Raw genomic sequence first — 217,019 nt, 5'->3', positions numbered from 1 at the left:
AGAGCCGGCGTTGTATGTAGACACCTCCAAGGTCATTATTATTATTTATTTATTATTTCCTATATTTAAACCCCGTCCTACTTCCCCTGAAGAGGGACTCAGGGCGGCCTAACAAAAGCATCATACGATGCTAGCATCATAAAAACAACCACAGTACAGTAAAAATATTAAAACAACAATTTTAAAAACAGCATGACTGCATGGAGCACCCTTACCTTCCCACCAGAGCAGTACCTATTAATATACTCATATATATTTATTTACTAGCCATCCCCTTCCGCGCGTTGCTGTGTATTTGTGTATATATGGTTTTGTGCATGCATTGTAATGTATTTTTTTATTTTTTGCCTTTTTAAGTATCTTCCACTGTGTTTTTCAGTGTTTTTATGAGTGATGGTCACTTGTTGGCCTGACAGGTGTTTTGTGTCCAAATTTGGTGTCAATTTGTCTAGTGGTTTTTGAGCTATGTTAATCCCACAAACAAACATTACATTTTTATTTATATAGATTTACTTACAACATTTATATGCCGCCCTTCTCACCCCGAAGGGGACTCAGAACAACTTACAAGATATATATACATACAATATATTATATTATTAGCATAGCACAATATCAGTATTATATATTACTATATTGTACTATATCATTATATTGTAATATTATTAGTAATATTACATGTAATATAAAATATATAATTATAATATCATATTATTATTAGCATTATATTGCATTACATTATAATATTATAAATATATGTATATACAATATATTATATTACATTATATTATAATATATTAAATGCATTTTACACTTGTATCTATATTTTGGAGAGTAATTGCAAAGGGTAAGGTAGATAAAGGTTTTCCTCTGACATGAAGTCCAGTTGTGTCCGACTCTGGGGCGTGGTGCTCATCTCCATTCCTAAGCCGAAGAGCCAGCGTTGTCCATAGACACCTCCAAGTTCATGTGGCCGGCATGCCTGCATGGAGCGCCGTTACCTATTGACCTACTTACATTTGCATGTTTTCGAACTGCTAGTTTGGCAGAAGCTGGGGCTGACAGCAGAAGCTCAGGCCATTCTCCGGATTCAAACCTGCAACCTTTTGGACAGCAAGTTCAGCAGCTCAGTGGGTTATCCTGCTGCGCCACCAGGGAGTCCATAACATAAACATACAAATACAATATACAGTAAGCATTAAAATCAATTTGAAAAAATCCTAAAACTATAACAATCAAGAATTAAAAGCATAAAGACCCAAAATTGTAATATAGGTAAAGATAAAGGTAGTCCCCTGACATTAAGTCCAGTCATGTCTGACTCTGGGGTGTGGTGCTCATTTCCATTTCTAAGCCGAAGAGCCAGCGTTGTCCATAGACACCTCCAAGGTCATGTGGCCGGCATGACTGCATGGAGCGCTGTTACCTTCCCGCCGGAGCGGTACCTATTGATCTACTCACATTTGCATGTTTTCGAACTGCTAGGTTGGCAGAAGCTAGGGCTGACAGCGGAAGCTCACGCCGCCATTCCAATAATAAGGTTATTGCAGATTTTCCGGGCTATATGGCCATGTTCTAGAAGCATTCTCTCCTGACGTTTCGCCTGCATCTATGGCAGTGGTTCTTAACCTGGGGTCCCCAGATGTTTTTGGCCTACAACTCCCAGAAATCCCAGCCAGTTTACCAGCTGTTAGGGTTTCTGGGAGTTGAAGGCCAAAAACATCTGGAGACCCCAGGTTGAGAACCACTGATCTATGGCAAGCATCCTCAGAGGTTGTGAGGTTGTAATACTTCATAGCTGCCTATTGCACTGTGCTACTGCTTTCCTAGCTCTTCTAATGTTTTGGACTTCAACTCCCAGAATTCCTCACCATTGGACAAACTAGCAAAGGCTCCCGGGAGTTGAAGTCCACAAGCTGCGTCTTTGATTGACAGCAAGCATAGGCCACGCCTCCTCCGAGTTCCCCTTACCTCCCGGCGGTGTCTTGTTTACGCCAGACGGACGCCCTCGCGGTGACTTGTGGGTATGGTAGTCCTACGTCACGAGGCGCTGCGTTGAGGAAAGCGCCGAGGAAGGCGCTGAGGACTCGCTTTCCCGTGAGGCCCCGCGCGGGAGCGGCCTACACAGGCCTGGCCGAAGGGAGAGCCAGCCTTCGGGGAGCCTCGGAAGTTCTCCTTCTCCGCTGCTTTGCCTTCTTCGTCGTCGCCGGCCATGGGCTCCTTACTCAGCCGCCGCATCGCCGGCGTGGAGGACATCGACATCCAGGCCAACTCGGCCTATCGGTACCCGCCCAAGTCCGGTGAGGCTTTATTTGTCTTGAGTGGACAAGCACCCCTCCCCCCTCCCCCAACTGACAGGACACCCAGAAGGCGTTGCGTATGCAAATCTGTGCGGGGCAGATTTGCATATGCAAATCTCAGGTGCAGAAATGTGCATTTTGATATTTTAAAAAGGTGGGGATAGAGCAGGAATGGCAAACTTGGGCCCTCCAGGTGTTTTGGACTTCAACTTGAAGTCCAAAACACCTGGAGGGCCCAAGTTTGCCCGTTCCTGCTCTATCCCCTATCTTAATGGAGAATTGCATATGCAAATTCCATATACAAAAAATGTGGTGGTGCAGAAGCCAGCATGCAAATTGTTTAAGTCGAAATGCCATGACAATAAATGCCTGTTCACATTCCAGTTGCCAAATGTATTGTGATAACTGTTGGAATTCAACCCCACAAGTTTCAAGTCCTCAATGAGGAGAAGTTAGTTAGTATTCAAATAATCTCCTGTATGACAGTAAAGGGAATGTATCTATTTTCCCTCTTCTCTGTTCCTGCTCATGACAATATAGAACTGTCTATGCACATTCCAGTTGCCAAATGTATTGTGATAACTGTTGGAATTCAACCCCACACTTGCCCAAGTTTCAAGTCCTCAATGAGGAGAAGTTAGTTAGTATTCAAATAATCTCCTGTATGACAGTAAAGGGAATGTATCTATTTTCTCTCTTCTCTGTTCCTGCTCTGATTCTGATTGGTTGTTTAGAAATGGAGACTTATCAACTGAAAGTGTTTTGAATCTGCCTTCTGACACTTCTTTAGTATGGAAAGTATTGCTGTGTGCTTTGAGCTCTCTCTCTGCTTGTGTGTCCGGAGAGATATAGTGATTGGTATTTTTCCCTCCCTTTGAAACCTTAGAAGAATCATAGAATCATAGAATCAAAGAGTTGGAAGAGACCTCATGGGCCATCCAGTTCAACCCCCTGCCAAGAAGCAGGAATATTGCATTCAAATCACCCCTGACAGATGGGTGTTAGAGTAGCTCCAGTTCTTTACTCGGAAGAAATGTAGTTAGTTCTTATATCTATATAAATAAAAATGTAATGGGATAAACGTAACTAAAAAACCACAGGACAAATTTGGACGCAATACACGTATCAAGCCAGCGAGTGACCATCACTCATAAAAACACTGAAAACACAACAGAAAAGACTTAAAAAGTCAAAAAATACAAAAAATACATTACAACAGATGCACAAAACTACACACACACACATATATACTCAAACACGCACATATACACACACATATACACATATGTTGTTGTTCATTCGTTCAGTCGTTTCCGACTCTTCGTGACCTCATGGACCAGCCCACGCCAGAGGTACCTGTCAGCCATCACCACCCCCAGCTCCTTCAAGGTCAATCCAGTCACTTCAAGGATGTCCTCCATCCATCTTGCCCTTGGTTGGCCCCTCTTCCTTTTTCCTTCCATTTTTCCCAGCATCATTGTCTTCTCTAAGCTTTCGTTTCTTCTCATGATGTGGCCAAAGGACTTCATCTTGGCCTCTACTGCCCTTCCCTCCAATGAGCAGTCGGGCTCTATTTCCTGAAGTATGGACTGGTTGGATCTTCTCATGGTCCAAGGCACTCTCAGAACATTCCTCCAGCACCACAGTTCAAAAGCATCTATCTTCCTTTACTCAGTCTTTCCTATAGTCCAGCTCTCACATCTGTAGGTGATTATGGGGAATACCATTGCTTTAACTATGCAGATCTTAGTTGCCAGTGTGATGTCTCTACTCTTCACTATTTTATCGAGATTGGACATTGCTCTCCTCCCAAGAAGTAAACATCTCCTGATTTCCTGGCTGCAGTCTGCGTCTGCAGTAATCTTTGCACCTAGAAATACAAAGTCTGTCACTGCCTCCACATTTTCTCCCTCTATTTCCCAGTTGTCAATCATTATTGTTGCCATAATCTTGGTTTTTTTGATGTTTAGCTGCAACCCAGCTTTTGCGCTTTCTTATTTCACCTTGATTAGAAGGCTCCTCAGCTCCTTCTCGCTTTTGGCCATCAAAGTGGTGTCATCTGCATATCTAAGGTTGTTAATGTTTCTTCCAGAAATTTTCACCCCAGCCTTGCATTCGTCAAGCCCTGTACATCACATGATGTGTTCAAACACATATGTACACACACAAAACACATATACACAGACTGGGCCACAGCAACGCGTGACAGGGGATGGCTAGTACTTCTATATAAATGAAAACATAACGTTCGTTTGTGGGATTAACATAACTCAAAAACCACTGGACGAACAGACATCAAATTTGGACACAATACACCTATCAGGCCAAGGAATGACTATCACTCACAAAAACACTGAAAATATAGCAGAAGAGGCTTAAAAAGCCAAAAAACAAAAATTACATTACAATGCATGTGCAAAACCATATATATATCACGCAAACATACACACACACACAAAACACATATACACAGACTGGGCCACAGCAACATGTGACAGGGGACGGCTAGTATCACAATAACATACTATTTCTTGTATTCCTTGGAGAGGAATCAAGCTATAAAGATATAAATGTCATGAGGTTATTCTTGCATAAATCTGTTATTTAAAATGTTCCTTTAAAAGCAATATAGGAGACTTTCTTTTTTGGGGGGTCTTTTTCTGCAGGGAACTACTTTGCCAGCCACTTCTTCATGGGGGGAGAGAAGTTTGACACGCCACATCCAGAGGGGTACCTTTTTGGGGAAAACATGGACCTGAACTTCCTGGGGAACCGCCCTGTCCAGGCAAGAGCATGAGCCTCTGTTCACACTGATCGCCTCCTTCCTCTGGATTGGGGGGGGGGGAGATATGGCACTGGGTATGGAGCCCTGCAAGTCTTTAAATGCAGCAGAAATTATGGAGCAGGTACTTCCTGTTGGGTCTCAGTTTAATAGCAGCCTCCTCTCAAGTGTTTTGGATCCCAATGGCCCTCCTGCCCACAATCAAAGGCCTCTCTCTTCTGGAAGGCCTGCCCCAATCATTTGCAACTATGGCTTAATCTACACTGCCATATAACCTAGTTTCTGAATCTGGATTACGCTATGTAATACAATTTTTTCCCCGGGGTTATGTCATTTCCTAAGTGGTTCTATCACATGTCTTTGCAGGAGGGACATTCTGCAGCACATTTTGCTCTAGTTTTTCAGTGACCATCTTGTGTTATTGTCTTTGGACTGGATTATATGGCAGTGTAGACTCTTATCATCCAGTTCAAAGCAGATAATCTAGATTCAGAAACTGGATTACATGGCGATGTAGATCCAGCCAATGTCTCTTAAATCACATCCACTGCTGATGGTGTTTTAACTTTAGTCACATGCATTTCAATATCTGCCTGTTTTATTATTGTGTTTTAACTATGTTCTAATATGTGGTTATATAGGTGTATCTAGCTGTGTTGTGTCCCGCCTTGAGCCAAAATGAGAGGCGTGGAATAAATACTTAATAATAATAATAATAATAATAATAATAATAAGATTTGTCCTGGGTAGGTCTGGTGTGAGTTGTAGTCCAACACATTTAGGGAAGACAAATTTAGGGAAGGGCAAATTGCAGAGAGAGCATTGAGGTGGTGCCAGCTTCAGGTCCTTAGGGCTGAGTTCCCTCTCCTCCCTGGGTCCTCTTCCTGTCTGCCATGACCTTCGAATTCAAGGGCCTCTTCCCTTCCAGTTTCCCTATGTGACCCCTGCACCTCACGAACCAGTGAAGACCCTGCGCAGTTTGGTCAACATCCGCAAGGACTCCCTTCGCCTGGTCAGGTACAGCTTTGGGCTCTTTGGGTCATTTTGGGGGCAACCGAGGGGGCATTTGGGGCTTTTCCGCACAGGAGGCTTTGGCTTGGTTGCTGTGGAACAAGTTAACATTGGTCCTTTGGGATTTCATCTCCCAGAGACTGTCAGGAATTCTGGTAGTTGAAATCCAAAATGCCTGGAAGACCAAAGGCCAGGAATCACTTCTATAGAAATACCACATTTCATCCATTGTAAGATGACTCGATTGTAAGGTGCACCCCAATTCGCCAACAGAAAGATATGAGATACACCTGCAATTCTAAGACGCACCACATTTTTAGAGATGTTTATATGAGGCAAAAGGTGATTCTTAGGATCAGAAAAATACAGTATTGCTTAAATGACTGTGTACATAAACACATCTGCCTTCCAAATATTCTTTTGAATAGTTCCATCAACCGACACCAGCCTTATTCCGTAAAATATGTGTTGTCTGAGTGATGTGTGATTTTATATTGTAACAGGTTTTGAAAGCTGATATTGCTCCAAGTTGCTCAGGACAGAGACATTGCTTATATGGACTTTTAATTTAAATGGATCTATGTGTTGATCCTGAGCCTGTCTTGTCCTGGGCAGGTACAAGGAAGACACAGATCGGCCCATTGAAGAAAACGGAAAGCAGAAGGCCCTCTACAGCCTGGAGTTCACCTTCGATGCTGATGCTAGAGTTGCCATTACCATCTACTGCCAGGCAACAGAGGAGTTTGTGAGTGGGATGGCCGTGTAAGTCTTCATAGTGGGTTGGCCAGGGTTCACACTTGGTCAAGGCAATATAGAGGGACTGAAGGAAGTCTGTGGAGGTTGCATCTTGGTGATGGAGATTGTCTTCCTTCCTCCCCCCCTCCTTCCCATTTTCCTTCCTTCTTTCCTCCCTTCCTTCCCCCTCATTCACTCCCTCCTCTCCCTCCCTCCCTCCTTCCTTCCTCCCTGCCCCTTTTCTTTCCTTCCTCCCTCCCTTCCTTCCCCCTCTTCCCCCTCTCTCCTTCTTTCCTTTCCTTCTTTCTTCCTCCCTCCCTCCCCTTTTTCCTTCCTTCCTTCCTCCCTTCCTTCCCCCTCCCTCCCTCCTTCATTTCCTCCTTCCTTCCTTCCTTCCTTCCTTCCTTCCTTCCTTCCTCTTGTTTTCCTTCCTTCTTTCCTCCCATCCTCCCCTCCCTCCCCCTTTTCCTTCCTTCCTTCCTTCCTTCCTTCCTTCCTTCCTTCCTCCCTCCCTCCCTCCCTCCCTCCCTCCCTCCCTTCTCTCCCTCTCTCCTTCCTTTCCTCCTTCCTCCCTCCCTCCCCCTTTTCCTCCTTCCCTCCCTTCTCCCTCATTTACTCCCTCCTCTCTCTCCGTTCCGTTCTCCAGCTACAGCACCAAGAACCCCTCCCTGCAGTCTGAGACAGTCCACTACAAGCGCGGGGTCAGCCAGCAGTTCTCCCTGCCCTCCTTCAAGATCGACTTCTCTGATTGGAAAGACGACGAGGTAAGACCCCCCCCCCCCTTGGGACTCTGAACTGGTCTTGCTTCATTATGGCCTTTATCTCAGACCCTTCTGACAATTGTTCTTTCACACTATGGGTTCAGGGTGTCTCAAATATGATGTGTCTGAGAGAGTTTTAATGCAGAAGCGCTTGGGGGGAAGTTGCTCACAGGTGAAGCTGGGGTTTATCTTGAGTGGGTAAGGCCCATATACAGGGTGAGGCAGCATAGTTTCCTTTTTTCAAAACTTAATAAAACCCATTGTATGAATCAGATTTTTTTTTATAATGTAAGTGCATGTCTAAAGTTTTGTTTTACGTAGTTTTGAAGATCAAATTAGGTAGGTGACGTCCCCCATTCTCCATACACTGAGTAAACCGATTTCTGGCGTTTGTCATGACTCTTGCCAGCATAGCAGGCGTTATGTTGGCAATTTCTTCCTGGATGTTGGTCTTCAAATCTTGTAGGGTCCTTGGACAGTTCACATAAACACCGGATTTCAAAAAACCCCATAGAAAAAATCACAAGGGGCCAAATCTGGAGAGCGGACCGGCCACTCCAAATCCGCTCGAAAAGTAGGCCTCAACGGCAAAAGCATGCTCCTCACTGTTCCAGCGCATGATGGCAACTGAACTGTGTCAGGACAAAACCTTATACTCTTCATTTTAAAAAAGGAAGTTATGCTGCCTCCCCTGTATATGCAGTTTGCACCCTGTTAAGGGCTCTGCGTTCTCCTCAGAATCCTCTCCCTTTTCTTGAGGAAAGCACCAGTTTGCCTCACTGGAAAAGAGGAGGGAAGGAGCTTGGCTTATGTGACTGTTTGCCCACTCTTCCTTCTAGCTGAACTTCGACCTGGACCGGGGCATTTTCCCTGTGGTTATCCAGGCTGTGGTGGACGAAGGTGATGGTAAGCGGCTGGCCTTCTGCCTTTAGCTCTTGGGTGGGCATCCCTGCATTTGGCAGTGTCGACTCTTCTCTCAGAGGTTGCCCAGTCCTCTGCTCAGGGGCCTTTGCTTCTCTTTCAGTGGTTGTGGAAGTGACTGGTCATGCTCACATCCTCCTGGCGGCCTTTGAGAAGGTAAGGCAAGCTCAGGTGTAGCACTTTCTTTGCTGACCCAGCGGAAAGATCTGTACAAATAAATCAGTTGTATTTTGATCTCCTCACCTCTTAGTGTCTAATTAGAAAGAGACCCTAAGGGTTCTGGGGGTGCCTTTTAAAGGGACACAGCAGCAGGGCCCAACACATCGATGGCATTTACATGTCTCCTTACAGAAGAGCTAATCTTCTTCATCCTTCTCCCTACTTTCACTAGCATGTCGATGGAAGTTTCTCCGTGAAGCCCCTGAAGCAGAAGCAGATTGTAAGTCCTGGCTTTGTTCCCCAAATCCTACAGCTATTTCCACAGGAGCTCTTTCTCTTCCTGTTTCGGTGCCAGATATAGGCCATTTAAATTTAAAGTTCCCAGTCCCTGCAACTGGGAGCCTCAGCTGGGCCTGTATGCCCCTGACTTTTCCCCTGGATGGGAAAATGCTTTGCTCTGGATGAAATCCCAGGCTTGACCATGGTGGGTAGGGATGCTTAGCTTGTCACCCTGAATCCTTTCTTCAATGCATGAAGATAGGAAGGATCGCCTCCAGTGTTGGCTTCCCCTCTCCTGCTTTCTCTAGGTGGACAGGGTCAGTTACCTCCTTCAGGAGATCTATGGCATCGAGAATAAGAACAACCAGGAAACGAAGGTGAGGAGGAGGAGAGGTCGGCCGCCCTTTTCTCGGCCTACCAAGGTCTGAGCGGTCTCCAAAGGCCAGCCGGTTCAGTGACCTCCCTTCCGCTCTGCAGCCCTGCGACGACGAGAACAGCGACAACAGCAATGAGTGTGTGGTTTGCCTCTCAGACCTGCGGGACACCCTCATCCTGCCTTGCCGGCACCTCTGCCTCTGCAACTCCTGTGCGGACACCCTGCGCTACCAGGCCAACAACTGCCCCATCTGCCGCCTGCGTAAGTGCGGCTGCTGTGGGGCTCTGGTCTGCCCCCAAAGCCCCTTCTGCCTGGGATTAGCAGCCCATCCCTGCAGGGCCTGGCACCAGTGGAAGGGTCCAGAGTTACTCCTTGGTAAACTGAGGAAAGAAACCTTTGCTGCGTGCGTCCCATTCCTGTTGCCAAAGAGATGCAGAGTCTTGGCATAACGGTGGGACGGGTGTTTGGAGTTGTCCCCCTTTTATGTTGCTTCGAGGAAAACGGCCCTGCAAACCTTGTGCTCCTATCAGGTCCCCATCCCTTTTCCCTGACACCTAAGGCCATCAATTTGGGGTGCCATTCCTTGCCTCCTGTTGCGATTCTCCAGGGAAAGGTTTGGGTTTCAAAGGGGACCTTTTCTCTTGGTTTTCCTTTTACAGCCTTCCGGGCCCTTCTACAGATCCGTGCGGTCCGGAAGAAGCCAGGGGCCCTCTCCCCACTCTCCTTCAGCCCCGTCTTGGCGCAGACCCTGGACCATGATGAGCATTCGGTCAGTAAGGGGCCTTGGCGAGGCGGAGCAGGGCTTCATCCTGGAGCTCTCTGGTGCCTCCAATTGGTGCTGAGCCCAGCCATCTCTCAGAAATATTAAAAATTAATTGGGTATTTTTGATTACAAATGTGTGAGTCAAGCACTGAAAGAGTCAGTAGACCAAAGCATGTTAGAGTAAGGGGGCCAAAGCTAGCGTTGTCCTGAGGAGAATGAGTAGGCCGAAGCCTGTTAGAGTTAGTGGAGCAAAGCTAGTGTCGTCCTGAGGAGAATGAGTAGGCCGAAGCCTGTTAGAGTAAGTGGGCCAAAGCTAGCGTTGTCCTGAGGAGAATGAGTAGGCCGAAGCCTGTTAGAGTTAGTGGAGCAAAGCTAGCATCGTCCTGAGGAGAGTGAGTAGGCCAAAGCCTGTTAGAGTTAGTGGACCAAAGCTAGCGTCGTCCTGAGGAGAATGAGTAGGCGGAAGCCTGTTAGAGTAAGTGGGCCAAAGCTAGTGTCGTCCTGAGGAGTGTGAGTAGGCCGAAGCCTGTTAGAGTCACCGGGCCAAAGCTAGCGTCGTCCTGAGGAGAATGAGTAGGCTGAAGCCTGTTAGAGTAAGTGGGCCAAAGCTAGCGTTGTCCTGAGGAGAGTGAGTAGGCCGAAGCCTGAGAGTAAGTGGGCCAAAGCTAGCGTCGTCCTGAGGAGAATGAGTAGGCCGAAGCCTGTTAGAGTAAGTGGGCCAAAGCTAGTGTCATCTTGAGGAGAATGAATCGGCCGAGGCCTGTTAGAGTAAGTGGGCCAAAGCTAGTGTCGTCCTGAGAAGGAGTAGGCCAAAGCCTGTTAGCGTTAGTGGGCAAAAGCTAGCGTTGTCATGAGGAGAGTGAGTATGCTGAAGCCTGTTAGAATTAGTGGGCCAAAGCTAGGACCTCTTCCCACTAGAGAATGAATCCACTTTAAATCGGGTTTCTGCCTCCTGCAGAATTCTAAAGTTTGTAGCTTAGTGAGGCTGTTAAAGGCTCCTCCCTAAATTACAAACCCCAGAATTCTGCAGGAAGCAGAAATCAGATTTCAAGTGGATTAATTCTCTAGTGTGATGAGGTCCCTAGTGTCATCCTGAGGAGTGTGAGGTAAACCTCTGTGTGAGAGATGCCTCATGTGAGAAAGCTCCAGTATAAAGGCTGCTGTATGTAAAAGGCTACTGTGTGATAAGCTGTGTAACTTTGGTCTGAGAGGAAGCTCTGTGAGAGCCCAGCATGGAAGCAAAGAAGGAAATATAAAGGACTTTATTTGTGTCATGGAAACCTTGTTATTGTAAATAGTGCAACTATATTATTTTACCACAAAGGAAAGCCTCCTATGGAAGAGATAACATTGGTCTCTGTGTTTTTGTTCTTTTTGGGCTACTGGTGCTAGCTCACACTTCTGCTGATAAGTTACTCTGCTGTAAATTTATGAGGAGGGTCTTTTGTTAATAAGCCCAATCGCCCAATACCATCTTCCTCTTTCCTTCCCTCTGCAGTGTTCAGACAACATCCCTCCGGGCTATGAGCCCATCTCCCTTCTGGAAGCCCTGAATGGCCTGCGCTCGGCCTCACCCTCCATCCCCTCGGCCCCGCTTTACGAGGAGATCACGTACACAGGGGTCCTGGATGGGCTGCCCCTCTCCGGGAGGCCTCTGGGGGCACTGGACCGGGCCCCAGAGGGCGGCCACCAGAAGAGCAAGCGCAGCAAGTCCCCTGACAGGTCAGCCCGCTCTCCCCCACCCACTTGAACCCAGTATCTGGCTCTGCGCAGGAGGCTTTGGGCTCACTCCCTTCACCCCTCTGTCAGATGGGATTCTGCAGGGCTGGACGGCGGCCACATTTATTTATTTATTATTTATTTACAGTATTTATATTCCGCCCTTCTCACCCCAAAAGGGACTTAAGGCGGATCACAATGCACTCATTCAGTGCCATTTTTGACATACAAGAGCAGTTCTTCCACTTCGGATCCTGGAGGTTGCTTGAGTCTGGCCACAAGGTGGAGCTGCCGCTTCATCCACTATGACACCAAGCCTCTTGATTGTAGCATTTCCCCCTTGCTCTCCAGCATTTTTATGGTGTCATAAATTAACCTCCCCACTTTAAGTGATCCCTAATTTCTCTACTCACCGCGCAACTGTTTTAGGTGAACAGTAAGCTGGGCTATTTAACGGTCAGGAGCTCAACCCCGACTCAGGTTTCGAACTTGCCACCTTTTGGTCAGCAGTTATTTATTGCTGCTAGTGATTAATCAGATGTGCTACCAGATGTGCTGGGGAAACAGCTGAGTTCAGCAAGGGCCCAGGTTGAGTCTTAAGCAGCTAAGATGAGAGAGTGTTTCTCCATAAGGGATGCCTTGACTCCTGGAAAGAAAGGCTTTTGGGGTGTCTGTGCCAGATCCGCAGCAGTACAATGCTCTCCCTGTTGTCTTCTTCCTTAGCACCCTCCGCTCCCCCTCTTCGCCAATCCATGAGGAGGATGAGGAGGAGAAGCTCTCAGAAGACTCGGACCTCCAGCCTCCTCCTCTTCTTGCCACGGGGACAGAGCTGGTTCTGCGCGAAGGCAGCTCCCCGGAGGTATGTTCCCCCCTCAGCTGTCTGGCACACCACTTCCCCTCTGTCCCAGTCTCCAAATTTGCTCCACTTCTCCCATGTCTAAGGACCCTTCTACGCTGCCATATAAAATCAAGATTATCTGCTTTGATAATCTGGATTTTATGGCAGTGTAGAATGGCCTAAAGGGGCAGTTTCTCGGGGCCAATGTCTCCAGGTGTTGCCTCCGTGCATTTTGCCATTTTCCTTGTTTTGGGCATTTTTAAAAATGTGGTTTCAGCGGTTCTTGCCGTGTGCTGGTGGATTTGCCAGCTGTTGTGGACTCAGTTCCGTATCTGAAAGGAGGGGCATAACTCTCTGAATCCATTTTCCAGAGCCTGACCTTGGACGACTCAGAGGAGATGCACTCACTGCAGCAAGGTGAGACCCGCCTGTTGGAGGGGGTGCAGAGGGGGCAGGAGGGTCCTCCATCCTGCATGTCCTTTCCAGGGTGTTTGGGGTGGTGCTCCTCTCCTTTTATGGCACAGAAAGCCCCCTACCTGCATCAGGCCCAATGGGGCAGGAGAGCTTGGGCAGCGGAGTGAGCAAGGAGCAAATCCCGGTCCCTGGGGCAAAGGGAGGAGTTGCAACTGATGCCCTTTTGAAGCGGGTTGATGTTTGGAGGGCTCCTGTGCATCTGAAAGTGCTGAGTATTGCCCTGTTGCATCTCAGAGAGCCAGCCCCCCTCTGTGGAGGACATCATCCAGGAGAGCAGCAGTAGCAGCAGCGTCAGCATCAGTACCGCCTCTGAGGCCAGGAGCCTCCCCCGGATGGAGAGTGAGCTGCCCACCGAGGTCTACCTGCCAGGTAATGAGGGAGGGGGGCAGCCTGGGAAGGCAGGGGCTCGTGTGTGGCTTGGAGGGCCAGTCACCAGGCTGCCCCCCCCCCCTTTGCTCTCTTACGATGGATCTACACAGCCATATAATCCAGAGTATCAAATCAAATAATCCAGATCAATCTGGTTTGAACTGGATTATATGAGTCTACACTGCTACATAATCCAGTTCAAAGCAGATAATTTGGATTTTATACTGCAGTATAGATAGGGCCTTAGGCTCCCTAGAGACGCAGTGGGTTAAACTGCTGAGCTGCTGAACTTGCTGATTGAAAGGAGATTCCATCTGAACACGAGGAAGAACTTCCTGACTGTGAGAGCCATTCAGCAGTGGAACTCTCTGCCCCGGAGTGTGGTGGAGGCTCCTTTTTTGGAAGCTTTTAAACAGAGGCTGGATGGCCATCTGTCAGGGGTGCTTTGAATGCAATATTCCTGCTTCTTGGCTGAGGGTTGGACTGGATGGCCCATGAGGTCTCTTCCGATTCTATGATTCTATAAGGTTGGCGGTTAAATCCTGGGAGCGGGGTGAGCTCCTGCTATTAGCTTCTGCCAATTGAGCAGTCCAAAAACATGCAGATTTGAGTAGATCAATAGGTACCAGTCCGGCGGGAAGGTAATAGCTCTCCATGTAGTCATGCTGCTCACATGACCTTGGAGGTGTCTACGGACAATGCCGGCTCTTCGGCTTAGAAATGGAGATGAACACCACCCCCGAGTCGGACAAAACTAGACTTAATGTCAGGGGAAACCTTTACCTTACTATAGATGGGGCCTTACTTTCTCTGTCCCTCATACTCCAGCAGCTCCCATTCTTCTTCCCCATCACACATACACAGAGCTTTCGGGGCACAGACTGAACCCTCAGATTCACATCCTGCTGTGGTCATCAAGGACCCCTATTCACAGCTGGTTTACCTTCCTTTGACCAGACATGGGGAGATTCCCTCGCAAGGCCCTGGAAAGGGCTCTCTCAAAGGAATTATGGGGTGGGTGAGTGGGTGGGGGGGTGAGTGTCACCCCAATGGCAGCCCCTCTGCTTCCAAGCACTGCCCTGTGTCTGTGCTTCTGTCTCTTTGTGTATGAGGTGTCTGTCTCTTCTAAATGCTCTCCCTCTCTTGACTCTCTCCCTGTCCTCCTTCCTTCCCCCCCCCCACCTCTCTCTCTCTCTCTCTGCCCGGCCTGGGCAGCCCTCGGACCGGACTCCTGCTCTGTTGGCATAGAGGAATAAGCTGGTAGGTCTCCCTTTCTGGTGTGCAAGGGTTCCCTTTGGGGGTGGGCACTGTGTCTTGCTTTGTCTGGACAAACTCTCCTCTTTCTAAACCCCTTTCTAAATCCTGCAATCTCTGCAACCCTGCCTCACCTCACATGGGCAACACTGAGAGCAGGAGGGTCAAGTGTGTGTGTATGTTGGGGGGGGGGGGGAATTCACCAGGATGTTTGACCCATCCTGCCCTCCTCTTTCCTCCCTCCCTCCCTCCCTCCCTCCAGGGTCCTCCGACTTCGCCGGCACTCCCTCTGGCCGTGGGACCAGTGGCCATCCTGGGCAGCCTTTCCTCTTCGGACAGCCTTCCTCCTCGTCCTCCTCCTGAGCACCTGGTTTAGGAGGGGGGGTGGGCGCAATGCCAAACCTCCTTCTCTGCTGCCCTGGATGGGCCCTCCTTCCTTCTTTCCGTTCTACCAATGAAGAAGAATTCTTCCCAGATACTCAAAGACAGACCTTGTTCCCTTTCCATTTGGTGGGCTCCATCTCTCTCCTTGCCTTTTTTTTGACAGTTTTGCATGCTCCAAATGCGCTGCTTCCTCTCCCCATTCCTTGGTAGAGGTGGGGGTCGATGCAGTGAAAATCCCTTTGTAAATAGACCTCCCTTTTCAATGCCCGCCCTGCCCTCCAACTTTGCAAAAGTGTTGGGTTTGCTGCTGCAGCACTCAGCATTCCTCCCTAACCCACAAGCAACCCACGGGGCAACAACCCCTTTGCTCCTGTGGGGCTGCCTTTTCTGTGCCAGAACCCCCCCCCCCAAATAACCAGGTGCCTGTCTGACCAAACCGGTGCCCTTTTATGGCTATGGGGCAGCACAAGGCAGCTTGGGGCAAATCTATTACCCCTTGGCAGAAAGCCCCGCTCCTTTGGTCCATGACTTGAGTCCTTTGCCTGGTGCCTTGTTCGTTCCCCGATTTTTCTCCTCCGAAGGCAGGAGTCTCTCCTCATTGCAAAACCAGGCAGCCCCTCTCTTGGATTACAGCTCCCATACTTCCCATCTGGGGGTCACAGGCTTTTCGCTCAAGTCAGAGAAGGCTGCAGGGTTGACCCCTGAACCGAGATGCCCCGCAGTCCCACAGCTGCCTTGGGCCCTTTGGGGTTGGCACCAGCCTCTTTCCAGCCTCCTGTCTTCCCTTTAGGGGCCATAACTGACCTATTATATAGCAAGGGGATATTTTGGTGATGTTTGTAAAGTGCTCTGGACATTTGAAATGTGCTACGTATAAAGTACTAAGTATTATTACGGGCCGGAGTCTGTATCTCTTGTTTCCATTTACACTGGGAATGGGCAAGCCAATCTCCCTCCTTTGAGGCACCTGGCTTCCTCAAAGGGACAAAACGGTTGTGGAGGACAATGCGACCGCTCCAGCCGTTGGTCCTTTTTGGCCTTGCCCAAGGCTTTACAGGCCCAAACTTGCCTGGCATTGTGGGGAGAGCGTCTCCTTGCTCACCTGCCAGTACAATCTTGTACAATCTTGCATCCAATTCAATTTGCAGTATCAATTCAAGAGAGCTCATGAAATGCCAAAGAAACTCAAACAGTTCACTCAGACTGAACCTTGCCTATGTTTATTCAGAGTTTTCTGCTGAGATCCAGATTTGGAAAACGAATTGGAGATGGAAGGGAGAGAAGGAGAAGTCAAGGTGGCTCCCTCGGGGTGATTGCTGCCTCTTTCGGCTTGTGCCTTGAGCTGCCCCAGGCTTCTGAATCCTTGACCCATTTAGAAGCCCATGCTTCCTCCAGGTTTCATTAAAGCTGCAAGTGCTGGCTACTGAGCCCCCTTCTATACTGCCATATAATCCAGATTATCAAAGCAGAGACAATTAACATTGTGTGCTTTGATTATACGAGTCTACACTGCCATATGATCCAGTTCAAAGAAGATAATCTGGATTTTATATGGCAGTGTAGGTGGGACGTGAGTGTCTTCTGCATTGAGTGAAAGAGGCTGGGTCTGTTTCCATGCCCTGGCATGATTCAAGGGCCGTCTTCCCAGGCAGAAATGCTTTAGCTCTGGGCCCCTGCCCCCTTCTCTGGGGAGAGACAGTGCTCACCCTTCCCAGGGCTGGATCCCAGAAAGGAACCCCTCGGAGAAGCAGGCGCCCACCTCGAAAGCCCACCGGGACCCTTGCTCTGCGGCCCTCTCCTCCTCCTCTGCCCCCCAAACTTCGGGACACAGAGTCAAGGCTTGGGCCAGGCCCCTTTCTTCTTCTTGGCCGTGGTTGTCCTCTTCTTCGGCCAGTGAGTCCAGGGCAGCGGCCAGCTCCAGGTCCTCCAAGCTGCCTGCCTCTTTGGTGGGCTCCAACACAGCCCCCCAGCCAAGATCCCTGGCGAGGGCGGGGGCCTCCGGAGGGGAAGGGGGCCTGGCTTGAGGGCAAGGGGCCACCAAGGGAGGCTTGGGCGCTGGGTTCGAGGGGTCGCCGGACGAAGGCAGGGCCGGCATGCGGTGCCTGCGATGGAAAACCCCATCGTCTGCAAAAAGGTGGGCAAACTGCGGGTGGATCTGCCAGAAGCCCCCTTTGCCAGGCTCGTCCTTCCTCCGCGGAACCTTCTGGAAGCACTTGTTGAGGGAGAGGTTGTGGCGGATGGAGTTCTGTGAAGAAGAAAGAGTGGAAAGGGAAGAAGGGTGGCTACCTTCAAAGGGGACAGAAGGTAGGAAAGAAGGGAGGGAAAGAGGGAAGGAACTGTAGAAAATGCAGGAGGCAAGGGAAGCAGAATAAAAGAAGGCAGGGGAAGGAAAGAAGGAAGGGAAGAGATGGAGGAAAAGAAGGATGGAAACTTAGGAAATCAAGAGGAAAGAGGGAGCAAATGTAAAATGGGAAGGACAGATGGAGGAAGGGAGGGAAGGAGAGCTGTAGGGGAAGTAAAAATTGAAAGAAGGCAGACAGGATGTAAGGGAAGGAATGGAGGAAGAGAAGGAAGGAAACAAACGGAGAAAATGGGAAGAAGGGAAAGATAAAGAAGAAAGGGATGTAGGGAAAATAAAAATGGAAAGACAGCGGAAGGATGCAAGACAAGGGTTTGTGGAAGAGAAGGAAGGAAACAGGAAATGAAGGGAGTGAAAAAGTAAAATGGGAAGAAAGGGCAGGACAGAAAGGAAAGAGGGAGGGCAGGAAGGAGTGGAAATAGAATGGGAAGAAGGAAGTGGGAGGAAGAGAAGGAAGGAAACTTTGGAAATAAAGGGAGAAAAAGTAAAATGGGAAGAAGGGAAGGACAGAGGAAAGGAGAGATGTAGGAAAATAAAAATGGAAAGAAGGCAGAGGAAGGATGCAAGGCAAGGGATTGAGGAAGAGAAGGAAGGAAACTTAGGAAATGAAGAGGGAGAAAAAGTAAAATGGGAAGAAGAAAGGGAAGGACAGAAAGGAATGAGGGAGGGAAGGAGGGGAAATAGAATGCGAAGAAGGCAGTGAAAGGAAGAGAAGGAAAAGGAGGAAGCTTAGAAAATAAAGAAGGAGGAGGAAGTAAAATGGGAAGGAGGGAGGGAAGGAAGGAGGGAGAGGGGAAGTAGAAGAGGAAGAAGGGGAAAAAGAAAAGGGAGGAAGGGGAAGGCAGGAAGGGAGAACATAGAAGAGGGGACAGGTTCACAGTTTTGAGGGCAGTTTTCCCCTTCGGGGCACGGGGTCCCCTCCCAACCCCAAATTGTCCCCCAGGGACCCTCCTGGCAGCCCAGGGACACCAGAACCCCCTGGGAGAACCCCATTGCTTCCCTTACCTGCCAGCTGGGCTCTGCCAGGCGATAGAAGGCAAAGTTCTCAGAGATCCAGGCGTAGATGGCGGCCAGGGTGAGCCTGGAGCCCTTGCTGGCCCGCATGGCCATGCAGATGAGGGTGGCGTAAGAGTAGGGGGGCTTGGCTCGTCCGTCTGTCCGGAAGTCCAGGGGGGCCTGTGGAGGGGGATGAGGGCCACAGAAGGCAGGGGGGCCTGTCCCAGGGGAGGTCGGGGACCCTTCCGGAAGGTTGGACGGAGCCTCAGGGGTCTCCTGCTGTTGCTGCTGTCTTGGGAGCCCCTTTCCCTCAGACATGGTGGGTTTCTCTGGGTCAGCCGTCAGGATGGAGAACTCCTGGAGCCATTGCAGGCTTGTCAGGCTGTCATCCACTGCTGTGTCCCTCCAAGGCTTTGGGTGCAGGTCTCGTTGTGGCCTCCGCCTCCTCTGTCTCCTCCGTTGCGGCTCTTTCCTCCAGAGCATAGGGGAGATGGGCAGAGACATCTTGCCCTTTTTGGCTTCCTCTCCAGCTGCAGCAAAGAGGAAGGGGCTCCGTGAGCGGCCCCCCTGCTCCAAGGGCCAGAGACAACAAAAAGACCCTTCTGGCTTTCATCAAGCAGCCCTTGCAGGCGTCTCGGGTGACAGGCCCCCAGGGTCCCCTGTGATCCTCTTTCAGAGAGTATCCAGGTGGCAGCCGCTGGGGGTCATATTTACACTCCCTATGGCAGAGGAGCAACCTGAGCCCACCTGGGGGAGGCCCACGGCCTCTGGCAGAAAAGGCAGAGAGGGCCTTTAGGGAGAGAAAGACAACAGCACGTGACAGAGAACCCCAGGAAACCCTACACAAAGACACTCTTTGGGTGCCATCTCTGCGTGACCCATTTGCAGCCTCTGGCAGGGATGGTTAACTGAAGGCCCCTCTTCTCCCACTCCGACCACAACACACAAATAAACCCCATGACTAACTGGACAAGGAGGGAAGGCTGCACTATGGGACAGGGTGGCCCTGCTAGCCAAGACTCCAGCACTGAACTCTTGCAACACACCCTCTTCTCCCCCTCAACTGCAAAGTACTTCCCCTCTGCAGAGCTTACCTCTCTCCCTGCCTGCCTGGGTAGCTCTTGCTGAGGAAGGTGTGTGTCCTCCTCCTTGCCTGGAAGGCTCTGAAGGAGGTGGCAGCAGGCAACGGAGCGTGGCCCCCATGCCCCACCCCCCTTTCCTTTCATTGGCCGTCCTGGGACCCATTTGCCTCAGCTGCCAGCTGGCTCCTCTCCTGGCATGCAAGGCAAGGGGGGCATTAGAAAGAGACTGCGCCAGCTACCACCTGCCGCGTCAGGAGGCCTGTTCCCCTTGCTGTTGACATTATTGATTTGGCCAGGGAGCAGGAGATACTAAAAGCACCTGCCTAGCTACTCTGCTGAAAGACCCTCAAAGATGGAGCCCACCACTCTCTGGTGAATCTCACAGTCCAAAAGTCCTTCCTCACATCTTTCCTTGCAATCGGACTGCCTTGGCTCAAGGTCTCACCTGAGGACAAGCTCCCTCTGCCTTCGGTCCTTCCTCCATCTTTTCTTCTCCAAACTCAACATTCCTCCATTGTTCTTTTCCTCACAAGGCCTCGAAGTGTCCAAACGGTTGGCCATCTTAGCTGCCCTTCTCAGGATACAGCTCAGCTCCTTCTGCTCTTTCTTCAAAAAACTACACAGGTCAAATCCTTGCAATGTTTGTTTCTTGTGTTTGGGAATCCTTTAGTTGAGATGTCCTTGGACTATATCCCCCAGTGTTTCTCACTGTTGCTGTGTACTTCTCGGGGCTGGTGGGATCTGTCGCTCAACCCCTGGAGAAAAGCTCTGCACATGCCCAGGAGCACCCTCTTTTGACGGAGAACACGAGGCTCCTTTGGCTACCAGGCCACACCTCCCAAGGGCAGACACGCCGTGCGAGGCGGAAGAATGAGACCAGAGCAACATCCCAAACAAAACAAAACCTTTTAATCAAAGACATGTAAAGTGACTGGATGACGGTCGCTCGTCAATAAATAGAGGGGGGGGGGGTTACAGCAGGCGTGCAGGTGGCACCAGGGAGAAGAGGGCCTTTCCTCCGAAAGGGGTATCTGTCCCCTTTTTCCTCCTGAAGCCACCATTCTCTTCTTGTTGGAAGGGGTCCAAAGGGCAAGAGGCAGCGAGGAGAAGGGGCATCGAGTGATCAAAGCCACCCAAAGAGCAGGGTGCACTGATCAGACTCGAGACACTCCCAAGCAAAAAGGAGACTCAAATGCAGGCAGGGAAGGGGGTCTCAGGGCATTTGGGGAGGGGGGGGGGGCTTGCAACAGCCTTGCTCTGTCCTAAATGAGGCAACTCAAAGGGACAAAGGGACCTGGCCACAATGATCATCCTCTAAAGGCCCTATTTGGAGAGGGAGCGAGATCACCTGGGATGCACCCCTTGCTCTGACCAGCACTATTCAGTTGAGTCAGTTCTAGTTTATGCTTCTACTGCCCTTTGCTGGCTTCCTTCCTTTTAAGGACCATAAGAGCCCTTTTTCCTAAGCCATACAATGGCAGGATCCCTCATTCCCACCAGAAAGAGAAGTCTCTAGATCTACTAGGGAAAAACAGAGCTGCTTTCAAAAGAGAAAGGTGCAGGACTTGGAGGAGGACCACCAATACAGGGAGGAAAACAAGGCCAGCCTGACGGTGAGAAGGAGGGGTTCCCCTGTTACCTGGCCACCTCCTGCCATGATAAGACCTTTAAATGCTACGCTTGTCCTGCTTGCACATAGGATTCAGGCTCAGCCATTCTTCAATCTGTGCGTGGTCTGTTTAGCAAAAGGCAAACCACATCCAGAGCATTACTGCAAACCTGGAGGGCTGGAGGAAGGGGCCTCCTAAAGGCCAGTGGAGCCACAGCCAGCCCAGGGTTGCCCTGTGTGACTTCCCAGTTTGAGTGGAGGGGGGTGTTCCACAGGATGACGGGGAGCCCAAGGCCATTCAGAGACATGGGTGCCTACCCGGCACTTCCCCTTCCAGCCCAGAGCAAAGGCAGGATACCCTGTACACTGTGTATACCGATGCATATACACACACATAACGTATTTCACTATGAAACAGCAATTTCATTCCCTGGGCATCAGGGGCTTGATTTGCAGAAGTAGGTGGAGAAGTGGAAGGAGAGAGCCTCCCGGCCTCTCAGCAGCAAAAAGAAACATGGGGAGCTGTTGGAGGCCCTGCGACAACTTCTATGCCAAGAAAGAAAGAAAGGGAAGATGACAGAAAGACAGAAGGAGAGACAGAAAGTCAGAAAGAAGATGCATTTCTTGTGGCCACTCTGCCACTCTCCTTCTTGTCCACGGACTCAGTCCTTCTCCTTCCACCACACATGTCCTCAGCCCAAGCTCAGGCCTGCAGAATGGCCGGCTCAGGGACTGACCGCGTGGGATGGCGGCCCTTGAGGAACACCATCGCAATGGGGGAGTTGGGGTGGCGCAGCGGGAGGCAGCATCCTGGTCGGTCGGTGGGGGGCATCTGGAGTCGCAGGGCATGTTTACAGTGTGCAGAGCCCCAGAGTGATGCAGCAGCTGCAGCAATGCTGGGAAGAATCCACCTGCAAAGGAACCACTCTTTGGTACCACAGGCAGACAAGCCGCTTCTCTCCCCACCCATCAGTGCCTCCCATTTCAAACCCCACATTCTGTCCCACAGACCAAGCCAACAACCCCAAAAGATAGAAATGGTTCCTCCTCTTAACCAAATGCCTTAGAGGGAGGAAGACATCGCTGCACCTGTTCCACCCCTCATGAACCTGCACCGATTTTTGCCCCATGAGATTGTTTCCACATTGAACAATGAATCCCATTTGGGGTCATTTTAGTGACCACAAAATCAGAGTGTTGGCATGGGCAATGGATTACTATTATTTATGAATTCAGGAATCCGCTGCAACCTTACCTTGGTGTCACATGGTCCGGCTGTATTCGATGCCGCTCTTTGCCGTAATGCCCGACCAGGGCAGAAGGCTGCAGAGGAGGCCCTGGGCATGACGGTAGATCCTCTGGGGAATGCTGCAGGGACTCAGACTGGCCAGGGTCGAACCGATGTGCTGGAGGTAATCGGTGCACTGCTGTTAAGGAGCCACAGGATGAACACAGAAAGGCCTCCTATGGCTAGTAGTGGAGTTCCCATTACAGCCCTTCCTTTATATACACAACAATGGGCCTGCTGCACAGGGCACTAATCTGGGGACAGTTCTGACCAATGGATACCCCCCACTTTGGCACTTGCAAAACCCTCCCAGACTGCCAGCAAAGGATATAAGATTGTCCAGGGAGGGTGCCCACCATTGATGTACAGGACATAGGTGAAGCCATCTTTGAGAACACCTCTTATGGAATAGTAATAGGGAAGGTAGTGGTGCTGCTTAAAGTCTCTGTTTTCATAGAAGTTTATCGCAGTGTTGTTAGTGGTGAGGACGTGCAGGTAGATGGCTTTGCAGTGGTCCTGGGAAGTGGTTGATATGTGCTCTTTCAAGCTCTCAAGTAAGAGGGAACCTGGCACAGGGAGGGAAGAAGAAATGGCAGGTGGATAGTTATGTTTCGCTAACGCGTTCTTCCCAGCCAGCAAAGATTGAACCACCCTTAGAACCAAGTATTAACATCACAGCAAGTGTTGCATTTGCAAAGAATGCCGTTGCCACAGCCTCTTGTTTACATTGTCTGTCTGAAAGTGAGATAAAAGTACTGAACAGACTCTTACCTATGCCATGTTTCCGGAATTCCTTTACCACTCCTAGACTTAAAATATAAGCAACCTGAGTATCCACTGGAAAACCAGAGGCTAAAATGTCGCCATCCTAAAGGGGAAAAACCAGCAGAAAAGGATGTAGTCAATACACAGCACTTGGGGTTGGGGGCATCTACCTACCAGGCTTAACACCCCCAAAACCAAGGCAAAGCTGCTCAATCCAGGCTCCTGATGAAGCTGAGGACGGGGTGAGGGCTTTCCGCCTACCTCTTTGTGTACTTTTGTCCGGCTCTTGATCTCAGCAACTATCATCCCCACAATTGTGCCCCGATAGGTGGCTGCCAGGGAAAAGAACTTCTTGTTGGAGGTGATGTCTCGGTACCATGAGTCAGGGTACCTGGGAAGAAAAACACAGGAATATATCAGCCAGACTTATGCCAATGACAGAGGCCAATGTTTTCAGTTATGTTCTTTTTTCTATAGAAATCTCTCAATTTTTCAAAATATATCACTCACAAAGGGAACTCATAAGATGCTATATGGATGTGGTGGACTCTCTTTCTCTGGAGATTTTTAAGCAGAGGCTGGGTGGCTGTCTGTTGGGAGGGCTTGGATGGTGTCTTTGGCAAAATGGCAAAAGAGGGTTGGACTGGCCAGCCCTTAGGGTCTCTTTCAAATTAATTCTATGGATGCAAAAGGGGCCACTGCAAAGCTGCGGGTGCCCTAAGAGTCACTTACTCTATTGGGAACCAGTCGCCACAGAGCTGTTTGACAGTATCTATGTCATCATGGCACAGGAGGCGAAGGTAGATCTCACTGAGTGCCGTCGGAGGCACCTCTTCGGTCATTCACACCTGCAGAGGAGACCAGAAAATAAGAGCCATCCAGCTAGATGAGGAAAAGCAGGAGGCCAAACCTAACTGCATACTTTGGGGAAAGAAAACACAAAACCCTTCCCATCCCTGCTCCAGAGCCCCCACTAAATGAGAGAACACTTCTGACCCATGTACTACTGATGGAGCTAAATAACAGGATCATTTTGCTACCATTTTAAGCATGGCAAGCAACATACAAGTTCACAGTGTTGAGACAGAGAGCAGGAGAATGTTTTCCCATCTGTGTTTCAGTCTTCCTTGCTCTAGAAAAGTTTAACTCAAGATGGACAGATCTGAGAAAAACAAAGGGCACAGAGTCTCTCTGGGACCAGTTTCCCCAGGGCACAGGAAGAGAGCTAACAGTGCTCCTCATCTTGACTCATTTCTAGGAACTGCAATTAATTGCCGGACCATCTGCTGTGGATTTATTTTAATCTAAAATCCCCAAGCAGAGCAACCCTCACATCCTAGCCATGCTTCCTTGTATATAAACCAGCGCTGCTCCTTACACATTTTGATCGTACTTTCATTGATAAGTTCCCTCCCCGAGGAGTTGAGGGTCTTTCCAAACTCGCAGCTGTGAAAACTTTTTTGCTCTCAACACAAACACCTCAAACACTTAAGAATGTATGACACCCGATACTAAAAGGCTCGACAGACATGCAGATGTCTAACTGTTCAAGGTCCAAAGTTCAAGCTGGAAAAAAGAAGCCAACCTTTTAATTATTTAAGGAATGAGGACAATTAACTCTGGGATAGAATACCATCAGATACAGCAAATATATTGACAAACCAGTATCTCCCTATCAAAACTTAATGTCTTTGGGCAAGAAGAGTAACACAAACAGTGGCCGCAGAAGCCTAAGAGTACGGGAAGCACTGCTGTTAAGGAGCACAAAGGCCTCCTCCATTTTCTACTTTATCCATGCCACCTTCTTGCTTAACCCATTAATGACACCTTCTTCAGTCTTTAGGCTCAGCTTTTGGTTAAATGAATTAGTAGTTCTATTCCTCATTTGCCTCTTTGTGATCGCTTTGCTCGCCACCTTGTTGCTCAGGCTCCCTGTGTTTTGTAGAGGTCTGAAGCAATAGGCTGAACCCAATTCCTCTGGTATCCGATGTGGCCAGTTGGATTCTAATATTAGATTAATGTGTTCAAGAAGAAGGTGGTCACACTAAGGAATGGCCACTGCCTCCCGATATCCTGACCACTACTTGGCTGTGCCCTGACCAGATCTCCTTTGGCTTTGGAGCAGAAGTCAACTGCAACTGCTATGGGATCCACAGGTTGAGAACCACTCCTCAAGAGTCTTTAGGAGATGCCATAATCCTTCATCTGCCACTGCCTGCTTTAATCTCACTGCAAAACCGCTTCTTGTGTTCCCAACTGCCAAAGCAGCATTAATGGTGAAAGAACAGAACTGTAGAGTTGGAAGAGACCCCAAGAGCCACCCAGCCATGCAGTCAGACAGCGTTTAAGCCCCCCGGACAGATGGCCAAAACCTCCAGAGAAGGTGCCTTCATTGTACTCAAAGGCAGTATACTCTGCTGTGAAACAGCTTTAGATTCTATCTAAAGTTCCTTTAGGTGGAATCTTTTTTCCTGCAATTTGTATCCACTGTTCCATTACGTTCTAGTCTCCATTGTGTCCTAGTCTCCCTCCTCAATATAACATCCTTTCCAATATTTACACACAGCTCTCATGTCCCTTTCTTTCAGCCTTCTTTTCTCCAAGCAAAACCTACCCAGCTTCCTCAGCCTCTCCTCATAGGTCTTGGTTTTCTTTGACCATTTTTGATCGACCTCCCACCTTGTCCTTCTCCTCCTTGAATTGCTTTGACCAGGTTTATTATTCCAAGTGAGGCCTGACCAAAGCACAATAGAGAGGGACTATGTCCTCCCTCCATGTAGGTCCTAGACTCCTACTGATTCTACACTTTTAAAGGGTACATAGTAGCAGCATTGCAAGAAACAGAGAAGAGGGGCCTGAGTGATGCCTCTAACAACACGGCCCTGGATGGCTAAACCTGAATCTTGGCCTCTGGAAGGGAAAAGAATGGGACTAAGCCACAATGGATCAATAGGCCAATGCCCTATGCATTTCTTGTTGCTGCAAAACTCCCTTCAATGTATTCTGGTCATTTCAGGATGCCCCTTTACTGTCGCAATCTTTCAGCTTGTTCATATACATTTTGTGAGTACAAATATATGGATTACACCATGTAACACAATTTTTGTTCCTGGGTTGTAAATGTCATGTCCTAATTGGTTCTATCATAAAAAACATGGAAAAAGTTTATTGAACTGCATAAACCTTGTTTTTGTGGTGGGGGACATCTTGCAGCACACTTTACTCTAGTTTTTCAATAAATATCTCACAGAGCCTCAACCAATTCAACCTAGTTTGAGGCAGCCACAAAAACGAAGTTTCTAGAGATGAACAACAACTTTCAAATTAAGGACTGTCCAATGAAACAGGAAATAACACTTTAAAACACTTTCTTCTTGTGTATATATTTATGTGTACTCACATGTGTATTTATTATTACAAATATATGCGTTTGGGTCCCTAGATGGCACGGTGGGTTAATCTGCTGAGCTGCTGAATTTGCTGACTGAAAGGTTGGTAGTTCAAATACAGAAAGAAGGGTGAGCTCCCACTGTTAGCTCCAGCTTCTGCCAACCAAGCAGTTCGAAAACATGCAAATGTGAGTAGATCCCACCTTCTGTGGGAAGGTAATGGCGTTCCATGCAGTCATGCCAGCCACATGACCTTGGAGGTGTTTTATGGACAATGCTGACTTTTCAGCTTAGAAGTGGAGATGAGCACCACCACCCAGAGCTGGACACCACAAGACTTAAGGTCAAGGGGAAAATTTTACCGTATATATGTGTTGGTAGTCATACATATTGTGTCCAATTCTGGGCAACACAATTGAAGGGAGATATTGACAAGCTGGAATGTGTCCAGAGGAGGGCGATTAAAATGATCAAAGGTCTGGAGAACAAATCCTATCAGGAGCGGCTTAAAGAGCTGGACATGTTTAGCATGAAGAAGAGAAGGCTGAGTGGAGACATGATAGCCATGGATTAAGATGTGAGAGGAAGTCATAGGGAGGCGGGAGCGAACTTGATTTCTGCTGCCCTGGAGACCAGGATGCGGAACAATGGCTTCAAATTACAAAGAAAGAGATTCCATCTAAACATTAGGAAGAACTTCCTGACTGTGAGAGCTGTTCAGCAGTGGTACTCTCTGCCCCTGAGTGTAGTGAAGTCTCCTTCTTTGGAAGTTTTTAAACAGAGGCTAGATGGCCATCTGTTGGGGGTGCTATGATTACATTTATGCTTTGGACTCACAATTCTTCTTGTGTCTATAGGTACATGTTTGTACTCACATGTGTAATAATATCAGGATTACAGAACATTAGGAAGAACTTCCTGACTGTGAGAGCCGTTCAGCAGTGGAACTCTCTGCCCCGGAGTGTGGTGGAGGCTCCTTCTTTGGAAGCTTTTAAAGAGAGGCTGGATGGCCATCATTCCCAGCAATATGTCCTCAGAATGCACTTTACTACTGATTTAGGATTGACTGGACTCCCTCATCTCTCTTTTAAAAACCTATACCAGATATATCCTACCTTGTTTATGCCTAGAGTTTATTTTTTTAATTTATTTTTAAACTATTACATTTGGCCCGGCCATAGGTTTTCAATTCCTTGTGTGTTACTGTTTATTGGTTATTGTTTATATGTGATTTATTTATTTATTTATTAACTTCATTTGTACCCCGCTAACATCTCCCGAAGGACTCGGTGCGGCTTACGAAGGCCAAGGCCCTCAATAAAACAACAGCATAACACATACACAATAAAACTCAAGCAAACCAAAACATTAAGCAATAACAATAAAACATTAAACAATAACATCATGACACAGTTAAAACTAGGGCCGGGCCAAATGTAATGAATAAAAATTAAAAGTGCTGGACATGACAGGTAAAATGTAAGGATTTTAGGGTAGGTGCAATGTGCAGGCAATCTTAAATCTCTAACAAAGTGTGTTTGGGACATGATGCTGGGGGTTTCCTATTCTGGAAAGGCACACTGAAACAGCCAAACAGCCAGTCGGGGGGCTACCATAGAGAAGGCCCTGTCCCTCGTCCCCACCAAATGCGCTTGCGACGCAGGAGGGATCGTGAGAAGGGCCTCTCCAGATGAACGGAGTGATTGTGTGGGTTCATATACAGAGATGCGGTCATGCAGGTAGGTCGGTCCCAAACCATTTAGGGCTTTGTAGGTAAGCACCTGCACCTTGAATTGGGACCGGAAAATGAACGGCAGCTTTTTGTTTTTTTGATGTGTTGTTGGGCTTGGCCTCATGTAAGCCGCTCCGAGTCCCTTGAGGAGATGGTGGCGGGGTATAAATAAAGTATTATTATATTGGGTTGTTGTAGGTTTTTCCGGGCTATATGGCCATGTTCTGGAGGCAATTTTTCTCCTGACGTTTCGCCTGCATCTATGGCAAGCATCCTCAGAGGGAGTGAAGTCTGTTGGGAGTAGGAAAATGGGTTTATATATCTGTGGAATGACCAGGGTGAGACAAAGGACTTTTGTCTGCTGGGGCTAGGTGTGAATGTTCCAGCTGATCACCTTGATTAGCATTCAATGGCTTGGAAGTACCTGGGGGGAATCTTTTGTTGAGAGTGATTTTATGTGCCTGTTTATTTCCCCTCTCTTGTTTTGCTGTTGTAATTTTTTAGTTTTTTTAATACTGGTAGCCAGATTTTGTTCATTTTCATGGTTTCTTCCTTTCTGTTGAAATTGTCCACATGCTTGTGGATTTCAATGGCTTCTCTGTGTAGTCTGACATGGTGGTTGTGAGAGTGGTCCAGCATTTCTGTGTTCTCAAATAATATGCTGTGTCCAGGTTGGTTCATCAGGTGCTCTGCTATGGCTGATTTCTCTGGTTGGAGTAGTTTGCAGTGCCTTTCATGTTCCTTGATGTGTGTCTGGGCGCTGCGATTGGTGGTCCCTATGTAGACTTGTCCACAGCTGCATGGTACACGGTAGACTCCTGCAGAGGTGAGAGGATCCCTCTTGTCCTTTGCTGAACGTAGCATTTGTTGGATTTTCTTGGTGGGTTTGTAGATTGTTTGTATGTTGTGTTTCCTCATCAGCTTCCCTATGCGGTCAGTGGTTCCCTTGATGTATGGCAGGGACACTTTTCCTCTGGGTGGATCTTCATCTTGACTCTCGTGGCTTGTTCTTGGTCTTGCAGCTCTTCTGATGTCTGAGGTGGAGTATCTATTGGCCTGGAGAGCCCAGTTGAGGTGGTTCAGTTCATCTTGGAGGAGGTGGGGTTCGCAGATTATTTTTGCATGGTCTGCCAAGGCTTTAATGGTGCTTCTTTTTTGACTTGGGTGATGGTTGGAGTTTTTATGTAGGTATCTATCCGTGTATCTAGATTTTCTGTAAACTGTGTGACCCAATTGTTGATCTGGTTTGTGAAAGACTAGGACATCTAGAAAAGGCAGTCTTCCTTCATTTTCTTTTTCCATTGTGAATTGGATTTTTGGGTGGATGCTGTCATAGATGCAGGCGAAACGTCAGGAGAAATGCCTCTAGAACATGGCCCTATAGCCCGAAAAAACCCACAAGAACCTATATTATTATTATTATTATTTTGGGGGTGCTTTGAATGCAATTTTCCTGCTTCTCGGCAGGGGGTTGGACTGGATGGCCCATGAGGTCTCTTCCAACTCTTATGATTCTATCTAACAATAGGCCTCTGTGTAATAATCATAAAACCAGGATTACATATTGTTAATGATCTATCTATAAGCCTATGCAGATATATACGTGTGTATAAACATCTACAGGTACACAAAAACCTATTTATACACAGGCACACACATATATACTTGGGCCCCTGTATGTTTCCTGGAAAGAGAGGCCTACTTGGTCGGCCTTCTTTACCTGAGGGGAGGCGGCGGCTGCCCCAGCGCGAGGCCGGCCTGGGAGCGCGACGGAAGGCCGGGGCCCCTTCAGAACATCCCGGGGAGGAAGAGGCGGAGGAGGGAAGCAGGCCCGGCGGAGGAGGAAGAAGACTTCTTCTGAGGCGGCCTCAACAGCAGCTCCGTCTCTCTCTTTCTGCCCTCAGCAGCGGTGACAGGCCTCTCTCGCAGCAAGGCGTCTCCCCATTGGCTGGCGGAGCGTCACATGACCGACGCGAGACGTCTGGCCGCCATATTGATCCAGCCGAGGGTGGCAGTCACATGACCCTGCGAGAGGGAAAGGCGTCTCTCTTCTGCGCATGCTCAAGAGTGCTCTATTTCCCCTTGGAGACTTAAAGCATGTTTTTGTATACTGAGGATGCATCTACACTAGGCATGGGCAAAGTTGGGCCCTCCAGGTGTTTTGGACTCCAACTCCCATCATTCCTATCAGCCTCAGGCCCTTTCCTTTTCGCTTAAGCGGCTGAGGGGGAAAAGGAAAGGGCCTGAGGCTGATAGGAATGATGGGAGTTGGAGTCCAAAACACCTGGAGGGCTCAACTTTGCCCATGCCTGATCTACACATTAAACTGGGATCTATACTTTGGCCCTCTCCCGCAGTGGAGGCTACAAAACTATAACTCCCAGCTATCCCATAGCACTCAGCCAGGGAAATCGTGCTTCAAGGGATTTTAACCACCATGTATGCTCAATCTCTATTTTAATATTAGGAAACCCCAGTAGCGCAGTGGGTTAAAGCACTGTGCCGGCAGGACTGAAGACCAACAGGTCGCAGGTTCGAATCTGGAGAGAGGCGGATGAGCTCCCTCCCTCTATTAGCTCCAGCTCCTCATGCAGGGACATGAGAGAAGCCTCCCACAAGGATGATAAAACCTCAAAAATCATCCAGGCGTCACCTGGGCAACGTCCTTGCAGACGGCCAATTCTCTCACAACAGGAGCGGTTGCTCCTGACACGACAATAATAATAATAATAATAATAATAATAATAATAATAATATTTATACGCTAGAGCAGGGGTTCTCAAACTTTTTAAACAGAGGGTCAGGGCACAGTCCCTCAAGCTGTTGGAGGGCTGGATTATAATTTGGGGAAAAAAACCCATGAATAAATTCCTATGCACACTGCATATATCTTATTTGCAATGCAAAAAAACCCCACTTAAAACAATACAATAATTAAAATGTTGAACAATTTAAACAAATATAAACTTATTAGTATTTCAATGGGAAGTGTGGGCCTGCTTTTGTCTGATGAGATAAGATTATTGTTGTTGTTGCTGTGTGCTTTCAAGTCGTTTCAGACTTAGGTTGACCCTGAGCGAGGGCCGGGTAAATTATCTTGGAGGGCCGTATCTGGCCCCCGGCCCTTAGTTTGAGGACCCCTGCGCTAGAGATTTGAATAATAATAAATAAGGTGTTTGTTTTTTAAACTGCTGTGATGCACTTTGCCTCTCCATTGCAGAGATAAAGGCAGGACAAAAATAGACATATGCCTAACGCCGCTCCATGCAATCATGCCGGCCACATGACCTTGGAGGTGTCTATGGACAACGCCGGTTCTTCGGCTTAGAAATGGAGATGAGCACCACACCCCAGCGTCAGACTGGACTGGACTTAATGTCAGGGGACAACCTTCACCTTAACGGTAATAATATAGGCGATGCGATAAGATGATTGGATTGCGTATGAAATGTAAATGTAAGTAAAATGTAAATGTATTGTCGAAGGGGCCTGAGGCTGATAGTCAGACTACACAGCCATGTCAGACTACACAGAGAAGCCATTGAAATACACAAGCATGTGGACAATTTCAACAGAAAGGAGGAAATCCTGAAAATGAACAAAATCTGGCTACCAGTATTAAAAAAACTCTAAAATTGCAACAGCACAACAACAGAGAGGAAGCAGGCAGAGACATCTAATTACCTCTCAACAAAAGTTTGCTCCTGGCGCAGTCAGCCCATTGTATGCTAATCAAGGTGGTCAGTTGAAACATTCACACCTAGCTCCAGCAGAAATGAGTCCTTTGTCTCACCCTGGTCATGCCACAGATATATAAACCCTTTTTCCCTAGTTCTAACAGACCTCACTACCTCTGAGGATGCTTGCCATAGATGCAGGTGAAACGTCAGGAGAGAATGCCTCTAGACCATGGCCATACAGCCTGAAAAAAACCTACAACAACCCAGTAAAATGTAAACATATGTTAAGGAAAATAATAATTAAAAACAAAACCCACAATAAAATAAATAAACAAGAAGCTGTGCCTCTCGATCAGAGTCCCTCTATAAGGGAAAAAGGTTGGGAAAAAATTTAAGTGATTTGGGTTGGTATAAGTTTTCTGGGCTGTATGACCATGTTCCAGAAGCATTCTCTCCTGATGTTTGGCCTACATCTATGGCAGGCATCCTCAGAGGTTATGACCTCACAGCCTCTGAGGATGCCTGCCACAGATGCAGGCGAAACGTCAGAAGATAATGCTTCTGGAACATGGCCATACAGCCCAAAAAACTTACAGCAACCCAGTGATTCTGGCCATGAAAGTCTTCAACAACACATAAAAGGATTTTTTTGAAGGATGTTGATGTTTAAAATGGGTACAGAGGCGTTTCTCCTACTCGCCTTCCCTTGTTTGCATCCTGAGAAGAGAGAGCCAATTGAAGCCAACGGTGGTTGCAAGGAAGGAAGAGGAAGGCCTTCCCTAACAAAATGTAGGTTTACTAAACAACACAGTGGGCTGTTTGCCACCCACTCACTTTGCTGCTTGTACAGAAAACGCCGCCACGAGCTAGTCTCAAAAGCATCAGAAGTATATATACATATTGTTATAAACAACCCGCCCCTCAAAAAACAAACAATGGCACACTTGCAACATCCTAAGTGGCCTAAGAGCTACCCAAATGGTCTTAAAAATGGTCTTCCTTGTAGTGGCTGACATCCTCTTTTGCCGGTGAAGAGATCTCTTCTTGAAGTCAGGCAGCACCTTTAAAAAGATGGAGAGCCCTTCTTCTGTGCCACAAGACAACCCTTTGACAGAGAAGAGGAGCGGCCAAAAGATGTTGAGTCTGCTCAGCGGACTGGCCGGTAGGGGAAAGCCATGCCGGGTATAAACGTCTGGACCGGATGGGCCGGAAGGGCAGCATGGGCAGGGTATCCCAACGGAGGGGTGTGGATGGAGGGGTAAAAGCCGGGTGGCAGAGAGGTGTGCGCCGGTTGTTGGACTGGACCCGAAATGACCAGCTGCAGGAGGCTGTCAGAGGAAGGAAGGAAGGCAGAGGGATGAGTTCAGCTGCAAGGAAGATGGTGGTTCTAAACCAGGCATAGGAAAACTTCAGCACTCCAGATGTTTTGGACTTCAACTCCCATAATTCCTAATAGCTGGTAGGCTGTTAGGAATTGTGGAAGTTGAAGTCCAAAACACCCGGAGACCTGAAGTTTGCCCATGCCTGTTTTAAAGCTATCCAACTGCATAGACCTCCAAACCAAAGACTTGGCTTCCAAACCCAAACCCCTCAATGGAGGCAATGTCAACAATTCCAAGAATTTTACTTTAAAAAATCAACCCAAAAAGACTCAAGTTATCTTATCAATGGGAGTATTGCACCTTAACTCTTATATTTTTTAACAAAGGGAATCATCTCTTTCTCTGAGTAGAATGCTGGAAAAGTCCCAGTAGTGTAATCATTTTATAGCAGTGTGATTGATGTGTATATTCTGTTGTATGTATTTTATGTTGATGTGTTTTGACTGAACCCTGCCTCAAACCAGGAGGAGCAGAGGATAACAAATAAAATCATCATCATCTTTATCTCTAAGCCAGCTAAACCTTTCTGTTTCTTCTTCTTCTTCTTCTATTATTATTATTATTATTATTATTATTATTATTATTATTATTATTATATCATAGGCATTTCTTGGTTAGCTGGACTTCTTCCCCCTCCCTTTCCTCCTCCTCCTTAGATAGGTATCTCTTAACCAGCTAGACCTTCCTGTTTCTATTATTGCTGTTGTGTCATAGGCATCTCTTGGGAAGCTGGACATCCATATCTTTAATTACTATTATTAAATCATCATTATCATCCCAGAAGAACCTGAAAGAAGCAATGACCCCTTCAACTGTATCCAACCTGGCATACGAATGTTTAGTGGCAGCCAGGGACAGCTAACCCTCTGAGGCTGCATTGCTGCTTTCCCTTCTCCATAGAATAACCCTTGACGTATCTACAGGTCATATCAAAATCCATAATTTTGGCCCTCAAAGCTGCCCTTGATTTATACATTAATATATGTCGTAATAATCAACCAAAAGGGGTGGATCTTCAGACACAAGGGGTTAAAGCAGGTATGGGCAAACTTGGGCCCTCCAGGTGTTTTGGACTTCAACTCCCACAATTCCTAACAGCCTACCGGCTGTTAGGAATTGTGGGAGTTGAAGTCCAAAACACCTGGAGGGCCCAAGTTTGCCCATGCCTGGGTTAAAGTGTAACTTTGTAATGGATGCCATTACTTTTCAAGTTTCTGAAATCCTAGAGATTACTTGACAAGACTAGAGGGTACTTGGGGTTATTGCTAGTCATAAATTGAACAGGGCCCATCAGTATGATCCCACTGCATAGAAGGCAAATCACATTTCAACTTGTACTAACAGAGCTGTAGTCTGAAACACTGAACATCTCCTTACTTGTTGTGTGGCAGTCTGGAACACACAGTCCTCAGATCCTCTGAAAACAGGGAGAACAGAATGAACAAGGATGCAGTAACAATAAGGGTGGGGGGCAGCTTTCTATCACTTATATCCTTATAATGATCAAAAGGTTTGTTTTCCTATCCCAGACTATACACAGTGGCCTTTTGGCACAACCCTCCGACCCAAAGACTTAGCTTCCAAAACAATACCCTTCAAGATGGCATCTTGGCACCTTTCCCTGACACAGAGTGCAGCTTTCCTTGCCCCCATTCACTATTCTGTCCACATAGTACCCCATGTTCTTCCCAATGCCTGCCACCTGCTGGCAGGTACCTACCTCTGGTCCAGAGCAAGGCTCCGGAGGCCATGGCCACCTGCAAGGCCTGGGCCAGCCGATCGAGGGCCAGCTCAGTCTCCTTGGAGGCATTGAGGGGGTTAAGTTCATCTGCCAGGCGGCCAATGTCCTCCACCAGTGACACCACATGGTCCAAGGGCACCAGCCCCAGGCGCCCATAGAGATTCTTTTCGGACAGGTGTCCCTGCAGCATCATCAGCACTTGCAGGACGCTGAGGTGCAGCTTGGAGTACAAGGGCTGGCCGTCTCGCTTCTCGGAGACCTCAGGCGCCTCTTTGGCCAACCCTTTCCCATTGAGGAGGGCACTGGAAGTTGAGGGCTTCTTCCTCTTGTAGGCCAGCGGGGCCTTCACACACCACCGGATCAGGCCGCTGAGTGGGGTGAGTTCCAGGAACCCAATGGGGAGGCCGGTTGCGATGGGGGTGTTCAGGAAGGTGATAAGGATCAAGCGGGGGTCCTCAAAGATCCATGAGACTACCATTTCCAACAGGTCTGGAGGCGGCACAAGGTCGTCTGGAAAAAAAAGTGAAGTCATGCTCAAAGCCACAGATATACACATCCTTGACATACAATGCTATTCCTTCTTTGGGTCTGTTTCTTCTGTGTTCTTCCCTACTATTACTATTCTATTCCAGGTTCTCCCCTCCTATTACTACTTTCCAATCAGGAGATTCATCTCACCAGGTTTCAGAGACGTCGTCCTGGTTTAAGAGTTCAAGTTCATCTTGCTTATTTCCCATGCTCTGTGCATTAGACCAGGGCTTCTTAAACTTTTTCCACTTATGACCCCTTCCTGCCCCAGAAATATTTTTGTGACCCCTTTCTAAGTTGTCTTGGGCATATAAGTATATAAAAGATAGGCATAAAAACAAATGTTTACTGATCATAAATCAGCATTTGCAATGCTTGCTAAACAGGTTGATTTTCTGGGTTGCGGTAAGTTTCTCAGGCTGTATGGCCATGTTCCAAAAACATGGCCATGCAGCCCGATAAACTTACAGTAACCCAGTGATTCTGGCCATGAAAACCTTTGGCAATAGGCTGATTTTCCTCTTTATGGAGTATTTATTTATTTATTTCAATTATTTCTACCCCGCTCTTCTCTACCCCCGAAGGGGGACTCAGGGCAGCTTACAGCTAGCAACAATTCAATGCAGTACAGCTGAACCATCTTCTGCAGAGAAAATGCTGCAAGTTGTTGGTCACAGATCTATGTAAATGTCTAGGCAGCATTCATTTGTTTGAGAAGAGAAATACACAAATTAGAAGGTACTGTGGAGAAGGCCCTGCTTCACATTCCCATCAACCCAAAATCTTTAAGCACTGAGAGAAAAAACTCAACCTTTCCCGCAAGAATGTGCATACATCCCTGGATGTATTTCAATGGTTTCAATTCTTCTGCTATCTAGCTTTTTAAAAAGACAGAGCCATCATTTTCAGATTAGGTTTTGCTTCCCTTTTTCCATTTGCTCATAAAAGAAAAATGCAATGCAAGAACACAGTCAAATCACGTAGGATGAAATCCAATCAGTGAGTTCTATAGGCCAAAGCCAACTGAAGACACTTCTGCCTCACTCATGGAATAAAAAAAAACACTCTCTAAATCCAGAGTTGTCTGTTTTCTACCCCTGACATTACCATAAACTGAAAATCATATTCTTTCCTGCAAGAACATGGCTCTCCAAGTGAAGGGAAGAGTTGGACGCACCTGAGGACATGTCGAAGAGCATGGTGACTGCTGTTATGAACTGGCAGCAGAAGCGGGGGCTGGCGCTGAAGATCTGCCTGAGGGTCTGGATGGAGCCTGGCACAGGGCTGCAGTAGTCCTCCACCAAGGCCTGGGCCAGGCGGACACAGAAGACAGCCGGCGTCCGCTGAAAGAGGCACAAACCGCCACAATGATACCAATGGTATTTAATTCTGTATTGTCAAAGACTTTCATGGCCAGAATCACTGGAGTGCTGTGTGGTTTCCGGGCTGTATGGCTGTGTTCTTGCAGCACTGCCTCCTGATGTTTCGCCCCATATTTAATTCTGTTTTAATGTTCATATATTTGTATATTTTAATGTAAGTCACTCTAAGTCTCCTTGTGGAGAGAAAAAGTGGGGTATAAATAAATATTATAAATGTGTGTATGTATGTATATATATATATATATATATATATATATATATATAAAAATAAAAAGTAAAGGTTTCCTCTTGACATGAAGTCTAGTCGTGTCCGACTCTGGGGGGTGGTTTGTTTTCATGTCAGTGGTACTCATCTGCATTTCTAAGCTGAAGAGCCAGTGCTCTCCGTAGACTCCTCCAAGGTCATGTGGCTGGCATGACTGCATGGAGCGCCGTTACCTTCCCACTGAAGCAGTACCTATTGATCTACTCAAATTTGCATGTTTTTGAACTGCTAGTTTGGCAGAAGCTGGGGCTAACAGCAAGAGGTCACTCCACTCTCTGGATTCAAACTGCCAACCTTTCATATTTTCTCAGAACCTTCTGATAATTCCTGTTTTTCTATCCTTTACATTTCTATACGTATCAACTGCTTATACATATTTCCTCCTTCCTTTTTCTCTTCCCCCCTTCCCTCTGGGAACAGTTGGACTTCTGCTCTTTGTATTATTTTATTTGTTTGATCATGAAGATTGTCTGATTCAATTCCTTGTATTTTTATTTCCCTTTTACATTGGCTATAAGCCCTTTTCTTCTCGACTCCCAGTTCTCCTTGGGATGTCCATTTGTATATTTAATGCTCCTTTCAGTGATATAATCTTGAAGTATATAATCTGATAAAGATTCATACAATTGTTTAAATTCCCATTTCATTTGCTCTTTCTATCCTAAAGCTACTGCCGCTTGGGTGCTGCTATCATGTATTTTACGATCTCACCCCATTCTTTATTTCCACCTACTTTTTACTATTTTCAGAGTAAAAAATGTTTTTTGGTCAAATCTACTTTTATCCCTAATATTTCCTCCATCTTGCTCTTAGTTTTTTAAATAACATTTTTGTAGTTTTTCACAATCCCACAACAGGGTTGTTGTAGGTTTTTTGGGCTATATGGCCATGTTCTACAGGCATTCTCTCCTGACGTTTCGCCTGCATCTATGGCAAGCATCCTCAGAGGTAGTGAGGATGCTTGCCATAGATGCAGGCAAAACGTCAGGAGAGAATGCCTCTAGAACATGGCCATACAGCCCGAAAAAACCTACAATAACCCAGTGATTTCGGCCATGAAAGCCTTCAACAATACATTAAATCCCACAACATATGGATAAATATGGACAAATATTTATTTATCGTGTCATCAGCAACCATTGTATTATAATTCTAACAGAGCAAAACAAACACAGAGATTAAAAAGAAAAAAAAAAGAAAGAAAAAGAAAAAAAAAAGAAAGAAAAAAAAAAACCACACAGATTTTGTAAATTTGGTATTGGTTAAATGTCCTTTGACCAGTATCTGGCCACTTGGAGTGCCTCTGGGGTTGCCGCAAGAAGGTCCTCCATCGTGCATGTGGCAGGGCTCAGGGTGCATTGTAGCAGGTGGTCAGTGGTTTGTTCTTCTCCACACTCGCATGCCGAGGATTCCACCCTGTAGCCCCATTTCTTAAGATTGACTCTGCATCTCGTGGTGCCAGAGCGCAATCTGTTCAGCGCCTTCCAAGTCGCCCAGTCTTCTGAGTGCCCAGGGGGGAGTCTCTCATCTGGTATCACCCATGAATTGAGGTGCTGGGTTTGGGCCTGCCACTTTTGGACTCTCGCTTGCTGGGGTGTTCCAGCGAGTGTCTCTGTAGATCTAAGAAAACTATGTCTTGATTTAAGTCGTTGACGTGCTGGCTGATACCCAAACAGGGGATGAGCTGGAAATGTCTCTGCTTTGGTCCTTTCACTATTGGCTGCTACTTCCCGGCGGATGTCAGGTGGTGCAATACCGGCTAAGCAGTGTAATTTCTCCAGTGGTGTGGGGCGCAGACACCCTGTGATAATGCGGCATGTCTCATTAAGAGCCACATCTACTGTTTTAGTGTGGTGAGATGTGCTCCACACTGGGCATGCATACTCAGCAGCAGAGTAGCATAGCGCAAGGGCAGATGTCTTCACTGTGTCTGGTTGTGATCCCCAGGTTGTGCCAGTCAGCTTTCGTATGATGTTGTTTCTAGCGCCCACTTTTTGTTTGATGTTCAGGCAGTGCTTCTTGTAGGTCAGAGCACAGTCCAGAGTGACTACCAGGTATTTGGGTGTGCTGCAATGCTCCAGTGGGGTTCCTTCCCAGGTAATCCTCAGAGCTTGGGATGCTTGTTTGTTCTTAAGGTGAAAGGCGCATGTCTGTGTTTTAGATGGATTAGGGATCAGCTGGTTTTCCCTGTAATAGGCAGTAAGAGCACCTAGAGCTTCGGAGAGCTTCTGTTCTACCATCTCAAAGCTCCCTGCTTGAGCAGTAATGGCACGATCATCAGCATAGATAAATAACAACATCAACAACAACAACCCTGAGGGCACTCCAGACAGACTCAGAGCTTGGTGTGTACAGAATGCATGCCCCGAAAAGAGAACTTTTCAGGTGGCTCTTGAAAGGGCAGTTGATACATAATATGTTACGTATCATGCTTATGTAGGCATGCATCAACTGCTGTTTCTCACCTGCAGCCACGAAGCCGCACACTCCAAGACAGGTACCCTGCAGATGGCGATCGCCATGGAGACTAGCTTGCCCAGGAGGGCCATCCGGCTATCATCTGCCTTGTTCCCTTGTGGACTGAAGAGTGAGGAGAAGATGATCTGCCGGACTGAGTCCTTACTCTGCTCCTGGAAATAGTTGCACATAATTTCCAGCAGCTGCAGCTCCTGCAGTGAACTCAGCCTCTGAGAGGAGAGAAGACGAGAGAATCAAGTCACTCTCCAGAGTATGGAAAGAAAGTTCCCTAATACTGGTAGAAGAGTTCCTAATGCTGACTCTCATGTCTGCGCATAAGGCCTCTTGAAGCAAAGCGGAGCCTCATGGTGCTCCCTTCTCAAACAAAAGGATAATAAAGGCACATGAAATACTTTTGGGGAACAAGAGGGAAGTGACCTCTTTGTGCAGGGAGGAATGAAGCAAAATACCTTGAGTTTCATAAGTCTAGGGAAACAGAGATGACAACAAGACAGCAGACATGCACTACAGCAGAGTTTTCCAAATTGTGTGTTGGGACACAGGAATGTGTTGCATTGAATATGCTCCCCCATTCCTGGACCCACTAGAAGAGGCCCCCAAAGGCTTCCAGTCTAACCCCCTTCAGACAGACAGGAAGAAACAATCAAATCCCTCCCAAGAGATAGCCATCCAGCCTCAGTTCAAAAACCTCCAGAGTAGTTAAATCACTAAGAAAATGGAGTGCTGGTGCTATTCAACTGTAGATTCTGTAACAACTTTTACAATTTGCACAGTTTGTCAACTGGGTTGCAGTGATTACCATTAAAATGGATGCATTTCTAATTAAGTTAAGGAAAGCTGTTGATAATGATGTTTGCGAGGAACCCCTTGGAGTGGCTAGAGAGGAAACTCCATTAAAAAACAAATGTAGTGCAAGTGTAAAGGAGAAATTACTAAACTTCATTTAAATGAAAAGATCATATGAAACTTATAAAATGTTATCTATATTGTATGAAACTGTTGTGACAGTTTGGTTTAACTTCCAACTTGCTAGTAAAACCGAATTACTGTCTCAGGAAAGGATGCAAGGCTAAAAAGTGTGTCACCAACAAGAAAAGTTGGGAAAGTCCTGAACTACAGGTTGAATGTAAAGTGTAAAACTTTAAACAGAGTGTTTTTAAACTGTTAACACTAAGACCAGAAATTGACAACATTAAAAGCAGAAAGTCTATGGAGTCAATTTACGCAACTTTATATACAATGCTTATAAAATCTGTGGGTATGAATAATAAAATGAATAAGTTAAAATCATACACAAACTGCTTCCTTATTTTTAAAGCTGACGCATAAACATTAGTCACTCTAAAAGTGATTGATGGATCCTTATCATCGAGATGTTTGAGGTAATATTCTTCATTTCTTCCAGGGATCTTCTGTACAATGGGATTATTCCCTCGGTCCCTCATTGCTTCCTATAGACCCGGGAGATGGAGGAAAGCAGCACTACTAGCCGCTTTTAGTTTCTTTGTGGAGCGAAAAAGCAAGGTATAAATAAACATGATAATAATAATAATAATACTTTGGTCTGGCTGCCTCCTCCTCCTCCGCCACTGCGCTCCTTGGGGACCTGGAAGACGAATTCCTCCAGGAGCTCGATGGGGCCCTTGTCCACGATGGGCAGCGGGACGCTCTGGAGCTGGCTGCTGAAGTAGATGTCCAGGTGGTAGAGGACCTCCTTGGCTGCGCTCAGGGCATCCCGGCGGAGCAGCGAGTGCCGGATGTCACTCATGGTCCTGATCCTGGAGGAAGAAGAAAAGGAAGAAAAAAGGAATGAGCAGCAGGAAGAGAAGCAGCCGCTTCACTCAGGTCTTCCTTTCTCACATCACCATGAGATACCATTGATATAATAATAATAAATATATATATGTATAATAATACATATTATACATAAAATAAATATGTATACGTATTAATAATAAGTATGGATTGTCAATAAGTATGGATTGTCGATATTGCAATCCCAGATGACAGCAGAATTGACAAGAAGCAACTGGAAAAGGTTACACAATATGAGGATTTAAAGACAAAACTGCAAAGACTCTGGCACAAGCCAGTAAAGGTGGTCCCAGTGGTGATCAGCATACTGGGTGCAGTGCCTAAAGACCTTGGCCAGCACTTGAAAACAATGGGCACTGACAAAATTACCACCTGTCAGCTGCAAAAGGCCATCCTACTGGGATCTGCACGCATTATTCACTGATACATCACACAGTCCTAAACACTTGGGAAGTGTCTGATGCATGATCCAATACAACAGCCAGCATAGTGATATTATCTAATGTGTACTAATCTTGTTGTGTGTCAAATCAAATAATTATAAATAATATAGGAGTGTCCAGCTTGCCAATATATGCCTATGATATAATACCAACTACAACAACAACAAAATAAAGATGTCCAGCTGACCAAGAGATACCACTGATATAACAACAACATCAACAATCATTGTAAGTTGCCTTGAACCCCTATGGGGAGAAAGGTGGAACTGAAATAAAACTAATAATAATAATAATAAAAAATAGGGATGTCCAGCTGGCCAAGATATACCTACAATACAACAACAACAACAACAACAACAACAACAGAGATGTACAGCTGACCAAGAGATACCACTGATATAATTATTATAATCTATCTATCTATCTATCTATCTATCTATCTACTAGCCATCTCCTGCTACATGTTGCTGTGGCCCAGTTTGTGTATATGTGTTTTGTGTGTATATATGTGTGTGTGTGTGTGTATGTATTTGTGTATATGTAGTTTTGTGCATGCATTGTGATCCGGGGATTTTTTTTAATTTATTTTTTGCTTTTAAAGTCTCTTTTGCTGTGTTTTTCAGTGCTTTTATGAGTGACGGTGACTAGTTGGCCTGATAGGTGTATTGTGTCCAAATTTGGTGTCAATTTTCCCAGTAGTTTATGCGTTATGTTAACCCACAAACGAACATTACATTTTTATTTCTATAGATGTTGTTGAGTGACATCATAACTCAAAAACCGCTAGACTAATTGCCACCAAATTTGGCCACAAGACATCTACTAACCCAAGGAGTGACCATCACTCAAAAAATTGATTTTGTCATTTGGGAGTTGTAGTTGCTGAGATTTATAGTTCACCTACAATCAAAGAGCACTCTGAACTCCATCAATGATGGAATTGAACCAAATTTGGCACACAGAACTCCCATGACCAACAACAAACACTAGAAATGTTTGGTGGGCATTGACCTTGAGTTTTGGAGTTGTTGTTCACCTACATCCAGAATCAAACAATGAAGGATCTGGACCAAACTTGGCACAAATACTCCATATGCCCAAATATGAACACAGACGGAGTTTGGGTGAAATAGACCTTGACACTTGGGAGTTGTAGTTATTGGGATTTATAGTTCACCTACAATCATTCTGGACGCCACCAATGATAGAATTGGGCCAAACTTTCCACACAGAACAACCATGACCAACATAAGATACTGTGTTTTCTGATGGTCTTCTGAGACCCTTCTGAGACCCCCTCCCAACCCTTCCCCCCAGGGGTCCTGACCCCCAGGTGGAGTAATGCTGCCTTAAGGCCATCCAGTCCAACTATTATTATTATTATTATTATAACTTTATTTGTACCCCGCTAGCATCTCCCGAAGGACTCGATGCGGCTTACATAGGCCAAAGCCTCAAAACACAGTACAACAATACAATACCTAAAGCAAATTAAAACAGTTAAGCAGAATAACAACTCCCTTCACCTGGGCAAGAAAACACAATCAAAGCCCTCCTGACAAAGAGCCATCCAGACATAGATATAGATAGATAGATATGATTCACACACACAGATATAATATCATAGATTTGAAAGGGACCCCTAAAGAATTATATATTGCATGTTCCAGAGTAGGCAAACTAGACAATCTCCACATCAACACTGACGAAGAAACAACAAGAAATACTGTTTACATACAAGCATCAGGAAATTACATATATTAGAAACAACCCTTTGTGGTTGTGCCTATTGTAATTTTATATTGCTATGTTTTCATATGTTTTATGTAATTATGTTATTGTTTGCATTTTTGGTTTTATTTTATGTAATTGTTGTCTGGGCTTGGCCTCATGTAAGCCGCTCCGAGTCCCCATTGGGGAGATGGTGGCGGGGTATAAATAAAGATTATTATTATTATTATTATTATTAGTCATTACTTTATTTTCCAGATCACCAGACTGGGCCACAGCAACGCCTGGCAGGGGATGGCTAGTAATAATAATAATAATAATAATAATATAGGAATGTCCACCTGACTCAGGGCCCTGTCCACACTGCCACATAAACCAGAATATCAAGGCAGATGATCCACAATATCTCATTTGATGTGGATTAACTGAGTCCATATTGCCACATAATCCAGTTCAAGGTGGATTTTATACAGCAGTGTGGTAGGGGCCTATGTTGTCTTCCGTGTATTTATGCGAGGCTGGCTCATTCACACGTGTCAAGTGCTCCCTTTGCACGTGTGAATCCATTTCAACCCGCGTGTCAAGCATCTCCCTTCACTAAGAGCGGCCCATTCTCACGTGCACAGCCCACCCAACCCAGAAAGAGGGACCAACCTGCAAGCCTGGCCCCGCCCACCCTCTGTTCCGTGTCCTTTCCGTGTCAGCCGGCCCTTCTTCTCCCGAGAGCGGCCCATTCACACGTGCGGAGCCGTGGGTCCCGCCGTACACGTGTCGAGGCGGCGGCGCCCATCCCCTTCGAAGGAAACTGAGCGAGTGCGTGACGTCACGAGCCGACCCCCCCTACCTCTTCCGCGTCCCGCCACGAGCTGAGTCCCGACGGCGGACGGAGACCCGCGAGGGCCAAAAAGGACGTCCCGGCCGCGGCGGGGCGAGGGCTGCCATTGATTGGCTGCTTCCGCGGATGCGAAACAGCGACACCTATCGGCTGCTCCAGGCAGAAAGAGGCGTGGCTTGATTGAGGGGCGGGGCTTCAGGTTTCCCTTGAATGGATAGATTGAGGTGCCTCTGAAAATGTGCAAAGTGCTTATGTCTCTCCCCTTTCCCCCAATTCATTTTAACCCTCAGGAAGGAAGAAGCGCAGGGATGGTTATGATTAATATTAATCACAGTCAGATGTCTATGCATACAAACATGACATTATTTCCATTGTTTTGGACTACGAAGCCCATAATCCCAGAAACACAGCCATTAGATCAGGCATGGGCAAACTGCAGCCCTCCAGGTGTTTTGGACTTCAACTCCCACAATTCTATGCATGCAAACATGAAATTATTTGCATTGTTTTGGACTACAAAGCCATTCCAGAAACACAGCCATTAGATCAGGCATGGGCAAACTTCAGCCCTCCAGGTGTTTTGGACTTCAACTCCCACAATTCTATGCATGCAAACATGAAATTATTTGCATTGTTTTGGACTACAAAGCCATTCCAGAAACACAGCCATTAGATCAGGCATGGACAAACTTCAGCCCTCCAGGTGTTTTGGACTTCAACTCCCACAATTCTATGCATGCAAACATGAAATTATTTGCATTGTTTTGGACTACAAAGCCATTCCAGAAACACAGCCATTAGATCAGGCATGGGCAAACTTCAGCCCTCCAGGTGTTTTGGACTTCAACTCCCACAATTCTATGAATGCAAACATGAAATTATTTGCATTATTTTGGACTACAAAACCCATCATCCCAGAAACACAGTCATTAGATCAGGCATGGGCAAACGTCAGCCCTCCAGGTGTTTTGGACTTCAACTCCCACAATTCCTAACAGCCACCTGGAGGGCCAAAGTTTGCTAAAAACATTGATTTACTATAATTGATATTAAAATATATGCAACTCTCGCTTAACTGGAACTGGTGGAGACAAATCAATAAATATACTTCATATAGAAGCACAAAGTGTCTTGTTGTTGTTGTTGTTGTTGTTGTTGTTATATTTATACAATGTTTTATGTCTTACAAAGGGGACTCAATGCAGCTAGACATCAAAGCATTGGGATACAATTTAAAATATATAAATATGGAATCAAAACAGAGCTTTGAGAGCTTTGTGGTCCAGATAATTATAAAAAGTATTTAAAAAAAACATAGTTAAAATTGTCGAAAGCTTTCATGGCCGGAATCACTGGGTTGTTGTAGGTTTTTTTCGGGCTATATGGCCATGTTCTAGAGGCATTTTCTCCTGACGTTTAATCATCTAATCACCTCTCAACAAAAGATTGCTCCAGGCACTGCCAGGCAATCAAATGCTAATCAAGGTAGTCAGTTGAAACATTCACACCTAGCTCCAACAGACAAGAGTCCTTTGTCCCATCCTCGTCATTCTACAGATATATAAACCCCTTTTTCCTAGTTCCAAGAGACCTCACTACCTCTGAGGATGCTTACCATAGATGCAGGCGAAACGTCAGGAAAAAATGCCTCTAGAACATGGCCATATAGCCCAAAATAAACCTACAATAACCCATAGTTAAAATCTATTAAAACATATTCGAAGTTAAAAACCACAACCATTCCAATTCAAGGTTCTCGTAATTGCCAATCAATAACCAAAACAAACAAGTATTTGAACAGAGCTAGGTCTTGGGTCGGAGAGATCCATTATCTTTGCAAAAGGCCCGCTTTTGGCTCAGCGGGAAAGCTATTCTGGCCGTGGTTCCTGGGTCTGGAAACCCAACAGATGCTCCTGAAGGTCAAGATAAAGGCCAGAGATTCAAGGGCCAAACCACACTGGGTGACCCCATTCAGGCTGGAATTCTTTTGCCAAGGCTGAACCTTTTGCCTCTGGTTGGATTCAGCACATCGGAGAGCTCCCTCTCATTTAGTCACTTTTGCAGATCAGACCAAAACCTGGAGTGGATTCAGCCATGCCCTCCCGTTTATGGATGCAAAAGCAAAAGCTCCCAAGTTACACCTTGTTCGGGACTGTATAGGCCTCTGGATGCCTCCCCTGGCAAAAAGAGTCCATGGTAAGGAATGCTGGGAGTTGTAGTTCCAGATAGACTTGAAAGATACATACAATGATAGGTCTTCATTCAGCCCAGTACCTTCTAGATGGGCTGGACTACAACTCCCACCACTCTCCAAAATGATAGGTTTGTGCATGCACTCATTCAGCCCAATACCTTTCAGTTGGGTTGGACTACGACTCCCATCACTCTCTAAAATGGATAGGTTTTTGCATGGACTCATTCAGCCCAATACCTTTCAGTTGGGTTGGACTATGGCTCCCATCACTCTTCAAAAATATAGGTTTTTTCATGGACTCATTCAGCTTATTACCTTTCCAATGGCTTGGACTACAACTTCCATCACTCTTCAAAAATATAGGTTTTTTCATGGACTCATTCAGCTTAATACCTTTCCAATGGCTTGGACTACAACTTCCATCACTCTTCAAAAATATAGGTTTTTGCATGGAATCGTTCAGCCTAATACCTTTCAGATGGGTTGGACTAGGACTCCCATCACTCTCCATAAAGGATAGGTTTTTGCATGGACTCATTCAGCCCAATACCTTTCAAATGGTTGGACTACAACTCCCATCACTCTTCAAAATATAGTTTTTTGCATGGACTCGTTCAGCCCAATGCCTTTACGACTCCCATCACTCTCCAAAAGGATAGGCTTTTGCATGGACTCATTCAGCCCAATATCTTTCAAATGGGTTGGGCTACAACTCCCACCACTCTCCAAAAAGGATAGGCTTTTGCATGGACTCATTCAGCCCAATACCTTTCAAATGGGTTAGATTACTATCCATGTCCAAACCGGCAGGGGTACTATATTGGTTTGGAGAGTGATTGGAGTTGTAGTACAACCCACCTGGAGGGTGCCAGACTAGGAAAAAGCTGCATTAGCAAGTCTATAGAGTTAAAACCATTGAAAATAAAAGCATATCAATTTGAAACTTTCCATATTGTCTCCGTTTTCTTACTATATATAGGATTATTCGGGATTTTTCCAAAGTGGTTCTTCCTTGCTCTCAGACCTGGCAATGGAAAATCCTGAAAATCCTTATCTCTCTGTCTTTCTTCCTCTGAAATCTCCCCGACGGAACTTGAACACCTGTGCAAATATATAACAATTTTGAAGGGGAGAAAGATACCTTCCGAGGCCAGGGTTGGACGCAGTATTTTAGGAAACTTGGGGCACATTTTGAATTGCCAAACGAAGGACAACCTTGCAAGGAAAACACCTTGGACATAGGTTTAATCCTTACTGATTGGCAGGATTCTCAGGGCAAAAGACTTCCCAACTCTGAAAAACTTTTTGACATTGAAGGCTTTTTGGACCTTCTAGTTTTGGAGACTGACCGGTAAGTGGAAACATAGATTTGGGATGAATTTATGGATTTGGCCCTCCCTCCAGGTGTTTTGGATTTCAACTCCCATCATTCCTAATGGCCTCAGGCCCCTTCCTTTTCCCCCTCAGCCGCTTAAGCTGAGGGGGAAAAGGAAGGGGCCTGAGGCTGTTAGGAATGATGGGAGTTGAAGTCCAAAACACCTGGAGGGAGGGCCAAAGTTTGTCCAAGCCTGATGCACACTGTAGAATTACTGCAGCTTGGCTGTTGTGAGCTCAGAGCTATGGAAGAATGGAAGCTGTAGTTTGCAGCTGGCTTTCACCAGCTCCGAGAATGAGGAAGCCGGGGGATTTGTGGCGCCAGCCTTGGCAAGAACAACCCTATGTTTCCATTGGGGAAGGTCACCTTTGGAGAGAAGGAAGGCATCCCTAACAGAACACCTTTACCTGTTGCGCCAGGTGAGGAGGAGTAAGGTGATGGGAAAAGGGGGATTAACATTTTGGAGGGGTCCTGCTTTGTGGCCCAAGTATTATATTGCACTATGCAACACGATTTTGGTCCCTGGGTTATAAATGTCATTTTTTAATTGGTTATATCGTAAACACATGGGAAAAAAAGCTTATCAAACTGCAAAAACATTGATTCTATGGAAGGGAGATCCTGCAGCACATTTTAGTTTTCCAATTAATATTTCATGGAGCAGCATTTCTCATCCTGGGGGTTGGGACCCCTGGGGAGGTCACGAGAGGGTGTTAGAGGGGTGGCCAAAGGCCATCACAAAACATAATATTTTTATCAGTCATGGGGGTTCTGTGTAAATAAATAGCGTAAATAAATTCCATCATTGGTGGGATTCAGAATGCTCTTTGATTGTAGGTGAACTATAAATCCCAGCACCTACAATTCCCAAATATCAAGGTCTATTTCCCCCAAACTCCATCTGTGTTCATATTTGGGCATATTGAGTATTTGTGCCAAGTTTGGTCCAGATCCATCATTGTTTGAGTACACAGTGCTCTCTGGGTGTAGGTGAACTACAACTCCAAAACTCAAGGCCAATGCCCACCAAACGCTTCCAATATTTTCTGTTGGTCGTGGGTGTTCTGTGTGCCAACTTTGGTTCAGTTCCATAATTGGTGGAGTTCAGAATGCTCTTTGATTGTAGGTGAACTATAAATCCCAGCACCTACAATTCCCAAATGTCAAAGTCTATTTTCCCCAAACTCCACCAATGTTCACATTTGGGCATATTGAGGATTTGTGCCAAGTTTGGTCCAGATTCATCATTGTTTGTGTTCACAGTGTTCTCTGGATGTAGGTGAACTAAAACTCCAAAACTCCAAGGTCAATTCCCACCAAACCCTTCCAGTATTTTCTGCTGGTCATGGGAGTTCTGTGTGCCAAGTTTGGTTCAATTCTATCATTGGTGGGGTTCAGAATGTTCTTTGATTGTAGGTGAACTATAAATCCCTGTAACTACAACTCCAAAGTTACAAAATAAATCCCTCCCTGCAACCCCATCAGTATTCAAATGTGGGTGAATTGGGTATTTATGCCAAATTTGGTCCAGTGAATGAAAATACATCCTACATATCAGATATTTACATTACAATTCATAAAAGTAGCAAAATTACAGTTATGAAGTAGCAACAAAAATAATTTGATGGTTGGGGGGTCACCACAACATAAGGAACTGTATTAAGGGGTCGAGGCATTAGGAAGGTTGAGAACCTCTGTTATGTAGAGTATCTCAACCCATTCAAAGTAGTTTATGGCAGCCACAAAAACCAAGTTTCTGGGTAGAACAACTACTTTCAAAGGACAGGATCAGAATTCAGAATGAACTTAACAGATTAGGACACTGATTGGCCAAAACGAACAACATGAATTTCAGCAAACACAAATGTAAGATACTACACTGAGGCAGAAAAAATTAAATGCAAAAAATACAGGATTGGTGACACCTGGTAGCAACATGGACAATGGGATTTGTAGTCCAACTCATCTGGAAGGGCCCAGACCAGGGAAACCTGCATTAGCAAGTCTGGGATTCAATCCTATAGAAACTCTATCTATATAAAAAATGTAATGTTCGTTTGTGGGATTATCATAATTCAAAAACCACTGTGCGAATTGACACCAAATTTGGACACAATATACGTCTCAGGCCAACAAGTGACCATCACTCATAAAAATACAGAAAAACACAGTGGAAGAGACTTTAAACCCCCCCCCCCCCAAAATAAAAAAAACATTCAATCACCTCTCAACAAAAGATTGCTCCAGGCACTGTCAGGCAATCAAATGCTAATCAAGGTGGTCAGTTGAAACATTCACACCTAGCTCCAACAGACAATAGTCCCTTGTCCCACCCTGATCATTCCACAGATATATAAACCCTTTTTTCCTAGTTCCAACAGACCTCACTACCTATGAGGATGCTTGCCATAGATGCAGGTGAAACGTCAGGAGAGAATGCCTCTAGAACATGGTCATATAGCCCGAAAAAACCTACAACAACCCAGTGATTCCGGCCATGAAAGCCTTCGACAATACATTAAACCAAAAATACATTACAATGCAGGCACAAAACGACATACATATACGCAAACACATATATACACACACAAAACACATATACACAGACTGGGCCACACATTATAATGCATGTGCAAAAGCACATATATACACATAAACACAAATATATACACACACACATACACACAGAAAACACATATACACAGACTGGGCCACAGCAACGTGTTGCAGGCACAAAACCACACACGCACACATATATATGCAAACACAGACATACACAAATATATACACACACACATATACACACACAAAACACATATACACAGACTGGGCCACAGATTATAATGCATGTGCAAAACCACATATATACACATAAACACAAATATATATACACACACATATACACACACAAAACACATATACACAGACTGGGCCACAGCAAGGCATGGCAGGGGATGGCTAATTGGAAATAAAACCATTCCCCGTTTGGAGAGTGATGGGAGTTGTAGTTCAACACATCTGGAGGGTGCTGGATGAGAGGAAATCTGCATTAGCAAGCCTGGGATACAACTCTATAGAAACCATTGGAAATAAAGCCCCGTTCCATTTGCTTTGCCCTTGCTCTCTTGCCTTAAAAGCTGGGAGAAAAGAGATGCAATGGAGCTGCAACTGTGTGCATAACGCACCATTGCACTGGGACAAGCCAAACTCTTTAGCAATGGGTCAGTAGGGAAGTTGTGCCACTCGGCGCATGCTCCGGTTCCAGAACCCATTCTGGGGAATCCGACTAGAACCAAATGTCTGGAACAGAGGAGAATGGCTGATACGGAGGTTCGTCTCCCTTCCTTTCTGCGCAGGAGGGAGCCATGTGGGGGCTGTGGGTCCTGGGCCTGGCCGCCTTCGTCCGCCCGTCCCTCACACTCAGGGTCAGCGCCTTCAATATCCAGACCTTCGGGGACAGCAAACTCTCCAACGACACCATCACCGACATCATTGTCCAGGTGACCTTTGCATTGGGACCAAGGGAGCATCAGGCCCAGAGCTTCCTGAACATGAGGAAGAACTTCCTGACTGTGAGAGCCGTTGAGCAGTGGAACTCTCTGCCCCGGAGTGTGGTGGAGGCTCCTTCTTTGGAGGCTTTTAAACAGAGGCTGGATGGCCATCTGTCGGGGATGCTTTGAATGCAATTTTCCTGCTTCTTGGCAGAATGGGGTTGGACTGGATGAGGTCTCTTCCAACTCTATGATTCTATGTGTGTCGGGACACAGGAGTGTGTCACCTGTAGTCCAGAGGTGTGTCACATGAAAAATACTCCACACAAACAAAGACAGGAGAACACAGTCAAAACCCTTATGACAGATGGCCAGTTCAAATGCCAAGAGAAGGACACTCCACTGGAAGGGAACCCCAAAGTGCATCTGGCCCAACCCCCTTCAGTCAGGTAGGAAGACACAGAAAAAGCCCTCCCAACAGATGGGCTCATCTGGAGACGTAGACTCCACTGGACTCCCAGGCTTTCTATATCTCTCTAAAGACCATCAGTGGGCATCTAGTCTAACCCCCCGTCAGCCAGGCAGGAAGTCACAATGCATTACCTTCCAACAGACAACCATCCAGCCTCAGTTCAAACCCCAAAGTTCAAACCCAACCCCCTTCAGCCAGGCAGGAAGACACAGAAAAAGCCCTCCCGACAGATGGCCTATCTAGAGATGTAGACTCCACTGGACTTCCAGGCATTCTATATTTCTCTAGAGACCATCAATGGGCATCTAGTCCAATCCCCTTCAGCCAGTCAGGAAGTCACAGTGCAATTCCTCCCAACAGATGGCCATCCAGCCTCAGTTCAAAAACATCCAGAAAATAAGATTTCAACAGACTCTCAGGCAGTGTATGTTTCACTAGAGTTGGAAGGGATCCCCAAAGGGCATCTAGTCCAACCCCCATGAGCCAGTCAGAAATGCACAGTCAAAGACTGCTCAACAGATGGCCATCCAGGTTCCATTTAAAAACATCCAGAGAGATATCCCCAACATGGAAAATTTGGAAAGCTCTGGTGCATGCTGTCAAACAGATGCAGTTTGTTACCACTTGAGTGCTTGATGTTACGGGATGCTGAGAGTTATAGTTTCACAGAGTCTTCAGCCTTCTCTGGTGCCAAACTACAACTCCCATCATTCCATAGCATGGAGCCGTGGCAGTCAAGTCGTTTCTATTATAATTATGGTTATTGGACCCCATTCCGTGTCTCCCCAGATTGTGTCCGGATATGACATCACTTTGATCCAAGAAGTCCGGGACGCTGACCTGAGCGCCGTTAAGAAGCTGATGCACCGCCTGAACCAGTGCGTCCCTTATTCTAGCCGCAGAGGATAGGGCCATTCCATTCGCTCTTGATTCACCAAAAGCACAGCCTGAAAAAATGTGGAGATTTTGGGCAATGTCTGGTGCTTTGGAAATTTACATGTTACCCCTTTCCTCCTTGTTTTTCAATGAAAACTACAAACCCCAGCGTCCTTGGTTTGCCTGTATCCCCTGCTCAATAAACGGCGCTTGTGTTTGTCAGCCACTTTGGTTGATTTGCCAAAAACACAGCTGGACTATGACTCCCAGCATCCCCTGCCCAACTGGGGGATTCTGGAGAGCTAGAGTCCCACCTTGAGGCTTCTGTTTCCCTCCTCAGAGCATCGCTCCAGCCTTTCAGTTATGTGGTCAGCAAGCCTTTGGGACGCAGCAGCTACAAGGAGCAGTACCTTTTCATTTACAGGTGAGTCCCTTTTTACGTAAAGGGGTCATTTAGGGACAACCCAGGATGGAGTAGAGTTACACTGGGGCATGGGTGCCTTTTGGCACCCTTTGGATGTGCAACCTACTCCTGAGAGTTGTAATTCTGCTAGGTATTGAGTCTTCTCTGCCAAGGAGTGCTAAACTACAACTCCTGGGAACCCATGGCCTTGAGCCAAGGAGGTTCAAGCAGCACCAAACTGCATCAATCCCACAATGTAGATGCCCTTCTTATGGCCCAGGCAGGACCAGGCCTCCTTCTTGGACAGCTACTACTTCGACGATGGCTGCGAATCCTGTGGCAACGACACCTTTAGCCGGGAGCCCTTTGTGGTGAGGTTCGCAACACCACAGACAGGTGAGGCTCTACCTGCTGGTTGCTGTAGAGGAATGTGGGCTGATGAAGGACTGCAACGCCCATGTGCCTCTCTCCTTCCCAGAGCTGGGAGAGCTGGTCCTGGTGCCCCTCCATGCCGCCCCCAATGACGCCGTCTTGGAGATCGATGCCCTGTATGACGTCTACCTGGACGTGAAGCACAGGTGGGGCACCCAGGTAAGAGGGGCCCTTTTTGAAGTGTGTGCTCACCCTCTCTTCATTCATTCCCCTTCTTCCCCTTCCCTTCCTTCCTTCCTTCCTTCCTTCCTTCCTTCCTTCCTTCTAAACCTGGAAAGGAAAACCTTGGGATGCATCTATGCTGCAGAATGAATCCACTTTAATTGCCTTGGCTCAATGCTATGGAGTCATGGGAGATGTTGTTTTATGGTGCTTTGAGCCTTCTCGGCCAAAGAATGTGGATGCCTCACCAAACTACCAATCCCAGCATTGTATTGCATTGAGCTGCGGCCATTAAATTAGAGGTGACGTCCCTCCAAGAGGAGCTTCTGAAGCAGCTTTGCTTTGGCTCAATTCTGAGTTTACTGTATTATGCAAATCTCATGCACATCTTTAGGTGAGGCCATTTAGCCCCGAAAAAGTGAGCATTAGATTTGAGTCAAAACGATAACGTTGGTTCTGGAAATACAAAGAGAGAGAACAAGTTGGGCTTCTTGTCTTCCTTGTTGTCAGGACGTCCTCCTCCTGGGCGATTTCAATGCTGGCTGCTCCTTTGTCCGGGCGCAGGACTGGGCCCACATCCGCCTGCGCACTGACCCCTCTTTCCAGTGGCTCATCCCGGACACGGCTGACACCACCGCAGGGCGTTCCGACTGTGCCTATGACCGGTAACTGCCAAGCCCAGCATTCCCTTCCTCCTTGGGATGGATTTGAATGTGCCCTGTGACCACCTTTCGGTGCTATAAACACCACAGCTGGACCGGCTCACAATAAAAATGCACCTTGTGTTGTGTGGTTTACAACTCCCATACTCCCTTGGCTCTTAGACAAGTGCTGGGATGTTGTAGTTCAGTATATCCCAATTATCAGCCAGGGAATGCGTAAACGTATAGGTCTTTGCACAGTCTTCTTTGCTTCTCCCAGCACTCTCGGAAGGGATTGGACTACAAGTCCCATCACCCTGAAAAAGGCATTTGTAGAGCTTCCTTTAGACCAGTACTTCCTCAGATGCGTTAGACTACAAATCCCCAAACTCCCCAACATGGATAGCTTTCTTTAGCCTTGCACTCTCTAGATGGGCTGGACTACAAACTCCCATCATTCTCCAACAGCACTAGGTCCTTGTATTGGTTCATTTTGCTTACCACCTTCCTGATGGGTTGGACTACAACTTCCATCACTGCCCAGAACATATATTGTACATCCTTGCTCAGGCTCCTTTAGCTCAGCACCCTCCAAATGGGTAGGACTACAACTCCCATCACTATTCAAAACATTTACATCCTTCCACAGGCTCCTTTAGCTCAGCACCCTCCAGATGGGTTGGACTACAACTCCCATCACTATTCAAAACATTTGCATCCTTCCACAGGCTCCTTTAGCTCAGCACCCTCCAGATGGGTTGGACTACAACTCCCATCACTATTCAAAACATTTACATCCTTCCACAGGCTCCTTTAGCTCAGCACCCTCCAGATGGGTTGGACTACAACTCCCATCACTATTCAAAACATTTGCATCCTTCCACAGGCTCCTTTAGCTCAGCACCCTCCAGATGGGTTGGACTACAACTCCCATCACTATTCAAAACATTTACATCCTTCCACAGGCTCCTTTAGCTCAGCACCCTCCAGATGGGTTGGACTACAACTCTCATCACTGCCCAGAAAATATACAGTACATCCTTGCTCAGACTCCTTTAGCTCAGCATCCTCCAAATAGATTGGACTACAACTCCCATCACTGTCCAAAACATATAGGTCTTTGTAAAGCTTCCTTTGTAGAGCCCAGCATCCTCCAGGTGTGCTGGATTACCATTCCCATCACTCTTTTCCTTCCTGCAGTATTGTAGCCGCCGGAGCTCACCTGCAAGGAAGCCTCCTACCTGGGAGTGCCCAGGTGAACAACTTCCAGGAAACCTTCCACCTCAGCGACAAAGATGTGAGAAGATCCTCTTTTGATCATTTGCAAGGAATGGTGAACTCTGTGCATGGCCAGAGGAACCACAAGCATCTGTTAATGATGGCAGAAGGAGGAGGGAGGGGGTCTAGACCAGAATAGGGGACCCTGCGCATGGCCAGAGGCACCCCAATCAGGTTTCAAGGCAGGGAATCATCCTCAATATTAATATACTATATTATCATATATGATGTTTTATATATAGGGTTGCTGTGAGTTTTCCGGGCTGTATGGCCATGTTCCAGAAGCATTCTCTCCTGACATTTCACCCACATCTATGGCAGGCATCCTCAGAGGTTGTGAGGTCTGTTGGAAACTAGGAAAATTGGGTTTATATATCTGTGGAATAATGTCCAGAGTGGGAGAAAGAACTCTTGTCTGTTTGAGGTAGCTGTGAATGTTGTAATTGGCCACCTTGATTAGCATTTAATGGCCTAGCAGTTTCAAGGTCTGGCTTCTTACTGACTGGGGAATCCTTTGTTGGGAGGTGATGGGAGTTCCTTCTCCCACCATGGACATTCCAGATATATAAACCTCATTTTCCTAGTTTACAACAGACCTCACAACCTCTGGGGATGCCAGCCATAGATGCAGGCAAAATGTCAGGAGAGAATGCTTCTAGAACAGGGCCATACAGCCCGAAAACCTACAACAACCCAGTGATTCCGGCCATGAAAGCCTTTACCTTTATCATTTTTTCCCTTTCTTTTTTTCCTTTCCAGGCTTTGGCTGTCAGTGACCATTATCCAGTGGAAGTGACCCTGAAATCCAATTAATTCCGTTTTTGCACCCCGAAACTCAACTTTTATTCGGGGAAATCCCTTTAATTCCCACGAAGCTTTCTGCCGCTTATGAAATCACAGTTCCTAATCATTAAAGATAATTATAAAGATAGCTGATTCTTCCACTCACGTTTTTCTTGTTCTTATGCATGATGATGAGATGCACTGGAGGCCAAATTGTGAAATTTCACGACTCACGCAATTAATCTGAATAAATCTGCTAGAGGGCATTTAATGTTATAGTCTTCCTTCCAGAGAGGTTTCTTTGGGCGAAAACTTGTGTTGGACTACAACTTCCATCATCCCCAATCACTGCCTGAACTAATTGGGAGGAGTTTTGGGAGTAACATACAGCTGGAGTTTTCTGAGCCATGAAAGTTCCAATTGGTGCCCTCCACATGTATTGGACTACAACTTCCATCGTGCCCAGCCACTGCCTGAACTAAATGCGAGGCATGGGTTTTGTTACTCCAACACAGCTGGAGGTTGTTTTTTTTTGAGACAAGAAGTCACAAAACCCCACTTTTCCCAATTAGCACCTTCACTGTGTGTTGGACTGCAACTCCCATCATCCCTTGCCCCTCTGCTAGTCAGGAGGCAATGAGTTTTGTTAGCCCAATGCAGCCAGAGCAAATGGAGGAAGGTCTTTTAGTATCCCTAACCATAGTCCAGTTTGGGACCTCAGCAGTGGATGATGGGCTTTTCACATTGTAAAGAAATAAGTGATGGTTTTTGTTCATAATAAACATAAGGCAGGACTTGTTTTGTTTTTAGGAGAGGGGGTCCATTGCAATAGTGGTGTGAAATGCGCTCTGACCGCAAAGGTTGCCTCTCTTCCTTCCTGCACAACACATCCCCTTTTGCAAGAACCTTGTGGCCACAGGCCTTGGGAAAGATGATCACAGGGCCTTTCCATCTATCCTTCCATCCCTCTATCTGCCCACCTGCATATCTATCCACCCATCCACTCACCCATCTCTGGATTCATTCATATACCTACCTATCAGCCTAACCATCCATCCATTCACCCACCTAACCTACCTATCTACTTAATTAGCTAGCTACCACTCATCCAACTATGGTCCCTTCTACACTGCCATATAAAACCAGACTATATGGCAGTGTAGTAGCGGCCTACCTGCCCTCCATCCATCCATCTATCCATCTACCTATCTATCTATATATATACCTACCCACTTGCCTACCTGCCTGCCTGCCTACCTACCTGCCTACCTGCCTACCTACCTACCTACCTACCTACCTACCTACCTACCTACCTACCTATCAATTTACTTATCTATTTACCAAACCATCCATCCCATCCTCCATTCATTCATTCATTCATTCATTCATCCATCCATCTACCTACCTATCAATTTACTTACCTATTTACCAAACCATCCACCCCATCCTTCATCCATCCATCCATCCATCTACCTACCTATCTACCTAACCATTACCTGCCTGTATATCTAACCATCCATCCATCAGTTTATTCACACATTCAACTATCTATCTCAATATTTATCAATTCATCTACCTATCTATCTGCCTGCCCATCTATTTAGTTATGGACTTAACCATACATTCATCTCTTTACTACCTACCTACCTACCTACCTACCTACCTGTATACCTATCCATCCACCCATGGATCCAACTCTTTATTCCTCCACCCACCCATCTCTTTATCCTTTCACCCCTCCACCCATCTCTTTATCAATGCATCCATCCATCTCGTTATCCATCCACCAATCTCTTCATTCATCCATTCATTGATCTATTCATCCATCCATCCATCTATTATCATTGATCTATTCATCCATCCATCCATCTATCTATTATCCATATCTTTATCCTTTCACACATCCACTCATCAATCCATCTCTTTATCAATACATCCATCCATCCATTAATCCATCCATCCATTCATCACTTCATCCATCTATCCATCCATCCATCCATCCCTTCATCCATCCATTCATCGATCCATTGATCCATCGATCTCTCAATCCATCAATCCATTGATCGATCCATTGATTGATCCATCCATATCTTTATCCTTTCATGCATCCACCCATCAATCCATGTATCAATAAATCCATCCACCCATCTGTCCATCCATCCATCACTTTATCTATCCTTCCATCCATCTTTTTATCCATCCATCCATCCATCCATCCATCCATTCATCGATCAATCCATCCATCCATCCATCCATTCATCCATCCATCCATCCATCCATCCATATCTTTATCCTTTCATGCATCCACCCATCAATCCATCTCTTTATCAATAAATCCAGCCATCCGTCCATCCATCACTTTATCCATTCATCCATCCATCCATCCATCCATATCTTTATCCTTTCACACATCCACCCATCAATCCATTTTTATCAATAAATCCATCCATCCATCTCTTTATTCTTTCACCCAACCACCCATCTCTTTATCAATGCATCTTTCCATTTCTTTATCCATCCATTCATCTCTCCATCCATCCATCCATCCATCCATCCATCCATCCATCCATGCATCCCTCCATTTCTTTATCCCTCCACTCATCCTTCCATTTCCATAGGCACCTTTCTTTTATACATGCAGAAACCCAACAGGTTTCGCTGTGGAATGCGGTTTAGTGCGTCTCTGTTGTGCAAAGAACACAATTCGCAGTGCAAGGTTTGTGATGCAACACAGTGTGGTTGCAACGCCAGCATTAAAAGGGAGAATGCTAATTTCAAAAGGGCTGGGCCCCTTCCGGCAGCAATAGCAGCAGTCCAAAGAGAGGCAGGCGGCAGGTGCCAGGGAAGCCAAGCAAGGCGGGCTTGAGCCTCTATCTCTGAGTATCTGGCAGGAGGTTCTGAGCCAAGCGGAAGGGAAACTTGCCTTTTGGGGAGAAGCACCCCTTGCTCACCAGGTAAAGGTAAGGGTCTAGGTCATTAGGACTGATTTCATCCCTGGATAAAGAATTGGGGATATATTTTTTAATGAAAGCAGTAGATCAATGTGTATTTCCAAAGCCCTAAGTGCATTCAACATCTGTTGGGAGGGCTTGGACGGTGTCTTTTCTGTTGAATGACTTTTGCATCTTCTGGCTCTTTAGGAACATGAAGCAACTTCTCTTGCTCATTTTCGGCCTGGTGTCGCTGGCACAAATGGTCAGCGCTTTAAGGATCTGTGCATTCAACATCCAGAGCTTCGGGGACACCAAACTGTCAGATGAAGGCACCTTCAAAATAATTGTGAAGGTGAGCTCTCCTTCTCTGGAGGCCTTTTAACAGCGATTGGATGGGCATCTTTTGGGAGGGCTTTAGCTCAAAAGCAGACTGGGGTTGGGCTGGATGCCATTTGGGTGCCCCTTCCAGGACTTGTGGAATATGGACTGCTCTGGGGGGTGGGAGGCTCTCCTCCTTTGGAGGTCCTTAAATGGAGCTTGGATGGGCATCTTTCAGGAGGGCCTTAGCTGTGCACTGCGGAGTGGGGCAGACTGGATGCCCTTTGGGGTTCCCTCTTCTAGCTCAGGGCAGGGAATGCACCAGAACTACAGCCAGGAACTTCAAAAAATCACATCCTCTCCAGATTCCCCATTGGTGATGCCAACTAGAGGATGGTGGGCATTATAGTCTAGAAGAGTGCCTTCTCTTAGACACCAAGGATCCTCTTTCTTGCTGCAGGTCCTCTCCCGCTATGACATTGCCATGGTGCAAGAGGTGCGGGACTCCGACCTGAGTGCCGTCAATGAGCTGATGGAGCGACTCAACAGGTGAGACCCCACCTTTATGGGGCACCCAGTACAACTTCCTTTTATAGATAGATAGAGTCCGTCCAAGTTGTAGACATCTGACTTACAAATGACTCCTAATGAAGAATGGGGCTGGACTGGATGGTTTTTGGGGTTCCCTTCCAAGTCTATGATACTATTTCTATCTCATATATTCAATAGATAGATAGATAGATAGATAGATAGATAGATAGATAGATAGATGCTAGCCCTAAGTTACTGACATCTGACTTACAAACGAGTCCTAGTGAAGAATGGGCTGGACTGGATGGTCGTTGGGGATCCTAAATCTTTGATAATGTGTCTATCTCATAGATAGATAGATAGATAGATAGATAGATAGATAGATAGATATAGGTGGTATCTAATTTACAGACATCTGATTTACAAACGATTCCTAGTGAAGAATGGGACTGGTCTGGATGATCTTTGGGGGTCCCTTCCAAGTCTTTGATACTATGTCTCTCTCATAGAGATAGATAGATAGATAGATAGATAGATAGATAGATAGATAGATAGAGACCGTCCCTAAGTTACAGACATCTGACTTACAAACAACTTCTAGTGAAGAATGGGGCTGGATTGGATGATCATATATACATTAGATAGATAGATAGATAGATAGATAGATAGATAGATAGATAGATAGACAGGTAGATAGACAGGTAGATAGATAGAGATAGGTCATCCCTAAGTTACAGACATCTGACTTACAAACAACTTCTAGTGAAGAATGGGGCTGGATTGGATGATCATATATACATTAGATAGATAGATAGATACTAGATAGATAGATAGATAGATAGATAGATAGATAGATAGACAGGTAGGTAGGTAGGTAGATAGAGATAGGTCATCCCTAAGTTACAGACATCTGACTTACAAATGACTCCTAGTGAAGAATGGGGCTGGACTGGATGATCTTTGAGGGTACCTTCCAAATCTATCATACTATGTATATCTCATATATAGATATAGATCGATAGATTGATAGACAGACAGACAGACCGATAGAGACCATCCCTTAATTACAGACATCTGACTTACAAATAACTCCTAGTGAAGAATGGGGCTGAACTGGATGGCCTTTGGGGGACCCTTCCAAGTCTTTGATACTATGTCTATCTCATAGAGATAGATAGATAGATAGATAGATAGATAGATAGATAGATAGATAGAGACCGTCCCTAAATTACAGACATCTGACTTACAAACAACTTCTAGTGAAGAATGGGGCTGGATTGGATGATCATATATACATTAGATAGATAGATAGATAGATAGATAGATAGATAGACAGACAGACAGACAGACAGACAGACAGACAGACAGACAGACAGACAGGTAGATAGATAGAGATAGGTCATCCCTAAGTTACAGACATCTGACTTACAAACGACTTCTAGTGAAGAATGGAGCTGAACTGGAAGATCTTTAAGGGCCGCTCCCAAATCTATAATATTAGAGATAGATAGATGATAGATAGATAGATAGATAGATAGATAGATTGATAGATAGGCAGACAGACAGACAGAGGCTGCCCTTAAGTTACAGACATCTGACTAACAAATGACTCCTAGTAAAGAATGGGCTGGACTAGATGGTCTTTGTGGGTCCCTTCCAAATCTATGATAATGTGTCTCTCATATATAGAGATAGAGAGACAGACAGACAGACAGAGGCCATCCCTAAGTTACAGACATCTGACTTACAAATGACGCCTAGAGAAGAATGGGCTGGACTAGATGGTCTTTGGGGGTCCCTTCCAAATCTATGATCATGTGTCTCTCATCTATAGAGATAGAGATAGAGATAGAGAGAGAGAGAGAGAGAGAGAGAGAGAGAGAGGCCATCCCTAAGTTACAGACATCTGACTTACAAATGACTTCTAAAGAAGAATGGGCTGGACTAAATTGTCTTTGGGGGTCCCTTCCAAATCTATGATAATATGTCTATCTCATATATAGTGATAGATGATAGATAGATAGATAGATAGATAGATAGATAGATAGATAGATAGATAGATAGAGGCCGTCCCTAAGTTACAGACATCTAACTTACAAACTACTCCTAGTGAAGAACGGGGCTGGGCTAGATGGCCTTTGGGGGCCCTTCCAAAGCTATGATACCATGTCTATTTCATGTTCGTCTCATATATATTAATGGGGCGGTCTCCCAGACTTGCCCCTTGGCTCCCAAACCCCACATCTCTCTCTTTGACCTTGCAGAGCATCGAAGGAGCCCTACGAATTTGAGATCAGCCAGGCTTTGGGTCGGGAGAACTACAAGGAGATGTACCTCTTCATCTACAGGTAGGGTCCCAAACGTAAACATATCCCATTCCCCCCCTTCCCTCTTTCTCCCTCCCACTGGGAACAGTTATCCCTCTGCTCTGTATATTATTTTATTTATTCGATCATTAAAATTGTCTGATTCAATTCCTCACATTGTTCTTTCCCTGTTACTCTTGTCCATAAGCTCTTTCCATTTCGACTCCCAAGTCTCCTGAATATATCCACTAGTATATTTTATTCTACAGTTTCATCCCCATCTTTGTTTCTGTCTATACCTTCTATATAGCAAACTATATATCCCTTTGCTTTCTCCTCCCTCCCCAGGACAAGTTCAGTCTCGGTGGTGGACAAGTACCAGTTCCCTAGCAAGAGCGACGCCTTCAGCCGGGCCCCTTTCATCCTGAAGTTCTCCGCTCCGGAATTGAGTCCGTAATGCAGAGAGAAAGCATCTCTTTCTTGGTGGTCCCCCCCCCCCCCCCAAAAGGACAACTTTGGAAACTTTCCTCTTTTGCTGTATGACGAATGCAGTTTGGCCCCATTTGAAGCACCCCATAGCTTCAATTTTATGGAAATCCTGGGAGATGTAGTTTTCTAAGGGCTTGAGCTTTCTCTGCCAAAGAGTGACACGCTACAACTCCCAGGTTTCCCTATGGAAACTTGACTCATTTTTCATTGGGGCTGGAGCTGTAAAACAAATGCAACCTGACCCCATTTGAACTGCCCCGTGGCTTAAATGTTATAGGATTTGTAGTTTTCCAAAGTCTTGAGCCAAAGAGTGCAAACTAAAACTCCCAGGATCCTATATAGAAAGTTCCATTTTTCATTAGGGCTGCTGCTGTAGAACGAATGCAGCGTGATCCCATTTGAACTGCCACGTGGCTCAATGTTATGGAAACCCTGGATTATAGTTTTCCAAGGCTTTGAACCAAAACGTGCAAACTACAACTCCCAGGATTTCATATGGAGACTTGACTCATTTTACGTTGGGCCTGCAGCTGTAAAACAAATGCAACATGATCCCAATTTGAACTGCCCTGTGGCTTAAATGTTATGAGAGTTGTAGTTTTCCAAGATCTTGAGTGAAAGAGTGCAAACTACAATTTCCAGAATTTCATATGGAGACTTGACTCATTTTTTGTTGGGGTTGCATCTGTATAACCAATGCAATGTGACGCACACTTGAACTGCCCTGTGGCTTAAATGTAACGGGAGTTGTAGTTTTCCAAGGCTTTGAGCCAGAAAGTGCAAACTACAGATCCCAGAGTTCCATAGCCTGGCAAGTCAGGGACATTTGCTCCAAGTAAATACATTAAAGGGTAAGGAGGGTGGAGAGGGCCACCGTTGCTGCTCCGGATGCTAACCAGGACTCTCTTTTGCAGATGGGAAGGAACTCATTCTGGTCCCGCTCCACACTGCTCCCAATGATGCCGTGGCCGAGATCGATGCCCTCTACGACGTCTACCTGAAAATCATTGACAAGTGGGGCACCGATGTGAGCATCTTATAGGGAATTTTGGGAGTCTTCATCTGTGGTATCTTACTCAGATTCTTTACTTTGTTAAGCTTTTTAAACTTACCTGTCTTTTAATATTGTCATGGCCTGTATTTTTAATCTATGTATCCCACCTTGAGGAGGTAAATAATAATAACTGTTAGCCACCTTGCATCCCCATTGGGGGAGAAAGGCAGGGGAAATAAAGATGATGATGATGATGATGATGATGATGATGATGATAATTGTAATTGTCAGCCTTCTTGAGTCCCCATTGAGGGAGAAAGGCAGGGTAGAAATGATGATGATAATAACAACAACTACAACAACAATGGTAAGCCAACTTGAGTCTCCATTGGGGAGAAAGGCAGTGGGATCAAAACATCATCATCATCAACAACAACCACAACAACAACAACAACTGTAAGCTGACTTGAATCCCCATTGGGAGTCCAAGGCAGGCTAGAAAGAAAATTAATAATAACAATAACAACAACGGGTTGTTGTAGGTTTTTTCGGGCTATATGGCCATGTTCTCTAGAGGCATTCTCTCCTGGCAAGCATCCTCAGAGGTAGTGAGTTCTGTTGGAACTAGGAAAATGGGTTTATATATCCGTGGAATGACTAGGGTGGGACAAAGAACTCTTGTCTGTTGGAGCTAGGTGTGAATATTTCAACTGACCACCTGGATTAGCATTTGATGGCCTGGCAATGCCTGGGGAAATCTTTTGTTGAGAGGTGATTAGATGTCCTTGTTTGTTTCCTTTCTGTTGTTTTGCTGTTGTAATTTTAGAGTTTTTTTTATACTGGTAGCCAGATTATGTTCACTTTCATGGTTTCCTCCTTTCTGTTGAAATTGTCCACATGCTTGTGGATTTCAGTGGCTTCTCTGTGTAGTCTGACATGGTGGTTGTGAGAGTGGTCCAACAGAAAGGAAGTTAACGGCGTTCCATGAATTTATGCTGTTCACATGACCTTGGAGGTGTCTATGGACAACGCCGGCTCTTCGGTTTACAAATGGAGATGGGCACCACCGCCCAGAATTGTGCACAACTAGACTTAATATCAGGGGAAACCTTTATTTAATAATAATAATTATAAGCCAGCTTGAAACCCTATGGGAAGAAAGGTGGAATAATTAAAAATAATAATCAGTATTCTGGTGAAAATAGTAGTTTCCAAGTAATGTACAGAACCAGCATGGCATAGATTTTTGAGCCTTGACTCTGGAGACCTGGGTTCGAATCCCTACTTGTCCACGGAAACACACTGGGAAAGTCACGCTCTCTCAGTCTCAGAAGGAGTCTAAAGCAGGCATGGGCAAACTTTGGCCCTCCGGGTGCTTTGGACTACAACTCCCACAATTCCTAACAGCCTACCAGCTGTTAGGAATTGTGGGAGTTGTAGTCCAAAGCTCCTGGAGGGCTGAAGTTTGCCTATGGTTGGTCTAAATAATCTATCCAAGACAATCCCATTGTGAGGTTTGCTTTAGGGCTGCCGTAAATCGGAAACAACTTGAAGGCATGCAATGGCAAGGTGGTCAAATGAGGACATTGCCCCACAACTGAGAACTCGGCCCCGATCTTTCTCCTTTGGGGTTTCTCCTCTTGGCAGAACATGATGTTTCTGGGGGACTTCAACGCGGACTGCAGCTACGTGGGCAAGAAGGACTGGGCCTCCATCCGCCTCCGGACCAGCGAGGTCTTCAAGTGGCTCATCCCCGATGAGGTGGACACCACCGTGGGGGACTCCGACTGCGCCTACGATCGGTACGGGATCTGGGTTATATGGCAGTGTAGACTCACTTAACCCAGTTCAAAGCAGATAATGTGGATTATGTGCCTTGTCAAAGCAGATAATGTGGATTATGTGCTTTTTCAAAGCAGATAATGTGGATTGTATATGTTAGTGTAGAAGAGGCTTCTGAGAACCACTTCCACTTGCCATCTAATTTTTGTTTGTTTGTTCCTCCCTTCAACAAACAAACAAACAAACAAACATTAGTTGACAAGTGGAAGCAGGTCTCAGAATTTATATTAAGTTAAGGCTTGATGGTAAAACTATAGATTGCTCATCCCTATTCTCTTTTTATTGCTTTCCCACCCTTTGATTGATTATAACACATCCCTTTTGAAGCTCACAAAACTATTTAGATATTTCTGAAATTCTAAACAGAGCGATACTTCCTGCTCGATTTTACAACTCGTCGCTCTCCGCTCCGTTAATAACTTTGACCCTTAATGAGCTGAAATGGAAGTGAGCTGAGGCCAAAGGTTTTGTCCTTTCATCTCACTTGGCAAACAGCGTTTGCACTTTGCTCTTAACTTGCAGCAATGGAAGTGATCTGAGCACAAAGCGAGAGGAAAGCAGAGGAACCAGGACATTTCACAAGGCGTTAGCTACATGGGAAGGCAGAGGATTGATCTAAATTGGAGGGCATTGTTGAGGCTGGGTGCTCCAAAAATCTCTAGTATCTATATTACAATTGCTCTTAACTTGCAGCAATGGAAGTGATCTGAGCACAAAGCAGGAGGAAAGCAGAGGAACCGGAACATTTTACAAGGCATTAGATACATGGGAAGGCAGAGAATTAATCTAAAATTGGAGGGTATTGTTGAGGCTGGGTGCTCCAAAAATCTCTAGTGTCTATATTACAATTTCTCTTAACTTGCAGCAATGGAAGTGATCTGAGCACAACGGGGGAGGAAAGCAGAGAAACTGGGACATTTTACAAGGCGTGAGATACATGGGAAGGCAGAGGATTAGTCTAAATTGGAGGGTATTGGAGGGTATTGTTGAGGCTGGGTGCTCCAAAAATCTCTATTATCTATATTCCAATCAGAAACTAGAGATGAGGAGATTAATATAGGATGATACTCCATGAGTCAGTTGATGGAGCTTTTCCAGGACCTACTTCTTGACCTTTGAAACTTGTAGTTTGCCTTTGAAAAGGGCCCAGTGTTGCCCAAGGGAGTCCTCACCGGTTCCTCTTTTTGCTGTTCTAGGATCGTGGTGAGTGGGGCTCAGCTGAAGAAGTGGGTCAAGCCCAACTCAGCCAAAGTGTTCGACTTCCAGAAGGAGTTCAAACTGAGCCAGGAAAAGGTGCGCCTTTCCTTCATTGCACACACACAATGGCCAGTTGAACAGAATAATTATTCTGCAGTATTTTAATCCATGGATGGTTTGCATTTGTGGATACAGAGTCGTGGATACGGAGGCCCAACTGTGCCTCTGTAAGGAAGGGATGGTGGGGTCGGAGGTGCCTTTTGTGCAGGGATGCCATGCTCTTCTGAATGGGCCTTTTCTCTTTGCAGGCTCTGGCCGTCAGTGACCATTTCCCAGTGGAGGTCACTCTGAAGTCTCAATGAGGCTCCTTTGGCTTCCCTTCTGCTGCCCTGATGCCATGCTTGCCTTCCGTCCTCCAAATGCAATTTACACATATACGAAGCTACAGTCATGCTGCGCCTAGCTATCCCCTCGAGGTCCAATGTATTCCCTTTAGGGGTGTCACATGAGTGCTCCCCACAAAGGCTGTCTGGCAGGAAGGACACGGTCAAAGCCCTCCCAACAGATGACCTTCCAACCTCAATTCGAACACCTCCAGAGAAGGAGACTTTATTGTACTCCAAGGCAAGGGATTCCCAAAGAGCATCTAGTCCAGACCCTTTCGCCATTAAGGGAGACACAATCAAAGCCCTCCCGATAGATGACCATAAAGTCTCAGTTCAAACACCTCCAGAGAAGGAGACTCTACTGAACTCCAAGGCAACGGATTCTCAAAGAGCATCTAGTCCGGTCCCTTCTGCCATTAAGGGAGACACAGCCAAAGCCCTCCTGACAGATGACCATCCAACCTCCATTCGAACACCTCCAAAGAATGAGACTACGGGACTCCAAGGCAAGGGATTCCCAAAGAGCATCTAGTCCAGACCCTTTCGCCATTAAGGGAGACACAATCAAAGCCCTCCCGATAGATGACCATCCAGTCTCAGTTCAAACACCTCCAGAGAAGGAGACTCTACTGAACTCCAAGACAACGGAGTTGCCTTAAATGACCGAAGGAGGTTGGAATAGATGCCCTTTGGGGCTCTCTTCCAGTGGAATTGCCTTCTCTGGAGCCTTTTGCAAAGAGCATCTAGTCCGGTCCCTTCTGCCATTAAGGGAGACACAGTCAAAGCTCTCCTGACAGATGACCATCCAACCTCAATTCGAACACCTCCAGAGAAGAAGACTCGACTGGACTCCAAGGCAAGGGATTCCCAAAGAGTATCTAGTCCAATCCCTTCTGCCATTAATGGAGACACAGTCAAAGCCATTCTGACAGACGACCATCCAACCTAAATTCAAACACCTCCAGAGAAGAACACTTTATTGGACTCCAAGGCAAGGGATTCCCAAAGAGCATCTAGTCCAGACCCGTTTGCCATTAAGGGAGACACAATCAAAGCTCTCCCGAGAGATGACCATCCAGGCTTAGTTCAACACTGCGAGAGGAGACTCCACTGGACTCCCTGGAAGTCTATACTTCCCTAGAACTGGAAGAGACCCTGAGTGCATCTAGTCCAGCTCCTTTCAGCCAGGCAGAAAGCCGTCCAGTCAGCCAGCCTCAGTTCAAAAAGCTCCAGAGAAGGCAATTCCACTGAAAGAGAGCCCCAAAGGGCATCTATTCCAACCTCCTTCGGCCATTTGAGGGAGACACAGTCAAAGCCCTCCCAACAGATAGCCATCCAGCCTCCATTTAAAAACCTCCAGAGAGCTTTAATCCTTACTGAAGTGGGGTGTTGCTGCTGTTCAAGTGTAGGTACTGCTATGACTTTTATAATCTGCACTGTTTTTTAATTGAGTTGCAGTCATTGCCACTAAAATAGTTAAGTTACTAATTTAGATGAGAAAATGTTTTGATAATGATATCTGTGAGGAACCCCATGGGAAGGCTAGAGAGGGACCGACACAGGAATCAACTGAGGACATGAGAAGTATAAAAGGAAACAATTCCAAACCTTGTTTATATAGTAAAGATTATGTGAAACTTATATTTAATATGCTATATATGCGCGTAACTCTACATACTGGCACAATAAAAGTGTAATTGAAAGAAACTCCAATCAAATCAGACTGAGTTGTTCTTTGGTAATTGAGTGACTCTTCTGTTGCCCAAAATGCCAGAAGCCAAATGGGTCAGAACTTGCCCAGGGCAAGGCTGAGAGGAACATTCAAAAGGCAGGTTTGCGATGATGATGATGATTGGTATTATTCCCATTATTTTTATTATTATTATGATTACTCTTATTATTATTACTATTACTATTCGAAAGGTAAGTCTGTGATGATGATGATGATTAGTATAATAATGGAAAGGGTAGATTTCCGTGATGGTTACTATTACTATTATTATTCTAAAGGTAAGTTTGTGAAGATGATGATTAGTATAATAATGGAAACAATAGGTTTCTGATGATGATGGTTACTATTACTATTATTATTCTAAAGGTAAGTTTGTAATGATGATGGTGAGTATAATAATGGAATGGGTAGGTTTCCGATGATGATGGATACTATTACTATTATTATTCTAAAGGTAAGTTTGTGATGATGATTAGTATAATAATGGAAAGGGTAGGTTTCTGATGATGATTGTTACTATTACTATTATTATTCTAAAGGTAAGTTTGTGATGATGATGAGTATAATAATGGAATGGGTAGGTTTCTGATGATGATTGTTACTATTACTATTATTATTCTAAAGGTAAGTTTGTGATGATGATTAGTATAATAATGGAAAGGGTAGGTTTCTGATGATGATTGTTACTATTACTATTATTATTCTAAAGGTAAGTTTGTGATGATGATGAGTATAATAATGGAATGGGTAGGTTTCCGATGATGATGGATACTATTACTATTATTATTCTAAAGGTAAGTTTGTGATGATGATGATCACTATTATTATTATTATTCAAAATGTTGGTTTCTGATTATTATTATTATTTGAAACACAAGATGAGTCCCCAGCAGATAAGATCACTCTGCTGTCTGTTGTACTGGATCACTATAATATTTATTATTATTATTATTATTATTATTATTATTATTATTATTATTATTATTCAAAGGGCAGGTTTGCAGTGATGATGATTCAAAGGGTAGGTTTCTGATGACAAGTACTATTATTCTGATTACTACTATTATTACTCAAAGAGTAGGTTTCTGATGATTATTCAAAGGGTAGGTTTCTGATGACCATTACTATTATTATGATTACTATTATTATTCCTCAAAGAGTAGGTTTCTGATGATGTTTCAAAGGGTAGGTTTCTGATGGTGATGATTCAAAGGGTAGGTTCGTGATGATGATTCAAACAGTATGATGATTTATTGTCGAAGGCTTTCATGGCTGGAATCACTCAGTTCTTGTGGGTTTTTTTGGGCTATATGGCCATGTTCTAGAGGCATTTCTCCTGACGTTTCGCCTGCATCTATGGCAAGCTTCTGAGGATGCTTGCCATAGATGCAGGTGAAACGTCAGGAGAAATGCCTCTAGAACATGGCCATATAGCCCGAAAAAACCCACAAGAACTGAGTATGATGATTACTATTGTTATTATTATTATTAGAAGGGTATATTTGTGATAGTGGTGATTTGTATTATCATTACAGTAGATTCTTGTTTATCCAACCTTCGCTCATCCAACGTTTTGTATTATCCAACGCAGTCTGCCTCCCGCCCGGATCCACAGCTGTTTCAATACATTGTGATGTTTTGGTGCTAAATTCGTAAATACAGTATTTATTACATAATATTACCATGTCTTGAACTGCTTTTTCTGTCAATTTGTTGTAAAACATGATGTTTTGGTGCTTAATGTATGCTTATGCTTATGTAAAATCATAATGTAATTTGACATTTAATAGGCTTTTCCTTGATTCCTTCTGATTATCCAACATTTTCGCTTATCCAATGTTCTGCTGGCCCGTTTATGTTGGATAATCAAGACTCTACTGTATTATTATTCAAAGAGTGGGTTTCTGATCATCATCGTTATCATCATCATTCCCCTTTCCTCTCTTATACAAAGCTCTAAGAAGCCAGGAAAAAAAAACTTGCAAAGCCATTACCCTGTTTTAACAGTTTATTAAGCCCATTCACATTTAACGAAGGCCACGCCTCCCCTTGCACCCTTTTAGCAATTTGGCCCCACTTTAGCTCTCATGGCTCTGTCCTTGGCAATCTTGGGATTTGTAGTCCTGGCAGGGTTCTTTGAGAGATCTAGAGTTGAAGTTCCCTGGAACAGGGATGAATCAACACAGAGGTTGACCGACAAGACCCTGCTGGGGCTGAAGCCCTAAACATCTCCAGGGCCAAAGAGAGGGATCCATTGGACTAGCTTTCAAGGAGAGGGTGGTAAGGATCTCCCCACAGTGCTTGGATGGGTCCAAGGCAGTGAGAATGGGACTGAACTGGACTCAGCCAAAGTGGCTGGGCCTGGACTATCCCTTCCCCTCAAACTGGGCTCAGTTTGCAAAAATCCAACCATAATGCACCCCAAAACTCACACATAAAGGAGGGGCAAGGGAAGCCAAAGGCACTTGGGCAACTGGCCAAGACTGTGTGGCTACCAGTGAAGAGCCCTTTGCCGTGGTCAACCTTTCCTTTGCTTCAGCCTCTCCATAGCCTTCTGGAGGGACTTCTGGATGGAGTCCCTGGAGATGAAGCCCACGAAATTCTGGATGTCGGCCTCCCGATGCGCCACCAAACGATCCAGCGTTGGCTTCCGCATCAAGGATTTGGAAAGCTGCCTGGCGTGATCTGGAAAAGGGGCAAAGAGAGGCAAGCACCTGGAATTAAGTCTCGTCATCTAAAATGCCAGATTTGTAGACCCCAATCTAACCTTCACAGATATCCTTTGGGGTGCATCTACACTGCAGAATAAATGCAGTTTTACCCCACGTGACGTTTCTCGCCTCAATGCTATGGAATCCAGGGCAACTAGCTTTGTAAGGTCTTTCACCTTCTCTGCCAACTGTCATGACTCCTTAGAAGTCATGTCATACATGTCAACATGAGACATACAAGCTGAATTTTGCAATGTCTTTCACCTTCTCTGCCCACTGTGATGACTCCCTAGGATTCATGCCATAGATACGCAAACTGAAGTTTTGCAAGGTCTTTCATCTTCTCTACCAACTATCACGACTCCTTAGAAGTCAAGCTGTAAATGTCAACATGAGGCATACAAGCTGAATTTTGCAATCTCATTTGCCTTCTCTGCCCACTGTCACAACTCCCTAGGATTTGTGCCATAAATGTCAACATGAGATATGCAAGCCGAAGTTTTGCAAGGTCTTTCATCTCCTCTACTTACTATCACGATTCCTTAGAAGTCATGCCATAAATGCCAATGTGAGACATCCAAGGTTCACAACCTGGGTGTGATCCTAGATTCATTGTTGAGCCTGGAACCCCAGGTTTCAGTGGTGACCAGGGGAGCATTTATACAGTTAAAGCTTGTGTGCCAGTTGGGCCCATACCTTGGGAAGTCTGACTTGGCCATGGTAGTCCACGCTCTGGTTACATCCCATATAGACTACTGCAGTGCGCTCTACATGGGGCTGCCTTTGAAGACTGTTCGGAAGCTTCAAATGGTCCAGTGGGCGGCAGCCAGGTTGCTAACAGGAGCGGAGCTCAGGGAGCATACAACTCCTCTGTTGTGCCAGCTCCACTGGCTGCCAGTTTGCTACCGGGCACAATTCAAAGTGCTGGCTTTAGCTTATAAAGCCCTAAACGGTTCCAGCCCAGCTTACCTGTCTGAACTTAACTCTTCTTACAAACCATCTAGGAACTTAAGATCATCTGGGGAGGCTCTGCTCTCAATCCCACCTTCTTCACAGGCGCATTTGGTGGGGACGAGAGACAGGGCCTTCTCAGTGGTGACCCCTCGGCTGTGGAATTCCCTCCCCAGGGATATTAGATCAGCCCCCTCCCTCCTGAGTTTCCAGAAAAAAAGTAAATACAAGCTTTTGGAAATGCAGTATAATAGATAAATATAATACTATGAAAGAGTAAACATGGAACAGCTTAGATGATGCTAATGGAGAATGAGTTTAACTGGAAGACATTGATGATTATATGAATTGCCTTCAGGCTGTGAAAGGCAGGATAGAAATACTGCAAATAAATAAATAAATAATTAAATCAATATGGATTGTGTTATGTACTATAGAGAAACTTACAGGGTTTAGTAGCGGACTCTAGGGCAACCAAAGAACCGAGGAAACAACTAAAAAAACCTGCTTATTCCTGAGATTGGTGAGATCTAGTAAAGTTGAACCTTTTACTATAGATTTACATTACAATACAAAACTTTATTATGGTCCATGACCAGCACAAGCGCCCTGGGAAGGGGAGACACAGTATCCTAGCGAGGCAGCTATTAAAAAACAGAATAGAAAACAGCCTGAAACTACAGCCCAAAAACACAGGTCAATGCAGCAGGTATGGAACCAAGGGGAGGGGGAGACTGACAGGAGGGGTCAAAGCACTGGGGGGGGGGGGGAGGACACTAAAAGGGACGGGAGGGGCATATTACATTTCAGCTGCAACAGGTTGCTCTAACTACATTCCCAAAAGGGTGTTGCCTTGCGGGGTCAGTCATCATCTGTCTAATTTTAAATGCTGCAGCACAAAACTGAGCAACACTGTAAGTTAATGTAGTGCTAGAATTCAAAAGAACAGGGTGGAGTAATATTTTTTGGTGCACCCTGGATATTTTAGAAGACATGGTGTAATGAGATGACTTCTAAGGTCTCTGTAGAAGAGTGTTTCTCAACCTGGGGGATGGGACCCCTGGGTGTATCGTGAGGGGGTTTCAGAGGGGCCGCCAAAGACTATCAGAAAACATATATTTTTAGCAATCCCTTTAGAAGAAGGCTGAAGATCACTTCGCCTGTCCTTCTCTTCCTTTTTGGAAACAGACTGCAAATACTTCCACCAAAGGCCCTCCTTTGTTGTGATTGACCAGCCTCTCACCCAAGGGGAGGGCTATTTCGGAGACTCAAAGTGGAAGGGGAGAGTAGGCATGCTCGGCACATTGCAGCATTGTGCACATGTGCACATGAGGGAGAACATGTGAGGCTGGAGGGAGGTTTGCGGCAGTGAGTAGCTTCAAGGCATGGGGTTCTGTGCGGGAAGTTTGGCCCAATTCTCTTCTTGGTGAGGTTCAGAATGCTCTTTGATTGTAGGTGAACTACAAATCTCAGCAACTACAACTCCCAGATGTCAAGGTCTATTTTCCCCAAACTCTACGAGTGTTCACATTTGGGCATATTGAATATTTGTGCCAAGTTTGGTCCAGATCTATCATTGTTTGAGTCCACAGCGCTCTCTGGATGGAGGTGAACTACAACTCCAAAACACAAAGTCAATGCCCACCAAACCCTTCCAGTATTTCCTCTTAGTCATTGGAGTTCTGTGTGCCGAGATTGGTTCAATTCCATCATTGGTAGAGTTCAGAATGCTCTTTGATTGTTGGTGAATTATAAATCCCAGCAACTACAACTCCTAAATGACAAAATCAATCCTCCCACAAACCCCACTAGTATTTAAATTTGGGAGTATTGAGTATTTGTGCCAAATTTGGTCCAGTGAATGAAAATACATCCTGCATATCGGATATTTATATTACAATTCATAACAGTAGCAAAATTACAGTTATGAAGGAGGGATGAAAATAATTTCATGGTTGGGGGTCACCATAAAAAAGGGTCATGGCATTAAGAAGGCTTAGAAACACTGCTGTAGAGGCATTGAGGGAGAACGTGCTCAGTTGTTTCTATGTGCCCGGACTCTCAGGGGCATAATCTCTCCTTGAAGGGGGTCTTCCAATACCCCCCCCCTCCAATACAGCCAATGGGAGGGCATGGCACTGTACACTATTAGCTCAGACTGCACAGATCCTGACCCAAATTACAACTCCAAGGATCTCATAGCATTGAGCCATTGGTGGTCAAAGTGGTGCCAAACTGTATTCATTATTCCAGATGCATCCTTGGAGCGACTGGCAACCTTCCTTGCCACACCTGGGGAAGTTTGGGAAGCATTTCTCACCTGGGATGGCCAACCACTGTGCCATGACCTCTGTGGCTCGGAGGGGGACCTTCTCTACCGGCACCAACTCATCCACCAGGCCGATTTGGAGGGCCTCTGCCGGGGAATAGAGGAGGCCCAGTTGGAGGGAGCGCTCTGCAGCCCGGTGCCCGATGGTGTTCGTGATGGTGTCTTTGAACCTGGGCAAAGAACAAAAAACAATTATTTACTTAGAAAATAGCAGGTAAAGATGGGAATAAAGAATTGGCTGAAATTGTAAATTGCATGATTGCAGCTACCCAAACAATAGTACCTATATATACAGTATAAAGGTCACTACTTGGATGGCACCACGAGATGCAGAGCCAACCTTAAGAAATGGGGCTACAAAGTGGAATCCACGACATGCGAGTGTGGAGAAGAGCAAACCACTGACCACCTGCTGCAATGCAACCTGAGCCTTGCCACATACACAATGGAGGACCTTCTTGCGGCAACACCAGAGGCACTCCAAGTGGCCAGCTACTGGTCAAAGGACATTTAATCAACTACCAAGCTTGCAAACTTTGTGTTTTGTTTGACAGTTGTTTGTTTGTTAAAAAATGCAATGCAATTATTTGGTCTGCCCCTGACATGATAAATAAATACTTGGATGGGCATCTTTCAGCAATGCTTGAGTTGTGCCTCAATAGGATCATATACATTTAGGTATTAAGAAACACTGTCAAAAGCAAAGTTAAAACCTAGTATTGAATATGATAGTTAAAATGGTATTTAATATTTGTATGGTAAGGTGACGATGGTAAATACTGAAATAAATATTAAAACCTTCTAAAATTGTGATAGCATCTGCAAACTTGATAAGCATGCCTATTGTGGATTCTCATGGATTTGTTTTAAATAGTTTTAATTCCTCCTCCTCCCTGCTAAGGCAAAGAAGCCCTCACCAGAATGGGGCCACGATACCCAGCTGCGTCTCATTCAACCCAATGCGGAACTTGGGGTTGTCAGCCATGATGCGGTAGTCGCACGACAGGGACATCAAGCAGCCTCCAGCTGGACTAGATCCCTAAGAGAGAGAGAGAGAGAGAGAGAGAGAGAGAGAGAGAAATGAGAGAAGGACAAGGTGAGAATTTGGGGCATCTCTGGATCTAAGTCCTTGCAACTGTCCTTTTTTGCAGGTCGAAATGATTAACCCCTCGGGTGGATTTTTGGGGAGATGGCGATGGCTGGTTGATTTTGGGATGAGGAAAACCCTTCCAAACTGCATGCATCACCTCCACAAAGGTAATTTTTAAAAATGTGGATGTTACACCACATAGTTTCAGCATTAGACCAGAGTTTGAATCCATGCAAACCCATTGGGAGATCCTGGGGAAGCGACACTCTCTCAGCTTCAGAGGCGAACTCTGTGTGGATGAATTTGGCCAAGAGAACCTCATGAGAGGTTGATGTTAGGGCTGCCGAAAGTCAAAAATAACCACAACAAGGAATGGGATTTTTTTCAGGAGCTGAAAAACTTGTTCCAACCCATTTTTGCAGGGTGTTTGCTAGAGTTGCAGTGAACCAGATCCCAAATGCAAGAGGAATGGACTTTGCCAAAGAGAAAGGAAGGGAATCAGGAGCCCAAAGGCCAGGAAACTCACATTAATGGCAGCGACGGTGGCCACGCGGGAATGGTAAAGGGTCAGCCACATCTCCTGGACCGCTTTCCAGAACTCCGTATAGTGAGCCTCGTTCTTGCCACTCATTTCAGTGATGTCCAGCCCTGCGGAGAAAATGCCAGGCAGGGCCTGCGGGGAACAGAATAGGGAAGAAAAGTTACCCTGTTTACTTGAATCTAATGCTCACCTTTTGGGGTTAGATGACCTCGCCCAAATTAAGATGCACACAAGATTTGCATAATACCGTCATCTTAGTGCTGAGTCAAAGCCAAAGGGAAAGCTGCTTCTGAAGATCCTCTTTGAGAGCTATCATCTCTCATTTAATTACACTGAGTCAATGCTATGCAATCCTGGGATTTGTAGTTTGGTGAGAAATCCACATCCTTTGGCAGAGAAGGCTGAAGGCATTGTAAAATGACAGCTCTCATGACTCCATAGCAGTGAGGCGAGGAAATATGTGCATTCATTCTGAAGCATAGATGCATCTGATTGGATGATGTATTAGATTTGAGTCAAAATGGGGTATATTCCCTCGTTGTTTCCTCCTACTTCTATGTCCAGACTAAGCCCTGGGGAAATGAAAAAAGGAATAATTTGGATGCTTTTCCCACCATAACTTTTGCGTACCGAGGTCAGGATGACTCCGCGACAAGCCTTGTCATTCTCCAGCTTCTCCAAACTGATGGAAAACTCAGTTAGTAATTCCAGGTTGAGGCTGTTCACTGGCGGATGCTTCATCGTCATTGTTGCGACTCCTACGAAGCAAACGAAGAAGGAATTATAACTCAAGACAAGAATCGTAACAATTAAGAGGAGAAAAAAAATCCTACATTACAATGAAGGGCTTATTTTGGGCAGCGGCTTTTAGTAGGATGAGCACATTTCCGTGTTCTAACCTGGCTTAATTTCCTCATTTTATTAGATTACCAACCTAATAAAACAATCTAGCACATGAAACTAGAAATCCCAGCTTTGTGTGGTAGTTCTACCAATGTCAATGTGGCAGTATTATTATTGTTAATATAGTTTTTGAAAAATTGAAATAAGCATGCTATTTTTGGCACCCTTCAAAACTCAGGCTGAAGGCTGTTTTATTTACCTGTGTTTTCATCCAACTCCACCAGGATTTTGTTGTTGCTGAAGAGCCTGTTTTGGACGGAGGGCCTTCCGGTCAGTCTCTGGACGCTGCTCTGGTTGCCTTGGAGCCGGGAGAAAAGCCCTGCAAAGAAGTCCAAAGGTTGCCCCCCACCCCCAAAGGGACAATGTGAACATTTCTCCTTTGAACTGCATGATATGTTCAGCGTAGACCCAGATAATGCTATTTAGATGCACTGAATGGCTGAGATAGTGAGTGTAGACCCTTTACTGCCTTTTAGCTGCACTGGACAGCCTGATATGGTCAGTGTAGACCCACATAATTCCATTTAATTGTATTGAACTGCATGCTATGGTCTGTGTAGACCCATAGAATGCCTTTAAACTGCATTGAATGGTCTGATATGGTCTGTGTACTCATATAATGTCCTTTAACTGCATTGAACAGCCTGATATTATCAGTGGAGACCTATTTAATGCTTATTCGTTCAGTCGCTTCCAACTCTTTGTGACCTCATGGACCAGCCCACGCCAGAACTCCCTGTTGGCTGTCACCACCCTCATCTCCTTCAAGGTCAAGCCAGTCACTTCAAGGATACCATCCATCCATCTTGCCCTTGGTTGGCCCCTCTTCCTTTTTCCTTCCATTTTCCCCAGCATCATTGTCTTCTCTAAGCTTTCCTTTCTTCTCATGATGTGGCCAAAGCACTTCATCTTTGCCTCTAATATCCTTCCCTCCAATGAGTAGTTGGGCTTTATTTCCTGGAGTATGGACTGGTTGGATCTTCTCGCGGTCCAAGGCACTCTCAGAACTTTCCTCCAACACCACAGTTCAAAAGCATCTCTCTTCCTTCTCTCAGCCTTCCCTAAGGTCCAGCTCTCACATCTGTAGGTGACTATGGGGAATACCATGGCTTTAACTATGTGGATCTTTGTTGCCAGTGTGATGTCTCTACTCTTCACTATTTTATCAAGATTGGACATTGCTCTCCTCCCAAGAAGGAAGCGTCTCCTGATTTCTCAGCTGCAGTCTGCGTCTGCATTCATCTTTACACCTAGAAATACAAAATTTGTCACTGCCTCCACGTTTTCTCCCTCTATTTGCCAGTTATCATTCTTGTTGCCATAATCTTGGTTTTTTTTTATGTTGAGCTGCAACCCGGCTTTTGCGCTTTCTTCTTTCACCTTGATTAGAAGACTCCTCAGCTCCTCCTCCCTTTCGGCCATCAAAGTGGTATTATCTGCATATCTAAGGTTGTTAATGTTTCTTCCAATTTTAACCCCAGCCTTGCATTCGTCAAGCCCCGCACGTCGCAAGTTGAATAGATTGGATGAGAGTATACAACCCTGCCGTACGCCTTTCCCAATCTTGAACCAGTTTGTTGTTCCGTGGTCTGTTCTTACTGTTGCTACTTGGTCCTTATACAGATTCCTCAGGAGAGAGACAAGGTGATTTGGTATCCCCATACTACCAAGAGCAGAAGACAGTTCCATCTTGTCTTTACTAATAATATAGTATATTGTATAGACATAAAGTATTTATAATATTATAATGTAATACAATATACTAGTAATAATAATAATACAATATTATAATTATATATTTACATTACATGCAATATTACCAATAATATTACAATATAATGGTATAATGCAATATATATATTACTAATATAATATATATAATATATTATATAAAAACATATCTTGTAAGCTGCTCTGAGTCCCCTTCGGGGTGAGAAGGGCGGCATATAAATGCCATAACCAAATAAATAAACTTGCCACAATTTATTATGATCCACACAGTCGATTAATACCAATTAATTGCTTTTAATAGCTTGATATGGTGAGTGGACACATATAATGCCATTTAGCTCCATTGAACTGTGTGTTATGAATGAGGCTAACCCATGTAATGCCCTTTAATTGCGCTGGATAGCCTAATTTGGTGAGTGCAGATCCATATAATGCCATTTAGCTGCATTGGATGAGTGTACTACGCTGACCATAGCATGCATTATATGGCAGTGTCAGTCTAGTCCAGGAGTCCTCAAACTTTTTAAACGGAGGGCCAGGTCACAGTCCCTCAAACTGTTAGAGGGTCGCACTATAATTTGGAAAAAAAATGAATGAATTCCTATGCACACTGCACATTTCTTATTTGTGGTACAAAAACCACTTCAAAACAATACAATAATTAAAATGAAGAACAATTTTAACAAATATAAACTTATTCGTATTTCAATGGGAAGTGTGGGCCTGCTTTGGGCTGATGAGATAGGATTGTTGTTGATGTTGTGTGCTTTCAAGTCATTTCAGTCTTAGGTTGACCCTGAGCGACGGCCGGGTAAATGACCTTGAGGGCCGTATCCGGCCCCCGGGCCTTAGTCTGAGGACCCCTGGTCTAGTCCTTCCTCTTTAACAAAATAATACTGTTTTGGCATTGTATTGTCGAAGGCCTTCATGGCCAGAATCACTGGGTTGTTGTAGGTATTTTCGGGCTATATGGCCATGTTCTAGAGGCATTCTCTCCTGACGTTTCGCCTGCATCTATGGCAAGCATTCTCTGAGGATGCTTGCCATAGATGCAGGCGAAACGTCAGGAGAGAATGCCTCTAGAACATGGCCATATAGCCCGAAAAAACCAACAACAACCCACTGTTTTGGCATTGTTTGGCAGAGAAGGTTCAAGACCTTGCAAAGCTACAAATCCCATGGTTCCTTAGTACAGAGCCATGGCAGTCCAAGTAGAGCCAACCCGTATTTGTTCTCCAGCGAAGACCCATAGTCTCCTTTTGCAAATAGACCTTTTTTGTGGGGAGGGGGCAAAAGGGGTTCTAATTTTCCAGCAAAGATGGGACCTTCCAGATTGGTATCCCTTTTTTGTTGGAGGACTAAAACTCCCACAATTCACCCAGCCAGGATGATGGGAGTGTCAGTCCTGTAAAGAAGACCCTTCCCCAAGTTCAGAAAGGCTGTCAAGGCATCTTGGAGGATTCAGGGAGCTGCATTCCCCACAAGAGAGCAAAGTTTTGCAAAGTTGTCCCTTGCAATAAAAGGAGGCCTTTTGGGAAGTTGTCCCTTGCAAGCTGGCTGGCCCTTTGCACCCCCCAACCCTCTGCAAGGTCCTTGATACCTGAGGAAAGGAGAAAGTGCCGACCCCACACCCGGGACCCCGCTGCTGCCGCCTGAGCCGCCATCTTCTTCTGAAGGAGGCGGAGAGAAGAGGCTGGCTTTCTGGCTTCAGCCAAACCCCTTTCCTCCCTTTGTAGGACGCGGCCCCTTTAAGAGGAGGCCTGGGAAAGACCTTAGGTTACATAGAAGAGGTGGGTGGGTGTATAACTGGAGAGAACTATAACTCCCAAGGGCTGGGACCTGTAGTACTCCCGACCCAAACAGGCTGGGTGATTGTCCCCAAGCTGGGAAGTCTGGGTAGAGCAAAAAGGAATCCATTAAATGGGGGAAACTATAACTCCCAAGGGTTGAGAGTTGTAGTACACCCGACCCAAACAGGCTGGGTGACTGTCCCCAAGCTGGGAAGTCTGAGTAGTGCAGAAAGGAGTCCATTAAATGGGGAAAACTATAACTCCCAAGGGCTGGGAGTTGTAATACACCGACCCAATCAGGCTGGGTGACTGTCCCCAAACTGGGAAGCCTGGTAGTGCAGAAAGGAGTCAATTAAATGGAGGAAACTATAACTCCCAAGGGCTGGGAGTTGTAGTACACCTGACCCAATCAGGCTGGCCGACTGTCCCCAAGCAGGGAAGCCTGGCTAGTGCAGAAAGGAGTAAATTAAATAGGGAAAACTATAACTCCCAAGGGCTGGGAGTAGTAGTACGCCCGACCCAAACAGGCTGGCCGAATGTCCCCAAGCAGGGAAGCCTGGGTAGTGCTGAAAGGAGTCCATTAAATGGAGTAAACTATAACTCCCAAGGGCTGGGAGTAGTAGTACATCCGACCCAATCAGGCTGGCCGACTGTTCTCCAGCAGGGAAGCCTGGTAGTGCAGAAAGCAGTCAATTAAATGGAGGAAACTATAACTCCCAAGGGCTGGGAGTTGTAGTACACCTGACCCAATCAGGCTGGGTGACTGTCCCCAAACTGGGAAGCCTGGTAATGCAAAAAGGAGTCCATTAAATGAGGGAAACTATAACTCCCAAGGACTGGGAGTAGTAGTACATCCGACCCAGTCAGGCTGGGTGACTGTCCTCAAGCAGGGAAGCATGGGTAGTGCAGAAAGAAGTCCATTAAATTGGGGGAAACTATAACTCCCAAGGACTGGGAGTTGTAGTACACCCGAACAAAGGTGTGTCAAGGCAGGAGAACCCCGGATAGTGCAAAGATTTAAGGGGGAAAGGAAACAATGGGGTACTATTCGGGGAAACTACAATGTCCAAGGGCTGGGAGTTGTAGTACACCGACCCAAACAGGTTGGGTGACTGTCCCCAAGCAGGGAAGCCTGGGTAGTGCAGAAAGGAGTCCATTAAATGAGGGAAACTATAACTCCCAAGGGCTGGGAGCTGTAGTATACCTGATTCAAACAGCGGGGTGACTGTCCTCAAGCTGGGAATCCTGGGTAGAGCAGAAATAAGTCAATTAAATGTAAGAAACTATAACTCCCAAGGGATGGGAGTTGTAGTACACCGACCCAATCAGGCTGGGTGACTGTCCCCAAGCAGGGAAGCCTGGGTAGTGCAGAAAGGAGTTGATTAAATGGAGGAAACTATAACTCCCAAGGGCTGGGAGTTGTAGTACACCGACCCAAACAGGTTGGCTGACTGTCCTCAAGCTGGGAAGCATGGATAGTGCAGAAAGGAGTCTATTAAATGGAGGAAACTATAACTCCCGAGGACTGGGAGTTGTAGTACACCCGACCAAAGGTGTGTCAAGGCAGGAGAAACCCGGATAGTGCAAAGATTTCAGGGGGAAAGGAAACAATGGGGTACTATTCGGGGAAACTACAATTTCCAAGGTCTGGGAGTTGTAGTACATGCACACAACGGGCTGAGAGTGTAAAAAAATGAGCCCATTTTAAAACTTTCCCCCTTCCCATTCCTTTTCCAGATGGGTTTGGCTACTACAGGTCCCCTCGTGGGAGTCGTTCCTAGAAAGGAGAGCAGAGGGCAAAAAAAAAAAGGCAAGACACAAACAGGCAGGACCTAAAAGGCTCAGTGCGCATGCGTCCTCAATGAAGGGTCGCGCGGGCCATGACGTCATCGCGCCGCGCGCAGGGAATTAGGAAAAGCAGGAAAGGCAGGAAGGGGTTGTTTCCGGAAGTGGCGGGGTTTCGGCGGACCCCCGGCCTGACCCGACCCGGGAAGAGGCCGGGATGGAGGTCACCAGGAGCAGTGAGTGCAAAGCCGGGGGGGAAGGAAAGAGGGCCCCTGAGCATGTGCAGAGGACTTGGCGGCCTCGGGGCCTCTCCCCTTGAGGGCCTCATCGGGGTCTGAGGGCTCCCTCATCCTAAGCATGTGCAAAGTGCACCTAACGGGGTCCAAGGTCGTTTGGGATGGTTTTGAGGGGCTCCTCTGAGCATGTACAGAGTGCATACCTATGCAGAGACCTTCTTAAAGGGCCACAGATCATATGGGGCCTCTTGGGATGGTGGCATGGGAATCTCTGAGCATATACAGAGTGCAGACATATACATTGGCCATCCTCTGTAGTCCTAGATAATTTGGGGCCTGTTGGGAGAGGCAAAGGGGTCTCTGAGCATGTGCAGAGTGCACACATACAGAGAGACCATTCTCAGGGGTCCCTGGTAATCTAGGTGTTCTTGGGATAGTTCTCTAAGCATGTGCAGAGTGCACACATACAGAGAGACCATTCTCAGGGGTCCCTGGTAATCTAGGTGTTCTTGGGATAGTTCTCTAAGCATGTGCAGAGTGCACACATACAGAGAGACCATTCTCAGGGGTCCCTGGTAATCTAGGTGTTCTTGGGATAGTTCTCTAAGCATGTGCAGAGTGCACACATACAGAGAGACCATTCTCAGGGGTCCCTGGTAATCTAGGTGTTCTTGGGATAGTTCTCTAAGTATGTGCAGAGTGCACACATACAGAGAGACCATTCTCAGGGGTCCCTGGTAATCTAGGTGTTCTTGGGATAGTTCTCTAAGCATGTGCAGAGTGCACACATACAGAGAGACCATTCTCAGGGGTCCCTGGTAATCTAGGTGTTCTTGGGATAGTTCTCTAAGCATGTGCACAGTGCACACATACAGAGACCATTCTCAGGGGTCCCTGGTAATCTAGGTGTTCTTGGGATAGTTCTCTAAGCATGTACAGAGTGCACACATACACAGAGACCATTCTCAGGGGTCCCTGGTAATCTAGGTGTTCTTGGGATAGTTCTCTAAGCATGTGCAGAGTGCACACATACAGAGACCATTCTCAGGGGTCCCTAGTAATCTAGGTGTTCTTGGGATAGTTCTCTAAGCATGTGCAGAGTGCACACACACACAAAGACCATTCTCAGGGGTCCCTGGTAATTTAGGTGTTCATGGGGTAGTTCTCTAAGCATGTGCAGAGTGCACACATGCACAGAGACCATTCTCAGGAGTCCCTGGTAATCTAGGTGTTCTTGGGATAGTTCTCTAAGCATGTGCAGAGTGCACACATACAGAGACCATTCTCAGGGGTCCCTAGTAATTTAGGTGTTCTTGGGATAGTCCTCTAAGCATGTGCAGAGCGCACACACACACAGAGACCATTCTCAGGGGTCCCTGGTAATCTAGGTGTTCTTGGGATAGTTCTCTAAGCATGTGCAAAGTGCACACATGCACAGAGACCATTCTCAGGAGTCCCTGGTAATCTAGGTGTTCTTGGGGTAGTTCTCTAAGCATGTGCAGAGTGCACACATGCACAGAGACCATTCTCAGGGTCCCTGGTAATATAGGTGTTCTTGGGGTAGTTCTCTAAGCATGTGCAGAGAGCACAAATATACGTTAGCCATCCTCTGGAGTCCTAGATAATTTGGGGCCTGTTGGGAAAGAGGTAAAGGGGTCTCTGAGCATGTACAGAGTGCACATATACAGAGACCATTCACAGGGGTCCCTGGTAATATAGGTGTTCTTGGGATAGTTCTCTAAGCATGTGCAGAGTGCACACATACAGAGAGACCATTCTCAGGGGTCCCTGGTAACTTAGGTGTTCTTGGGATAGTTCTCTAAGCATGTACAGAGGGCACACATGCTCGGAGACCATTTTAGGGTATCTAAGGTAATTCGGGGCCTCTTGCGAGGGAGGGAAAGAGGTCCACAGAAGTGCATCTGCACTGGAGAACAAATTCGATTTGACAGCACTTTGGCTATCTGTGGCTCAGTGCTATGGAAGCATATACAGGGTGCATACGTACAGAGGAAGAGGTCATCTTAAAGAATCCCAGGCAATTTGGATTCTCTGAGCTTGTACCAAGTGCGTATATACACAGAGACTGTCCTCAGAATCCCAGATTATTTAGAGTCTCTTGAGGTAGGATAAGGGGTTCTCTGAGCATATATGTAGTGCCTGTATACACAAAGACCACTTTAAAGCATCCCAGGTAATTTGGGGCCTTCTGGGAGGGAGGGAAGGAGTTATCTGAACATATACAGAGTGCATAGATACAGAGAGAAAGGTCATCTTAAAGAATCCCAGGCAGTTTGGAGCCTTTTGGAATGGGACAAGGGCTTCTCTGAGCATATAAAGAGTGCATATATACACAAAGACTGTCTTTAGGATCCCAGATTATTTAGAGTCTCTGGCGATAGTAATAAGGGGTTCTCTGAGCATGTATGTAGTTCATGAATACGCAGAGATGCTTTATAGCATCTCAAGTAATTTGGGGCCATTTAGGAGGGAGGCAAGTGAGTCTATGAGCATATACAGAGCATATACATACAGAGAGACCATCTTGAAGAATCCCAGGCAGTTCTGAGCCTTTGGTATGGTGGCAAGGGCTCCTCTGAGCGTATACAGAGTGCATACATACCCAGAGACCCCTGTCAACGATGCGATGGACGATGCAACGGAAAAATGATTTTAGTGATGAGACTCTGAGGACTTGTGTTTTATGGTTTTGTTGTTTTATTGCTTTTATATGGTTTATATTATATGTAATGTTTTTAACTATATTTATGTTGTTTGGAGGCATTGACTGTCGACTGTAAACGGCCTCAAGTCGCCTCCGGGTTGAGAGGCACAGTATATAAATATGATAAATAAATAAATGAAGATTGGCAGGCAGTTTGGGACCTTGGTACTTCCCTCTTTGAGATAGCTAGGGGTCCTGATCTCCCCTCTAAAATAACCTCCTGCCCTAATATTTCTTATGGTCCCAAACTTGCGAGTTTTGCCTGTCAAGAAATAAATGGGTGACTGTTCTGCCTTTGCCATCTTCTTCAGTGCGTTGGGATTGTGTGTCTCATCAGCCAGGCTGCCTGGGATGAGTGATGGGAGTTGCGATCTAGAGGCATCATGCCAGGTTGGGTTGAGTTGCAGGAAGGGTTCTGAGTTTTCTTTTGGCTGGTAAAGGATGTAAAGGATCAATCTTCAAAGCCTTTGTCAGGAAGCCTCCAGTGCTGACTGCACCTTACTCTTTGCACCTGCTCGGAGACAGAAGATAACAAGAAGGGTACCCCCAGAGGCCATGTAGTCCAACCCAATGGTCCTCCAGCTGAAGTATCCCCAGCAGCAGGGAGCTGTCCAGCCTTTTTTTTAAACGTCCAGAGAATGAGCCCTTACAGTTGGCTCCATTGTCACTCTTATTGTCCAGAAACTCTTTCTAAAATTATCTCTCTCTTTTATTCCTACAGATTTTAAGGATAATCTCAACAAAGTCTATGAAGCCATTGAGGAGGCAGACTTCTTGGCTATCGATGGGGAGTTTTCAGGTACAGAGTTCGCAGAAGTGCATCTGCACTGGGGAACCAATTCGGTTTGACGGCACTTTGGCTATCTATGGCTCAATGCTATGAAACCACTGGTGTTGTAATTCGCACCCTTTCGCAGAGAAGGCTGAAGACCTTGCAAAGCTGCAACTCTTACAATTCCATAGCATTGAGCCATGGCAGTCAAAGTGGTGTCACACAGAATTCATTCTGCAGTGCAGCTGCCCCTGTAGAGTTTGAGCCCATATTGTGGTCTCCTGTCCCAGGCTCAGAGCCTTAAACTGAGGAAAAGAGCAATCTGTTTTATGCTTTTATAGGAATCAGCGATGGGCCGTCAGTTAGCGCCTTAACAAATGGCTTTGACACACCAGAAGAAAGGTACCAGAAGCTTAAAAAGGTAAAAATCTTAATGTTTTCCCCATTACGGTTTATGTTTTTGAAATGTCTTGAGTTGTAGGAATGCAATATCCATGCCTTGGATGACTTTCCATGGCCAAGTGTGGGAAAATATTGATCAGTAAATGGGCAATTGATGTAGGATAAGTCATTGTATGAAATAGAGGACAACTGATTTTTCTGACAGTAATACAGTGGAATGTCAACTTAAAAGCATCTCAACTTAAGAGCATTTTGAGTTAAGAGCCATTGCTCGCCCCTTTGAGTTCAGAGGGAGCGCTAGCACCAGAGTTGAGGGCTTTAGAGCTTCAAGGGGACAGCCTCCAGGTGTGCTCTTTTCTGCTTTGGGAGATTGCTATCCGCTGTGCTCTTGTCCGCTTTGAGGAACTTTTAAGTTAGTTGATTTTGTGTGGTTTTTATTCCCGGTATGTTTGGCTTTATGAAGAGAGAGAGGGAGAGAGAGTTAAACTCTTAACTCAGTGTATCACTGTATTCGCAAGAACAGTTTTTATTGGAATAGAGTTTTTCTGAAGTTGTTTTTATATTACTGTTGTTATTATTGTTGTTGTTGTTGTTATCACCACTATATTATTATTGTTGTCATTGTTACCTCTATATTACTACTACTACTATTACTACTGATATTATTATATTGTTCTATTCTATTCTTATTATTATTTTCTGACAGCAATATTTGCAAGAAGAGTTTTTATTGGAATGGAGTTTTCCTGAAGTTGCTAGTTGTTTTTATATTATTATTATTATTATTACTTTTATTATTATTTTACCACTATATTATTGTTATTATTATTACTGTTATCACTATATTATTATTGCCGCTATATTATTATATTGTTATATTATATTCTCTAACTATTATTTTCTGTCAATATTTGCAAGAATAGTTTTTAATGAAGTGTGGGTTTCCTGAAGTTGTTAGTTGTTGTATTATTATTATTTCTATATAATTACTATTGGACTGTTGAAGATGATAAAACATGAACCAAATTGTCCAATCTCCTCAGAGTTGCTCTGAATTCCTTGGTCACACTGTTGTCTTTTCCCCTTCTTTAGCATTCCATGGATTTTCTGCTGTTCCAGTTTGGCCTTTGCACTTTTAAATATGACCTTGCAGAATCTAAGTGGGTGACTTTCTTGATTTATTCCTTCTTTCAAAACCGCTTACTCTAAACTGTCCATTGACTTGCCCTTCTATATGTTTTTGTAGGTACATCATGAAATCATTTAATTTCTACATCTTCCCCAAACCTTTCAACCGAACGTCGCCAGATGTCAAGTTTGTCTGTCAGGTCAGTTAAGAAAATGTGGTTCAAATGGCTATTAACTTGCTTCCTTCTGATTCCATAAAACAGGAGAAATCCAAAGCAGTAAGATAATAAAATTTGTAATTATAGGCTGGAAAGTTTGGTTTTATCTCTCTCTGAAAGTCATTTAACAAAAAAAAAAAAAAAAAGGATGCGAGTAATCGAATTAAAAAATTAAACAATCAATATGCCTTGTGTTATGTTCTGTAGTCCATATTCCTGTATTGCAGTTCTCCAAAATTCAGACTTGGGGCTATTTATTATTGCAATCGATTTAATTTCGCTTTATTGTATGCACTCGTGATTTTATTGATTTTTTTAAAAAAAAAATCTGAGCTGCTTGGAGAAAGCAATATTATTACCATAATGAAGGAATGCGAATAAAGATCTTTCTTTCTTTCCTTCCAGAGTTCAAGCATAGACTTTTTAGCAAACCAAGGATTTGATTTTAATAAAGTGTTTCGCAATGGTAAGCTTTCGTTTTGTATTGGGAAACGTTACTGCGAAGATTCCAGCCTCTCTTTTTTTTTAGAGAAAAAGCAGGATATAATAATAATAATAATAATAATAATAATAATGACATTTTAATGAAAATGCTTCTTTTATTTGTGCGTTTCTCTATTTGTGTGCCCTTAATCGTTGTGATAGTGGAAGGCTCCTATTGTTCTCCTTCAGTGTAGAAAGAGCATGCTTCCTTCTATGACTGAACTGCACCTCCCATAATTCCCAGTCATTTGGCTGGTATTTGAAGTCCAAAACAATCGGAAGTCACCAGGTTGAGGATCTTCAATATGCTTTCAGTTTTGCATATATATGTGATGGGTTTAAAATTGTCATCATCTTGTTTTTAGCACTCTTCACTACTTTGAGTCCCTTTTAAGTGGCAGAATATAATAATAATAATAATAATAATAATAATAATAATAATAATAATAGAAAAAAGAAAAAAGTATGGATCGTCGATGTTGCAATCCCAGGCAAGAGCACAATTGACAAGAAGCAACTGGAAAAGCTTACACAATATGAGATTTAAAGATCGAACTGCAAAATCTCTGGCACAAACCAGTTAAGGGGGTCCCAGTGGTGATCGGCACATTGGGTGAAGTCCCTAAAGACCTTGGCCTGCACTTAAACACAATCAGCACTGACAAAACTACTATCTGCCAGCTGCAGAAGACCACCTTACTGGGATCTGTACGGATTATTCCCTGGTACATGACACAGTCCTAGACACTTGGGAAGTGTCCGATGTGCGATCGAATACAAAAGCCAGCTTAGGGATTTTGTTTGCTGTGCACTAATCTTGTTGTGCTTCAAATAATAATAATAGAGAAATCCAAAGCAGTAAGATAAATAACATTAATAATTATCGGCTGGAAAGTTTGGCTTTCTCTCTCTATGAAAGTCATTCACCAAGCAAGCAGCAATTAATCAGATTAACAGCCAATTAGCCTTGTGTTGTAATATGTAGTTTATGTCCTTATATTGCAATTTATAATTTAAAAATACAATACAAAAGTATTCAAAAAGTACAACAATATAACAACAACAATAATAGAGGAGGAGGAGGAGGAAATCCCAGTCCATGCATGCATTAACTAGCCAATAATAATAATAATAATAATAATAATATGCCAATTCATGCATGTATTAATCAGATCTCACCAATAGTAGTAGTAGTAGTAATAAAGAAACCCTGGTCCATTCATTAATTAACAAGCAACAACAAGAACAACAGCAACAACTGAAAGATTGATCTATTCCAGGCCTGCATCGCCTGTGTGTTTTGGACTCCAGCTCCAGAATTCCTCACCATTGGACAATGCTCACCAATTGGTCTCCCTTTTAAGAGAGAGAGTCCCTTTTAAGTGGCATAATAATAATAATAATAATAATAATAATAATTATTATTATTATTTATAACCTGCCCTATCTCCCCTGTGAGACTCAGGGCGAGTTCCAATAAAAGAGGCAAACATTTAATGCCAATAATAATGATGATGATAACTATAACAACAGTAAAGTTGGTGGTCTATATCAGGCTGGCATAGTCTGTGGGTGTTTTGGGCTTCAGCTCCCAGAATCCCAGGGCATCAGACAACGTTCACTTTGAGTCCCTTTCAAGAGAGAATCTCTTTTAAGCATTATTATTATTATTATTATTATTATTTCAGCTTCAGCTCCCAGGATCTCTGGCCATTGGATAAAGATGGCCATAGGGCTTCAGGGAGCCAGTGTTCCAAACCCCTGGAGAGCCTCAGTTTGTGCAGGCCTGATTGGCAGGTGTCCCATGGGTTATGAGGTTGCTTTTTCCCCTTTGGGCTTCACCCTTCCCACTTCCAAGCTGGGCCCCGAGATCCCTCTCTTCCTCTCTTCCCAGGGATCCCGTATTTAAATCAAGAGGAGGAGCGGCAGCTGCAGGAGCAGTACGAGGAGAAGCGCTCGCAGGCCGGCCGGGTGGGCAGCCTCTCTTTCACCTCCCCCAATGCCCAAAGCAAGTGTCCGGTCACTATCCCAGAGGACCAGAAGGCCTTCATTGACAAAGTGGTGTAAGCAGATGCAAGGGATGCAATGGCAGAGCTTTGGGGGGCATTGCAGCTCCCAGAATCCCCCAGTAGGCCCCGAGGACACACATTTCTTGTTCCTGGGCTATAAATGTCATTTCCTAATTGGTTCTTCCATAAAAACATGGAAAAAGTTTATTAAATTGCAAAAACTTTGTCTTTGTGGGAGGGACATCCTGCAGCAAACTATTTTGTGGGCAGGACATCCTGCAGCAATAGTTTTTTCATAAATTCCATAAATTTTTCATTGAGTCTCAACCAATTCAACATAGTTTGTGGCAGGCACAAAAACCAAGTTTCTGGAGTAGAACAACTACTTTCGAAGTAAGGACTGCACAATTAAATAGAAAATAACACTTTCAAGATAGAAACAGATTTTTTTTTCAAATTTTGTTACATAGTGGGGTCTTTTTTTCTTTCTTTCCTCTTTTGGTGGGTCTCCGGTGCAAAATACGGTGCTCATCCTGCCCTTTTCTCTCCCCTGTTCCCAGAGACAGAGTCGACGCTCTCCTGCAGAACGAAGAAAACACCAGTTTGGAGCTGGAGCCCTGCACAGGGTCAGTTCGCCCAAAAGGAATAGCAGGGGAAGGCATCATAGCCATCTCAAAAGATTGGAAATTGTCCTTTTGATGCTTGAAAAACCTTTCTCGTTCTCCCTCCAGATTCCAGAGGAAACTTATTTACCAGACGCTCAACTGGAAGTAAGTGTCTCTTGTTATTGAGCCGCCGCAGAGTGGGAGGGATTGGGGCAAGCCTTATTGCCCCCTTATTAGATGAGCCCCCGGTGATGTAATTGGTTAAACCCTTGTGCCAGAAGGACTGCTGACTGAAATTTGATCAGCAGTTCAAATTTGGGAAGTGGGGTGAGCTCCTGTCTATCAGCTCCAGCTTCCCATGCAGGGACATTCCCTGGGCAGTGTCCTTGCAGATGGCCAATTCTCTCACACCAGAAGTGACTTGCAGTCACAAAAATATACATTTATTGCCTGCCTCTCCCTGTGATTTGAGATAAAACACTATTAAAACACATCCAACACAATACACAGAGTGAAAATACAGAGGCCAATTTTCACATTAATATTATATTTATTTATTCTTTCCAGAGATTCAGAGTGGCTTGCAATAGAAACCAGTACAATACAATTTCAAACCATATATATATCTATATAAATAAAAATGTCATGTTCGTTCGTGGGATTGACATAACTCAAACACCTCTGGATGAATTGATACCAGATTTGGACCCAGTACACCTATCAAGGCAACGAGTGACCATCACTCATAAAATACTGAAAAACACAGTGGAAGAGACTTAAAAAGCCAAAAATAAAAATGCATTACAATGCATGCTCAAAACCACATATATACACATATACACATACATACACACACAAAAGACATATACACAGACTGGGCCACAGAAATGCGTGGCAGGGGACGGCTCGTGTATATATATGTGTGTGTGTGTAAAACATAAACCATATTTCCCTGAGCAGCACTTTGCCCATATTCTGTACACTTCCCCAAAGATATTCTGATAATAATAATAATAATAATAATAATAATAATACATTTATTGCCAGCCTCTCCTTGTAACTACATAATAAAGGATACGTTGAATAATCCTTTATTTTTTCCCCACTTGGCTGCAGGTATCCAAAAGGCATCCATGTGGAAACTCTGGAAACAGAGAAGGTAGTGTTGGCTTATGTCTAGGAATTTCTTTGAGGGGTCTTTGGGGCTACAAATTGTATTCATTGATGAGGATTTCTATCTAATATTTTGAATTATTTCCATAATGATGTTTGTGGTTGCAAGATGGACTGGGAGCTGAGCAATGGCTGTATTGGAAAAGCAACTATATTTGTGTGTTTGTGGTTATTGAAAATTTGCTAAGAAACAAATGGCTCAGATCTTCAAATCCCACTTGATATAATAATAATAATAATAATAATAATAATAATAATAATAATAAGCAATGAATGTGAAGATGGCAGGTCATTCCTGTAAGATATCATGATAGGGCCCAACATAGTTAAAAATATCATCTTAAGGCAGTGTAAAATATGGGAAACAGAGTTACAAATTACAGAACAAGATATAAAACAAGTGGTAGAGACAATAGGGACGACAAGGAATACAAAAGTAAGAGAAATGAAGAGGAAAGTATTACTTAAGTGGTATCGTACACCCTGTCAATGAGTGTATTATTATAAAAAGGGGAGCAGTCAATGCTGGCATGGATGTCAACAGAAAATGTGATTTATGTACATGATGTGGGAATGCGAACAGGTACAACACTTCTGGAAGATTATACTATATGTGTCAAACCAAATAACAAAAGTGATAACAAAAGAAATGACGTTCTTAGTGCAAAGAGAGGGAATGGGAAAATACAGGGAAATAAAGAAAGCAATAATTGAGTGCACACAAGCAGTGATAATATTGGGATGGAAAGACACATCAAAGTGGGCAGTAAATAAATGGTATCAGTATATGGTGGACCAAATGGAATTTGAAATTATGGATGTAAAATTAGATGATTCAAAATATAAGGAAAATAGAATATGAGAAGTTGAAGAAAGGTGGAACCGGATTAAGAATTATATTATGTATAAGTCTAGAGATCAGGCCATCTATATAAATAAAAATGTAATGTTCATTTGTGGGATTAACATAGCTCAAAAACTACTGGATGAATTGACAACAAATTTGGACACAACAATACACCTATCAGGCCAACGAGTGACCATCACTCAAAAAAAAACCAAAAAAAAAAAAAAAAACCACTGACAAACACAGTGGAAGAGACTTAAAAAGCCAAAAAACAAAAATTACATTACGACGCATGTGCAAAACCACATATACACATATACACAAATATATACACACACATATACACATACACACAGACTGGGCCACAGTAACGCATGGCAGGAGATGGCTAGTGAGAAATAAGATACAAATGTTATATAGTATGTAAATCTATAAGAATTGTCTCAAAAAGGATTAATATGTAAAAGAAAATAATCCTCATGGTGGTGGTGGGAATTGTCAGTGTTGTGTATGTGTATGTCCTAAAATTATATATATATATGCAGTGTAAAATACATACATTAAAATGTATTTCTATGACACGCATGTGTTAAAATACACTAAACAAAGATTAAATACTGCAAATGCAGGCAATGAGTTTAAAATGCATAAAAAGTGCTGTGGCCTTACACTTCATTCTGAACGATGATGTATCTTTTTGGGGCCTTAGAAGGAGCGCTACATCATTATCAGCAAAGTCGACGAAGAGGAGCGCAAGCGGCGGGAGCAGCAGCGGCAAGTGAAGGAGCAGGTCTGTGGCCCCAAAAGGAACCCATAGCTCTTGGAGGGGAGCCCCAAGGCGCAAATTGCCAGAACTGTCCCTTTGAGGCTTTGCATCATGGTCTCATTGGCCCTTTTTTTGTTCCCAGGAGGAACTGAAGGACGCCGTGGGCTTCTCCCGAGTGATTCACGCCATGGCCAATTCCGTACGTCAATCTCTCTTTCGTTCAACACCACAGGGTCATGTTTTTTCTACCTTGTTGAGTTGCCCCCTTGCTATCCTAACAGTTTACCTTTCATCTTCAGGGAAAACTCGTGGTTGGGCACAACATGCTGCTGGATGTCATGCACACCATCCACCAGTTCTATTGTCCACTGCCAGAGGTAGGTCATGGCTTCAACAACCATAAACAGGAGGATTGAACCCATGTGTTGAACACAAAGAGAGGCGAGAAATAAACAAACAAATGAACAACAACAACTTCTTCTTCTTCTTCTTCTTCTTATTATTATTGAACCCATGTCTTGAATGTAAGGAGAGCCGGGTAATAAATAAATTACTATTGTTAGTGTTATGGAACCCATGTCTTGAACTCAGGGAGAGGCGGGCAGTAAATAAATAAATAAATAAATAAATAGTTGTTGTTACTGAACCCATATCTTGAACACAAGTAGAGGCTGGCAAATAATAATAATAATAATAATAATAATAATAATAATAATAATAATTCATTTGGCCTCCTTAGCAAAAGGTTCATCCAAAAGTTCTTATTTTATCATTATCATTATTATTCATTTATTACTGGAGAAATTATACTGTTTAGCCAGTATTGCACCACCTGACATCTGTCGGGAAGTAACAACCTGTAATGAAAGGACCAAGGCAGTGACATTTCCGGCCCATCTTCTGCCAGCATGCCAATGGCTTAAATCAAGAAACAGCTTCCTAAGCTCTACAGAGATACTCACAGGAACACTTCAGCAAGCAAGAGTCCAAAAGTGGCAGGTAAAAACCTAGAACCTCAATCAGTGGCCGAGACTGGATGAGAAACTCCCTCCTGGGCACACAGAAGACTGTGTGACTTGGGACGCGCTGAACAGACTGCGCTCTGGCACCACGAGATGCAGAGCCAAAGTTAAGAAATGGCGCTACAAAGTGGAGTCCACAACATGCGAGTGTTGAGAAGAGCAAACCACAGACCACTACAATGCAGCCTGAGCCCTATCTCATGTGCAATGGAGGACCTTACAGTGACACCAGAGGCATTCAAAGTGGCCAGCTTCTGGTCAAAGGAAATTTAGTATAATACCAAGTATTTAACTTCGCTTGTGGTTTTTCTATATATTATAACTGTATTCTCAATTCGCTTCCAACATGATAAATAAAAACATGTATTAATTCTAAATTCTCCCCGTAGGGACTCAAGGTGACTCCCAATTACATGACACAACTCACTAAATTTAGAAACATGGCAAATACAAACATGAAAAGCAGTTACATATTATTAAAACCCAATAAAAACATCTGTACAATTAAAATTACATTTAAAACTAAATGTCTTCCCCAGCTTAATATTAGCAGTCCCGTTTCCTAATTATTCTAATTGGCATGGAGTTTGCCATACACTTTTTTATATGCTCCTATTGCCTTTATATGCTCCTATTGTCAGTAATCCGAGTGTTTTGACTTTTTAGGACCTCAGCGAGTTCAAGGAGCTGACGACATGTGTTTTCCCAAGGTGAGACATGGAAACTTCTCCTGATTTGGTGGGGCATCTTTTCATAGAAGAGCCACTTTTAAAGATTTAGGAATATTTTATTTCTTGTAGGTTGCTGGACACAAAATTGATGGCTACCACTCAGCCCTTCAAGGTAAGTGGAAGTCACAGTCTCTCAGCCTCAGAGGAAGGCCAGCTTTCTCTGAACAGATCTTTTCAAGGAAACCCGATAAAAGGGTTCCCCTAAGTCAGAAACGACTCAAAGACACACGAAAAGCACAACAAAAGTTCTGTAATTGGTACTCATTGAACCACTTGAATTAAACTGTGACACAACTTTTGTTCCTGGTTTATGAATGTCATTTCCTAATTGGTTCTAGCATAAAAACATGGGGAAAGAAAAACTTTGTTGTTGTGGGAGGGTCATTCTGCAGCACAATTTGCTATAGTTTTTCCATAAATATCTCACAGAATCTCAACCAATTCAACATAGTTTGTGGCAGGCACAAAAAAGGAAAATTCTGAAATAGAACAACTACTTTCAAAGTAAGGACCACACAATTAAACAGGAAATAATACTTTCAGACTAGGAACATTTTTTTTTCAAATTTGGTTACATAATGTTATGGGAGAACTAGATATTTTGTTTTCTGCATGTTTAATTGAATTCGTTGGCTCCTTAACGATTAATCCTCCATGTTGTTTTTACCAAAAAGCACTTGCTTCCAAAGGTTTGATGTCCTGCTTCCTTGGCTCCTTGAAAACCCATGTTGTCTGTCTTCTGCTTTCAGGACCTCATCAACAACACTTCTTTGGCAGAGCTGGAAAAGCGGGTGAAGGAGACCCCCTTCAGCCCCCCAAAAGTCGGTAAGGAAACTTACTTGTGGGAAGTTATGGAGGGGGCCTTTGGGAACACCGCAGAACACTTACTTACTTACTTACTTACTTAGGCAATCCCTTGTTTTCCGAGGAGGATTGTCTTCCAGTATTCTTGTGGGTTCGTATGTGGCTGTGGAGCCCTATTCTTGCTCTGCATCTTCTTCCGCAGTGAGGGCATTGGTTTCCAGGTGGAAGGTGGTCTCGGTTGGGGTTGGCTTGATGCGCCTTCCTCTTGGCATGCTTCTCCCTTTCGCCCTCCATTCGTGCCTCTTCAAATTCTGCACCACTGCTGGTCACAGTTGACCTCCAGCTGGAGCGGTCAAGGGCCAGGGTTTCCCAGTTCTCAGTGTCTATGCCGGAGTTTTTAAGGTTGGCTTTGAGCCCATCTTTCAATCTCTTTTCCTGTCCACCAACATTCCGTTTTCCGTTCTTGAGAAAACGGAATGTTTCCGGAGTAGAGCAACTGCCTTGGGAGATGGTGGCCGGGCATCCGGACAACGTGGCCGGTTCAGCGGAGTTGATGGCGGAGGACCATCGCTTCAATGCTGGTGGTCTTTGCTTCTTCCAGCACGCTGATGTTTGTCCGCCTGTCTTCCCAAGAGATTTGCAGGATTTTCCGGAGGCAGCGCTGATGGAATCGTTCCAGGAGTTGCATGTGACGTCTGTAGACAGTCCACGTCTCACAGGCATATAGCAGGGTTGGGAGGACAATAGCTCTATAAACAAGCACCTTGGTATCCCTACGGCTGTCTCAGTCCTCAAACACTCTCTGCTTTATTTGGAAAAATGCTGCGCTCGCAGAGCTCAGGCGGTGTTGTATTTCAGTGTCGATGTTGACTTTGGTGGAGAGGTGGCTGCCAAGGTAGCGGAAATGATCAACATTTTCTAATGTTACACCATTAAGCTGTATCTCTGGCAGTGGAGAGGGGTTGGATGCTGTCTGCTGGAACAGCACCTTGGTTTTTTCGATGTTCAATGACAGGCCGAGCTTCTCATATGCTTCTGCGAAGGTGTTTAGAGTGGCTTGTAGGTCTTCTTCTGAATGCGCAGACAACGTTGTCATCAGCATACTGGAGTTCTATAACAGATGTTGTAACCTTGGTTTTGGCTTCCAGTGAGGTTAAACAGCTTGCCATCTGTCCGATAGATGACTTCCACTCCAGTGGGAAGCTTCCCATCAACAAGGTGAAGTATCATAGCGATGAAGATGGAGAATAAAGTTGGGGCAATAACACATCCCTGTTTGACACCCGATTCCACCTTAAATGGGTCACTTTGGGAGCCACTGCTGTCCAAGACTGTTGCCATCATGTCATCATGGAGGAGCCTCAGGATGTTCACAAATTTGTTAGGGCACCCGATTTCCTGGAGAATGGTCCAGAGAGCGCTGCGGTTCACTGTGTCGAATGCCTTTGCAAGGCCGATGAATGCCATGTACAGAGGTTGATTTTGTTCTCTGCATTTTTCTTGGAGCTGTCATGCAGTGAAGATCATGTCCACGGTTCCTCTGGAGGGGTGGAAGCCGTTCTGGGATTCTGGGAGGGTGTCTTCTGAGAGGGGTAGAAGGCAGTTTGCAAGGATTCTTGTGAGGATTTTCCCAGCGGAGGTTAGAAGGGAGATACCTCGATAGTTTCCGCAGTCTGTTCTTTCCCCTTTTTTGAAGAGGGTGATGATGGTGGCATCCTTGAAATCTGCTGGGATTTTTTTGTTCACCCACACTTTTTCTATGAGCTGATGGAGTTGTTGTGTCAGCTCAGGTCCTCCCTCTTTAAAGATTTCAGCAGGGATCCCATCTGGTCCACTGGCTTTGTTATTTTATTTTTTTTGTTGGTTGATGGCATTGCTAACTTCTTCCAAACTAGGCAGTGCTGCAAGCTCATCCCTGGTTTGTTGTTGCGGGATTTGTGAGAGAACCTCTTCAGTCACAATGGAGCTGTGGTTCAGGAGGCTTTGGTAGTGTTCTTTCCAACGTAGTGCAATTGATTTTTGGTCCTTCAGGAGTTTGGTTCCATCTGATGAGCGGAGAGGCTGTATGCCATGGTTTCTTGGTCCATAGATGATCTTTGTGGCTTTGAAAAATCCCTGAGCATTATGGGTATCTGCCAGGTGTTGGATTTCTTCAGCCTTCTTTGTCCACCAGATGTTCTTGAGTTCTCTTGTCCTTCTTTGGACCTCAGCTTTTGCACTGGCGTAGATCTTTTTCTTAGCAGCACAGTTGATGTCTCTGCCATGTTTGGAAGGCTTTCCTTTTCTTGTCAATTAGCTGTTGGATCTCGATGTCATTTTCATCAAACCAATCTTTATGTTTCTTGGTTTGGTATTCGATAGTTTCTTTGCAGGCTGTGACCCCTCAGTGGACTGTCACCTTGTCGTGGTGAGGGGGCTTGCGTGTTCTGACCCCAGAACAAGAGAGGATTCCTCTCCACTGGAATGATACTTCCTTTAGAGACAGGAAGTGATTGAAACTACACCTTGTTGGTCCTTTTAAAACATTTGTTGGCCTCAAAGCAATCTCTGTGTGCACGGAACCTTCCGGTTCTTTTCCTTCTTTTCCTCTTCCCTGGGTAGCTATAATGTTTGTTAACTTGAGAGCTTTTCTGTCTCTCACAGACCATCTGTGGACCACAAACCACTCCTTGGGAACCACTGTTTTGAGGAGATGTTGACTAAAAGGCTTGTTGAATAAGACCCCATCTACACTGCCACAGGATCCAATTCAACCCACGTCATAATGGCAGTTTAGGTGGGGCCTAAATGAAGTAACAGACTTTGAAAGCCATGTTTCCCTCTTTGCTCAGAAACGGCGGAAGGCTTCCCCAGTTATGACACGGCTTCGGAGCAGCTGCACGAGGCTGGATATGACGCCTACATCACCGGCCTGTGCTTCATCTCCATGGCAAACTATCTTGGTGCGTTTGTTGTCTTCTCAGTCCAATAATAATAATAATAATAATAATAATAATAATAATAATAATAACAATAGTGGTTGTTGTAGGTTTTTTCGGGCTATATGGCCATGTTCTAGAGGCATTCTCTCCTGACATTTCGCCTGCATCTATGGGAAGCATCCTCAGAGGTAGTGAGGATCCTTTTATGATCTCCGTGTGCAAAACTCATGGCAAATTCAACCCACCAAATGATCAAGAAAGACTGGAGGAAAATATTTTACAACAATTATATGTCATGGGTGAAACTAGAATAAGTTGTAGTATGGAATGGACAGAGCTGTATTGTATGCAATGCTATGCTGAGGGAGGCCACTGTATTATAGGAAATGTTCTGAAATTAGGTAATAAACCGATAATTTGTTAAAAATAGTTTTAGGAAAGAAATCATACATTTTTTAACCTTATCTTCCGCTCACTAGGTTCCTTCCTCAGTCCCCCGAAAAACCATGTCTCTGCAAGATCAAAGCTCATTGAGCCTTTTTTCAACAAGTGAGTCACCCTTCCTTTCCAATGCATGATCCCTATGGCTTTTATCTCTTACTATCTTAGGGACCCGGGTTAGGTCTTTTCTTTGCTATTTATTAGAAATAGTCAATGTTTGTTTTTGGATTTTATGAATTGTCCCATTATAAAATGCACAAGGATGTGGGCAGAGTACAACTCCCATCATTCTGGATCCATCCCTCCACAAACACTGGCAAGTATTTCGAATGTGTCATAATGGGCCTGTGTACTACGATGGGATCAGATCCATCTCTCTGGAAGCACTCCCTGAAAGTGGGTGAACTACAAATCCCACCATCCAGGGTCAGTTCACCCCCTCAAACTGCTCCAGCCCTTAAAGTGGGTCTTTGGGGGCTCTGTGTGCCACGTTTGGTCCAGATGTGTTGTTGACAGGAGTCACAGGGCTCTCTGGATGCGGAAATCATCTTGGAAAATGCATTCAAAGAGAGATAGATACAGAGACACATATTTTGATTGTGGTTATATACAGGCCGTCCCCAAGTTACAAACAAGGGAGGTTCTTTAGATTTGCTCTTAAGTTGAATTTGTTTGTATGTCAGAACAGGGACATTTTTAAAGTGTAACTCCAGCTCTCTCTCTTGCTGTCTCTCTCCATATATATATATATGTGTGTGTGTGTGTGTGTGTGTATGTGTGTGTGTGTGTAGCTATATATATATATACACACACACACACACTCATATACACACACACACACACACACACACACACACATATATATATATATACATATATATATATATATATATATATATATATATATATATATAGGGGGGCCCTGGTGGTGCTGCGGGATAATCTGCTGAGTTGCTGAACTTGCTGACCGAAAAGTTGGCGGTTTTAATCTGGAGAGCAGAATGAGCTCCTGATGTTAGCCACAGCTTCTGCCAATGTAGCAGTTTGGAAACGAAAGCTGACTGGCATAACCTGGGGATCACAACCAGCCACAGTGAAGACATCTGCCCTTGCACTTTGCTACTTTGCTGCTGAGTACGCATGCCCAGAGTGGAAAACATCTCACCACGCTAAAAAAGTGGATGTGGCTCTTAATGAGACATGCCGCATTATCACGGGGTGTGTGCACCCTACACCACTGGAGAAATTACACTGTTTAGCCGGTATCGCACCACCTGACATCCGCTGGGAAGTAGCAGTCAATAGTGAAAGGACCAAGGCAGTGACATCTCCAGCTCATACCTTGTTTGGGTATTAGCCAGCACATCAACGACTTTAATCAAGAAATAGTTTTCTGAGATCCACAGAGACACTCGCTGGAACACCCCAGCAAGTGAGAGTCCAAAAGTGGCAGGCTCAAACCCAGAATCTCAACTAATGGCTGATACCAAATGAGAGACTCCCCCCTGGGCACACAGAAGACTGGGCGACTTGGAAGGCGCTGAACAGAATGCGTTCTGGCACCACGAGATGCAGAGCCAACCTTCAGAAATGGGGCCACAAAGTGGAATCCATGACATGCAAGTGTGGAGATGAGCAAACTTCAGACCACCTGCTGCAATGCAACCTGAGCCCTGCTACAGGCACAATGGAGGACCTTCTTGCGGCAACACCAGAGGCACTCCAAGTGGCCAGATACTGGTCAAAGAACATTTAATCAACTACCAAGCTTGCAAACTTTGTGTTTTGTTTGTTTGTTTCTTAAAAATGCAATACAACCGTTTGGCTTGCTCCTGACACGATAAATAAATAAAATAAGTTAGAAAACATGCAAATGTGAGTAGATCAATAGGTATTGCTTCTGTGGGAAGGCAACAGTGCTCCATGCAGTCATGCTGGCCACATGACCTTGGAAGTGCCTATGTACAATGCCGGCTCTTTGGCTTAGAAATGAAGATGAGCACCACCCCTCAGAGTCGGACTTGACTAGACTTAATGTCAAGGGGAAAACTTTTCCATATATATATATATATAGAGAGAGAGAGAGAGAGAGAGAGAGAGTATGTATCGCATAGGGAAGGGTTAGCACCCTTGTGGTGTTTGTTTTGCTGCCTGTGCCTCTGTTGAGAAGATTTCATTGCACTTTCTGTCCCTGTGATGATTGGATTTTGGAAAATATGGCTTGTTGTGGAAACGAGGATTGGAGATAAAGCTTCAATGGAGACCCCTTTTCCCCATGATAATAACTCTTCCAGGAGTGAATTTCCCTTCCAAGGGGAAGATCTCAATCACTTTCTGTTATCTCAGTCCTGTTCTTAACTAGAAGTCGTTTGTAAGTTGGATGGTTGTAATTTGGGGACGTCCTGGACATATATAGATTCCTTGATGCTCCTCTGGTTGAGATGGAATCTGTAAGAATGAGTTAATGTGTCTTCAAGACAGGGGTCCTTTCTGGGCCCAAATTACATCACTGAGAATTGTGGGTCTGCTGAGTGCTTTGTAGTCACTTCTTCCTTCCTCTCTGTGTCATTCAATCCCACACTGCTCATGTCTGTAGTCCTCAATGAGAAGCAGATAGATAGAATTAAGCTAGGCTAAGGGAATCCCTTCTTTCCGCCTCATTCCTGAATGCCTGTTGTTCTGTTTTCTCTCACTCTCTCTCCAGTCTCCTCCATCCTAACTCATGACTAGAATGGAACTTCTTCGGGATGCATGTTCCTTTGTTTTAAGGCCTTGTGGTCATTCATTCTTTCATTCGCCTCCCTTTCATGCTGGTCCTTTCAGTCTGTGTCTCTCTCTCTTGTTGTATCTGAATGGGAACATAATGTCTTTAGAGATTTCCCCCCCTTTTTGAACTTAGAAGTCATGGAGTTAGAGAGAAAGCTTAGGTCCAACCCTTTTCTATCAAGTAATGTTCTTACGTTTTATCAATAAACCCTTTGAAAAGTTAAAGATTGAACTCTGCCCCTTGCTTCCTTAAGCTCAAGAATTCCTTACAGTCACACTATATCGCTGCTGCTTGCTGTGAGCTGAATGCTTTGCTAAGTATTGTATTTCTTAAACAACTCTGCTATTTTGGGGAATTTCCTTGAGAGAAAGAGAGTCCAAATCCGCAAGTGACTTTCCCCACTTTCACTTCAGGTTGTTCCTGATGCGGGTGATGGACATCCCATACCTGAACCTGGAAGGGCCAGACTGTGAGTTGACATTTTTGTTATTATTATTAATATTTATTATTTATATAAAATTATATAACAAATACAACCAAAATGCAATCATAACAAACACAACGAACGGGGATTTTAACAAAGACATAGTTTTATAATTTTTATTATTCACTGTTTTTATGGTTTTAAATGCATTGTGATGGGTTTTTTTTTTTTTTTGCTTTTTATTGATTTATGTCTTTTTATATAAGGCATCTAATTGTTGCCAACTTGTACGCTGCCCTGAGTTGCCTTCAGACAGATATGGGCAGGATACAAATATCGTAAATATATATATAAATGCTCTGTGCATAATGAGTACCTTAAAAACAAAAGAACCAATGAACAAAATCACACCAAATTTGGCAACAAAGGTCTCACTACACAAGGAGTGACCATCAATCAAAAAATTATGGTTTTGTCATTTGGAAGTTGTAGTTGCTGGGATTTATAGTTCACCTACAATCAAAGAGCAGTCTGAACTCCACCAACTATGGAATTGAACCAAACTTGGCACACAGAACTCCCATGAGCAACAGCAAATACTGGAAGGGTTTGGTGGTCATTGACCTTGAATTTTGGAATTGTAGTTCACCTCCATCCAGAGAACACTGTGGACTCAAACAATGATGGATCTGGACCAAACTTGACAGGAATACTCAATATGCCCAAATGTGAACACAGATGGAGTTTGGGGGGGGGGGGGGGAGAGAGACCTTGACATTTGGGAGTAACTACTAGGATGTATAGTTCACCTACAATCAAAGAGCATTTCGAACCCCACCAATGATGGAATTGGGCCAAACATCCCACACATAACCGCCATGACCAACAGAAAACTCTGTGTTTTTGGGTGGTCTTTGGTGATCGTTCTGACCCCCCCCCCCCCCCGGTGACCCCACCCCCCGGGGTCTTGACTTCCCAGGTTGAGAAATGCTCCCTTAAGGCCATCCAGTCCAACTCCCTTCACCAAGTCAAGAAAACATAATCAAAGCCCTCCTGACAAAGGGCCATCCAGTCATTCACACACATATATATGTATATGACAGATGCAGTATCAAAGATTTGAAAGGGACCCCTAAAGAAGGACAATGATATGTTGCATATTCCAGAGTAGGCAAACCAGACACTCTCCACATCAACACTGTCAAAAAAAACAGCAAGAAACCAACACTTTCTCATTAATTTATTTTCCAGATCACTAGACTGGGCCACAGCAACGCGTAGCAAGGGTCCGCTAGTAATAAATAAATAAACAAACAAACAAAACATCACCCGTGAACTTACCATCTAGGACTTCAGTTGGCACTTAACTGATTTTATACCATATAGTACCTACCCTTGTAAATTCCTTAAAATATTCCCTCTTGCTGCTTCCATAAAATTCACTTTTGCCTTGCTTTCAAAATATATACAAAAGCTACCGCCCATTTATTTGCAAACTCTTAATTATTTTTACCTCGTAGTCCACTAGCCTTCTGGTGGCACAGCGGGTTAAACCGCTGAGCTGCTAAACTTGCTGGCCGAAAGGTTGGTGGTTCGAATCCAGGAAGCAGGGTGAGCTTCTGCTGTTAGTCCCAGCTTCTGCTAACCTAGCAGTTCGAAAACATGTAAATGTGAGTAGATCAATAGGTACTGCTCCAGCGGGAAGGTAACAGCGCTCCATGCAGTCATGCAGCCACATGACGTTGGAGGTGTCTACGGACAATGCTGGCTCTTTGGCTTAGAAATGGAGATGAGCACCACCCCCCAGAGTCGGACACGACTGGACTTAATGTCAGGGGAAACCTTAGATAGATATAATAATTTTCATATATATGAAACCTGTATAAACAAGGTTTGGAATTGTTTTCCTTTACGCTTTTGATGTCCTATAATTGATTCCTGTGTAGTTTCCTCTCTAGCCGCTCCATGGAGTTAATTACAAACATGGTTGTCAACAGATTTTCCTTTCTTAATTAGAAACTTTATCCATTTTAGTGGCAATTACTGCAACGTAAACCACAAATTATACAAATTATTAAAATAATAACAGTGCCTACATTTGAATAGCTCCAGCACTCCCAATTCTGAAGTAATTCAACTTCTGTAGAAGGTTTTAAACAGTGGCTGGATGGCCATCTGTCAGGTCTGCTTTGGTTGTATCTTCTTGCTTGGTAGAAGGGGGTGGAACTGGATGCCCTTTGGGGTCCCTTCAAACTCCAGAAGTCTATTAATTCTATAGCCGAACTGGCTTTTATGTATTTTGGTCTATATGTATTTTAATTTATTGTTGATGTACGATGTTTTAGATTGTATTGTTAGTATTGAATCGTTGCTGTTAGCCGGTCTGAGTCCCTCTACAGAGGTGGAGAAGATCGGGATACAAAAGTTTTAAATAAACAAACAAACAAATAAATAATAGCCCTTGTTACTCTATGAACCTGCTAATGTTTATGAGGTTGGTGGCGATCTGTCAGGAGTGCTTTGATTGTTCTTCACCTGCATGGAAGAAGAGGGTTAGTCTGGGGATGGGGGAGCCTTTTTCATGTGACACACCTAGGACCACAGGTGACACACTAATGCGTCCCAACACACTGTTTGGAAAGCTCAGGTTCAAAAACAGATTTTCCTAACCCTTTTGTATATACATTCCCAAACTGATGTTGAAGTGTTTTTTTTTTTCTCCCCTTCTTTTGCAGTGCAGCCCAAGCGCGACCACGTCCTTTACGTCACGTTCCCCAAAGAGTGGAAGACGAGTGACCTTTACCGCCTTTTCAGCGCTTTCGGTGAGTGAGCCTCCTCCCTTTCCCTTTGCAGCCCTCTCTTTGGGAGACTTGAGGCCATCCATCCGCTCCTCCTTCCCTTTTCTTGCAGGCAACATTCAGGTCTCCTGGATCGATGACACGTCCGCCTTCGTCTCGCTCAGCCAGGCAGAACAAGTCCAGATCGGTAAGCCTTATAAAACAGGGCCTCCTTTATTTGGAAAGTGGCACTTTTATCTGTTCAAGGACAAAAAGAAAAACAAACTAAAATTTATACACACAAATGAGCATTCTAGCATTTTTTAACAAACATAAAATGAACAAGAACACACACATCTAAAATAAGAACACAACTAACTAAGAGAAAAACTAAACGCAGGAAGTAGAAAACTAAAAGCCACAAAACTAATCTACAAACCTCTTACTGCAGGCTGGTTTTTAATCTCTGTTCCTTTTCAATGCTGTTATACTGTATAGTCACATATAATAACATCCTGCTAATTCCTAAACACACCAATCAAGAAATGTCCCTCTCAGTAAGTCCCAATCTTGCTTGTTGTTGGATGAATATATCCCTTTATCAGCTAATGTGTCCATATTTATATTCATGAATTCTCATCAGCTGTTGTATTCATTCTTGCCTTTCATTCTCTATGTATTATTATTATTTTACATATAATATTATTTTTGTTATTTTATTGCATTTTATTATTATACTATCATTTTATTTTACTATATTTGTAGTACTATTATATTATCATTATTTAGTTTTGCTATTGTTATTATAATTATTATATTTTATATTATTATATTATTTTTGTTATTTTTATTACATTTTATATTATTATACTATCATTTTATTTTACTATATTTGTAGTACTATTACATTAGCATTATTTAGTTTTGTTATTGTTATTATATTTATTATTATTATATATTATATTATTTTTGTTATTTTTATTACATTTTATATTATTATACTATCATTTTATTTTACTATATTGTTGTACTATTATATTTATTATTGTCATTTTGTTATTGTTGTTATATTTATTGTTGTTGTTATATTTTATATTATTACTATTATTTTGATTATTTTACTATATTATTATTATTTGTGTCCTGCTTTTTCTCTCTAACAACGCGACTCCAAGCGGCTCGCATCCCTCCTGCTTTTCTCTTCCCCTTTGTACGCCAGTCTTGTTTCCCAATCTTTTCCCAATACAACCCATTGATAATAAAGACTCAGATCCCCGATCAGCTGTGTTGTAAGGTTCACCATTACATCTCTATGAAGCTTTCTCTCTGACTGATCCCATGAGAATCCAGCGTTGTAGATTTGGGATCCGGACCATGTCCCTTTGGGGTCTTAGCTCTCCCCAATTTTGTATCATCTGCAAATGGGACTGGCTTGCCATTGTCCCATTCATGAGAGCAGAGCTCTTTGTAATGAATGGCTCCTTCACCTTCGTTGCAGCCGTCAACACCAGCAAATATGCGGAAAGCTATCGGATCCAGACCTACGCTGAATATGTAGAGAAGAAGCGCGAGGAGAAGCGGCCAGCAAAGCGGAAGTGGGCCGAAGACGGATGGAAGGAGTCTGAGGGCAAGCGCCTCAAGACCCAAGCCTCCCCGTATGGCACGGTCCAGGGCCGGTATTACAACCCCAACAGGTGAGTTTATGGCACACATGGACAAACTTCGGCCATCCTCCAGATGTTTTTGAACTCCCACAATTCCTAACAGCTGAAAGGCTATTGGGAATTGTGGAAAGTGGAGTCCAAAACGCCTGGAAGAGGACCAAATTCTGCCCATGCCTGCTTTAGAGCACGGAAGCAGACCCACCCTCTTTCACTCAATTAAGACAGTATTATTCACTGTATTATATCCCCATCTCATAAACCTCTCTAAAGTTACAGTTGTAAATACACGAAGACATTCTTGTGCCTCCATCAACAATTCAGTAATTTATTCAGGGACAAAATATGACTCTTCAAAAGATAGTTGCATTTCTTCTGAAAGGACATTTTCACATTTTGTATAGGCAGTTATGCAGTGAAATGATATTATGTCATCAAACATATCTGGAGCCCCTGGTGGTGCAATAGGTTAAACCGTTGTGCTGGCAGGATTGCTGACCGAAAAGTTGGCAGTTCGAATCTGAGGAGCGGGGTGAGCTACCATCAGTCAGCTCCAGCTTCCCATGCGGGGACGTGAGATAAGCCTCCCACAGGATAGTAAAAAATCCAGGTGTCCCCTGGGCAATGTCCTTGCGGACGGCCAATTCTCCCACACCAGAAACGACTTGCAATTTCTCAAGTTGCTCCTGACATGAAAAAAATAAAATTTAAAAAATGCAAAAAAAAAACAAACCCAAAAACCCCAGCATTTACAGGAAATGGAATTGTAATAGAATATAGTTTATTAATACATCTGTAAATACATAGATGTTACAATATGTGTGCATTTAAAACATGCCTAGAAAGACCCAAGTTGGAAATAAATGCATGCAACATTTCATTTACCGGACTAACACGAGTTTTGTGCGTCATCGAAGCTAAGGCGCACCTTAATTTTCAAAACCGTGAAACCAAAAAGAAATATTGTTGCTGAATGTAATGCGATTGATAATAGATAGATAGATAGATAGATAGATGGCACCCTGGTGGCACAGCAGGTTAAACCACTGAGCTGCTGAGTTTGTTGACTGAAAGGTTGCAGGTTCGAATCTGGGAAGCAGCGTGAGCTTCCACTGTCAGCCCCAGGTTCTGCTAACCTAGCAGTTTGAAAACATGCAAATATGAGTAGATCAATAGGTACCACTTCTGTGGGAAGGTAACAGCGCTCCATGCAGTCATGCAAGCCACATTACCTTTGAGGCGTCTACGGACAACGCCGGCTCTTCGGCTTAGCAATGGAGATGAGCACCACTCCTTAGAGTCGAACACGACTGGATTTAATGTCAGAAGAAACCTTTACTTTACACACACAAACACATCTCTCTCTCTCTGAATGAATGAATGAATGAATGAATGAGATAGGTATAATATCATAGATTTGGAAAGGCGATCCAGTCCAGTCTTATTCTGCAAGGCAGGCAGGCACCATTAGAGAAGATTTCTCTCCCTCCCTGTTGTTTCAGCCCCGTTCTTAACTGATTCGTTTGCAGGTCGGATGTTTGTAACTCAAGGACTGTCTGTACTCTTAAGATGGCCAGAAATATTCTTAATACACACTGGAAGTGTATGGGATTTGGGGAAGACTGTACATTGGGTGCAGCTTAACCTTTGTGTGGCTTCGGCCTTCCATTTCTTCCAGTTTCACAGCAAGCAGCACAGCAGGGAAGAGGAGCATGAGCCCTATCCAGGAGGAAAGCGGCTGCGGAGACGGAGAGGAAGAAGAGGAGGAAGAAGAAGATGAAGAGGAGGAGGATGAGGAAGAGCAGGACTCCACTGATGCCAACACAGACTCTGTCACCCAAGAAGGGAAGAAGAAGGCCAAGCGGTTTAAGAAAGCCAAAATAGAGCCGGACTCACCAGGTGAGTGGGAGCCAGAACAGGGCAGGGCTATTATTAAACAGAAGCTGGATGTCCATGCGTAGGGAAGGCTTGGCTGGTGCTTTCCTTTATGGGAGAAGGGGGTTGGGCTGGATGGCCTTTGGGTGTCCCTTCCAGCTCTAGGATTCTATGATTCTGTTGTTGTTATGGTTATGAAGAGGCTGGGCTTTCATCTGTGGGGAGGGCTTGACTGGTGCCTTCCTTTATGGCAGAAGAGGGTTGGGTTGGATGGCCTTTGAGTGTCCCTTCCAACTCTAGGAGTCTATGGTTCTATTATTATTATTATTAAACAGAGGCTGGATGTCCACCTGTAGGAAAGGCTTGGCTGGTGTCTTCCTTTATGGCAGAAGGGGGTTGACCTAGATGGCCTTTGGGTGCCTCTTTCATCTCTAGGATTATATGGTTCTATTATTCTTTCTTTATTTTTTTTTTATTATTATTATTATTATTATGCAGGTGCTGGATGTCCATCTGTGGGAAGGGCTTAGCTAGTGCCTTCCTTTGTGGCAGAAGGGGGTAGAGCTAGATGGCCTTTGGGTGCTCCTTCCATCCCTAGGTTTCGATTCCCCTTGGCCTTGTTGTCCAGCTGTGGGAAGGGCTTGGCTGGTGTCTTCCTTTATGGCAGAAGAGTGTTGGGCTAGATGGCCTTTGGGTGCCTCTTTCATCTAAAGGATTATATGGTTCTATTATCTATTATTAATATTATTATACAGGTGCTAGATTTCCATCTGTGGGGAGGGCTTGGCTGGTGTCTTCCTTTATGGCAGAAGGGGGTTGGGCTGGATGGCCTTTGGGTGCCTCTTTCATCTCTAGGATTATATAGTTCTATTTATTATTATTATTATTATTATTATTATTATTATTATTATTATTATTATGCAGGTGCTGGATGTCCATCTGTGGGGAGGGTTTGCCTGGTGTCTTCCTTTATAGCAGAAGGGGGTTGGGCTAGATGGCCTTTGGGTGCCCCTTCCAGCTCTAGGATCTTATGGTTCTGCTGTTGTTATTATTTATTTATTTATTTCGGTTGCTTCTACCCTGCCCTTCTCATCCCAGGGGGGACTCAGGGCGGCTTACAAAAGCGAGGCACAATTCGATGCCTGCATCACATAACAGCAAAAGACAATATCATTTAACAACAGCAATTCTAATAATAACCACAATTACCATAAATACAATAATTATTATGGGTAAAAACAACCATAAAACCAATAAAAGCAATAAAAATCCATACAAACCTCCTTGACGGTCAGTGTTTCACAATGTCATAGTTAAATTCCAATTCCACAATTGTCAGTCCTTTTAGTCCTATCCATCTGGTTTCCATATCTAATTGTCAGGTTGCCCAAAGGCCTGGTCCCACAACCACGTCTTTACCTTCCTCCTGAAGGTGAGGAGGGATGTTGATGCCCTGATTTCCCCCGGGAGTGAGTTCCACAAGTGAGGGGCCACCACCGAGAAGGCCCTGCTCCTCGTCCCCACCAGCCTCGCTTGTGATAGCGGTGGAGTCGAGAGTAGGGCCTCCCCGGATGATCTCAAATTATTGTTCTGCAGAGGCTGGATGTCCATCTGTGGGGAGGGCTTGGCTGGTGTCTTCCTTTATGGTAGAAGGGTGTTGGGCTACATGGCCTTTGGGTGTCCCTTCCATCTCTAGTATCCTATGGTTCTGTTGTTGTTGTTATTATTGTTCTGCAGAGGCTGGACGTCCATCTGTGGGGAGAACTTGACTGGTGTTTTCCTTTGTGGCAGAAGGGAGTTGGGCTGGATGGCCTTTGGGTGCCCCTTCCATCCCTAGGTTTGGATTCCCCTTGGCCTTGTTGTGCCTCCGCTCATTCCCCACCTTAATGATCTCTTTGTTGTGCTTCTTTTAGGCCAAGACCTTCCAACTTCCTTCCCGGCCGGGATCTTTGACGTCCCGGACACTTGGTAGCCACAGTCTCCCCTCCTGGCCCCTGCTTCAGGAAATGGGCCGGCCCCATGGAGAGAGGGGTCTGGCTGCGAATCTGGATCCCTTCAGGCCCCGGTTCAACTCTCCCAACTGCCTCCTGGACCTTTGCGGCCATTTCCTTCAATGTCCGTTTCCTTCGAACCCTTTCGGTCCCGAAACCGGAGCGGTCAGTCCCATATCCGGACTTCGATGTGGAATTACGACCTTTCCTTGACCTTTCCCATTTTGGAGAGATTCCCCTTTTTGCGTCCTTTATTTCCCGAAGGAGAGAACGACAACGTCTTTCCTTCCTTCCTTTCATTCATTTCAACAGAAACAAGAACTCTTGACTTTGGGTTTGATATTTAACATGTTTTCTTTTTTTTTTCTATCATGGAAAACCAGAATTGAAAACACATTTAAGAAAAAAAAATGATGTATTTCCATAAAATGAAAATTAAAGGATTTTTTTTTCCTTAGGAGTCGGGCTTTTGAGAGTGTTTACAAACCCAAAACTGCATCTACATTGTAAGATTTGATGCGGTTTGAGAGCAAAATAATAATAATTAATAATTAAAAAATCAGGGTATAAATCAGGCATAAGTAAACTTGGGCCCTGCAGATGTTTTGGACTTCAACTCCCAGAATTCCTAGCAGCTTTCCCCCCCATTGCTACTTTAAAATGTTAGAATGTTGAGGCTGGCCAATCGGAAACCATATGCAAATGAGTAGGTCAAGATAGCTCATGTATTGGCCAACTTGGGCCCTGGAGGTGTTTTGGACTCCAACTCCCAGAATTCCTAGCAGCCTCAGGCCCCTTCCTTTTCCCCCTCAGCCGCTTAAGCGGCTGAGGGGGAAAAGGAAAGGGCCTGAGGCTGCTAGGAATTCTGGGAGTTGGAGTCCAAAACACCTGCAGGGCCCAAGTTTGCTTATGCCTGCTAAAAATACATATAATGGTGATAATCATAATATTTTTGCCTTCCTTTACTTGAGTCTTTGAGAATCTCCAAATTCTAAATCCCAGCATTCAGCCATGGTAGTTAAAGCGGTATCAAACTGCATTAATTCCACAATGTAAACACATCAAAAGTGTCATTGAAACAAAGCATTCTGCACTAAACTGGAGAAATAAAACTATAAATGAGCACAAAGTTGGTGCAGACTGGTCCTAAGAATGGATTAGGGAAAATCCCACCCGACACGTGTCTTTTTTTTTGTAACGTGAGAATAGGAAACATGCGTGTTTCGGCTGAAATGGCCCTAAAAATGAGCCCCTCCCGCTTCCCCGCGATCTCCGCCCCCCGGAATGAGAGGCATGCGGACGAGAGAGGCTTATCGCGATTCTATCGCGAGCGAGGCACGGACGGGGTTCGAACCCGTGATCTTCGGTTTACGAGACCGACGCCTTACCACTTGGCCACCGCGCCTGCGTTGAAGGGGCCGCCTCGCTCCCTTCTAGGCTGGCGCCGCTCCCGACGTGATGGCGCGCGTTCTCGCCCGCGCCTGCGCACAAGCTGCTGGTCGCTTGGTTAGAAAAGATGCCCGTCTGCGCACGCGCAGAAAGAAATCCTTCCCCCCCTCCCGTTCCATCACCGCAAGATACAACTACGCATGCGCCTATTTTCACTTTTCCTTTGAGTCTCTGAAGAGGGAAAGTTTGTTATTGTAGCTGTTCAGCTTCCTTTGGATTAGCAGGAAGAGGGTCTGAAACAGAAATATATTGCTGTAGATATATAAAAATATAGAAATATAGATATATAAAATTATAGATTTTTTATTTACAAAAAATAAAATAGAATTGGGAAATGTAACTTCTTGGCTGGTTGGGGGATGATGGGAATTGTAGTCCACAAAAGTAAACTTTCCGAGCTCTAGTTAGAAGATAAAAATGACACAATGGAAAAGTTACTTCTTGGAATCATAGTCCCCAAAAATGAACTTTCCAAGCCCTAGTTAGGAAACAAAAATAACACAGAGGACTTGGAAAAGTTACTTCTGGATGAAGGGAAATGTAACTTCTTGGCTGGTTGGGGGAATATGGGGATCATAGACACCAGAAGTAAACTTTCCAAGCTCTAGTTAGAAAAAAATGACAAAAAGGGCTTGGAAAAGTTACTTCTTCTGGATTAAGGGAAATGTAACTTCTTGGCTAGTTGGTGGATTGTGTCCCCAAAAGCAAACTTTGCAAACTCTAGTTAGAAAACAAAAAATAATACAAAAGAGCTTGGAAAAGCTACTTCTGGATTAAAGGATATGTAACTTCTTGGCTGGTTGGAGGAATATGGGAATTATAGTCCCCAAAAGTAAACTTTCCAAGCTCTAGTTATGAAAACAGGAAATAATCCAAAAGAACTTGGAAAAGTTTCTTCTTCTGGATTAAGGGCAATGTAACTTCTTGGCTGTTTGAGGGATGATGGGAGTTGTAGTCCCCAAAAGTAAACTTTCCAAGCTCTAGTTAGAAAACAAAAATAACAGATCTTGGAAATGTTACTTCTGGATTAAGGGAAATGTAACTTCTTGGCTAGTTGGGGGATTATGGGAATTATAGTCCACAAAGGTAAACTTTCCAAGCTCTACTTAGAAAGCAAAAAATGATACAAAAGAGCTTGGAAAAGTTGCTTCTTCTGGATTAAGGGAAATGTAACTTCTTGGCTTGTTGGGGGATTGTGGGAATCATAGTCCCCAAAAGTAAACATTCCACTCTCTAGTTAGAAAACATAAACAAGACAAAGATCTTGGAAAAGTTGCTTCTTCCGAATTAAGGGGAATGCAACTTCTTGGCTGGTTGGGGGATGATGGGAATCATAGTCCCCAACAGTAAACATTCCACTCTCTAGTTAGAAAAAAAAAATCACCAAAGGGCTTGGAAAAGTTATTTCTTCTGGATTAAGGGGAATATAACTTCTTGGCTGGTTGAGGGATTAGGAGGGATCATGAGAATTATACAAAAAACCAAAACAGAATTGGGAAATGTAACTTCTTGGCTGGTTGGGGGATGATGGGAATTGCTGTTTACTGTTTGCATTTTTGGTTGTGTTTTGGTTTTATTTTTATTGTAATTTGTTGTTCGGGCTTGGCCTCATGTAAGCCGCTCCGAGTCCCCACTGGGGAGATGGTGGCGGGGTATAAATAAAGATTATTATTATTATTAGTCCACAAAAATAAACTTTCCAACCTCTAATAAGTAAATAAAAAATAATACAAAAGAGCTTGGAAAGGTTACTTCTTCTGGATTAAGGGAAATGTAACTTCTTGGCTGGTTGAGGGATGATGGAATTTATAGTCCACAAAAATAAACTTTCCAAGCTCTAGTTAAAAACAAAAATAACACAAAGATCTTTGAAAAGTTACTTCTTCTGGATTAAAAACAATGGCCTTGTTTGAATGGACTCTCTGGAGAGTTCGAATCCATTTTTAACCCAACGGGAGAGTACCATGCTTTCAGTGCCAGAAAAACCATTATTGGGTTACCATGAACCAGAAACGATTTGTAGGCACCCCAATAACAACAACAATGCTGAGCGTACAGAGCTTTATGGTGTTTTGGACTTCAACTCCCACTATTCCTAGCAGTCTCAGGCCCCTTCCTTTCCCCCCTCAGCCACTGATACGGCTGAGGGGGAAAAGGAAAGGGCTTGAGGCTGTTAGGAATGGTGGGAGTTGGAGTCCAAAACACCTGGAGGGAGGGCCCAAGTTGGCCCATGCCTGATATATAATGATGATAAGGGTATTGTGTTTTACCCCACTTCAAGCTGTTAAGAGAGGCAAGTAAGAAATACTAATAATACTAATAATAAAGCAGCTCTGGCGGGATTCCTCATAATTCCGGTACTAATTGAAATCATCAAAATGATGAGCTTTGCTTCCATGGCTATATGTGTTTAATAGTTTTTCCTCCATTTCATTTCATTCCTTTCATTTCATCCCTTCTTCCTGTCAGCTGGATCCTCGCAGGAGAGTTGTCTTTACAAAAGGGAGAGCTCCCTTCCCGCTGCTACAAAGGTGTTTCCTGTGCGCTTCATTTGCACCTGGTGGTCTTTCTCTCGAAGCGGGCCACACGTGGCACCCGGTGGCCATTCATCTCCAGGATCCAACTGGGCAGCGACCAGCAGACCGTCTTGACGGCCGAGCCGCTGTCGTCCAGAGGCATGCAGACATAGCAGAAGGGCCGGCGGGACCGGGACCCAGAGCGAGAGGTCGGGCGGTCACTGCGGTGGGGATGGCGGTGACGATGACCCTTGGCCCTTCCGTCCAGCCCCATGTCAAGGTCCAGCCGGGCCCCTTGTTTTGGCTGCAACGTGGTATCCAGCTTCTTCTGGAGGTGCAGGTTGAGCTTCTCCTTGGCCAAGTCCAGCTGCAGCATGAGGCTGGCCCTCACAATGGTGGCATCTTTTGGACGCTTGGACACTTCCTCCGTCCCAGGTCTGAGGACAGCCTTGAGGGACGGTGGCCTCTTCGGCTGCTTTAGTGGTCCTCCATCCTCCTTGATCTCGGATCTGTCCTCATCTTGATCTCTTTGGCTGAAGGGAGGTGGTGGAGGCACTTCACCGGACCTCCCAGGCTCCATCTGTTTCAGGGACATTGTGGTTTCCTCTGTCCCCATTGTTTGACCACTATCCACTCCAGGCAGGGCCTCTCCGGCCACCATTTGTGGGGGGACAGCACAAGTCAAATGTTGTTCTGGCTCCATCCCTGACTTTTCCTCATGTCCAGTCACTTCTTCAGGAGGCTTTGGGCTTTCCACAGAGGAAGACAGGAGACCCTCCTTGGACTTTTGGTCTTCAGCCTCTTGCGTCTCCTCTGGATGTTGCTCTTCCATTTTGACCAGCTGTCCCTCTTGCATCATCTCCAGATGTTCCTCTTTCATTTCCTCTTCCAGTAGTTGGACAGGTCCTTCTGTGGTTTCTTCAGCAAACACCAATGGAGAGGAAGGCGGCAAACCAAGTGGCATTTGTGACCTCGGGGCCACAAGAATTTGTCCCGAAAGCTGAGCCTGCACCATCCCTTTTTTGGCCAAGGCAGGAGTCTTCTGTTCCTCAGTAGCACCACTGGCCTCGCGGAATGGTATGGGGAGCCTCCACACATAGACCAGGTACTTGTGCTTGATGTTGAGGTCAAGGAGGCATAGGACCTCTTTGGCGATGAAAGGCAGGGTAGCTTGCTTCGCGCGGGGGACCTTGTTACCCAGGCGGATGGTCTTGGGCAGCGGGCGGCAGGAGAAGCGGCTGAAGGTGTGGAAGGAGCCCTCCACGATTTCGGGAAAGCCCCCCCTCTTGATTTCAAGCATCTTCGCCGTGATGTGGAACACGATCCGCTTGAGTTCGTCCGGCTGCATCGAGAGGAGGACGTACTTCCTCCTCAGATCTTGAGGCGACACCATCGCGGCACTAGGTTTCTTAATGGAAGGGGTGACTCTCCCTGCTTCCGTCGCCTGACGCAAGACGTAACGTTCCCTTTCTTTGAGGGGTTTCTGCCAAGGTTTGCCATAGATCTCCTTGACATTTCTGCGTGCCAAAAGAAGGCTAGCCGGACTCCTGGCACAGATGGGCATTAACCCCTTTGCTGACCGCTCCATTGGGCTGAAGTCCCCCATGGAGTGGAAATGCTGCAGTGACCGCACCACAACCGTGGGCACCCCGCACTGATGCTGCACCATTTTCTTTTTGACATGGAACTCCAGGAGACCCAGAATTCCCTCGTCCATTTTGTCCACAATTAAGGCATTCGGGTCAAAATCCGACGGAGCCGAAGTGGTGCGGACAGCTACATTCCAGCCAAAATGTCCAGTTGGCGGAAAGGCCTTCAGTCTCGGAGTTCTCTCCACCTTCGAATCCCCTTCGGCGTTTACTATCCGGCCTAGCAAAGCTAGCATGTTGCGTTTGGTGCCTCCTTCTTCCTCAGTTAATATTGGGGGCTTTTCTCCATCTGGGGGCACCATGCGGATTTGGAAGGATTTCTCCACCAAAAAGACCCCATCGTCTTTCTGAAATGCTGAGCTCTGGACAAAGATTTGTGCAAATGAAGGCACGCGTTTCTCTGGAAGGGGTTTCTCTGGAAGGCGTTTTTCTGGAAGGCGTTTCTCTGGCCTTTCACATATTTTTGAGCATTCTGTTATTTCTCTTGTTTGGGGCTCAGGCTCTTCCACCTCAGGCTCTGGCCTTTCAAATATCTCTGAGGACTCTTGAATTTGGGTCACAGACTTTTTCACGTCAGGGTATCTATGATATACAGGGGAGGAGGGTTCCTGCTCGATTTTATGTGATCTCTGATCATCTACTTCGGAGGACAGATCAAACGTTTTGCTTTCCAGCTCTTCCAAGGAATCGGAGACCATGCATGAAGAGTCCACTGTGGTCACCGTCGGAAATAGTCCACAACTGGTCTGAACCGCCAGATTTTTCAATTGGATTGAAGAGGAGGATGAGGAGGAAGAAGAAGATGAAGAAGAGAGGATTCTCGGAATGACGAGAGGATATTTCCTTCTGTAATTCGATTTGTTGACATTTTGGAGCCTGGCTCCGGAAATATGACAGATCACCGAAGAAGAGCGCCGTCTCCTGCGAATTGGCTCAAATCTGCAAGAAAAACAATAGGAAGAAGAGATTTTCTTACATGGTAAAGGTATCCTAATCTATCCAAATGGTTACAAAGGGATTTTTTTTGTCATGTCAGGAGCAACTTGAGAAACTGCAAGTCGCTTCTGGTGTGAGAGCATTGGCCGTCTGCAAGGACGTTGCCCAGGGGATGCCCGGATGTTTTTGATGTTTTGCCATCCTTTTTGGGAGGTTTCTCTCATGTCCCTGCATGGGGAGCTGGAGCTGACAGAGGGAGCTCACCCGCGCTTTTCCCAGATTTGAACCTGCAACCTGTCTACTGTCCTGCCAGCACAGGGGTTTAACCCACTGCACCACTGGGGGCTCCACAGGGCTACTAAATGATGTGGAGAAGAACTGAGTTAGGAATTGAGATGTTTTAAAAATACAGGAGTTGTTTTGAAGGATGAGAAAGAGGTTTCACCTACCTTGCAAATCTGGGAATTAGTGGTTCTCCACAGATACACAGAGAGTCTGTAAGAAAGGAAAGGGGGAAAAAAACAGAGATCAATGGTTATTATTTAACAAAATTAGTGGTAGGTCTGAGTGATCAAATTGTTAACAGAGAGCCAATGTAGTGTCGTGGCTGGAGCAGCTTGGATCAGTGATATGGAACTCTGGAAGTTATAGTTTGCGGAGGCCCCAATGCTTTTTGGCAGAGAAGACCTCAAACCTTGACAATGGCAACCAGAGAAGAGGAAAAAAGGAACATACCTCTTTTCTGTGGGATTTGGAAGTCCACTTCTCTCTGTGTCTCAGGCTTTGGCTGCAGAGAGAAGTAGGAGAGAAATAATGATCTGTCTGTCATCTGCCTGTCTCATCTATCTGTCTATCTATCTTCCATCCATTCATCCATCCTTCTGCCTGCCTCATCTATCTATCTGTCTGTCTGTCTGTCCGTCCGTCCGTCCGTCCGTCCATCCATCCATCCATCATTTGTTTGCCTCATCTACCTTCGACATTATCTGCCCGCTCTATCTATCTATCTATCTATCTATCTATCTATCTATCTATCTATCTATCTATCCATCTATCCATCCATCCATCCATCCATCCACCCATCCATCCATCCATCCATCATTTGCCTGCCTCAGGTAGATGTTAGATAGATCTATAGCTATCTACCATTTGCTTTCTCTATCTTCCATCCATTCATCCATCCGTCCTTTTGCCTCATCTATCTATCTATCCATCCATCTATCATCAACCTACCTACTACTTATTATTTGCCTGCTCTATCTATCCATCATCCACCCACCCACCCACCCACCCATCCATCATCTGCCTGCCTCAGATAGATCGATCTACCGGTATGTTGTTTATTCATTCAGTCTTCTGACTTCCTGATCTCACCACCCCGAGTCAAGCCAGTCACTTCAAGGATAACCTCCATCTATCTTGCCCTTGGTCAGCCCCTCTTCCTTTCTCCTTCCATTTTCCCCAGCATCATTGTCTTCTCCAAGCTTTCCTGTCTTCTTGTTATGTGGTCAAAGTACTTCATCTTTGCCTTTAATATCCTTCCCTCCAGTGAACAGCTGGGCATTATTTCCTGAAGTATGGACTGATTTGATCTTCTTGCGGTCCAAGGAACTCTCAGAATTTTCCTCCAACATTAGAGTTCAAAAGCGTCTATCTTCCGTCGCTCAGCCTTCCTTATGGTTCAGCTCTCTCATCCATCTATTTACCTTTTCCTTGCCCTATCATCTTTACCTACCTACTTACCTACCATTTGCCTGCTCTATCTATCTATCTATCTATCTATCTATCTATCTATCCATCCATCCATCCATCCATCCATCCATCCATCCATCCATCCATCCACCCACCCATCCACCCATCCATCCATCTATATCATCTATCTATCTATCTATCTATCTATCTATCTATCTATCTATCCATCCATCCATCCATCCATCCATCCATCCATCCATCCATCCATCCATCCATCCATCCATCCATCCATCCATCCATATCATCTATCTATCTATCTATCTATCTATCTATCTATCTATCTATCTATCTATCTATCTATCTATCTATCTATCTATCCATCCATCCATCCATCCATCCATCCATCCATCCACCTATCTGCCTGCCTGCCTCATCCATCCATCCACTTGCCTGCATCATCTCTCCCGCTCTATTAACCATTTGCCTGCCCCCCCCCCCCCCTCTCTCTATATATATCTACCTCTGGTGGGGTCCCTTTGGTCCAGGTCTGGGCCCACACCCAGAGGAGGAGGGCAGCAACTCCGGCCAGGCGCAGAGCCCATTGGGACTGGGAGGAGGCCCAGCAGAAGGCCTGCGGGTAGCCGAAGGTGTTCTGGAGCTGGACCCACTTGACTGGTGGGCTATGCCAGGGAGGGGGTGCCCCTCGCTCCCAGTCCCCACTCAGGTCCTCCCGCAGGAACAGTGAGCTCAGCACCAGTGCCCCATAGGCCAAGCGCATGATGGTGGGCAAAGGCAAAGCAGGGAGCTATGGGCAGAGCATGGTTGCAGCAGTCAACAAAGGGCTCCCCAAAAGCCAAGGAGGCAAGGCCTGGCCAAGGAGACACAGCTCCCTCCATGGCAACGAGTGACCACATTGTGACACAATGGAAATGTGGGCATGGGGTCTCCCCTTTAAGGCAGAGGTGATCTTGTTGAAGCAATGCTTTTGGACAAGGAAGGAGTGAAGACCCACAAAGGAGTTTGCCTTTTAATAGGCTTGACAACCACCTCTTATTACATAATGTAACACAATTTTTGTTCCTGGGTTATTCGTGTCATTTCCTAATTTGCTTTATCATAAAAAGGTGGGAAAAGTATATTAAACTGCAAAAACTTTTGTTTTCGCAACGGGGACATCCTACAACACATTTTGCTATAGTTTTGCAATGAGTATCTCAAAGAGTCTCGACCAAGTAAACACAGTTTGTGACAGCCACAAAAACAACAAAGTTTCTGCAGTAGAACAACTACTTTCGAAACAAGGACCACACAATTAAACAGGATATAATGCTTTCAAACCAGGAACTGAAAATGTTACAAATTTTGTTACATACTGTTATAAGAGATGCCATTTATTTCAGGACCAAAAACCTTGAGTTTCCATACTCGGATGAAATCAGATTAGAAATAATAAAAAGTAGTGGTAGCAATAAGGGCCCCCATGGTGGCGCAGCAGGTTAAACCACTGAGCTGCTGAACTTGCTGGCTGAAAGGTTGGTGGTTCGAATCCAGGGAGCGGGATGAGCTCCCGCTGTTAGGCCCAGCTTCTGCCAACCTGGCAGTTTTGAAACATGCAAATGTGAGTAGATCAATAGGTACTGCTTCTGTGGGAAGGTAGCAGTGCTCCATGCAGTCATGCTGGCTATATGATCTAGATGTCTACGGACAACGCCAGCTCTTCAACTTAGAAATGGAGATGAGCACCAATCCCCCAAGTTGGACATGACTACACTTTTCTTTTGTGTCAAGAGCGACTTCTGCTTCTGGTGTGAAATAATTGGCTATCTGCAAAATGTTGCCAAGGGGGTGCCTGGATGTTTTTGATGTTTTACCATCCTTGTGGGAGGCTTCTCTCAACATCCTCGCGTGGGGAGCTGGAGCTGACAGAAGGAGCTCATCTGTGCTTTCCCCGGATTCGAACCAGCAACCTTCAGGTCAGCAGTCCTGCCGGAACAAGGGTTTAACCCATTGCACCACTGGGGGCTCCACAACTAGATTTAATGTCGGGGAAAACCTTTACTTAATAATATGTCCCTTATTTGATGGCAGATGTCTCTTATTACATCTTCAAGAGAAGAATATCCACAAATAAGTTCGCTTTTTTAATAGGGCAGTTAACTGCTTCTTATGGATGCCACTTATTTCAGGGATGGAAATTTTGGGTCTCAATCCTCATAAAATTGATATAATTTATTTATTATTTATTTACCACTTTTGTATATCACCTTTCTCAGCCTGGAGGCAACTCAATGACAAGAACAACATGTCCTTTATCTTATTGTGATACCTTCCTTATTATAAGGCAGTGGACTTTTTTGACCAGGAACCACTCTCCAACATTAGTACCCAAAGGGTTACAAATCAGTTTTTGATCAACTTTAGATTCAGTTTGGTTATTTGGGGTGCTGATTCAGAAAATTGCATCAGCTCTAGTTTCTGATACAGAACATATGCCATTCATTAGTTGTCGTTTGCTTTCCCACAGAAAATCATATTTAATAAGCCTTGGCACTATAAGGTTTTGTGAGACCAGTCGCTCTCGTTGCATCAGTGTAGTAATGGTGAGGCCGTGGACCATATTTGAGTTATTGGAGACCACTGGTGGTCCATGGACCACAGTTTGGGAATCAAGGTTATAAGGGGTGGACAGAAATCTTGGGTCTCAATTCTTATGAGAAAAAAGGCAGAAATCATCACACATTGCAACAACAAACAGCAAGGGAAGAGTCTCCACATCGAAGCGGGAAAAGTATAAATAGCTTGGGTTTTTATTTCAGCAACAATTCTTTCCTTAACAAAGTCGTAATCCTTTGCAAAGTGTCAAAAACTGGTCTCTCTGCCTGCAACAGTGCAAAATACTCAGGAAAGTGCATCCTCTCGGTCTTTTTCCTGGGCTGCAACGCCTGACTGCTGGATGATGGGAGTTGCGGTCCCAAATAACCATTCTTTAAAAACCCTGTCACTTCTCCAAGTGCTGCAGATGGAGCTGAAGGAGGTGAAGGCGTGTGTCTCCCGCTCTGCATGCAAATTTGTGCAACACACAACTGAGTCCCGGATATCGCAATATTGGGATTTTTCCAGGTGAATTCACACGATCGGGTCCCCAAATTGTCCAAACTGGGGAGTCCTATCTTAGAAGGCACGATTGGTGAGAATTGGGGCACAGCCTATTTAAAGGAAGCAAAGAAGACCCTCCAGAAAAGACGGGTCAATGAGGCAGCTGCCTCATCCCTCCCTAGGATCTGTAGTGCTAGGCCTTGCCCTGGACCCAATCCCAGCTGAGTATCCCGAAGGAGCAGAGAAACAGAAGAGAAAGGAGCCAAAGAGACCCAGGAAAAGGGGTTTTTTGGGGGGGAGCCAGGGAGAAGATGCCCCTGTGGCCTCAGCCCCTTCTTCGGTGGTTCTCCCAAAGGCCTCTGTGGGATGGAGAGGTCTAGGATGCCAAGGGCAGGGTCACGTCTGCGCCAAAGGCACCTCCTCAATGCCTTCCTTGCCCAAGCGGTAACGGGCCAGGTCCTTCCGGGTCACCAGACCCACCACCTGCAACCGGGGAGATGGAGCGTATTATTATTATCATCATTATCACCATCACCACCACCATCATCACCACTATCATCACCATGATCATCACAGTAGACCGAGTTTTGAGACAGGCCTCCTTTCACGACACAGTCATTCAGTTTTACTAGCAAACCAGAGTTTAACATAAAGGTAAAGGTTTCCCCTTGACATTGTCTAGTCATGCCCAGGCCCGTAGCTCGGGGGGGGGGGGGGCCTTGAGGGGCTTCAGCCCTCCCCCGAAATTCTCAGGGTGGTCCACGAGAAGGCCTTACTGGTACATTATTTAAACTGTTATGTTGATTCATATCATGATCTGATCACCATGCTCAATATATCACATATGCATGGGGGTATTGGGGTAATGATACAAAAGGTTTGCTAGGCTAGATCCTGTGTCCCACCGAATCAAACTCGCCCCTCCCAAATCAATCCCCCCCCCCGAATCAATATCCTGGCTATGGGCCTGGTCATGTCCGACTCTGGGGTGTGGTGCTCATCTCCATTTCTAAGCCGAAGAGACGGCGTTGTCTGTAGACACCTCCAAGGTCTTGTGGCCAGCATGACTGCATGGAGCGCCATTATCTTCCCGGTGGGGCTAACAGTGGGAGCTCACCCCACTCCCGATTTGAACTGTCGACCTTTCGGTCAGCGGTTAAACCCGCTGCACTACTGGGGATTTAAACCAACCCCTTATAAGATTTTCATACAAATTATTATATTATATTTTCATCATTACTGCATTTGGACATTTTCCCTTGCACTTCTGATGTCCTACAGTTGATTCTTGTGTTGTTTCCTCTAACCGCTCCATGGGGTTCATCACAAACATCATTGTCCACAGATGTTCTTTCCTTAATTAGAAACTTATCGATTTCACTGTTAATGACTGCAACTCAATCAACCATTTGTGCAAATTATAAAAGCTATGACGGTACCCACATTTGAACAGCTTCAGCATCCCACTTCTCTAAGGAGTAAACCTTTCTGGAGGTTTATAAAGAGAGGCTGGATTTTCGTCTGCGGGAAGGGCTTTGACTGTGTCTTGCTGCCCGACTGAAGGGGGTTGGAATGGATGCCCTTTGAGGGTTTCTTTCATGCTTCCCTTCCTACTGCCCTCCCCATCCCCTATTGGGGGGAGCATTATTTTGTGCAACACACCTGTAGTAGACCCTCTGCAGGAGACCCTCATGTCTAGACACCTTTTGCCCCAAGACTGCCCCTCCTGCAATGCTAAGGAAGGTGTGTGTTGAGCCCTCACCTGCCTTGGGCCTTACCTGGTTGTGCTTGTCCACCACCACAAGGTGCCGCAGACCCAGGGCCCGGAAGAGCTTGAAGACGCGAGGCAGAGACGCCTCCTGCAAAGGGACAGATGGACAAATGGATGGTTGCAGCCAAAGCACAGCCCTTATCCATCCCCAAAGACCACAAGCCTTACCTGTAAGGGGACCCTGACTCTTCTTTCTCCATTGCAAATACGTTACCTGGGAGACCCATCTTTCCCACCCTCTCGGACTCCAAGACCCCTTCTACAAAAAGGGGGGCTCTTCCCCTTCTCCCTAAAACCCAAGTCTAAGCCATGCTTTTTATGCAAAGGAGATATACCTCCTGCTAAAAAATACACACACAAAAATCCAGTCCCTTTAAGGGTGTCTGCTTTGGTTTCCCAAAGCCCTGGGTCTCAGATTTTGGCTGAGGCTCCTCACTAGGGAGGTGATGATTATAGTATTTATGTCTCCTACTCTTATCTCCTCATCAGGAGGTGACAATGATAGCATTACCTTTGATTGTGGAATGCACACTAATTTCTGTACCACCATCAGAAAAAAAACTCCCCCCTTATATAAAAATGGGATGCATATATATATGTGTGTGTGTGCATGCATGCATATATGTGTGTATAAATTTGTGTGTGCAAGCTTGTGTGGTTATGTGTATATATGTGTGTGTGTGTGTGTATAAATAGGTGTGTGTATATGTATGTAGGCACACATGTGTGTGTGTGTGTGCGCATGTGCCTATATATATTCATGTGTGTGCATATATATAAAGTATGTAGGCACATATATATATATGTGCGTGGGTGCACATACCTATATACACACACACATATATATACACACACACATATACACATATTCATGTGTATATTTCTATGTGTGTATATAGATTGATCAAGCGATCGATCGATAGATAGATAGACTGTGTCTAGCTTTATTTCTGTTGGCGGTGCTGAAATTAGCGTATGTCTTACAATCATTGGCGTCTTAGCATCTAAGAGATTATATATATATATATATATATATATATATATATATATCGCCTGCGTTTCTAGGATGCACCCTGTTTGTGGGGTAAAAGGTCTCCCTTCGAATAAAAAAACACATTTGTTATCATAACTATTATTATTACTATTAATATAATTATTTCTATTAGTATTACTATTGTTATTATTTCTATTATTATTACTATTATCATTGTTTCTATTATCACCATCATGATCTTTGTATGGCTAAAAAGGTCTGCCTCAGAATAAAAATACATTATGATTATTACTATTATTATTACTACTATTATAATTATTTCTATTATTATTACTCATATTTCTGTTATTATTATTACTACTATTACCACCATTATTATTACTATTACCACTACTGTTATTATTCTCATGATTATTATTATCACAATCATCACATTTTTATTCCTATCCAGCATTTGGGGGAATGGAGTTGGTATTATTTGGGTGGGGGACCCCATGTCCCTGATCCCGGGGGATGATGGGTGTTGCAGTCCCCCCTTCTTTGGGCGCACCTGGGGCACAGTGTAGGGCGAGGGGTTCATGAACTCGGAGAGGTCCATCATGCACTGGCGCTCGTCCTGGGAGACGTGGATGGACTGGATGGGCGGGAAGCGGGGATAAGCGTCCCGGAAGTCCTTCAGCTTCAGCCGGTGCTGCACCAGGCTCAGGTTGGCCCGCTCCACAAAGACCTGCGCAGAGAGGGAGAGAAGCCCCAAAGTGTGGAAAATTCCTTTTAAGAAATCCCGAAAGGTGAAAAACTAGGGCGAAAATGCAACGCTGCATCTCTGACCTTGTGCTTGAGGAGGACGATCAGCTGGGAGCGCAGGATCAGGCCCCGCAAACCCGCCATCTGCAGAGAGAGATAGGGATGCTTTGGGATTGAGGCATACACTTACAGCATATTTACGGTGTTTGGGATTTATAGTTTTGCGGGGAACTCTGCCAGAAAGCTCCAGGTCTCAAGGAAATGTGGATTGAGTCAAGCAGTGGCCCCACTGGAGGGCTGAATGTGGGAGGACCAAGAGTCCGAATTCCTATTTGGGTGACACTCTCTCAGCCTCAGAGGAAAGCCATGGAAACCCTCCATGGACACACTTCCACAAGAAAACCCAACAATATGTTTGTCTTGGAGGTTGCTGTAAGTCGAAAACGACTTCAAGGTGCACAACACCCAAAAGGATTGCTAGGATGTATACAAAAAATAGAAGAAGCATTTTTAATCTTTTGTTGATGTTTTGTTTTTTGTATATAGGTTTTGTTTTAATCTGTCTGTATACAAAAAAAAAATCATTTTTTAAAGGTGCATGAGAATTAACACATACTTCTATTTTCAAAAACCTAAAACCACTTTAACTGCCTTGGTTCAGTGCTATGGAGTCATGGGGGATGTAGTTTGACAATGCATTGAGCCTTCTCTGCCAAGGGATGCTTTGTGGTCACAGTGGTCCACGCTCTCGTTACATCTAGGATAGACTACTGCAACGTACTCTACGTGGGGTAGTCTTTGAAGACTGTTCGGAAGCTTCAAATAGTCCAACAAGCCTTCTCTGCTAAATGATGCTTTGTGGTCACAGTGATCAATGCTCTCATTACACCCAGGATAGACTACTGCAACACACTCTACGTGGGTTTGCCTTTGAAGACTGTTCAGAAACTTCAAATAGTCCAACAAGAGGCAGCCAGGTTAATAACTGGGAAGGGATACAGAGAACACACATGTCCCATGTTACACCAGCTCCACTGGCTGCCTGTTTGCTATCCGGCACAATTCAAAGTGCCGCCTTTGGCCTATAAAGCCCTAAACAGCCTCAGCCCTGTTTACCTGTCTGAACGCATCTCCTTTTACGAACCACCATGAAGACTAAGATCTTCTGGGGAAGCCCTGCTCTTGGTCCCGCCACCTTCAAGGCGCGTTTGGTGAGGACGAGAGAAGGCCTTCTCAGTGGCTGCCCCTCAGCTATGGGACTCTCTTCCTGGTGAGATTATATCATCCCCCTCCCTCCTGTCCATCAGAAGGATGGTAAAGACCTGGTTGTGGAACCAAGCCTTTGGGGCAATGCAATGAGATAGTTCTTAAGGAACTGACTTTAAAGTGGATATAAGTGATTTTAATGTTTGTGTATATTTATGGTTTTATGACCCAGCATTGAATGTTTGCCGTATATATGTTGTGCTCTGCCCTGAGTCCCCTTCAGGGTGAGAAGGGTGGAATATAAATGTTTCTAATAATAATAATAATCATCATCATCATCATCATCTAGCCAATAATAATAATAATAATAATAATAATAATAATAATCCAGCATATAGATCTCGTTTGCTGTGACATACTGTGGTTTTATGTCAGTAAAATAATAATAATAATAATAATAATAATAATAATAATAATAAGAAGAAGAAGAAGAAGAAGAAGCCAATCCATGCATGTATTAATCAGATCTCACTAGTAGTAGTAGGAGTAGGAGTAGGAGTATTAATAGTAATAATAAAGGAATCCTGGTCCATGCATTCATTAACAAGGAACAACAACAGCAACAACAACAATGAAAAGATGGTAAAGACTTAGCTGTGGGACCAAGCCTTTGGGGCAGAGCGATGAGGCAATAATAGGAAACCTACTCCGCTGACCGGAGCCAGTATGGTGCCTTGAGATGGTTCTAAGCAGCTGATTTTAAAGTAGATATAATGTGTATATTTATATTTATTTTATGTCTCACCATGGAATGCTTTCCATATATATGTTGTGCTCCACCCTTCGGGGTGAGGAGGGGAGAATATAAATGTTTCAAACAAATAAATAAATAATTCCCAATCAAACTACAAATCCCAAGAATCCCATAGCATTGAATCAATGCAATTAAAGGAGAGATGAGGTCCCTCAAAGGGGAGTTACTGAAACAGTTGCCCCTTTGGCTTTAGCTTAGCACTAAAATTTACCATATTACCTGAATCTAATCATAGAATCATAGAATCATAGAATCAAAGAGTTGGAAGAGACCTCATGGGCCATCCAGTCCAACCCCCTGCCAAGAAGCAGGAATATTGCATTCAAATCACCCCTGACAAATGGCCATCCAGCCTCTGCTTAAAAGCTTCCAAAGAAGGAGCCTCCACCACACTCCGGGGCAGAGAGTTCCACTGCTGAACGGCTCTCACAGTCAGGAAGTTCTTCCTCATGTTCAGATGGAATCTCCTCTCTTGTAGTTTGAATTGTGCACTCTAATTGTGGAGAGGTTATTTAGCCATCAAAAGGTGAACATTAGATTCGAGTAAATACGATAACTGTTTCCCCCCTTTGCTGACCCCCCAAAACAGGATCTCCTCTCACCTGTTCATGTCCAGGGACGCCTTCGACTACCGGGAAACCGTTGTGATTGGAGGTCCTGTCGCTCAGGACGTCCACGATGGTGCCTACTTTCTCGATCCGTCGCAGGCAAGTGACCGGGGTGCTCATCACTTCTCTATTGGGGGAGAGGGCAATGTACACATGTGCAGCCCGCCTTCCCACACAAACACATTGGGAGACAGGACCTCTTTGACCCAGGGGGTGGACTCATTCAACCTTCCAGAGCCCAATGGGCTACAAGTCTGAACATGGACAATTTTTCAGTGCAGCTCACACATATACACATAAATACACATATAAGCATTGGACTATATAAGGGAGGGTGAACACCCCTATGGTGTTTCCTTTCCACCTCACTTTCTGTCCCTATGATTTTGGAAAATATGATTTGTTGTGGAAACACGGATTAGTGAGAAAGCTTCAGTGGAGACCCCTTTCCCCCTGATCATAACTCTTTCAGGAATGGATTTCCCTTCCGAAGAGGAAATTTCTCTCACTATTTGTTGTCTCAGCCCTAATTTTCCAAATGTTGCAATTCCCAGCATTCCTCCTCTTTGCTACCTAACAGAGCTGATGGGAGTTGCAGTGTGATAATACTGGGATGATGCCTCCCCTTGCCAATAGCAAACAAGAAGGCAACTGAACAATTAGTCCATTGCTAGGAAGAAGGCAAGATAGAGGCAACCATGCTAAGACCCACGAAAGTCCCATGAATGAGGGAATAGGGAGGAGCCAATCCTCCAGGTGTTGCTGTACTGCAACTCCCAGCACTATTTTCTTGGAAGGGGTGTGTGCTGATGGAAGTTGTGGTCTCACCTGGCGGTGAAGGAGTGGGAGGTGACGGGGGCCTCCCAATGGAGGAAAGGCACGCTCTGCAGCTGGATGTGCATATCATACAAGCCCTGGAAAGGAAGGGAAAGAAATTCAGTTTCAGAGGAAGAGATGTGGGTGAAATGTCAGGAGAGAATGCTTCTGAAACATGGCCAGACAGCCTGGAAAACTCACAGCAACTCAAATTAGAGGCAGTCTTAGTCAAACATCTGTATACTTTTGCCTTAGGCATCAGTTAAGTCCATTAACCCTAACCATTTTAATATTTAATGTTTTCTTTGCATCTCACCTCCGCGAAGTAATCCCCCACGATCTTTGCAGTCATCAGGACCAGCATAATGGGGAAGCCGTAGGTAACGTTGCCGGTGGCCTCCATCATGATGACTGTCAGGCTCAGTGTCATCCGCACGATCCCCCCTTAAGAGACAAAAGTAGGTTAGGACCTCAAGGGAGTTGGACTAGATGGCCTTTAGGGACCCCAATAAACTCCATAGCTCTCCCAAGGGAAGGGCCTGAAGCTGTGGCTTCCAACTCCATAAAAGAGAGAGGAGGGGACTAAGTTTATTTACAGTATTTATTTATTTTATCCTGCCCTTCTCACCCCGCAGGGGATTCAGAGCAGCTTACAGAATACACACATACAGCAAACATTGAATGCCGATTATATATTTAACAAGGACAGACACACAACATGGGTAAAGGCTGTTTTTCTGGCATCTTGGAGGCTGTGCTCGATTCCGGCCACAAGGGGTTGCTGTTGCTTCATTTTCCATGCCAAAGAGCTTTCCTCCGATGAATCAATGTTCTTAAGGGTGCTTTTATTACCATCTGCTAAAAGCAGTACCTATTTTAGGTTAGGTAAAGGTTTTCCCCTGACATGAAGTCCAGTTGTGTCCTATTCTGGGGGTTGGCGCTCATCTCCATTTGTATGCCAAAGAGCCAGTGTTGTCCATAGACACCTCCAAGGTCATGTGGCCGGCATGACTGCATGGAGCGCCGTTACCTTCCTGCCGGAGCAGTACCTATTGACCTACTCACATTTGAATGTTTTCGAACTGCTAGGTTGGTAGAAGGTGGGGCTAACAGTGGGAGCTCACACTGCTCCCCGGATTCAAACCTTTGACCTTTCAGTCAACAAGTTCAGCAGCTCAGGGTTTAACCTGCTGTTTCACCGGGGACTCCTGGTACCTATTTTATCTACTCACATTTCTTCTTTCAACCTGCCAGGTGGGTAGGTGAGCTGAGGCTAACGGCGGGAGCTCACCCCAACTTGGGCTCGAAATGCTGACCTTTTGATCGGCAGAATTTTTCTGCAGCACAGCAGTTTAGCCTGCTGTGCTAAGACTGGTTTAGCCTGCTGTGCTAAGTTGTGGGTTCCTCCATCAAGGACTGGACTAGATGTCCCTTAGGGGACCCTTTCACCTCCATAATATTAATATATTAAGTTTTGACATTCAAAACACACACGCACTACAACTATCCTTTCCTGTTTTGAAATACAGGATGGAAATCGAGATCTGCTAGAAATAAAGGAAGGGAATACGCTGGTAATAGAAATATGCTGGAAATATAGGAAGGAAATATGATGGAAATAGAGATATGCTGGACATATAGGGTGGAACTATAGAACCAAATGGGGAAATATAGATGATGAAGAAAAAAGGAGCCCCTGGCGGTGCAATGGGTCAAACCCTTGTGCCGGCAAGACTGCTGACCGACAGGTATGAATCTGGGGAGAGCGGGTTGAGCTCCCTCTGTCAGCTCCAGCTCCCCATGTGGGGACATGAGAGAATCCTCCCACAAGGATGGTAAAACATCCTTATTCTTTTTTCTAGTACAATAAACTACAAAGTTTGTACAGTATAAAATAACAACAGCCACAAAGCAACAATGCAATCGTAATGCTGACATTCTGTGATAATACAGCGAAGAAAATGTTCTTGGCCTTACCATTCCATTCTACTGCAAGCATAAAAACATCCAGGCACCCCCTGGGCAACATCCTTGCAGACAGCCAATTATCTCACACCAGAAGCGACTTGCAGTTTCTCAAGTCACTCTTGACACATACATACACATAAAAAAGGAGATGTAGTAGAGAGCCCCCATATCTTAAACCTGCTCAATGTTTTCTAAACGCACAAGCCCCCTCCTCAGCCTTTTCCGCTTCCCATCAACCCTCTTCAACAATCAGCCCCTCACTCACCCAGCTGTGCTGCGGCTCCCATCAGGGCGTATTTCCCAGGATCGGCCCAAATCTGAAAAGTCCAAGATGGGAGAGAGAGGCGTTATAAGACTCCTTGAGCCATGGCAGTTAAAGTGGGGTCAAACTACATTATATCTGCAGATGAGATGCAACTCAGTAAGGGACATAGACGTCCGACCTTGTTGACTAGGACCAGGACTTCCATTCCATTTCCTGGAAAAGGCTGTAAAAGCTGGGTGGGACCCTGATCCCAAAGCCCCCACCCCCCAAAAAAGTCCCCTCCCTGCCCCAAACGTCCCTCACCCATCCGCTGTTGATGTAGGAGAGGGAGATGCCGAAGAGCCGGCCCCAGGCAGCCCCGATGAGCAGGGAGGGGATGAAGACGCCGGCCGAGACGGTCAGCCCATAAGTCCAGCAGGCCAGGAAGAAGTACACCAGGGTGAACATGCCCAGTGTCATGGGGTCATAAGTCCCTGGAAAAGAGAGAGGTCAAATGGGACTGTCAATTGCTGGCACTAGCGTGAACTTCTGTTGAGTGACCACTAGGGGGTAGCTGTGCTTTCTCTCCATGTTGCTGTGTGCATTACTTATAATAACAACAACACTACGCAACACAATTTTTGTCACAGAGGGCCACCTCACCTAGCAACAGCCTTTGTGGTACAAACAGGCAGCCATACATACATACATACATATATGCATGCATAAAAGACAATACCATTTAAAATCCACAACATACCAACATTAAAATAAAATGGATGGCCCACAGATGAGGATGGGGGGGGGGGGGAGGTGGTCATATCAATAGGTGTGGAATTGGAAAGACTCCTGGAAGCGTCTTTCCAATTCCAAACCTCCCACTCTTAAGTGAGAAACCAGCAAGCCCCATAAAAATTCTTTTGAGCGAAGAGCTTCCCAGAAGCAACTGGGACATTCAGCCGCCGGATGGGAAATGCATTCCAGACTGAGTCCAGTGGGGATTTGGGGAATCAGATCCTATTCCTCTGTTCATCTTTTTGCTTTAAGAACATCAGGTAAAGCCTTTTAGAAGAAGAAGAGAAGAGCCAAAGACTGGAGGTGGGCCCTCAGGAATGCAAGATTCAGGCCCAGAAACATGGAGGAAGGAGGAAAAGGAGCTTTGCTCAGTTCAGGAGTAGATTAGGAATGAAGGAAGAAATGCCTCCCTCAATAGTCTGTTTCTTGTACAAACAGAAGGGAGGAAAAGGAGCTGCAAGGTCCATTTGAGGGCCCTGTATCCCAGCAACGTTTGGGAAATGATCATCTGATATGATCACAGCTGGTTTACCCTTCTCCCCGGCTTTCAAATGCAAAGCTTTCCCAGGGATTTTACATTTTCATTGCATTTTTTCCAAGACATTTTAAAACAAACCCGCATAAACTTTTATTTATATCATAGACTCTCAATGAAGCCATGGTGATGGATGGAGGCAGCAGGCAGATGATAGGTAGATAGAGAGATAGATAGATAGATAGACAGACAGACAGACAGACAGACAGACAGACAGATACGTTAGGGTAGGCTACTGTGTCCCTCTGTTATCAAATGTTCCAAAAACCTCCAGGGTCCTTTTATCCCAGTGGCTGATTTTGTCATTTGAGAGCTGTAGTTGCTGGGATTTATAGTTCACCTACAATCAAAGAGCATTCTGAACTCCACCAATGATGGAATTGAACCAATCTTGAACTCCCGTGACCAAGAGAAAATACTGGAATGGTTTGGTGGGCATTGACCTTGAGTTTTGGAGTTGTAATTCACCTACACCCAGAGAGCACTGTGGATGGATCTGAGCCAATCCTGGCACAAATACTCAATATGCCCTAATGTGAACACTGGTGGACTTTGGGGAAAAAAGACCATGACATTTGGGAGTTGTTGTTGCTGGGATTTATAGTTCACCTACAATCAAGGAGCATTCTGAACCCCACCAATGACAGAATGGGGCCAAACTTCCCACACAGAACCTCCATGATCAACAGAAAATACTATGTTTTCTGATGGTCTTTGGCGACTCCTCCGACACCCCCTCATTACTTCCCCTGTGGTCCCAAGCCCCGGGTTGAGAAACACTGTTTTATCCAATCAAACACTGGAGGAAAGGAGATCGTTCAACGTGTTTATTTGATCGAATCATCCTGCTGGCTGAACAGAGGAAAGTGCCACACAAAACTGGGATGCAACTCAGCTTTATAGCCAATACCTTGAGCATGCACACATCAGGCTATTTTCTCTCATTTATGCCTCATCTCTATCTCTTTCTTTGTTTCCTTCTGGTGTCATATTTTATCAGTACTCCTCAGCAGCCGATTCCCCCCCTACACCTACTTGTTATTAGGCATTTCCTTTTTGAACGTTCCCCTTGTCTGAACTCCCCATTTGGCTAGTAATTTTCTACTCCAACTGTCCCTAGCTCTGGCTGGTAGTTTCCTCCTCCAAGCTCTAGTCCCTTCAGATAGATGAGACAGTCAGACAGACAGGCACATAAGGCAGGAGATAGATAGATAGATAGATAGATAGATAGATAGATAGATAGATAGATAGATAGAAAGAAAGATAGATAGGAGAAAGAGAGAGATAGGGCAGGCAAATGGAAGTTTGGATAATAGGTAAATGGGACAAGCAGGCAGACAGATGGATAGATAAGATGGGTGGATGCCAGATAGACATTGTTTCTGGTTGTTGGGAGTCCCTCTTAAACATACACACTATCCCATAGAATAAGCTGGACAGAGACAGGAAGGAAGGGCTGACCTGCAGGGTCATGGAAGAGCCGGACGACGCTCTTTTCAGGAGTGTTGAAGAAGGCGGCCGCCATGGCGTTGTATTCACCGTCAGGGCAGAAGAGCTGGAGGGGAACAGAATCAGAAGGAGTCATCCCATTATTCTGTTTAATGAATGCACAAATAATTCTTATTTCCAGGAGATTTCCACCCCGGCTGGCCCTATGTTAGAGTTCAACCACATCCTTATATAGTCCATAGTTCTCATCAAGGAGACAGATAAGCGGCAAACAACATTAGGCAAGAGAAGGCCTTCTCCATTATCCTCCCTGAATGCCTGTTGCTTTACTCTAAGTCTTCGTGTGAGAGTTGAATGCAAAATGTAGTCTTTTGAGTTTTTCCTTTCATTTGACCTTAAGATGGAAATGGAGATTAAAACCAAATATCTAGTTATACTTTGTAAAATAGCGTAGACCCTAACTTAGTAAAATAGCTTAGACCGGGCAGTGACGCAACTGGTTAGGAGTCAGCTGCATTAAATCACTACTGCCTGAAAGGTCATGAGTTCGAAGCCAGCCCAATCGGAGTAAGCTCCCAACCATTAGTCTAGCTTGCGGTTGACCTTTGCAGCCCAAAAGACGGTTGCATTTGTCAAGTAGGAAATTTAGGTACCGCTTTAGGCGGGGAGGCTAATGTCACTACTTTATGACGTCATAAAAATCTCCAGCTACGTGCAAAAGAATGAGGAAGTACTCCATGGGCGTCACAAATGGACGTTGAAGCAACAGCTCCCCGGGTGGCTGGAATTCAAGCATACCTTCATCAAGCTGGAATGTTAAATAGCCTCTGTGTGTCTGTCTATATATGTTGTGTGTCTATGGCATTGAATGTTTGCCATGTGCCTGAGTCCCCTGCGGGGTGAGAAGGGCGGAATATAAATACTGTAAATAAATAAATAAATACATAAATTCCCATTGAGAAAATGTATCTGTTTAATAAACCTTTGGAAACTGTAAGGTAAACACTCTTGCTTAAGACTGAGAATCCTTCAGCCAGACTGTTGCCTTCTGCTGCGTAAGTTACTTTGCTGTGCAAAGCTTTGCCTTTGCTTGTCACTGTCTTTACTTAAATCTAATGCTCACTTTTTTGGCTAAATGAACTTTCCCAAAATTAGGATGAGCATTAGATTAATATAATATGATAAACTTAGAAAAGGAAGAGGCCCGAGGCTGTTAGGAATGGTGGGAGTTGGGAGTCCAAAACACTTAGAATCATAGAATCATAGAATCAAAGAGTTGGAAGAGACCTCATGGGCCATCCAGTCCAACCCAAGAAGCAGGAATATTGCATTCAAATCACCCCTGACAAATGGCCATCCAGCCTCTGCTTAAAAGCTTCCAAAGAAGGAGCCTCCACCACACTCCGGGGCAGAGAGTTCCACTGCTGAACGGCTCTCACAGTCAGGAAGTTCTTCCTAATGTTCAGATGGAATCTCCTCTCTTGTAGTTTGAAGCCATTGTTCCGCGTCCTAGTCTCCAAGGAAGCAGAAATCAAGCTTGCTCCCTCCTCCCTGTGGCTTCCTCTCACATATTTATACATGGCTATCATATCTCCTCTCAGCCTTCTCTTCTTCAGGCTAAACATGCCCAGTTCCCTAAGCCGCTCCTCATAGGGCTTGTTCTCCAGACCCTTGATCATTTTAGTCGCCAAGTTTGCCCAGGCCTCAAATATTAGCATACAGCCACTGTAAGGAGCATCTTTTGTGCCAAATTACAAAGAGTGTCTTTTTTGTACGTGCACATTACATTTGGTAGGAAATTCTTTTTTTTCTTTTTGGTTTTAGGGTTTTGGAAATTGAATTGCACATTAAATTCAATGGCACATTGGACTCGAGTCAATATGGGATTTCCACAAAAACACCGTAGGTCTCAATGGCTTTCTACCTGGAGTGGGTAGGCCATGCTGTCGCCTTGCAGGGGCTGGCAGTCACTGGAGGTGTAGATCATGACAAAGGCCACGGCTGCCGTCACCGCCCCCACCAGCACTGCCTCGATCACCTGCAGCACCGGGCGGTGGATGTACCTGCGGAGAAAGACACCAAGGGTCAACCTGCAAACAGGGGAAACCGAGGCACGGCAGGGTGGATGGTCGGGTGGAGTGTCTGCATATCACTCTGTTTTGACAAGGTTATTGTGCATTTGCAAAAGGAAGCAAACAACTGGCCAAAATGGGAAACCGAGGCACAGGAGGGTTCTGTATAGCATTCATCTAAAGAAGTATGTGTATCTATATGTGTGTGTGTGTGTATATAAGTAAATAAAAGTATGTATGTATCTATCTATTGCGGTTCAGCCAACTGATGGAGATGAGGGGATTGTTATTCCAGAGCCTGGGAGAGCGGATGGGTTTTTCAATGAGGGAAATGAGGGGAGTTTAGATCCTGTCTGTGAGAATGGGCTTGAAAGTGAAACTGCTTCAGAGTCCAGTAGACAGGGAGATGCAGCAGTTGAAGACTTTTCGTCTAGTCATAGCAACTCCAGATAAGGAATTGGATGGAAGAGAAAGTTCACCCGAAAACAGGAATCTTAGGCTTCGTCTTAAGGAAGAAGCAAGCAAAGTAAGGAGGTTACAGAGACTGTGAGAATCAACAGTGTGAGAAATATCACAGGCAAGGGAGCTAAGGTCACAGATATGACTTCATGGCTTGTGGTGCTTAAATCAGAGAATTGTTTCCTTTAGAATTCAGATCAGGCAACGCTGCATTACAGTGAGGATCTCAAGTCTCATTTCAAATTCATGTTTTAGTTTAAGATCTTGGGAGTTCTGATTCATGTTTTTGAGAAATCCCTATAGTCTTGGTTTTGGATTCATGTTCATGTTTTGATTCTTGTTTTCCTGAATTTATGCTCATATTTTGATTTTGGGTTTTTTTCCTGTACCTTGTTGGACTATTTGGATTATTGCCTTTGGAATGTTTTTTTCCTATTCCCAGTTTGGTTTGGCTATTTACTTGTTGACTGCTTTTCCCTACTACTTATTGTACTTTGCCTATCTTATTTCCTATACTGATTTTTTCTTTTTATATGTGCTTTTATCAATAAACTACTACTACTTTGGAATTCCTGGTTGGTGTTGAGGGCAAGGTGAATTCTGGCCGGGGTGCAACACTTTATATAGTTTTCAAATTTTTTTATTGTTCATTGTTTTTATGATTTTAAATGTACTGTAATGTTTCTTTTTTGCTTTTTATCAATATATGGCATCGAATTGTGCCAACTCTGTATGCTGCCCTGAGTCGCCGTCGGGCTGATATGGGTGGGATAGAAATAGCGTAAATAAATAAATATGCATTTTCCAAAATGGTTCCCACTGCCACTCAATTCAAAATGGCTGGAAACTGGTGGGCCAGTTGGAAAATGCCTATTGGATTAGAAAGGCCTTTTTGTAGCTAGGATATTAAGATCATCTGGGGAGGCCCTGCTCTCGGTCCCACCCGCAACACAGGCACGCCTGGCAGGGACAAGAGACAGGGCCTTCTCAGTGGTGGCCCCTCGGCTGTGGAACGCCCTTCCTACAGATATTAGATCAGCCCCGTCCCTATTGGCATTTAGGAGGAAAGTGAAGACCTGGTTGTTCGAGCAGGCATTTGAATAGGCAGTGTAATGAATATAGGAATACGGAACAACGGATGATGAGATTGGATCTTGATTCTACTTATGAGACGCTAATGAGATGTTATATTGATGTTTAATTGTTTATTATGTTATTGTTTTAATTGTTTTTTTAAACTGTTTTTATGATGTTTAGCACTGGCTTTGAAAAATTGTGCATTTTGAAAAAAATATATAACCAAGGAAAAGGGCCTTGTGTCTTTATTTTGAAATGTTCCTGTCTGGCCGTTTTCCGGACGAAGTGGGTGGCTGCAGACCTGGCCAATTGGTCTTCTTCCTGTGAAAGCAATCCCAGCTTTGCAACAACTCAGAAAACTGCAAAACGGAGGGATGAGTCTTATCGGGGCGGGGGGCGGGGGGGGGGGGCTGAACAGAGAGACCCAAAGTGATTTCACAGATTTCTGGCTCAGAAAAAGACCGTGAAGGAATGACCGTTCTCACCAAATACAGCTCTTTCCCTTGACCATATTATTGGGCCCTTGGGATGGACATGGCTGCCCTCCTGGTTTTGGAGACAATATGATATAACAATAATAATAATAATAATAACCACACAATCATTACTCGCCTCTCCTTGCAATATGAACATATAAAGTATATATAATATATAATATTATAATAATATATAATGTATAAAATGCATAATAATAACAACGGGTTGTTGTAGGATTTTTCGGGCTATATGGCCATGTTCTAGAGGCATTCTCTCCTGACGTTTCGCCTGCATCTATGGCAAGCATCCTCAGAGGTAGTGAGGAGGCCTCTGCTCAATGGCCTCACTACCTCTGAGGATGCTTGCCATAGATGCAGGCGGAACGTCAGGAGAGAATGCCTCCAGAACATGGCCATATAGCCCAAAAAAACCTACAACAACCCAGAGATTCTGGCCATGAAAGTCTTCGATAATATAATAATAACATTTATTACTGACTTCTCCTTGCGGGATGAACATATATAGTGTATAATATATATAATATATAATGTTTAAAATATATAATAATAATTACAACAACATTCATTACCCACTTCTCCTTGCAGGATGAAATAATAAAGGAAGTGTAAACAACTATCTACCAAAATATAGAGGCAAACTGAAATATATGCCTATCTCGGTTCACAGCCACAGATATACCTTTGGTGGATTTATCCTTTTTCTCTCCTCTAAACCCATCCATTGTGGTTGCTAGCGCTGCACTCATTCTGTGGCAGTGAGTTTCACGGTTTAACTATCCTATTGTATGTTAATGCTTCAGCAAGGTTGAGCAATGGGAACCCTCTTCTTGGAAGCCTCTGCTCAATGAAACTGTCTTGCCTCCTATGTTCCTCAATTACTTATACAGTGGACCCTCCGTATCCACTGATTCAATTTCCATGGAGGCCACCACAAATGGCTGAATAGCACCATGTAACAAAATTTGACAAATGTTCTGTTCCTGGTGTAAAAGTGCTATCTCCATTTAATTGTGCGGTCCTTAGGGTCCTAACCCTAACCCTAACCCTAAGCTGCTGAACTTGCTGACTGAAAGGTGGTTCGAATCCAGGGAGCAGGGTGAGCTCCCACTGTTAACCCCAGCTTCTGCCAACATAACAGTTCGAAAACATGCAAATGTGAGTAGATCAATAGGTACCACCTTGGTAGGAAAGTAATGGCACTCTATGCAGTCATGCTGGCAGCATGACCTTGGAGGTGTCTACGGACAACGCTGGCTCTTCGGCTTAGAAATGGAGATGGGCATCAACCCAAAGAGTCGGACACGACAGGATTTAATGTCAGGGGAAAACCTTTACCTCACTCTACTTTGAAAGCAGTTTTCTACTCCAAAAACTTTGTTTTTGTGGCTGCCACAAACTATATTGAATTGGTTGAGACTCAATGAGATATTCATTGAGAAGCTATAATGTAATAATAGTCAAAATAATATTTTTGGTGCTACTTTTGCTGCTGGACGACCGCTCTCCGTTTGGGTTCTCCTACCTGATCCGGAACATGGTCAGCCAGTAGTTCAAGGCATTGAACATGGCCCCAACGATGCCGCCTGTTCCCGAGAAGAAAGAAAAGAGCTGAGTTCAAGGGAGGAACAGGAGATTCCAGGCCAAACAGAGGGAGAGCTTCAAGGATGGACCCCTTTGGAGGAATGGCCACCCCATTAACATCCCCTGCCCATCTTCCGTCTTTGGCCACTCCCTTTGGCTGATGGGGACCCTGACAGGGATTCCAAGGCGGGGTTCCTTACCCACGACACCCATGAAGATAAAAATTGGGATCTCCTGGATGGTGTACCCCATTTTCTGAAACAAAAAGGAAACATGAAAACCAGCGAGACCAAGGGGATCTCACAGCCCCATTGAATAAAACCGTACAAAGGACCTTGTAATGCAACCAAAGGGATCAGACAAAGACGTCTCTGGGAGGGAATTGGTTCATTTATTTAAAGCAGTGGTTCCCAACCTCTTTTTTGACCAGGGACCACTTGACCAGGGATCACTTTGACCAGTGACCACTCTCCAACATTAGTACCAACGGGTTACAAATCAGTTTTTGGAAAATGATAAAAGAATGCAAACATTTTCTGGTTTTCAGCATGATACGTATAGTCTATGTGTTTTCATAAATTGCTAACATTTCAATGGCCCTTTAATGGGATGAATGGCTAAATGCTTTAGAAGAATTGTCCTCCGCACTGTTTTAGATGTTCCGTTCGGTTTGTGTTGTGAGTCATTTGGAATCTCAATCAGTGGAAAAGCAGGGTATAAATCATACAAGAAAGAAAGAAAGAGAACAGAGGAAAGGAATGAGGAAAGGAATGAGGGAGGGAAGGAAGGAAGGATATAAGAAGAGGGGAAAGGAGGAGGGAAACAAGGAAGGGCACAAAAGAGGAATGGAGGAAGGAAAAAAAGAAGAGGGAATAAAGGAAAAAGGGAGGGAGGGAGGAGAAGATGGGAAGAAGGAAGGATGATAGGAATGGAGGAAAGAAAGGAGGGGAAAGTGGAAGGAACGAGGGAAGGAAGGAAAAGATGAGCAAGGCCTTTACCTCTGAATCGAACTGTCCGAAGTTGATGAGTCCAGGACTGGAGAGATCGGAGGGGTTCCCTTTGTAGATGCTGAGGATGGTGTTCAAGGTGAAGGTGGAGATCATGGAGGCAAAGAACTGGGGAGGAAGGGAGAGGAACCAGAAAGGCAGACAGACTTTCTCAAAGCCAGTTCTCAATAGACCCGGTCCTCTCTGCCACCCTCAATGGCACCCCCCAAAAGCCTTCAGGGATCCCACTCACAATCCTCCATGTCAGGAACTGGTTCCAGAAGGATGCGCCTTCTTCCAAGCTGAAGAGCACACCACCTTGTCAGGGAGAAGAATGGAAACCAATCAACAACACCAAGAAAGGGCAGGTCAATTACACCATGTAACAAAATGCAAATAATTTTCTGTTCCTGGTTTGAAAGTGTTATTTCCTGTTTAATTGTGCGGCCTTTACTTTGAAAGTAGTTGTTCTGCTGCAGAAACTTGGTTGTTTTTGTGGCTGCCGCAAACTATGTTGAATTATTTGGGAGTTTGTGAAATAATTCATTGAAAAACTATAGCAAAATGTGCTGCAGGATGTGCTGCAGTTTAATACCCTTTTCCCATGTTTTTATGATAGAATCAATTATGAAATGTCATTAATAACCCAGGAACAAAAATTGTGTTACATAGTGTGATCAAGTGCCTTTTGGAGACAGCCCAATACAACCCTTTCGGATTTTCCAGGTCCTCCCTTGACTTTGCCAAGACATGAATCCAGGATCTGCAATAACGAATAGGGAGCCAAGTCCTTTGTCTCTAGGTTCTTGTGGGGTTTTTTTTGGCTATAGAGCCATGTTCTAGAGGCATTTCTCCTGACGTTTCACCTGCATCTATGGTAAGCATCCTCAGAGGCGAAATGTCAGGAGATGCAGGCGAAACGTCAGGAGAAATGCCTCTAGAACATGACCCTATAGCCCGAAAAAAACCCACAAGAACCTAGTGATTCCAGCCATGAAAGCCTTCGACAATACATTCCTTTGTCTCTCTTAAGGGCCTCTGATCCATATGGATTCCATGGCAGCAGGCATTTCATGAGAACCAGCCCTTTTGTATACACCGGAGGAGTGGCTTTCACAGAATCCTAGAGTAGGAAGAGACCTCATGGGCCATCCAGTCCAACCCCATTCTGCCAAGAAGCAGGAAATTGCATTCAAAGCACCCCCGACAGATGGCCATCCAGCCTCTGTTTAAAAGCTTCCAAAAAAGGAGCCTCCACCACACTCCGGAGCAGAGAGTTCCACTGCTGAACAGCTCTCACAGTCAGGAAGTTCTTCCTAATGTTCAGGTGGACTCTCCTTTCTTGTAGTTTGAAGCCATTGTTCTACGTTGTAGTCTCCAGGGTAGCAGAAAACAAGTTTGCTCCCTCATCCCTGTGACTTCCCCTCAAATATTTATACATAGCTATCATGTCTCCTCTCAGCCTTCTCTTCTTCAGGCTAAACATTCCCAGCTCTTTAAGCCGCTCCTCATAGGACTTGTTCTCCAGACCCTTGATCATTTTACTCGCCCTCCTCTGGACACATTCCAGTTTGTCAATATCTCTTTCACTGGACTGCAGCTCCCAGAATCCCCTGGGCAGAGAAAGAGGGGTGCTTTACCCACTGGGGCCCCAAAGGCGGCCGAGACGCCGGCAGCTGCTCCAGCCGAGACGAAATCCCGTTTCTCCGTATCTCTCCGGAAGTATTCGAAGATCTAGAAGAGAAAGGGGGACCCATGGAACCTTTGGAGGCGAACCTGCAAAGCCCAGGCAGAGGGAATCTGTCCCATTTTGGGAAGGGCCCCCCAATCTGCTAACCTTGAAATCTCTCTTTAAGGAAGTGGACCGTCCCTGGGAAATTCCCGCCGCAATGACTGCACCGGAGTGAATCATGGGGCCTTCCTGGAAACAGGAGAAGGAGAAGTGAAAAACCTCAATCGTTGTGAGAGATGACAGAAAGCATTTATAGGAAGGTTCTCCAAGTGACAGAGAACACCATCAATAATCATCCAGTGACATTCAGAAGAACATCGATAGCAATTTACCTTTCAATAATGCAAGCTCTGCAATGAGCCCATTTTACTCTACTGATTATTCAAAGGGCCTCATCACACTAGAGAATGAATCCACTATAAGTCCCGTTTCTGCCTCCTGCAGAATTCTGGGGATTGTAGTTTAGGGAGGAGCCTTTAACAGCATCACTAAACTACAAACCCCAGAATTCTGCAGGAGGCAGAAACCAGATTTAAAGTGGATTCATTCTCTAGTGTGATGAAGCATACAAACCAGCAAAGCTGTGATCCCAACCCAGGCCTGTGATTGACATTATGTCCAACTGGGTCATGCACAGCTGATAAAGTGATTCTGGACATAACAAAACATCCCCCATAATGGATTTCAGCTGTTAATTTTAAATGAATACCATTGATGTTTAATTCTATTTTAATGGTGCAAATGTTTTTGGATTTTATATTGTATTGAAATACTTTTAATAATAAGCTGCTTTCAGTCTCCTTTTGTGGGATATAAATAAATATAATAATTATTAACATTATTATTTTATGTTGCCAATTTGACACAAATCTAAGAATTCCACAGATATATAAACCTCACTTGCCTAGTTTCCAACAGACCCCTCAACCTCTAAGGATGCCTGCCATAGATGTGGGTGAAACGTCAGGAGAGAATGCTTCTGGAACATGGCCAGACAGCCCAGAAAACTCACAGCAACTCCGTGATTCTGGCCATGAAACCCTTTGACAACACAATCTAAGGATTCCTTATATGATAGACGTTGTATCCTAACTTGGGGACCCTTAGAAACAGTTGTTGGGTCGAAAGAATTTCCACTAATATAGCTAACGAAGCTTGATGCCACAACTCCCGCTATAATGAGCCCTCCTCCGCAAATTACCTGCTTCTCTCTTTTATCTCACCCAAATTTTTAATTAGTTTTAATTAGTTTGTCTTTTAATCATTACATGTAGCCCACCCATTGTTCTTGTGCCTGTGTTTATTGTAATTTTTACATGGTTATGTATTCATATGTTTTATGTAACTATGATGTTATTTTTTATTGTTTGCGTTTTCGGTTTGTGTTTTGGTTTTTCTTTATTGTAATTGTTATTTGGGCTTGGCCTCATGTAGGCCGCTCCGAGTCCCCACTGGGGAGATGGTGGCGGGGTATAAATAAAGATTATTATTATTATTATTATTATTATTATTATTATTATTTCAATAACCCATAACCATAGCAAATGACCCTCCTCCGGTCCGTTACCTTCCCGACCGCCAGGCCGCCGACCACCGAGAAAATCACTCCGCAGACCTTGACAACCAGCGTCTGTAAAGGAAGCGGGTCCAGAGGTTCCCTTTCAAAGCCAACACATAAAGGTTGTTGTAGGTTTTTCCGGGCTATATGGCCATGTTCTAGAGGCATTTTCTCCTGATGTTTTGCCTGCATCTATGGCAAGCATCCTCAGAGGTAGTAAGGTCTGTTGGAAGTAGGAAAAAGGGTTTATATATCTGTGGAATGACCAGGGTGAAACAAAGGACTCTTGTCTGTTGGAGCTAGGTGTGAATGTTTCAACTGACCACCTTGATTAGCATTTGATTGCCTGGCAGTGCCTGGAGCAATCTTTTGTTGAGAGGTGATTAGATGTCCTTGTTTGTTTCCTCTCTGTTGTTGTGCTGTTCTAAAAAAACAAACAAGGACATCTAATCACCTCTCAACAAAAGATTGCTCCAAGTACTGCCAGGCAATCGAATGCTAATCAAGGTGGTCAGTTGAAACATTCACACCTATCTCCAACAGACAAGAGTCCTTTGTCCCACCGTGGTCATTCCACAGATATATAAACCCTTTTTCCTAGTTCCAACAGACCTTACTACCTCTGAGGATGCTTGCCATAGATGCAGGCGAAACATCAGGAGAAAATGCCTCTAGACCATGGCCATATAGCCCGGAAAAACCTACAACAACCCAGTGATTCTGGCCATGAAAGCCTTCGACAATACATTCAACACATAAAGCATTTGCAAGATAGAGAAACCCAGGCTTGGCCTTTGGGGACCTTATACAGGCAGTCTCCAAACAAAAAGGGCACTGTAGGTTGGTTCTTAAGTTGATTTGTTTGTAAGTCAGAACAGGGACATTTTTTTTATGTTTGGATCACATAGGGAAGGGTGAACACCCCTGTGGGGTTTCCTTTGCTGTCTGTGCCCCTGTTCAGAACATTTCCCCCCACTTTCTTTCCCTGTGAAAATTGGGATTTTGGAAAACATTGGCTTGCTGTGGAAACAAGGATGGAGGATAAAGCTTCCGTGGAGGCCCCTCTTTCCCCTTACCTTCAGCCGGACCACGTGTGGGATTTTGACTCCATTGAGGTAGCACTTGATTTGGGGGATTCCACTCCCGGCTGCTACTGGCTGCAAAGGTGGAAATAAGAGCATGTGAATTTCCAGGCTGACCTCTCCTCTCTGGAAGCAGGGAGCAGCCAGCAAGGTGCCTCCAAAACAACACTGGTCCCTTCGCACCTTTGATGTTATTACTCAGCTTTAGAGAAGTCCAATAATAAGAAAAGAGTCTTATTTAAGGGCCAGGAAGCATTGCCAAGTACCTCTTATAAACAGACATCTTTCAATTTTTAACATAGTGTTATAATAACATCTCTCTTATTTTTTAGGGTCAGGACGTTTTCCCTTATTAGCTGCCAAGTGTCCCTTAATTGACAGGGATCTTCCTTATTTATATGGTTCGAAGGCCTTCCCTTAGAGCACTGTTTCTCAACCTGGGGGTTGGGACCCCTTGTGGGGGTCACGAGGGGTGTGTGTCAGAGGGGTCACCAAAGATCATCAGAAAATACAGTATTTTTTGTTGGTCATGGGGGTTCTGTGTGGGAAGTTTGGCCCATTTCTCTCATTGGTGGGGTTCGGAATGATATTTGAATGCAGGTGAACTATAAATCCCAGCAACTACAACTCTGGCGCAGCTGGCTGGGAGTAAGCTGCATTAAGATTACTACTGATCGAAAAGTCAAGCGTTCGAAGCCAGCCCGGGTTGGAGTGAGCTTTTGATCAAATTTGTGTAGCTTGTTGTTGACCTTTGCAGCCCGAAAGACAGTTGCATCTGTCAAGTAGGAAATTTAGGTACCACTTTGTGGGGAAGCTGATTTAACTAATTTACGAGGCCATAAAAATCTCCAGCAAACATGTGGGGAATGAAGAAGTACTTCATCGGTGTTACGGATGGACAGTGAAAGCGACAGCTGCCCTAGTGGCCAGAAAATGTTGGAATGTTAAATAGCCTCTGACTGTCTGTCTATATATGCTGTGTGTCTATGACAGGGGCCCATAAACTTTTTAAACAGAGGGCCAGGTCACAGTCTCTCAAACTGTTGGAGGGCCGGATTATAATTTGAAAAAAAATGAATGAATTCCTATACACACTGCACATATTTTATTTGTAGTGCAAAAAACACTTAAATGCAATACAATAATTAAACTGAAGAACAATTTAAACAAATATGGACTTATTAGTATTTCAATGGGAAGTGTGGGCCTGCTTTTGGCTGATGAGATAGGATTGTTGTGTGCTTTCAAGTCATTTCAGATTTAGGTTGACCCTGAGTGAGGGCCGGGTAAATGACCTTGGAGGGCCGTATCCGGTCCCCAGGCCTTAGTTTGAGGACCCCTGGTCTATGACATTGGATTTTTGCCATGTATATGTACATTGTAATCTGCCCTGAGTCCCCTGTGGGGTGAGAAGGGAGGAATATAAATACTGTAAATAAATAAATAAATAAAAATATCAAGGTCTATTTTCCCCAAACTCCACCAGTGTTCACATTTGGGCATATTGAGTATTCATGCCAAGTTTGGTACAGATTCATCATTGTTTAAGCCCACAGTGCTCTCTGGATGTAGGTGAACTACAACTCCCAAACTCAAGGTCAATGCCCTTCCAGTATTTTCTGTTGGTCATAGGTGTTCTGTGTGCCAAGTTGGTTCAATTCCATCGTTGGTGGAGTTCAGAGTGCTTTTTGATTGTAGGTTAACTATAAATCCCAGCAACTACAACTCCCAAATGACAAAACCAATCCCCCCGCCCCCCGAACCCCACCAGTATTCAAATTTGGGCGTATTGGGTATTTGTGCCAAATTTGGTCCAGTGAATGAAAATACAACCTGCATATCCAATACTGACATTACGATTCATAACAGTAGCAAAATCACAGTTTTGAAGAATCAACTAAAATAATTTTATGGTTGGGGGACACCACAACATGAGGAACTATATTAAAGTGCCGCGGCATTAGGAAGGTTGAGAACCACTGCCTTAGAGGGTTGTCAAGTGCTCCTTATTGTAAGGGATTTGCATTACTGTAGGGTCACAAAGCAGTCCCTTATTAGCCTGTCAATTGTTCCTTATTAGAAAGGGATTTCTCTTATAATGTTAGGATCAGAAAGCTTTCCCTTACAAGGTTGTCACTTGAGGGTCAGATAGCTTTCCACTGTAAGGTTGCCAAATATCCCTTATTGCAAAGGGCTGACTCTTGTTTGGGGCTTCCTTTCCTACATAATCAGATCAGGATGTCAAAAAATCCCATATTTTGGAGGCCTTTATGGAGAGAGAATAACATTATGCAACAAAATTTGAAAAAAAAAAATCTGTTCCTGGTTTGAAAGTGTTATTTCCTGTTTAATTGTGCAGTCCTTACTTGAACAATAGTTGTTCTACTCCAGAAACACCTTTTTTGTGGCTGCCACAAACTATATTGAATTGGTTCAAACTCAATGAGATAATTTATTGAAAAACTACAACAAAATGGGGTGCAAGACGTCACTCATGTAAAGACAACCTTTTTTGTAGTTTAATAAACTTTCCCCATGTTTTTATGAAAGAACCAATTAGGAAATTACATTTGAAAGCCAGGGACAAATACTGTAATATGTGTATCTTATAATGTATGAATGGGGACAGAAGGTCAGTTTTGCAGCTAAGTGCACTGAGATCAATGCAAGTTGAGCATCCTTCATCCAAAATGCATTGCACATCTATGGCAAGATGGTGGGACAGGAGCAGAATCCAGGGCAGAGGCCTACCTCAACAAAGGCGACGATTGTGGAGCCCATCATCACGAAGCCTGCATTAAGGGTGGCCCAGAGCAGCAGCGCAAAGGACAGGTTGCCCGTCTGGGTGAATTTGTCAATATCTGAACAGAGAGTGGGTCAAGGGAGAGAAGCTCTAGACACTGAGTATGCATCATTGTGATTATGTTGTTTTGTGGCTCAAATGAGGTTTGCCTTGGCCTCCTCTGAGGCTGAGAGTGTGTGACTCTCAAAAAGTTTCCATGGCAGAGCAGGGATTTGAACTACAGCTGTCCAACCAATCACCTTTCTCAGAGGCTGAGAGAGTGTGACTTTCCTAATAGGTTTCTATGGCGCTAACTCGTCTTACGTTATGTTGGAGCCTGCTGCTATGTCCCTCTTTCTTTATGGCCCCAAAACATCTAGGGTCTCTATCTGATCAGACACTAGGAGCAAGGCAATCATTCAACAGGTTTATTTGTCCAAACCTTCCTGCCGGGTGGAGCAGTAAAGGAAAGTACCACACCATAATAATAATAATAATAATAATAATAATAATAACTATTATTATTATTATTACAGTGTTCCCTCGCTACTTTGTGGTTCGCTTTAAGCGAACTCGCTGTTTCGCGTATTTTTTATAAATATTAATATAAAATATTTACATTACAACAGGCCTCAGAAAAGGAGGCTAGTGTGCAGCCCCCCATGTCCTGTCACTTTTTTTGCTCATTCTGTCGGTGGCTCGGGCTGTCCTCCTCCTCATTCAGGGCAGGGATTCAGCCTACTGGAGGCCCCAATGTCACCACAACAACATCCAGGCCTGTCCTGGCAAAGTGACGGCCTGAGGTGTGGTGGGGAAGGCCTACTTCCTGGCCTCCTGCTATCTGCGTGGTTCTGGAGGTGGGTAAGGAAGCGCGAGGGCTAGACGTGCATGTGCGCTTCTTATGCATATGCTAAAATAATGTATAAATATTACAATTAATATAGCATCCCTACTTTGTGGATTTTCACTTATTGCGGGTGATCCTGGAATGGAACGCCCGCGATAAGTGAGGGACCACTGTATTATTATTATTATTATTATCATGACAAGATTAGTACACAGCAAACAAGATCACTATTCTTTCCCAGTGTCTAGGACTATTTGATGTACTGGTGAATAATGCGGGCAGATCCCAGTAGGATGGCCTTTTGCAGCTGACAGATAGTAATTTTGTCATCGCTGATTGTATTTAAGTGCAGGCCAAGGTTTTGAGGCACTGCACCCAGTGTACCGATCACCACTGGGACCACCTTGACTGGCTTGTGCCAGAGTCTTTGCAGTTCAGTCTTGGAAGGTGCTGAACAGACTGCGCTCTGGCACCACAAGATGCAGAGCCAACCTTCAGAAATGGGGCTACAAAGTGGAATCCTCGACATGCGAATGTGGAGAGGAGCACTGACCACCTGCTGCAATGCAACCTGAGCCCTGCCACATGCACAGGTTTTGCCTTCCTGCAGCAACACCAGAAGCACTCCAAGTGGCCAGATACTGGTCAAAGGACATTTAATCAACTACCAAACTCATACATTTTGTATTTTGTCTGTTTGTTTGCTTTGTTCTGTTAGAAATGTAATATAATTGACTGGTTCCCCTGACACGACAAATAAATAAATAAATAGTCTTTAAATCCTTGTATTGTGTCAGCTTTTCCAGTTCTCTTCAATCCTGCTGTCACCTGGAATTATTATTATTATTATGTTTATTATTATGTTTATTATGTTTATTATTATTATGTTTATTATTATGTTTATTTATACCCTGCTTTTTTCTCCACAAGGAGACTCAAAGTGGTTTAGTTTTACTGTCAACAACCTTGAGCATGCGCACTCAGGCTATTTTATTCACACTTCTCTTTCCCTTTCTTCTCTTCCCTTGGTGCCAGCGGTTATCAGGGTCTGTTTTTCCTCCGATTCCCTTTGTTTCTCCCTCTTCTTGCTTGGCATTTCTTTCAACTTTCTCCTAGTAAATTCCCCCCTATTGTGCCTGCTTGTTTCTATGCAAAAACCTTTTAAACTTTCCCCTAGTCTGAGCTTTCTTCCAGCTGGTAAATTTCCACTTCAATGTTCCCTTTTGTCTTTCACCCTCATCTAGGCTGGTATTTTTTCATAACTACCTTAAGCCCTAGTTCTCTTTCAGTTGGAAGAAGACTAAAGAATCCAGCCAAAGGATACTGCCCTTGACCACCTTGTACTTCAGCCCGGCGAAGTATTCCACCACGATGTCGATGAAGCAGGCCACTAGGCCAGTCAGGATGCCGATCATGGCGCAGATGACCCAGCGCCGGATCTCCACCGTCCGGAAGGCCTGTGCAGATGCAGAAAGTGGGGTAAAGAGAGCCCTTAAATGGGGCTATCTGTTGCCTTTTGAGCCCCACATTCTCTGGGAGACACAAGGTGCAACTACCCTGCGCTCGAACGGACATGGCTCAATGCCATGAGACCCTGGGAGTTGTAGTTTGGGACTCACCGTGTGGTTGATGCGTTTCTCCTCCTCCAGGAACAGCTGGTTTTCACAGTTGTCGTAATCCAAGCTCTGCACGGAGAGAAAAAGGAGAGCTTTATTTATGGATTCCTGTCTGGAGGAATGGGTTGGGCTAGATGCACTTCGGGGTACCTCCCAATTATAAGAAGTCCTAATTTCTTTCTCCCCAAAACCTTCCCTTCCTGTCTCACCTCATACTTGAGAGAGAGTAGCTTCTCACTGTGTGGGATCTCATGTGGAAAGAGCCTTGTGGTATCTGCTTCCTGCAAGAAAAAGACAACAGTCGAGTTAGTGAACCCAGTCACTGAACCCCAAACTTTTTATTTATTTGTCTGTTTCCCAGGGGGCATCTACACTGTAATGAATGCAGCTTGGCACCACTTTAACTGCCATGGTTCCATGTTATGGGATCCTGGGAGCTGTAGTTTGCACTCTTTGGGGGAGAAGACTCAAGATCTATAAAACTACAACTCCCAGGATCCCACTGCATTGAGCCAGGGCCATTCCACAGTGCGGACACACCCATAGATAACTTTACACACACATATACATACATACATACACAAAAATATATCTATCTATGCATGCAGTTTCAGCCTATTGATGAGATGCTGAGAAGTGTATTTTATTATTTTAATTGTTTATTGTTATTGTTTTTATACAGTTTATACTATATGTAATTGTTTTTTACTGTATTTTATCTTGTGGGGCATTGATTGCCAAATGTAAACCGCCTCAAGTCGCCTCCGGGCTGAGAGGGGCGGTATACAAGCATAGTAAATAAATAAATAAATAAATAATATTTTAATTGCCATGGTTTCAATAGTATGGGATCCTGGGAGTTGTAGTTTGGGAATCTTGAGCAAAGAAGTCTAAACATCTTGGAAAATTACATCTCCCGGGATACCATAGCATTGAAGGCATGGCAATTAAAACAATGCCAAACACCACTCATTCTAACAGTACAAATCTACCCACAGATGACTTACACACATATATACATATACAAATATATATGTATACATGAATATATAGGCATATTTGAATATATGTATATGTATGTATGTGTACATGTGTGTATAGCATATACACATACATATATATGTTTATATGTATGTGCATATATAGGTACATGTCTGTAGATTTGTGTACATGTGTATGTCTATGTATGTAAACATATATATACACATACATATATACACATATATATTCATGAATGCATATATATTCTTATGCACATGTATACACATATATTTGTATATGTATATATGTATGTATGCGCAGATATAGGTACGTGTGTATGTATATATATGCATTTTGTGTATACATATATGCATATATATGTATACATACATAAGCATATATGTATACACATACATACACATATATTCAAATATGCCTATATATTCATGTATACATATATATTTGTATATGTATATATGTGTGTAAGAATATATACAAACATGCACATATATGTAATTCAGTACCTATTCAACTGCCACAGGTCAATGCTATGCAACCCCAAGAATTGTAGTTTGGTACTCTTTGGCAGAGAAAGTGACAGACTGTGTCAAACTACAATTCCCAGGATCCCACAGTCTTGAGCCAGTTCAAGCAGGGTCAACCTGCATTAATTGGCTTCCTTGAAGGGCTGGCGTAGCCCCTTGAACCCTTAGACTGACCGGTTCCTGATCATCGCTGAGGTCCACATTGCTCAGGCCTCCGAGCCGCGAAGAGGAGGAGGAGGATGAAGTCAGCTGAAGGGACAGAAAGAGAAAAGAAACATTATACATATGAAGATGCAATGACGCCTGTCTGGGTTTGACTCAGATTTTTAATGGTGTTCTATCGAAAGGACCGTGTTCTAGGTCTTCCAATGGATTCCTAAGGGTTTTTATTTTTTTTTCCAGGGAAGAATAATCCTGAGAAGGTGCCTTCCTTTGAGGCTGAGAGAGTGTGACCTGCCCAAGGTTAACCAGTGTGTTTCTTGAGATAGGATTCGAACCCTGTTCTCTAGAGCCATTTGTATGTATTTTCAGAAGCCTTACACCTTCTCTTCTGAGGCCACACCAAACTATAACTCCCAGGATCACACAGTATTTAAGTGGGGCCAAACTGCATTCATTCTGCAGTGTAGATTCACCTGCAGAGATGGGGCAGGGGGAGAAACACAAAGGACTGAATTATTATTATTATTATTATTATTATTATTATTAGCTGCTTCTCCGCTTCTCAGAGAAGCAGATGGCGGAAACAGAAGAACGGCCTGCCTCAGGGGAGCATGCTTGCTCCATCCATGTTCAACATCTACACAAATGACCAGCCATGGCCAGAGGGACAGAGAGTTTCATCTATGCTGATGATCGTGCCATTACTGCTCAAGCAGGGAGCTTTGAGATGGTTTAACAGAAGCTCTCTGAAGCTCTAGGTGCCCTTACTGCCTACTACAGGGAAAACCAGCTGATCCCCAACCCATCTAAAACACAGATAAGTTCTTTTCACCTAAAGAACAGACAAGCATCCTGTGGTCTGAGGATTACCTGGGAAGGAATCCCACTGGAGCATTGCAGCACACCCAAATACCTGGGAGTCACTTTGGACCGTGTTCTGACCTACAAGAAGCACTGCCTGAATATCAAGCAAAAGGTGGGTGCTAGAAACAATATCATACGAAAGCTGACTGGCACAACCTGGGGATCACAACCAGACACAGGGAAGACATCTGCCCTTGCGCTATGCTACTCTGCTGCTGAGTATGCATGCCCAGTGTGGAACACATCTCACCACGCTAAAACAGTGGATGTGGCTCTTAATGAGACATGCTGCATAATCACAGGGTGTCTGCGCCCTACACCACTGGAGAAACTACACTGCTTAGCCGGTATTGCACCACCTGACATCTGCCGGGAAGTAGCAACCAATAGTGAAAGGACGAAGGCAGTGACATCTCTAGCTCATCCCTTGTTTGGGTATCAGCCAGCACATCAATGACTTAAATCAAGAAATAGTTTTCTAAGATCTACAGAGACACTCGCTGGAACACCCCAGCAAGCGAGAGTCCAAAAGTGGCAGGCTCAAACCCAGAACCTCAACCAATGGCTGATACCAAATGAGAGACTCCCCCCGGGGCACACAGAGGACTGGGCGACTTGAAAGGCGCTGAACAGACTGCGCTCTGGCAACACGAGATGCAGAGCCAACCTCAAGAAATGGGGCTACAAAGTGGAATCCTCAACATGCGAGTGCGGAGAAGAACAAACCACTGATCACCTGCTGCAATGCAACCTGAGCCCTGCCACATGCACCATGGAGGACCTTCTTGCGGCAACACCAGAGGTACTACAAGTGGCCAGATACTGGTCAAAGGACATTTAATCAACTACCAAGTTTGCAAAATTTGTCTTTTGTCTGCCTGTTTGTTTGTTTTGTTAAAAATGTAATACAACTGTCTAGTTTAGTGGTTCTCAACCTGAGGTCCCCAGATGTTTTTGGCCTTCAACTCCCAGAAATCCTAACAGCTGGTAAACTGGCTAGGATTTCTGGGAGTTGTAGGCAAAAAACATCTGGGGACCCTAGGTTGAGAACCACTGGTCGAGTTTATCCTGACACGATAAATAAGTAAGCACCTTCTCTTCCTCTTTCAGTCTAAGGGAATTTCTTGATGAATGGCACACAAATTGCACAATACAGCACCAACAAGTCCCTTCTTGCACAAGAGGACCGCTCCCAATAATAAGGTCAAAAAAAGAAAGTATCTATTCTACACTATAGAATAAATACAGTTTGGCATTGCTTTGTTTTCCATGGCTCAATGCTGTAGGACCTTGGGAGTTGTAGTTTGGTGAAACACCAGCCCTCTTGGGAAGAGAAGACCTTGTACTGTACAAAGACAATTCCCATATAAAACATTTGTAAACACAATATTATCTGGGCTTGCTTTATGTGCATTGAATCCCTTGCAGGAAGAAAAGAGGGGTACTAGTGATAATATATCATACTAGCTGTCCCCTGCCACGCGTTGCTGTGGCCCAGTCTGTTGATCTGGAAAATAAAGTAATGAGAAAGTGTTGGTTTCTAATATATGTAATTTCTTTATGCTTGTGGGTAAACAGTATTTCTTTGTTTCTTTGTCAGTGCTGATGTAAAGATTGTCTGGTTTGCCTAATCTGGAACATGCAACATATAATTGTCCTTCTTTAAGGGTCCCTTTCAAATCTATGATACTATATCTTTCTGTGTGTGTGAATCATATCTATCTATCTATCTCTATCTCGATGACTGGGTGGCTCTTTGTCAGGAGGACTTTGATTACGTTTTCTTGCCCTGATGAAGGGAGTTGGATTGGATGGCACAGTGGGTTAAAGCACTGAGCTGCTGAGCTTGTTGATCGAAAGGTCGCAGGTTCGATTCCGGGGAGCGGCATGAGCTTCCGCTGTCAGCCCTAGCTTCTGCCAACCTAGCAGTTTGAAAACATGCAAATGTGAGTAGATCAATAGGTACCGCTCCGGCGGGAAGGTAACGGCGCTCCATGCAGTCATGCCGGCCACATGACCTTGGAGGTGTCTAAGGACAACGCTGGCTCTTCGGCTTAGAAATGGAGATGAGCACCACACCCCAGAGTCAGACATGACTGGACTTAATGTCAGGGGACTACCTTTACCTTTACCTAAGTATTTTCTGTTAGTCATGGGGGTTCTGTGTGGGAAGTTTGCCCCAATTCTGTCGTTCTTGGGGTTCAGAATGCTCTTTGACTGTATGTGAACTGTGAATCCCAGTGACTACAACTCCCAAATGTCAAGGTGTATTTCCCTCAAACTCCATCTGTGTTTATATTTGGGCATATGGAATATTCGTGCCAAGTTTGGTCCAGATCCATCATTGTTTGAGTCCACAATGCTCTCTGGATGTAGGTGAGTTCAGAATGCTCTTTGATTGTAGGTGAACTATAAATCCCAGCAACTACAACTCCCAAGTGGACTCCAACTCCCATAATTCCTAACAGCCATTGTTTGAGTCCACAGTGCTCTCTGGATGTAGGTGAACTACAACTCCCAAACTCAAGGTCAATGCCCACCAATTCCTTCTAGTGCTTTCTGTTGGTCAGAGGAGTCCTGTGTGCCAAGTTTGGTTCAATTCTATCGTTGATGGAGTTCAGAATGCTCTTTGATTGTAGGTGAACTATCAATCCCAACAACTACAACTCCCAAGAGTCAAGGTCTAATTTCCCCAAACTCTACCAGTGTTCATATTTGGGCAGATTGAGTATTCTTGCCAGGTTTGGTCCAGATCCATCATTGTTTGAGTCCACAGTGCTCTCTGGATGTAGGTGAACTACAACTCCCAAACTCAAGGTCAATGCCCACCAAACCCTTCTAGTGTTTTCTGTTGGTCATGGCAGTCCTGTGTGCCAAGTTTGGTTCCATTCCATCGTTGGTGGAGTTCAGGATGCTCTTTGATAGTAGGTGAACTATAAATCCCAGCAACTACAACTCCCAAATAACAAAATCATAATTTTTTGAGAGATGGTCACTCCTTGTGTTGTGAGATGTAATTTTGTTCATTGGTTCTTTTGTTTTTAAGGTACTCATTATGCAGAGAGCATTTTTATATATATAGATAGATTGTAGGGCAGGGTATTAGGAATAACAACAACAATAACAACAATGCTTTGCATCCAGTTAGCTCAAGGCAACATATTTTAATTTTATAGTACAGATGTCCCTTGGCCCAATGTGCCAATCAGTCTAAGCCAGTGTTTCTCAACCTTCCTAATGCTGCGACCCCTTAATACAGTTCCTTATGTTGTGGTGACCCCCAACCATAACATTATTTTCGTTGCTACTTCACAACTGTAATTTTGCTACTGTTATGAATTGCAATGTAAATATCTGATATGCAGGATGTATTTTCATTCACCGGACCAAATTTGGCACAAATCTGAATACTGGTGGGGTTGCGAGGGGATTGATTTTGCCACTTGGGAGTTGTAGTTGCTGGGATTTATAGTTCACCTACAATCAAAGACCCAATACCCGATCCCTCCTGACAGATGACCATCCAGCACACTGGAAATACCTCCAGAGAAGGAGACTCAGAATCTGCCGCGTTGTCCACAGTCAGATAAATCTGAACGTTTAGGAAGTTCTTCCTCATCTTTAGGTTGTCGTTTGGTGAAAACACAGCCCTCTTTGGCAGAGGAGGCTATGAAGAACTTGGCAAAACTATAACTCCCAGGGCCCCATAGCACTGAGTGGTTCAAGCGGCATTCTTTCTGCTTAGATGCCTCCTCTGACTCTTCCCATTTTTTTTTTAAAAAAGATCAATAGCATGTGATTTTCCCCTGGAAACAATGGAAGCCTTTTCATGAGAGGCTGTTTCGTGACCTCCATCTGATACTCAGCCAAAGGCTAGATCAGGCACGAGCAAACTTCGGCCCTCCGGGTGTTTTGGACTTCAACTCCCACAATTCCTAACAGCCTACCGGCTGTTAGGAATTGTGGGAGTTGAAGTCCAAAACACCCTGAGGGCCGAAGTTTGCCCGTGCCTGGGCTAGATCCTGGGAGTTGTAGTTTGACAAGGTCTCCAGTTGTACAGAAGCACAACTCCCAGGTTCCCATAGCACTGAGCCATGGCAGTCCAAGTGGGACCAAACTGGATTAAATTTACAGTGTAGATGACTGGACACTAGTTCAGCGCAAGATAAGGGGGATGATGTTTCTGCACTTCGGAATGAATGCAGTTCGAAACACCCCTGCCACGGGACTCTGGGAGTTGTAGTTTGGAAAGGCCTTCTCCGAGTGTGTCTACACCAGCCATGGGCAAAGTTAGGCCCTCCAAGTGTTTTGGACTTCAACTCCCACAATTCCTAACAGTCTCACTATGTAAAGACTCACTGCTAAGGGAGCCCTGGGATTTGTAGTTTTGGTTAGGAGGCACAAGACCCTTGGGAAAGTATAGGTGTTTTGGACTTCCATAATTCCTAAAAGTCCCACTTTGTAAAGGTTCACTGCTATGGGAGCCCTGGGATTTGTAGTTTGGCAGAGGAGGTGCAAGGCCCTTGGGAAACTATTGGTGTTTTGGACTTCAACTCCCATAATTCCTAACAGTCCCACTTTCTAAAGGCTCACTGCTAGGGGAGCCCTGGGATTTGTAGTGTGGGTGAGGAGACGGAAGGCACTTGGGAAACTATAGGTGTTTTGGACTTCAACTCCCATAATTCCTAACAGTCCCACTTTCTAAAGGCTCACTGCTAGGGGAGCCCTGGGATTTGTAGTTTGGCAGAGGAGGTGCAAGACCCTTGGGAAACTATAGGTGTTTTGGACTTCAACTCCCATAATTCCTAACAGTCCCACTTTCTATAGGTTCACTGCTAGGGGAGCCCTGAGATTTGTAGTTTGGGTGAGGAGGCGCAAGGCCCTTGGGAAACTATAAGTGCTTTGGACTTCAACTCCCATAATTCCTAACAGTTCCACTTTCTAAAGGCTCACTGCTAGGGGAGCCCTGAGATTTGTAGTTTGGCAGAGGAGTCGCAAGGCCCTTGGGAAACTATAGGTGTTTTGGACTTCAACTCCCATAATTCCTAATAGTCCCACTTTGTAAAGACTCACTGCCAGGGGAGCCCTGGGATTTGTAGTTTGGCAGAAGAGGTGCAAGGCCCTTGGGAACTACAGCTGTTTTGGACTTCAACTCCCATAATTCCTAACAGTCCTACTTTGTAAAGGCTCACTGCACACTGGGATTTGTAGTTTGGCAGAGGAGGCTCAAGGCCCTTTGGGAAACTACAGCCCCCTGGGGTTCCCTAGCAGTGAGCCATTAAAGTGTGGCCAAAGTGCAGTGCCTGAGAAGCCCCCTTTTGGCAGCAAGGAGGAAAGAAGGGAGGGGGACTGCGCCTGCGCAGAGAAGAAGAAGAAGATGATGATGAAGAGGAAGGGTGTCCCCCCGCGGCCCCCGTCGCCGCCTCACCTGCCTCCCTCTGGCGCCGTTGAGCAGGAGGGGCGTGGCCTCCCCGCGGCCCTCGGCCTCCCGCCCGGACCAAGACACCTTCTTCGAGACGTTCGCCATCGCCGCGGCCGAGGAGGGGAAGCCGGCAGGCGAAAGGGGCCCGCGGTCATGTGACCCGGCTGTGGAGAGAAAGAGGGAGGGAGGGAGGGGCGGGGCCAAGGGGGAGGAGGCGAAGAACGGGTGTCACGTGACGCCCCTGCCTCCCGGAGCATCACGGGAGATGGAGTCCCCAAGGCCCCAGACCAGGCATGGGCAAACTTCGGCCCTCCAGGTGTTTTGGACTTCAACTCCCAGAATTCCTAACAGCCTGGCCTCAGGCCCTCAGGCCCACTTGTGTGTAAACAGTATTTCTTGTTGTTTCTTTGTCAGTGTTGATGTGGATTGTTTCTGGTTTGCCTACTCTGGAATATGCAACATATCATAGTCCTTCTTTAGGGGTCTCTTTCAAATCTATGATACTATATCTGTGTGTGTGTGTGAGAATCATACCTATCTATATGACTGTATGGCTCTTTGTCAGGAGGGCTCTGATTACACTTTCTTTCCCTGGTGAACAGAGTTGGACTGGGTGGCCCCTTAAGTATTTTCTGTTGGTCATGGGGGTTCTGTGTGGGAAGTTTGCCCCAATTCTGTCGTTCATGGGGTTCAGAATGCTCTTTGATTGTAGGTAAATTATAAATCCCAGCAACTACAACTCCCAAATGTCAAGGTCTATTTCCCTTAAACTCCATCTGTGTTCATATTTGGACATATGGAATATTGGTTCCAAGTTTGGTCCAGATCTATCATTGTTTGAGTTCACAATGCTCTCTGGATGTAGGTGAACTACAACTCCCAAAGTCAAGGTCAATGTCCACCAAACCCTTCCAGTGTTTTCTGTTGGTCATGGAAGTCCTGAGTGCCAGGTTTGGCCCAATTCCATCATTGGTGGAGTTCAGAATGTTCTTTGGTTGTAGGCGAACTATAAATCCCAGCAACTACAACTCCCTAAGACAAAATCAACCCCCCCAACCCCACCAGTACTCAAATTTGGGCATATTGGGTATTTGCGCCAAATTTGGTCCAGTGAATGCAAATATATCCCAGCAACTACAACTTCCAAACAACAAAATCAATTTTTTTGAATGAAGGACATACATTGGGTTGTTAGGTGTCTTGTGTCCAAATTTGGTGTCAATTCATCCAGTGGTTTTGAGTTCTGTTAATCCCACAAACGAACATTACATTTTTATTTATATAGATACACACACATATATATGTATGTATATGTATATGTATATATATATATATATATATATATACACACACACATTTATATACATATATATACATACATATATATATACATATGCAGATGTATATACATATGCAGATACATATTTATACATATATACATATAAACACATACATACACATTTATATGCCTATATACACACATATATACATACAGACGTATATACATATGCACATGTATATACATATTTATACATATATGCATATACACACATAATACTCAGCGGCTTTCGATACCATCGATCATGGTATCCTTCTGGGTCGTCTCTCTGGGATGGGCCTCGGGGGCGCGGTTTTGTCGTGGCTCCGGTCCTTCCTGGAGGGACGCACCCAGATGGTGAAGCTGGGAGACGCCTGCTCTGACCCCTGGCCTTTGACCTGTGGGGTCCCGCAAGGCTCTATCTTGTCGCCCATGCTCTTCAACATCTACATGAAACCGCTGGGAGAGGTCATCCGGAGTTTTGGAGTTGGGTGCCATCTTTATGCGGATGACACACAACTCTACTACTCTTTTCCACCTAATTCCAAGGAGGCTTCTCGGGTGCTGGACGAGTGCCTGGCCGCTGTGTCGATCTGGATGAGGAAGAACAAGCTGAAGATCAATCCCGACAAGACAGAGGTCCTCCTGGTCGATCGTAAACCGGATCGGGGTATAGGGTGGCAACCTGTGTTGGACGGGGTTACACTCCCCCTGAAGCCACAGGTCCGCAGTTTGGGTGTCCTCTTGGATTCTTCGCTTACACTTGAGGCTCAGGTGTCGGCGGTATCCGGGAGGGCCTTTGCACAACTGAGACTTGTGCGCCAGCTGCGACCGTACCTCGTGAAGGCAGATCTGGCCGGGGTGGTCCACGCCTTGGTCACCTCTAGAATGGATTACTGCAATGCGCTCTACGTGGGGCTGCCCTTGAAGACGGCTCGGAAACTTCAATTGGTCCAGCGGGCAGCAGCCAGGATGTTAACCGGGGCCCATTATCAAGAGAGGTCTACCCCTCTGTTTAAGGAGCTCCACTGGCTGCCATTTATTTTCCGAGCCCAATTCAAGGTGCAGGTGCTCACCTACAAAGCCCTGAACGGTTTGGGACCACCCTACCTGCGTGACCGCATCTCCATCTACGAACCCACACGCTCACTCCGATCATCTGGGGAGGCCCTGCTCGTGATTCCACCCACGTCGCAAGCGCGTTTGGTGGGGACACGGGACAGGGCCTTCTCTGTGGCGGCCCCCCGACTTTGGAATGCCCTTCCAAAAGATCTCTGACAGGCCCCTACTTTAGCAGTTTTCAGAAGGAACCTAAAAACCTGGTTGTTCCGATATGCCTTCCCAGATTAGGAATTTCCCCCTTCCCAAGTCCTAGAAGCACCTTAGCACAACCGATGTTACTGCACACCGCACCTTTTAATCCATGTTCCTCCTGCCATCTCAGCATTTTAACCCCTGTACCCCATTGCGCCGGCCGAACCAGTTTTAATTGTGTCTTGAGGTAGTTATTGTTGTTATTTTGCTTGATTGCTTTGATTTGCTTTGTTTAGTATTGTGTTATGTTTTTTATTGTATTGTGTTTTGAGGCTCCGGCCTGTGTAAGCCGCATCGAGTCCTGCGGGAGATGCTAGCGGGGTACAAATAAAGTTAATAATAATAATAATAATAATATATACATATACATGCATACCCATATATACCTATATAAATATGAACGGGTTTAAAAAATAAACATCTAAACCCTTTAAAATGGATTAAAACATATTTATATTTAGTATAGATACTTTGTATCTATATGCATATCTATAATAAATGTTGTATATATTTTATTTTATATGTAAAATAAAATATATACAAATTTTATATCTAAAAAAACCCCTGCTTCTTGACAGGGAGTTGGACTGGATGGCCCATGAGGTCTCTTCCAATTCTATGATTCTAAGTCAAAATATGTTTGTAGGTTTTTTGCTTTTTTTGGCGTGAATAGGTTTGCTTCTTTAATCAAGTCAGGTGACCTAAAAAAAAATAAGGCAGAGCAAACCGAACAATGACTGAGAGGAGGAAGGTGATGCTTAGAAATGTGGGAGAAAGAGCCAGCTGTGACTCCAAGAGGTCACTGGAGGGTTGTAAGAAAGGGCCAGTTGTTGCCCCAAGAGTTCACCGAAGGGTCACGAGAAAAGGCCAGGTGTTGCCCCAAGAGTTCACTGAGAGGTCGCGAGAAAGGGCCAGTTGCCCCAAGAGCTTGCTGAGGTCGTAAGAAAGGGGCAGTTGTTGCCCCAAGGGTTCACCAAGAGGTTGCGAAAAAGGGCCAGTTGTTGCCCCAACTTCACCGAGAGATCGCAAGAAAAGACTAGGTATTGCCCCAAGAGTTCACTGAAAGGTCATGAGAAAGGGCCAGTTGTTGCCCCAAGAGTTCACTGAAATGTTGCAAGAACCAGTTGTTGCCCTAAGAGTTCATCAAGTGGTCGTGAGAAAGAGCCAGGTGTTGCCCTAGGGATTCACTGAGAGGTCTCGAGAAAGGGCCAGGTGTTGCCCCAAGAATTCACCAAAAGGTCACAAGAGCCAGTTGTTGCCCCCCAAATTCATTGAGAGGTCACAAAGCCAGGTGTTACTCCAAGAGGGCACTAGAGGGTTGCCATGGAGACCTAAATCAACCAGGTGCGCCAACTACCTGAAGAAGAGAGAGTTTTGTGTTTCGGTCTGAAGCTTTACCCATCCCTACAATTGTAAAACTTAGCATTATTTTTACTAATAAATGCCCTTACAAAATGCACACCCAGGGAATGCCAAATACTTTAGCTAGTATATTTATACATATCAACACATCTATATATATCTACATTCATATATACATGTGTATGTGTGTAAGACACACACACACATATACACACATATGCCCCCTTGATGCCTTGTAATCCTTGAATTATTTAATTTTTAGTAAACATATATTGGGGGCACCCATTATTAGAACACACCCATAACCCTCTGCAATTGTTGAATTAATAATTCTATAATAATTATTATTATTTTTAGCAAATTTAGCTTTCAGTGGGGGAAGTGAATATTTAAATAGTGGCGAGCAGAGGCTGAGAGAAGGCCCATGATTCAAGATCAGCATCCCTTCACCATCCTTCTCATCCAGGCCTGACTTTCCAGCTTAATCCATTTTTTCCAGAGACATGGCCTGCCTTAAAGGAGCAGCTTAGCTTTGCTTCCCTCTTGACATCAGGAAGGAAAAAGGGCCAAGCCAGGTCCAGAGCTCTTTCCCTCTTGGTCTCATCTGATGCAGGACAAAATAAGGTCACGAGCGAGGAACAAAGTTACTTTATTGATGCATTCAACTCCCTTCCCTCCCCTGATTATTTGCAGTTACTTTTTCAGTAAAGGGCATTTAGAGGCACTTGTAAGAAGCATTATTTCCAATAGATGCCCATGCCGCATGCCAGTCTCTTCTTCTTCCTCTACTTCTTTGTACTTCTCTTTATATCCCTCAAAAAAGAAACTCAAAGCGCCATACAGTAAAACCAATCAAAACAATATAAAACCTAAACATATACAAACATTAAAATAGATTTTCATATTAACAGTTTTAAAAACAAAGTTAAAACCAATTTAAACCAATAGCTATGACTCCTAAAGAATGCATGAAACTACAGGGCCCAGAATTACATAGTATTGAGCCATGGCAGTTGGAGTTGGGTCAAATAGCATGCATTCTGTATAATGTAGAGGCACCTATGGCCTGACCCTTTCCATTTAATATGCACACATGCATATAATTATGTGTATGTATGTATGTATACACACATATTCTGTGGTCGAGAGTGCTTGTCTGTCTATCTATCTATATATATATGGAAAATTAGAATCCAAAACATTTTTCTACCCTCAGAAATAAAAGGTTTAGCAATGCAATTGGATTCTTGCCACTCTCTGTTTGCAACCCTTTATAGTCTGAACCAACTAAAAATATACACACAGATATATATGTGGAAATGAGAACAGGATTGTTTCTGCAGGATTTATAAGGAGAAAAAAATACCACCATAAGCTGCATCCTAGAGGTTTTTGGCCCATGGCATGTGTCCCTTTTTCTTTCAAAGGCAATGTTCGAGGCAGGCGCAGTCCACCTTCTCCACTGATCCATGGAGTTCAGAGACATTGGCCAAAGTGAGGAGGGGTCCTCGAGGAACTCCGTTCCCGACTGCCATTCCGGAGACCTCCCCAGGTGTTAGAGCCCGGTCCCACAGTGCCACTCCTGCCAAGGACCCCACAAATGATTCGGAGGCTTCAAACCCGCCTCCAAGGCTGTCCTGCTCCTGGCCCAGGACCAGTGACCCTCCTGAGGGGATCTCATAGCCCTTGCGGAAGTGGGAGCCCACTGAGACCACCCTCCGGTCCACGTAGAACCAGTAGCGGCCCTGGAGGGAGGACCAGATGACGCAGAAGTGGTGCCAGGCCCCGTCCAGGAGGCGCCCCACAGGAAGCTCCCGGAAAGCGGGATCCCCGATGACAAAGTGGACGGTGCTGCGCGGGGCTGCGTCCCGTCCGTGGAGCACCAGCTTGTTATCGTTCTCCTCTGTGGCGTAAGATAGGATCGTGCCCAAGTAGCCAGCTCCCGTGCGGACCCAGCCGCAGAGGCTCAACTCAAGCAGAGCAGCCGGGAGGAAGGATGGACCAAAGGAGGCAAAGCTCTCAGTGGAATTGTTGGGGAAGACCAGCATGGAGCCCACATTGCAGACTGCGAGGAGGAAGGGAGGAAACAGGATATAATTATAAGGATAATGATAACAACAACAATCATAATAATATCAATACATCACACAGTCCTAAACGCTTGGGAAGTTTTTGACTTGTGATTTTGTGATATGAAATCCAGCATATATATCTCGTTTGCTGTGTCATACTGTATTTTTGTGTCAGTAAAATAATAATACTAATAATAATAATAATAATAATAATAGCAGCAGCAGCATTGGGGAAGACTAGCATGAAGCCCACATTGTAGGGAGGAAGGGAGGAGAGAGGAAATAAGAATAAAGGCAATGGCAATAACAACAATAATAGTTTTAGCTATTGTTCTTAGATGTTTATATCAAGTCTTAAATGTATTTTAAGCGTTATGTTTGCATGGGTCATTTAGGTTTTCATTGAGTTGTTGCAGGTTTTTTCGGGCTATATGGCCATGTTCTAGAGGCATTCTCTCCTGACGTTTCACCTGCATAAGTTTTCATTATCGATTATTTTGTCTATTGTTAAGTTTAAAGTTCAGTTGCTTTTATATTGCTTAATGTGGTCTGTCCTGATGTAATTTGTTTGTATGTCTTCCCTTTTGGCACTTAATGTTTTCTGTACATGTTGGAAACTCCCTGAGTCCCTTCGGGGAGATAGGGCAGTCTACAAAAAATGTTTAATAACAATAACAATAATAATAATAATAATAATAATAATAATAATAATAAGGAAGACCTCAATGGACCTCACATTGCAGACTGCAAGGGAGGGAGGAGAGATGAAATAAAAGTGATAACAACATTGACAATGCTATGGAGTTTGATGAGGCACCAGCAATCTCAGGCAGAGACACCTCAAGGCCTTGTCAAACTACAACACACAGATCACATAGCATTGGGCCATAGCAGTTCAAGTGGTCTCCAACTGCATTCATTCTGCAGTGCAGGTGCCCCCAAAGTGGGTGAGGCTAAGAACGCCTTGGTACGCACTTGTGCCTGGCCTCCGCGTGGCTCCTGGTGCCTTCTGCCCCTTGTTCTGGGCGGCTGGCTGTGGTCCTGGCCGAGGGAGCTCCTCTGGGTCTGGGGGCATGTCCTTTGGGGCCCCCTCCAGGCCAAGAGGGCCCCCACTCTCCATCCCTTTGCTTTGCATCTGGGCCGCCACCAGTCGGATGCTTTCCTGCTGCAGCTTCTCCCTTTGCCGGTGCTTGGCCTGCAGCTTCCTCAAAGTGGGTCTCTGCCCACCAGCCGCCTGTGGCTCCTGGCTCAGAAGGTGGGCTGCGGCCAAGTGACCGGGCAAGATCACCTCGTTGTGGTCAGCACTCTCCTTCAGCTGTTGCTCTAGTCCATCTATCTTGCTCCCTTGGGCTTTCAGGGCATCCTGGAGCCCTTCGATTACTTTCTGGAGGCTTTCCAGCTTGGCCTGGCCCTCCTCGTTGCAAAGGGCCACTGCTTGGGTTAGATTGGCCAGGAGGGAGGCCTCGTGTTCCTTCTGGGCTTTCTTCTCCTGGTCCCTCCTTTCCGCCTCCTGCTTCTTGGCTTTGCGCTGAAACCTCTTGGCCCAGGATTTCAGCTGGTTGAGCTCGGCCTCCATGTTGGCCTGAGTGGCATTGGCCGCAGCCCCCATGGCCTCCTGCCGGACCCAGAGCTGCTCGAACCGGGCATCGATGTTGTAAGAGACATTATAGTTCCCAGCAATCTCTTGGAGACGGAGGAGGGTGACCTCCTGGAACCGGCGAAACTGAGGAAAGCCCCAAAATGGCAGGATTAGGGCATTTGGTAAAAGCATTCCAGTGGAATATAAGGGGAGAAACCCATGAAAAACTACCAACTTTCTAATTCAGAAAAGCAAGAAGACAACAATAAAAACGCAGGATTCCAATAATCAATTAAAGCATTCTGGAGTCAGATCGTATATGAGAAGAGAAACCAATCATGCAAAATGATGAAAAATGACCAACTTTCTTATTTAGGAAAGCAAAAAGTCAAAGCAAAACAAGGAAGTTAACATTTTGGAAGAAAATGGACTATATAGAAAAAAAAACCTAAAAATAATTTAAAAATATCATCAACTTCCTTATTTCAACTATGAAAAGTATGACTTCTTTGTTCACTTTGACTACAATAATCCATAATTTGGGTGAAGTGCCCCCTTGTTTTGGACAACTGCCTTTATTCCTGGATTCTGGGTAATGAAGCCCTTGGAAAGCGATCTATTCCCGTGGATGGTTATAGTGGACTACAACTCCCAACCTTGTTCCTTTGGATTCTAGATACTGAAATCCTCAATAAGGTACATTTGCAGGATTGTATGTATGTTTCTGGCCAATTTCCTGTTGGTTCCCACTACCAGAGAGCCCTGTGACTACCCCTACCAACGGTGGATCTGGACCAAACTTGGTACATAGACACCCCCCATGACCAACAGAAAATACTGGAGGGGTTTGGGAGGGGATTGATCTGCCATGGTGGGAGTTGTAGTTTATCCCGCATCCAGAGATCCCTGTGACCTCCACCGATGATGGATATGGACCAAACTTGGCACACAGAACCCTCATGACCAACAGAGGGGACTGGAAGGGGAATTGAGCATAGACTCTGGGAGTTGTAGTTCACAAACATTCATAAAGCACTCTGAACCCAACTGATTATGGATCTCAACCACACTTGGAACACAGACCCAATATGGCCAACTTTGAATAATGGTGGAGTTTGGAAGGGATTGAGCCACAATTCAGGAAGTTATAGTTCACCCACTTGAAGAGCACTGTGAAACCAACTGACAATCGATCTTGACCAAACTTGGCACATGGACCCAACAAAACCAACTTTGAATACAGGCAGGGTTTGGGAGGAATTGACCTTGACATTTGGGAGTTGTAGTTCGCCTACATCCAAAGAGCACTATGAAGCTAAATAATGATAGATCTGAACAATGACAGATGATGATGGGAGTTGTCGGTTACTCACCTTCTTATGCATTTTCTAATGGATTCATTCTTAAAATCCAAAACCCAACAATTAATGCTTTTATGCTTATTGTTACAAAAGACCTAACCCAGGCATTGCCAGTTACCTAAGCTAGTATAATATAGTGTAATAGTAACAGTGGAATCTGCCTTGGAGTCCAGTGGAGGCTCCTTTTTTTGGAGGTTTTTAAAGAGAGGCTGGATGACCATCTGTCGGGAAGGCTTTGATTTCTTGTCTGACAAAATGGGGGTTAGTTTAGATGGCTCTTGGGGTTCCTTCCAAATCTGTAATCCCATGATTCTAATATGGGATTCAAGAGCTCCTTTCCCTTCCCCACTGACTTCTTGGAGCAGATGAGTAAAACTGCCTATATTTAGGCCATGAGCAAGGCTCCAGCTGAGTGTCCTTATTTATAGGGTTAACTGGAAATATTTCTGCAGTAGAATTACTAGATTAACATGCTGCTGCTACGTTATATTTCTGACCACACAACATTGTGATCATTCCTTCTCAAAGTATGAGTGCCTCATCCATCAATCCCACCCTCAAGTTTATCCTATTCCTTATAGAACAGCTTATTTCATTTAATACATTCTCCTATAAAATGGAGTCAAAGTGATGTTTCACTGTATATGAAAATGCAAAATATTCTGGGAAATTCAGAATCTGTCAGATTATTTTGAGAGAGCAAAACCTCCTACTGATTTCTAAATATTTGGAGAGATTTCAGCTTGCTTTTGTTATAAAGGTGGGTTTAGCATCTGTCTCCAGAAACATCCATCCGACAACCTCAACTCTTTAAATTGTTTTAATGTACTTTAGGGTGCATCCACATCACCACATAATGCAGTTTGAATTTGCATTGTATAGTCAATGTAGGCCCAGTATGGATCCAGCCTTAATCCATTGTATAGTCAACACAGACCCAGTATGGATCCAGTCTCTGTCTTTTAATGTATGCGTTTTAATGGTCTTATATGTATTTTAACTAGGGCTAGATTTACACTGCTATATAACCCAGTTTATGTGCTTTGAACCAGATTATATGGTAGTGTAGACTAATGTAATCCAGTTTAAAGTGGATAAACTGTGGTCTGATACTGGGTTGTATAGTTGTACCTTGGGGAGAGGCAGGTAGGAGATCAATTAGTATTACTATTACTACACTATGTAAAAAGTTGAAACATTTTCTGTCCCTATTTTGAAAGTGTTATTTCCTGTTTAATGTAAGTTTTATTTCCTGTTTAATTTACTTGGAAAGCAGTTGTCCTCCAGAAACTTTGTTTCTGTAGCTGTCACAAACTACCTTGAGTTGGTTGAGATCCAATGAGATATTCATTGAATAACTAAAGCAAAATGTGCTGCAGAATGTCCCTCCCACAAAAACAAGGTTTCTGCAGTTTAATAAACTTTTCCCATGTTTTTATGATATAACCAATTATGAAATGACATTTATAACCCAGGAACAAAAATCGTGTTACATCATGTTATTATTACTCACCTGCTCTTCCAGTCGCCGAAATCTTTCAAAAAACGGCTTTCTTGCTTCTCCAGCCGCTGGTTGTTGAAGGAAGGCATCCTGGAGAAAAAGCGCAGCCAAAATCAGAAAAACGGACAGTTTTTGTCCCATCCTAAGAGTCTCTGAATGCAGGCTATGGAATCAAAAGATGTGGTTTAGTCTCAAATTCTGTTGTTTGTGTGAGCTGCTGTAGCTGCCTCTGCATACCTTCCTGAATGCTCTGCTTCCCTCCCTCCCTCCAAAAAGCTAAAAAGAGGCCCTGGATTGTGCTCAGAATAGATGAGATCCACAGACTTGTCTCTGGCATTCCCAAGGAGCCAAGTTTAGTCCAGAAGCCGGCGCCAGACGATGCGGCATAAGAGCAACGCAGAGGGGAGGGAAGCCCTCAAATTAGGAAAGGCCACCTACCTTTTTTGAGAACATGTCCATCTTCTCGCGTCTCATGCGCCACCAAATCTAAGGCGTACCTCTATTTTCAAAACCCCGAAACCAAAAAAAGTATTTGCTGCTGAATGTGGTGTGAAACAGTAAAAAGTGCAATCTTTGGCATTTGGCCATTAGAGGAAAAACGAAATGCAAAGATACAAAATTGGGGGACGCCTCGCTCGAGAGCAGTACGTGTGAAAAAGATCTCGGAGTCCTCGTGGACAACAAGTTAAACATGAGCCAACAATGTGATGTGGCGGCAAAAAAAGCCAATGGGATTTTGGCCTGCATCAATAGGAGAATAGTGTCTAGATCGAGGGAAGTCATGCTACCCCTCTATTCTGCTCTGGTTAGACCACACCTGGAATATTGTGTCCAAGAGAGATGTTGACAAGCTGGAATGTGTCCAGGGGAGGGTGACTAAAATGATCAAGGGTCTGGAGAACAAGCCCTATGAGGAGCGGCTTAAGGAGCTGGGCATGTTTAGCCTGAAGAAGAGAAAGGCTGAGAGGAGATATGATAGCCATGTATAAATATGTGAGAGGAAGCCACAGGGAGGAGGGAGCAAGCTTGTTTTCTGCTTCCCTGGAGACTAGGACGCAATGAAACAAGAAAGGAAATTCCATCTACAAGAAAGGAGATTCCATCTGAACATGAGGAAGAACTTCCTGACTGTGAGAGCTGTTCAGCAGTGGAACACTCTGCCCTGGAGTATGGCGGAGGCTCCTTCTTTGGCAGCTTTTAAACAGAGGCTGGATGGCCATCTGTCAGGGGTGATTTGAATGCAATATTCCTGCTTCTTGGCAGAATGGAGTTGGACTGGATGGCCCATGAGGTCTCTTCCAACTCTTTGATTCTAGGATTCTATGATTCTTTCTTTAAAAATAAATGTGTCAGAACATCAAACTTCCAGCAATGGAAATTAAAACCTTGGGGTGCATCTATGCTGCTGAATGAATCCACTTAAATTGCCTTGGTTCAATGCTATGAGATCTTGTAGTTTTGCAAAGCTTCGAGCCTTCTCTGCCAAAGAATGCTGATGCCTCACCAAACTACAAATCCCAGGATCCCATAGCATTGAGCCATGGCCATTAAGAGGTCCATCAAAGAGGAGCTCCTGAAGCAGCTTCCCCTTTAGTTTTGGCTTAGCACTAAGATCAATGTATGGTGATGCAGAGCATCTTCCCCCCCAAGCATTTGTAGTTCGCCAAGGGCCAGACAATGGATTCTGCTGCTTCCTGACCCAGCACACATAACTGGGTTCCTGTTTCCTCTCTGTGAATTCTCTGGCTTGTGCACTGGACCCTGGCCCAAAGATCAGGGAAATGTAGTTCTCCAAAGGACATTGCCCCACTCTCCACCATTTGCGGATTCCTTGAGGACTTTCTCTGCCCTCTCTGACTGACTTGGTGCCCTAGCGTCACGGACTTCCTCTATGAACTCCAAACCAAGCCGCTTGAGAAGCATGGCCCCCGCCTGTGGGTGCATGCCCTTGTTGCAAAGGATCATACCTCAGGAACTCTGCTGATTGCCTTTATTAAATTGCTGTGGGTTTTCTAATAAACTTTGCTGGGATGGGGAGGGGATGGGGACCCTTTTTATGAAATCTATGAGTTATGAAAGACTGTAAAGAATATATGTATGAAGTGTGTGTAATATGGAATGTAATGGAATGAGGTGCACCCTCACCCCTTTCCTTGCCTTTCCCCTCTTGAACTTTACCCTATAAAAGAATATGTGACCAGGGGATTACAGTTAAGGAAATCCAATTTCCTTGGAAGGAACTCCATTCCTATTGACATTGCATGGAAAATACTGGCAAATCTATGGCTTTGTTTTTCAGAGTTCAGACAAACAAAAGCCAGAGATTTTGTCAGCCAAAAGCCCGGAAAAACAGACTGATTACACCAATTGTGGTGTTTGTGCATGCTCCCTTGTGACAAAGGATCTCTTTGCCCACAAGGTTGAAGATCCAGACACCACCCATAGCCACCCTTTTTGCCTATACACATCTTTTATCAGGACCCAGGAAATCCCTTGTTCTCCCCATCCGCCTCCCTGCCGTGAAGAGATAAAAGGTGTTCCATCAGCTGGCAGACGCCTCCCAGGCATTCCGCCCCTCTGCGCTGTCAAACTAGAGCCCGCCTCCTGGCCGCTGATTGGACAATCTCTGGAGGCGCTCTGAGGGCTCTGATTGGCTCTCTGGAGGCAACAGCGGCGGCGATTGGAGGGAGGGTGGGACCAGCGGCCAAGCCTCCTCCCAGCTGTTCCAGAGCCGGCCAACCAGGACAGAGGGGACTGACAGGAGGCGGGCGGGAGATTCAAGCCAGGATTCCTTTGTTCTGTCTGTATAAATATGCCTGAAAATCACTGTACTGTATGCTTATAGAGGAAATATCCCTGTAATGCATCCTTTTCAGCTGAATCGCTAAATAAACGCCTCGGTCGCAGATTGCCTCTTCAGCCTCTGGCGAGATTGATTTTCAACGTTTTTGCGTTTTTTTGAATTGGCATCCGCTGGCCGCTCGCCAAGGTCAGGACCCCATTCGAGGTCCTTTGGGTCTCCCCTCGCTGGGAGAACCCCCCAAAAGAGCTCGATATCAATGGTGTGAATCTAATGTGCAGCTTCATTTTGCAAAGGTCATTTAGCCAAAAAAAGAAGAAGAAGTGAGCATTATATTTGAAGGAATTGGATATATAGACAGATAAATATTCATTTTTCACACAGTCTCAGGCCCCATCTGCACTGCCATATAATTCAGTTCAAAGCAGATAATCTGGATTCAGAAACTAGTCTATATAGCAGTGGAAATGGGGCCAGTGTAGATTCCTATAACCCAGTTCAATGCAATTAAACTGCATTCTGACACTGCATTCTATGGCAGTGTAGATGGGGTCTCTTTCACAAACACACACACACACACACATATATATATAATATTTAGGAAGAAACCCCCATCTAACTCTCCTCCTAGCTACACTCTCAAAGGAGAGCAGTTTGGCATCCCTTTAATTGCTATGGAATTTGAGGATTTGTAGTTTGTTGTGGCCCCAGAGCTCTCTGAGAAGAGGGTAGATAACTCACAAAACTACGCGTCCCAGGATTCCATACACTGAGCTACAGCAAAGTGGTGGCGAACTGAAATAGGCCCGCAGTGTGGATACAGCCTATAGGTGAAACACAGTATTAATAGATATTTAAACCTACATTTTATTGGAACATAAATGCATTTTAACTGTATCTCGCTATGTGTATATGTTTCCTGTGGAAACTTACTGATAACGCATGGGGTGCAGAGCCAAAATTAGTAATATCAACCCTGGCCTTGTCTTACTCAACTGCCCCATCTGGCACAAGTCTGCCCACGCAAAGCAGGTGAATATAACACTGAATAAAACTGTAGAATAATCACAGGATGTCTGAAACCTACATGTGGCTGATAGACTTTATAAGCTAGCTGGCACTGCCCCTCCTGATGTGCAACAGAAATTTGCTGCCAGTTGCAAGACAAAGGTTGAAAACTGTACAAGCCACCCACTATATGGCTCTCGGCCTCCTCCCAGTAGACTTAAATCAAGGAAAAGTTTCATGAGAACTACCACTCCTCTAAATGTTTCCCCAACAACAGCAAGAGTATTCTTCTGTTGCAATGTGTTGTCAAAGGCTTTAATGGCCAGAATCATTGGGTGTTTGTAAGTTTTTAGGACTGTATGGCCATGTTCCAGAAGCATTCTCTCCTAATGTTTCGCCTGCATCTATAGCAGGCATCCTCAAAGGTTTTGAGGACCTCACAACTTGAGGATACCTGCCATAGATGCAGGCAAAATGTCAGGAGAGGATGCTTCTGGAACATGGCCATGCAGCCTGAAAAACTCACAAAAACTTAATCTGACAATTCCAGCTGGATGGCCCCCGACAGGGGCAAACCAAGAATGACAACTTGTAAGTCCCTGAACAGACCCACAAGTGGAGCGAGCAGATCAAAAGGCAACCTGGCAAAATGACACTACCTAGAAGCACCCTCCACCTTGTGTGATTGCAGAGCAGAACAAACAACTCAGCATCTGTATGCTTGCCCACCATGCCCTGCCTCATGAACAGAGAAAGAACTGTTTCAAGCTACAGATAATAGTTGCTGTTGCCTGTTTTTGGTCAAAAATTATTGAGCTACTTGTGCTCCTTGTATTTTCTAAGTTTTATACTTATTTATTTATGCAATGCTTTTGGCACAAAATAAATATGCATTTTAATAGCATTCCGTTTTTATTTATCTATTTATTTAAAATATTTCTATCCCGCCCTTCTCCCCACAAGGGGGACTCAGCGCGGCCTCTCATGAGCATCAGAGGATGCTTTTGTTGTTCATTCATTCAGTCGTCTCTGACTCTTTGTGACCTCACAGACCAGCCCACGCCAGAGCTTATTTTCTGCTTCCTTGCAGACTAGGATGCGAAACAATGGCTTCAAATTGTTATAGAGCTAAATTTTAGGGGTCTTTGCCAGGAGGCAGAGACCAATTAGACTCCTCAAAGAGTTCTTTTTTCCCTGGCGAGACAGAGAAGCATCCCATATTTTTCCCTAATTTCCCAATGAAAAGTCTCACCAGTTGAGGAAAGCCATCGAAGTTTAATGCGATTCAGCTGAAATGGATGCAAAGCTGCAATCATTCGCCAGCAGAGCATGAGGAGATTACACCAATGCAGTCATATTTATAGTAAATTCAAATTTGCAGAGTTGAAACTCCCCGCCCCGGCTTCCCTGTTGTGATTGGGTGATGGGTGGACACCTGGGAGGCGGCCCTCCTGTCCCCGGCGCCTCTGGACCACAAGAAAGGAGATTCCATCTGAAGATGAGGAAGAACTTCCTGACTGTGAGAGCCGTTCAGCAGTGGAACTCTCTGCTCCGGAGTGTGGTGGAGGTTCCTTCTTTGGAAGCTTTTAAACAGAGGCTGGATGGCCATCTGTCAGGGGTGATTTGAATGCAATGTTCCTGCTTCTTGGCAGAATGGGGTTGGACTGGATGGCCCAGGAGGTCTCTTCCAACTCTTTGATTCTATGATTCCTGATGATCTTAAGCTTCGTTTTACTTCTGTTTGAACCCTCTTGTGCCCCCTGTTGTTGTTGTTCATTCGTTCAGTCGTCTCCGACTCTTCGTGACCTCATGGACCAGCCCACGCCAGAGCTCCCTGTCGGTCGTCACCACCCCCAGCTCCTTCAAGGTCAGTCCAGTCACTTCAAGGATGCCATCCATCCATCTTGCCCTTGGTCGGCCCCTCTTCCTTTTGCCTTCCACTTTCCCCAGCATAATTGTCTTCTTCAGGCTTTCCTGTCTCCTCATGATGTGGCCAAAGTACTTCAACTTTGTCTCTAGTCTCCTTCCCTCCAGTGAGCAGTTGGGCTTTATTTCCTGGAGGATGGACTGGTTGGATCTTCTCGCAGTCCAAGGCACTCTCAGAACTTTCCTCCAGCACCACAGCTCAAAAGCATCTCTCTTCCTTCGCTCAGCCTTTCCTAAGGTCCAGCTCTCACAGCATAAATACCATAAAAATTATGCTAACAGCATAAATACCATAAAAATTACAATTCACAATAAAATCATTTTAAAACATTGTACACCATCAGTAAAATTTAACAACAAATAGATTAACGTGCCAATAAAACCCAAGCTGAGCTGGGAGAATCCATGTCACAAAATCCAAATTTCCTTTTCCTATTGCCTGTGGCCTCTAATCGAACGCCTGGCCCCAGAGCCAGGTCTTCAGTTGTCTTCTAAAGGACAGGTGGCCAACCTGATGTCCTTAGGGAGAGAGTTCCACAGACGGAGGGGCCACTCCGAGAAGGCCCTGTCTCTCGTCACCATCAACCGCGTTTGCGAGAGTGGTGGGATCGAGAGCAGGGCCTCTCCTGATGAACTTAAGCTTCGATGAACCCTCTTGTGCCTCATAAGGAGCTACAAAGAGAGGTAGGGAATACATTCATAGAATCATAGAATCAAAGAGTTGGAAGAGACCTCATGGGCCATCCAGTCCAACCCCCTGCCAAGAAGCAGGAATATTGCATTCAAATCACCCCTGACAGATGGACATCCAGCCTCTGTTGGTCATCTATCATTATTATTATTAGTTTATTTAAATTATTATAAATTATTTAATAATTATTAATTGTAAAAGTCCATAGTAATAAGTTACAATAATAATATATAATGAAATAATAATAATAGCAGCAACCCTCCCTTCAAATACACTTTGCACACTGTATCTATCCCCCTTCTCCTCAAAAAACCCTTTACTTTCGGTTTCGCTTTGACAGACCGGAAGTCCCACCCCCATCTTCCGGCTGTTTCCACCGAGCGCCCTTTCTGGCGGAGGATCCCTGTGAGAAAGTCTGGCCGCTAGGGCTGGCGCGCAGGCGCAGTCGTTTCCCTCAGCTTTCCCATCTTGAAAGAGCGGCCTTGGCGGTGACATCATCCGTTGCCAAGACGCATGCGCGCCCGGAAGTGAGTGCCGGCTGGGTTCTACCGCGATGGTGTCGCCGCTCTTGTGGTCCGGGTGAGGGGCCCTGGGGCCCTTTGGGGCCCTCTGGGAAGGGAGGGGAGACTTTAGAGCTCACTAGGAGGAGTAATGCCTGACTGTTATCGCTTTAATTATTGGTAATTGGGCAGTAGAAGCTTTCCATTGTTATTGTTATCATTACCATAGCTACCATTATTATTGCTACATATATATATATATATATATATATATATGTGTGTGTGTGTGTGTGTGTGTCTATATATATACACACACACACATATATATATACATATGTATATATATGTGTATATATATAACACACATACATATAGAATCTATATATACTCATAATATTTATATAAGATATAATATATATATATATTAATATTATATATATATAATACAATACATTAATATATGTGTGTATATATATATACACACACACACATATGTATATATATGTATATATATATATATAAAACACACATATAGAATCTATATATACTCATATAATATTTATATAAGATATATAATATATATATAATACAATACATTAATAATATATATAATACAATACATTAATATATATATATTAATATATATATATTAATATTATATATATATACATATTATATATATAATACAATACATTAATATATATGTGTGTGTGTGTATATATATATATACACACACACATATATATACATATGTGTATATATATATATATATAACACATAATATAGAATCTATATATACTCATATAATATTTATATAAGATATAATATAATATATATATATATAATATAATAAATACATTAATATATATATTAATATATATTAATATATATATTAATATTATATATATATAATACAATACATTAATATATATGTGTGTGTGTATATATATATACACACACATATATATACATATGTATATATATGTATATATATATAACACACATACATATAGAATCTATATATACTCATAATATTTATATAAGATATAATATAATATATATATATATATATAATACAATACATTAATAATATATATAATACAATACATTAATATATGTGTGTGTGTGTATATATATACACACACATATATATACATATGTATATATATGTATATATATATAACACACATACATATAGAATCTATATATACTCATAATGTTTATATAAGATATAATATATATATACATATAATATATATAATATATAATACAATACATTAATAAATTCATTAATATATAATATCAATGAATTTATTTATGTATTGTATAATGTTTTAAATTGAGTTTTACGGTTTTAATATAAATTTTATTGTATACTAGCTGCCCTCTGCCACACGTTGTTGTGGCCCAGGAAAATAGTGTTGGCTTGTGGGTAAACACTATTTTTTTATTATTATTATTATTATTATTATTATTATTAAACTTTATTTGTACCCCGCTAGCATCTCCCGAAGGACTCGATGCGGCTTACAAAGGCCAAGGCCTCAACACACAATATAACAATACAAAACCTAAGGCAAATTAAAAACAATATAAACAACAAGCAATAAACACTACACTAAGACACAATAAAACTGGGCCAGGCCAGAGTAATGGGTACAGGATTAAAAGTGCTGATGTGACAGGAGGTATATAAGGCTTATAGGGCAAGTGCAGTGTGCAGTGTGCGGCAATCTTAGTTCTAATAAAGTGCTTATGGGACTTGGTATTGGAGATTTCCTATTCTGGGAAGGCACATCGGAACAGCCAGGTCTTCAAGTTCTTTCTAAAGACTGCCAATGTAGGGGCCTGTCTAAGATCTTTGGGGAGGGTGTTCCAGAGTCGGGGGGGGGGGCACCACAGAAAAGGCCCTGTCTCATGTCCCTACCAATGGGGACACCAATTTCTTGTCAATGTTGATGTAGAGATTGTATGGTTTGCTTACTCTGGAACATGCAACATATCATTGTCCTTCTTTAGAGGTCCCTTTGAAATCTATGATACTATATCTGGCATATATGTGTGTGTGAATGTGAATCATATCTATTTATCTATATCTACACTGGATGGCACTTTCTCAGGAGGGTTTTGATTATGTTTTCTTGCCCAGGTGAAAAGAGTTGGACTAGATGGCCTTTAGGCAGCATTTCTCAACCTGGGGGTTGGGACCCCTGGGGGGGGGTTGTGAGGGGGTCTCAGAAGGGTCTCAGAAGACCACCAGAAATCACAGTATTTTCTGTTGGTCATGGGGGTTCTGTATGGAAAGTTTGGCCCAATTCTTTCGTTGGTGGGGTTCAGAATGCTCTTTGATTGTAGGTGAACTATAAATCCCAGCAAATCCAACTCTCAAAGGTCAAGGTCTACTTTCCTCAAATTCCACCAGTGTTTACACTTGAGTATTCATGCCAAGTTTGATCCAGATCCATCATTGTTTGAGTCCACAGTGCTGTCTGGATATAGGTGAACTACAACTCCAAAACTCAAGGTCAAGCCCACCAAACCCTTCCAGTATTTTCTGTTGGTCATGGGAGTTCTGTGTGCCAAGTTTGGTTCTATTCCATCGTTGGTGGAGATCAGAGTGCTCTTTGATTTTAGGTGAACTATAAATCCCAGCAACTACAACTCCCAAATGACAAAATCATAATTTTTTGAGTGATGGTCACTCCTTGTGTTGTGAGACATTTTGTTTCCAAATTTGGTGTGGTTTCGTTCATTGGTTCTTTTGTTTTTAAGGTACTCATTACACACAGAGCATTTTTATATATATAGATAGAAGATGTTGATAGCATCATTGATGTGAGGCCGCCCAGAGTCCCCTCTGTGGGGAGAAGGGCAGGGTAGAAATGAAATGATAATATTTATTTATTATGATTATATATATATACACACACACACACACATACACACAATACATTTCATATGTGTGTGTGTGTGTGTCTATGTATTTCTGTTGGTATTCCCATTACTGTTATTGCTCTTATTGTTAAAACTACTGCTATATTATTAGTATTGTTGATAATGTTATTGACATTGTTAGAAGTATATTTTAGTCATTTATGCCCCGCCTTTCTTCCCAAAATGGAACTCAAGGCAACTAGCAGTATGTATATAGAATCATAGAATCGTAGAGTGGGAAGAGACCTCATGGGCCATCCAGTCCAACCCCCTGCCAAGAAGCAGGACAATTGCATTCAAAGCACCCCTAACAGATGGCCATCCAGCCTCTGTTTAAAAGCCTCCAAAGAAGGAGCCTCCACCACACTCCGGGGCAGAGAGTCCCACTGCTGAATGGCTCTCACAGTCAGGAAGTTCTTCCTAATGTTCAGATGGAATCTCTTTATATATAATCATCATTATTGCTTCTACTACTGTTTTTACAATTAGTATTATTGTTGTTCCTATTTTTATTGTCAGTTGGATTTTGAGGCCTCAACTTTATTATTATGATCATCAATATTATTAGTATTTTAGTATATGATTGTTCGTAGTATTATCGATATTGCTATTGGTGTTGTTAGTAGTATATTAATAATAATAAAGTTTATTTATATCCCACCACCCACAAGTGACTCGGGGCAGCTTACAAAGGCACTTCAGGGTTCAACATATAACATAAAGCATTATATAAGTATAAAACAATATCACTTACAATTATAAAATTATGATAACACACAAACATAAAATAAAATGCTGTAGATAATATTAGCTGCCATCAGTTCACAACTAAAGTGCCAGAGTGTCAACCTCATCTGGGCCCATTACACCCTACTCGAGGTCAAAAGCCTGTTTAAACATCCATGTTTTTAGATTGGATCGGAAGGATTGAAGGATGGGGGCTAACCTAATCTCTTTTGGGAGGGTATTCCAAAGCCAGGGAGCCACCACAGAGAAGCCTCTCTGTCTCGTCTCCACCAACCGCACTTGAGACATTTATATTCTGTCTTTCTCCTGAAAATGGAACCCAGAGCAACCAGCAACATATTTAAAGCAATTGTTGATGCCCTGTGCTTTCAAATCCTTTCCAATTTAGTAATAATAATATTTTTTAAAAACTTTATTGACCGCCCTATCTCCCGAAGGGATTCAGGGCAGTTTCTGACACATATGGCAAACATCCAATGCCAACAAAAGATATATAACAAGTACATCAAAATGGGACACATCACAGAAAATAAAACAGCTATTGCTATAAATGTAATATCAAATAGAAATTAACCAAAAAATAAAACTAGACAATCCTAACAGACATAATCACAAAATATGAATTTAAACAGAATAAAAATTAAAACAACTAATACCTTATTAAGAGATAAAATGGTTGCTGACAACTAACAGGCTGAGATCAATTCCAGTATCTAAACAGAATCCAGTATATCTAGATGATGTTATATGTTAAGACGTATTAATCTTCAAGACGTAAGGAGGCCCTAAGGCTATTGATGCAGGGTTATCTCACAAGGAGAGTTGGCCCTCCTCTGAGGCTGAGAGTGTGTGACTTGCTCAAGGTTAGCCAGTGGGTTTTGCAGTAGAGTGGGGATTTAAACCTAGTTGTAGCCCAATGTTGAAGACTGCTGTCCGCCAGTGGAATAATGGATGTCTCTCTCCCTTCCCTCAGAGCCTACAATGTGCCACAGGACCTAAGGCTGCCGGGGAGGGCTTCCCTGCTGGCTGCTTGACCAGTTGCAGCAGCGAAGATGGAGGCGGGGGTCCCGTTGCCACTGCCTGAGGGCCCAGGCGGCCAGACGTCATCCCCTTTTGCGGGGGTCTCCAACCCCCGCCGCCTCTCGGCAAGCGAGTTCTCCTGCCACTGCTGCTACGACGTCCTGGTGGAGCCCACCACCTTGAACTGTGGGCACAGCTTCTGCCGGCATTGCCTGGCCTTGTGGTGGGCTGCCTCCAAGAAGAACGAATGCCCCGAGTGCCGGGAGAAGTGGGAGGGCTTCCCCAGAGTCAACATCCTCCTCAGGTGATCCTGATATTTTACAGTCAGTTTTGGTTAGAACAGCCAACTGGGATCCAATTCTCAAACTATCCCCCATTTTCTTTCTTGGGGAGAATCTACACTTATCTTGCCCAGTTAGTAGGCTTACTGTTGGGAGTTGTAGTTTAGGGGAAACTGGAGAGCCAAAGGTCCTAGCTTTCCGCGACGGCCATCAAAGACCCTTTGCAAATGGCAGCACTTCCATTTTGTTCCAGGGATGCCATTGAGAAGCTCTTTCCAGACGCCATCGAGCAGCGGAAAAGGGACATTCGGCAAAACCCGGAGGCTGCTGACAGCCTCCTTGCCTTCCATAAATATGGAACGGAGCAGGCACCGGCAGCACCCAACACTGCGAGAATCAATCCACGCGGAGGAGGATTTTTCTCTGGCGTCTTAACGGCATTGACGTGTGTGGCGGTACGTCTCCCTCCCCCTGGACTCCCTATCAAAGGGACTGCGTCGGTGCCGCATTGCGGGCCTTGTCCTAAACAGCGGCAAATCTATTATCAAAGACTTTCATGACCTGAATCACTGGAGTGTTCTGTCGTTTCCGGGCCGTATGGTCGTTTTCTGGGCTGTATGGCCTGGACTGTATGGCCAGCCACAGATGCAAGCGAAACTTCAAGAAAAATGCTGCTAGAACATGACCATACAGCCCGGAAACCACACAACACCCCAGTTTAAGATCCCCTTTTCCCCTGCTCTTTTCAGCATTGGCTGTGTCTGTGTTGGAGAGACATAAACATCCTGCTCCTATTTTATCTCATCATAGTCTGTTAATTGTTTTTTATTCGGAATATGTGGCCCACCCATTGTCATCTCTATTGTGATTGTGTCTATTGGAATTTTTATTTTTTATTTATTTATTTATTTATTATTTTATTATTTTATTATTATTTTTATTGCCGTTGTTTGTTGTATATGCTTTGATTTTATTGCTGTATTATGTTGTCTGGGCTTGGCCCCATGTAAGCCGCTTCAAGTCCCCATCGGGGAGATGGTGTTGGGGTATTATTGTTGTTGTTATTATTATATTGTAAAAGGATCCTCAAAGACCACACAGGAGTGAATCTGGCACCAAAACATGCATTGTTCCGTGTGTTTTTATATATAATGTCTTCTTGAATCTTATGCTCACCTTTTTCTGTCTAAATCACATGGCCAAAATTAGGGTGCACATTAGAGTCGCGTCATACAGTAATCTTAGCACTGAGCCAAAGCAAAATAGGAAGCTGCACCAGGAGCTCCTCTTTGAGAGACGTCATCTCTAATTTAATGGCCAAAGTTCAATGCTATGCCATCCTGGGATTTGTACTTTGGTGAAGCATCAGCATTCTTTGGCATAGAAGTCTCAAGACCTTGTAAAACTACAGCCCCCATGACTCCATAGCATTGAACCAAGACAATTAAAATGGATTCATTAAGCAAAAAAAAAAATGCACCCAAAAAGTTTTTTCTTTGGTGCCCTAACACTTTTGTTTTTAGTGTAGGAATTCTAAGCAAGCAGCAAGTGTAATGGCCAAATGACAAAGAGGTTAGTTTTTGGCGCTGTGCATTATATTTGGCAGCAAATACTTTTTTTGGTTACAGGGTATTGAAAATTAAGGTGTGCATTAGATTCGATGCCACTTTAGACTCGAGTCAATATGGTATGTGTATGTGTATATATGTGTGTGGGTCTTGTACACAAATTGTAGCCAGGGTCATAAAACACGCAAATCTTCTGATCCCCATGTCTTTGCTTTCTTTTGCACAAAACAATGAGCAATTGAACGTTATTGCATGTTAATAAAACTTTCCAGTTCCTGCCCATTTGGTCACTACACAGCCCTGACTCCATTTGTCAGTGTCCATTTGTCAATGTCATTCTGACTACACATAGAATCTCATAACCATAACCAAATACATTATAATTGTAACCCCCTTGAATCCTTCCCTTTGACAGAAAGGACCCCAGAAGACATCCCCTGAAAAGGAAAGTCAAAAAGGAGTCCCTTTGTAGTAATTATGTGTCTTTTGTAAGACACCTTGAGTCCTAGTTTGGTAGGAAAGGTGAAATATAAATAAAGAGGTGATTGGATAGTCATACCAACGATTGGGTCTGATTCTGCCCGTCTTCTCCTTCCTTGTGAATGATACTTTTTTCTTTAAAAAAACCCCTGTACTTGAGTGCTGCTTCCAGCTTCTTTTCTCTCTCTCCCATTGTCTTCTCTCCAAAGGAGCAGCTTAAATTTAAAGGGCACCCATAGGTGACCCAAATAGACAGCTATGATGTGCACTAGTAATAATAATGATAATAGTTTTCTTACCTGCCTTTCCTTGTGGCTCAAGGCAGGTTACAATATAGCTAAACACACGTGAACATCATAAATATTCTATAAAATACAGGCCATCTCAAGTTACAAACAAGATAGGTTCTGGGTTGCTGTAAGTTTTCTGGGCTGTATGGCCATGCTCCAGAAGCATTCTCTCCTGACATTTCGCCCACATCTATGGCAGGCATTTTTAGAGGTTGTGAGGTTTGTTGGAGATTAGGCAAGTGAGGTTTATATCTTTGTGGAATGTCCAGAGTGGGAGAAAGAAGTCTTCTCTGCTTGAGGCAAGTGTGAATGTTGCAATAGGCCACCTTGATTAGCATTGAATAGCCTTGCAGCTTCAAAGCCTGGCTGCTTCCTACCTGGGGGAATCCTTTGTTGGGAGGTGTTACCTGGTTGTTTCTTGTCTGGAACTCCCCTGTTTTCAGAGTGTTGATCTTTATTTACTGTCCTGATTTTAGAATTTTTAATACTGGCAGCCAGATTTTGTTCATTTTCATGGTTTCCTCCTTTCTGTTGACATTTTCCACATGCTTGTGGATTTCAATGGCTTGTCTGTATTTAAAACACAAGATGCAAGTTTAAAATGTGCTTGTGTTTGTGAGCATTCCACGTGTTTTCTGGCCCTTATTCCACCATTCAGAGCTTTCCTGTCATTTCAGCAGCCTTCTGGAACAGGCCACTTTGCAAAAGAAATGGCACCCTTAACTGTTATGGCACCATTAACTTAACTGCCTCTTAACTGTTAAACCTCTTTCTAGGTGGTCTTGCTGGGCTACCACTGGAGCAGCCGGGATTCGGAAGATGACCTCCTGGTCCATAAACCCGTGGCCAAGTGGACGGCTGAGGAGGTGACCCATTGGCTGGGACAGCTCGGGCCCTGGACCTCCCTTTACATGGAGAGGTTTTTGCTGGAGAGGGTCAACGGAAGGTGAAGAGGGTGCTATATATAAAATTTGGTCATATAAGTAAATTATAACATTGTCACAGTCATCTTTACAAAAAACATTTTCCATATATTTTCATAACATTCTGATGATTTCTGTTTTCCTATCCTTTATATTCCTTTTCTTATATCTGCTACTTATTCTCATCCAATTTCTCCCTCTTCCTCCCTCCCTCTGGAACAGTTGTACCTCTGCTCTTTCTACTATTTTATTTGTTCAATCATGAGGATTATCTGATTCAACTCCTTGTATTTCCCTTTCCCTTTAACTCTGACTATAAGTTCTCCTTAAGGTGTCCATTTGTATATTTATTTCTCCCTTCAGTGATTTAGTTCTTCCTTCAGTGAGTCCCTATTGGGGGAGATGGTGGCAGGGTATAAATAAAGTTTATTATTATTATTATAATATTGAAGCATATGATCTGATAGCAGATTACCGGAGATTTAGCACAGCTGGTAAATCATCAGCAATTATAAGATCTATCAACCAAAAAGGTTACAAGTTCTAAGCCCTGGGTTGGCGTGAGCTGCCAACTGTTAGCCCAGCTCATTGTTTACCTAAGCAATTTGAAAACAGCTTTAGCTGTGATTAGATAAATTAGGTATCGCTAAAAGCAGGGGTGGTATTTTATGATGCCATAAAGAAAAAAGATCAGAAAATGCTGGGCAACCAAAAGGAAGGAGGAAGTCCTGACGGCTTTTCATCATAGAGGATAGAGCAACAGCACCCCCTGGACTCGAGCTCAACCTTCCATAGCACCAAAAACAGCTGGACACTGAGTCGAAACAAACACCTCCTTCTGTTCTGTCTGTCTGTGTGTTGTCTATACAAAGAGGCATTGAATGTTTGCCATGTATGTGTAGTGTGATCCGCCCTGAGTCCCCTTCGGGGCGAGAAGGGCAGAATATAAATAAAGTATTATTATTATTATTATTATTATTATTATTATTATTATTAATATTTATACCTTTTATTTACATTCCCATTTCCTTTTGATCAAAGGTTCCCATTGTTTGGGTTTCTGCTAACTTGTATTTTACGATTTCTACCCATTCTTGATAGGAGAGACAGACAGACAGAGAGGGGCTGCTCTGCGTGGCTTCCTTGTTTCTTAGATTGTCCATGATTTGATGTGTGTGTTATGTTTTTCTTGGCATTGAATGTTTACCAATGTTTGTTTTAAACCGCCCTGAGTCCCTTGTGGGAGATAGGACAGGATATAAATAAAGTATTATTATTATTATTATTATTATTATTATTATTATTCCTTCTCATTGAAGACTTTATGCCCCTCAGGTGATAAGGATACTGGGGGAACAGTGGTGTGTGTCCCAAGTAAGTTTCAAACACATTAGTGAGTAGACACATGCTCCCACCTCGCTGTCAGCTTTGCTAGGAGCTTGTTCTTGCTCTAGATGCAGATGCTTTGGCTCCGATGGAGATGTCTGTGCCTCGTTGTGCGTGAATCTCCCTAGTCTCAATGGTGTAGACCAGGCATGGGCAAACTTGGCCCCTTCAGGTGTTTTTGGACTTCAACTCCCACAATTCCTAACAGCCTCAGGCCCCTTCCTTTCCCCCCTCAGCCGCTTAAGCGGCTGAGGGGGGAAAGGAAAGGGCCTGAGGCTGTTAGGAATCGTGGGAGTTGAAGTCCAAAACACCTGCAGGGGCCAAGTTTGCCCATGCCTGGTGTAGATGAAACCTAGCCTTGGTAGCCCTGTTTCCCCATAACATTTATTGTTCCGGGGTGTCTCATCTTTAGGCTCCTCCTAACGCTCACGGATGAAGACCTGGCCAGGGCCCCGTACCACGTGGAGAACGGCAGCCACAGAAAGGCCATCATGGTGGAGCTGGAGCGCGTGAAGGCGCTGGGGGTCAAGCCGCCACAGAACCTCTGGGAGTACAAGGTAAGAAGGACTCAAAGTGGCTTACAGTCAAGTCAATCTAATTTAAAATCTAAAAATATATAAACATTAATATAGAATTAAATAGTAATAGTATTAAAAATTAAAACCGAGAGCTATGACTCTTCCACTTAGGTGATTCCTCATTGTCTGAGTATGAGTACGGTGCCCTGGTGATGGATTCGTAGGTGACTGTAGAGCCCTATTCTTGACCCTCATGTTCTTCCACAGTGAGGGCATCAGTTTCCAGGTGGAAGGTGGTTCCGGTCAGGGTTGGCTTGATGCACCCTCCTCTTGGCACACTTCTCCCTTTCGCCCTCAATTCGTGCCTCTTCGAATTCCACAGCACTGCTGGTCACAGCTGACTTCCAGTTAGAGCGCTCAAGGGCCAGGACTTCCCAGTTCTCAGTGTCTATGCCACAGTTTTTAAGGTTGGCTTTAAGCCCATCTTTAAATCTCTTTTCCTGTCCACCAACATACCATTTCCCATTTTTGAGTTGAATCATAGAATCAAAGAGTTGGAAGAGACCTCATGGGCCATCCAGTCCAATCCCCTGCCAAGAAGCAGGAATATTGCATTCAAATCACTCCTGACAGATGGCCATCCAGCCTCTGTTTAAAAGCTTCCAAAGAAGGAACCTCCACCACACTTCGGGGCAGAGAGTTCCACTGCTGAACGGCTCTCACAGGAAGCTCTTCCTCGTGTTCAGATGGAATCTCCTTTCTTGTAGTTTGAAGCCATTGTTTCGCGTTGTAGTTTGAAGCCATTGTTTGAGAGTAGTGTTAACTACTTTGGGAGACAGTGATTGGGCATTCGAACAACGTGGCATTCAGTCCAACGGAGTTAATGGTGTAGGAACATCGCTTCAGTGCTCCTGGTCTTGACTTCTTCCAGCACACTGACATTTGCTGCCTGTCTTCCCAAGAAATTTGCAGGATTTTTCAGAGGCAACATTGATGGAATCGTTCCAGGAGTTGAGTGTGACATCTGTAAACAGTCCAAGTTTTGCAGGCATATAACAGGGTTGGGAGGATAATGGCTTTATAAACAAGCACCTTGGTCTCCCTATGGATGTCCCGGTCCTGAAACACACTCTGCTTCATTCGGAAAAATGCTGCACTCGCAGAGCTCAGGCAGTGTTGTATTTCAGTGTCAATGTTGACTTTTGTGAAGAGGTGGCTGCCAAGGTAGCGGAAATGGTTAACATTTTCTAACATTACACCATTAAGCTGTATTTCTGGGATTGGAGAGGGATTGGCTGGTACCTGCTTTGGTTTTCCCGATGTTCAGTGAGAGGTATTAAAAATAATAAGTTAAAACCTTATGAAACTACATCTCCCACCATTCCTACCATTGAATTGTGGCAGTTAAAGTGGGGTCAGACCACATTAATTCTAGAAGCACCCATAGCCTCACCTCTCAGTTTAATATACATGTGTGTATAATTACTGTATGTGTGTTTATATATCTGTATAGCTTCACAGACCTGAATAGCCCTTCCTTTCCCCCTCTCTGTCAAAGTTCACTCCCTGTTCTCTTTCTTGCCCTGTTTCAGGCTGTCCATCCAGGGAAGTCCCTGTTCCTGCTCTATGCTCTGAAGAGCTCCCCACGCCTCACCATGCTGTACCTCTACCTGTTCGACTACACAGATGTCTTCCTGCCCTTCATCCACACCATCTGCCCTGCCGAGGAGGAGGAGTTCGAGGACATCCTTGCCAAGCTGCTGGTGAGGGTCTAGGACCAAGCCAAGGGGCAGCCATATTGGATTCGCCTCTCAATGGGAAAGATGTGCAGCGGGTGACTGCGTGGCTTTGAAATGCGAGTCACAGATGATGGTGATGATGATGATAATGATTATGATACTGTATTTCTTCGATTGTGAGACACAACCTAATTTCATGGTCACCATAACCTCAAAAATACATTAGGATACCTCTGTAATTTATTATATTATTATTTAGTCATATTTATTATTTTTACTTAGTAGTATTTATAATTACCTATATTTCTTCAATTGTAAGACACCACTGATTGTAAGACGCACCTATCAATACCGCCTCCACCAACAAAAAGGCATGAGATACACTTGTGATTCTAAGATGCAGCCCATTTTTAGAGATGTGTATTTAGCGGGGAAAGTGTGCCTTAGAAGTGAAGTGAATAATAAATAATATAACCCAGGAAAGGAAAGCTTGGGCTTCTCTGCTTTTGGAACACACAAGCTCTCTTTCCTGGTCTGCCTTTCTGAAAGGTGGGCATTTTAATAAATAAATACTTAGAGAACTGGCAGGCAAGGACCCAATTCAGTTCTTCCCTGCAGTTGGGGAAGATACAACTAATATAATGTTTAATTCCCAAAATTTAAGCAGTATAAATATAATTAAGGTAAAGGTTTTCCCTGACATTAAAACTACTCGTGTCCAACTCTGGGGGGTTGATGCTTTCGGCTGGCGGGGACAGGAGATAGGGCCTTCTCGGTGGTGGCTCCTCAGCTGTGGAACATCCTTCCCGTGGACATCAGAATGGCTCCTTTCCTGATGGTATTCCGCAGGAAATTAAAAACTTGGTTGTTCAAGAAGGCGTTCGAACAAGAAGTGCAATGATTGGTAATGATGATAGGATTGGAACAACGGAAATGATACTGGATTGTGGTTTGGACGATGAGACGACACGGAATGGCTTTTGTAGTAATGATGATGTTTTGATGATGATGTTTTTGATGATGATGTTTTTGTTATTGCTGGATGTGGATTTTAGATTATGTCTTGAATTTTTGAATTTTGTTCCTTCTATGTTGTACACTGCTGTGAGTCGCCCCCGGGCTGAGAACAGCGGTATATAAGCAAAGTAAATAAATAAATAAATAAATAATCTCAATTGCTAAGCCGAAGAGCCAGCGTTGTCCGCAGACACCTCCTAGGTCATGTGGCCAGCATGAGTGCATGGAGCACTGTTACCTTCCCACCTAAATGGTACCTATTGATAGACTCACATTTGCATGTCTTCCAACTGCTAGGTTGGCAGAAGCTGGGACTAACAGTGGGAGCTCACCCCACTCCCCAGATTTGAACTGCCGGCCTTTTGGTCAGCAGCTCAGTGGTTTAATAAGTAGAATTCCCCAAATTAAAGCAGGTTGTTGTTGTTTTTAGTTTTTAGTTTTGAATATGGTTTTATGGATTTTAACTGAATTCTCTAAATACCAATATTTAATTCTCTTTTAATGCTTGTATATTTGTAGATTTTAAATTGTTTTGAAATGCTTTAAATGTACGCTGCTTTGAATCTCCTTCTGGAGAGAAAAATCAGGGTATAAATAAATTTAATAATACGAATAATAATAATATTGAAAATACATTATTATATTATTACATTATCATTATAGTATTATATTATAGTTGTAAGGCATTGAATTTTTGCCATTATCTATGTGTAATCCGCTTTGAGTCCCCCTAGGGGTGAGAAAAACGGTATATAAATACTGTAAATAATAAATAAATAAATAATATTATTATTGAAAATAATAATAATAATAATAATAATAATTATTATTATTATTATTATTATTATTGAAAATACATCACACAGTTCTAGATGCTTGGGAAGTGTTCGACTTGTGATTTTGTGATACGAAATCCAGCATATAGATCTCGTTTGCTGTGACATACTGTGTTTTTGTGTCAGTAAAATCATAATAATCATAACAATAATCATAATAATCATAATATAAGGCATATACAAGTTTTTAAGAGGAAAGCTGATGAGCCTGTAGTTCAGGTCTGTAGCTAGGAAATGATGGTCTTGGTTTTGTTCTGAGGCCGCTTGGTTTCCCTGGTGAAAGAAAGACGTGGCACTTCTGATGGGAGGTCATTCAGGAAGTTCTCAGGGCTTCATTTGAGCCCTGCAAGGTGCCTTGCCATGGCCCTCTGCTGACCAGTGGCTCTCGCTGCCCTGTCTCTTGACCAAGGTCTCTCCACAGGACCTGAAGGAGCCGGCCTGGAAGCAGTGGCGCGAGTTCGTGGCCAAGTTCCTCTTCCTGCCCTACCAGCTGGTGGCTGAGTTTGCCTGGGACTGGCTGGAGGTGCACTACTGGACGTCCCGCTTCATCATCGTCAACGCCATGCTGCTCTCTGTCCTGGAGCTCTTCTCCTTCTGGAGGCTCTGGTCCAGGAGGGAGCTCAGGTAAGACCCCCTTGATGCTGTGACTCTGGCTGCTGTTTCTGTTAAAAATTGACTTAGGGCAGTGGTTCTCAACCTGTGGATCCCCAGTTGTTTTGGCCTTCAACTCCCAGAAATCCTAACAACTGGTAAACTAGCTGGGATTTCTGGTAGTTGCAGGCCAAAACACCTAGGGTTGAGAACCACAAGCTTAGGGTTAATATAGTGAATTTATGCCTAGGTCACAAGTATCTGTCTGCTTGGCCCAATATTGCCTTTAATTCGTTTAATTTAATTCCACCTTGTCTCCAGTGCTGTGCTAATAATATAATGTAATGTAAGATAATATAATATTGTATATACATATAATATTTGTAATATAATAATATAATACAATATAATACTACTACTAATAATATGATATTATAATTATATATTTTATATTACATGTAATATTACTAATAATATTACAATATCGTGGTATAGTACAATTTTGTTGTTCATTTGTTCAGTCGTTTCCAACTCTTTGTGACCTCATGGACCAGCCCACGCCAGAGCTCCCTGTCCACCAATTTACAATTAGATTTATAATTTAATAGTACAATTTAGCAATATATAATGCTGATATTGTACTATGCTAATAATATAATATATTGTATGTATGTATATGTGTGTGTGTGTGTGTGTGTGTGTGTGTGTATATATATATATATATATATATATATATCTTGTAAGCCCCTCTGAGTCCCCTTCGGGGTGAGGAGGGCAGCAAATAAATGTCGTAAATAAATAAATAAATACATTTGTATTAAAGAATAACCTCTAATATTTGACATAAATGAGTAGCATAAGCAGAGAGCCACAAAGTTTAAATATAGATTACCCATATATACTCAAGTATAAGTTGACCCGAATATAAGTTGGGGGACCTAATTTTACCACACAAAAAAAACCTGTGGAAACGTATTGACTCGAGTTTAAGCTGAGGGTTAAATTTCAAAATAAAAATAGATACCGATAAATTTTTATTAATTGAGGCATCAGTGGGATAAATGTTTTTGAATATTTATATAAAACTGTAATTTAAGATAAGACTGTCCAACTCTGATTACACCATAATTCTAACCTTCTTCAATGTAAATGTGCTTATGTATCCTTCCAATAATAAGAAAGAGGGTAAAATAATAAATATAATAATAATGGTGGGAATTGTAGGCCTGTGGTTGGGGAAAGGTTACAGGGTATGCTAAGGCCAGGCATCCTATCCACAAGCGTTATTTCTCAATCCAAACCCATTCTCCTGGCTCAACAGAACAAACTGCAGCCTCCTAGATGTGACTGTATCCCAACTCTCAGCTCTAGTTGTGATGTCTAATGGTTTTTTTTATCATGTCAGAAGCAACTTGAGAAACTGCAAGTCACTTATGATGTAAGAGAATTGGCCGTCTGCAAGGACGTTGCCCAGGGGATGCCTGGATGTGTTTCCATCCTATGGGAGACTTCTCTCATGTGCCCGCATGGGAAGCTAGAGCTGACAGATGGGAGCTCACCATGCCTCATGGATTTGAACCGCTGACTTTCAGGTCCGTAGTTCAGCCAGCACAAGGGTTTAATCCATTACGCCACCGCGACTCCTTGTTATGTCTAATGGCGAGGAATACAGGAATTGCAGTACAGTACCTGGAAGGCCACGTTATATAACGTAGAGGGCTGGATTCGGCTTGCAGTCCTCGAGGTCGACATGTGGTTTAGCATGTCATTGAGCGTTAGCCTATGACTTGGAGGTTAGAGTCCAAACCCAGCTTGGCCCTGGAAACCCATTGGCTCAGTACTCAAATAACTCTAGTATCTATTTATTTATTATTTTATTTATTTTCAGTATTTATATTCCGCCCATCCCACCCCGCAGGGGACTCAGGGCGGATTACAACATACATATACATGGCAAACATTCAATGCCATAGACACACAACATATATAGACAGACACACAGAGGCTATCTAACTTTGCAGCTTCATGAGGGTACTCTGGCCACCAGGGGAGCTGTTGCTTCACCGTCCATTTGTGACACTGATGGAGTACTTCCTCATTCTTTTGTACGCTTGCTGGAGATTTTATGGCGTTGTAAATTATTTAAATTAGCCTGGCTGCATAAGTGGTACCCTAATATTCCTACTTGACAGATGCAACTGTCTTTTGGGCTGCAAAGGTCGACAGCAGGCTACACCAACGGTCGAAAGCTTACTCCGACCTGGGCTGGCTTCAAACTCATGACCTTTTGGTCAGTAGTAATCTTAATGCAGCTGACTCCCAGCCAGCTGCTTCACAGTCCTGGTGCAATTACACACTAGAAATGAGATTAAAATACAATAGTTTAATTTGCAGAATAACACAAAGGGGTGGGTGCAAGAAAGTGCCACATTTGGCTGTTCTGCACCATGAGCTTTATAGCTGACCAGAGTGATTGAAGTAAACATGCACACATATGCAAACCAAACCTTTTCCTCGAAGCTCTATTCTTCAACTCTCATTTCTCTCGGTCCCTCCAAAACAATGAAGGTGCATTAACAGCAGCAGTTTGGTTTACTCTGCAAAGAACCTTGCAGTATCAGGTTGAGAGGGAGGGAGGGAGGAAAGAAAGAAGGAAGGAAGGGAGAAAAAGGATGCAAGGCCCCTGAAGCGAAGGCCTTTCATTCGCTCTGTTGTTGCTCTCCTTTCAGGACGCTTCCTCAGCGGATGTGGGGCCACTTCTGGCGGGTGTCCACCCAGGGCTGCCTGATGGCTCTCTTCTGGCCGGTCATCCCGCAGTTCGTCTGCAACTGCCTCTTCTACTGGGCCCTGTACTTCAACCCCGTCATCAACATCGACCTCGTGGTGAAGGAGATCCGGCGCTTGGAGACCCAGGTCCTCTGAGAGGCCCTTGCTGTGTGATCTGGGGCCAACCGGGGGAAAAACAAGGCCACTTCTATTGTATTTTCTTTCTGCGGAGATAAAACTTGTGCTGATTTGGGGGGGGGGGGGGAGGCAGGTTGGGAGGGCGGGGGTCTACTTTCGTGACAAGTCTTGATTTTGGGGCGAATCTTTTCCTTTCGTGCATCCAGTGGAGATAAGCACTTTCCCCGGTGGCTTTGGCACTTGGAAGAGTGGCATTTGGGTGGCTTTTATGTACGACGGCCGGAACGCCAAGGGAAACAGATCCAGTTTCAGGCACATGGCTCTTCCTTTCTCCCCTCTTCCCTGTTCTATGTCGAAGCACTTCTCAGTTTGGGGTCCCTTTCCCTTCTTAAAGGGGTCTTTCGCCCTGATTCACTCCCTCCTTTCTCCACCATGTTTTGTGTATGAATGTGAGATTGATTCTCTCGCTGTATTGATTTTCTCCAAATCTCCTTGCCAAGTCGTTTTGGTTTTTTTAATGGACTGCCCTGCATGTAAATATACCAAGAATGACATGGTGGCTTTGGTACACATCCAGATAAACAAACAAATACACACACACACTACCAGTCTAAAGTATGCCAAGATTATGTTTATTTTAAATGCAGTGCCCTTCTATAAATCAGAACTTGAGCCTATGTTTGTATTAATCCTCTGAATTGCCTACGGACATTTTTAAGAATTAAAATAACCAGATTTTTGTTTCCTAATATTTATTCGCGACAGTATTCTTTTCCTCTTTTCTCATCTCATCCTCTTGTTTCCATTACAACAGCCCTGTAAAGGAGGCAAGGCTTGAGCAAAAGCAAACGGCTGCCGACATTTGTGGCCTGGTCGGGATATCTGCCCGGAGTCCTGTTTGCAACACCAGAGAAACTGTGTTGTTTGTTGTGCAAGTGTTGCGTTGATATGGTGATCTGTAATGCTCTGCACATACTCTCAGGCTGTCACTGTTTTCTTTTGACATGGAGCCTCTGTGTATATCGGTTTGCCAGCATGATCAGCCCTAGCATTTGGCGCAGGGCACACAAAAAATGGGTGTAAACATTGTGAGGGTCCCTGAGCCCCTTCTGGAAGGCCGCAGCAAAGAAGGGAAGCCCCACTGGAATCGGACGGGGGCCATTGAGGAAGGTAATGCCCTCTGTTTGCAAGACTTGAGCAAAGCAGCAGATGGAGTGTCAGTGGACCATGAGTTAAACATGAGCCAATGGGATTTTGGGTTGCAACCCAAGGAATCTACAGTCTAGAGATGAAGGGAAGTCATGGTGCCCTGCTTTGGTCAGACCTCTTCAACTGGAATATTAACCCTGAGTCCAATTCTGGACAAAGCAATTCAAGAGGGATATTGACTCCAAAACGGAAGATGCTCATTTGAAAGAGACTAAAAGGATCAAAGGTCTGGAGACCATGAATAATCCTTGTGGACCGCTGGTGGTCCATAGACCACAGGTTGGGAATCACTGGTCTAAATCAAGGGATATCATGATTCCTCTGTATTCTACTTTGGCCTGAGCTCTTTACCTGGAATAATAGCTCTGAGTCCAGTTCTGGGCAAAGCAATTCAAGACAGCTGTTGACTCCAAGATGAAAGGGGTCCATTTGAGGGTGACTAAAAGGATCAAAGGTCTGGAGACCATGAATAATCCCCCTGAGGAGTGACTTCAACAGCTGGGCCTGTTTAACCTCAGAAGAGAAGGTTGAGAGGAGACATGAAAACCTTATAAGGAAGAGAGAGAGACTTCCTAACTGCGCTGGAGCCTGGGACTCGGAGTAGTGGGTTCAAATGAAAGGAAGGGAGATTCCACATGGACATTAGGAAGAACTTCTTAGAGCTGTTCAACAGTGGAACCCCCTCATTTGGAGACTGGCTATACAGTATTCTCTGGCTACTTCATGGTTCGCTTTTTGCAGACTCGTCGTTTTGCGGTTTTCCTTCCTTGCTACTCACTGGGCCGAGTACTGGTTCTGCCACTGGGACGCAGCCCAGTGAGTAGCAAGTGAGCAAGAGGGCAGGTGAGTGAGCGAGGGAGGGCCACAAAGGCAGATGCAGGAGCAGGAGTTTGGCCGCCTCTTCCAGGCTCCTGCTTCTGCTGCTGCTTCCACCTTTGCGGCCCTCCTTCACTTGCTCACCCACCCGTCCTCCCTCTCTCACTTGCTAATCACCGGGCAGAGTCCTGGTTCTAGCCTGGTGAGTAGCGAGCGTGTAAGGGAGGGAAGGCCGCAAAGGTGGAAGCAGCGGCAGAAGCAGGAGCCTGGAAGAGGTGGACAGACTCCTGCTTCTGCCTCTGCTGCTGCCCTTGCCACCTTTGCTCACTCACTTGCATTCCCTCGCTTGTTCACTCACGGGGCCAGGTCCCAGCGGCAGGGTCCCAGTGAGTAGTGAGTGAGGGAGAGAGCGAGAGAGCGAGCAAGAAGAGTGACAAAGGCGGCTGCAGAAGCAGGAGCCTGGCTGCCTCTTCTAGGCTCCTGCTTCCGCCGCCGCCGCCGCCTTCCTTTGCTCGCTCACTTACCAGGACGGATTGTAGCAGCAGAACCAGGACTTGGCTCGGTGAGTGATCAAGCGATGGAGGAAAGGGTGAGGGAGTGAGCAAGGGAGGGCAGGGAGGGTGACAAAGGTGGCAGCGGATAATACGGAGCGTCAGATAAGTGGAAGTTGGATAACGGGCTCTACTGTATATAGTGTCCCTACTTCACGGATTTTCACTTTTCATGGGTGGTCATGGAATGTAACACCCGCGATAAGTGAGGGAACATTGTACTTCAGATTTGCATTGATGGCTAACAACATGGTAAGGCCATGGCAACTGGGATATATACCCAAATTGACTCGAGTATCTAATGCGCACCTCACGTTTCAAAAACCTGAAACCAGAAAAAATACTTGCTGATGAATGTAATGCACAGCAACAAAAGGTGCACTCTTTGTAATATGCGCATTACAGTTGCTGCCTGCTTAGAATTCCTTGAAAAACAATAGTGTTAGGACACCAAAGCTTCCAGCAATGGAAAAGATAACCTTGGGATTAATCTATGCCAGTGTTTCTCAACCTGGGGGTCGGGACCCCTGGGGGGGGGGTCGCGAGGGGTTGCCGAAGGGGTCACCAAAGACCATTAGAAAACACCGTATTTTCTGCTGGTCATGGGGGTTCTGTGTGGGAAGTTTGGTCCAATTCTATCATTGGTGGGGTTCAGAATGCTCTTTGATTGTAGGTGAACTATAAATCCCAGCAACTACAGCTCTCAAATGTCAAGGTCTATTTTCCCTAAATTCCACCAGTGTGAACATTTGGGCATATTGAGTATTTGTGCCAGGTTTGGTCCAGAGCTATCATTGTTGAAGTCCATAGTGCTCTGTAGATGTAGGTGAACTATAACTCCAAAACTCAATGTCAATGCCCATCAAACCCTTCCAGTATTTTCTGTTGGTCATGGGAATTCTGTGTGCCAAGTTTGGTTCAATTCCATTGTTGGTGGAGTTAAGAATGCTCTTTGATTGTAGATGAACTATAAATCCTTGCAACTACAACTCGCAAATGACAAAATCAATCCCCCCCCAACCCCACCAGTATTCAAATTTGGGTGTATTGGGTATTTGTGCCAAATTTCGTCCAGTGAATGAAAGTACATCCTGCATATCAGATATTTACATTATTATTCATAAGTGTAGTAACATTACAGTTATGAAGTAGCAACGAAAATAATTTTATGGTTGGGGGTCACCATAACATGAGGCATTGTATTAAGGGGTCGCAGCCATAGGAAGGTTGAGAACTACTCATCTATGCTGTAGAATGAATCCACTTCACTTGCTTTGGTTCAGTGCTATGGCGTCCTGGGGGTGTAGTTTTATAAGGTCTTGAGCCTTCTCTGCCAAAGAATGCGATGCCTCACCAAACTAAAAATCCCCAAACTGCATAGCATTGAGCCATGGCAATTACATTAGAATTGACATCCCTTAAATAGGAACTCCTGGAGCAGCCTTCTCTTTTGCACTGGCCCGGCACTAAAATTACCATATTGCACGAATCTAATGCGCACCCTAATTTTGGAAAGGTAATTTAGCCCCAAAAGGGTGAGCATTAGATTTTAGTAAATATGGCATTATCATGAGATGACACAACGGAGTGGAAAAACAAAATGTGTGGCCCCTTCGCTTTGGTCATGGTCCTAATTGCCTTTGCATTTGGGGCTGCGGCTGCCACAGGAAGAGAGTGGCCAGAAGACGTAGGTGGGCTGGTAAGGGGCTTCAGACAGGCAATGAGCGGCCTCCCGGTCGCACTTGCAGGCCAACTTCTGGCACTTGTCCTCCTTGATGTCGTCTGCAAAGAGAGAGAAAACAAGAGGTTCAGGAGTGAGGAAAGCAAGCCCCCACCCAGCCCTCTGCAGCATAGCCCAGAGATGAGCATAAATGCATTTCCTCACTCCATTGAGGATCAGTTTTGAACTATGGAGAAGCATGGGGTCTGAATGTTAGGAAGAACTTCCTAGCCATAAGAAGAGCTGTTCCACAGTGGAACTCCTTGCCTTAGAGTCCAGTGGACGATCTTCCTTTGGAGGCTTTTGAGCGGAGGTTGGTTGACCATCTGTCGGGAGGGCTTTGATTGTGTTTTTCCTGCATGGCAGAAGGGGGTTGAACTGTACTGAAGGACTAGGAAACCCTCTGAGCAGTTTTTTGGATCCATGGTGGTATTGTTTTCATTATTATTATTATTATTTATTCTGCCATTATCTCTATTGAGAACATTGTTGATGATGATGATGATGATGATAATGATGATGATGATGATGACGACGACGATGATGTATTGAAAGGCCTAGGAAACCCTTCAGGCAGTTTTTGGACCCATAGTACAGGGTTAGTCAAAATGCATAGGCCAATAAGCCATTCAATTCAATGGCTTATTGGCCTATGCATTTTGACTAACCCTGTATTATTATCATCCCACTTTTATCTCCATTGATGATTTATTATTATTATTATTATTATTATTATTATTATTGACACAAAACACAATATGTCACAGCAAACGAGATCTATATGCTGGATTTCGTATCACAAAATCACAAGTCGAACACTTCCCAAGTGTCTAGGACTGTGTGATGTATTATTATTATTATTCAATATACAACAAGATTGGTACACAGCAAACAAGATCACTCTGCTGGCTGTTGTATTTGATCACACGTTGGACACTTCCCAAGTGTCTAGGACTGTGTGATGTATCTGCAAATAATGTGTGCAGATCTGATCAGGGTGGCAGATGGTAATTTTGTCAGTTCCAATTGTTTTTAAGTGCAGGCCAAGGTCTTTAGGCACTGCACCCAGTGTGCCAATTACCACTGGGACCACCTTTACTGGTTTGTGCCAGAGTCTTTGCAGTTCGATCCTTAAATCCTCATATCCTGTAAGTTTTTTCAGTTGCTTCACATTAATCCTGCTGTCACCTGGGATTGCACCATCAATTATCCATACTTGTTGTTCTTCCACACTTGTGAGGTCAGGAGCATTATGCTCCAAAACTCTGTCAGTCTGCATTTGTAAGTCCCAGAGTAGTTTGGATGGAGGTCCCAGAGTAGTAGTTATTATTGTTGTTGTTATTATTATTACTGACAAAAAACCACAGTATGACACAGCAAACGAGATCTATATGCTGGATTTTGTATCACAAAATCACAAGTCGAACACTTCCCAAGCATCTAGGACTGTGTGATGTATTATTATTATTATTATTATTATTATTATTATTATTATTATTATTCTATGTTTATATCATTTGATTTATTATTACTAATAATAATATCATACTTTTATCTCAATTGAATAATAATAATAATAATAATAATAATAATAATAATAATAATAATAAAATGGGGATAAAAGTAGGATAATAATAATAATAATAATAATAATAATAATAATAATAATCCAATACAACAACCAGAAGAGTGATCTTGTCTGCGGTGGACTCATCTTGTTGTGTTCCACATCATCATCATCTTGTATGGAAGTGCTAGTAAACCCTCTGAGCAGTGGTTTGGGCCCATAGTAGTAGTTTGTTATTGTTGTTCATTTGTTCAGTCACTTCCGACTCTTCGTGACCTTCGTGCCCACGCCAGAGCTCCCTGTCGGCCGTCACCACGCCCAACTCCTTCAAGGTCAATCCAGTCACTTCAAGGATGCCATCCATCCATCTTGCCCTTAGTCGGCTCCTCTTCCTTTTTCCTACCATTTCCCCCAGCATCATTGTCTTCTCTAAGCTTTCCTTTCTTCTCATGATGTGGCCAAAGTACTTCATCTTGGCCTCTACTATTCTTCCCTCCAATGAGCAGTCAGGTTTTATTTCGTGAAGTATGGACTGGTTGGATCTTCTCGTGGTCCAAGGCACTCTCAGAACTTTCCTCCAACACCACAGTTCAAAAGCATCTATCTTCCTTCACTCAGCCTTCCCTATAGTCCAGCTCTCACATCCGTAGGTGACTATGGGGAATACCATTGCTTTAACTATGTGGATCTTCATTGCCAGTGTGATGTCTCTACTCTTATGTTATCGAGATTGGACATTGCTCTCCTTCCAAGAAGTAAGCGTCTCCTGATTTCCTGGCTGCAGTCTGTGTCTGCAGTAATCTTTGCACCTAGAAATACAAATAGTACTATCCCACTTTTATCTCCACTATCTTTTCTGGCTTTGGGGACTACTTCCAACTCTAAGACTCTTTTATTCTATAGCCCTATTTCTCCCATGAACGTGAGGTCGATGCGGGTCAATGGCCATCTTTTGGGAGGGATCAGATGGTGCTTTCCTGCTTGGTGGAAAGTAGGGGTTGGACTGGATGGCCATCTGTTGGGGGTGCTTTGGTTGTGCTTTTCCTGCCTAGCAGAAGGGGGTTGGACTAGATGGCCCAAGCGGTCTCTTCCAACTCTTCTATGATTCTCTCACCGCAGCTGGCCTCCTTGTCCTCACATTCCCAGGGGTAGCTGCCCATTTTGGGGTCGCAGCCCTCCTTCTCGGCCTCGGCGTAGCAGCAGTCGTGATGGAAGCAGCACCTGCCCAAAGAGAAAGCGTCAGTCACTGGGCCCCTGCAATGCTGGGATTGCACGAAGTCACACCATTTTTGCTCCTGGGTTGTAGATGTCCTTTCCTAATGGTTTCTATCATAAAAACATGGACAAAGTTTATTAAATTGCAAATACTTTGCTTTGTTTTTACAGGAGGGACATAGTGTTATGTGGGAGACTCTCCTTGGCCATCAGGATGAACCGTGGGACTACAGATCTCCCCCTCCCACCCATTAAAGAATCCTTTTGCAAAGAGAGGCCCACCAAGATGGCCATCTGTCGGGAGGGCTTTAATGGTGCTTTTCCTGCCTGGCAGAAAGGTGTTGGACTGGATGGCCTTTAGGGGTCCCTTCCAATTCTAATGTTTTTGTTGCTATTATTAAGCAGAGGCTGAATGGCCATCTGTTAGGAGGGCTTTGATTGTGCTTTTCCTGCTTGACCAGAAAGGATTGGACTGTATGGTATTTGGGGAGGGTGCTTCTAGTATATTGCAGTGGTGCAATGGGTTAAACCCTTGTGCCAGCAGGATTGCTAACCAATAGGTCAGCAGTTCAAATCTGAGAAGAGCGGGTTGAGCTCCCTCTGTCAGCTCCAGCTCTCCATGCAGGGACATGGATGGTAAAACATCCAAACATCCAGGTGTCCCCTGGGGCAACGTCCTTACAGACAGCCAATTCTCCAGCTCCCCATGCACCCACAAGGATGGTAAAACATCCAAACATGCAAGCGTCCACTAAGCAACATCCTTGCAGACAGCCAATTCTCCAGGTCCCCATGCACCCACAAGGATGGCCAAACATCCAGGCATCTCCTGGGCAACGTCCTTGCAGACAGCCAATTCTCCAGCTCCCCATGCACCCACAAGGATGATAAAACATCCAAACATGCAAGCGTCCCCTGGCAACATCCTTGCAGACAGCCAATTCTCCAGCTCCCCATGCACCCACAAGGATGATAAGACATCCAAACATCTGGGTGTCCCCTGGGCAACATCCTTGCAGACAGCCAGTTCTCCAGCTCCCCATGCACCCACAAGGATGGTAAAACATCAAAACATCTGGGTGTCCCCTGGGCAACGTCCTTGCAGCAGCCAATTCTCCAGCTCCCCATGCACCCACAAGGATGGTAAAACATCAAAACATCTGGGTGTCCCTTGGGCAACGTTCTTGCAGACGGCCAATTCTCCAGCTCCCCATGCACCCACAAGGATGGTAAAACATCAAAACATCTGGGTGTCCCCTGGGCAACGTCCTTGCAGACAGCCAGTTCTCCAGCTCCCCATGCACCCACAAGGATGGTAAAACATCAAAACATCTGGGTGTCCCCTGGGCAACGTTCTTGCAGACGGCCAATTCTCCAGCTCCCCATGCACCCACAAGGATGGTAAAACATCAAAACATCTGGGTGTCCCCTGGGCAACGTCCTTGCAGACAGCCAGTTCTCCAGCTCCCCATGCACCCACAAGGATGGTAAAACATCAAAACATCTGGGTGTCCCCTGGGCAACGTCCTTGCAGCAGCCAATTCTCCAGCTCCCCATGCACCCACAAGGATGGTAAAACATCAAAACATCTGGGTGTCCCTTGGGCAACGTTCTTGCAGACGGCCAATTCTCCAGCTCCCAATGCACCCACAAGGATGGTAAAACATCAAAACATCTGGGTGTCCCCTGGGCAACGTCCTTGCAGACAGCCAGTTCTCCAGCTCCCCAGGCACCCACAAGGATGGTAAAACATCCAAACATGCAAGCGTCCACTAGGCAACATCCTTGCAGACAGCCAATTCTCCAGCTCCCCATGCACCCACAAGGATGGTCAAACATCCAGGCATCCCCTGGGCAACATCCTTGCAGACAGCCAATTCTCCAGCTCTCCGTGCACCCACGAGAATGGTAAAATATAAATCTTCCAGGTGTATTCTGGGCAACATCCTTGCAGACAGCCAATTCTCTCACACCAGAAGCAGTTTCTCAAGTTGCTCCTGACACGAAAAATAGTATTATTAAGCGGAGTCTGGATGGCCATCTGTCAGGAGGGCTTTGATTGTGCTTTTCCTGCCTGTCAAGAAATTGTTTAGACTGGATGGCCTCTGGGGTCCCTTCCAACTCTGTGATTCTATGAGATGAAGCCTGGATATCAGTATCCTAACATCTGTGGAGCACAAGTCCCAGAATCCCCCTCCAATGTGGATCGCAGGAGCCGTGGCCAGAAAGAAGGCACCCCAAACTCCACCTGTTCTGGACTACATGCACCATCAGTCCTAAGAGTAGGAGGGGAGTTATAGTGTAAAACATCGGGGGCAATTGCCTTTCCTTTCTCCTGATTTGTCTGAAATAATCCCAAATTATTGGCCCAAATTTGCAAAGTGGTTTTGGAAACTCTTACACTCTGTTGCCATGTCTTTGAAGAGGAAACCCATGCACAGGCTAGGAAAGGCTAGGAAACCCTTTGAGCAGTTTTTTGGATCCATATTATTATTAAGGTAAAGGTTTTCCCCTGACATTAAGTCTAGTCATGTCTGACTCTGGGGGGTGGTGCTCACCTCCATTTCTAAGACAAAGAGCTGGCATTGTCCATAGACACCTCCAAGGTAATGTGGCCGGCATGACTGCATGAAGCACCATTATCTTCCCACCAGAGTGGTACCTATTGGTCCACTCACATTTGCATGTTTTCGAACTACTAGGTTGGCAGAAGCTGGGGCTGAAAGCAGGAGCTCTCGCCACTCCCCGGATTTGAACCTGCAACCTTTCAGTCAACAAGTTTAGCAGCTCAGCGGTTTAACCCACTGCGCCACCGGGGACTCCTATTATTATTATCATTATTATCATCATTATCGTTATCATCATCATCATCCCACTTTTATCTCCATACATCAATGAAGAGAGAGGACAACAACAACAACAACAACAACAACAACAACAACATGCTTTTGAAGGGCTAGGAAACCTTTGGTGCAGTTTTTGGATCCACAGTAGTATTATCCAAATTTTATTGATTTAATAATAACCCACTTTTATCTGCATTGAGATAAAATATATCATTAATATTAGTTATCTAAATTGAGATAAAGGTGGGATAATAATCTTGTATTGAAGGGTTAGAAAAACCTCTGAGCTCACTTTTATCTCCATTGATTTACTATCATCATCACCTCACTTCTATCTCCATTGAATTATTATTATCATCATCATCCCATTTTTATCTCCGATGATGATGATGATGGCACAAGCCAGTAAAGGTGGTCCCAGTGGTGATTGGCACACTGGGTGCAGCGCCTAAAGACATTGGCCTGCACTTAAAAACAATCGACGCTGACAAAATTACCACCCTTCTCGGATCTGCACACATTATCCGCCTATACATCACACGGTGTCCGACGTGTGATGCAATACAAAAGCCAGCAGAGTGAGTTCGTTTGCTGTGTACTAATCTTGTTGTGTATCAAATAATATATAGAGATGAAAGTGGGATAATAATAGTAATAATAATATCCAGCTTTTATATCTCCATTGTGACACGAAAACAACTCACAACATTAAACAAGTAATGCAGTTCAAAATCAAGCTACACTGCAGCAAGTGGAAAGAGGAAAGAAAGCCATGTTTCATTTTAATTTTATCTCTGTTGTTATCAATGCATACTTTATGACACTTCCTAAGGTAAAACGTAGTCCCCTGACATTAAGTCCAGTCATGTCTGACTCTGGGGTGTGGTGCTCATCTCCATTTCTAAGCTGAAGAGCCAGTGTTGTCCATAGACACCTCCAAGGTCATGTGGCCGGCATGACTGCATGGAGCGCCGTTACCTTCCCGCCGAAGCGGTACCTATTGATCTACTCACATTTGCATGTTTTCGAACTGCTAGGTTGGCAGGAGCTAGGGCTGACAGCAGAAGCTCATGCCGCTCCGTGGAATCGAACCTGCGACCTTTCGATCAACAAGCTCAGCAGCTCAGTGCTTTAACCCACTGCGCCACCGGGGGCTCCACTTCCTAGCCGGCAGTAAAAATGCAAATTCTAATGAGCATGCACTTAATGCATCAATGCCTTCATTGACCCGCATCAGTTCCTGCAATCCGTCCCATTGAGTATCCTACCTGTTGTTTCACACCACTTGAACCACCATAGCTCCATGCAATGGGGTAAAAGGTGAGGCAGAGAGGGATGACGACCTTGCAAAACCACAACTCCCTTCTGGGCCAGTAGGTTGCAATTGTGGCCAGATCTCCTTCCTCTTTAAGTATAAGGATCAACAAAAGTTTTGTTTCCCCTGAAGCTTAAAATACAAGCGGCCGGAAGGTCATAACATTTATCCCATGCAAATGACTATATTTTGGTTGGGTTGTTTTAGTTCTAAAAGCATCATAAAGGATGTGGTTTCTTTTCCGCAGGCAAAGTCCAGCGTGGCATGTTGCATTTGGAATTTTTTTTTACTTCAAACATGGCACGTTCAGGTGCAAACATGAAACCGATCTCCCTTTTGCTTATCGATGGTTGCATTCCATCCTTTAGCTGCAAGTTTATGAATTATCCTCTTTGATAATAAACCCAACACGTTTACATTATTGGTTGCCCTTCTCTTACGCTTGTGCATTCAATCTAATGGCAGAAATGTCTGGAGTTGTTAAAAACTATATACTGGTATAAAGATAGTTTTTTTTTGTTTTTTTGGGGTTTTGGGTTTTTTTTGTTGTGTCAGAAGCAACTTGAGAAACTGCAAGTCGCTTCTGGTGTGAGAGAATTGGCCATCTGCAAGGACGTTGCCCAGGGGACGCCTAGATGATTTGATGTTTTTATCATCCTTGTGGGAGGCTTCTCTCATGTCCCCGCATGAGGAGCTGGAGCTGATAGAGGGAGCTCATCTGCCTCTCCCCGGATTCGAACATGCGACCTGTCTATCTTCAGTCCTGTCGGCACAGGGTTTAACCCACTGCGCCACCAGGGGCTCCTATAAAGATAGTATGGTTTGGGCAAACTTGGGCCCTCCAGGTGTTTTGGACTCCAACTCCCACAATTCCTAGCAGCCTAATATGGCGCTTAAAAAGTCAAAGATGCATCCTTGTTGGAGCATGCAAGGAATCGGTTAATATGTGTGTGTCAACAGTAAAATAAGATGCATGAAGCTAATTGGTTAGGCAATACCCAGGAAGATGGCTGAGCCTGAGACTTTTGGATACTGTGACATTTTTTTTCAGTCTTGAACTGAGCAGGTGTTGAGAGAGAGACAGTTTGAAGAAAGAAGCAGAGAGAGACAAAGTTTGCAGTGTCTTCAGCAACTTCAAGAGCTGCTGAAGGAATTTATTCACATGGTGGCTGAGCCTGGGACTTTTGGATACTGTTACATTTTTGTTCAGACTTGAACTGAGCAGGTGTTGAGAGAGACAGTTTGAAGAAAGAAGCAGAGACAAAGTTTGCAGTGTCTTCAGCAGCTTCAAGAGCTGCTGAAGAAATTTATCCACATGGTGGCTGAGCCTGGGACTTTTGGATGCTGTTACATTTTTGTTCAGTCTTGAACTAAGCAGGTGTTCAGAGAGAGACAGTTTGAAGAAAGAAGCAGAGAGAGACAAAGTTTGCAGTGTCTTCAGCAACTTCAAGAGCTGCTGAAGGAATTTATTCACATGGTGGCTGAGCCTGGGACTTTTGGATACTGTTACATTTTTGTTCAGGCTTGAACTGAGCAGGTGTTGAGAGAGAGACAGTTTGAAGAAAGAAGCAGAGAGAGACAAAGTTTGCAGTGTCTTCAGCAGCTTCAAGAGCTGCTGAAGAAATTTATCCACATGGTGGCTGAGCCTGGGACTTTTGGATACTGTTACATTTTTGTTCAGGCTTGAACTGAGCAGGTGTTGAGAGAGAGACAGTTTGAAGAAAGAAGCAGAGAGAGACAAAGTTTGCAGTGTCTTCAGCAGCTTCAAGAGCTGCTGAAGAAATTTATCCACATGGTGGCTGAGCCTGGGACTTTTGGATACTGTTACATTTTTGTTCAGGCTTGAGCTAAGCAGGTGGGGAGAGAGAGAGAGGTTGAAGAGAGAAGCCAAGCGAGACACAGTTTGGAGTGTAGTCTTGCTTCATGGGCTGCTAAAGGAGTTTATCCACATCGATGGCTGAGCCTGGGACTTTTTGGATTATTGGTTGCCCTGCTCTTGCACTTGGCATTCAATCTAATGGTGGAAATGTCTGGAGTTCTTAAAAACTATATACTGGTATAGAGACAGTATGCTATAATGCAGGCATGGGCCAACTTGGGCCCTCCCTCCAGGTGTTTTGGACTCCAACTCCCACCATTCCTGACAGCCTCGAGCCCTTTCCTTTTCCCCCTCAGTCGCTTATGCAAAGCATTGCTTGCCTTACCAGTCGGCCTTGTCCCGGGGCCACCCGCTACCTCCCAGCCCGCAGTAGCAGCCGTAGCGCAGGTAGGCCAGGGGGGTGCGCCCCGTGGAGCAGAGGATGGCCCCCGCCAGCTGGAAGATGCCCCTCCGGCTCCGCAATGGAGCGTTTCCTCTTCCTGCTGCTTCTGCTGGAAGGAAAGAAAGACAACCAAACACCCGGATCAGAACCTGCAGCACACTAGAGATCTCCTCTAAAGCTTGCTTTGAAACTTGGAGCGGATTCACTGCCCCCCTGGGATGGAGGCCACCCCCATCTGCTTTCCATGGTGCAAATGGGTCTGTCTTCTGTACCATTGTGCAAAAAAGGCAACAGAAGGACCCCAAGAAATATATTGGATGTAATGGCTCTCATAGCTTTGTGGGGGCCACCGCCGAGAGGGTCCAGCTTCAACCCAGGAACTTGCTTCTTTCCATTACCAACTCAAGGGCTGGAGCCACTTTGGAGGATTCAGGCCCTGGGTCAACCATTTGGGGCTCTTTTCTAGGAAATTGATAAAATGTAGATGGAGGGAACGATGGAAAGAAGGGGAGAGAGGAAAGAAAGGATGGGAGAGGGGAAGGAAGGAAGGAAAGGAGGGATGGAAGGAAGGAAGAAATGAGGAAAGAGTGGCAAGGAAAGGGAAGAGGAAAGAAAGGTTGGAAGAGAAGGGGAGGAAATGAAAGAGGAAAGGCGAAGGAAGGGAAGAGTGGAAAGAAAGGGAAAGATGAAAGTATGGAAGAGGGCAGGAAGGAAAGGAAAGAAAGAAGAAAGGAAAGGAGAAGGAAGGAAAGGAAGGGGAAGGAAAGGAAGGGAAAAATGAAATGTATTTCCAGCATTTATATTTCACCCTTTTCACCCTGAAAGAAAGAATGGAAGAGGGGAGGGGAGGAAAGGAAAAAATGAAAGGAAAGAAAGATGGGAAGGAAGGCAAGGAGGGAGGGATGAATGGAAAAGAAGGGGAAGAGGAAAGAAAGGATTGAGGATGGGAAGAAAGGAAATGAAGGAAGGAGAGAGGAAGGAAAGGAGGGATGGGGAATGAGGGAAGGATGGAAGGAAGGAAAGGGGGAAAGAAAGAGAAAGTAAGGAAATGTGGAAGGAAAGGAAGGAAGGAAGGAAGGGGAAGGAAGGAAGGAAAGGGAAAAAGAAATGATGGAAGGAGGAAGATAGGAATGAAAGAAAGGGGAAGGAAGGAATGGGGGAAGGATGGAAGGGGAAGAGGAAAGAAAGGATGGAAGATGGGAACAAAGGAAAAGGAAAAGAAGGAAGGAGAGAGGAAGGAAAGGAGGGGTGTGGAATGAGGGAAGGATGGAAAGGAAGGACAAGGGGAAAGAAAGAGAAGGCAAGGAAATGGGGAAGGGAAAGAAGGAAGGAAGGAAGGAAGGAAGGAAGGAAGGAAGGAAGGAGGTAGAAAAGGAAGGGAAAGAAGAAATGATGGAAGGATGGAAGATAGGAAGGAAAGGAAAGAAAGAGGGGAAGAAAGGCAAGGAGAGATGGAAGGAAGGAATGGGGGAAGGATGGAAAGGAAGGGGAAGAGGAAAGAAAGGATGGAAGATGGGAACAAAGGAAAAGGAAAGGAAGGAAGGAGAGAGGAAGGAAAGGAGGGATGTGGAATGAGGTAAGGATGGAAAGGAAGGAAAGGGGGAAAGAAAGAAATGTGGAAATATGGAAGGAAAGGAAAGAAGGAAGGGAGGGAGGGAAATAAAGGGGGGAAGGAAAGGGAAAGAAGAAATGATGAAAGGATGGAAAGGGGAAAAGAAGGATGGAAGATAGGATGGAAAGAAGGAAAGAGAGTGGAAGGAAGGAAGGAAAGGAGGGAGGAAGAAATGAGGAAAGGAATTGAAAGCTGAAATAAAGGATAGAAGAAGAGGAAAGGGAAAGGAAGGGAGAAAAGAAATGATGGAAAGGAAGGGAAAGAGGAAACAAATGAGGGAAAGGTAGAAAGGAATTGAATGCGGAAAGAAAGGACAGAAGAGGGGAAGGAAGGAAGGAAGGAAGGAAGGGAGGGAGGGAGGGAGGGAGGGAGGGAAGAATGGAAAGGAATAATAATAATAATAATAATAATAATAATAATAACACTTTATTTATACCCCGCTACCATCTCCCCAAGGGACTCGGTGTGGCTTACATGAGGCCGAGCCCAAAATACAACAATACAAGCAATAACAACAACACAACAACAACAACAACAACAACAACAACAAGGAAGGGAAAGAGGAAATAAAGGAGAAGGCAAGGAGGGAGGGAGAGGGGAAAATATGAAGGAAGGATGGGAGAGGGGAAGGAAGGAAGCAAGGAATGGAAAAAGAAAGGACAAAAAGGGAGGAGTGAAGGAAAGGGAGAGGTGTGAAGGGAGAGATGGAAGATATTGGGAACCCTGTGATGGTCCACCCAGCCAGCCTCTCCCTCCCCTCCCTTTGGCTTTGCTCTATTTGCCCAGGTCTTTGGGTCAAGGAGCGCCTGAGAACGTGCAGAGTTCCCTCCCTGTTGACGCAGGAGGGTCAGCGGGGGAGGACTGAGGCCAGGCCTCTGCCAAGGTCTGTGTTATTGCGATGATAAGAATATGGGGAAGGAAGGAACAGAAGCTTTGCTCTGACCTTTCCTCTTGTGGCCACGTCAATGGCTGGCGGTGGCCAAACTGGATGCCAGAGGGGCCAACTGGACTGGCCAGACATGTCCCTCCATCCGGAAGAAGGGACGCAGCAGCAGTGAGGCCAAAGGTCACGAGGAAAAGGCCAGGCAAAGAGAGGGCTTCCAAAAAGGAAAGGATACCACGTATAAGGGAGAGGTGAATAGAAAAGGTCCTATAACAGGGAGGATGGAGAAGCCCCTCCTTAGCAGCAGCAAGAGCGTGTGGATGATGGGCTTTGGAGTCACCATACCAAAGGTCATTCACCTACTCCTAGCAGCAGCATATGGATGCTGGGCTTTGTAGTCATCCACCCTCCTCAGAAAAGGAGGATGGGCTTTGTTAGTCATCTATCCTGAAGAGGAGAGGGTGGAGGGCTTTGCAGTCTTTCATTTCTGAGAAGAAGAGGAAGGGGATGGGCTTTGTAGTTACCTATCCCAAAGAGGAGAGGGACAGGCTTTGGAGTAGTACATCCCCAATAAAAAGAGAATGGACTTTGTAGTCACCCACCCCTAAAAAGAGGGGGATGGGCCTTGTTGTCATCTACCCCTAAAACGAAGAGGATGGGCTTTGTAGTTACCTATACAGAAGATGAGTATAGGCTTTGTAGACAAACATCCACAATAAAAAGAGGATGGGCTTTGTAGTCATTCATCCCTGAGAATAGGAGGAAAGTGGGCTTTGTAGACATCCATCTTGAAGGGGGAGGGGTGAACTTTGTAATCATTCACCTCTAAGAAGCGGAAGATGGGATTTACAATCATCTATCCCAAACAGGGAGATGGGCTTTGTAGTCGTGCATTTCACAATAAAAAAGAGGAGGGCTTTGTAGTCCTCTATCCCTGAGAAGAGGAGGGAAGTGGGCTTTGTTGTCATCTATCTTGAAGAAGAGGGTGAACTTTGTAGTTGTACCTCCCCAATAAAAAGAGGATGGGTTTTGTAGTCACCCACCCCAAGAATAGGAGGGTGGGCTTTGTAGTCATCCATCCCTGAGAAGAGGAGGAGAGTGGACTTTGTAGTCATTCACCTCTAAGAGGAGGAATATGGGATTTATAGTCATCTATCCCAAAGAGGGAGATGGGCTTTGTAGTCGTGCATTTCACAATAAAAAAGAGGATGGGCTTTGTAGTCATCCATCCCTAAGAAGAGGAGGAGAGTGGGTTTCATAGTCAGCCACCCCTAAGAAGAGGAGGGTGGGGGCTTCCTAGTCATCCACCCCCAATAAGAAGAGGATGTGCTTTGTAGTCATCCGTCCCTAAGAAGAGGGGGAATGGGCTTTGTAGTCATCCGTCCCGAAAAAGAATAGGAAGATTACCTGTTTTGTAGTCCCGCAACCAAAGGTTAATTTACCAGCTCCTAGTAGCAGTAGGAGGGGGTGGATGCTGGGCGTTGTAGCCCACCTCCTGAGCCTCACTCACCTGTTCCTTGGAGCAGCGGCAGGAGGGAGAGGAGGGAGAGGAGGAGGAGGAGGAGAGGAGGCGGGGGTCGCCCCATCGGAGGGGCCGCAAGCGCGATAGAAGCGGGTCCGGAGCGCTCCGTCCGTACCTCCGTCTCGTCCAGGCGCTGAGAGAGGACTTCCCTGGAAAGAGGGACAGGCAGACGCCGCCTTCTTCCTCCTCCTCCTCCTTGCTTGCTTTCTCCCGTGCTTCCTCCTACCTCCCTCCTTTCCTTCCTTCCTTCCATCCTTCTCCGGAGGGAGGGGGGCCTGGGTCCAGGCTGGGCTCAAAGGGCCTTGCTACGTCCCCAGGATCCACTCCGGGTTTCAGTCCGAACTTCTCAAGAGCTAGGGCACAGAATGAAGAAGAAGAAGAGAAGAGGAGGAAGAGGAGGAAGAAGAAGAAGAGAAGAAGAGGAGGAAGAGGAAGAAGAAGAAGAGAAGAAGAGGAGGAAGAAGAAGAGGAGGAGGAGGAAGAAGAGGAGGAGGAGGAAGAGGAGGAGGAGGAGGAAGAAGAGGAAGAGGAGGAGGAAGAAGAGGAAGAGGAGGAGGAGGAGGAAGAAGAGGAAGAGGAGGAGGAGGAGGAGGAAGAGAAGAAGAGGAGGAGGAAGAAGAAGAGGAAGAGGAGGAGGAAGAAGAAGAAGAAGAAAAGAAGAGGAGGAGGAGGAGGAAGAAGAAGAGAAGAAGGGGGGAGGAGGAAGAGGAAGAGGAGGAGGAGGAGGAAGAAGAGAAGAAGAGGAGGAGGAAGAAGAGGAAGAGGAGAAGGAGGAGGAGGAGGAAGAAGAAGAGAAGGAGGAAGAAGAAGAAGAGGAGGAAGAAGAAGAAGAAGAAGAAGAAGATCCGAAGGAGAAGATCAGAAGGAAAAGATCAGAAGACCATAGGTAGTAATAAAGGGGAAAGAAAAAAGAAAAGAATGGAAAAATAATAATAAGTAACAAAAAAAATAAAAATAAAAAAGAAAGAAATAAAATCTTGACCTCCTGGTGTCTTCTTGGAATCTTCTGTTCAGTATTGTCCATAGGTTTTGTTGGATACTTCAAATTCTTCTTTTTCTCTCCCTGATTGTTTTTGAGTTACAATCTATATATCTTTTTTCAGATCTATGTTCCTTTTTTTCTTTTTTTTCTTAAGTATTCCAGGACTTCTTGCCAGTTTGTTTCCTTTCTCTCAGTTTCTTTGTTTTTCAGTATCAGAAAGGTCAGCCTATCTAGATTGCTGATTTCTAATATTTTTATAATCCAGTCCTCTTCTTTCGGCGTTTCTTCTTGTCTCCATTTTTTTGCGAAGCATATCCTCGCAGCTGTCAGTGCTAGGAATAGGATTTTATCCTTATCTTTTTCCAAATTCCTATCATACATTCCTAATAGGAAGATCTCAGGTTTCATTGGTATTTTCAATTTTAGCATAATTTGAATTTCATTTTGTATTTTTTTCCAATATTCCCTCGCTTTCTCACAGCTCCACCACATGTGGAAGAAGGGCCCTTCCTCCTTTCTACATTTCCAACACGTGGTGCTTGTGTTATTGTATACTTTCCCTAATTTTTTTGGGGTTAAGTACCACCTTAGGGACATTTTTACCCAATTCTCTCTTAGCTCTATGGCGTATGTATATTTTAGTCTCTTTTTCCAAATTTGTTCCCATTCCGCTTGCCTAATGTTCCTTCTTAAATTTTCATTCCATCTTTTCATATAATGTTTTTCCGTTTTTGTCTCTAAATGCCATTCTAAGAGTTTTTTATATATCTTTGTTATCAGTTTCCTCTCTGAGACCATAATTCTATCCCAAAAGTCGTTTCCCTGGGCAAATCCTAGTTTTATATCTAATTTATACTTTTCTTTAATCTGCCAATACTGTAACCATGTTATTTTCCTATCTATTGTGTTAAGTTCATGTTGATCTTTCAAGACTAAGGTTCCTAAATGGTTTTTCAGGATCTCCTTGTATACTGGCCAATCATTCCAGCCTAAACACCTCCTCTGGCCTGCTTCCAAAGGCGACACCCATAGTGGCGTTTTCTTATACATTTTCATTTTATATTTCTCCCATACTTTTAGGATTGAAGATCTTGTAAAATGATTTCCGAAATTTTTTTCTTTTTCTTTCCCTTTGTACCACATATATAGGTGCCATCCTCCCCTGAGGTCTATACCTTCTACTGTCAATAGTTTCCTCTTTTTTAACATTGCCCAGTCCCTGGCCCATATTAGAGCGCATGACTCATAATATAATTTTAAATCGGGTGTTGCCAATCCTCCTTTTTCTTTTTGTTCTATTAAATTGTTATAATGAGTTCTTGGTTTCTTATTATTCCAAATAAATTTAGTTAAGTCTTTACTCCATTCCTTAAATAAATTTGTGTTCCTAACAATGGGTAGATTTTGGAAAATAAATATCATTTTTGGTAATATTTTCATTTTAATTGTCGCTATTCTCCCTAATAGAGATAAATTCTTGTCTTTCCAGTTTTTCAGTTCTTTCCTAATCTCCTTCCATTTATCTAGATAGTTATTTTGCAGCAATTGTAAATTTTTAGCTGTTAAAATGATTCCCAAGTATTTTAGTTTCGTTACTATCTGTATATTCCATTTTCTGCTTATTTCTTCTTGTTCTTTCTTTGTAATATTTTTTGTTATTGCCTTTGTTTTTTCTAAATTCATTTTGAATCCTGCTACTTTACCAAAGTTGTTTATTTCTTCTAACCATTTGCCTAATTTTTTGGGGGGATTTTCAATTATACAAATTATATCGTCGGCAAAAGCCTTATACTTAAAATCCTGCTCCTGTATTCTTGCCCCAGTTAGTTCTTTCTCCTCTCTAATTCTCTTCAGTAGGACCTCCAAAGTTAAGATAAATATTAAGGGGGATAGGGGGCATCCCTGTCTAGTTCCTTTTTCTATTTTTATCGTCTCTGTTTCCATGCCATTCACTAAAATCTTAGCTTCCTGATTTTCGTAGATTGCTTCAATAGTGTTTTGGAAATAATAACCCATATCAATTTCTTTTATTAAACATTTAAAGAAGAGCCAATTAACATTATCAAAAGCTTTCTCCGCGTCTACCGCCATAAACATTACTTTCTTTTGATGATTAATTTCATAATATTCAATTAAATCGATTATTGTCCTCACATTATCTTTCTGATACCTTCCGGGTAGAAATCCTGCTTGATCCTCATCTATATATGTTGTGAGTACCTTTTTCATTCTTTCTGCTAGAATATTACTAAAAATTTTGTAATCTACATTCAGTAGTGAGATTGGCCTGTAGTTTTTTACCTCTTCCGAATTTGAATTTTCCTTATGTATTAATGTTATATTTGCTTGTCTCCAAGAATTGGGTATTTCTTTATTTATTCTGACATTATTCATTACTTCCTTTAAATAGGGTATAAGTTCTTGTTGAAATATTTTATAGTAGCCTGATGAAAGACCATCAGGTCCTGGGGCTTTATTTGGTTTAAGATTTTTTATTGCTATTTTTATCTCTTCTTCCGATATTTCTTTGTTAAGGATTTCTCTTTGTTTGTCCGATATTTTTTGTAATTTTTGTTTTCCCAAATAATGGTAGATCTTTTCCTGGTCTATGTTTTCATCTTGGTATAGTTTCTTATAAAAATCAAAGAATTGCTTCTTTATATCCTCATCTTGAGTGTATGTTATATCTTTATTCTTTATTTTAGAGATATATGTCTTTTCCTTCTTTTTCCTTAGTTTGTTTGACAACCATTTTCCAGGTTTATTTGCATTCATAAAAGAATTTTGTCTTAGGTATTTCAGCTGTCTTTCCCTTTCCTCTAATTCTAAGTAGTCCAATTGTTTACGTAGATAGTCCAAGTTATTTAATATCTCCTTTTTCTTAGGGTTCTTTTTTAATTTATCTTCCTCTTTTTTTAATTCATCTAGAATCTCCTTAGTCTTTTGGGCTTTTTGTTTATTTTTTATTGCTTTTTGCTGTATGAAGTTGCCCCTAACTACTGCTTTACTCGCCTCCCATAGCGTCAATATATCCGTATCAGAATTATCATTTATCTCAAAGTATTCTTTTAAGCTTTTCCTGGTTTTTTCCACATCTTCTTCCCTTTTTAGCAAATTTTCATCCAATCGCCACCTTCTTAATTTTTCCGAGAGTTCTATCTTTACTTCTATTGGACAATGGTCCGATTCGATCCTAGGTGTAATCTGAATGTTCCTTATTTTTCCTAGTATCATTGGTGATGCCCACGCCATATCGATTCTTGACCAGTTCTGAAATCTGGCCGAATAGTATGTATAGTCCTTTTTATTTTCATTTCTTATTCTCCATATATCCTTTAAATTTAATCTTCCCATTAATTTTATTAGTGATTTGGGTAAATTACCTTTATCCCTGTTTTTTTTTGTAATATAGTTTCTTTTACTTCTATCTAAATCTCTGTCTAGGACTCCATTGAAGTCTCCTACAATTAGGAGATGATCGTATTCTTGTTCCTCTATATATTTTTTTAACTTTTCCGTAAACTTAATTTTGGATTCGTTGGGTGCGTATATGTTACAAAATAAAAGTTTTTGATTTTGAATTTTGATTTTGATTCCTAATATTCTGCCTTCCCCATCTTTAAAGGCCAGTTCTGCCGGTATGTTATTGTTCACGTATGTTACCACCCCCCTTTTTTTTTCTTGTGCAGAGGCTATAAATGTTTGGCCTAATTTCTTATTTTCTAAGTGGGCTGTATGATCTTGCTTTATGTGGGTTTCTTGTAAAGCTACAATGTGAAACTTTTTCTTAATGAGTCTGTTAAAGATTTTATTTCTTTTAAATTGTGAGTTAATACCATTAATATTATTAAAATATATTCGCAACTCATTCATCCTTGACATTCTTGTTCTGTTGGACTAACCGCCTCGTCCTCTTCTTCTCCGTCTCTCGGTTCTTCTCCTATTTCTCCTTCCTCATTCTCTTTTTCATCTCCACCCTCCTGAATTCTTTCTTCTGTCTGGCCTTCTTCTCTAAGTTTCTCTCTTTCTGGATTATTCTGATTTCCTTCTTTCATGTCTTCTTTTTCATTTTCCTTTTCTGTCATCTTCTCTTCATCCTCTCTTTTCTTTAGTCTGTCCCTTTTCGGTTTTTTGGCTCTGTCTCTTTCTTCTGTTCTTATCCTTTCTAGAAACTCCTTTGCCCTTTCGACATTCTTGATCCAATATCGTTGGTCTCTGTATGTTACCATTAAACCTTCCT

The 217,019-nt window shown here is 44.3% G+C and overlaps 12 protein-coding genes and 1 non-coding gene across 19 annotated transcripts; 5 read left to right on the top strand and 8 right to left on the bottom strand.

Annotated features, from left to right (window-relative positions):
* Nucleotides 1–2,062: 2,062 nt before the first annotated feature.
* Nucleotides 2,063–16,019, top strand: LOC137094802 (E3 ubiquitin-protein ligase MGRN1-like). 2 transcript variants are annotated; one of them, XM_067460589.1, is made up of 17 exons: nucleotides 2,064–2,300; nucleotides 4,967–5,085; nucleotides 6,011–6,099; nucleotides 6,709–6,855; nucleotides 7,475–7,592; nucleotides 8,429–8,495; nucleotides 8,614–8,666; nucleotides 8,902–8,949; nucleotides 9,257–9,325; nucleotides 9,426–9,585; nucleotides 9,984–10,093; nucleotides 11,586–11,809; nucleotides 12,530–12,665; nucleotides 13,016–13,061; nucleotides 13,353–13,487; nucleotides 14,703–14,747; nucleotides 15,004–15,092. In XM_067460589.1, exons 1-16 carry the CDS (start codon nucleotides 2,213–2,215, stop codon nucleotides 14,741–14,743), a joined length of 1,650 nt encoding a protein of 549 aa, XP_067316690.1. In that variant the 5' UTR covers nucleotides 2,064–2,212; the 3' UTR covers nucleotides 14,744–14,747; nucleotides 15,004–15,092. The 2 variants fall into 2 exon arrangements, with proteins under 2 accessions (XP_067316689.1, XP_067316690.1); XM_067460588.1 differs by lacking the exon at nucleotides 14,703–14,747 and having other exon boundaries at nucleotides 2,063–2,300; nucleotides 15,004–16,019.
* A 310-nt stretch (nucleotides 16,020–16,329) lies between these two features.
* On the bottom strand, nucleotides 16,330–20,368 carry LOC132782069 (forkhead box protein J1.2-like). The gene is given in 4 exon segments (XM_067460590.1): nucleotides 16,330–17,370; nucleotides 18,490–18,992; nucleotides 18,995–19,047; nucleotides 19,555–20,368. Coding segments are annotated over 4 exon segments (1,251 nt in total). The 5' UTR covers nucleotides 19,707–20,368; the 3' UTR covers nucleotides 16,330–16,827.
* Nucleotides 20,369–20,449: 81 nt separating this feature from the next.
* On the bottom strand, nucleotides 20,450–30,346 carry LOC132782070 (N-alpha-acetyltransferase 60). The gene is made up of 7 exons (XM_060786734.2): nucleotides 30,066–30,346; nucleotides 23,957–24,072; nucleotides 23,486–23,615; nucleotides 23,231–23,327; nucleotides 22,791–23,025; nucleotides 22,427–22,590; nucleotides 20,450–22,082 (listed from the first exon to the last, which is right to left on the bottom strand). The coding sequence occupies exons 2-6, from the start codon at nucleotides 24,064–24,066 to the stop codon at nucleotides 22,434–22,436; spliced, it is 729 nt and encodes a 242-aa protein (XP_060642717.1). The 5' UTR covers nucleotides 24,067–24,072; nucleotides 30,066–30,346; the 3' UTR covers nucleotides 20,450–22,082; nucleotides 22,427–22,433.
* Nucleotides 30,347–32,800: 2,454 nt separating this feature from the next.
* On the bottom strand, nucleotides 32,801–44,742 carry LOC132782071 (integrator complex subunit 15). 2 transcript variants are annotated; one of them, XM_067473722.1, is made up of 7 exons: nucleotides 44,635–44,742; nucleotides 41,360–41,579; nucleotides 39,789–40,010; nucleotides 36,854–37,019; nucleotides 35,128–35,658; nucleotides 34,785–34,824; nucleotides 32,801–33,353 (listed from the first exon to the last, which is right to left on the bottom strand). In XM_067473722.1, the coding sequence occupies exons 1-7, from the start codon at nucleotides 44,730–44,732 to the stop codon at nucleotides 33,173–33,175; spliced, it is 1,458 nt and encodes a 485-aa protein (XP_067329823.1). In that variant the 5' UTR covers nucleotides 44,733–44,742; the 3' UTR covers nucleotides 32,801–33,172. The 2 variants fall into 2 exon arrangements, with proteins under 2 accessions (XP_067329823.1, XP_067329824.1); XM_067473723.1 differs by lacking the exon at nucleotides 44,635–44,742 and adding an exon at nucleotides 44,445–44,625.
* Nucleotides 44,743–48,036: 3,294 nt separating this feature from the next.
* LOC137094813 (deoxyribonuclease-1-like) lies at nucleotides 48,037–56,998 on the top strand. Its single transcript, XM_067460664.1, has 9 exons — nucleotides 48,037–48,170; nucleotides 51,551–51,694; nucleotides 52,947–53,035; nucleotides 53,374–53,457; nucleotides 53,717–53,832; nucleotides 53,915–54,027; nucleotides 54,541–54,695; nucleotides 55,872–55,968; nucleotides 56,709–56,998. The coding sequence occupies exons 2-9, from the start codon at nucleotides 51,560–51,562 to the stop codon at nucleotides 56,760–56,762; spliced, it is 843 nt and encodes a 280-aa protein (XP_067316765.1). The 5' UTR covers nucleotides 48,037–48,170; nucleotides 51,551–51,559; the 3' UTR covers nucleotides 56,763–56,998.
* A 1,955-nt stretch (nucleotides 56,999–58,953) lies between these two features.
* On the top strand, nucleotides 58,954–69,470 carry LOC132782074 (deoxyribonuclease-1-like 2). Of its 3 annotated transcripts, none has more exons than XM_067460666.1 (9): nucleotides 58,954–59,686; nucleotides 59,873–60,017; nucleotides 60,444–60,532; nucleotides 62,779–62,862; nucleotides 63,169–63,269; nucleotides 64,224–64,336; nucleotides 65,951–66,105; nucleotides 67,342–67,438; nucleotides 67,651–69,470. In XM_067460666.1, the coding sequence occupies exons 2-9, from the start codon at nucleotides 59,877–59,879 to the stop codon at nucleotides 67,702–67,704; spliced, it is 834 nt and encodes a 277-aa protein (XP_067316767.1). In that variant the 5' UTR covers nucleotides 58,954–59,686; nucleotides 59,873–59,876; the 3' UTR covers nucleotides 67,705–69,470. The 3 variants fall into 3 exon arrangements, with proteins under 3 accessions (XP_067316767.1, XP_067316766.1, XP_067316768.1); XM_067460665.1 differs by having other exon boundaries at nucleotides 58,955–59,692; XM_067460667.1 differs by lacking the exon at nucleotides 59,873–60,017 and having other exon boundaries at nucleotides 58,955–59,692.
* A 1,984-nt stretch (nucleotides 69,471–71,454) lies between these two features.
* On the bottom strand, nucleotides 71,455–81,422 carry LOC132782075 (enoyl-CoA delta isomerase 1, mitochondrial). The gene is made up of 7 exons (XM_067473581.1): nucleotides 81,317–81,422; nucleotides 78,185–78,304; nucleotides 77,713–77,840; nucleotides 77,068–77,214; nucleotides 76,369–76,490; nucleotides 75,443–75,621; nucleotides 71,455–72,145 (listed from the first exon to the last, which is right to left on the bottom strand). Exons 1-7 carry the CDS (start codon nucleotides 81,378–81,380, stop codon nucleotides 71,979–71,981), a joined length of 927 nt encoding a protein of 308 aa, XP_067329682.1. The 5' UTR covers nucleotides 81,381–81,422; the 3' UTR covers nucleotides 71,455–71,978.
* Nucleotides 81,423–83,385: 1,963 nt separating this feature from the next.
* Nucleotides 83,386–112,526, top strand: LOC132782076 (poly(A)-specific ribonuclease PARN). Its single transcript, XM_067473351.1, has 24 exons — nucleotides 83,386–83,527; nucleotides 86,974–87,051; nucleotides 87,366–87,445; nucleotides 88,519–88,586; nucleotides 88,673–88,754; nucleotides 89,178–89,238; nucleotides 91,150–91,318; nucleotides 91,825–91,890; nucleotides 91,996–92,034; nucleotides 92,986–93,028; nucleotides 94,599–94,679; nucleotides 94,798–94,854; nucleotides 94,955–95,032; nucleotides 96,344–96,387; nucleotides 96,478–96,520; nucleotides 97,158–97,233; nucleotides 100,044–100,154; nucleotides 100,613–100,682; nucleotides 103,755–103,810; nucleotides 106,501–106,587; nucleotides 106,676–106,750; nucleotides 108,041–108,236; nucleotides 109,882–110,102; nucleotides 111,992–112,526. The coding sequence occupies exons 1-24, from the start codon at nucleotides 83,509–83,511 to the stop codon at nucleotides 112,048–112,050; spliced, it is 1,959 nt and encodes a 652-aa protein (XP_067329452.1). The 5' UTR covers nucleotides 83,386–83,508; the 3' UTR covers nucleotides 112,051–112,526.
* An 876-nt stretch (nucleotides 112,527–113,402) lies between these two features.
* TRNAT-CGU (transfer RNA threonine (anticodon CGU)) lies at nucleotides 113,403–113,474 on the bottom strand. Its single transcript has one exon. It is a non-coding gene; the product is annotated as a tRNA-Thr (tRNA).
* Nucleotides 113,475–123,095: 9,621 nt separating this feature from the next.
* On the bottom strand, nucleotides 123,096–159,803 carry LOC137097920 (H(+)/Cl(-) exchange transporter 7-like). The gene is made up of 25 exons (XM_067473382.1): nucleotides 159,621–159,803; nucleotides 153,341–153,415; nucleotides 151,850–151,921; nucleotides 151,644–151,709; nucleotides 151,349–151,481; nucleotides 149,147–149,256; nucleotides 146,390–146,470; nucleotides 145,323–145,385; nucleotides 143,861–143,944; nucleotides 143,664–143,757; nucleotides 142,277–142,341; nucleotides 142,036–142,152; nucleotides 141,238–141,292; nucleotides 140,979–141,039; nucleotides 137,276–137,414; nucleotides 135,364–135,457; nucleotides 132,897–133,066; nucleotides 132,594–132,645; nucleotides 130,677–130,804; nucleotides 130,373–130,458; nucleotides 129,539–129,671; nucleotides 127,001–127,060; nucleotides 126,723–126,899; nucleotides 125,186–125,266; nucleotides 123,096–123,890 (listed from the first exon to the last, which is right to left on the bottom strand). Exons 1-25 carry the CDS (start codon nucleotides 159,717–159,719, stop codon nucleotides 123,804–123,806), a joined length of 2,382 nt encoding a protein of 793 aa, XP_067329483.1. The 5' UTR covers nucleotides 159,720–159,803; the 3' UTR covers nucleotides 123,096–123,803.
* Nucleotides 159,804–164,249: 4,446 nt separating this feature from the next.
* On the bottom strand, nucleotides 164,250–170,398 carry LOC137095003 (pentraxin-4-like). Its single transcript, XM_067461136.1, has 3 exons — nucleotides 170,134–170,398; nucleotides 166,656–167,403; nucleotides 164,250–165,673 (listed from the first exon to the last, which is right to left on the bottom strand). Exons 1-3 carry the CDS (start codon nucleotides 170,260–170,262, stop codon nucleotides 165,030–165,032), a joined length of 1,521 nt encoding a protein of 506 aa, XP_067317237.1. The 5' UTR covers nucleotides 170,263–170,398; the 3' UTR covers nucleotides 164,250–165,029.
* Nucleotides 170,399–177,058: 6,660 nt separating this feature from the next.
* Nucleotides 177,059–195,029, top strand: LOC132782079 (bifunctional apoptosis regulator). Of its 3 annotated transcripts, none has more exons than XM_067473618.1 (8): nucleotides 177,059–177,125; nucleotides 181,701–182,051; nucleotides 182,282–182,483; nucleotides 185,143–185,312; nucleotides 187,088–187,232; nucleotides 188,786–188,956; nucleotides 191,207–191,409; nucleotides 194,106–195,029. In XM_067473618.1, exons 2-8 carry the CDS (start codon nucleotides 181,780–181,782, stop codon nucleotides 194,296–194,298), a joined length of 1,356 nt encoding a protein of 451 aa, XP_067329719.1. In that variant the 5' UTR covers nucleotides 177,059–177,125; nucleotides 181,701–181,779; the 3' UTR covers nucleotides 194,299–195,029. The 3 variants fall into 3 exon arrangements, with proteins under 3 accessions (XP_067329719.1, XP_067329717.1, XP_067329718.1); XM_067473616.1 differs by having other exon boundaries at nucleotides 191,195–191,409; XM_067473617.1 differs by lacking the exon at nucleotides 177,059–177,125 and adding an exon at nucleotides 177,137–177,226 and having other exon boundaries at nucleotides 191,195–191,409.
* Nucleotides 195,030–198,390: 3,361 nt separating this feature from the next.
* Nucleotides 198,391–212,050, bottom strand: LOC137097956 (phospholipase A2-like). The gene is made up of 4 exons (XM_067473445.1): nucleotides 211,786–212,050; nucleotides 207,724–207,889; nucleotides 201,258–201,364; nucleotides 198,391–198,638 (listed from the first exon to the last, which is right to left on the bottom strand). The coding sequence occupies exons 1-4, from the start codon at nucleotides 212,048–212,050 to the stop codon at nucleotides 198,487–198,489; spliced, it is 690 nt and encodes a 229-aa protein (XP_067329546.1). The 3' UTR covers nucleotides 198,391–198,486.
* Between the last annotated feature and the right edge of the window lie 4,969 nt (nucleotides 212,051–217,019).

The sequence above is a fragment of the Anolis sagrei genome, chromosome X (genome assembly GCF_037176765.1).
Source record: "Anolis sagrei isolate rAnoSag1 chromosome X, rAnoSag1.mat, whole genome shotgun sequence".
In the NCBI taxonomy this organism is placed as follows: Eukaryota; Metazoa; Chordata; class Lepidosauria; order Squamata; family Dactyloidae; genus Anolis; species Anolis sagrei.
The sequence above is the reverse complement of the archived record's forward strand: the minus strand, read 5'-3'. Positions and strand labels throughout refer to the sequence as shown.

What these genes read in the sequence shown, in the direction of transcription:
- LOC137097956 (XM_067473445.1), bottom strand. Translation starts at nt 212,050, where the DNA reads ATGGAAGGAAGGAAGGAAAGGAGGGAGGTAGGAGGAAGCACGGGAGAA. An exon ending in CCCCGGGACAAGGCCGACTG is followed by an intron (nt 201,365 to 207,723) that starts GTAAGGCAAGCA and finishes CTCTTTGGGCAG; the next exon opens with GTGCTGCTTCCATCACGACT. An exon ending in GGACAAGGAGGCCAGCTGCG is followed by an intron (nt 198,639 to 201,257) that starts GTGAGAGAATCA and finishes CTCTCTTTGCAG; the next exon opens with ACGACATCAAGGAGGACAAG.
- LOC132782070 (XM_060786734.2), bottom strand. Translation starts at nt 24,066, where the DNA reads ATGACCGAAGAGGTGCCTCCGACGGCACTCAGTGAGATCTACCTTCGC. An exon ending in GGACAAAAGTACACAAAGAG is followed by an intron (nt 23,328 to 23,485) that starts GTAGGCGGAAAG and finishes TTTCCCCTTTAG; the next exon opens with GATGGCGACATTTTAGCCTC. An exon ending in ATTCCGGAAACATGGCATAG is followed by an intron (nt 23,026 to 23,230) that starts GTAAGAGTCTGT and finishes TCCCTGTGCCAG; the next exon opens with GTTCCCTCTTACTTGAGAGC.
- LOC137094802 (XM_067460588.1), top strand. Translation starts at nt 2,213, where the DNA reads ATGGGCTCCTTACTCAGCCGCCGCATCGCCGGCGTGGAGGACATCGAC. An exon ending in GACTCCCTTCGCCTGGTCAG is followed by an intron (nt 6,100 to 6,708) that starts GTACAGCTTTGG and finishes TGTCCTGGGCAG; the next exon opens with GTACAAGGAAGACACAGATC. An exon ending in GCGAAGGCAGCTCCCCGGAG is followed by an intron (nt 12,666 to 13,015) that starts GTATGTTCCCCC and finishes TCCATTTTCCAG; the next exon opens with AGCCTGACCTTGGACGACTC.
- LOC132782075 (XM_067473581.1), bottom strand. Translation starts at nt 81,380, where the DNA reads ATGGCGGCTCAGGCGGCAGCAGCGGGGTCCCGGGTGTGGGGTCGGCAC. An exon ending in GCACTTTCTCCTTTCCTCAG is followed by an intron (nt 78,305 to 81,316) that starts GTATCAAGGACC and finishes ACTTCTTTGCAG; the next exon opens with GGCTTTTCTCCCGGCTCCAA. An exon ending in CCACCGTCGCTGCCATTAAT is followed by an intron (nt 76,491 to 77,067) that starts GTGAGTTTCCTG and finishes TCTCTCTCTTAG; the next exon opens with GGATCTAGTCCAGCTGGAGG.
- LOC137094813 (XM_067460664.1), top strand. Translation starts at nt 51,560, where the DNA reads ATGTGGGGGCTGTGGGTCCTGGGCCTGGCCGCCTTCGTCCGCCCGTCC. An exon ending in TCACCGACATCATTGTCCAG is followed by an intron (nt 51,695 to 52,946) that starts GTGACCTTTGCA and finishes GTGTCTCCCCAG; the next exon opens with ATTGTGTCCGGATATGACAT. An exon ending in GTTCGCAACACCACAGACAG is followed by an intron (nt 53,833 to 53,914) that starts GTGAGGCTCTAC and finishes TCTCCTTCCCAG; the next exon opens with AGCTGGGAGAGCTGGTCCTG.
- LOC132782071 (XM_067473722.1), bottom strand. Translation starts at nt 44,732, where the DNA reads ATGGCAGCCCTCGCCCCGCCGCGGCCGGGACGTCCTTTTTGGCCCTCG. An exon ending in GTGCGGCTTCGTGGCTGCAG is followed by an intron (nt 37,020 to 39,788) that starts GTGAGAAACAGC and finishes TGCCTCTTTCAG; the next exon opens with CGGACGCCGGCTGTCTTCTG. An exon ending in AGCCTTGCTCTGGACCAGAG is followed by an intron (nt 34,825 to 35,127) that starts GTAGGTACCTGC and finishes CCCTGTTTTCAG; the next exon opens with AGGATCTGAGGACTGTGTGT.
- LOC132782076 (XM_067473351.1), top strand. An exon ending in ATTGAGCCTTTTTTCAACAA is followed by an intron (nt 100,683 to 103,754) that starts GTGAGTCACCCT and finishes CTTTCACTTCAG; the next exon opens with GTTGTTCCTGATGCGGGTGA. An exon ending in GAACCTGGAAGGGCCAGACT is followed by an intron (nt 103,811 to 106,500) that starts GTGAGTTGACAT and finishes CTTCTTTTGCAG; the next exon opens with TGCAGCCCAAGCGCGACCAC.
- LOC132782079 (XM_067473616.1), top strand. Translation starts at nt 181,780, where the DNA reads ATGGAGGCGGGGGTCCCGTTGCCACTGCCTGAGGGCCCAGGCGGCCAG. An exon ending in CGGCATTGACGTGTGTGGCG is followed by an intron (nt 182,484 to 185,142) that starts GTACGTCTCCCT and finishes ACCTCTTTCTAG; the next exon opens with GTGGTCTTGCTGGGCTACCA. An exon ending in CTGGAGAGGGTCAACGGAAG is followed by an intron (nt 185,313 to 187,087) that starts GTGAAGAGGGTG and finishes TCTCATCTTTAG; the next exon opens with GCTCCTCCTAACGCTCACGG.
- LOC137095003 (XM_067461136.1), bottom strand. Translation starts at nt 170,262, where the DNA reads ATGGGACAAAAACTGTCCGTTTTTCTGATTTTGGCTGCGCTTTTTCTC. An exon ending in TTCGGCGACTGGAAGAGCAG is followed by an intron (nt 167,404 to 170,133) that starts GTGAGTAATAAT and finishes GGCTTTCCTCAG; the next exon opens with TTTCGCCGGTTCCAGGAGGT. An exon ending in CACGCGGAGGCCAGGCACAA is followed by an intron (nt 165,674 to 166,655) that starts GTGCGTACCAAG and finishes TCCTCCTCGCAG; the next exon opens with TCTGCAATGTGGGCTCCATG.
- LOC132782074 (XM_067460666.1), top strand. Translation starts at nt 59,877, where the DNA reads ATGAAGCAACTTCTCTTGCTCATTTTCGGCCTGGTGTCGCTGGCACAA. An exon ending in CTGATGGAGCGACTCAACAG is followed by an intron (nt 60,533 to 62,778) that starts GTGAGACCCCAC and finishes TTGACCTTGCAG; the next exon opens with AGCATCGAAGGAGCCCTACG. An exon ending in TCCGACTGCGCCTACGATCG is followed by an intron (nt 66,106 to 67,341) that starts GTACGGGATCTG and finishes TTGCTGTTCTAG; the next exon opens with GATCGTGGTGAGTGGGGCTC.
- LOC137097920 (XM_067473382.1), bottom strand. Translation starts at nt 159,719, where the DNA reads ATGGCGAACGTCTCGAAGAAGGTGTCTTGGTCCGGGCGGGAGGCCGAG. An exon ending in CGCCTTTGGGGCCCCAGTGG is followed by an intron (nt 142,342 to 143,663) that starts GTAAAGCACCCC and finishes CTCCCTGACAAG; the next exon opens with GTGGTGTGCTCTTCAGCTTG. An exon ending in TGGGGGATTACTTCGCGGAG is followed by an intron (nt 130,459 to 130,676) that starts GTGAGATGCAAA and finishes CTTCCTTTCCAG; the next exon opens with GGCTTGTATGATATGCACAT.